This window comes from Cucumis sativus, chromosome 3 (assembly GCF_000004075.3).
Source record: "Cucumis sativus cultivar 9930 chromosome 3, Cucumber_9930_V3, whole genome shotgun sequence".
Classification (NCBI taxonomy): domain Eukaryota; kingdom Viridiplantae; phylum Streptophyta; class Magnoliopsida; order Cucurbitales; family Cucurbitaceae; genus Cucumis; species Cucumis sativus.
The window spans coordinates 39,653,217-39,910,488 of NC_026657.2; the positions used below are offsets into that span (position 1 = coordinate 39,653,217).

The following is a 257,272-nucleotide window of genomic DNA, read 5'->3' on the forward strand; positions in this document are numbered from 1 at the left end:
GCCTACTACTTATCCCCTCTTCTTTTGTCTCAATCAACTTCTACTTCACATTCAATTTCATAATTGGCTACATCTATAAAAACAAAACAAAACAACCCATTTTTTACTTTTTAAATTCAACAAATGCAATGCCTCGTGTGGGTAAAAATCACTGACCTCCATTACTCGTCACACAATCGTAGATGTTGTAATAAACTATTACAAGTATACCGTTGGTGACCTAGTTCGACGATAAATCACCTACGTCTGGGAGTAATTTGTTAATATTAAATAGTTTAAGCAGTTTAGTACTTATCTGTGATTCTCGACTACTACAATGACTCATGTAGAGTTCAACTCATTTATATCATCTAGACTCCTCTTGATGTGAGACTCCCTCTTAAGCATACTTTAGGCTCCTCCTAGGTAGAAGATTAATTCCTTCATCTTCAACGTGTTTGGCCTCCCCTAAGATCAGTGTGGTAATTAATATTAGCTAGTGATGTTCACTTGAGTTTCGATAGGGTGTGTGAGACTCCTTTCAATGTTTTTATATATATATTTTTATTCATGTTAGTGAGGTGCCTTTATTATCGATGAATCTTAGAATCACTCTAAGATAGAGAATTTCAAAATTCTTTGTAAGTGAGTTTTAGATTCTTCCCTAAAATTGAGAACCCCTTCTCTCTTACACTTTTTATATCATATATAGACCATTGGCTTGTTTTATGTCGAATAGGTCAAACTAATTTCATATTTTTCTAAAAAACAAAATTCATGAATCTATTAAATCCCTAAATTCCAAAAACTTCAAATTTACATTGTATAAAACAAATTATGTCTAAGATAGCAAAACTTAAAATATTTATAAAATATAACAAAATTTCACATTCATCCCTAATTGACTTTTATCAATATTTATCATTGTTAAAATTTAAAATTAGGTTATATTTTGATACTTTCATCCTTTTGTAATAATTTCTCTCTATATATAAAAGTATAAATATTTGTAATAAGTGTTACATAATTACTTAAATTTTCCCTATTTAACACAATTTTTGGGATGCACATTATTATTTGACATACTACTTTGGGAAGAGGGTAATAGGTTGGGTTAGGTAGGCATGAAAATTGATATATACACTACACATATATTATACATTCATTAAGAAGACATTATGATATCAAATATATATATATATATATATTAATTATTAATTTTGTCACATTATAATAAAACTTTAAACTTGATTGACAAACCATTTAAACTAAGGTGGTGGTTGAGAATTGAGATATATATATACATAATTGTAAAATTATTATTTATAATTAATTTGCCGAAAACCCCTTCTTGTTTTTGTTTCTTTTGCAGTTCTAACCCGAAACTTGTTTTTATATGCGTTTTGTGGTGACGGTGCATCCAATTCGGCAGCCAAATCCCCACGAGGGACGACACGTCGATGACGATACTACCCGTATTAAATAAATACATGATGCCACAACATCCCGTTTCTCTTTTCCCAACCCATCACTCCACGTGTTAATCCCAATCACCTATCACTCTCCCTCCCTTTAATTTCATTACACATCTCATTTTCATTTTCTAACATATATATATATATATATATACTTACTTTTGTCTTGTATTTTTTAGTTAATTTGAAAGTGAACGAAGGGGTGTGAGTCGTTGTATAGTGAAAGTATTTTCTTTATGATTGAAATAATTAATTTGGAAGAGATTTATGAACCATCATAGTAATTGAGATTATATTTAAATAAAATGGTGATTATTTTGAAACGTATACCAATTTTATATATATGGCTTCATCCGTACAAAATAGTCAACAACACTTGAAAATAATATGAAGTATGGAACGGAGTAGAGTAGCGTATAAAAGGCCAAAATATCTCACATGTATCGTAAATTACCTTTCTCGTATTTATTATTTAATTGATTGTAAAAAAAAGATCTAAACTAAAATTAAAGATGGTGAAGAGTTTTTCTTGTGAAGTATGATGGAGAAAGCATGAGGGGTGCAATGAATGTGATAGGGAAAAAGGCTTTTGATGAAATTGAAATATGTCATTCTCAATATCACAAGAAATTGAATAGTCTTCAAACTCTTAATAAGTCTATGTCAACTCCAACTACATTTCTCTAATTCCAACCTTCTCCTCCAATCAATTTTTTTTCTTCCTTTTAACCTATAGTTTATACTATATTAATTTGTTATAATTATTAAATATGTGACTCTAATATTATTATTGATGTATATATTCATTTGCTTATTTGTTTTCGAACATATTTTCTATTAATTATTTCTTTAATTTAAAAATGCATCACTCTAATTTTTAAATAATGTTCTAGTCTATATAAACAATATATACATTATGCAATTCCATAACAACTAATTAACTAATTAACTAATGAACTTCCTCCCATACATTTCAAGTCAATGCATCATCTCACACCTAATTGAGATCTTATGGTTTGATTTATTGTCTAAATGTTGTAGAGAGTTACATAATTATCGAAGTAATTTGATCTTTCAAGTCATAACGTACACAAATCTATAATTACCAAATCTAGAAAGACAACATAAATCCACACATATCATACATGCTAAAACGACAAACTTATTAATCGCTCAATTGACCAAATAGTTCGCCTTACGATTTTGCGATTGATGTATATGTTTCAAAATTGTCGCTCATTCACACAAAATCTAACCCTCTATCATTTCCTCCACAAAATATCTAACATAAATCAAATTGATCTATAGTCGAACTATCATACTCTATAATTAATAATCAATCTATTAGAAGAAGTCTAAAGAGGTTCTATCAACTATTTCTTAAACCCTCCTGTCAATAATAAATATCACACTTACATAGACAAAAAGAATATAAAACATTATAAAACATAGAGTAAAATAAAGTCAATACAATTTAGATTATTATTTGAGATTTCTTCTTCTTCTTCAATAATTTTCTTTTTGATATGTATTTAAGATCAACTCAAAGTTTACTTCTCTATTAACAAATGAAACAAAGGTGGCACAAGACATTGTAAGGATTGGAGGATATATAAATCTTAATTAACCTAATGTTACTTAGTCAATGTAGATCCCATTTTAATAATATTTCAATAAAATTCTATACATTATTTAATTAACCTTATTAATTACAGAATAATCAGACAATTACCTTTTTGTTTTTTTTCCTCTTTGTCTAAACTGCCCTTTTGTCATCCATGTAATTTACTTTTATTAAATTAATTATCTAAAGATTAGTGCAATTAATAATACCAAGCAGCCCTAAATTAATTAATTAATCAATGTGGTATATGAACACATGCCTAAATATAATAGTACTTTGTTATTAATTTCTTACAATTATATTATTTATAACCATATAGTTTTGAGAAAAAATAAGAGTTCTAATAATAATTCATTAAATTTGTTCCAAAGTTAATTAATTTAGAGTATGTGAGAGTTATTTATATATATATATATATATATATATATATATATATATATATATATATATATAGTTTTCAGTCTTTATTTAATTTTCGTTAATCATTTAATTATGAGTTGGTTTTCATCATACCCATAAATAATTAGGGTATTAATTGGAGAGGACTGTCTAGTTGATCAATAATTTAAGTGCTTTTTCATAAATTATAAAAATAATGAAAAGATATTAATTAGGCCAGCACAATTTGGTTTGTTGTGTGTTTATAGATATAAGACTTTAAATTATAAAGTTCATTAATTTATTTTCTAACATTTGGCGCATGATGAGTGTACGTAATTAAATAGAATTAATATGACAATTTGAGTTATATCAATTTAAACGTAACTATATATATATACACACGCGCACACGTTAGTTTTCGAAAAAGATTTTCTTGTTAATTGATATCGGAAATCTCCAATACCTATGGAGGTTGATGTGTATTAGAAAAATAAACAATAATAACAAAATATTATTATTAGGTCAATGAATATATTAGAGTAATATATTTTTCAAAAATAATAATTATTTTAATTGAAAAAGATTACGCAATATATATTCACTAATTTGATTCAATTATTATTAGGTCTCATGTCACAAGAGTAAGACATTTTTTTGTTTTCTATTTAAGGATCATATTATTATAAGATAAGAAAAAATAATAATAAAATGATTAGTGTGTACAAAAAGACCACTACGATTATTGTACTAATTGATTCTAATTTTTTTAGAGAAAATTTGTACTTTTTAGCCTTTTTATATATATAGCAAAAACAAACACAAAAAAAATATTTATAAAATACAATAATTTTTAGATTTATCATTGTCATTGGTAAAATCTGGTCTTAGTTTGCTAAAACAATTTGTGTTAGTTTTGTATTTTTTCTTTTCTTTTTTTGTTATTGTAGTGTTTTTTTTAACGAAAATTGTAAAAAGTAAAAAATTTGACAAAATATCTATGATGTATAACAAAATTTTTAAATTCTTTCAATAATAAATATTGATAAACACTGATATACTTCTATCGGTGATATTAATAGACAACGAAAAAAATCTATCACGCATGAATGTTTTAATCTATTTTATTATTTTTAAAAATATCTACTTTTTATTACTATTTATACTTTCTTTTCCTTATAATTTTTTAATTACAATTTTTCCATTTGTTAAAAATGCGAACACTCAATTTCACGGCCGAAGCCTAAAATCGAAAAATTATTTTTACTTTTCTAATTTTCATAACTTATTTGATTTTTTTTTGAAAAAAATTACATTAAACGACAAAAACATTTAGAAAAAAAAAAAAAACAGCTTATGACACCTATTTTTTGTATATTGCGAACATGATAAAATTAGTGATATCAGACATCTATGAAACAGTAATCATAGAGCTATCAGACGGTAATCATATGGTTATCGACTTTTTAAATTTGTTGTTTTTGTAGTTTAAAAAATATAATAACATGAACCCTATTAGTATAAAAGATTTTTTTTTTTTTTTTTACTATTTTTACGAGATACGTTTTTTATAACATTAATTATAAAAAAAAATTGATAACAAAACTTAAAATGTCTAGAATCTCTAGAATTCCTAAGAGTTAAAAGTAGTTTTTAATGGCTTAATTTTAAAAACACCTAAATTCTCCAAATGATTATAGAAGAAAGCTTAAGTAGAAAATTTCACAAATGAAGATGAAAATGTGCATATAGATATAATAAATATTGTATTAATCTTGGAGATTTGGAGAATTTGTTTGTCCAATCACAGATTTTGTCAAAATTTGTGGGAGACAGTTAAAATATTTAAACGAAATGGACATGCCACCTGTCATCAACCAAGTTGAATACGTGGAAACTATTTTTAAAAATATTAAATCTTAAAATTTTATATATATTTAAAAAGAAAAAAGAACCAAAGGCTTTAATTATTTTAAGCAGAGGGACTGATAAGTTTGCCTCAATAAAGTGAAACCAAATACAAAACAAAACCCAAGAGGGAAATCCAGTTGTAGATAAAAAAATAAAATAAAAGAAGAAGAAAATGTGAAATGATTGTAGTTTACTGTTTTTCTGTGTCCCATTTTTATCAATCTATTGAATTTAGAACTAATCTCTGTGTTCTTATTTCTTTCTATATATCCTTAATCACATTAAGTTAAATCCATCTCCATCACAAAAAAGTGCTAAATTTTAGAGCTTAGCTAAGTGTCGTCAGTCCAGTGTATATACATAATAAGACATTTGTGCTTTTACGCAAATGAAAAGTCAGTTTTGCAATTCTTGGCAAACTTCAACCCATCCAAAATTATAATATGTATATACATTGGTTGCATATATATAATATATAATTGCTTTAACTGTTTGCATTGATAGATAAATTTAAGCAAAAAGGACCACAAAGCAGTTAAGTGCATTAATGAAAAGAGATTTACACGAGATATTTCAACAAACACACTTCCAACCAAAGCCCAATTACTAACACATACAAAGAACAAATCTGTGGAACCACCCAGAAACAAAAACGAATCAAAGCTTAGCTGAATCAAATCCCTCCCACCCTTAACATGTTTTTTGATTTACATTTACAGTGTAGATAAACCAAAAATTAATAAAATGAAAGTTAATAATCCCACGACAAATTACTATGATGATCATCATCACCAATTATTCCCAATTCATCGTTGATATTGTTGGTATGGTAGCCGTAATAATAATCTTCCATGGTTCGTAACCAAGGTGGTGGGTAGACCCATCCCTCGGTGGAGTCCATGAGAACGAATTCGTGATCGTCGTAGTTGGAAGAAGCGAGAGTAGGGAGTTTAACTATCTCGCTGAGTTCGTGGCCGTCCTCGTCGTCTTCAGGGGAAGAGGGAGATAAAGAAGTGGAAACAGATGAAGAGGAAGTAGAAGAGTAATGGAAGTTGAAGTCCATGTGGGCGGCTTTAGAAGCAGCGGCTTGAATGTCACGAGGGGCGAAGGAGACAGGACGAGGAAGAGAGTGAGCGAGTTCAGGGAAGTTAAGAATGGCGGAGTTACCTTTAATGGACAAAGCGGCAACGTCGTGGGCTCTAGCGGCCATTTCAGGGGTAGGGAAAGTACCGAGCCAAATGCGGGATTTCTTGCGTGGCTCACGGATTTCCGAGACCCATTTGCCCCAAGCTCGCATTCTGACGCCGCGGTAGATTGAATCGGATGGTCGAACGCGCTTGTTGTTGTTGGTGGTGGTGGTGGAGGAAGGGGGGTTGGGTTGGGTGTGGTTATTGTTAGTAGAAGAAATTTGAGATTGGTGATTAGTTGGTGACATTATTATTGTTATTATGTAAGAGAAGAGAGGAAATGAAAGAAAGAGATTTTAGAGTTTGGGAAAAAAATGAGACATAGAGAGAGTGTTTATAATATAAAGTTTTGAAAATTTAAAGAGAGAGAGAGGCCCACGAGAGAAATGGGTGTTTCGGCTATTTCTTCCTTCCTCTATAGGGTCTCACTAGAGGGTGGCAGTGGTCCCTTTCCACCTTCCCATTTTAAAATACTTCCAAAATATTTTTCTAAAAAAATTTAGTTTATACCGTCTCACAATTTAAAATTTTATAAATATTTTAGTTCATTTTACTATATGTTAGTAAAGTACACCAATTGAATATATATAAAAAAAATTATTTTATTCTCGTCACGTCAGTTTACTCGATTGGAAGGGCAGCGACACACGTGTAGATATAGGAAAACTCTTTTTTTTTTTTCTTATATATTCTCCTCTTTCAAAAGTAAAGGATAAATTTAACGATGTTTCTTAGCAGTGTGAGAATGTTATCTTAAAATAAAATAATATTATATTTTTGCTTTCTAAGTGAAATTGTATACATCCAAATTTAGGATTGTAACGACTTATACAAATCTTTTCAACTCTAAATCAAGCTAAACAATGTAAACAATAGCCTTCTTCAACTAAGACATCACCATATAGAAAATGTGTAATTTTAGTTAATTTTTCTTATTATTCTACGTAACCAAATATGGTAAAGAATTTTAAACTAATGTTATTACTTAGTAAAAGAAAAAAATCTTAATTAATAAAAATGCTAGCTAGTAAGACCTAAATATAAGTTGTATGATTAACATATAGTCCCATAAATAATAATGCCAAAAGTATAGGGACTTTCTTTTTGTAGGCAGTAACAACAAATTAAATAGGTCCAACTTTGTCTCTATTGTACTTGTTACGTACATTATAACTACTTATACTCATTATTTTATAATCTCCCTCCATCACCTTAATTAATTTTTTCCTCAACAATATTTAAACAACATAATAAGAAAGTGAGCTTCAATTAATTAATTTTTCAAAACCTAATTTTTAACATATGTTCTATGACTCTTATACTTAAACGAAATTGACTTAATTTTAGTAAGAAACAAGAAAATAAATTGATATCGAACAAATAGATTTAAATAATTGAAACACACTCCAAGACAAATTCAGTGTAAATGTAAGATTTGAAAGAATTCGTAATGATATATATATATATATATTTGCATATACACATACCCACGTTTTGGTTGTCTATTGCTACACATCATCATACTAAATGGGCCCTCTTCGTTCTCCTCCATTCATCCAACACCCCATCTCTAAATTGGGCCTTCACTTCAGGCCCATGTTCTTCGTTATGCAAATCCTTTGCTAATACTTTAGAAGAAGGTTTCATCGTTTAACTTTAGATTATTTTAAATAGGTTATTGAAAATATTTACAAATTTCGGTTTCATTATTCTTTTCAAATCAATTTAAATTGATTTTATATTTTCCCAAACACTATTATATTATTTGAACAAAAAATGATTAATGATTCTATCTTATTATTTCTAGATAACATCAATTTATAGATATCTTATTTATTTTATGTTTTAAAATACTACGGTATTTTATTAATATTAACTACAAAACATGCATATGGGCTCAAACCCTAGACGTAACTCATCCATTTACTTAGATATATAATATTTTACCATTCATATTATAATAATATGTTACATATTTAGTTAGGCTCTAAGCTATTGTTCTAATAAGTTGGAAAATAATTCAGATTAACAAAAATAATACTTAAAATACTTATCTAATAAAAGAAAAGAAAGGAGTCGTAAAGTAAAGAAAAAAACTCAATTAGGACTATTAGGGTTTGTGAATTTTATCGAAACTAACTTAGGCCTCTTCCGTTTAGGGAAATTTGTAGGGAAGAAAGCATATTGTTTTTGTAATGAATTAGAGAAAAGCAATCGTGGTTGTTGATTAATTGCTATGAGAAAGCATATTCCATGATGTAACAAAAAGATTAATTTATATGGGAATTTAGATAGAGATGAGAGATGCAGCCAAAAATGGCATATTTGGTTCATCTCTACTATTTGGTGCCCTTTTTAATTAGGTGATGTAATTAATTATATTATACTTTGTTTCTATATTTAGTATTTTTATCTATTTTTTTTGTACTCTTATCACCTTCTAATTCCCTCCACCATATAATTCTCTTATTATTCATTATTTTTTATTTCACTTCTTCAATCACCATATGCTTTAAATTAATTCTACAAATATTCATTGGATACCATAGGTTAATAAATTATGTATTTTTAGGATGTCACATCATCATTTCCAATGTTTTCTTACTACATATAAAAGAGTAATAATTAATTCAAATTTTTAGTGTTCTTTTTATAAAAAAAGTTGTTTTTTAAATTAATGGAAAATTGAAAATGGGAAAAAAGTATTACTTAATAGATGTGATTTTTGTTTTTAATAAACAAAAATTTTAGAACATTTCTCAACTTACATGATTTTCCACCATTTTTTTTTTTATCAATTTATCAATTTTCTTATTTTAAACGTTTGGTTTCAATTAAGTTCTCCAATCACGCCTTTAACATAAATACTTAATAAGAGAAGAAGAAGAAATTATAACCCTTATATAAGCTTTGATTGTTTTCTTTTTAAACAAAAAAATTATAGCCCAAATTTGGTAACCATTTCATTTGTTTTCTATATATATATATATATATTGATTTAAATTGTATATACATTTTAGTAATGAAAAAAATAAAATCCAATTTGCTCTCTATCATATTATTATTTAGAAGAATAATATTGTTGAGACTCCCACTTGAATCTGTCTCCTCAAGATTCTCATCCCACTAACAACCAAAAATTAGCATATTTTTCTTAAGTACTATCAAAACCTAGTTGTGATTAATTAATCTACTAATTTCTTTTTCAAACACCAATATTCTTCTAATTACCCCTTTAAAAATATACTATTTAAGCTAAAAAAAAGAAATTAAGTAAACAAACATTACATATAAAAACAAATACTTATAATAATTAGAAGCATCATTAGTTTTGGAACTATATAGTTTTTACTTTAATTAAGGAAAGTTTAATAATGTAGATTAATTATATCTTAATATGATAACATTGGAGCAGACGACGTCGTTTAGTTTTGGTATAAATTTGTGAAAACCAAACCAATTTGCCGGCAGAAACATAAAAGAGACCCAGAAAGAAAAACAAAAAAAGGGTTAATTAAGGATAATGGTGATGATGAAGATGATTATTCTTCCAAACTGTTCTCTTAATCAGAAGCCTTCTATTCATCCACCTTCAAAATTACATCATCTCTCTTCTTCAAATTTGGTGGAATTAAATCGTTATGATTCAAAGAAAGTTAGAGTTCAGTGTCGTCCACGACTAAATTTGAAATTTATAAGTAACTTAGAAACTAATATTGTGTTTTTTTTCTTTCTTTTGTTGGTGTTGACAGTCAATAATAATCCCAACGGAGAAGAAGGTGAAGAAAACTGGGGAGATTATTCCATTGAAAGTTGATGTTTTTAAAAAACTGAAAACAACATGGATGAAAGTGTTGGATGGGTTTGTTGATTCAGTTTTTGAATTCTCTGATCAAACTCTTCACCCAAATCAGGTATTCTATTATCTAATTAGTTATTATATCCATAATATATTTTACACTTTCATTTCCTTTTTATGTTTTAATTTTCTTTTTAGGTTTGATTTCTTCTTAAAGTTTTAAAATTCTGGATTTTTTTATTAAGACAAAAACAAAAGAACAAAAATCCATTAATTTTGTCATAAAGGAAAATATTTTGTTTACTTTCTAATTTTTCTGTTAATTTCTTTATTTTTATGTTTGGAGTTTCATATTTCTTTTAATTTAATTTTTCCTAGAAATTGTATTAGATGAGAAAAAAAAATCCTTTTAAAAAAATGGTTCATAACACTTTTTATTTTTGCGTATTTCAAATTTGACAATATAACTATTAAAGTAATGGATAGTAATTTAAACGATAATCTACTTTTAAATTTATCAACGTGTGTTATATTATTATAATTTTTTTTTGTTATTTTTGTAAACTTTCCATTTTTTTATTATGTTTCCAAATTTTCACTTAAAACTAACCTAAGGTCTATTAATTAATTTGAAATAATTGTAAAATAAAATTGAAATTTAATTTTAATAGTGACTAAAACTATTAAAATTTAATTAATTAATTATCATTATTTTAATTAGTTTAAATTAGTTAGTGTACATTAATACTAAAATTTAAGTAAGAAAAATGAAGTTAAAATTGTAAATTACTATGGAGTTTGCAACAATAGCGAAAAGAAAAAAATAATGCTACCTTTTCAAAATTACAAAAGTACTATTTACCAAATTTGATATAAAAAAGTGTTATGAACAGTTGTTTTCTAATTTTTTTTTTGTTTTTGTAAATTTTAATTACTTTGAATAATCCAAATTAATATTAGAATTAATGATATGAACAGAGCAACTTTGCACCGGTGGAAGAGATGGGATCGGCGGTTACCGTCACCGACATCGAAGGAACCCTTCCCCAAGACTTTCCCCATGGAGTCTACATAAGAAATGGTCCATAAATTCTTCATTATTCCTCCATTATCCATCCATTTTTAATAATCAAGTAGAAAGAGTACTCCCATACATTTCGTTTGTTATATATATATTCACGTTGTTGTTATATTTACAACTGAGTGAGTGAGTGGGTGGTGGTGCATGCAGGAGGAAATCCATTGTTTGGAGGACTGAAATGGGTGAAATCGATATTTGGAAAATCCAGTTTTATTTGGGTGGAAGGAGAAGGAATGCTTCATGCTTTGTATTTCAAGAAGGCCAACAATAATGGGAAATCATGGGAAGTATTGTACAACAACAGATTTGTTGAAACTGATAGTTTCAATTTTGAAAAACATGAGAAAAAACGACCTTGCTTTCTTCCAACAGTGGAAGGCGATTCGGTTGCTCTTCTCTTTGCCTTTTTACTCAACTGGGTGAGTATATATACATATATATATATATATAGATATAATGAAGTAACAGATTAATATATATTTAAAAGGGACGACGTTATTTATGCATTTAATTTTGCAGGTTAGATTTGGGAAATTCAGCAAAGACATTAGCAATACAAATGTATTTGAGCACTCAGGTAAACTTTACTCAATTGCTGAAAATCATTTGCCACACCAAATAGATATCAACACTCTCCATACTTTGGGGAGTTGGGATCTCAATGCATCTGCTTGGAACAATCGCCCATTTACGAGTCATCCCAAGGTGGGTCTCGATTGATTGATTGATTGATTTAAGCAAATGTGTTCCAAACATGCATATGAAGAAATTATATACTTAGTTATGGTGTTTTGGAAGGATAGAAAGCACCGGAAACAGGAGAGCTGGTGATGATGGGCGTCACTTCAACCAAACCCTTCATGGAAGTTGGAATTATTTCTGGTACAGTTTGTTTGTTTCTTTTTATTTTTTTGATATAACTATGCTATACATATGTAAATTTTTTAAATTATAAAGTTAGCCCAAATTGAGTATTCTATTAATTAGATTAAGGATATTTTATTTATGTTTCTTGATTGATATCTTTTATTTCATTTCATCTACAGAAGATGGAAAACGAATGGTTCATAAAGTGGATGTCAAACTCGGTAGAAGTTGTCTTAGCCATGAAATCGGTGTCACAAAAAGGTAAAGATCAATCGATAATTTAAGAGGCCGTTAGAGCTTATTAGTAGGTGGTTTGGAAGCTTATAAGTTTAATTAGTAATAATTTTTACTTGTTGAATCTTCTTACTACCTCTAAAAGCTTAATTATTGCATGTTTAAAATTAGAGATTTTAACTTTAATTAACCCAATATTTTAGGCTTCTTTAGGATATTTTTTAAAAATTAAGTTCAAACTATACTTTTACTCAAACTTTTATAAAAAAAATGGGTTAATAATTGGATTAATGAATGGTTTGGAGTTGAAATGCAGGTACAACGTGATATTGGATTACGCACTAACCATGGACTTCGACAGACTTATTAGAGGCGGACAGTACGTGTTATTTTTACAAATCATTTTAAATAACAAAACTTCTAAAATATATAGTAAAATATCACAATTTATTTGTGATATATATTACAACAAACAATTAAGATAGATTATTATCCATATGAATATAAAACAGTCTATTGTATCATATTTTGTTATATTTAAAAATAACGTAGAGAAATAATTGTTAGCAGATTCTTAAAATACGACAAGAAAGGATACACGAGAATAGGAGTAATGCCTCGTTATGGAGACAGCGATTCCATTAAATGGTTTAATGTGAAACCCAATTGCTGCATGCATCTTTTCAACTGCTTCGAACTCAACCAGCATGAGGTAGGTTTAATTTTGGTGTATTGTGATCTATAACAATATATATATATATAGCAGAAGGGTTTTGTTGTTTAATCAGAATGGTTTGTGAGTTAATAATGTTGATTAATTTCACAGGTTGTGGTGTGGGGATGTAGAGCAAGTGATTCAGTACTACCTGGACCTGAGAAAGGATTAAACAAATTTGATTGGTTCTCTCAAAGATTTAACGATCAAAAGAAGACTGTTGTTAATGAGGATGAGGATGAGGATAACAATGGTGGTTCTTTGCTTCCTGTTGCTTATCAATGGAGGCTCAACCTCAGAACAGGAGAGGTCAAAGAGAAATGTCTCATTCATCAATCAATCTTCATGGATTTCCCCTTCATTAACTTACGTTTCACTGGTCTTCCTAACAAATTTGGTTATGCTCAACTTCTCCACTCCTCTGCTAGTTCTAATTCAGGTATTTTTAAACACAATCCCAGTTAGTCTTAGGGTTGTTTTCAAATACATCAAAACGAATATAGATTACGATATTTTTGTAAATATTTTTAGAAGATTTGTTTTTTCTAATCTTACATTGTCGTTGAATTTAATTAGGGATGTTCAAATTTGGAGGCTTGGCCAAGTTGCACTTTCAACTGCGAACGAGTAACGATGAATTTTCATTGGTAATTTTTTCGTTTTTATTTATCTAATTAATTAAACCATTTTCAATTTTATTTTGAGATGTAACTCTATCTTATCAAACATGTTCAATTCATTTTGATTTTTTCTTTGCGGGCAAATTATAAAAACTATTTTTGATATAACAACTTGTAATCGAACATTTAGGTTAAAGTTTAATGAATTGTTTTTTTAAAATATATATAAGAGTAAGAAAATGGGGATGCAGGATGAGGAGATAAAAGTGGAAAGGCATATGTTAGAGGAGAACTCATATTGCAGTGGAGCTTCATTTGTTCCTAGAGAAAATGGAGAGGAAGAAGATGATGGTTGGATAATTGCTCATGTTCACAATGAGATTACTAATACTTCTCAGGTTAATTAATTATATATTCCATTCCATTCATTATAATCTTTTAATTATCTCACTAATCATATATATTATATATTCTTTAATTAGTTTAATTTAATCAGCAGGTATACATAATAGATGCAAGAAAATTCAGTGAGGAGCCAATTGCAAAAATCACACTTCCACAAAGAGTTCCTTATGGATACCATGGTGCTTTCATCCCCCATCAATTTGAATAATTAATATTAATGCAAACAAATAATTTTTAATTTTTCTCCATTTTTAGTTATAATATATTTAGGTGTGAGAGTGAGCAGCAACTTTTGTAATATAATCGTGACTCTTTAATATATATTTATTCCTCTTCGTTAGTTTGATTGTACGAGAGTATATAATGATATAACAAAATTTTAAATTTGAACCGTCTATTTATAAAAGTTTTCAATATTGATAGAATATAAAATTTTATAAATATTATAATATTTTAGTTTTCTATTTTTGAAATTTATATTTGTTTTTTCTTTCTCAATTTCTTTACTATAATTTTCAACATTTGTATACAAATATTTTGTATTCTTAATCAAATTGTTGAAAGAAAACTAAGTCTCAAATTACTCGCTTACCTTTCAATTTTTTTAAAATTTTTTTTCTAAAACATCTGGATAGAAAAAGTTATAAAATAAATAAAGAAAATTTGTCAAAAATACCAAATTTGATCAAATAACAAAATTTTAGATTGTATGGAGTGATCTTCAAATTTTTTTACTATTTAAAGAATGTGTCGTTTAATTACTTTTTTTTACCTTTCAAATTTTTGTTTAATTTGTTTAAAACGTTTGGATAGAAAAAGGGACAACAAATTAAAACAAAACAAAATAAATAAATTTATGATTTAGAAGTAATTTTAATTTGTAGTTGAAAGATGTAAAATTAATAACATAAAGTTGAAATGTATATCACGAAACATGTTGTTCACATCACATAGAGATCTAAGAATCCGAATATGTAATTTCACAATTTCAGAAAAGTTGAGATAATAAAAATGAATGCTTGGCAGTGTTGGATGGCCATAGAGGTCCTGTCAGATGCTTGGCAGGAACCTTGGAAACCATGGAAAACAGAGTAATGAACAAGATGGAGAGGAGTGTTTTGGTTTATAGTGGGAGTTTAGACCAGACGTTTAAGGTTTGGCGAGTGATGGTGTTTTTGAACCATAATGATCAAGAAAAGGGATTAATGGAGTGTGAGGAGGAGGAGGAGGACTTGAAGATGAAGAAGCTCTATGAAACGAGCCCTGTCTTGTCTCCTTCTTGGGTTCAGAAAAAGCTTCAACATAATTATTACTGATTTTCTCATTGAAAACTGTAAATTTAACTACTGTAATCTTTGTAAGATTAAGAACACAACAAAAATTTAACTACTGTAATCTTTGTAAGATTAAGAACACAACAAAAGACGGTATATAAAGCAGTTTCATTTTATTTCAATGTTTGAAAAGTAAGTGAAGTCTAAATTTTAAGGTCAGAATCATTTCACGTAAGCACGAAAGTTCATCATATATTGTATCCCCTCAATCCACATTTGTTTTTCTCCTTTCCCACTGCATTCAAACTCTATTGTTCTATCTGTTGTTACAATTCCAAAGTATGCCCTCTGCTGCTCTCCATCCGTTTCCCTTTCCCTTTCCCGCCCTGGCCATGCTGCAATGTCGCAGTTTACACCCGAGATTATAACTGAAACAGGACATGGTTCACCAATATAGAGATTGTTTAGGCAACTGGAGAGATTATCTGTTATTTGAATGAAAGCTTTGTCTTACATTTTTTGTTTTTTGTAAATGTTCCTGCCATATACCTGCTTTTCAATTTTGCCACAACCTGTAGACATATTCAACTTCTGAATACTTAGTTTTAATCTCAAGAATATTGTTGAAAAGAAGATTAACAGAGTATTAAGAAAGAAACTTGATGCATTGTTAATTGTCGAATAGGAATATTATTCTCAGAACTTCATCACCCCATCCATTTGATACGCTTCTTGTCTTACCTGCCAATTTGAATTTATGTTGAAAGACACTTGCTTCCAGTGAAAAATCCCTGTCACCATCATGTTCCTAATCTCAGTGAAAGCATCAGAAATTTATAATTTGTGACACTATTCAATCTAAATGCATACCAACAGTACCAATTTGTTTTTTTTTATCTTTCGTTCTAACCAATACCTTTCCTTGTGCGTTTGAGAAGCTCTCCTCCTCTGGACACGTAGTTGATTGCTAACAAGATGTTTGATTCTTTCCCTTCTTCTTCAACCTTATCCTCACCCACCCCAAAGTTTGTGGCTCCCAACCCTTTCTCAAGCCTCGTCCTGAGGGTTGCAGCGCCTCTTAAAGCTGCAATAGTAAACAAATGTTGTGAGTATGATGCATTTTGCTACACCAGTTCTGAATATTAGCTGCTTATCAAATGTTCTTAGCAACCTGTAGCTGCTCCTGCTGTTAGGGTCATTATATCTCCATTAGTCTTAGCATTGATTGCAGAGTTAACTACATTCAAGATATTTTCATGGCTGGCTCCCATTTCCTCTGCCATCTCTATGCAATGAGATGCAACTAGAGCAGCTGCAGAAGCTATGGCTGCTGATGTCTTTAAAGGCCAGTTCTGATTACCCGATGATGTCTCTCGTGACACGAGTGATGCTATAAATGCTGCTACTGAAGCAGCAACACCTGCAACAGATACAGCTGCATGTAATTGAGCATTCTGTGTTCTGATTTCCTGCTTCTTTCTCTCCTTTTGATCCTTCATCCACCTTCCCAGTGTTTTATTTCCTCTTAATATGCTCTTATATAGCTGCATCGAAGGAACAGTAAATCATGAATGTGATATAGTTTATTTTTTGTTTCCCATGTACGTGTGTTTGCTTTGAAGGAAAAGAGTGACACATACCCCATTTCCAAGCAGTTGCTGGTTGGAAAAGAACTCTGGGTTCAATGCTTGGTGAAGTAACAACAGTTCCTGCTCAAAAATAAGATGCATGTGCAATTCACTGATTTTGAGAGATGCTCTGCACCAATATTATAAATGAAGTAGCACAAACTAATTCATTTGCAGAATTTATCTATCTACTGGTGTATGTGTGAATGTAGGCTGCAAACAGATTCAAAATAAAGTACCTTCATTTCGTCACTTCCTCTTGGTGAAGCTGGAGGACTGTCTCCATTGGGTAAGTGCCGAAGTAGCTGAAATATTAAGAACACAGCCAACATACAAAGTTACAATCAGGATTAACATAAAAGAAAGGAGGGGGATTTGACACTTGAAACAAAGTTTTGAATTTATAGTTACATGCCATAGAACAAGAGAACATTGCACATTAACAGTTTGGTTTCACAATCTTATGAGGATTATTCAAGTTTGGATTTTTGCAAGATATAGAAAGTACTTTAAATGTAAAGGATACTACTTAAGAAAAGAAGGGTGGAAAAGGTATCTCACTGGTTCCCTCAAGACCGTGGATTTTGAATCATTTGGTTCAGCACTAAGAAAGCCAACCACAGAACTTTGAAGATGACTTGGTGGATCATGGGCAGTGGAAAGTGCCTTGGAGAGCTCTTTAGCAGAAAGACTCCAAGATCTGCCAAGGTACTCCATGGACTCGATTGGAGTTTCAGGTAAAACACTTGAACCTGGTAACCAACTTGGAGGGCCATTTTCATCTATGTTTTCTAGCCGTTTTGATGAACATTTTGCTAAACATGAGCTCACTGAAACCATTTCAACACACACATAGACAATTAAATCACTACTCTAGTTTGGCTCTTTGTAACATTTAACCAAAATTATGATTTACAGTAATGTCAAGAGAAAGTGACTATGCATGGCCTTACTTTCACTGTCTGAATTAAGAGAGATGAGCATGACTTATTCCTTCCGTCTTTAAATGCTCATTTACTGAAAGAAACAGAGACCCAGCTCCTTAGGAAAGGGAGGAAGTTCATTTGGGGTATTTAACAGAGAATGATGAAATGGAGGTAATGCTATTGTCCCGAGTTTCAAGAATCTCTTACTTTATTGAGGAAAGTGAAAGCCAAACAGAGGACACGAATTCCATAGAAAATATATAAAAAGAAAAGGCCCCATTACTTAGTTTTTGCTATCTTTCATTTACCACTTAAACTCAACGGCCGCCTTCATGATTGCATGGTACTCATATCTGTCCTTCATGACTTTATCAGAAGGTAAAGTAAAAAAAAAAAATCTTGTAAATATGTATCTATATCCATTGATTTTACACTAAACTCTGAACAGAACTAAGCAAGTAGTAAAAAGAATGTTACCATATTTTGCTAAAAGTTATGATCTTTATTTTTATTCCCATCTCAATTGTTCCTTTTAAACTTTTCAAGAAGATTTCAACCATACCATACTTTATTCACTCAAAAAATAAAGTAAAAGGTCTATGAACTTATGTCGAACAGTTAGCCTGCATTATCAAAAAGACAAAATATATAGCCCCTAGAAAAAGAGTGGCATATCTCTTTTTTTCTTTCTTTTCTCAGGGGCCTGAACTTTTACTGCAGATAAACATCTGATGATTGATTGATATACAATTATAACATATACCAACACAATATACAACTTTAACAAAGCTTTTAAAGTGTGCAAGATTTAAAATTGTTAAAAAGGGTTTATATGGTTTGGAATGACGTACCTTTTGGCTTATCTAAGAGCCACGGGGAATTGATAATATTTGATAATGATGATCAATAATTATGATAATCATAATGACAATCCCAAGGATGGATGGCCTCCCTCTGTAAACCAAAATGAAAGTAAACAAAAAGAAAAGAAAAAACATGAGACCCCCACCAATGGAAAACGCCATCTATGGACTTTGTAACTTTCATAATTGCTGTTATATATTTAATCATAAAAGCAGTATATAGTGCACTATCCTTAGTGCCTCCTGAATCTCAGGCACTCAACAATAAGCATTCATTTTTATTATCTCAACTTTTTTTTTTATCCCTCAACCCATTTGATTGCAACCTCACTCCAATTTATAGTTTCCTTTTATTTATTTATTTGATGATATACAAAACTCTTTACCAAAATTTATAAGGACAGACCATGGCGTGATTATGATATTTCAAATAGTCATCCAAACATACCATCATTTGTCCACTTAAACAAAACTAAAATTTAAATTTTCATCCACTTCTTGAGATTGAATTATATATACCACATATATATGAAAGTTTTCCTTTCGTTAAATTTCATATAGCATGATAAAAATTGAAAAAACTTTAAGACTTTGTAACAGAGTTTACTATGGGATGCCAAAAGGTTCAAATTCAAGAGTAAAACAGTAACTAATAGAAACCTCCAAAGTAGCATCATTATATCTAAAAATAGTAATATCGATTATGAAAAAAAAAGTCAATCTACTCATAATTTAATATGTAAAGGCAGTAAGCACCCAATCTCTTTTTTAAGATGAAAATTGATCCTCATGCCTAACTTTATTGAGTTCAAAGAAATTATATACATTTTTATCTGGCCACAGATTAAAAACAAAAAGAAAAAAGGTAAAATTTAATTAGGTACAAGAAATTTTTTGAAAAAAAAAAACTAAAAATTGGCCCTTTATTTTCCCTATGCTAACAAAATAATTGGATGTACAACAAAAGAACAGAGGTTGAAATTGATGTAATGGCACCATGTTGTTAGCTCCATAATTTGAGAAAGGAAAAAGACGATGATGGCAACAGAAGGCAGAGAATCAGGTGAAGCACGAGGATCATTATTACTGAGAAGAGAGTTTTTCTGAAAAGTAATGGTGAACAACATTCATAGCTCCTCAAGCATGCCAAACCCCAACCTCCAATTTTCTTTAAACTTCATCTGTTGTTGCCTTATGTTCTTCAATCTTAGATTTTGCTGTCGGAGGAGAGATTTTGTATACAAAACAACATCAACACCAAACCCCATTACTCCAAACACAATTAAACTTAAACCCAATTCAATTTCAGCTTTCACGTCTTCATAGTACAGACTCATAACTGAGTAGGCATCAAACAAGTCACTCACAAATACTGAAAACAGAGCCAGGGAAGATGATAGAAACAGCACAATCAAGAGGAAGAAGATAATGAGGAGGAGAATTAGAGCTATGAAGGAACCATAGAGGCAAGCAAGAGCTAACAGATCCAAATTAGGAACCATCAGATTGGTTCGGTTCCGGGAATCCTTTGGAAGCCAGTTTGGTAATGGTTAAAAGTTGGAAGTTGAGGAAAGGAATGAGGATGGAGTGACCTGCACTCTATGCTATACTTTGGAGATTGAACTAAGGAAGAGGGAAGGGAACTGAGTTTTCAGTGGAGAATTTTCATAGGATTGTTGAGCAAGGCAAATCCTTCGCTATTCTTGTTTGCCACAAAAGAGAGTAAGAGAAGGAATCTAGTTTGGTCACTGTACTTCTGAGTGTTAAGATCCAACCATTTCCAAGAAAGAAATTTTCAATCAATCAGAATTGTTCGATTTGGTTTCATATACAAACATCTGCATTTTTTCATTATCATGAACAAAATTATATGAAAATTGAATTATAACAATATGAACCCATCAAATCAAATTGAATGATCTGCTAGTGTACAGTATCAAGCCAAAGACAATCCAGTTTGACGCCTGAAAAAAGCCATTCAAAATTGCTTTAACTTTTGCAATGATATAAAGGGAAAAAAACTCAAAGTCAGTCCTCTTCAAGCGCCTCAGCATCTATCTCTATCAATGAGAGGAAAATGCAGCTGGGTCCTTCTGTACAAAATATCAAATCATCAAATGTCCTTTATAAGAAATGGAGACCAATATTTGAATTGTACTACAACAAGACTTCCCTCCATAAGCTTTGCCATTTGGACAAAGTAAAAGCTTAGTAAAAGCTTGCATTAGCTACATAAAAGTGAATGTTCAGTCGTTATATTTGAAAGATGCTAGGAGGAAGCACACCGTTCATATCTCTCACCAACGATGCCAAGAAATCCGGACACGGGAGAAACAATTTGAAAATTAATCCTGGAACATGGTGGAAGCATCTGCGCTGATCAAGGTGCCGATACAATGAAGTTTTTTCTGTATGACATGATGGCATACGGTCAAAAGTTAACACATGTTGGATTTGAATTGCAGACCATAGAACAAAATTTTACATCTTTAGGAAGTACAAAAAAGGTCACTGTAGGATTTCAAACATTTTAAAAGATAAGTTGCTGTATGTTGGTGTAAATAAATAAAAATGGTCCCACTAGACTCAACTGAGATCCAATTGAAAATAGAGAACTTCAAGTACTCACCTTCCTTCTAGATCTTGAATTATTTCATGTAAGTGAAGCAGTGGCATCTAGATAATTCGTCACGAACCATTTGTGAGGATAAACTGCACTTGACGGTTTAAAATTGACGTTCCAGACCATGATTCTCGAGCAGTCTTCTAGGAATCCTTCCATTTGGCTTTCATCTTCCACGATTTGTTCGATGAAGTCGCTTGCCTAAAAGAACAGTTCCATTAGGTGGTAGTTTTTAAGGTGCTAAGGTACATATATGAAAAGTATGGAAGAGTTGATCTTGTTTTGTCATTTCTCATCCTCAAAGCAGTACCTATTTTCAGATTTTGTCTTGGTTCAGAATGTTTGATCCGTAAAGAGAGTTGGGGGATCAGTACAACCTCCAATTGGAGTGCTTTACAAGTTAACATAAATCTTGTTGTAATGTTCCCTCTCTCTTCATCTCTTTAGGTTGGAGGCCTTTATATGACCCCTCTTTTTAGGCTTAGGGATCCCTCATTCCTTATGCATTTAGGTTATCACTTCTTTCTTGGTTTGTTAAATATATATCAGTTTCTCATAACAAGAGTTATAATTGAAAGGGAAAAAAAGGAGTTTACAGTGGATATGTTGATCAAATATATATCAAATCAATGTTTCCATATAATGATGTTAAACAGTTAGAAAGAAATGCACCTCAGGTGTACAAGTCAACGAGTTAATAAGCTAGCAAAATATACCACAGATTTTCATTTTCTTATTTTTTGATAAGAAACAATAGAATATCTTTATAGAATCAAACGTCCAAATAAAACAATCTAAGCCTCTACCAATGGAAGGATTACAAAAAGATCTTCTACTCTCTAAGTTGATAGCGTTGTCGTGGAGTTACAAAGCAATCTACATTGGGCACTCCAAGTGGAGGCTGTAAATTTATCACAGTTGAAAGGGGAAAAAAGGTTGATATTATGTTCTAATGTTCTAATTGTTAATGAGCTCTGTGAATTTGCATGGCAAAGGCTCAACAGTATAAAGCCATAACTTATGAACAGTGGACCACGAACTATAAAGAACTTCAAGTCCTTCTACCATGGTCTATGAGAAGTATTTTCTCCCATTCTTTTGCTGGATGTCCCATGATAATTCTCATAATGGTTTTTCAAGTCAAAGTGTCACAATTCATTACCACCATCATTCACTAGCTAGAAATTGAAGTGGATTATAAATGAAGAGGAACAAAGACTAACTTGGAGGCCATCTTTGATGGAATCAAGCTGCCTCACAGGTTCTGAAGTGCGTCGCTGCCACCTCTCTGGATCCCATAGTATGGTGCTATTGAAAGCAAAGCCTGATAGTTCAGCATGAAACCTGCGGAGTCTCATACTTGATTCATATATGTGCCATCCAATTACAAGGTTTCCATTACAAACAGGGCCTTCTAGAATGGATCTACTCGTACCCCCTAATAATTTTGCAACCGGCCAAGTTCCAAACCGTCTACAAATGAAAATTTTAAATACATAAACCAACTGTAAGTGCATTCATGAGATGATTGATGCAGATATTGATGATGCAAAGACTACACAGCCTAACAAAAGAAAATGCCTGTTAAAGAGAAGATACAAACAGTTTGTAACAGGTACCAACAGAATATCTTCCTGTGTATGCAGAGAAAGAGAATAGTAATGTTGACTCCACACTTTTTTTAGGTAAAGTACAACTTTGTTTTCTTTTTATTTCGATGGCGATTCTCCGGAAAAAGAGTTCACAAATTCATGCTTTTAGACAGCAAAGTAACATGCTAGAAAAACATGAGATTTAGTTTAGTTTATCTTTTTTTGTCAGTAATTTGCACTCACTTCTGTAATCTTCTTTGATGTTTGGGGTTTGTCCTGGATTCCATTTATCAATGAAATGTTTTTTTACCAAAAGAACATTATCATAAGTACGGATGACACTATGAAGAGTATAGTCCTAAATCCTAATAGCACACATACAAGAATGAGGCAACTGATATGGTATATAGGAAATAAAAGACGAGAAACTTTTATTAACATGTCGGCCTTGCACCAGAAATCTCCCAACTTAATTGAATTAAAATTACAAGAGAAAAAACAGAAGTACTAAGATCCACAAGGCAAGTATTTTATAAGCACTAAGAAATAACAGATTATTAACAGTGTGAACTATACATAATAGCAAAAGTACCTGATCTCCCTCATTTTCTCGAATAGATCAACCAAATAGAAGTTATTTTCATCTGCAAAGTAAACGATTCCATCAAGACGGTGGGTTTCAATGTGAGACAGGGCTAGATTTCTTTGATGAACTCTTCCATCTCTCGTATCAGTTAAGTTTTTAGTGCAAGCAATATGTCTAAACATAATCCCAGTACTCCTCAATACATCAGCTGTTTCATCTGATTGGGAGTACATTTCCACAACGATCCATAGGAGAGGCGGTCGGACCAACTTTAGTGTGTGCGCCAAACGGCTAAGATAGTAGGCTTGTAGTGGGTGAGCAGATGTTGGGGTCACAATTATCAGTAGCTTTCGAGGCTCTAATTCTTGAGCAATTAGATGGTTATCCAAATTATCATAAGAAACGTTATTATACATTGGCACCTCTGGTAGGATTTGGCTACTCTTCATGTCTTCGCTTTCCAATGGAATAAAGATGGTGCTGCTAAAATTATTCTGAGGCTGAGATTTTTCATCAGTGGATAACCTATCAAACTGGAAAGCTTGATATTTTGACATGACATTCATGGATAAGTTGGTAGATGCAAATGGCACCAATCCAGCAAGAAACCCAACAAAAAAACACATGAAGAAATGGAACATCGACCTCCTCCAAATCTGAACCTTTGGTTTCGATTTGTCCAATGGTCTAGAAGACCTTGGAGAGTAGATCCCAAGAATAGCAGCTTGAGTTTCCAATGTATTAAATAGGGAATAGTGCAGTCCAGTAGATTGAGGGTGGTTTTGAGGAGATAGGGAAGACCTGGACAGGGGAGAACCTACTGAGCATGCTTCTCCATTCATTGAAGTTCCAGGCCGAGGAACTGGGGACAAGGTTCTTCTAATAGAAGCCATGAAAATGAAAACTCACTTAAAACCCCAGCTTCCCAATTCAACTAGTGGTACCAGAAACCCACCATTACAAGGCAGAGCTTCAAATCTAAACCAAGCTGAACTCTGAGGAAATAGTCAATCCAGAATTATGGCAACAAAAATTTCCCATTGTAGCACGTCCTATGAGTTCGAAATGTCATGAAGGAGAATTTGACCCATCCATCCAACTACCCCGAATTACTGGAGACTTCAAATACTGCTAGAACAACAAATCCAAATCCAAACCAGACACAACCTACAAACCAAGAACCTAGGAAGCCAATATCATGATTGAAACAGTATGAACAGGTTAAAAAATCCCCCTACCGTTATCAAACAAATCCAGAAAGGAAATAAACAAGACCCAAAACCCAAGTTTGAATACCTGAAACAAAGGCGTTTCAGACTGAAATGGCGATTAATTCCTACCCATTTGCAACTCCCGGAAAAAGGCAGTACTCTGTTGAGTGTTCACAAAGTTTGGATTCAAACATGGAAACTATGGTGAGATTAGAGCTGGATTTGAAATCTGAGAGTGTTTAGTGGGAAGTTAGTAAAGTGTAGTACACTACCCAGTTGGAGTTCGTACTAAACCATTCTCTCACCTCTCTGGATGGAGATTCAGACAATGAATAAAAGAAATATTTTTTCTTTTCAAAGCTGTTTGTTGGCGTCAGGGACAGTAAAATGTGAGGCATAGCATTAGGCACACATGACTATAAGTCAAACATGGGCAATAGATATGGAAATATGAACACTTTACTTCCCTCTTCATCATATTCCTTGGAAATCAATTCATAATCTCACTTTTGGAAATTCATTAGAATCACATTTTATATTCTTTTCCTTTTTTTTTTTTGTTATACCTATAGCAATGTTTAGTTTCATATAATAAGATAGTCGAAACTATAAAGTATAGGATTACATTATGATATCGATAATTTTGTCATATTTGAAATATGCAAAAAAATAAGTGTTAATAGCTGTTTTTTTCTAAATGATTTTGTTATTTTATGCAATTTTCTGAACCAATAAACAAAGGTTGTTTAAGTGATTACGATTGACAAAAACGAACACTTGAAAGTTGCTTATAATCTTAGAGTTGGTCTTCTTTATTTGATTCATTCTTTAGCAATGAAACAACTCCACAAGCAGAGGAGGGAGGGGTAGGGGAAAACATTCTAGTAAGTTTTTAATACCTTTAAAGATAGGTATAACTCACAATCACGTAAGCTTATAAATAAACTACGTTATTTCTTATTTAATAATTTATTACTATTTATAAGAGCTTATATCCCTTTTTTAAGGTTAAAATCTTAAACTTTGCATTTTGTTGATCTAATTTGGTTTCTGAACTTTTAAAAGTGTCTGTTTTGATTCATGACTTTTGAAAAGTCTTACTTTAGTTTTTGAAGGTTAGAATTGTGTTAACATATAACTTGACTTTCTATATTTGGATGATTAGACTTTACATTAATATTATTAATTAAATTGATAAATAACCAAGAAATTTGGTAATTTATTCTATAAATCTTGTGTGCCAACATAGAAATATAATTAACACATTCAAAATAAATAAATTTGAACTAATACCAATTTTGCTTTTTTTTTTGTTTCTCCAAAACTTAAATATCTCACGTCTACTCATGACTTTCCATCCACTTTTATTTATTTATTTTTCAAATTGAAATAATTTTGAAGCAAGTTATATGTTATATTGGTGTTTAACATATTGGAAGGACAATGGAAGGAAATAGTAGCATATTCCTCCTTCACATTTCACACACAAACAAACATAAAAAACCATTTCATACCAAATCACATCCATACCCTCTCTTTCTCTGTTTTCAACAATTTTGAACAAACGCCATGAGAACTCACCAACCAAAGCTTAAAACTCAACTCTTCTCTTGTGGATTCTTCCGCCATTGTACTCGCTCTGTCTTAAGTCCCACCGCCTCTCATTCCCCTGCTCTCCCTTCCCTTCCCTCCGCCTCCGACCAACCACCACCACCCCCCTCCCGCCGTCCACCCCTTCCCGATTCCGAATCCTCTTCCTCCTCTGCTTCTCAAAGCTTCACTCAATGGAGATTCCCACTTCCACATTCACCTATTTTTACCCAACAACCTTCAATTTCAGACCCACCTTCTACTTTCTCCATTCCCCCTCCCGATCCTCTCCCCCCACCCATCTCTGCATCAGCCCTGAAAGAAATCCTCCAAGTCGCAGAGCTCCAACTCTCTTCCGCTTCAGATTCCGACCGCCTCGCCGCTCTCCAACTCCTCGAACGCTCCTTGGTCCCAAACCCATCTCTAGACTCCGACTGTACTCCCGAATTGATGCGCGGATTAATCGAAAGTTTCAACATTAAAACCGGCTCCAAACCGGCTACCAAAATTCTCTTGGCGCTTTGTTTAGCAGAGGGTAATCGTCACGTTGCAGTGGAAGCAGGGGCGGTCGGCGCAGTGATAGAGTCACTGCCAGAGATGGAAGACGCAGCTGCCGAGCGAGCACTTGCGTCGCTGGAACTTATGTGTACGGTTGCTGAAGGAGCAGCGGAGGTTAGGTCTCACGCTCTTTCAGTGCCAGCTATGGTTACAATGATGGGTAGAATGGCAGCTAGAGGGAAGGAATCCGCCATAAGTGTGCTTGGGGTTATTTTCGACAGTGGTGTCTCGTCGGAAGCTAAGTCCGGAGTGACGGCTCCGCCAGAGGAGGTGGCGCGTGCCGTTGTCTTAGCACTGCAAGGTGATAGTAGTGTGAGGGGGAGAAGAAAAGGAGCAAGACTTCTTAAGACACTGCAAGAGCAGCAAGCTGACGAATTCTCCACCGCAGCCCTATAGATCCGGCGACGGTGGTCGGCCGGAGTTAATCGTTGAATGTGTGTTTAGTGTTAACCAATCCATAATTTTGAGATGACAAATACAGTTTGAATGGTTTTTGGTTAGACAAATAATTTCACTCTTTATGGAGTTCTTTAAATTTATAAATGTTAGTAATCAGCTCATCTCTCTTAATATTATTATCATTATACAAATCTCGAAGTTACACTGTTGATTATTATTTCTTAAATTGCTAATTGATATAACATAATGTGTTTAATTTGGAATTGATTAGGATTGTTTTAATTCATTTTGTTATATAGTTATCGAGAGAGATTGATATAATTATTTACAAAATAAAGAATGGAGACAGAGTCTGCATGGCACCACATGGCTGGCCCATTGTTTCATATGAAGAATTCAGTATTTAAATATACGACAAAATTCAAATGTTAGATTCCCTTCTCAAACAAAAAATTAAAAAAAAAAAATTGCTCATCTCTTAATCATTAAATACAAAATTCACAAGACTATATATATATACACTCACTGCCTTTGTATAAATAAAATAAACTCCATGGTTTTCTCGAGTTGGATAACAAAATTTTTGAATGATTGATGTGCACGCGTTGAAGAACGTATTAAAATGAGTAAGAAGTAATTCTTGAAAAAATAAGTTTATTTGTTGTCTTTTTCAAAACAACAAATGGAAGAGTTGTTTTTAAGGGAAAAAACAAGAACAGTTTTAAAAATTATTTGAAATTATGGTCCTAGAATTAATTAATTGAAAATGTAATAAAATCTTTAATTTACTATCTGTAATAATAATTTTTATGTAAAAACATGTAATATGTGAATTTGTATTTCCAAATTTTTTTACAATCAAAATAATACTAAAACAACTACAAAAGCTTAGCTCGACCGATATTCGAGAGTATTTTGAATCCTCTACAATCAATTGTTGTACTAAAATAATACTATCAAATAATAAATAGTTTTGAAAAAAATAACAATAAGAAATATATAGTACACAAATTAAAAGTTAACGGTGTCATATTATTCTAAAAAGGACTATAGACAGAGTGATATTTAATATCTTCGTACAGTACTATCTATTTACATGAAATCATCTATACAAAAGATTAAAAATTTTAAAATATATATTTTTAAAAATATTAATATAAATGACAAAACTACTTAAAATATATATAGATGAAGACACTTAGCTAATAGATTTTCAAAATGTTGATATATTTATAACGATTACTACATGTCCATACTGAATAAAAAAGAAAGTCAATTAAATAGTCTAAACTTGACGTGGATCTAGTAATTAACAATCGAACATTAGAATGCATTGAGCATGAGCAAGGACTTCGGATATACGTAGCTTGGGCGTTCTTGAATTCTCGAGTTGAATTTCGAATGCATTTTAATAAACCGTAATAGACTAATATCACATACACTTGTTACTTTCTCTAAAGACGTATTTTTTGGTGATATTCTTTTTATAAATGAAATTGTAGAAAAGGGTTTAGGGTATAAATTTTGGTAAAGGTGGCAAAGGCAGCAATGTGTGGGGCTGTGAAGTAGTGTATGTGATGCTTTGCTGTGTTATTGAGCTAAGACAGAGGCTGACCATTTCCCAGTTCTCTTTTCTACTGATCTTTTTTGTTTTCATTCATTTTTCTTTGATAAAATCTGATCATTTGCGATATATTACGATAAACTATAGTATAAACACATATATAAGTTATCTCGTCTCTTATAATTCTATCTTGATCATAACCCTATATAAAATTTAACCCTATCTTATTAATTAGGGCAGTCACACTTCATTGGAAAACCACATTTGGAATATGGGCACCACATACATTTTTCTTTCCCTAAAGTAAGAGAATCCTATTTTTGAAGAGCAATAATTATTTCTTTCTTTCTTTCTTTTATATACTTCTATAAATGAACTATATGTCAATACTATTTTTCTTAAATCTTTATATTTTTCAATGCACTTTTTCTTTCTTTTTAACTGTTAACATACATAAATACTTTCTAATATCAGCTTTCTGGTGTACTAATTGGTTTGAATCCAATTCCTATATGTCCTACAGGGTTACACTACATATTTTGGATGTGATTTTTGAAGAAGGACATAATAGAATCTAACAATAATAATGGTGAGCCAATATGGGGCTCATCTATATATGCATATGCTCAAATTAATATATATATATATATATTGAATATTACTGATGGGTTCAATCAGAATTTTCTCTTTTCCTATTTTCAAAGTCTAACTTCAAATTTTATAAACTCATAGAATAGGTATGCACAGTTAAAAGGATTGCTTAACAACACTAGTTCACAAGCTTCAATATATAGACTCTATTTTGTTAAATAAATCGAACTTCAACGAATTTATAAAAGGCTAGAAAAGTTCTTACGAAAGAAAAATTGAAGATCCAATTTATAGACTAATTTAAATAAGTAATTAATCGTTCGCGAATTAACGTAACTCATAAGATTAGAATGATCTCGAAAGTTAAAAAGTTTTAGAAACTCATTTAATTGTCAAAAAAAAAGTAAAAATAAGAACTAGGCGTACATAAAATTCAAATCAAACCCTAAAAAGTTTATCATACTAGAGAAAGAGTTTCCCATTTTGATTATGATCAAATAATTAGAAGTTTAGGTGTGAAGGCAGTAGTTATTTCTGATCATTACTGGATAATCAAAACATAATATTAGATTAGGAGTATTTTGAATATTAAATATGTACGTAATTTCTGTATATATTTGAGTAGCCATTCTGATATTAATAACATAACAATCCTGATATGTTATGATCAGAGCGTTTAAGGAGGGTTTTCCATGGCTCCCACGCCCTCTCTTCCTACCTCTGTCAATAATATCCGATCCACCATTGACAGAGGCAGACTTAGCTTCATGAAAAATATATATATATATATAACAATGACAGCCCATAATTTCCATTGTTGAGAGAATCTCTTTATCTGCCAAGTCTCTGAGGCATTTTCTTTTATTGAGTCAAAAAGTTAAACTGAAACTAAGAACCCACCCCAGACCCAGAAAGTACAAATTGAGAGGTCATGTTTTTGTCATAACCATTTTAGTATATACCATTGGGTATATATAAATGGAAAGAAAAAAAGAAAGAAACCCTCTGGACAACACAAGAAGAAGGCTTTAATTTTTATGTATATATGTGTGTATATGGTCAGCCTTCTCACCTAGCTGCCAACTGTTTATGTGATTTAAAACAGCAATCCATAATCAATTTTCTGTTTTTGTTGAGTGCATTATTTGAAGAGATGATCATCAAATAGTTTCAAATATATCAATTACATTCCAACAACTTCTTAAAAATTATAAATACAGTAAAATATCTACAAATCTATCCCCGATAAAAACCATTATTTTACAAATATTTTCTATCCACCATAGTGATAAATCATATAAATCATAGTATAAGCCCATAGATATTGCTATATATATATATATATATATATATATATATATATATATATTTATTTATTATTTTTAAAAATTTTGTGCATTATAATTATTGAGTAATTAATTAAGTGTTCTCTACTCATTAAAACATCGTGATTATTGGTATAAAATATGATGAAACCAAATGCATTAGTAATTTACCTCAAATCTTCTTATTACTATAACAACCAAATTGTAGTAATTTACCTCTAATCTTCGTATTACTGTAACAAAATTTTAGATTTTATGAATGATAGAAATTGATAGACTTTTATCAGTGTCTATCAATGTCCATTATCGATAGAATCGATAAATTTTACTAAATATTTTTGTCAAATTTGTTATTTTTTATAATTTTCCTACTTTTTTATTTAATTTCAGAAAATTCATTTCAAAATCTTTAATATATCTGGATTTGCCTTGAAATATAAATATAAAAGGTTTTTATACCGAGAGAAAAAAAAAGTTTACATTTCTAATATATCTTTTTTTGGAAAAAATATCAACTTATATTCTTACGAAGATTAATTATTACTCTCAAGAACAGCTTAAATACTCAAACTTTGCAAGTGTTTCAATTTAGATTAAATTTTATAGCAAAAACTTAAAATTGGTTATATCAATTAAACTTCGAAATATGAGTGAGTAAATTCATTTTGAGTCTTCACTATAACTATTTTTTAAATTGACTTGTGCATAAAATTCACGTCTTTTTATAAACTTCTTCCAACTAGTTCATAAAATTTAGGATTAGAAATGAAGCATGAACTATTCTAAATGAAAATCCTAGTTAAGATTCTAAATTGATATACACACTTACAATTACAATTCTTATGTGATAGTATTTCAATGGAATGAAATAAATGTATAAATTAATAGAAAGTTTAAAGTTCAAATTTGATACAAATGATGAGTTTTAGTATATTGGAATTCATACAACACACAATTTAGAAGTATAAATTTATATTTTACTAAGGGGGCAAGGAACTTGAAATAGTCATGAATGAGGGATTAATTGATCAAATGGCCAACTATGCACATAACTCAAACAATAATTTATAACATATAATGGTTTTAAAAATAACAATTAATTGTATAACAATGTTTTTTTTAAAAATCAAGTTTATCGAATAGTAAATCAATTTTTGTAATATAATCTACGGTGATAAACTTCAATAATTAATTATCTCTAACCAATTTTACTATAGGAAAATTGCATTAGATAACAAAAAAATTTAGAAAAAAACAGTTCATAGCATTTTTTTTTTCATATTACAGGTTATCATTTTTAAATTTGTTACTTTTGTAATTTAGAAAATGTAGTAACATAGATTCTAATATTACAATTTTTTTTTTTTGTTACTTTTGCTATCTCTACAATTCTTTTAAGATTTTGCTATATATGCTATTACTTTAAATTTAAATCTAGTCGTTATATTCATGACTATCTCTAATTAAATACAAGATAGATGTTTCGAGATCTAATGCTTTATAGATAGGCAAAATATGCATCAACTAGGTTGGATTGAGTAAACAGTCTACAAGAAAAACACTCAATCATTGGATTGAGAGCTCCTACAAAATTATTTCTAAAACCAGGTTGAGAAAAAAAGTTTTCGAGTCAGAAAAAATATCATTAAAAACTTGAAAAATCATAAAGTTGGAGAAAGAAATCAAACATGGCCTTATATAATATAGTTAGTAATACCTTGGATATGAAGTTGCATTTGAATTAACTTTTTAAGTATTTATAAACATTTTTATTTTACACTTATAAATACTTTAGAAAATCAATTCCGATCGGATTAAACTAACAACAAAAAAGAGAATAAATTACCCATCAATTATATTCTCTTTCTACAAAGAGAAGAAGCAGTATCTTTTTTCTTTTTTTTTTCTTATTTCAAGGGCACTCCCACAACATCACAGTACAGTGTATATAGTTCACACTAAAGCTACAAATATTAGTATCTTTCCCACAGGAACAAACTAACAATGAGCCTTCGGATTTATCTAAATATATATATATTATGAAGAGAAAAATCTAACTATTTCTCTGTTATTTTTCCTTCTCACACACTGCTACCTCATCAGTGCATAAAACTGATGTAACCTTACCCTCTTCCGAAAACGAAAGAGTACGTAACTCAGCGTATATACATAACCTTGTGATTTGTGAATATAACTATAACGAGACGTACGACACCATCAAAACCAAAATTTGCATATACAATCAAATGTACTTGATATGAATCTCAAGATTCACGTAGTCTTATGTACAGTCCTTGGCTTAAACCCAAAGATGGCGCATCTGCGGCCAGTGTTTGTTGGGCGCAACGGGAGTTGTTGTTCATATTCTAGACTTTTTTTTACCAATATTTTAACAACCGGCAACCATTTAAAAGTTAAAAATCCTGCTGAAAAATGAAGATAAGGCAATTAGATGACTTTCACAAGATGCATATATGACCAATAATGGGCATGGACAAAAGAATATATTGTGATCCATTTCAAAAAGACAAAGAGAGTTTAAGAGTATTACCGGCTTGTTTTTTTCATGACGATGATCTCACATCCTATAGTGTTGTAATGCGGGTTGTTTTACAACAGCATGCTTTGTATTCCTTTTGCGTTTGCGTCCATCCATGTTATTCAAATCCGATGTATTTTCAGAAATCCTTTTTGAAAATTGTAGATCTTCAGCTCCTATCATGTATTTATTTCCTGCCTCTGGTATGCTAAACTCAGCAGGATTTTTATTAATCATGCAGATTCCGAACTCAGAACTAACTTTCGAATGCTCCAACATTCTTTTAGTACCGTGTCGCTCTATTATACATTGTCCAGGATTTTCCAGTCTAGGATATCCACTCATGGACACCAAAGAACTAGATGGACCACCAGATTTCTTTTGCAAGCTATGAATGGGAAAAACTCCTTCATTGGAACCTTGACCACTTGTAAGTACACTCTTCTGTGATTTTTGAGCTCTGTTCAATGTTGAAGTGGAGCACTTGGTTTTCTCCTTTTGTTTACATTGCAATGCAACTTTACCTGTTAAATCAGAAACTATTTCATGACTTCCATTTCCCATAGGAGGAGAAATTGATGAACCACCCATTGAAGGGCGATGGTAACAATCGTGAGACTTCTTTAACGGATGGATTTCACCATAATAATCAGATGAATAATTGATGGTATCATATGCCTTGTGCAAACCAACATCCAGCCCAGAAATATCCTTAGCTTTGTGATCGTGGGGAAAAGCTTTCTTGGTAAATTTTGGATTTTCATGCATTTCACTGCGCTGCATTTTGGCATCCATAAGGCTGAGTAAATGCATTGCTGACATTGTTTCATTAGAATACAAATCCAATGACCCCCTCGGGTTTTGGGGAAGCTCAATGCCATTAGAATGGCAATAAAATGGGTACTTTGCACTAGTCCTGCTGAAATTTTCCAACCCATAATTACCATCATCCTTTTCAAGATTAGTAACTTTTGGATTGAAAAATTTAGGATTATGCCCTCGATTCATACTCCCTCTACTACTTGATTCAGGATAGTTTTTATTAGCAGTTACAGTAGTCGACTGAGATGCAACCTTTCTAGGAGTGGTAGGTATGTATGAATGATGATTTGGCGGGACTTCGTTCCACAGATGAGATACGCCTTCATTGTTTTGTGAAACAGGATGGTGTGCGTTATTTACCCTGAAAGATTGCGCCCTGTAATGAGAGGACTCCTGATCTTCCGCCACCCCAGGATATTGGCTATATTGAGAACATGCCTTCTCACTAGTACTTCTTGCCAATAACTTGACAGGATTTGATGATTTATTTTGAGAATGTCCAAATGTAGAATATTCTGGAGGGATAATAGTCTGACGCAGGTGGTCTATGCTAAAATGTCCCCCCACGGTGTGAGAAAAGTAATTACCTGAACTTTGTTTTCCGTATGCCACATTATCTCCTACCGTATGCAAGTTATTTCTCCCATTCCTAACCTGGGGTTTCCACTTGGGAATATTTTTCTCCTGCAATGAGTCACTACTGCCATATGCATAACTGAAATTCATAATTCGAGCTTTCTTTGAGCTTGTCTTTGATAGGGATTTACTATTTCTGGTATTATCAAGGCACCTTTCATACTGATTTTTAGCCATGAGCTCAACAATTTCCATTGGAATGTCATCTAAAGCTCTTTGCTCAGATATATTACCAACCGTCTGCTCACTCTGTTTCATCTGAGCTGCCAAGTGCTCCTGAACACTCTTTTCAACTTTGTTTACCCCGGAATTGTCCTATAAAACAATAGAGGCTAGATAAGTAACAAAACCTGAAATCTTAATCTGATAAATTCGTAGGGTGATAGATAGGAAATAAAAGAATATACAAGAAATTTTGTAAATAAAGGAAAAAAAGAATCTAAGGAACATAATAATAGTAGATTTGTCATACATAAATTTGACGAGATTCATGATTCCATATGCAATCCTGAATGACTTATTGTTATCACTCTCCAATACCAACTTCTTGTAAGAAAATGATAAATAACACACTAAGAAAATGAGAAAAATTCATCCAGCTGAAGTCCTTAACCCATTGTACAAAACAAATTAATGTTTGCATCAGTAAATGATTTCATTGAAATCCATGAAACATTTCAGTTACGAAGGTATTTCAATCAGATGACCATTCAGACCGCAAGTAATTTAGAGAGGAAAAAAAGAAAATTCCTCAGGCATTCATGAGTGCATCATAAAATTGTTCCTTCTATAGGCTACAAAAACAACACAGTATGGCAGAACTTGTACCATTGCCTGGAACTGAGACCAGCTATCATCATTAGCTTGAGAATTTGAACTTTGCTTCCCATTTTGTAAATGCATTCTGCCAGAGGTTATCTTACCATTGACTCCACCGTACCCTACTTGCCGAGAAAAGGTATCTGAACAAATAAAAGGAACATTTGAGTCTTTAAGTTTCTTCGTTTTAGTATCTTTGATCCTAACAACACTTGCTCTTCCTTGCCAAGACGACAATGAATGTGAGCCATCCTCGGTCTCGAAAATAGACTTTTTGTCATTTCTTGATGTGGCTAAATTGCTAGAGAGGGAAAGATGCAAACCTTCGCTACATTCATCCAGCACTGATGAACAAGAAACAACTACAGGATCACTGTTCCTGAGTTCCACTTCTTTTGAGGCTGAATCTCTTCTTGGCATGCTATTGCTCCAAGAAAAACCCCGCCGGTCATCAATTACAGGCATCTTGCTTTTCCTTTTAGACAGACTAGAAATTGGCTCAATTCTTGAACCAAATAAAAGAAATGGGTCCATTGCACTGCTAGAAAACTCGTTGTGTTTAAGGGAAACGTCAGATATGTTGTCACCACTTCCTGGTGGAATGTCAAGAGGAGAGCATGCTTCAATTTGGATCTTTTTGTTTTTCTTATCATGCAGAGATTTCAGATCATTCCCACACTTGTTCAAGACACTTTTCTTAGTTCGTACATCAGTTGCAATCAATGCATTTTCAGATTCACTAGCATGAAAAGAATTTGTTTCCACATCTCCCTTCAATGGCTGAATCTTGTTATATACGTTGTATGAAGAGGAAGTCTCTGCAGCAAGGGAATCTTCATTCAGAGGCATTTTACTTTTTGAAGTCTGACCTGAACACCTGACATTCTTTCTGGCAGCCACTGGACATTGGGAAACAGAAAGGTCTTTTAACCCTTCAGATTTTTCGGAAGTCCCATGGGATGGGGACTCTTCCGTATCAATGTGATTCGTTTTTACGTTTTCATTTTCATTCAGCAACTCAGTCAGTAGGCGCACCTTACGAGGCTTTCGACGGTGCAAACTGCCTGACTTATCTATGTGATGGTCTTGCATATCATTTTCTACTGAAATTTCAGTATGCTCAGATGCTGTTGCATAACTCCCATCAATGTCTGCCGGAAACCTCTGTCTCTCGCCATTACAAGCTTGATCGATCACCTTGAATCCTGATGGTGAACGAGTTACCTCAGTTTGTTCATTATGTGCAGTTTTTTGTTCCTCATCATCAAAGCCTTCAAGATTTTCATCAATCACTTTGAGGTTTCGAAGACCAAGCTCAACCTCAGCAACTTCATTTCCACAGAGTAGCTTGGAGTTCTTAACGGATTCTCTATGCACTGAATTAAGAATAATTTTTTCACAAATAAGAAATAAAATTATAGGAGCAAGCAAATATGTATTATGCAACTATGAGAAGCAAAATCGATGAACAGAGATGCTTTTATAAAGACATGCCTAAGGAATTTTCCTCTATATGGCAACATGTGTGGTTGCTTATCTAACTACTATAATTCAGCAAGGTTCCCCAACCAGGATTCTTCAATGGCAACATAGCAGCAGTAAATTACCTGGATCACTTCTGGTTTTTTCTAACATAAGATTTGACTCAACTTCTGGCACGACACTAGTCGCTATGGGAAATTCTGTATTCAAGATCCATCTAGAGTCAACCTCATCTCCTGGAAAGAAACAAATAAAGTAATCAAGAGCCTGTAAAAGTAGGACATTAAAATGGAAAAGTCAGAACAAAGAATGCCTTCAGCTTTCTTTTGTCTCTCGCTCGTGAAAGATGGAGGATGATTGAGGTTGCACAAATCCGTAGAGGCATTAGCGATTGCCTCTATAGCATCGGGCATATCTAGATTTGAAGATTTCTCAACACCTGACATGGAAAAGACGGCAAAAATGTAAAGGTGAGAAACTTGGGGGAGGAGGAATGCAACATAACAGTAGTCAACTATTAAATCCTTTATAGCACCACCTGCAGGAGTCTCCTTCCTGCAATTTTGACAGCGCCACCACCTGAACTGCGGAACATGAAAAGGTGGAAGCAAGGATATTGTCTCTGCAGACTCATAGTCACCATCAAAATCAAATGGCCAGCATTTTTTCCAATCTTTTTCACGCATTTGAGATGCATATCCACTGAACAAAAGGCAATTGATCAGAAAAAAGAGTTTTACATTGAGGTTCAGATCGTGATTTGAGGAAATTAATTCATGGGGCAATAATGTAACGAAAGACACTAGATTTGCAAAGGATAATTAATGAACCTTCACTTCATTGAGAAATATTTTCTAAACCTAAACTCTAAGCTCCTGTTTGAAATTCATGTTGGAAGAACATGTTAAACTAGGTGAGTTCAAATGCTAAGTATCATTTTCCACATTCGGTCTCTTTCTTGGATAGCAATATCAAAAGGCAACTATGTGATGAGTGGTCCTAGTTGCTATGAATTGTTACATTCGTAGTGAAGCTTCCAGCAAAAAATTCCAAATTGGACAAAACATCGAAAGACATTAAAGACATTTTCGTTTATGTATGGACAATAAGACTAGAATGAAAACTGAGCCGTGATAATTACCCATTTGTGTGTATAAGTGCACTACGAGAGACATTAAGCATGAATGTCGATCTCAATGACACGTGCATGAACCCATGCTCTTTATTTAACCCAGTTTAAATTTTCAAACAAAGTCATATAATCTAATTAAAAAAAGGAAGAAAAAAATATGATTAAACTTGATAGGGTACGGGTCATACCGAATGGAGAAATGGTCACAGTTTCCAGCATCAGGTTTATCAATACAACTGGAAAGATCTATGAATAAAGAATCAATCTCAATGAATGGGACTGTAGTCCTCAAAATTATACTAGAATCATTCTTCTGATGATGTTCTTCGTCCATTAGAAGACTTCTGGTATGCTACAGTTTATAGCTGTGCTATGACCAATTTCTGAACATATATATACATACCAAAGCAGCAGAAGAGCAAATTAGTCATCAATGAGTGAAAGCATCATAAAATAATAGTCATCAAAGTTTCGATACGTATGAAAACTTTGACAATACTCCCAAATAAGTCCATTTGAAAACACGTATCTAATGTTTTCACAGACAAGAAAAAGTTAGTAAAAAAACACACTTACACTCCTTACTTGAAGTTATGTAAAAATGGTCATCATGTGTACTTATTTCTCACATAAAATAACAATTTCTAATAAAAATGAAGTACGTATAATTCATGATAAACAACTCGTGAAGCAAACATTAATCTAAAACACACAACATTCCACATAAAATAATAAACACTTTGCAACTTACTAGTACAAATAATTCAAGGGAAATGAACCTCAAACCCTAATTATTTTAGATAACAAACCAAGGATGTCGACAAACCATAATTTCACCTATTACAAACGATAAATTATATCAATAACCAGCCCCGCCCACATATAATTCAAAGAAAACCAATAATCAGTACTGCAGTACGAACAGCATAATCTAGGGTTTACTGAGATCAATTACCTGAAAATAGCGGAAGCACAGTAGATGACACAACGAAAATGGATTTAACAAAACCACCTAAAATACTCACCATCTGAGAACTCTAAAACAGCAGTGGAAGAGACGAAGGATGCGAATTGGTTCACTGATAAATATTTAGGGTTTTTACTCAGCTCCGAAATTCTCGACAGACAAACAGTTGACTCAGTGACAATCAAATAACTAACAATACCATATAAAATGCCGGATACTTAGCCAATTCACTCTCCAATTATCAGTCATACAAAAAAATTCAAAGAAGAAAAGAAAAAAACAAGAGCCAAAAACTTCGGTGTAGAGAGAGAAAAAAAAGGAGCTAAAATACGAAGAAAACAGCTGAAAAGGAGCTGAAAAAAAGCCTGAAACGATTAAAAGGAAAGAAATCGAAGATTTCACACAGAAGAAGAAGTAGAAAAAAACGATGTAGTTGAAGAACGTACCTAAGTTCAGCCAAGTGCCAATCGGAAGAACGATGAATTAACAAGACAACGATTCCTCACGGCTAGTCGACGAAAGTGTACTGATAGAGAGAGCATTTAGAGAATAAGACACAGATCAAAACTGTAAGATGAGATTCGTAGCTGATCGAAGAGAATTTGAGTGCGAAGCTCCGATAAACCCTAGAGAGAGAGAGAGATAGATAGAGAGAAAGGGAAGTTTCGATACTTTGAGAGAGAGAAAGAGAAAGAGAGAGATCTATAGATAGTGGAGTGGATTTAATTATTTTATTTATTTTTTTGTTGGGGTAATTTAATAATATTTTTCCTGAGTCCTTAATGTGTGGGTGTATTAAAATCATCTATGCCCATGCCATCCACATTCCACATGTACATAACATCTTAGGTGATGTTAAATTAAATGGAGTGGGAGGAACTCCTCACTCGTGGAGGTAATTATAATTCGACACGTGGCAGGTTCATATGGCTTGTTATCTGAAGGGTATATCAGGCTTTGAGCGTGAATGAACCGAAAGAGGAAACCCTAGCGAAGTTAAAAAAACACACATTTTACCACGCGTACTTTACACGCGCTCTTATTTAACGTATACACATAGTCCATTTGTGCCTGTCGTGTCACCAAAGGCAAAAGATGCCTTCCCACTTATACCTATTTTAATTGGTTCGTGTATTACACGCTACTTGCCTTACAACCTCGACTAGGACCAAGACCATGACTACTACTACCTCTTTGGAAACCCTAAAAATTTCTAAACCCACTCTCTTCTTCTTTTGTGGGTTTAATTAGAAAACTAAACATGCTCTCTCTAATTAATTGCAATTAGTTTCTAAATGTTAAATATGGTCTATACTATTTATACACATTTTATTAATTCCCATTATTAGGACTTCCTTTTACAGTTTAATTACCATTAACATTCCTCACTATTCTTCTACTCTTTCTACGTTAATTAATTAATTTTACCCTTTTTTATTTCTTTATTTTATTTTCGAGATACACAAGTAATACGAGTCATACTAACTCAACAATGACAACTTGTGTTTTACCATTTTTAATCCATGAATATTCTTTTATAAATGTAAATAAGTTGAAGGTATAAAAGATTTAAACCATAAATCTCTTTACTATTCTTAACCTAAGAAGATATGGATGGATAATTATATGTATGTATATAAAATTTATTTTTTTATTTTTCTTGTAGGTTGAGTTGTTTTTTTTTATGATTAAATTTGTTCATCAAAATTTCAAAATTTATTAACTGAACCACTAAGTATACGGGTGAATTTTATATAAATCCAGCACAAAATCCATTGTCCTATATATCATTAGATTAATTAAAAACTCCGCACAATTTTTTATGTGGAACCGGAAAAATATAATTATTAGAAAAGCAAAGTTCATGAGTTAATCCAAAATTGAAAATTATTTAATTTTTTTTTAAAGAAAGTAAATTACACCTTAAATTATATATACATGTCCATTCAAATTGCACCTCTTTCGATACGGATTCTAACATAGGACGATTCAAACACATAAATGTGACGTAACACATCAACGCAATAACATTGTTAAAAGAAACGAAGAAACGAAAAAGAAAAAATAGAAAATGGGTAAATAATAATAATTGATCAAATGAAGAACGTGTGTGTGTGCTGTGTGTGTATATATATATATATGTATAGGGGGACAATATAAAAGTGAGGATGGAGAAAGGAAAAACCTAAAAAGGTGAAATGTCGTGTTGCCATGAATTACCTGAGTGTATTGATTCCAATATATATTTGCATGGGCCAGTGAATCAGTTTGAAGATCCTATTTTACAATTCCCTTCATAATTAATAATACCCTCTCCCCCTCCCCTCCCCTCCCCTCCCCCTCCCCTCCCCTCCCCGCCCACCTGCTTCCAACCCCTCCCTCCATGGCTCCATGTATGCCAAAGCCAGCTCAAACCCGACTCCAACGCCACCATATAATTCAAATTGACCCACCACTCTCTTTCATTCCTTTTTATTTTATTTTCCATAAATAAATTAAATTCCCTTTCTTTTATTTTTTCCTACATAATTTAAATTACCTCCATTCTATGTATATATTTTAAGAATATATATACCTACTAGCCTTTTTCTATATGTCTTTTCTCAACGTCACATCAAATTACTTAGGTCTAATCTCTTTTAATATATACTTAATTAGGATTTACCTTGGTCAATCACATTTTTTCATTTTGCTAATGGTTGTAAAAAAAAATCTTTTTTAATTTTAGGTCACGTTTAAAATATAAAATATTGTTTATTTGTGTTATGTAATTGTATTGATACATGGAGATAAGTTGAGAGTGCTCAATCCAACTATGTTTGAAAACTCGTTACAGTTATAGTTTGAAAAATCAATTTTAAAATCATATTTACTGATATCACTTGAACTTTCAAAAGTAGAAGTACTGGTAATAACAACAGAAAATTTTACATTGTTCGTAATTGTAAGTAAATTTACGATAAAAAATAATCTAATTACGTTTATGATTGAAGTTGTAGTTATGTATTGAATAAATTTTCAAACTCAAATAAATATATGTTAGGTGGAGTGGATTCAACCTAATCAATTATCTAATACTTAGACTTGCGTGTGTTTTAAAATTTAAACTATAGTTATTTACACCCATTATTACCCACTTAATTGAGTTCAACATCAAAATAAATAAATATATTTTGTGAAAGAAATTGATGGTGAAAATCTTTTTTTAATATAAATACTTTGATTTTATGAGTTATTTGAATGGAATTAATATTTGGTTTGGTAATAGTGTGAGCATATGTAGTCATATATATTTAAAAACTATAAATAAACCTAACTCGTAAGTAAATTATCAATTTTAGTGTTTATTTGTATCTGTCTAAAATTATAAATAAACTTAACGATAAATTGGTAGATGCTTCCGAACATCTCAACTAAACCAATATATTATTGTAATATTCTCACGTATCTTGAAACAATGAAATATATTTTATCCTTACAGTTGAAGGACGTTCGAGTTCACAGTTGAAGGACATTCGAGTTCAAATACCCTAAAATATTGAAAAAAGTGATCACATGGGAGATTAGTAGAGCAACTATTTAAGGATGATTTTATATTTTAAATTTATAAATGTTATACTCGTTTTTTTAAAATGTTTAAAATAAAGTAAAATAGACATTTTGATTTCTAACTTTTCAAAATGTATTATTTTTGTTATTTGGTTTTTTGGAATAGATTTAAAAAGTCCGGCCAATATAATAATTCTTAATTATAATCTAATATTAATTAGAAAATTAAAAATGTTAGAATTTTAAACGGTAGTTTATCTAAAATACTATAGTCCAAACTCGTTTTGTCTACCTGTTATGATCCTATAGCATTTGGGTGTCAAATAAATTAATTCTTAAGTAAGTGGTCATCATAAATCGAATCTATGATTTCTTAGTTAGTTTTTATTTAATCAAAAAATATTATCAGTTGAATTTGAATTATGAACATTCGTCAATTTGTATTCTGTCCATGGCCTTGTATCAATCTTCATAACATTTTTTTTTACCTAAATTTAAAAAAATAATTGTCCCTAGAGACACATTATTTGTTATGAAACAAGTTCAGCAATGTTTGAACAATTTTGAATTCGATTTTTGTTCATTTGTTTGGCTTCGACCTCGGTACGTCTGAAGTGGTCAATTTGAGTATATACATTTTAAGCAATGTCTTAGCTTTTGGATGATCGACTTTTTATAGTACGACAAGAATGAAGATCCAAACCCCGTAATTTATGATCATTAGAGTGTGTTCGTTTTGATTGACACCTAAATGTTTTAGTCAAATAAACGTGGTGTTGGGACAAAAGAAAAACACAATATTTTCTATTTTAGATAATACTTTTAATTAGTTTTTAATCGATTTTAAATAAATAATAATAATAATAATGCTTATCAAATCAATATCCTACTTTCTGAAAATATTTTTAGTTGTAGTAAACAAAACCAATGTAACAATTAGGCCACTTATACCCAATTTTGAAAATTCACTTAGTTATCATAAAACAAATTTTAAAATTTAAAATTTTAGACACATAAAAAAAACCATTAATAGAATATTTACAAATATATATATATATATATATATATATATTTATTGATAGTAAGGTTGGTAAATTATTAATAGAATCTTTATACAAAGTGTAATAATAATGTATAATTAAAACTACCTACGTCACCACTTACTTTTCAACGTTGCTACCGTTAGTTCATTATCGGTCTTCGTTAATAATATTTCTACACATTTTAATTTAGTGTAATGCTCCAAAAATCAACTCTAATTCAAATTCATAAAACAAAATTTACCAAATTATTTAATAAAATGCCAACAATAACTTTTTTTTTCATTTTCTTTAAAACATATGTTCGTGGTTGGTTGATCGAACTAAGTTATTGTTAGCGATAAATTTAGTTATATTAAATAAATAAAATGATAGTACAATTTATTAGTTTGAACTTTTTTGAATTGGAGAACAACTATGTCTAACAAATTATGTAATAATTAATACCGCGACAATTTATTCACATTCGAAATGACTATTTAATGTTGGTTTTTTCTATAGCGAATAAAAAAATAATTATTTTCAAATATACCAAAGTATATACAAAATATCGCTACTTATATCTATCTTAATTGTACTATTTTACTATTTTCCCCATTTAGGAGTTTGCAAATGCCAAGAAAGGGTGTCTTGCTTGGCTCAAAATTGTGTTTGACATAACACTTCCTTTTTAGCATTGTGCTTAATGCTGCTGCCCATTTTTATCATTTCTACTAAGTACTATCTTTATTTTATTTTTCATTATCATTTCCTAATTATATATTACCGTACAATATTGTTTCGTTCAAAAACAATAACTTTTTGTAAAAACGATTGTCTCAAGCACCACATACCAATGTTAATTGACCTATGGTGGTTACCTATGTAATAATATATAATCATATGTTACCTCTAGATTATAAGCTTAATATGTTGAATTTTGAGAATTTGTATAAAAAATTATTTAATATTTCACTTCATTTTTATTTTTATATATAATAAGCATATGACATATAAATTTTATAAACATTAAATTCATGAAATTTTAAAGATGGTAAATAGATTGATGACTTTTTTTCCTACACAAAATAAGATTGATATAATATCGTTAATAAAGATTTATTAGGCATTGTTTTAAAAATAATTCCAATCATAACATAAAATTTAAAATTTGTAGATCTAATAAACACTCTTTGCAATAATTTATAAAAGGAAATTATTTTATACTTTATAACATAAGAATTTTTGTTGAATGTTTGTCTTAATATCATGATTCAAACTTTGTTTCAAATTGATAACTTTTATTTTTAAAGTTAAAAGCGTTTTTGTTCATCTCCACCCAAATAGTTTAAACATACGGATAGTATCAACTATATTCAAAATATTTATACATATGACAACATTTTTTTAAAAATGTATAATATATAGCAAAATTTGTCAGAATTGTTAAACACTTCATTATTTAACACATAAACAAAATTTTATATAAATTTGTCATACAATAAGAGTCTATCCCTGATTATTTGAAAATTCGTTAATCAATATGTCATATGATTTATCATATTATCGTTAATTTTTAACCAATAGATTTTGTTATATTTACAATTTTTTTAAATGTTGTTATATATATTCGTTTTTTTTTTTTTGGCTATATTTAGAATGGTTCAATTTACTCTTTTTCATGTAATTTTCTTTAGGAAATTGTTAAGAGATAAAAAAAATAAAATTATTTACAAAATATATAGTAAAATATTTATATTGACAAAGACTTATATAAATTTTGCATTATAATTTTAATAATTTACTATATTTTAAAATGATTACTTGTTGGAAACATTTTTTTTCACATATTATCGGGAAAAAAGGAAAAAATTCCACGTATGACTCATATCTCGCTGGCGCGAACCGCCGATACTTGTCCGGCCCCATTCGCGCCAAAATGGAGCCCCAAATCACCGCTTGATCAACGAAACCTAAAACCCATTCGCATCAGACGGTATCCCGCCCCTGCTCTCCCATTCACTCAATTTCCACCATCACGTTGATTTTCAATTTCACCCCTTCGATCATTCTCATATCGATCAGATCGGTGGAGTTTGTGTCAATCCTCACGAATCACCGAACGGAAAATTTTCAATTTTCAAATACACCGACACAGAGCGCGTTAAACACGAACTGTTCTTCGCAATCTTCGTCCACTTTGCTCCGCCTTATGAGTTCAGGATTCCGGAGGTACGTAAGATCTCATCTACTCTTAAAATCTTCATAGGTTTCTCATTTTCCGTATAAATTACCATTGTTTTAATTTGTTTAGAATCAGCTCTCAGAGCTCGACTTGATCGCCTATCTTCACCAGAAATCCTTTAGGGCTCGAGTTCTTTAGGACACTAATTCCTCAATATTTATCTTTCTGGAATTAATTCGTTAGATTAATCAACGATTTTCAAAATTTTCCCCAAATTTGGTGATTGCATAACACGACGAAGTAGGGTACGAAGCTCTATTTCTAACAGAGCGGTCGGCAGTCACCATCTCGCTTTTTTTCCCTTTTTTCCAGCTGCACACTCCAGGATGGTTTGTGAAACGAAATATCACATTCATATAGCGTAATCAGCTGCGGTTTCGTTTGGCCACACAATGAGTGAGGGTTCAGATTGTTTTTAATTTGGTTGTCGGTTGTAGTGTAGCTTAATTGGAAGACCATTCATTATGTTGCGGCCCTTTTGATCATCAATTCCCCACCATTGACATAAGATTCTTGATGCTGCCGTTGCATGGGGGATGCCTTTTCCTCTAGTGATTTTCTTTTCTTTATGATATAAAGTCATGCTAATTAGTAAAGTTTACTGTCTGTATAAAAAAAGCTTAGATGGAGAGTTCTTTTTTAAGGAAATGTGTGGAGCTGTCAAGGATGAGGAATTTTGGACCTCTGGGCCCACACAAAATTGATCGTACTAATCTACGAACTTCATTTCTTCCCTAAACAAGGAGTGAAGTTCATAGCTCGACTCGTTTAATTTCTACCCTCACCCAACTCCTTAGGTCTAAGATTAAATGAACTGATCTGCGCATCGGTTTTCCTATACATGATGCCGACCACTCTTTGAAAAACATAAAATTATATAGTCACAGTGGGGTCTAAAGCCATAGAAGAATAAAGCTACAGAAGAGATGTAGTAGTTAATTACTAGCGAAGAGCTAAGGTAATTAAAGGACTACATTGCTAGGAAGTCCAACATTAATCCGTTAGGACTACATTGCTAGGAAGTCCAACATTAATCCGTTATGAAAAGATTATACGAATATACAAGCGAGAGATCATGCCTCGTTTCAATGACCTAAATTTGAAACGACCTAAATTTTTTAAGTGGAACTAAAAACAAAGCCACGAGGTGTATAATGACATATCATTGGTAACTTAGTGTGGAAAATATCGAAAAGAAAAAGAAGGGAAGGTGATGTAAACAAATTTCCTTTTGAGTATAAATTAACATTATGTTAGTATACATAGACCATTAATTCGATATAATTTGTTTCATTTAACAGCTGATTCGGGTCCTAGCTAGCTAGTTCCTATAAATAGCACATATAACATATGGCTGGGGAGGAGCAAATTAAATCATATCGGATGAAAGGGGGTTCAGTATGTGATTTACTCAAATGACCCAGTAAGTTTATGGTTCTATTCCTTCCCAGTGGATTATGAAATTATGTAAAGAAAAGAAATTATAAATAGGTACTATATGGTCAAAGTTATGTAAAATCCAAAATCTGACATTTTTCCTACAGTGGAATATGATAGCTGATAAGTAGTCTGTTTGTTTTCATAACATTGGAAAAATGAAAAGAATAAAAAAAATAAAAAAAAAGGCAAGGGCCAGATATTTAAGCCTAACCTTTTTCTTTAAGGAATATTGGAAATACTTTAAACCATCCATTAATCTTTTATTTTCTATATTTAGATCGATGTCTGAAATTTGACCTCTTTTAATTTAGAGAAATTGCAGTTTTTGTCAATTTTAAAATAAATTTTTGATGGTTTATTATTTATTCCAAACTTGCCCTCATAGTGCTTGTTTGCTTTCTTTACTATGTCCAAATAGGTGATCGTGGCTTTCGAATAAAAGAAAGAAGAGATCGACGGTATGCTTTCAGATTATCTTGACTTAGCCACTAAGTAGAATTGAGATATTTACGAATCAAAGTACTTTTAATTTAATTGTGATAATTGCTTTATGAAATTCAAAATCACATAACCAAAGTTCCATCATATAATCGAACAATGGAGATTAATCGATCATATAATCAAACAATGAAGATTAGACTTTTTATTTTTATAAAAATAAAAATGTCGTATGTAATGTGTAAGGTTAACCATCCTAAAATCTAGTATATGATCGCTACCATCCATCACAACAAATTGGTTTGGTTGTGTTTCTATTAAGTCATGTTAGAAAAACGGACAAAATATTTATCATGCATTTTTAAATATAAAAAAACTAAAAACTTCATTTCTTTTATAAACATTTGTTTAGTTTTTCTTAAAACTAAAAACTTCATTTCTTTTATAAACATTTGTTTAGTTTTTCTTACATATTCAATAAAAATAACCAAATAGCAATATATAAAAACATTTTTTTTCTTTTGTAAACATTTGTTTGGTTTTTCTTACATGATTCAATAAAAATAAAAATAACCAAATAGTAATTAGTATTGTATTAATAAGAACAATCATATAGTAAATGATATTGGTGACAACTTGTATAAAATAATAATTGATTAAATTGATGTTTACTATTACGGTCAAAGATCAAATAACAATTAGTATTTACCATAGCAATGGATAATATTTCGGGCAAAATAGCCATTAGAAATTAATCAAACAAGAATCAATAATCATCCTCAGAATCAAAATCTAGTTATAAATCTATTTGTATGGAATTAAAGATTCTTCTTAATTTCCTTTTAATTTGTTTGCTTTGGTTGAAGATTCTACTTAATTAATTTACTGACGCTGAGGTGATTTGTGGTGGGATTCGGAGAGATTGAAGAGAACTGTAGGATTCATCAATAGGTATTTGATTTGGATTTTTTAAAATGATATTTAGCTGAGATTGAGTATATCTTATAATTGCCATCTTTAGAAGAAAATTAAACATTAAGCAATATTGAGGTGAATGACATTATATTATCTTTCATCCTTAAACGTCAACCAAGAAGACCTCTAAAGAAAAAAGATTCCTTAAATTGTTGAATTGGCAATAAAAAAAATGTAAATTTGCTCATGTTTGAACAATCATATTGGGAGTATAAAAGATATCCTTTGTTATTTGTTTTCATGTGAGTACAACATTATATTGTTCTAGTAGTGTTTTATTTACTGGTTAAGTGTTCAATTACTTATTAATCATATTGAAAACATAAGCAATCAAGCAATGTAAATGAGAGAAAAAAAAAGTAATCATATAACAATAATATCATATCATGATAATCAAATTATCATAGTTATTAGAAGACTAACTAATTGACCAAAAAAATTGTAATTGATGACAATTAAATAGCTATGGACGGGGTATTTTATACTTTTCAGTTTAATTCATGTTTTAAATTGGGTTGGAGAACTAGTTTTGTTTTTTTCTTTTTGAAAAAAAAGAAACAAAAAAAGGAAATTAAATCTTTGAGTTGGCAACTAATTCTCTCAAAATACTTTTGTGAATCTTGCTATTGTCTCTAAATTAAATAATAACGAGACGATAAATTAGTGAATTGATATCATTCATCAAATGCAATTTTGTATTTTTAAGGCATTTTGTTCATCCAACTTAAAGTTTAAAATGAATGGGTCATGAACTTGGTAATTGGTAATTATAATTGATAGTCATTTTAGAAATAATATTTAAGGATATAACAACATTTTTTAAAAAAACTGTAAGTATTCCAAAACTATTGCGGATACATTCGTATAGTTGGTTTGATAAATCAATATTTACAATATGATCATATCGGGATAGACTTCTTTATATTTTGGAAAGTACAAATGCCCTTTAATTTTTCTCCTATTCATTTGTAAAGCCAATCTAAATTCATTTGTAAAGCCAGTCTCTCTCTTTATATTTTTTCTTTTGGAGGGATCTCTCCCTCTCTTAAACAAATGTTCATATTTGAGATTTAAATATTTTGCCCTTTTAGAGAAGTGAGTTGAGAGTACTTATATTATCATCTTAATGAAACTCTTCAATTGAAAAATTCAAACCAAACAATTTGTTTTATGTATCTTTCAATTTTATCCCATTCTTAAATTTTCAATTTTACTCTATTTTTTTTATGAGAAGTAATCGAGTGCAAATTCTGATTATGAGTATCTCTATTTATCTCATCAAAGTGTCCAATCACAATTTGTTATATATTAAATTGCTCTTCATTCTATTTTTTTTCCAGTGAAATACATAAAGATGAGTGATATCGGTGTCTGATTATATTACTCATACTCATACTCATTCTTTATTTTCTGTCGAACATTTTAATGTGTAGGGTTAAAAAAGGGGGTTTCATAGGTGAAAAGGGATCATAATGATTTATGGTAAAAATTGAAACTTTGGTTTGTTTCGTTTTCTGAAAAGGTAAAACAGAAACCTTTAGAACCAACAGCACAATTTAACCCCAACACATATGTTATAAATACATAGCTAGAAGGACACTCAATATATATATATATATATATATATATATATATATCACGTATGATTTTATTGATCTCTGTATGAATAACATAGTGAGTTACAGAAAACTTGAATTTGCTTACAGACATCACATGTCCAATTGACTTTACCCCCAACAAAAACTTTTTAAGGTCCATTGTTATTTTTGGACAGGTCATGATCTTCTAGAGAATACCAATGAAGGTTTGTCCTCCTTTGTCATTTTCTCTGTAATAATAATAATAATAATAATATCATGTCCCAGAAGTTTATGATATCAGAAAAGATCAGAAGCTGTGTGCCCTTTGAGTAAAATTACTTATGTACCGTAGAATATTTCTGAAGTAATGCTTTTGATATGTGTGGCCTATGTGGGGTATGCACTACCAGCCTCGGACTACCCCATTTGTTCCTTATCTTGAAGACACTGTTGATTATATCACCAAAGACCCTAATTCATCAAGCGCCCACTTGAAATTGTTTAGCCTTGGACACTGTCTAAAGGTGCTACACTACATCATTGGAAAGGAAAAAAAAAGGTTCTCTGTAGAAGCCAATGACTTGAACAACATACCCCTAACTTTTGACTGTCTAATTAGAGGAACCAAGTGAGTGGTACCCCTACTTACTCCAGTTGAGTTTGCTAGCTATGACAGTGACTAAAAGTCACACAGTGAATAGATAAAAAAGAAAATTATAAGTATATAAACGAGGAGAGAACTGTATCTTTTTATTGGGCATGAGTTCTCATGAATAAAAGTAAAACTAAAAGTAAAGTCATATGGACTTAAATGATTATGTCCTAACAAGGTTAGGGGTCTTAATTATGCCATAAGTCCTAGCCAAAAACGTATTATTACTTCACACCTCTTTAAAGTTTAGAAGTTAGTTTAATCAGAGAACTGTGAAACTGCATTTTTCCTCCCTTCTTTTTCTTTTTCTGTGATGTAAATTTTGTTTACTTGTTACATAATTATTTGGTTCAGGAATTTAATTTGCAAGGGAATTCTTTCCTTCCCAAAAATGTTGAGGACAGGGAAGCTGCCAGACATGACATGATGTAGCTTGTACAATACAACCCTAGAACGTAATATGGCAATTGTACCAAAATTAAAGATATTGTCAGCATGCAGTTCCGTGAATCACAAGATTCGAGGTGTAACGTACGGTACTGCCTCCTAATATACGAATTTTCTTTTCTTTAATAAGTGATTTGGTTCGTAACTTTTTCACGTTTTACTATAGATATTTGACAGTCTGCCTTTTACTCGTGGACAATATCCAGATATCATGGTGGCTTGCATGTTACATTCTCAAAAGGTAGCTAAGCTAATGCAACCAAATTTACATGAAGGGGTTGGGTACTCCTGCCTCCTTGCCTTATATAAACCCAAAGAAAATCCTTTTTCTTTTCTTAAAGAAAGGTGTTAGCTAGTTACTTTATGCTCTAAAGTGAGACGCACTTCCATTACTTAATCAGCCCTTCCACTTAGCTACTTTATGGGGTATATTTGCTAAAAGAAAGAATAATTAACTAAGTTCACTTTATGCCCTCTTCAATCTGATCATCTACGCATCTTTTTTGAACTGATCTTACTATATATATTCAGAAAATATAATATACATCAGTCTACAGCTCAATTTGTAACCCTTCTTCATCACTTTCACCTACATCTTGTGCAAGTTTTACAGAAGTAATTGGCCACTAAAAGGGTGAGGATTTAGCTTTCTCAAGAACTACCTGTCCAAATCGTCTGTTTATATCTCTCCCATGCATATGCAACCCAAAGGTCTATGTTGAGCAACAAGACCATGCCTAAATATTTTAGGCCTAAAGTAAGTACTTATTATGTATTAAATTTATTTTCATATATAACAAATTTTATTTTTTCTCTAATTAAATATTGATTTTTACTTATCGAGTTTCTTAGAGAAGTCTATCTAATATTAAATTTACTCTATTTATTAATTTAAACTTTTGTGACAACATTAAACTTTACTATAATTATTTCTCCACTTTATACTCTGAAACCAAAATTCTAGAAAATAAAACAATTATAATACTCTAATAAAATAATTAATTTATTTAACCTACTTGATAATCTTTTTATGTTATTTTTAAATATACGTAAGTGAATAAAAATATTTATAAAATATAGTAAAATATTATTGGTGATATTTTACTAATTTTGTAATTTTTTTAAAAAATAAACAATAATTGAAAACGATTATAATAAATTTAGTGACACGCTCCCTTCTTTATTCTCGCTTGGGCATGAGATTTTTTGAAGAGTGCATTTTTTTGAAGTCCTAATATTGTTAAATCTTAACTGAATCTCTACATCTTCTTGGAGTAGAATATTGAACCAAATCTTTTCGATCTTTATCCATAATATATCTATAATTAATTATATCTAACGTCTCAACCATTATATCTAATAAATAATAAATATTTATTCAATAAAATTATATAACCTTTATCTTTAATAAATATTTATATATATTTATTTAATAAAATTTCAGAAAAATATTAGTTTAGAAGTTTCTAAAATATCTTACTCATTTTTATTATTTTAATCTTGTCTAATTATATGTATCTTACTCATTTTTATTATTTTATTCTTGTCTAATTATATCTATTTTTTATTTTTATTATTTTAATCTTGTCTAATTATATCTATATTTGATAAACCTTTATTTAAGGATAACTTTGAATAAACATATAAAATATTTACGTCACAAATTGAAAAAACTCTTAAAATTTATCATTTAAAAAAAAAATTACACGTCTCTCATTCTTTATCATCACTTTCTCTTCTGCCATCTTTTTTTATTATCTCCTTCTCCTATATTTTTTCTTTTCATCCTATTTTTCCCTTCTTATTTTTTTAAAAATATTTTCACTCCGCTCTTCCTTTTTATATTCTTCATTTTTTAATTTTCTTTTCCTTTCGTCGTCTTTTTCTTTTTCTTTCCATAGTCATTTTCTTTCTTCGTTAATTTTTTATATTGGTTGATCATGCTACTATAACTAATCACTTACCAACAAAATTTTGAAAAAACTAAATCTAAACAGTAAGAATAAACAAATCCAAATCTATATAGTAAAAATAATCAAATTCTACAATTATTATCTCCGAATATTTTTATATTTTCGAGTGTGGTAGACTTGTGAGCTCCTAAGGTTTTCAAAATTATTCTCACTAATATTTTTGTTAGAAGACCCTTTCATTTAATTGTTTTTAAAAATATCTAAACATTTCCTTAATAAACTTTATAAAATTGACAATCACATAACATCCATTAGTGCGAGTTGTAGAAGGCGGCATGATTGAAAGATTCTGAGAATGGGAACCATTCGCCGATCAGAAAAGATAAAAAAGGATTACGAGAAAGACAGCCGGCAGCTTTGCTTCACCCATCGGAAAAATGATGTGGGCCTTCTTGGGTTGCTTCCACTTCAACTCCCAACAATAATTTTTAATAACAATAATGGCAATTCTCATATCTCACGTGCTACTTCTCCCTAACTCCCTCGCATGCCTTTCCCACGCACCAACATCTTTCCCATGGAACCGCCAAAGTTTCTGTGCCTTTAAATCCTTGTACCGTGTTGCAGCCAGGGGTAGGTACCCAAAGGAAGTCAATCAAATGGAAGAAGCGATCGTTGACGCCGACAAGTTTCGGGTCGAATTCCTTCGAGTTCTCCGTAGTAGACGATCTGGGGAAGGTGCAAAAATTGAATTTGAATGTTGTTTCTTTATTCTCGATCTCTTTTAGTTACCTTGTAAATTATGATGTCTGTTCTGTTCTGGGTCGCTGGAAAGTTTGTGAATTTGTGTCTGAAATTCTTAGTTGATTTGAATGGTCTTCGTCTCTTTGCTGACATGTTTCTTGCTTTTGACATCTTTTGAAAAATGTTTAGCCTTTTTGTGATTCTGGGGCCATTTTACTTTTTGTGTATTTCTTCGTTCTTTTAGTCAGTGGGTGTATTGTCTTTTTTCATTTTACATACTTACACCCTGAAAAAAAATTCATGTAAGAAAGTTAAGCTCGGACCATCATTTCTTACTTAAGGTACTGCTTGTTTTGATTAATTAAGTGTACTAGTTCCTGAGGTTGTTGTTAAGAGTTATGAATCCATGATTATGTCTAATTTAATTTCTCAGTACCGCTGAATGTGAAGCACACAGAGCCTGTTCTCAACCCTCTGATTCAGGAGGCCAACCCGCCAACCTTTAGTAAGGTTGAATTAATATTATTTCTTCGTTCTTTTATCTTTGCTTAAGTTGTAGTTTATCATGTTGATTTGTTTTACCCGTTTCAAGGTGATGGCTTCTTGTCCAAAGGAAACTTCTTGCAATTTGAAGGACTTGCTTCACGAGGAAAATCTTCATCTTACTACGGAGGCAAGCTATGCTCTCATACTTTTCACAGTAACTTATGCGCAGGACATGTTTTAATGGTGTATTAGGGGAAGCTGAATCAGACCTAGAACTTTTCTACCATGCAAAACAAACATTCAGTAAAAGATCTGCTGGCATAGTTTGTAAAAAGAACAATTTCTTGCTTTTTAGTCCATGTGTTATTTTTTTGGACAAAACAAATAATGTAGTTATTCACTAATGTTTGATAGGAAGGAGAGCAAGGGCAGTTGCCCATATTGATCATGAGCATGAAGGAGAGCAGACAGCAAAAAAGACCGGGAATTGTTTTTCTGCACAGTACAAACAAGTGCAAAGAGTGGTTGAGACCATTGCTCGAGGTTTTCCTTTGCTCTGGCCTTTTTTCATTGTCAACAAGTTGAGAACTAGATCTTACGATATATTCTTTCTTCTTTCAGGCTTATGCATCGAGGGGATATGTAGCTATTGCCATTGATTCTCGTTACCATGGTGAAAGGGCCAAGACCAAAACCACATACCGTGATGTATGCTTTTCTCTAGTCTTACAGCAAAATTCTCTTTTCTTTTGCACAGTTATTAAATCCTAACCTGATGTCATAATCTGGTGCAGGCTCTTATTTCTGCATGGAAAAAAGGTGATACCATGCCATTCATATTTGACACGGTACCTCCTCATTTCATTTAGTAGCTGAATTGTTTGGATTATGAATGAAGAATTAGCTGAAAGTGTAACAAATGAATAACTTCAGTTATGCTAATAGATCAGTGAGTTTGGTTTATAAAGAGCTAATAGACTAAATCACTTGCAGGTTTGGGACTTGATAAAGTTGGCAGATTATCTGACAAGGAGGGAAGACATTGATCCATGTAGAATAGGAATTACTGGTGAATCACTTGGAGGTCTGTCGAAAGTAAAATAATATGGAACAAATTGGAACATGCCTTTTCTTTGTTATATAAGGCTTACCACTTCACAATTTCATTGCAGGAATGCATGCATGGTTTGCTGCTGCTGCTGACACTCGCTATTCTGTGGTTGTCCCCATAATCGGCGTGCAGGTAGTTAACCCAAATGATGACACTCTGGATCTTGTGTTAGTATATTCCCGTTTGGAAAGGAGAAACGGGGTCCAGCTGATATATTGTGATATGATTGCAGTCTTTTGGATGGGCTGTAGATAATGATAAGTGGCAGGCACGAGTTGAGAGTATAAAGCCTGTTTTTGAGGGTAAGGTGCATATGGCAATTGGTTAGGTGACTGGTAGTTGTTACTCACGAAGCATAAGCTAGAAAGAAGAACACATTCAATAATTTAAAGAAAAAAATGGAGTAATTAATAACTTTGAATGATAATTAGCAAGAGATCGTTATATAGCTGTAACCTCTTGTGTGAGCGTTTTCTAAGTTACGATAATTTGAAAAAGTTAAACAACTTTATAAACACACATGACCGTTCTTTGTATTTTGTCTGCAGAAGCACGAATTGAATTAGGCATGAATGAGATCAACAAAGAAGTGGTGAAGAAGGTTTGTTTTTCAAGTTCTTGGTTTATTAACTTTTGATTTAGTATTCGGCTTTTCGAATGGAGTTTATGAATTGTTATCAATCCCAAACCTATATTATGCTTATTACAAGAGTTCTTTCTTTTATTATTATTATTATTTTTTTGGACGCTAGAACTTATACATACTTAATCTGTCATGACCAGCCCTTTTATTAGATAAAGCACATTTGAAGTTGAATTACCATGACGGTTTCTACTGTTTGATTCAGGTCTGGAATAGGATTGCTCCTGGATTGGATTCCCAATTTGACTCGATATATTCAGTTCCAGCTATTGCACCACGTCCTTTGTTGTTATTAAATGGTAAGGTTCACATACTACCTATACTTTCATGATTTTAATCACAAACCAACCTCAAATTTAGAGGAATTGGAAGATTCGAATATGCAGTTCAAACAAAAAACTAATGCTTTATTTTTAAGCATCCAGTAGTCCTGACATCATATCAGTAACCAGTAGGCTATCTCCTTGAAGTTGCTGATATTCACCTGTAAAATAGGTGGATCTTTAATTGTCTACATATATACATATATAATTAGTGTTTCATTCCATGTCTTTAAATTTAAAACTGAATTGCATCATTGTAGTCTGTTCAAATATAGTTAATCAGCAGTTTGGACTTGAAAAACAATAGGTGCAGACGATCCTCGATGTCCAGTTGCCGGTTTGGATGCTCCGGTGTCAAGAATCCAGACAGCTTATCAAAAGTTTGGTTGTCCAGAAAATTTCAAGGTACACATGACTTTCCAGTTTCTACCTTCTTTTATTTGTCAATTAACTTTTGAATCCTTTAAGTGAATGATTATTAAGCGTTTTAAATTGTCACTTCCAAGTAGCTTATAAGAAAGAACAAGAATATGGGACTTCCTAACAGGGTGGAGTTTTATTTTATCTGCTGTATAATGTTTGATGTTGTGCAGTTCATCACACAAACTGGGATTGGTCACGAAATGACAACAGAGATGGTAAAAGAAGCAAGTGATTGGTTTGACAAGTTCTTATGCGAGAGTATAAAAGAGTAATGACTTTTCTCGTCCCTTAATTCCTTTGGATATCTATTATGCATTTATGAATACAATGTTCTTCATGTACGAGTAACAAAAGATCTGTCATTTTACTTGTTACTTAACAAGTTCCTTACAATTCATGCTCTAGTTGGGTCAAAACTAGAGTGAGATTGTTCGAATTGCAACATTAAAGTAAATGTAATTTAGTTAATGTAATTTCAAAATTGTAACAATTCAGCCTCCATTTGGTAATATTTTTCGTCTTCTTATAGATATTACTTTTACCTTCTCTAATTTTTATTTTATTACCATCTATGTTCTATCCATAGTTGAAGAAATCATTTTTCAACAAGATTAAAAGATCACATTTTTGTTTGTGAAAGATACACAACTTTGAAAATAAAAACGAAAAGCTTAATAAGTGATTTACAATTTTTATAACCAGTTACTTCCTATATGTAAATCTTCACTAAATTTTAGTGTGAATGAAGAAATTAAATTTTATTAAATCATGGTTTATAAGGTAGAGTAACAAAATTCAAAGATAGTTTATTGTTATTAGTGTTTTAAAACAGTTGTTCAACCATCATAATACAGTTTTGTTCTAAAAAGGATCATCACAATATAGCAGTAAGTCATCCAACGTTCCTGCTATACCCTACTATAGAAGTAAATAGATTAAAATTTCATGAGAGAGAAAAGAGCATAACATTTATTCCAAAATAAATCAACGTGGCATACTGAAAATCCAGTGGCCAAATTCCTGCATGGCCTGAAAATAACGCAAAGAAAGCCATAGGTTCATCAATATATACAGGGACCCTCACCCGTCACCAAACAGTGAGGAAAAGAATTGCATCAAGAGAAAAAGTATAAAGAATAACAAAAAGGACTTGGTGGAAGTGTAATCAAAATTCAGTCGCCACCAGCAGCAGCAGAAGTAGATTTCATGGACTTGAACTTTGCCAAGTCAACAAGATCACCAAACAGATTGTCCTCCGGCTTAGAAGGCTTATTGGGAGGCATACTAGACAGGGCAGAGATTTGGTAGGATGAATTTCTTATGCCATTATCATCACTAATGTACGTTCTCTGCTCCAAATACTGTGTCCCCTTTGGTTGGATGTGGCCATAGCCATAGAATTGGTTGCCAAACATTTGCAAAGGATACAAAGTTGCCATCTGTCCAGTTTGCTGTGAAAGCATGGCTCCATAAGCCCCTCTGTGGAATGTTTGAGGAGCCAAATCCAGCTGATTGTTGAGACTAAACTGACCATTAAGTGCTGAAATCTGGCTGCCTACAATTGGCTGGATATACACACCTACAACTTGGTCATTTGCAATTGGTTGAAGTCCTTGAGGATATAGACCATTCTGTACATGTGTGAAAACGGCTTGAGTTACCGTCGTTGGATGGTGATACTCATCGCTTGCTACCAAACCAGTGTCACCCACAGGGTGAGATTCCCAAGGTGGTGGAGGAAATGACTCGTTGTTTTGAGAACCTGATCAGCCACCCAAACAGTGAGATTAGTGAGTGAGTATATGTAGGCCAAAGCTAAAACAAACACTCTGTTTTAGATCACATCAACCTTTGTAAAGTTTGTAGTTTGTTTGGTTTTATCTCCCCGTTTGGGAAGTGGCGTGGATTTATATGGTGCATCGTATTTTTTATGTATAGCCTAAATTGACAGAGTGCAATACATGTGAACTAACATATATAAAAGAGTTGAGTGGAATTTTGTTTGGAAGATTAAAGTCAATTTCACAAAGTATGATATATATATATATATATATATATATGTCTAGAAAATGAATATACGAACCATTATATGAATCGAGGGGTTGCCTCTGTCCTGACTGGGAAACCTGGCTAGTCATGGAGGGACCAGGACCAGAAGCATTTGTGTACAGTGACTGCTCGCGGTGAGACGATATGGGGAATTGGACAGTTCCATTAAGGTGCATATCACCCTGCGGGGACTGAAAAACTTGGTGCTGGTGGAAGTTTGAGACAGAACCATGGCTCTGATCTCCAGGATTGTTGGATGGAGTATCAGTTGCTCGGTTGCTATCATAATGCACGTCAAAAGGGACGAGGGCATTCTGTTCAGATAAAGGAGTATTTGGCTGCTGCTCGGTCAAAGGAACAAGAGCCAGTGAAATGTTCGCATCAGGATGAATGTAGTCGTCACCACTCAGCAGGTCCAATTTGGAATCAAACTTAGCTGGAGAAGCTGTACCATGGATGGATGACTGATTTACTGTTTGTGTGCTTGAGCCAGTAGTATTGGAGGCCAACCTGCAATAAATTAGTAGGCACTAACAAGTCAAATATAAAACGGTACAGAAGTATTATGCTCGGTAGTTTTAATGGGTAAACATAAAATGAATTTGATTATAAAGTTACAGTGTCCAAAGAGACAAATGCGAAGAAATCAAAGAATATAATTACTTCTTCTCAGGTTGTTGGTTGTTGTCTCCAGTGTTACCAAGAGGAAAATGATCATCACGGTGTGCTCCAACCAATTCGGACTTTGGTTCCCCTAGCAGAACAGAAGTTCCTGAAGCAATGGCTTCATACTTGGAAAGTACACGTTGTAATTCATCATTAAGTGACAATCCTTGGCAGAGCAATGATTCATCCCTAAAGAAAGAGTTGAAATTAGAATATACCGCGATCCATATATTGAAAGGGAACTGTATTTCATGAAACTGAAATGGTAGCAAGTAATATGATGAGGAGCTCTGTATACGGGTATCCCCTCTAACGAACACAAAAGTAACACAAACATAATTTTCAAAGGAAAAGTTCCAATAGATACTGAAGTCATTTTTTCACCCACTGTTCAAGTGATATTAACTTCCAGCATCTTTCAGGATCTAAGCCAAAAGCGTAGAATACAAGGCACAGGCAGTCTTATAACAAGTACACATCATCCAATACAGTACCTAAATACACCAACCTCCAGGTTCCACTGCATGCCAACAACAGAATGACAATACGATAGAAAAATATTGAGGAAAAAACAATGCTATAATACCAAAAAAAAAAAAAAAAAAGTCATACGAAGTTGAATTCACAAGATGAACAGCTCTCTGCTTGTAATTATGGCATTGTTCTACCAAGTCAACAACGACATCCTGCCGAATATCCTGCACAAAATGAAGAGACACATCAAATTGGTGATAAAAAATTATCATAAAAGTAAATTTGATAATAAGAAAAAAGTATAGGATGTCTCCAAAGGGGCATAATAATTAAGGAGTTATAATGCACAAAAGGTTGAATAAAAATATGGGATCATTTACTAATTACTATCAAGGGTCGCATTAGAAAGTTGATTATTCACAAATTACATTATGATATATATTTTTTATAACCGAGAGTTGGAGCTTAGCTCAGATGTACCCGAGAAAATGCATTACGATATTACTACTCAAAACCACCATTATTAGCGCAGGGTTTTGTTACAACATTAATCCAATGTTTTCTCAAATCAATAACTTACCTCTTTGTTTCCCGGATCTAATGCATTTAGCATTTCTTTAAGGACATCCACTACTCCCCGTGCAAGTTGGATCTCACTCAAGCTGAATACGAAATTTCAAGTAACAAAAGGTCCCGAAACAGTATTTTAGGCAGTAGAGCGAAAATGTCAAAAGGACGAAGTAACTATCACGTCAAACAAAAGTTTAATGGTGGAACTACAAGTTACTCCAGAACAAGATTGAAGACAAATGTCTAACTATCACGCCAAACAAAAGTACAATGAACCACCCACTCAAATGTCTAACAAATGAAGGCTAGCAGATTATCAAGCCTCCGACTCACACCTAGAAAACAGTTCCACTTGAGCAAGAAAACTGTAAGTGTATAAGGGAACTATCAACCTTTCATTCCACTGTCGTTTCTCAATAGATCTTAGAAAGCATTGAATTCATGTAATAAAAGTGAGAAGGGGAAAAAAGGGGAAGTTGTAAGATGTAATGAAGCGAATAGTTTAAAACTGAGAATTCAAGGGGAACTTGTGTAACTAACTATCAGAAAGTAGCTAAACAGAGGAGAGGGAACTGGGAAGGGAATGAGAACACTCGATAGTTTCTAGTTAAGTCTGTTCTTCAGACATACCATCAATCTAAAAGACTAAAACAGTGTACCTTAAGGCTGAAAAATTAACATCCCTTGAGGATCCTGGAGCATCTTGCTGATAATCAGGATTGTGGAGATTCTGATTATCCAATCCCACCTGTTGTTTTTGAAGAGGTGTGAATCCAGGCGCTGGTATTTCAGATTTATGGGGAAAAACTGCCCCAGCACGCTGAAAAGGAACAGATTTTCAGAAAGTCAGTTTTTGCTGAGATCGTTTGGTCCTACGCCTACCAAAGATAAGATAATTGCACGTATTAGTTCCAGACAACTTTGTCTAGAACTCAAGATGGTCTCCGTATCAATCAGATTTTATGGTTTAACAATGAAATTTTCATGTCGAAGGACTCGCACATAACAATACACTACATAATATCATGGATAACATTGATAAACCATACCAATAGTTCTTGATAAGCAGCATAGTATTGTGGATAACGTCCTGTTGATCCTCCTAAAGCCTCTTGCCAGGTATCTATCAGGAGCAATATCTTTTCTTGGACACGAAGGTCAGGCTACACCATGCATCACACAAACCATGAAAACCAAGCTAAACACTCTTTTTTACCCCTAAAGAACAAAAAGTAAGGGTAAAATAGGCCTCTCTTACCCTCTTCTTTACAATTTTGACCATATCATGGGGAATTTCCTTCTCCGCCATATGTGCATGACTGATGTTTCCACAATTCTTGAAGATGGTCTCCAAGAGCTGCATATAAGCAGATACAAAAGGTGAAATGTATTCAAGAGTTGATTTCCCCCATGACAATTTGTGAGCAAGGTAAATAGTGGCAAAATCATGTCAATAAGTTAATTAAAAATGTGGGTGGTTGAAATGATAGGGATGTTCAAAACTTACTGTTAGAGCAAGAAGCTGAACTTTGGGGTGCTTACTTCCAAGGCGCTTCTTTATTCCCTTAACAACATCTTTTGTTTGCCTGGTAAATCATCAACAAACTAAATAGTTTACACTAAACGATAATGAAAAGAATACTACTTCCACTAAAATTCTTAGTCCTTCAACAGGTTGAATTTTTCTAAAGTACCAAACTTTAATTTGCATTGTTCAAAGAGACGATTGATTGTGTCTGATTGTAAGGGAAAAAAGAAAGGACTTTAATGAAAATATTTGCAGCAATTTTAACGACTAAATTGGGTGATCGTTATGCATAAGGTGCTTTTGCTTCAACTCTTCTATATTTTTACTATTAGTATGTTCACTGAACTGAAGAAAGGGTTTTCATAGTATCCACCGATGGGGAGCGCTTCTTCCCATCATTAGAGGCTTCCATTTGGCAGCAAATTCAAGAAAACTTGGCAAACTGATATATGGAAGCTTCTATTGATGGAAGAAGCTTCCTCCCTTACCTACTTAGTTTTATAATTCTATTCAAAACAGAGTATATGGACTGGGTCAGCTACTTGCATAAGAAGCAATCTTAATCATCAGTAACATATTTATCATGAATTCTGAATGTCCGATAAGGACAATGTAACCTTCACCTATCTTCACGATAGTATGTTATTGACTACTTTACTTTTGGTTCACACTAAAGTATCTCATACCAGTAGAGATAATTGTCCTTACTCATACTTTGTTTGTACAACCCTAAACCCTAGGTACCACCTCACTTTTCCTCTGATTTTGATACCTTCGAGAGCACCAAAAATGGGGGATTAAAGCTTCTAACTTAAGAAAGTACCACCTCAAGTCTTTCCTCATTCATGCACTCCCTATCACCTATCAGAGTTTGCTTTTATCAAGAACTAGTTGCAAACCTAAATCACTTTTTGTGAAATAGACCACAAGCCGCATCCTTAGTCTCCTCCCCTTAAACAAAGATTTTAATCCTCTAGCAGTGAGCATTATAGAGTCATTACTTGATCGCTACTTCAAGCACTTTTTGTCTTATATGAGTATTCATCCACCAATGCGCTACTTTTCTTTGAAATCGATAAGGATCACACCCAAGTTACATTTAGACTATTACTCTAATGGAACTTTACCTATCTCCAAAATGGTATGATATCATCCACTTTAGGGTCATATTATAAACAACACACTAAAATAAACAAAGACAAAATCAAAATTAAGAGAACCAAAATAAAATTAAATATTTTTTGGTTGGTTGGGGTGTGTGCTGTTATTTGGGATATTTGGGGGAAGAGGAATGAATAATGATCAGGTGTTTAGGGGGAGGGAGAGGGAGAGGGAAGAGGAATGAATAATGATCAGGTGTTTAGGGGGAGGGAGAGGGATTACTGTGAGGTTTGGTCCTTGTTAGATTTCATGTTTTGCTTTAAGCTTCCATTTCGAATACCTTTTGTAACTATTCTATTGACAACATCTTACTTAGTTGTAACCCCTTCTTTTAGTTGGGTGGTTTGTTTTGCTGGAATTTTTTATATGCACTTGTATACTTTACTTCTTTCTCATTAAAAGTTGTTATTTTCATCGAAAAATAAATAAATAAATTTCTACACAAGGTACTGCCACAGCAAACGAACTCCAACAACTGCTTGAAACCACTCAATGAAATCCTTAAAAAATTCATAACAAACCATCCACATACGAGAAGGAATTACCAAACAACAACCAAGAAAAACACAGAAATCAAAGGAGAAGTGGGAGTGTAATAGAGTAAATAAACCAACGCGTACCCATAATCTCTGTTGATCATATCACATATCTCCATGTTCGCAGCCCAGTCAGGACCAATCAGCATATCGCTCGTGGCACGTTCAACTATCGGATTCACCATCTCCACGACCACGACTACCGCAAAAACAATAAACTCAACTGTATAGAAAAGAAAAATTCCTAGTCCAGAAGGCGCTAAATCGTATAGCCGTTCTTCTGCAAGTTATCCAAACTATTAAAATCGTGAAATGATAGTATCGTCTCAAAATCTTTCTTTCGAAGTCCCCAACTCACTCTCACTCTTCCTCCAATTATTCCCTGAACGTTCTTCAGTCGTATGAAGAAGCTTAGCAAAGAAATTCTTATTTGAGATTGTAAGCTTTGGAGTTGGAAGGTGACGCGAGATTTTTCTTCTTCCTCTGCTGATTCAGAGAACGCCGACTAATCAACTGCTATTTGGCATTTTCTTCTCCAACGGCCCGACCACTTCGCCGCACTTTGATCGCCCGCCACTCCTTTCTATATTTTATACTCTTTTTTCTAATTATTGGATTATGAATTTTTTTTTTTTTTTACAACTTTATTATATAAAAAAACATTTATAAAATAAATTAAAATATATAAAATGGTATTAATACTTACTAATAAAATCTAAAATTTTGCTATATTTTATTTATAACACTACTATTAAATTTCAATTATTTCCATAAATCTACTATAACATAAAAAAATAAACATATTGGTGTCATCCATATAAATACAATTTAAAATTAGTTATTTGGATAGTTACAAATATATAAATTAGATTTAAAATAATTGATAAACCATGTTTTAAATATTAATCTATCATTCATATACATAAGAGTCTATCCACGATAGAAATATAAAATGTTGTTGTATACTTAATTATTATTTCTAAAGTCGCTAACCATTATAGTTATCCTAAAATAATAAAATATTGATTTATTGATTTACATTTATTTTTTAACTATCATCAAATAAAGCAAAATATTTATAAAATATTATATTTCAGCTATAGAAGATACTGATAGACTACTATATGTTATCTGCATTGTTATATTTATCATAATCTATTACGAATAAATTTTGATATTTTTAAATATGCGATTTGAGGGTCAAATATGGTTATTCATTCAAAATTTTAATTTCCTATTTATTACTTATACCATACACTCTTCCTACGTAATGTGTCACAGTTGGTTAGACTTTGATCTATAGCTTCTTAAGACTTAAATATTAAATTTGGTTTGGTATTTCGAAAGTCAAAGAAATTAAGTTTTGGTGGTTTAAATTATTGCAATATTTATGTGAGTATGTGTATCTTTTTCAAACTATAGGAAAAGAATAATTCCAAGCTATGTTTTAATAGTATTGACATCTATAACTTTAAAATTACGTGGCACGAATAATTTTCAAATAGAACATTTAATACGAGAAAAAAAAATATAAATTAAGATTTCAACGAAATTGCTTTATAGTTTATAGTTCTAGGTTAGGTTATTACAATTAATTATGATAGTTTATATTTGAGTGTAAATTATTTTAATTTGAACTATAATAATATGTGCTCTCGAGCAATAAACAATAATAGTTTGAAAATAGTATCTACATTAGTCGATTAGTCGACTGAAAAGTACAAAATAATATTTACTGAAAGAAGGGGTTATAAAAAGTTACTTTATTGATCAGACTTCTAATAACAATTATAATGTACTTTGTTGAGACAATATCAATAATGAAAAACATCTAAAGAGATGTGTGTTCATAGTGATTTATTAAGCCCTTTTTCTAATACACAAAAGAAAGGGAGAACAAGAAAAAAGAAGCCTTTAAAAAGGAGAACTGCCGTCCTATCTCTCATACCCTGCACTGCTTGAGCTAGCAGCATTCATGGAAGCTGCATCAGTAAATTCTGAGAGAGATGGCAGGTCGGGTTAATATGGAACTGGTACTCGGACTGTTGGGGGACCGGAGTTCATGTCCTCGATGAGAAGATCGAAAAGTGCCTGAACCAATGGACCTTCTTTTCCTGAAGAGCAAACACAAAAAGTTCTTAAATTGTAAGATAACACATACTTCCATGGTTTCATTGTTATATAATAAGAACATCCATCCCCACTATACGAAGAATTACAATGATGGTTTTCTTAGATCATCGAGTGGTTGTAGTAGTATGAAAGCTTCATAAAATTTGTAGAACAGTGATTCACAAGGTTAGTTTATGAGATAAAATTCATCAAGGCAATGTAATCAAGTTGACGCAAACATCTTGATTCAGATTCAGAAAGACAAAATTGTCTGGATATTTATTCTCTGAAGCATCTTATTTATGAATTAAAGATTATAGGGATACTTACCATCACCAATGATTTGCTCATCCCACTGCAGTACGGGAGAAACAAGAACTCCACTCCCAATAAGCATCATTTCATCCGCCTTCTTCCCTTCCTCAATGGTTATATTTTCACAGCTTATACTCCGAAGCTTACCCTCTTTCACCAGCCTCTCAGCAAGATTTATAATTCTCTTAGCTGTGCACCCGCTTAGAATTTTGTCGAAGTGAGGCATTATGAGTTCCTTATCGCTTGTAATAAAAGCCACGTTCATATTAGGCCCTTCAGCAATGAATCCATCACTGTCCAACCAAATGGATGCATAAGCACCTTTTTCTTCTGCTTCCATCTTTGAAAGAACATTTGGTAGGTAATTTACGCTCTTCATAATTGCAAATTGGGGTGGTTTCATAGGGACTGATGAAGTTATAACTTTGATGCCTTTTGGACGAGATGTCGGCTTCCCTTGAATTACAACTGCATAAAGGGCTGACAGATGACAGCCAGAAGAAGAAAGTTGAAAATCTCCAGGTCCTGCCGAGAGCCAGTATCGAAGTGATCCATTTCTACACTTAGAAGCACTCACAGTTCTTATGAGTATCCTTCTAATCATCTCCCGATCATATGGAATTGGGAGGTTAATTTTTGCCATCGATGCTGATTTCAAAATGCGGTCAAGGTGCTGGTCCAACTCATACAGATATCTGGCTAAATCAAAGGAATGTTTGCAGTAACTCTACCACCGACAAAATCATGAAATGAAAAATGACTTTCCTACTCTAACAACCCACGAAGGAAAAAGTCACAACATTTAAATCTCATAATTTTTTTTCAAAAAAGGAACAAATACAAAAACTGAGCAACCTCAGCGAACTTTAAAGATAGATCTGTTTACTTCTACACATATTCTAGCTTCTTGTTTGTTATTTTGATATAAGAAACAACTTTACTCGTCCTATATGTTACATTCTTTCACTTACAAAATTAAGGAAAATTCAAAAGTGTTGTGTTCGAGTGATTAGTCCTGGAGTCAGTTCATGAGTTCTATTGAGAGTTTGTAACCGAGATTATGACCATTAAACTTCCTTCTTCCAAACTTTGAGGAAATGGTCACTCTAAGAGCTGATTTACACTAAATCCATTTAAATTGTCTTTTCTTTAGTAGATCAAAGACGATTGGCCTGTTTGAATCTTTAGTAGGTCAATCAGGCTCAGAAAATCTTTCAAACAAACATTAAAGACATATAGTTTACCGTGAGAACTATGCATGTCTTGGATTAAATTGACATCATAATCTTCGTGAAATGTATAAAATTCTCACATACCCATCCACTATGATAGCAGTATCAAAAACACCATGTCCCCGGTGGACCATGTGATCATCAATTGGAATTACCATAGCAGCTGGGTCTGTCGTAATTCCTCCAAAAACGCTGGAATACATGGCAAGGTATTGTTGCTGGTTTTCTTGATTTTCTCTTCTTGCCCTTAGCCTTTCAATAACCTTCAGTATAACAACATAGATCGAAATAACAATCAGTAAATCTGTACAACCACCATCTTCCACACGTAGAACATTAAACCTTGTGTATTTCTACCAAAAAATATATCCATAACATACAAGAAATTTCAAAGAATGATAGAGACATCAAAAGTGAACCTCTGAACTAGTAAGCACCGGGGCATCAGAAGTATGACCAACAGTATCTACAACAACACAAGGCAGTTAGCTCAATCACCGACATTTCAAAGAGGTGGATAAAGAAAATTGAAAGAAAGCAAGGAAAGTAAAAAACACAACAGGATTATGAACACCCAGATTATGAAAACTGAAAATCAAGTCAACTATCATACACGCGCCATACAAACTTGCTTCAACCACTATCTCTAAGGCTTTTATCAACTGCCACAATAGAATCGAACAGTCCCACCGCGAATTAAGAGAACTAACCTGCAACCGAAGCCATAATTCTGAATCCTCGGAAATACAACCGTCGGGTATTGCGCAAATTGTGTACATAGTGAGAGTGAAATCGAGTAGAACGTATTGAGCTGTGAGAACGGTAAGGGAACACTGCCGGGCTGTTTTCTGCCTGAGAAATGAGCCGGAGAATAGACTGGAGAGAAGCCATTAAATATCCTAGAGAGGCTGTTCGTGGACAAATCTGATTGAGATGCTAGTGCAGCATTTGACCCTTTGTAGTAGTATAAAACTGTACAGTGGTGTTTGACGAATCTGATTGCTTTTAGCAAAGTAAAGACGATGGTAGTCCGCCGTCCGCCATGGCTCTTATCACCATCGCTCACCAAGCAAAAGGCCAGACGGCCATTACTGTTTTAAAATTTTCTGTTGTTTTATTGTGATAGTGATTTTATTTTACGTCATTTTTAAATATAGAAAAATAATTAAAATATTTATAAAAGGGAGTTTTTAAGAATAATAAAAAATACAAACCTATAAAAAAATCACTACTTGATTTTGTATAGTTTGTCCATATTAAATTTGTATAACTTTTCTTTATTCAATTCTTATGTTATCATTATATTTTTTTTTACAATTTTTCTAATAAAAAGTATTAGATTATAAAAAATAACAATAAATAAAAATATTGTTTTTAAGAAGCTATTTGTTAAACCCTAGAATCTTGAAAAGTTTGTATATATCTTAAAGATCGAGAGAGATGATACAAAACAAATATATTTAAAATATATATAATATTGATTTTATATAGTTTGACTAAGTAAAGAAAGAGGACAATTGATGAAAGTACAAGAAACACACAATATATAAGAATCTACATACCAACCTAAAGTCTATTCAAGAAACTTTGAATAATAATAACATATAAAAACTATAATAAAGATATGTTTATTATTTAAATTTCAAAACTACATGATAAAGATAATAACAAAGTAAAAAGATAAATTTAAGAATAATAATTAAGTATATAATAATATTTAAAAAATGTAGATAAAATATTATGGAAAAGACTTTTTGTTAATAGATTATCGTGATTTATGGTTTAGCAGATTAACATTTGCAATATGATATGTTAAGGATTGATTTATATTATTGATAGAGTTAACACATTTTTAAAATTGTGTTTTACACTTAATTATTTTAAATGTATTTTTTATATTTGTAATTATTTATAAATTTAGACGTGACCCATTACCAAGAAATTTAGGCATGGGCCCAGGCCCATTTTTAAGAATTTCGGCCCAGGTTCAAAAGCCCAAACCATTGATCAATGAGATTCACAACACAGCAATCCCTTCCATTGCTTCTCCACCCAAATTCCCAACTCCACACTAAAACCCTAGTTTCCGTCGATCTCACTAACACCAGAATTCACTCATCATGGCAACGTACGATTACGACGACTCACGGGCCAACTACGATGACCCCCGCCACGCGCCGGTGTCGGCTCCGGCTGGCCAAGACATTGGCTACGACCCCAATTTCGTTCCAGATTCCGTCAAGTCCTTTGTCGTTCATCTATACCGCCACATCCGTGAGAAGAATGTATATGAAACTCATCAAATGTATGAAACTTCCTTCCAGTCATTATCTGACCGCCTATTCAAGGATACACCCTGGCCCTCAGTTGATGCCGTGGCTCACTTTGTGGATAATGACCATGTGTTCTGCCTGCTTTACCGTGAGATGTGGTTTCGCCATCTCTATGCTAGGCTATCACCAACTTTGAAGCAGAGGATTGACTCGTGGGATAACTATTGTAGCTTATTTCAGGTGGTTTTGCACGGAGTCGTGAATATGCAATTGCCTAACCAGTGGTTATGGGATATGGTGGATGAGTTTGTTTATCAGTTCCAGAGTTTCTGCCAGTACCGGGCTAAGATGAAGAATAAGACCGAGCAGGAAATTGCTCTTCTGAGGCAATTCGATCAGGTTACTACGATTAATTTTACTTCTTTTTCTCCACTGTTTAAATGAAAATATGGATACATGAGATCTAGTTGTTGTCTGATAAAATGGAGGCTGCGTGTTACTAATTGGAGAAGGAAGTGAGCTTTTACCAACCAACAGTACTTCTTGGCCTTAGCATTCTTCTCTAATGTGTTTTTAGTTTTATCAAATTTTTAGTATTTTAGGAGTGAATTTGAAGATTATAAGCTATACCTTCTCTAAGGATGATGGAAAATAGTAGGAATATCCTTGAATCCAACGGTTTATAAACTTCGAATGACAATATTTTAACATCACTGGTTGTTTGATTCCAGGCTTGGAACGTGTATGGTGTCCTCAACTACTTGCAAGCTTTTGTGGAGAAATCCTCAATCATTCATATTCTTGAGGAGGAGAAAGAAGGTCTTGAACAATTTACAGCCACTGATGGGTATGACTATAGTGGTGGAAGTAGTAATGTTTTGAAGGTATTGGGATATTTCAGCATGGTTGGATTACTTCGGGTTCATTGCCTGTTAGGTGATTATCACACGGGTTTGAAGTGCTTGCTCCCAATTGACATAAGCCAGCAAGGGGTTTTTACGAGTGTGATTGGAAGCCATATTACTACCATATACCATTACGGGTTTGCCAACCTAATGTTGCGGCGGTATGAATTTTTTTTATTCAGTTTGTATTTCTTTCATGCGTTTCATCTTATTGATGCATTGGGCATTTAGTTGAAGGTATTAATGTGTCAGTGCCTTAACTAGTTACCATTTATTATTTTTGATAGATTATGAGAAAGTTCTTAAATTTTAGGTGGGTCTGTCATGTGTTGAGGCCTTATATGTGGTGCCACTCATCCTTTTTGTTCCTTTGGTCTGTTTCAATTGGTCTTGTTCCTAACAATTTTCGGAAACTTTTTTAAATGTTGCTAGTTTACTTTAAAGGATTAAAGGAAATGTCATATCTTTACTAGATCTCATAGTGTACTGTATTTAGTGCATTGGACTATTCCCTTCATTTCTCACTTAATGAATTCTAAATGAAGTTCATTTCCCCCTTTTTTCAGGTATGTGGACGCCATTCATGAATTTAACCGAATTCTCTTGTATATTTATAAAACCAAGCAATACCACCAGAAATCTCCTCAGTATGAGCAGATTCTGAAAAAGAACGAGCAGATGTATGCCTTGTTGGCTATATGTGTTTCACTCTGTCCGCAAGGGAAGCTTGTTGATGAAACTGTGAACTCTCAGTTGCGGGAGAAGTATGGTGAAAAGATGATCAGAATGCAAAGGTATGATGAGGAGGCTTTTGCCATCTATGATGAGCTTTTCTCATATGCTTGTCCGAAGTTCATCACTCCATCTGCTCCTAGCTTTGAGGAGCCACTAGTAAACTACAACCAAGTAAGCTTTATATTTGTATTTCCAAAGAAGTTGTATTTTGAAACTTTTCGCAAGCAGCAGTTATTTGTGAAGTAAATTCTAGATATATCTGCCATTAATATTCCTGTTGAAGTTCTATTTGATGGAGTAATGAGGTTGACAAGAAAAGGAGTTGGGTGTGTTGGCTCTCTCTTTCAGAGGTTTTATTTGCATCGCTTATCTTTTCCAGGATGCCTATAGACTTCAATTGAAACTGTTTCTTTATGAAGTAAAGCAACAACAGTTACTATCTGGCGTCCGGACCTTCTTGAAAGTGTATTCCACCATCTCCCTTGGTCAGCTTGCGATTTATATGGAAGTGGATGAATCTACTCTAAGGTTGGAATTAGAAGACACGTTCTCATTTTTATTAGCTGTGTTTGTTAAGATTAATTAGGCGATGCTTTTCTTTGGGTTATATTTACAGGACTATTTTGTTAACATACAAGCATAAAACCCATGCCGTTGATAGTGCTGGAAAAATTATGTCCAATGCAGACGTGGATTTCTTCATTGATGATGTACGCCTACTTTTCTTTAAGTGCTTCTTCTTTATTTTGCAAATGCATTTTGAATTCGGTTCACATGGCATGTCTATCAGTATTTCATTCTTGTTATTAACATTGTTGGATTTCAGATGGTTTCAAATTGAAATAAATGTTTATATGGCAGCTCTGCTGAGTATGACTGTTTGGATTGGATTCGTTTGGTTCTTCTACAATTATTTTCATTCTCTGATCTGTCATATTTATATGTTGATTTTGCTGCCATACTAATTTGACTTGGGTCCGACTTATTCCTTGTTTGTGATAATATATAATAGATAGAAGTTCCTGATGGGTAAATATTTTCTTTAGCTTTTTGAAAAATTGCCATCTTAAAGAACACTGCCTTCTACCTTAATTCATTGCAGGACGTTATTCATGTTGTTGAATCTAAGCCCGTAAATCGCTATGGAGATTTCTTCTTGCGGCAAATTGTTAAAGTATGTAAAGTTCCCTGTTAATCTTGCATCTCTGCACTTATTATCTGGATTAAATAATAATCATGCTTATGTTTTTATTTCTGACAGCTCGAAGGGATGATTAATGATTTGGACAGAGTGAAACTGGATTGAGTTGTCCCCAATAGTTTTTTAGTTGATCTGCCTTTTTTGACGAGGTTTTTACTAAAGGAACGTTTACTCCATTTAAGGCCCAACCTTATCAATTTTTCATCTTCACTTTGTACTATTATTAGTGTAGATAGACACTTCTGGGAAGCAACTTCAATTGTCTGCACTCACTCAAATCTCACTCAGATATTAGAGTGTTGAAGGCTTGTGCCTGAGTTTTTTAAGTTTATAATCTTGGAATTTAAGTGTTATTACTTGATTTACTTAATGCATGTATCCATCTTAAAATTTTCCTTTACATCATAAACCTTGGGATATTCCTCAAAGGCTTCGTTTGTTCAAGTTTTTTGATATGTAAAAGTGCATCCTAACCATTTCAAGTTCCTTACTGACAAGGAGTTAGCAAGCAATGTCTATGGAGTTGATAAGGTATAAGATTGATAATTTTCTAGTGGTGGAATTCACAAACATTTTAGACCATAGACTAGGAGTTAGCGAGCAATGTCTATGGAGTTGATAAGGTATAATATTATTTTAGTCGTGAAATTCACCTTTTTAGACTAAAGGATGGGTAAAGTTCATAACTTTCACATTCCTATTTCTACATCCAAATCCTTTGGTCCAAAGACATTGTATTTATTCAATGAATATTATCATCTTCATTAAGGAAAAGGTATCATTAGCTAGTATCATCATTTACCCCTGCTTTTCAATCATTCATCTGCTTTTATATTCTCTATTTTGTAAGTGTAATATTTGAGTCCATTTCCAGATACATTTATTTGTTATGTGCTCACTTAAACTTCACCTAAGAAGAGTATACAAAGCAATAAAAATAAGAAATATTTGTCACATAGACAAAATATAAAGGAACAAAAGAAGAAAGATATGCGGTTAGATTGTGAAGTATAGTCTTTGAATTTTGATCCTCTTGGTCTCCAAGAGTGTTCGATCAAATCTCCTTTCAATTTAAAGTTTATTAAGTTGATCAAATCTCCGACTTTCAATTTAAAGTTTATTAAGTTGATCAAATCTCCGACTTTCAATTTAAAGTCTATTAAGTTTAAGAACTAGTGAAATTTTCTTTGATCTTTTTGACATTTTTCAAAATTTTTATATCTATTAAATATTAATCTAAAATTAGAATTTTATCGACCACAATTTAATTTCTTACATCTAATTGATGTTTAATGATTTATTACACCTTCTATTTTCAAATGTGTGATATATGATAGATTGAATCTTTTAGCTAATTTAAGCTAACTCAACTTTTATAAACATGTATTATCAAACTCAAGGTTTGGTTCGATCCTCCATCCTTCCACAAAAACAGTGGAATGTGAAGTCACGTTTCATTCACTAACACTTTGGAATGGTAAAATTTAGAAGCACATGTACTTAAACCAACGGTAAAGAAAGAGTAAGCTGCATCTTAAAAGAATTCAAATATACCTAAATTCAAGGAACAAGTATAAATATAACAATTAAATTAAAAATGTTAGCTTCTACGGTAATACTTTGACAAATTTGTAAATATAGCAACTTACTCACTCCTGGTCAATCATAGACAAATATCAATTTCTATATTTACAATTTTCTAAAAGTATTGCTATGCTCTTTAAAATTGTTATTAATTATAATTATTCAAATTTAAATAAAACTCCACCAAAGTTTTTTATTTTATTTTTTCAAGAAATTGCCTGCTAAGGGTAAAACTGTAAAATTACAAGCGCGTGGAACTAACGGTTACCATGTAGTATAAAAGCAGCACTGGAGGGTGAAGAGGCAGTTGGTTGAACTTCGGTTCCCTTGGCGCCCAAACCTCTTCTGGCAAACACTATGATATGCGAAACTCGGCGAGCTTGAGAGCGAAGTGGAAGTAAAAGTTATTAGGTTATCTCTTCGTTTGATTCAAGGATGGAGAAGCTCGGATTTTCTAGCATGAAGAGGTTGAACCAGTTGAAGTCACCACTCTCTGGTTCGGCACAAGGAACTTCGAAAACATTCTCCTTCTCTTCGCGTTCCGTTCCGGACTCTGCCTCATCGGGAAATTTTGTCAATTTGAAGATTGCTGCAGGTTCCATTGGGAAAGTGCTGTGTTAATTAATTATTCTTTTGTAAGGAATGGAGTTTTATTTTTTATTGTGTTCGTCATATTATATGCAGAAAAATTGATGAAGGAGCAAGCTTCTTTAAAGACTGATCTGGAAATGGCGGTATGAAGGTTCATTCTCTATGTGTTGCGCGCGCGCGCATCTTCATGCAAGCTTTATATGGAATTGGTCGAATAGCAACAATCTCCTTTTTAGTCTCAATTCATGAATAGTCTGTGTGCTATTTTATGTAGTTCACAGTTTGTTAGGTCTGGATTACTTTTTCTTGGCAATGTTGCGTTTTTTTTTTCTTTTTTCTATGATCATTCTGCGGAGTACTGGATTTTTAAGTTTGAAAAGTTCACAGAATGGGAAATTGAGGAAATCATTGGAGCACGCACGTGCTTTAGAGGATAAACTGCAGAATGCCTTGAATGAAAATGCCAAACTACAGGTGAAGCATAAAGAAGACGAGAAGTTGTGGAAGGGACTGGAATCGAAATTCTCGTCGGCTAAGTCACTGTGTGATCAGCTCAATGAAACATTACAGCGTTTAGCAAGTCAGGTTCAGGATGGTAGTTACTAATCCGAGACTCAAAATTTAAGCCTTCCGTTTTTCTTTGTCAGTAATGATTGATCACAAGTACGGCTTTCTCAAAATTTAATCATTGTATTAATGAAATCTTACAGCTGAGAAAGACAAGGAGGTTTTAGAAGCCAAATTATCTGCAAGTTCTACTGCAATTGATGGGTTAAACCAAAAAATGCAGGAGTTGTCAATAAAAGTAGAATCTGTAGAAGAAACAATAAGAGATCGTAAGATCTTAAACTTTTGAACCTGACTTCTTGCGATACTTTGTTCGTTAATATCACAACGTACCATAGATTTCTTTGTTCTATCTTGGTAATTAAACTTTGGAGTGCAGCTTGTTATCTAATGCTTTTGAACTATGAACATAGGTGAGAAGGAGCTGGCGGAGCTCAAAATTGAGAAAGAGGACAATTGTAAACTGTACAGAGAACAACAGCAGAGAACTGCAGATCTGATTGAGGAAAAAGGTAACTATATAACGACTAAGGCTAAAAGTTTCAGAAAGTTCATAAAACAATTCATGCTTGGTAATTGGGGGTGATAATTTACCTGACTTAATATGGAAGATTTCATTTTTGGAGATGAGGCAAAGAAGTATTGACCGACAATACACAACTCTCATTTTTCTATTTTCTTTACCAATATAGATACGTATTAACATGCAATGCCATAACTTTTGCCAATTCTTAGTTGCATTGCATTAGGATGAATTGATGAAGGTTTGTTTGGTTATGTTATGCAACCAAAATAGAACTAAGCCTGCGGGAAACTACTCCCTACCATATAATCTGCATTCCTAACCTTCATAGTTGATTCCTTAAGCCGGGAATAGGATTGAGACAAAAAGTTTATTGACATTGAACAGACCCTTACCAGTTAATTGTAAATGGAAGACAATTTTGTGCTTGAAGAATTTTGCACAGAGATTCCAAAAACCTATAATACTCTTCATATTCGACTAGTTATGGGTGTCTCAGAATAAATAAAAGTTTAATTAAAGCAATGTTTAATTTGGTCTTTTTTTCATTACGCAATATAGATAGTAAGGTTCAATGTAACTTTGTAGACTTCTCTTCTAAGATTGGAGTGCTCAACTAAAATATTTGGAGTAATTTGGGGGTCTGCTCTGAGTACTCCAGTCATTTAGGTTATTCATGAGCATTAAGCATAGTTTGTTGTTCATTTGGGGCTGGAAACTACATTGTCGGACTTTTTACAACATTGTTTACAATCAGAATATTACATAATATATCCTTTCTGGTTAGGGAAAAATAAGGTGGCAGAAATATCATACTTTTGTCTTCCTAATGCATTTGCACCCTCACGATCCTCCTTCATCCTTCATCGACCCAATGAAATATAAATTTGGCTACTAGTGCTTTTTCACTTTCTTATATCCACTTTTTACCTGAAAATTTTCCAGAGAACTCTTAAATGCGTTCTAGATATCTAATCACATGCATATCCATACTCCATACTTGCAATATATTCATGGTTCTTGGCTTTATTAAAGTTAGATGAGAATCAACTTTCCAGTTTTCTGTTTCCCCGTCACAGGATTTGACTCATGCTTTTCACAATCTTGATATAAATCCATTAAAGCTTGTTGAAATATTTCAAAATAGCTCATGATGTTCGAAACTGGAGAAAAGTAAAACTATAATCTTGTGGTGTTTTGTTACTTTATTCTCAACTCAAGAAAATAAAATTATAATCAGCAGAATTTTCTCGTAACAGTGGACTACTACGTTACTTTCTTGCAGACTGTATGATCAAGAGATTTGAAGAAACAGTCACGGAGAACAGGTTGATCATAGAGGGATTGAGCTCTAAATTGGAAGAGGCACAATTAGAGTTGAACTTGAAAGAAGACAAAATTACTAGTTTGATAGCGTCCCGGGATGACTTGCAGAAGGAAAAGAGGGATCTGGAAATGCATAATGATGAGGTTCATAAGAAATTAAAGGTGTCACTCTTGGAGACCAGAGAACTTGAAGATCTTGTCAATTTATTGTCTGAGCAGCTGGTTGAATTGGATCGTCATAGCTCAAATTTTTTAGAGAAATTTAATCAGCTAAGCCTTCTAAGTGACTCTTGCTTTAAGCTGGCCAAATTGGAGAGCGATGTTGCTTCCGACCTGGCCCAAAAGCGATACAACAAGCTCCATGAAAAATTGATTTGCATAACGTCAGAAAACAATGCACTCAATTTGATAAATGTGGAATCACAGCAGAAGGTAGATGGACTTCAACAAGTCCAAGAATCGCTCAAGGCACGGCATTCAGAAGAATCACGTTTAGCAGGAGAGAAAATTCAAAAGTTGGAGTCTGAAATAAAAACTCTTGTTTCAGAAAAGATCGAGACAGAATCATTAATTTCCAAGTTAGAGGGGAAAATTGGTACTTTGTCAGAAAGCTCAAGATTATCTGACAGTAAAATGGTCAACACCTCTCTCAAAAGGTCTAAACAATTTGATGATAAGCATTGTTATTCAACTAATTTTATGATATACTTTCTTGCAGCAAAGTTTGTTGCAGAAGATTTCCGCACTAGAAATCGAGAATCAGTATAACATAGAAAAATTGGAGAAAGAGTTAGACGGCAAAGCAGAAGAGATAAGTACTTTGATGAAGGAGAGTGAGAATCATAAAAAACATGCAGATATGATCGAGTTAGAGGGCGAGCAACTTCGTAATATTCTGAAAGAAAAGGAAGACTTTATTCTTTTGTCCAAGGAGCGCGAGAAGAAGCTAGAAGACAAAATTAAAGAGGTTATGTGAATTATATTGTGTAGTTGTCGATTTAATGACAAATTCTTGTGACTAGCTTTTGAATGAACTTAACTTTAAGACCAAGTACTTATTTATTACAGAATCAAGCGCTACTGGTTGCTACTGAAATGAAGCTTTCTGATGCTGAAAGGCAGCATGATACTATGCTGGAGAGTAAACAGATGGAGTTATCAAGGCATTTGAAAGAAATATCCCATAGAAATGATCAGGTACTGTTCGATATTATTTTCTCGTTCATGCTCTTCATGCGGTAAGATTATCTTTATTTAGCCTGACAGCAGAGAAACTATTAGGCTATCAATGACATCCGGAATAAATACGAAGTGGAGAAATTGGAGATTGTCAGCAAGGAAAAAGAAAAGGTCCACTTTAGTACTCATATTGGAGCATATTGAAATACCAAACTTTTCGCTTACTCATTCAAGCATACAGGCAGATCAAGTTGTACAAGAGGTGGAGCGAAATTGTGAACAAAGACTAGAAGAAATGAAAGAAGAATCTAGGCAATCCCTGATTCGCATTCAGGAAGAACATGCTGCTCTGGTAACATTTGAAAAGAAGTTTACTTGTCTTTCCCTGATCAAGATATTCATAGTTGACATGGCCCACCCAATAATATTTGCCAAAGATGCCCCACCCAATAATATTTGCCATCTTTTCTTTGTTCCTATTTTTTTTTCTTCTTGTGCTCGAATTGCTACCAAAACTTATATTCTGGATTATGGATGTGTGCATCAGATTCCTTTTTTTCCCAAGTTAAAATATTAACATGTTATATTTATTATATCATAAATGATGAGAGACTATGTGATACACTTGTCACTTGGTGGATTGGCCAGCTTATGAGTGAAATTAACTTGTAGTTTAGGAGTAATTGCATTTACTGTCTTTCACTATCAATAATTGTAATTCATTAGACAATTTCAGAAGCTTCTTTGGTCAAGCGGTGCATTAATCTTTCTGGCTATCGTATGTTTATAGGTTTATTTGAGGGTAGATACTGAGGCTCAGTGAGTACGGTGTTTGATATCTTACATCTTGATTTCACAGTTGAGTCAAATTCAGCAAGAGCATGCCAGAAGTGAACAGATTTATAAAGCCAAACACAGCGAAGAGTTAAAGTATGCTCAACTTCAAGCTGAGAACAACTTGAAAGAGGTTACATAGATTTAACTTTTGGTTTCTGTCAACCCTTACACCGTAAATTAATAGTTCAGTAATTTACAATGTTCCAGAAATTGACATCACTGAGAAGTGAACATGAGGCTCAGATGAAAGCTTTGAGATGTCAAAACGAAGATGAATGTAGGAAACTTCAAGAGGAATTGGATCTCCAAAGAACCAAAGTACGGACAAACTCAGGCATAACTATTTAATATTGTGCTCATGACTTAATATGCTCATAAATGTTACAGGAAGACAGGCAGAGAACGTTGTTGCAATTGCAATGGAAAGTAATGGGTGACAAACTACAAGAGGACCAAGAAGTGAGTTCAAAGAAGGTAATCTCCTGTCCATGTGTAAGTGTGTCCATGCATGTAAGCTTACCAATCAACGCCATGCCATTTCTCTCACTGAGGCTTTCTTGTAGCTTGAACTGGTAGCTAGATGTATTCCGTCATCTATGCCTCATTGATCTGATTCAGACTTTTTATATTATTTGCAAAACATGAAACTAATTCTTGATAGATAGTTTTTCTCCATTCTCACAATTTAATTTTGTAATAAAAAGCCGCCTATTTCTCCGTATAGAACTTCATTGGATCAAAATGAGGTTAAAATATATTTCCAATCCTTGCACTATTTGTAATATTTTGATGCTTTAATTCTTCTTTAAAATAATGTAATTCCTGTAATTTTAGAAACGCATCATTAAGTCTTGGGGTTACAAATATCCTCAATTGAGTCAATTTCCCATCAAAACCATTGTCAAATTGAACACTCTCAAGTATGTTTTTTTCTTTTAAATTTTAATTTTAATTTAATTTGTGTATTATTTTATTTTCCAAAATTAAAGATGTGAATTCAAACATGAAATTTTTAGACTACTACCGCACTTTGTAGTATTGAGATCCAAGTTCGTAATTCTTCATTGTCGGATATCAATAGTGGTTGATCCTTCATAATTTATTAACTTGTCATATTGCAGGACTACTCCATGTCATCAATCAAGATGAGAGATTCTGGTGGTTCCAGAAAAAACAAGCATGCTCTGATTAGAACAGCAAATGCAGAGGTGCTACTGACGGCTGATAGATAGATGACCGAAAAGAAGTCTGTTGATCAGCCACGTTTTAAATTCATTTGTATCTTATGTCTTCTCATAGGTGTCACCTTACCTGCAGCCAACTCAAACACCAGTATCACAGCTGTTGAAGACCGTAGAGGACATGAACACAGGAAGTGTTGCAAATATACCTAAGCACCATAGGAAGGTACGTTGTAGGTTAAAATGATGTGCACTTCACATTATGTTAGCAATCGAGATTAGTGGATGTTACCATTAGCATCTCGATAGGTCAAGGGAATAATGTGATGTTCCAATTTATTCCACATGGTTTTACACTCGCCTTCCCTCTGCATACTGAAAATTAATTAATGGCTGGCAGGTCACTCGGCGTGAATATGAAGTTGAAACCACAAATGGAAGGACGATCACTAAAAGAAGGAAAACCAAAAGTACAGTTCTGTTTGAGGTATGGATTTGAACGTTAAAATGAACCGATAGAACCTTGCGTATGTTGAGAAACTGGATCATCTCATAATTATTATGCAATAGTAAAATTTGGTCTTCATGTATATCAGGACCCGAGAAAACATAACAAAACTCCAAGAAGAAATACCCCCAGAGGTTCTGTTGTCAAGGTTAGCAAAGGCTTATATTCATATCCTATTAGGAGTCTTTCCCCTCCTTGATTTGTGTACTGCAGTTGGCAAGTAGTTGGTTGGTGATTCATGCCGACTTCAAAATAATTTCTCAGTATTAATGTGATGAGAACTATATTGTTAAAAAAGGGGTTTTCATAATACAAAAAAGTTGGTTTCACGTAAGAGATGTACCAATCTTTATGCATCTCGTGCTCATCATTCACACACTGAATTAAAGAATTTGTCAGGTGACAAATATATGATTGAAAATTTTGATGGGCTGCACGAAGATAGATTCTTCTTATATGTGCCTAAGCAACTTTTTCTTTATGAAATTCAAAATATCTAAGTATCACAATTTTCTATAGGATTTATTTTGTTTACACTGTAACATCATCTAAATGTCACGTTATTGCATTGTTATACATAACTTGTATTATCCCACTCTCTGCGTAGAAAATCAAGGGTGGAGGTGAATCACGTCCTTCAAACATTGGTGATTTGTTTTCGGAAGGGTCCTTGAATCCCTATGCAGATGATCCTTATGCATTTGATTGAAGGTATATTCAACCATACGTTGTTAGTTTTCACGTCCTTCAAACAAGATGTATGATTATAGTGGCTGATTGAGTGTATGTGTAGGAAGTATTATTGAAACGCTATCGGTCATCTAAGATTATTGTTGGTCGTAAACAAGTTAAAGTAAAATAAATAATTGACAAACAAGATCTGGATCGATCAATTATACCCAGTAAAATGTATCTTATTATTGGAGTATAAAGTTTCAAATGAATACTGCCTCTCCCTTTAGGCACCGCATCCATTGAAATTGAACAGAGAGCACAGATGGCCGCGGGGATTGAACAGAGAGCTGGCAAGTTGAGCCTTCATTGTTTTTCTCACAATTGACTGGGTCTAGAACTCGACTTGATAAGCCAAAGATATGAGATGACCTTACATGTCTATTTTCGAAGGCAAGTATCATCTTCTCAATGTTGCCCTTGCTTATTTCATTGAACTGTTCTCTGTGTACTTATATACAACGACCATATGTTTTCTTGTCCAATTTGAAATATGTACTTCGCCATGGATGTTTACAGGACCGAGAATGCGTCGTAATCTGTGTTGGTAAACTGGGTGTGAACTTTAGAAACATTCCTTGTTAAATAGTTCACTGATCCCTTAAGTCTTACTTTGATTACATACACTTCAATTGCATGATTTTCCATAATCCATACAAACAAATGACATAGTTGAACATGCTGCTCAGATTTATATAGTAATCACTAATACTTCTTTCTACTTAACTTTGCCTAATGAACTTGAGAGTTGAATTAGATGCGTGGATCGAAATAAGGATCTTGATAGGTAAAATAAGGTGATAATGTTTGTTAATAATGGAATGTATTTGATGATCAAGAAGGGCATAATAAATCATCAATCTTTTCCATTTCATCTATATTCTCCAACTTCTAACATAATAATATATAAAAAGAAGTGTCAATGTTTCCATGGAGCAAATGTAAAAAACAATATAAATTTAAAATCCCTTTTTGAATATATAATGAATTAGTTTATTTTTAATACTATAAAGGGAAGAAATAAAAAGGTTAAAAGTAGCCTTACTTCAGTGACATAATTGTTTCTTTTAAGAAGGAAAAGAGAGCACAATAATTATGTTAATATAATCATACATAATTCAATTTTTATATTTGAAACTATTGGAGAAAATTAGTTTGTTATTATGTTGTATACTTAATTTGTAAACTCATTTGGCTATTTATAAAACTATCTATTTTAATGAAAAATTATGTAAGTTTTATTTACACTCAAGTAGCAATTTGAAGAATTAATATGATATCATGAGTATTATCTTTTTAATTTTTGCTCAAAGTGCTTCTCTTAATTTCTTCCCGCATTTTCATGGCCAAAATAGGGTTTGAAATGACTTCTTCGTCTTTCTCCTTCCGTTACTGAATCAATCAATGGTTCATCGCTATGCTTATCCCTATTTTCTTCACTATTTGCATAGCACACCATTTTGGTTTTTGAATATCCTCATTAATGACTCCAATTATACTACATGGAGTAATACTAATACAAAGATCTTCAAATGCACAGTCAAGAACAAGTTAGTGTTCGTAAGTGAGTTCTATCGAATCTATCCATTCTAAACAACACTTGTTATTTTTAATTCATTAGTTTTTTTTTCTTTGTATATATGTTTTTTTAAAATTTATTAATAATATATATTTTTTCTAATAATTTAAAATTTAAGCCAATGTGTACCAAATATCTCTATTATTAGATTTATTTTTATTTAAACGATTTATTAATTTTGGAATATTGGTGTGTCAAAGAAAAATAATACACACACACAATTGGTTTCTATTTTTCTTATTTTGGACTTTGGAATATTATTATCAGAAACTTTTATTATTATAACAATTCGTTTGAAGGATTACACTTCCAAAATGTATTGAAGTTTCTCTTTCCCCCTTGAAAATGACGATTTCAATTGAACGGCGAAGTAGTTCTCTGAAGCCTTCAAAATCTAAGAACTCTATATATCTCGCCGAAGAAATTCTTCATACATTCAAAAACCTAAGCTAAAATAACTACATAACAACAATGGAAGACGATGATGAATCCAGTGATGTAATTCATGAACTGACTACTATCCACTATTATTCCATCAGAACTCAAACAAATCAAAAGGCAGCAAAAAGGAATAAACTCGAAAGAGAGAGAACCAGCAGAAGCTGAAGAACAAATTCCATCAAACCGCAGAGTTTGATCCTCTTATTCCTCACACGCTCCCTAGCCAACTGGATCTTCAAATCTCCCACAGTTTTCCCCAGCATCTTTTTCTCCTGAAAGGTAATCCATCTACGTACGTTTTAATTTATCAAAATCGCGAATCAAATAAATAAATAAGCCAGAGCGATATATATTAGACAAGTTAGGATAGATTAATTATATATATAGTGATCGTAAATTGTGATTTTGAGTACCTTGGCTTGTTCATGAACAGTGGCTCTGAGTTGGCGATTTTGGGAGGACTTGAGTGAAGAAAGTAGAAAAGCTGCTTTTGCACATCGAATGGCGGTTTTGGATCCTCGCATTGCTTCGTTTTTGGTTTCCGCTTCAACGTCCTCCATGATTTCTGCTACGTACACTACAACTGATCGAAAGAAATTATGAAGGTAATCTGTCGTAACACTATAAGAAGCTTATTGCATTGCAGTTTTAGTATTGAGTTCTTTCAAAATTTGAGTTCGGCAGTTGATATATACACACATATGAGGGGCAGATTTATTAAGCTCACCTTATTTCATTTTTGTATTTTAATATTAATTTTGAACCGATAAATTACAATATAAGTTAAACAATGCTTTATTTTTACTCAACTATGGTTTGTGGCTGTGTCCCGCAAAATCACAAGGTTTTTATGTAAAATTTTTAGTTTCTGGATCTGTCATGGCACATATTCATACTCCAGTTTTTCTCGCGTTTTTATGTCAATGATATTAAGAAAAGATGACTTTTGGTCCGAAATTCGAAAAATATACGACGTCTGATCATGAATTTAAAAAATATACTTTTTTTTCTTTTAGTAATTTTACATTTTTAGTTTACGAGTTTTTAAGACTAATTTTTTAAAATCACTTTCTCCTTAAAATTTATTTCTTATTTTAAAACACAGTACTTTTTATACCTTTTAAATCTATTTTAAAAAACTCGGAGTACTAAGAGGATACTTTTTTGAAAATTAAAGAGATCAAATGAGTTTATTACTATAAATTTGGAGATTAAAAAGGTACATTTTTAATATTGAGTGACTGAGCATACATTTTCATCCAAACTCATAGACTAAAAAGTTAAGGCTAAAATTTCATATTGGCCATATACTTTGTAATTTGTTCAATTTTAAGGAGTGTTGAGACGTAAGTTATTATAGTTTGTGTGTTATAATATTTAGTTTTTGGGGACAAACTATTTTAGTCTAATTTATCGAAGTTCGCATTTGGGGGAAACTATTTTTGTTTAAAATAGAAAATAACAAAGTTGCAAAGAAGAAAAGAGAAAAGATGAGATAAAAATATTGAGTATAGTATAGCAAGTATTAAATGAGGTTGCACATATAAGATTGGGTCTCTCAACAAATGTGGAGTGAGCGCTAACCAACTTGTAGTTGGTGCCATGTCTCAAACAACGTTTTTAAAATGTAACTTTAATTTTATATATTTAATATATCTTAAATTTAAGGTTCGTTTGAATTAATTTAAGAAAACAATAATTTATTTTTTATGGGATAGTTGCAAATTTAACAATTAGATTCAAAATAATTAATAATATATCAACATTTTAAAAAATTTGCAAGTATAGCAAAATTTTTCGAATTCTATCAATGATAGAAGTCTATCAGTGATAAACTATGTTGTAAATATTGGTCTATCACTGATAGACCATACGAGTTTATCAACGATACAAGTCTATCAGCGATAGTTTTGTTATATTTTTATTTTTTCTAAAATGTTGCTATATGTTTAATTATTGTTCTTAAAATGACCATCAATTATAATTACTTATTTTTTAAATTAAATTCTTGAAAATTAATCCAAACACATTATTAATCTACATTTTTATATTATTTTGGTATTTTTTATTGTATTTAGCATTCTCATTATAAATTTTGAAAACATATATATTCACATATTATATTGGTTTTCATAAAAAGTTATTATTATGATTTAATCAATTTTGATAGAATTTAATTTAAAACTATTTATAGTAACATTTAAAAGTATATGTGAATTAAAATTGAACAAATATTACTAATAGATTAAAATGATATTTTAACCATAAAAGTTAAAGTTCCAAAAGTTGTACGTAATGATTTAGATTTTTTTCTAAATCAAACTTAAGAATTATGTGTTCGACCTTAAAAAAAAATTAGTTAACATATTTTATATTTGTCTACACATCTAATATTGATTCGATTAGTATGTATGTTTCAAAATACATGATGTTTTAGATATTGTTAAAATCAAATAATGAATAGAGTTAGTACTCTTCCAAGTTGTGTGGTTTAATAACTATGAGGAACCTAACAATATAAATGTAATGGGTCACAGGTCAAATGACTAATAGCATTTTCCAATGTAGTTGTCATTATGATACATGAATAGATACACAACTATATTTTAATTAACTCTCTTGAAAAATAAATTGAAACACACCATAAATATATATCCATTTCCTCTTACACATTATTACTTTTCTTCCAGAATTTGAACCCTGATTGGTCCAAACGTAGCTTCAAATTAATACACATATCTCTAACATCATTAGACTTTAAGAAAAGAAATATATCTATTTTCGTATGAAGTGAAAACCTTGCTTTAAATTTTGATGGGTCACATTAATCATCAACAAAATTAATTAATACGTAATAGGTTAGAGGTTGAAGTATCTATGTAACTAAATTTACCATAGTTCGTATTTCAACTACTCTCTTAACCCTAATGTGGTGAGGGTGCATCTAGCAGTGCACCTCTCGATCTCTCCTGCGTTTTGAATATTGTTAAAAAAAAAAAAAACTCTCTTGGCCTAATGGGTATGATGTCTCACACAACTGCAATAACCATGATCAATGATGATCCAATGTAATGTAATGATTCTTTTTTCATATATATAATTACACATTCCCGAAAACAAAAGGGGTTTTACCTCTAAACATATATCCCTGATAATTCAGTATATATGTAATTAAAATACTAAATGAATAAATAAAAAGAAAAGAAAAGAAATGAACTAAACTTTATTTTGAATAGGATTTGGGAAGAAACTCTTTAAGGACTCAGTTTGATGATGATGATTATTATTATTCTCAGTAGGGAGAGAATTAGGTAAAAAGAAGGTTGTTGTTGTTGCTGTTGTTGTAGTAGTAGTAGTAGTTGGAGGGTTATTTTGGAGGTACTGATGATGATCTGTTATTGGGTGTATGAATTTGCAATTTGGGCATGTAGGTGAGGATTTCAAAAGCATAACTAATAAATGACATTGCATGCAAACTCTTGCAACCATTTCTTGTTGCTCTCTTTCAAATCTTAGCCATGGACAACTGATCCCATAATTATTTGCTTGTAATTTCAGCAAACCACCACCAGTATCATCATTATTATTGCTCATGATCTTCTTCTTTGATTGACAATTTAGATTGAGCTCAAGGTCCAGGCTCAAGGCTTGATGATCACTTGCATGGAAGCTTCTATTAGGAGTAGTAGTAGGACCCTCTAATTTATTTCTTCTTGGATCCATTGAGGTTCTCTTTTGAGTCTTTGTGTTGAAGAAATGTATCTCTCCTGACTTTGAAACAAAAAAGATGACAAAGAGAGAAGAAAACAATAAGAGAACAGTAATATATAATACTGGAACTAGGATTTCATGACACTTAAAATTAAACTGTCATGTACCTGAATATCTAGACATCGTTGCCACTCCAAAGGCAATGGAGTCTCGAGGTGGAGCTCGATATTATCAGTTGGAGAATTGAAGTTGTCTCCTTGTGGGTCTTCCCATTTTCTCTTCATTTTGGATTTGCAGAGAGAAAACGAAAGGAGAGAGAGGATATATCTATTGTAGTTCTGATTTCAAAAGGGTTGTGTGAGATCACTTTGTGTATGTGTGTGTTAGAAAGGGGTGAAAAAGGCTTAGATATAACATGGACGATGGGGTTAGCTATAACTGCAAGGGAAGAATCTAGTTGGGGACAGGCTTTGAAGGTTGAAATAAAGGATTTCTGTACGATATTTGTAGTAGAGAGAAAAATTATTCAAATAGACTATCACAATATACACGGATACCAGTTTTAAAATGACAGTTATATTGTGTATTAGATAATTTTCCTTATGTAGCTCAACTCCAAAGCCTAGTGCTAAACCCTAATTGAATCCTTGATGTGAAGCCCTAACCAACTCCTACCCGTATCGGTTAGAATATTAAACACACACCACAATCTTTGTTTTTGTTTGTTTAACTATCCATCTTCATTAATTACCAATAAACCACCTTGATCACGATAGTATACTTAAACACATATCGATTTAATCACAAAGCGAACTAAAGTTATTGTCTCTTAAACATTGTAGGATCGCCTTCAACGCGGGATTAACACCACAAGTCTCTCTGTAAAATAAGATTAAGATGAAATAGTGGAAGGTGGGGAAAAGGGAAAATGTGGATTAAGTGAATAATAATGTTGTGTGTGTGTGTATACATATATTTATGAAGGCGGTGACAATGGGGGAAGAGGGAAGGTGGGTATGTTGAATGGGTGAAATTAATGTTGGGAAGTGGAAAAGCAGTTGAAGGGGGGAAGGTCTCTTTGATGGCTATATGGGGATCTTTAATATACTCAATAACTCCAACTTCCTCAACTGGCTCACTCAATAACCTATAAACACCCTTTAAAGCTCTCAACACACACACACACATATGTGTATATATGTATGTATGTTATATCTACCACACTCCCCATTTAAAACAACTTATGAACATCACCTCACAAAACTAATTAATGGTTGGATATATCATGAGGTAATAAAATATATATTATTTCTTCACGTACATGTAGAAAAAAAGTTAGCTTTTTAGCATGAAAATTAAATGTCTTGAAACTGTTACCTGACACCAAGGATGTAATCTCGATTTTTAGGTCTGTTTGATGGAGATTATTATTTGATTTTTGTTTTGGGATAGGGTTTATATATATACTAGATAATAATGCTTGTGGGTGTTGAGTTGATTATTATTGTTGGTGGTGGGTTATAGTAATATGTACATTGGTCGATGCAAATTAAACTGTTTTATAAGTTTGAGATATATTATAATAGTTTGTATTTGAGATACAAATTTATTTCAGTCTTTGTAGGAAACAGTAAACTCTCGAGAACAAAAGAGAAACGATAAGATTTGAGAATGATAAATAATATAAATGTTAAAGCGTATACCATTTTTAAAATGGAGTCTCAAACATGGAGTGAACTATAATAATTCTCTCTATCAAACTTCAAGTTACGTTGTGGTCCAAACACTTCCTAAAATTAATTAAAAAGAGTGATATAACTATTCTAACCATTTTCTTGATTTTTTTTTATGTATTATATACTATATGTTGTTCCTATTTAAGACAATAAAACAATTTCCCCTCCTTGCTCGTAGATGCAACAAACTCAATGACGTACCATATTTCATTCATTGTATATCATAAAAGAAACATTTGTTTAAAACGATAGTAGAAAAAAAAAGATAATAAATAAAATCATAACGAAGAGCACAAATCAATCCTTACCTATAGAGAATGATTTAATTTTCAAGCCATGTCGTCGAAAAACTCATCTTTGTCGTTCTTGGAAAGCTAAGTTGTGAAGTTACAATTACATACTATTGATTAGAGTATAAGAAGTGTTTGTATAGATAACAAATAGAATCAACAAATACTTAGAAACTCATTTGTATATCTATCTTTTCTTGTCGACGTAGATTTCAAATGATAGATGAATCTATCTCGGCCTAAAAGAAGGGATAAGCGACGAACTTTCAATGAATAAAATCAATACATTATCTTTAATCTAATCTAAATATGTTTCACATGTGAAAGTAATATTTTTATATACTAGTACTCTAGTACTAGGATTATTATTTTCTCTTGAATAAAGAGGTATTTAATTGTGTTTAGAAGAGGAGGAAGAGATTTAATTGTTTAGCAAAAAGGGATATGTGAAGTCATTAAATGCTATGAAGGAAAGAGGGATTGATTTCAAGTAAAAGGCTACCTGCCTTCATTTAATTCCTCATGAATTCACTTAAATGTTAAAGCCAAAGGGAGGAAGATGGCCATCCCAAAACGGTTGCTTTATTACTACACTTGACCTTTTTTCGGTACAACAATGGCAGGATGTGAAAATTGAACCTCTCGACTCTTAAAATCATGTCAATTATCACTCATCTAAGCTTATTTTAGTTTTACTCAAAACATCCTTTTAAATATGTGTTGACCTTTATGCCAGAACTCAACAATGAAAAATTAGACTCAAAGTCTTTCTTGTGATTGTTAATTAACTATGATCAAGTGGGTTAGAGTTCGATTTCAAATAATCAATCAAGTTGGGTTAATGTAGGAGAGAAAATTATTTAGGATATTTGTCCTCATGATTCAAGATTATTTAATGTCTTATTAACTGATGATTGCCACTTAAAGTGTATAGCGTGGTGAATAAGATACTAATGATCATCTTAAACATATATATGATTTTATCTTCTTCAACTTGCAATTTGTTAAATTGAAAAAGATTAGTTCATAATCACATTTAGTTATGTAATTTGGACTTTTAATTTTAATTTTAATTTTAACAAGACATTATTGCTTTAATTTGTCATTATAATGCCAACTTCTATTCAACATATTGTAATGGTTTTCTATTTTATGTATAGTTTTAAAAAGGTTTATAAAAAGGTAAAGGAACAATTCCTAATTTTGAATGAATAAAGTGTATTTTAGAAACCAAGGCTAATTTAGAGTATTTTTTCATAATTAATTTGGTACGTTCAAATGTTTAAATTTGGTGCCTAATTCAAACTTTAAATGACTAAGTATGCTCGCTTAGTGACTTAGGATTTAGAGATTACCGTCCTCATGGAGTCTGAGGACAAAATGCCATGATATAACTTAAATGGAATCCATATGTTTATATACAATTTTCGAAATACGCTATATAAATTCTTTAACTATAGAGGCACCATGACTCTACAATTATGTATTACTCTCTCTAATACTAAACATTTAGTTACATTTTTTTAGTACAATAAGCGTAAGATAGAGAATTGAACATGTATACATTCCATTAGCAAGAATTAAAACCATATTGCTTTGTTTTTTTTTTTTTCTTCTTTTTTAAGAAATATTGCTTAGAAGTTAAGGCAATAAAAAGATGGGAGGTCCAATCCTTCACTTATATAGTGTTCAATTCAAATGTATGTACGTGTATATATATATATATATATGTATTTTCAAATCTCATTCAAATTATAAAATAATTAAGACTTTAAATAGTGAATCGAATAAATGATAAAGACATGCATTTTTAACCCCCTACAAATTATTAAATTATAAATTATGTTGTATTAATTGAAAAAGTAATTAAATAATACTATCAATTTTAATTAATGGAAACAAGTATATAGAATATAGATGATAATATGTTTATAATTTAAAATTGCAATTTGCTTTTAACCCAAACCCTAAATCTTAAACCTTAAAAGTTTTAAGTTTTCAACCTAAACCCTAAATCTTAAATTTTAAAAGTTTTAAGTTTATAGATAATTTAATTTGGGTTGAAATGATTTGTGATTACTTGAGTAATTTGATTTTCTAAAGGTCGTTAATTAGTATTTTTTTGTTTGAGAGATAATATCTTTTATATGGTTGATGACACTAAATTGTGAGTTAAAATTACTTTGGAGATGTGTCATTTCTTGAGTCATGTCTAATCACCGTCACAGTTGTTTAACTCACTCTCATGATTACGTGAAAACGATTTTAAAAGAGTGTCTTCTCTTCTTATTCTCACATCTACTCATATATCTATAATTGATGTAAATTACGTTAAAATAACTACAATTCCACGATACATATAGTTCTTATAAAATCGTCGAATTCTCTCCTTCCCCTTATATATGGTAGAAAAATATAAATTCCGTTATAAAAGAATAATGATTATATAAGTGTGACGTATTATGATATGCTCTCTATCTCTCTCCAACACAACAAAATAAATTAAATAAGAGTCAAGGGTTGTATTTTCCAAGAAACGGTAACAAACAAACTTCCATTGAGTAATATAATTAATGTGACAATAAAAAGGCAACAAATGAATAATATGGTATGTGTGTGTTTTTGTGATGCATGCAGCACAACAGTACAAATCATACACATGCATACCATATCAAATAATCACACTCTCTCCATGCAAAACCCTTCCATTAACATTTTTCTATCTCTGTTTAAATTTAAAGGTTAAAATACAAGTTTTACTCTCCAAATTTTGAAGTTTGTTATTATTTTAATCCTTAAATTTAAAAGAAACCCTAATGTTATATAGGAAAGTTGTGGAAAGAAGGGAGAGTTAGGTAAAAGTTATTTTAGTTTGAGAAAGAAATAGTAAACATTATATCGTAGCAAAAGAAAAAAAGAAAGGTAAATAGTAAAAACTATAGCAAATAGTAAATACTAGGGGTGAGTGATAGATTGGAAAAAAATGAATCAGTCGTCCAAATTGAAGTAGGTCAGTCGCGGTTGATCTAAAAAATGTTACAAATCAAGAATTTTCAAAAAATATTTCATAGAGTTATATTGATCGTCTGATAGACATTTATTCATCGATGATTGATGTTGGTGTGAACATTTATCAAACTGGTCGATTAACCAACTCCGACTGAACGATGAATCAACCCTAGTAAATATTATAGCAAATGAGAGTTCTGAAATAATTTTAACCATATCTAATTAGAATATATTTCTACTGTATGTAGCTAGAGATAGTTATTATTGACCCTGAAATAATTCTTAGGTTGAAGATTCTATCTAGGAGAAATATAAAATTCTTAATATTTAATTAATCTATTCAACGACATAAAATTTACTATTAGTGTATGTTTGCAATTTCATGATTTAAATACTAAAAAATTTTGTTATTATTATTACGCTGGTGTTTAGCTTAACTGACACATGTTTGTACTTGTGGACAAGAGATTTGACAAATTTTAAACACGACAAAAATCAATTTTAAAGCTATACTATTAGAAAAAACATATATAACAAGGAAAGAAAATTAGAAATAAAAGTAGTGTCTATAAGTTTAATTTTCAAAAATAAAATAGTTGCCAAACAACCCTAATAAATCAAAATAATTATAATGACATCTCGATATTTTTATTCTAAATGGATCGTAGACTTCAATAATATATCGAAGAAAAAAAAAAGAGCTACCAATTGACAAAATGGAAGATTAAAAGAAAAGAGTATAACGAAAGAAAGTGTGACAACCAAACTCTTATACTACCATACATTTTGGGTACTATAATTTTATTTGATTTTTTTATAAATAATAATATTTTATTATATTTGTAAAATATAAATTATTTACGTTAAAATTTGTTACAGAGCGTAAATAGTTTGTTAATTATTCTATTTTTAAAAATCATCTAATTTTTTTTCTTATTGAAATTAATTTTTCAAAAATAATATTTTGAGGAATTTTCGGAGCGTAAATTAAATTAAAAAGGGAAAAACGAATGTCCAGAAACAGAATTTTGAACTCTATCCCCTGAATTCGTAAGCATTACATATAAACTTCCCTTAATTCGTAAGCATTACAATGGCTGCCATGCATATTTCCCCCTTCCTTCCACTTCCCTCCAGATTCTGTTCCTTCACCCGCTGCTTCTTCAACTTCCATTCAACTCTATCCATTTCTCCCCGTCTTTCCCTTTTAACTCTTCGATCTTCTTCTGCTCCCCCCATGGAAACTAGCACTAATGTTCAACCATCGGTTTGTATTCTCTCTTCTCTTTCTCCCTTCTCTTCTGCTGCATATTCATTGAATTTTAATATGGATTCTTCTCTATGTTGTTCAAATTATTTTTTCTGCTGAATACGAGCTAAATGGAATTGGCCGATGGTATTGTATGTTTCGTTGTGAAAAATGTTGGCGGATTTGAATTTGATCCAGTTATACTTATACTTATACTCACTGTTTGAGTGATTCTTATTACGTCTGTGCCAAGCTTCTTTCGAGGAAGGTATAGCCATCGGTGTAATGTTACAGTACCTGTAACCTCTTCAAGGTTTTAGACATTTCATTTGTTTTTTCTGGTAGTGAAATAGAGTTCAAAGTTGTTGTTTCTATATTCTTCATTCCCGATTAAATTAGTCACATATGTGTGAAATTAGAGTGACAAAAATATATTGTGGAAAAAATGAATAGTTTACCAAACCTGTCGATTTGGACTTTTCGAATTGCATTGTTTTTTTCTTTCTCTCTAGATTTAATAATCTTATGTTTTTTTTTTTTTTTGCATAGGACTCTGTTATGATTGATAACGATAACGAAGACAATAAGATTAAGAATATCTTAGCTTGTTCCATATGTCATGGCCCATTGACAGCAGCAGCTGGTTCGGGCCTTCCAGTGTATGTTTGAAACTGTATTGTTGTACCTACTTTTGTTTTGTTTATTTCTTCTATTTCTTCTTAGTAATTGATGTTTCTTTATTTATATGTTTTGATACAGGGAGTCCACCAATGGATATCAATTGGAATGTGGCACATGTAAAAAGTCTTTCACTGGCAGTGAATCTCATTTGGACTTGACGATAACCGGTGGAACTGACAGTGGTGAATCCATGCCTGCTGCCACTGAGATTTTTAGGTATTTCAACTTTATCGCTTGCTATTTATTGTGAACAGGTCGCTAATTAGCATGTTTCTTAGACTTTCATATGTGAAGAGCTTCTTGATCTCAAGAGAATTTAATTCTATTACAAATGCCCTGTGATGAATCTTTATGCTTTTCTGTTGAAAAACAAACTAGAAACTGGGTATGCCATATACACAAAGAAACCATTGGTACAATTCAATTGGCTACAAATTCAGTATGGACATATTAAGTTACTTATCTGGGCTATTTTCATAAATATTTTGATTTTTTGCTATGTTGGAATTAGGACTTCACTGGTACCTAGATAGCCTTAGTTGTATTAAGGAAACAGAAGCTGTGTTTGGTTGGAAATTTTGATATCTTTCCCTCGCTGGCTCTCTCCCCTTTGTTTCTCATCTCATATTGTTCAGCTTTTCTCTGGATCAGGACTAGATTGGTGTCTTTTCTTTATGAGAGGGGCTGGCGTCAAAGTTTTTCAGTATTGCTTGGTTTTCCTGGCCCAGAAAAGGAGGTGATGTTAGCTCTTTTATTGCTCTTCATGATCAAAATGTCTACATGGTGCTTCTCATGTACTATCAGCAAGTATAGTTCAATTTTAGGAATTCGATTGGTCCATTAGTAATTCAATACTAATTCAAAGTTAGAGAGGGGTTATTGTTTTGATCTAGAATGTTATATTACAGATGTTGGGGGAGGGAATTCAAGCTTAATGACCTATAAAGGGGAAGCCCTAGTGGCAACCCCCTGATCCATGTTGAGGATGGCAAAGCTTATTGATTTTAATTACTATTTGCATGTCAACGAGACTTGTGATATCAATTCTAGATCTAGTTATTGTTCTCAATGATTTGACATGATGATTTCATTGCAGTTCGAGTTGATAAAGAATTTCATAACACCAGTCTTAGGTGGAAGCATAATTGATGCAAGTTGTGGAAGTGGAATGTTTTCAAGAATCTTTGCCAAGAGTGGGTTATTTTCCTCTGTCGTTGCTTTGGATTACTCAGAGAACATGTTGAGGCAGTGCTATGAATTCATCAAACAAGAGGAAAACTTCCCCAACGAGTAAACAATATTCTCTTTTAGTTTTAGCTTTACTTGAGTAGCTGTGGAATTGCCATAGTCCAAAGATCTTCGTGTGGTATAATTTAAATTGTTGTTTAAGTTTTTAATTTACACGTATCTTTTCCTTCTTAGGCGCTTGGTTCTGATCAGAGCTGATATTGCTCGACTTCCATTTGCTTCAAGTTCTGTTGATGCAGTGCATGCTGGTGCTGCTTTACACTGCTGGCCTTCACCATCAGCTGCAGTGAGTACTTTTCACCTATATCTGGGTTTATAGCATCTAATTTGACTTTCCATAGTTTGCACTAATTCAAATCACACGGCAGAAACTGTAGGTTGTTGTTAATGGCTACTGGCTTTTCACTAGAGTGATATAACTGCCCAACTTCAAAGGAAACCTATTTTAATACTCTTAACTTTGCTTCTCTGTTTGATTGTGAAACGTGTATATCTGCTGGCACCTGCTGATATATGTTGTGACATATACCTATAACTATACAATAGAATCAACTGTGTGCATAATGAACTTTGCAGGTGGCTGAAATAAGTAGAATTTTGAGACCTGGAGGTGTATTTGTTGCCAGTACTTTCATAATGGATGGACCGTATTCTTTTGTGCCATTTTTGAGGATTCAAATAGAGGTATGCTCGCAATTTGCTTTCAATTTTCCTCTCTACAATTACTGAGATTCTCCTTCGAAGCTTTGATAGTTTGATTACTCAAGTTCTATTATATCTTTATTTCTTCACCCTGTCGTCTGTCTTCTGTTGCTTTGAAATTCTTTGATACTATCTTTGAGTCCCAACTGCCAAGAAAAAACAATCACATTTACTTAAGTTGGTTAAACCATACAAGTATGCTATCTTTAGGGACGGAAGATATGTCAATATCACTAAACCTTTCTCACTTTGGCCTAATTTAACCCTTAAGTTTTATCATTTGCATCACACTGCACAGGGTATTCAGCAGATATCAGGGAGCCGCATCTTCCTATCTGAACGTGAATTAGAAGAACTTTGCACAGCCTGTGGTCTAGTTGACTTTAAATGTTTAAGAAATAGGCAATTTGTAATGTTGTCCGCTACAAAATGCAGCTAAACATTTGGGTTTTCTCTAATGGTTTCCAATCCTTACCCTTCATTATTATACCTTTATAACAACATTTCAAATGTTAGGTGTTTTATATGTTTGTTGGTGTTGGTTGTCTACACATCTGTTTGCAATGTAATTCAATAAAATTCGAGGCAAATTATTCGATAATAGAATTCTTTTTTTTTTTTTTTGTGTGTGTTAGAAAGCTTAAACCTCCGACCTTGTGGTTAAAAGTCACCTAACCAACTGAGATAAGCTTTCGGTTTAAAAATTAACTAAAATAGATTTTAAAAAATACGCTAGAAGGAGGGCTTGAACCTCCAACCTTGTGTAACCAATTGAGATAAGCTTTCGGTTTAAAAATTAACAAAATAGATTTAAAAAAATACGCTAGAAGGAGGGCTTGAACCTCCGACCTTGTGGTTAACAGCCACACGCTCTAACCAACTGAGCTATTCCAGCTCGTTGGTAAGAAATTATTCTAAATATTTTATTTATTTGCGCAACTTTAGGTTAATGCTTCTAACTACTAACACGTTATTTGAATTCTGTGACAACGAGCTAATATTATACACTTTTTAAGATCCTGTTAATCATATGTGGAAATTCAAATTCTCTTTTGCAACTAAGTACGAGAAAAAAAGCAACAATGGAATTCTAGAAAACTATAGGAAGAAAATAAGAATGAGACAATTCCTCTTTTAAATATTTACAATGCTATGAAATTGTCTATTTTGAATGTAGTTGTAGTTGTCTTTACTTATACACACATAACTCTTTGTAGAACCATGCTCGCATCTCAAGCTCACTCACTCCACTACTCACTTCCATTGAGTCCAAGCACCTCAAACAAACTATACCAGCTATAACACAAAGAGAATAATTAGCTCAATCAAATTATCTCAAGAGCCTCAAACATAGATGATAAAGCCTTACACAGAGCTCTCCAAGATCTCAGAACTCTCTCACCCATAGGGGTTATAAAAAAAGACAGTTTCATTTCGACAAGCTCGGGAGAAGAATTCCCGGTTCCTCCCCATCAGAGTCCCGAACCACGGCTGACCCAGCCCATCCATAATTACATACCCTACCCCTTCTAAAGAATAGAGAATGAATGTATTTAATGTGATCTTTGCAAAACTGATACACCATAAAGTAGGAATAATCAGAAACACTTGCAAGAAAAGGCTTGGAAGACAGGGTTACTATTTACTTATCTTAGCATATTGTATAAATAAGAATTTGTAGTACACAACAAATGTTATAGACTCCTTGTAACTATGAAACAGAATAAGAATGGTTCCTATTACAACAAAATACGAGTTTGATTCAACTGTACACATGTAGTTGAACATGTACATGTAAAAATAGCAGAGGTTCATACGGCAATCTACAAACTCTGCAAGAAGACGACCGACCATATGTTCTTAAAGCGTGTCCTATCAATCTATCACAAGATGAACTGAAATATATCTGCTAATTGTAATTCTTTAAAGAATATTTCATCTGTAGTTTTGAATTTTAGAGAACTCCAGAGGTCAAAGTTATAATACTTTCCAACCATCAAGGTTTGAAGTCCAATTTGTGGAATGGAGTCACTTTTCTGATCTCCCAGCGAGTCGATGAGCTAGACAACAGAGTACATCCCCTCGGAAGGCTATTGTTTGACAAAATTTGAAAATGTTAACTGACGATAAAGGGCCGTCTTTTCGTCATCGTCAAAATCTAGATCATCCTCATAATCCATATCGATAACTGTTCTATCTGTAGTATATAGATCGTCTGAGCCTGCTAAATGGACTTGAGAGTATCCAGCACCTGAAGGTGACCTTTCAGATTCTATTTGCTGCATCTCTGATTCAATTAAAACTTCCATTCGTGCTCGTTCTCTATCTCTTGGATAGGTGCAGTAGAGAAACGAGTAAATAAAACAACAGAGAGCCAATGGAATTCCTATTGCTGTGTACAATGCCCGAGCTAATGATGCTGCATTCTCCCTATCTGTAGCAATTTCTTCGGATTCACTAGATCCTTTTTGAACAGGCTTATATCCATAGACATGCTGAGCCAGAATTCCAACAACAGGAGGGGCAAATGATGACAAAATAGACTCGAAGGACCGATCTAATGCATAGACACTAGTCCGAGATTTCTCAGGAACTATCTCTGCAAAAATAGGACTGCAAAACAATAACCATGATTCAAAGTCAATATTGTATCTTTGTTCCTTTCGTACATGAATTATGAAGAAATGTACGCGCCCACAAATTCTATTGTTATCCATTCAATGTTCAAGGCTGTATGTATTAACATTCTATTCTTGACATGCATTTTTTCTGGATATTGTTTATAAGTAATCAATATCCAATCGTCACTAAAGATGGCTAATCCTCTAGGTCATGCTCTCACTTTATGAGCCTAAACTACAAGTAGGATTTTCTTTTAGTTTTGGAGAAAACCTATTGTTCGAAAGATGTATAGCTTATGATTCAATTTTCTAATCAATTTTCAGGGAATCTGGGTATCACCTTTTCAATTTCTATGTAATTGGCCCACCTGAACACTATTTTTTCTCATAGATTGAGATAGATGACAGCAAATATGACACTTACTTATTTGTAGCTGGAGCATTCCAAGAAATAAAAAACCCCACAATGATCAAGACTAGTCCATGGATAACTGCTGTAGAGGGCCCATCAGGCAAGAAGAGCAGAAGAACTGCAGCTAGAGGGATGCCTGACCCTGAGCTGATCTGGGCCAGAATAATCCTTCCGGAGTTTGGGAAACGTGTGGAGAGGATATCTCCCATTTTACCTCCAAACAAACCTCCAAGAGAGTTTCCAATCACAAACATGCCCATCAGAAAAGCAGTCTTCTGATGGGAGAAGCCCTTGAGCTCCAACCACATTGTTGCAAATGACAAGGCTGACCAGGGAAATGAACCTGTGACACCCTGCGCTACGATGATCTGGAAGGATGGAATCTTCATAACTGATTTGGCTTCCCTTGCCAAGACCTTCACTTCAGACCAAAAAGAACTTTGGGGTGGAACATCATTACCTATTTTTATGCCATCGTCTAAAAAATGTGGATCCTGTGCAAATAACCGGACTAGAATGCCAACAATAACACTGATTAATCCAACTAGATGAAATGCAATTCTCCAACCAGGGATTCCCATAAATGTTATTGGAGCTATCACAATTGAACACAACCCACCAATAATGGAGCCTAGGTTGCCTGTTGTTTGAAGCCATCCAAAAGCCAAACCACGGTTACTGTCATCTGTTGAATCTGCTACAAGGGACTGGATGGCAGGTGCAACTAATGCGAGACCAATCCCATTCAAGCCTCTTGAAATAGCAACCTGTTGGATACAATCTGAATGACTTATAATCAGCTAATATTTAATCCCAGTATAGGTAAATCTGCCACATATTAATACATTGACAACTAAAAAAATTCTAACAAATTAACTTTGCCCAAGTTCTGGTGACTTAACCAATATCTAAGCACCAACGGAAATTTGTCTATAAATCGGTGCAGGTTTTCCCTCTTCCAGCATATTACCCAAATTTTGTATGCTTGTCAAAAATATATTAATCCTACAAATGAAATGCCCACGTGCTGAAATTTTCGAATCAATTTCTTCATTTCCCAAAGGCAACTGGCTTCATACACAGACTTCCAACAGAACATGTAAGTTTAAACATAACTGGCAAAAAGAGTGAAACAAGCCTACTAAACCACAGAAGTGTCAATATCGGTTTCTCCATCCCAAATTTATTACCAATTTCCTTATATACCAGTTATTATCAATTCTAATTCTTCATGATCTCAGATCATTCTTTGCTATATGCTTTCAAGTAATTGCCTATTTGCAAATGTATTTTTGTACATGATGAGCGCATGAGCAATTTACTGAGAAAAAGATACATTTCCAACCAGAATTCAGCAAAGATTACGCCTCACTACAACTGTCAAAGGCTACACAACTATGTTCATAGTTTCAAACTTCCAACAATAAATAAACAAACAAATAACCACAAGTGTTCCAAATCTTCATTTGAAATCTACTTCTTAATGTTTCGCAAATTTTCTGCTATAAGTAGATAAGGCAAAATTGGAATGGTAAATCACTAATCACTTAATATGGCTTATTATTTTTAATAATCATTCTAGGACGGTTTAATGGTTTGTGTCCCAACTTCTCCATTATTTATGATTACATCAGTATTAGTATACAAACAATGAAGAGCAATACGTTCTATTTTAATTGATTCGTGCAACAGCCCTAAACTTCTATTCGTTATTATAAGTACACAATAATATCCGAAAGCGAAGACACAATCAGACAAAGAACAGGAAGCAAAATTGGCGAGACCAAAGCAATAGGAGAAAATACAGCATTGTCTAGGGCTACACAACAGTGAAATGAAAGAGAGTGAAAAAAAGAATCAGGAGCAAGAGTAGAACCGGATGAACCTGAAGGAAAGTAGAGGAAAAGGCGACGAGAAACGTAGCGGAGGCCCAAAGGAAAGCGCCGAGAGCAATCACATGAGCTCGGTTATGGCGGACGGCCAAATAAGCAGCCAAGGGATAGCAAGCGGCCTGAACGATAGATCTGAAGAGAGTCAAAGAACCGAGACCAGTAGGATCGGTGTGCAAGGCGGCACCGACCTCTTTGTAGACACCAGGTAAGAGAGATTCGTCGGCTCTCTCCATGACTCCAGCAAGGTTGACGAGAATAAGTGTCACCGTCTCCGGCTTCATCTCGGTCCGTGGCCGTGGCCGTGGCCGCCTTGAGTTTTGTAATGCTCGCAAAGGCTCTCGCGAATTTAGGCTCCAGTTGGTCGTTGGAGCATCCGCTTTTAATCTGCCAATTAGAGAAATTCCCTCGTCTTTTATTGTTTCCTAAGATTGCTTTTTTATACTCATAAATTCCTCTTCTTTTATTATTCCTTTTCTTTATTCTCACTTCTATACTTCTTATCTAAAATTTTATTACAATCTATTTTTAAAAAATTATAATAAAATAAATACTTCTTTATTTCTTTTTTTAAAAAATGGTTACTCTTTTTATTAAAAATATTATATACCTATTTTATAAAAGTATTTGATCACATCATCAAACAAATATTCCAAATTCAAAATTCAAAAGAGATTTATAATTAGGAACGAGTTTGTTCTCTAGACTTTTAAAGCATCTTAGTTTGAAAACTTTTGAAAGTAAAAGCATTTCAAACAACTTTATATATATTATTATTTTAAATATTGACGTGTCATTTTAAATCAAGGGAATGTATTTTAAAAATCATAACTTTTTCTAGCTTTTTCTTCTAATTTTGAATATTCTATAATTATTTTTAAATTATTGAACCAAAATTGATCTAACAAATTTTTAAACCTATTTTAAAAAATTTTAAAACTAAAAAGATATTTTAAAAATTAAGAGACCAAATAAATCTAAGATTGAAAAGATAAGTTTTTTAAAAAAAAACGTAGATATTTTTTAACACTTAGGAAATTAAATATGTAATTAGTTTTCTTTTCCTTTACAATATGTGGGGTGGAAATATACAATTTATGTTTAATAATTATTATAAAAACGTGTTGGTATTTAAATTTCCATTCTCATTGTATAATTTGTTGTAGTTTAAAGCCTTTAGAGAAACAATATTTGATAGTAACTTGTAGTCTAATTTTCATGGTTAAAGTCCCTTTTGAAAAATTAGGCATCAAAAAGCATTATTAGTGACAACAAATACATTCCTTAACATTTAAGGTCGCATCAAGAATAATCAGAAATGGGTCATCTTCCCTTCTTTTTTTTTTTTTTTTTTTCTCTTTTTATAGGAATTTCTATTTTATATTTATATCACAATTTTGATCTCTATAAAGTTAATTTTTATTGAAATTAGTTAATTAATAATAATAATAATTTTCATGTAAATAAATAAAAACATATGAATATATTTCCAATTTTTATCGTGTTACTATTACTATTTTGGAAACAAGCTTCATTCAAGTTAGATGTTATCGTTAAGAAAAATCCTCACAAAAAGAAAAAAGACTAGAAAATGGATAATAAAATGACAAGATAACACAATAACTAAAAGAAACTTCCCCAAAACACTTGGCAAGTGCATGCAAGCATCAACCACATTCTTTGTTTATTAGAGACCAATGTACCAAGAGAAATTGACACACCTCCCTTTTTCAATTGAACATAGAATAATTATGATCGTCAAGGAGTCACAAACCCCCCATCTTAATCCCATCTAACTTCCTGATGTTGCAGCAAGCAATCTCAGCATTGAGTTTCTCGAAATCGTTATAGTGAGAATTTTTATTTTTAACTTACAAAAGCCAAGCAAAGATTTAACTATTCTTTAAGATTAAAATTGAATTTAGGTTTTCCTAAATGACATTTTATGATATAGTTCATTCCTATCATTGGATATAACTAGAGACGTCTATTTAACCACGACAGTCCACGACCCAAACGAGGTGAGGAATTCCCTACTACACGAGAAATCGGAGAGGGAGCGGAGATTAATTTTTCCCCAATGACAATTTGGGATCGGAGACCGAGAATCCTCACCCTATTCTCTGCATAGAAATTTGTAGAGATAGGGAGGGAATAGGATAGGAGCAAAATAGGGAGTGGGACAAGTGGACTTGTCTAGATATAACAGAACAAAAGTAGAATATCCGTTGCCTCAGCACCACGCCAACAAAAGTAGACCGGCCGACGGTGTCCATTCTATACAAAGACCACCTAATCAAATACTTTGGGCCACATTTCAGGCCCATTCTTACCATCGGTTTTAGTTTTGGGCTCGACTCTAGCAGCCCAATGTGAAAGGATATAATCCGTAAATCCAAAATTATAAATCTCAACCCTCTCTTCTTATGTGTATTTTTCTACCCTTCCCCACATGATTCCATACTTTTCTTTTGTTTAGAAGGCTCTTTTCCATTTTTGTTGCTATTTGTATAGGAAGATAAAGTCTAAATCTCTAGGGATATTTTCATCTTAGAGTAACTTAGAGATAATTTTATTAGAGAAAAAAAAAAGGGTTTAGTTATATTTATAAAATCTAACTAGTTGTTTTGGTATTGGTTATAACGATAGGTGATTGTTATATACTCTTTAGATTATAATAGTAAATGTTTAGAGTGTAAATTGTTTTAGTATAACTTACACATGAGGAACAAGTTATAAGCACGGTAGACAATGAAAGTTTTCAAATAGTTTTGTTGTATTTAACTATGGGATAATGGAAGACCAAAGCAGTAGGTGGAGTCTCCAATAGCCCACTTCATATATCCAAAACAAATTGGGGTCAAATGTCCTCTAATAGATTTAGCTATTTTTCAACATGTCTTAGTCTAAAAGTATTTTCTCTCTTGTTGACCTCAAATAATATATGTCATGTATGGAGTAACTCCTACGTCCTCTATATTGAGTAAACCATTAACTTGTTTTACTCTCGTTTCGACTTACAACATTGGAGTATTTCAACATCTCATAAGTTTTCTTTCTTTACATTTTGTATGTCCCGCGTTGCTTCCACGTAAGTCTATTGATTCTCCTTTTTCCCTAACTATACCAAGGGACAAATCAACCAAAATGAAACAAAGAGAGAACCAACAACTTTTTCTCCCTTTTTAAAGATATACAAAGGTATGAAGATTAGTAGATGCATCGAGTAATCTCAACTAAATTGACACATCAAGCATCCTCATCACATTCCTAACACCATAAATGCATGTATTATCATAAAAAAAAATGTACAAATAACCACAAAATTGATAATACAATTATGAGATAGGTTACCTATAAAAAGTCATCCAATTAAGCTTTGGAGGAGAGAAACTCTCGTATGAAACTGAACTTTGACTGAACTATATATATTAATCTATTTATTTAAGGTAGTTGGGATGAAATTGTACAACAAAATAATAAAAGAAAAAAGAAAAGGGAATTAACTTTTTTGAGATTGTACATGTTGAATATATAGATTTGGATGTTATATAATTTAAATTGGTTATAATGTGGGGATGTTATAGTGTAGTAGCTAGGTTAAGAAAGGTTTGGGGGGGAGAGTTATAGTGGGGAACATGAAGAGATAATCAAAACCACTTGAGGGTAGGGGTTGAAACCCACAAAGGAGACCAACATAATGTCTCATCAATTACTTTATTCTAAAGAAAATTTCTTTTTTAGCATCTAATAATTTGTTTGCAACTCAAGTAAAGCCCTTTGTCTCTATGTCTCCACTTTTAAAATCTCCAATCTAAATCCTAAACATACCAAATCTAATTCAATTCACCTTTCAATTTAAACTATATAATATATGATATATTGGTTAAGAGAAGTATGATCCCAACAAATTAATGCAAAAAAATTATTAAGTAATAATTAAAATTTTCTTTTAACATCTAATAATTTGTTTCAAGACATTGTGAGAATCATAACCATTCGTATATATGGGTATGTTTGAAAGTTCTACGATTTTTAATTACAAGGGAGTTGACAATTTGGATGGAAGGAAATTTGGACGGCGATAGCAAAAGATTTTAATAATATATCATTAATTGCACATTAAATGTATAGACTCCATTTCAAATCTAGGAAATATTATCCTCAACATGGTTTAATTAATGGAGAAAGAAATGTCCAAGTTGAGTTAGAGGTGGGTCGAATCTGTACTCTATTCTACTCAAACTAAAAGTAATTTATCGATAATTAAATTAATTGACTAAATTAGTTGAGTTAGAAGTCTAACTATTATATATGTGGAACAAAGTGAATGAGATGAAGAACTTGAATCTTCTACTTTCGACATTTTGATGGAAGAAGATACATATTTTATACATAGTAGTTGACTAGGTGTAAGGTTGGAAATATCTAATATTAGTATAAACTTTAGAGTTTATAATTAGTATGTTTAGAATAATTGGTTTTTGCAGAAGTACATTTGAAAGGAAAACATGAAGTGTGTTTATTGCTTATTCCACTAAAACTTTCGTAATTAACCATTTGAAATTTTTATAATTGTGCACATATTTTTACTTAGTTAGAACAAACCATAAAAGGCTAATAGATGAAAATGTGCTTGAGTTTCTACTAACAAAAAAAATCAAATAGGCATCAATAAAAAAAATTTGAAAATAGAAAAAAAATTAATAAACTATATACCTTTGATAGAAAAAAAAAACTACTAAAAAGAAAATTTATTACAAAATAAAATATAAAAGAAAAACAATTATAATCAATGATTTTAGATTATAAAAAATATATATTTTTTAAAATACAAATCTAAATAAATAAGTAAAAAGAAAAATTTAAAACACTTTAGAGATAGATTACCAAATAACAACAATAAATAAAGTTATTTTTAAATTAACTAAATAATTGTAAATATGAATATAGTAATAATGGAGTAGTAGTTGTAATAAGAAACCCTAGTAAGGGATTAGATTAAAGAGGTTAATAATAGTCTTAGATATGGGGGAGGGTGAGGTGATGGGATGAGATGAGATGGCCGGTAAGTTAAAAAGGGGAAGGAAAAGTGGAGGGTAAAAGGCATGAAATGAAGTGTGTGTGTGTACATAATAATTATAATTATAATTATATATATATATATATATGGTTGAGTAGTCACATTGGAATAATATTAGATGATGTCGGAATGAAGTGTATATATATAATTTAAATTTATAATATATGAAATGATAGCCACATTGAATCTTAGGCGTACGGAACACATGTAATCTTCCATTCCAAACCAACTTTTCCTTTTTATTTTAATCTCACTTTTAGGGTAGAAAGATACGACCATCTTCCCCCATCTTCTCTTCACATCATACCATTAACTGGACCTTCAATTCAAATATACAAACTATGCATACACACACGCACACATATAATTGACCTACATCAAATAAATATAATGTGACATACGTAGAATATAGAAGGATTCTTAATCGAAAATAGTACATGGTGATTATTTTCTTTATAACTTCGTTATAACTTTGTGAGATAAAATTAACTTGATTTAAGGTTATGATATGTATAGAACGTATGACTTCTTTTAATTTACGTTAATTGATGATCAATATAAAGGTTGTTTCTTTTCCACTTCATTTTTGTCAAGAAAACTTTTGATTTTTCTTTTTATCCTACAATTTTTATTTACATTAGTTATGTAACTATGTGTAAGTATATATATATTTTTTAAATTACAAATTTACAATGACTAGATGTGAGCAATATCGGTCATTTGGAGTCAATTTTCCAACCCTAGTGAATCGATTACGATTGGCTTAGTAATAGTTCAAACGAAACATGAGTACAAATTAAACCAATTGTTGGTCGGTTTTGATTGATTTACACTCTAGATAATTTTAATTAAAAAAAGTTATCAATTGATCGATAAATTCCTCCTTGTCTCACTCAACTAAGTTTTACTGTCTTTCATACTCACAACAAAGGGAAATACATAAACCTAAACCAAAATTAAGTATGAACAACCATACTTAACAGAAACGAAAACACACCTCCACCACCATATTCATTTCTGTTTCGTGTTTCATAATAAACATATCGTTATCAAAGAAATTAATTAAGTCAACAAAATAGAAAAGGCTTAAAATAGAAGAAAGATGTGCAAAAGTGTTTGTATCATAATTAATTAATTAATAAATAAATAAATAAATAAGAGAGAAATTAAAAGGAAAGATATTTACACATATTTGACTAAATAACATAACAACAACAGGTAGAGAGAACATGATCATCACATATATATATATATATTAGGGGTAGCAATAGAGAATAGCCTATCAAACATAGCATCATCTTAGTATATATATATAGATTTTCTTTCCCCTTCAAAATCACCGGTAGTAGAGAGAGAGGGCCCAATTTGTGACCGGAAAATCTCGAACCGCCATAGACTGCGGCAATTGCCAAAACACAGATGCTGCCTGCTGCTGCTACGGCGTTGGAAAAAATCTTCCACCTTCCCCTTACGCCATTATATTGTAAACTGAATCCACTAAAGTTCAAACACACACCCACCGTGTTATAAACCCTAAATTTTCATCATTTTATGCCCTAAAGATAGCCATTAATTAACCAATTATATATGAACATTCTATTATATGAAATAATAATCTTTAACATCATCTTTTAAACCTCTTGTATTATATGGAAATTTGAAGATTTAAATTGATATATTTATGAAAGTTGGTATGAATTGATATTTTGAACATAAAAAATAGTAATAATATTCCTTGGTATATAAACTGCCAAAAGGGTTTTATGATGATGGGTCTATGGGGGAAGAGGGGTTGTTGCTTGAGGGTTCTTATTTTCCATCATCAACTCACCACCACCACTACCACCACCACTACAATCTCCACAATCATCATTAAAATCATCAGTATCATCATCATTGCCATTTTGATTACCTAAAAGAAATTTTTACCCATTTCCCTTTTTCTTTTTTTTTCTTTCTTTCTTTTATCTACTACTGTACTTTTACCCTCTTGGTAGTTGAAACAAATATTCCCCAAATTATTCAATGAAAGAACAAAGTGAACAACGACCCCATAAAATTTAAAACTTACAATTTGCTGCATTATTATTATTATTGTTATTGTTGGAACTTGCTGTCACTGTCGCTGCTGTTGGTGCTGGTGCTGCTGTTGCTGTTGCTGTTGGTGCAGTGGTACTACCGCCGCGGTTGCTTCTCCAGGTTTCATCATTTTGAACCAGCCTATTACTGCCATGAACAACATTGTGGTCCATCTCTAAATTCTCTCTAACTTGCTTGGAAATATTAGAATTAAAATCATGCCCTGAAGATACCGATTGAAATGAAAAAACCCCACCAACACCAACATTGTCGTCCTTTGATCGAGAAGGGTAAGAACCCACTCCCAATCCAGAATCTTCTAAACGCGTAGCTGTGGAGTTATTACTTGTTGTTCGAACCAACCCAAACAGATCAAATCGCCGGGAATAGGATGACCCACCGGAAGTAAAAGGCGGGGAAGGGATTCCAGTGAACTCTTGTACCATTGCTCTGAAATTCGTAGTGTCTGTTGTGAGAACGGTGGTGGGGGCTCGACGTGAAGCTCTAGTTCGTTTCTTAGTATTGACTTTAGGATGTAAAGCGCCGGAAGACGTTGATGGGGTTGAACGAATCGTTGGGATTTGGTTTTGGGTAGATCCGTCGGGGGGAGTTTTGAAATGGGTGGGTTCTCCAGATCTTAAGACGTCGAGATTAACAAAGGAATTGGAAGAAGAATCAGGGTTGAAATTGTAATTAGAGGAAGCTGGAAAATCATAGAAAGAAGGGAGGAGGTGATGATTATTTTGGTAATTATGAAAACTAGGAAGTGATTGTTGATGATGAGGAATTGAAGAAGAAGAAGAAGAAGCAAGAAGAGATGAAGAAGAACAAGAAGAAGAAGAAGAAGAAGAAGGAAGATTGAAGAAAAGTGGGGATGGAGGAAAAACTAGTTGAGGTTGTTGATGATGATGAGAATCATATTCTTCATCACCACCACTAGAAGATTGCAAACTTCCGCTACCGGAATCCATTGACAAAGGAAAAGGGAAGGGAACTAAAAATTCAAAAACAAAATAAATAAGAAGATGGATCGATCAAGATCAGCTTTTATTGAGAAGGAATAAAAATCTTGGAAGGAAGGGAAGATCTTTTACTTGTCATTCACAGATGGAATGGAAGCCAAAAAGGAAGGGAGGGGGGGAGAGAGGGTTTATCTAAAAAGAAGAGAATATAGATTGGGGGTAGATACTAATAATAATGACATTTGGGAGGGTAAAGTAGCAAATAAAAGAGGGAAGAGATCCAAGGAGGGTAATTAAGAAAGGTTTAGGGTTTTTTTTTTAAGAAAAAAAAAACTTTTGATGAAGGAAAAGGAAAGGGAAAAAAGGGTATTTATGAAAATGAAAAGAGATAAAATAGGGTTTAGGGCAGAGTAAAGAAGTGAAGATGAAGAGAGGGAGGGGGTGGACCCAAAGCATTTGAAAAGGGGATGCTGGCAACGGGTCAAACTCAAACTTAATAGCAAAAAGAGAGCAACATTTTATTTTACATATATATATGTATATATTTAGTTTAGTTTTTTTGTTTTATTTCTTTGGGGTTTTTTTTCTTCTTCTTCTTAGTGTATAGAGAGTGAATGAATGAATGTGAAAGCAAGAAAATGAAACACAAAAATAATGATGTCATAAATTTGAGAGATTTCAGGGAATAATAACTGTTATTAGATGATACAGACAATTCAATGTTTAATTTTACATTTTTTTTTTAAGAACAATAGGACGATGTTATAATATTATTGGGCTAAAAAAGAGAAAGAAAATGGGAAGAGTAAAATAAAGAATGAAATGATTCGAATTATTAGGCGCATTCATCTGCGTGGTTAATGCGAAAATGAAATTCCGGTTTGTTTCATGCGTTTACCAACAAAAACATTTCCATTATTAAAACTTAATTCATCCCCTCTTTCTCCTCCCTTTTTAATTATCTCTAAATACCTTTATTTATGCTTTCCCTTTTCTTTTCTTTTCTTTTTCTACTTCATTTAATATAAAATAATTATAGCTCAAATATATATACGATTCAAACTTACTTGCTTTTCTGTGTTTAGTACAATCACGAACTCTAAGAGTTCGTAATTTTTTTTAAACTATGATCACAAGATGATACGGATTAGGATTGTATTGAGACATTTCGATTAGGTTTGTCACCTCTTTAACATCTTTATCATGCCACCAAACAAAAATCATTAATAGACCAAATAAGAGAACGATATGATTAGTTAGAGAGAAGCTCGAATGAAATTAGTTTAAAATAATAGCTCAAATGACGTTAACTGTATTATATTAATTTTGAGGTTAGAAATTTGATCTCCTACCCCATCAATAGTCCAACTGAGTTGAAAAAAAAAAACTTCCCAATTACCAAAGTTACTGTATAATTTGTCCAATTAACAAAATTATTGTATAATTGACCCAAAGAACTTTAGGTTAAATTAATAAAAGAAATTGAAGTTTATGGATTTATTTTGTTTTCACACTTAATCTTGTTTAGATTATTAAAGGATTTTAAAAAAGATTAGATATGGTAATTGAAGTTTGGAGATTTATTTCATACTTTGAAAGATTAAACCCACACAAAGTTAAAAGTTGAATGACGACTTATCTAATAATTATGAGACTCAATAATTAGAATTAATATTTATGAACCACCCAAAAGTAAAACTTTGTGAACAAATTAATAATATGATTATAACTCAAAACAAAAACAAAATTAAGAGTGAATTAATCAACCTAATTAGTACTATCTCTTTATTTTGGTATGTTTGACTTACATGAGCTTAGTAGAGTAGAATTCAACTATGAGTTTCATGTAAATCTAAATTGATATTATTATATAATATAAACCCATAGAAAATTAATTAATTATAATAAACATATATGATTAATATACCAAACAAATTCACTTAATAAACTCAATTTTTTAAATTCTGAATTTCACTATTCTTGCTCGTGACCCTTTGTTGCATTCAAAGTAAAAGCGATTTGATTTTTTTTTTTTTTTGAAAATGCAATTATTTTTTCTTTGAATTTAATGTCAAAAATCAATTGCATAATATAACAACAAAAAATTATATCATTATTATAACATGTTTATTTAATTATCAAAATTTTAACAGGTCAGCATATTAGGAGCCGTAATTAATTTCCCCCATGAATTAAGGAATCTAATTATATATTATTTGTAAGTATTAATTAATAAGAGAATCCAAAATAATTCAATAAACGTAGTTTTTTAGATATATTTTATTACTAACTAAGAGATGTTAATTAAGTTAAATTGTTTAGGAAATTAGAAAAAGAAAATTAAGAAAAGAAAAAAAAAAGAAAAATGGAATAATGAATCCAGATCAGCCTTTGACTTAGTCAAAGCTCAGAAATAGTAAGATCAAGGATGTTATGATTGAGAGTTACAACAGAGAATCTTTCTTCCCAAATGGGACTTCACAATTATAAATTTGATACCAATCATACCAATTCTGTATGTGTATGTATATATATATATTTGTTGTGTATGTATATATATATATTTGTTTAAGCTAAGGGTGTAAACGAGTTTGATTGAATTGAGTTGGGAAACATTTTCAATCCAACACATATTTTCGGTTGACAACCCGAATTAATTTTCCAACTCAACTAGTAAAATATAGGTTGGGTTGATCAGTTGGATTGTATTGTTTTCAACCCAACGATTATTTACTCTCTTACGCGATCATTTAGTTTTTTACTTTCGAACAATCGTTTACTTCTTACACGATCGTTAACTTTCCATATGATCTTTAACAAAATAATCATAACTTTGTTTTTATTAAATAAATAATAATTTAGGTTGAGTTGGATTGGATTAAACCAAAATTTTCAATGGGTTGGGTTGTTCGGTTATCGTGAACATATACACTTAGTCTAAATAATGAAAACTTGAAAAGGTTAGAGTTCAAAACATAAGAAATCAAAAGATAAATAGAATTAAGACCATAGCAGCTTGTTGAGATTTTAGGGTTTAATTAAATCAATTTTGTGGTTAAATTACAAAATTACTTCATGGTAGTTTTGATTATGTTTCTTAGTTATTTCTTATCCCTCAAAATAATTATTCTTCAAGACTTTTATTCAAATTTATGATTAAAAAAAGTGTATATATCCTTTGTATGTTACTTAAACGAACTAATTTCATAGGATGACTTACTTGAACCTACAACATTTATCCGTCAAGAAAACTTTCTCAAGGTCATACCTTTTACCAAATACGAGTAGTCATAAACATTGGATTCGACAAACTTTTAAATAATTTAACCTAATTTGGTTGAGATATTATTTTGGCCAAGATAATTTGATCGAGTTAAGTTTTTATATTTTCAAAAGTCAAAATCTTTATTTTTTTTGTATGCATAATTAAATTTGTTCGCTTATATTAATGAAGTGGGAACGATGAGAGTGGTAAGGTCGGGGGTGTCCACTAGCGGAGATAAGTATCCTTTTTTCTTAAAAAAAAAATTGAATTTAAAGTTTTATGTATAGTTAGTTTATAGCTAATTTTTCTTCGTGAAAAACCCTTGTTACTCTTTAGTTTTCTTATTTAAAAAGAAAAAAAGCAAACATTTTTTTATTAGATATTATATTAAATTTTTCTTCACCATAAACTTAACCTTTTGTGTTGAATTGGTAATTTAAAGAGTTTTTATGTTCAAATTCGTATGTTTCCAATATTACTACAAATGAAGGTGAAATGTTAGATAAGATATTACATTAAATTGACGAATTTAAAAGAACTTTGGAATAAAAATGAATTATCAAAGAAGAAATGAAGGTAGGATTTATATTATTTAGGAAAAGAGAATGAAGGACATTATTGTTGTAGAACACTTTGGTTTATTATTATTCCATTAATGAATATTGGAACTAAAAGGAAAAGGAAGTTAAAGAGGGGTACCCTACAAAAGCATATATATATGTATCAAAAAAAAGAAAAACCCTAAAACTGTGAAGGGTTTGAAGCCCTAGATATGCCCTAATTTAAGGGCATACAAAAGATAGAGAGAGTTTTGAAAAAGGGGAAATTATAAAATGAAGAGAGGATTGGGGTTGGGGATGGGGATATTTGGTTGTTAAAGAAGAGACATGTGCATTTGAAGTTGCTTGGGAGACAAAGGGCTCCATTTTGTCCAATCCCTTTAGTGCGCTATTTGTCCACTCCTTTTTAACTAAACTCCAAAACCCTTTTCATATATATTATTATTATTGTTATATTCTTTTTCTCTTTTGTTGATCTATACAACTTTTCTTAATTTCAACTCCTTCTCATCTCTTCATCCATCTCCATTTTTCTATGATCTTCAAAACCTTTATTGCACTTTGGCTTCCCCCTTTTCCATATCCACGCGTGGGGCTTATCTAATTTCCGTGTATCTTAAATCTTTAGAAACATTTTTATATAAAAAAGATATATACCATTGTTGAACCAACAGATAGTAAGTGTACTAGTAAACTTCTGCTAATTGGATACCTTCGTAGCACTCTTATTATTCTTGCTTCTTTGAATATATAAAAAATCCAAAAAGTATAGAATGATGCCAAAAGGAAAGAGGGCTAGAAGAAAGTTCAAAAAGTACAAGATGACACTCGAGTTGATAACAGTATAACAAAATGGTACTATTAAGATTACTATTAACATTTATAATTTGATATACACTCTTATTTTTCTTAGAAAAAGATACATTGATGAGTAGGTATACCAAAATATCTCAACTGAAGTGAGAATGATGATGGAGGTGTGATTTGTTTATAATCTCCAAATAGAGAAATTGACCTCACATAAGTATAGGAGCTATATGTTAGGTAACTTTTTTTTAGTTTCAAATAGCAAATGTTATTAGATAGAGTGGTGATGTATATGATAGAGTGTGAAGATCCAATCCCAATAAGTTTGTATTTTCCTCAAAAGGTCTCTAGCAATTGAGGAATGGATGAAAAGATGATCCATAATTTCGTTGGTCTTCTAACAAAGAGAGCGATGCCAAATAATCTTCTTTGGCTATGTCCTTCGTATTATTGCTTTCATGGAGAATAGTGTAGATGGAAAAATTGTAGACACGAAAGATAATTGAAATAATTACTTTCAATCTTGTAATAAAAGATAATCGAGATAATCACTTTCAATCTTGTAATAAAATTAGAATGATTAGCAATCTATAATTCATTCATGCCAATGTGTTAGGAGATGGTTCTAAACTAAAAATTGTGAATCCAATATACACAAATTAAGAATTAGCACAAACTATTCAACCACTAGTTTTGACCCTAAATTAAATTTAATTTACTCCAAACTTTTATGAAGTGATCTTCAACGTTACTTAAAATAAACTCAAAAGTGAATTTTCAAGAGCTTTTCACACTACCAAAATGATATATCCTTTGAATAATGAAATTAGTTTTAAGTGTAAATTATATATGTATCTATACTTGAAATATATATTTTTTAATTATTTTTACTTTTTAAAATTGAGTTAATTAACACTACTGATCCCCTCTAAATATTTTCTCATGTTATCTTCCTTTGCCAATGTTTAGAAAACCAAACCAAAATTTTTTGAAAGTTAGCTAAAAAGTCAACAATGGTACTTCTAAGAATTATAAAATCATTGTATACTTTTAAGAAATAAAAAACAAAAATATAAAAAAAATAGTTACAAATTTAGCAACAAAATAATCAACTATATAGCAACATTTTTAAAAAATAGTAAATATAACAAAATTTGTCAAATTTTATTAATGGTAGAAACATATCACCTATAAACCATATTGTAAATATTAGTCTATCAAATCATACGAATCTATAACGATACAAGTACTTTTGCTATATTTACAAAAAAAAAAAAAAAAATTTATTATATCCTTAATTATTATTCCTAAAATCTATCAAATACAATTATCCAAACAAATTCTACCATCTTTACAAAAAATTAAAAGTTTTTAAAATTAAAAAGATAAATATATAAGAACTAATTGAAATTTGGCTAAAAATAAAACCATTGGAAAGAAGCAAAACCGTTGTACAGAATAAACAGAGAAAATAGGCATAATTTATAAAACAAAAAACCAAATTAGTTATTAGATGTGACCAATCTTATTATTGCTAATTTGTTCCCAAAAAAGAAAAAAAGAACCCGGGTTGCAAGCAATGCCATTAAGGCACGTGGAGCAGCCATTCTCACTAATTTCTCACTTGGAAGTGAAGCAGATGATAATTTTCTATTCAACCGTACAAACAGGGATTGGATTCAAAAAAATAATGAGACCAAGAACTGGCCCAAAAAGAGAAACCTACATGTACTTAGGAAACTCTACCAAGTTTGTTTTTTTCGTTTATTGTTTTTCTTTTTTTTTTCCTTGAAGAATATACATTACTTTAACTCTACAAAATTTCGACAAAATTTCAAACCGATTAGTTTAGTCTCCTAACTTTGTGCCATGACAAAGCCAAAGTAAATGAGCATTTTTTTAAAAGCGCTTTTTATAATATGCTGTTTCCTAAATATGAAAGAAGTCTTTTCCGAAATACCTGCGCTAAATCCACGACTTCAGATTCCCTCATCTTTCTTTTCTTGCTATCCAATTGCCCATTTCTATTGTTTTTTCTGCACAACTTGTTCGTTACATCAATTGTGAGGGTAGCCATATCTCTGCTGTTTGTCACCACTCGCAAGATCGTCATTGAGTATAATGAATGAGATGCAAGTCTATTAAAAAGTATAAGCACTTCCCGTAACAGCAACGCCCTGTGTAAGATTGTGAAACAAGGGAAAGGAAAAGTTGTATGATATTTTTGAGGAAGCTATGGAATGTCACTGATATTACGATTAACATAGAGAGGCTCATCGATTACCTTTCCTCGAGATTTTCCATGGGCTCTGGGACTGTTTTTTCTTGTTCAAGTTCTGAAGCCACAACTTGAAGAATCAAAGTCAGGAAATTTGAATATGTATACAGCTTGTTGCTTGTGAGGATCTCAAAGCCAGCTTTCCCGGACGATGCCAGAAAGGCAAGCAAAAGAACAGTGTTTTTACGAAGTTTCAACTCCTGCAAGAACAAGGAAAATTACTAAACAACAAACACGTAGTTTATAGAACACAATGTTATAATCACAATTACCTCTATGCTCACAATTGAAAACTGATTTCCAATTATAAAATTTAGGCTAAATTAAAATTTTGATCCCTATAATCTTGAAAAAAGTTAGAATTTAGTCCTTAAAGGTTTTAAGAGTTAGAATCTAGTCCTTGTGGAAAACCTCGTAAATAATGTTTCTCCTAAGAATTTTATCAACCTAGGGGGCTAAAAGTTCTAACTTCCAAACCATAAGGACTAGATTTGTAATTTAACCTAATTTTTAAAACAAATTCAAATTGTTTAGAGCAGAGGACATATAGTCATAAACAATGCGCATCTCCAAACATCAACCCTCTTGGCTACAAAGCAGGAATACTAAAAATTTAGTGAAAGTAGGTTAGAGAACAATTTTGCATAGACTGGCTTTTGCAAGTGTGGGTCTCCTGTCTCTAAACTGAAGACATTTCTTCCACTCACAAAAGTCGAACAAGATCTTTTCCACTACAGCCTATTGAAAATTCCAATGGGTGCCTCCTTCACATTCCCACAAGAATTTTCTCATCAACCTCAATTTTATGGCAAGAGTAACCGAACTCTAAAACAAAGAGAGATAAATTACCACTATGACAAGTTCCTTATTTTCACAGCAAGTGTTAGAGCAATTGGCAATGATAGCAGTAGCTCTTTTAAGCTACGTGTTTAGGTTTCAAATCCCAAGTTTATTACTATCTATCACAGGGTCGAGTTATCAATCAATTTTTCACCAAATAAAAAAGTGAGCGCAATCAGTTGTGGTTGAGTGGGGTGTTAAAAAGACAAGAGAGGAGTTGATGGAGGATCTCTAACGGTGCTTACCTCAATACCATTTCCAGAACATGTAAGACAATCTGCCAAACCATGAAGGATGGTTTGGAATTTCTGGAAACCTCCTGCACTTCTCACATTTTCATTTCCAACCTCATTAGCTTCTGCTTCTTTACAACCAGAACAGAACGCGACAAAAAATGTGGGACCTAAATTAAAGCAAACATTATTAGAAAGTAAAGGACATAAATGGAAACTTGAGTTCAGGTAACTACTGCAATAAGATCTATGACTAAAAGTTCAAACAAATATGGCTAGCATGAAGCATCTACAGTTTCTCGCATAAGGTGAAGATAATTAACTAATAAAAAACAAACCCCAGGTCCAGGTCCAAAGTTCAATGTCATAAAATTCAATCTAGAAAGATGTCAAAAGAAAACTTAAGGAACCAATAACCTAGATCCACTAAATGGAAATGTCATCAAAAGTTTGAAGTTTGAATGCAATATACTTCTGAAATTTGAGTTCCAAGAGAGAAAAAAGAATAGCCTTTCCTACTAATTTAAAGCTCAGATATTTATTAAGAAAAATTGTCATAAGCTTGCGAAGTTCCAAAAAAATCTTCTAAGGATGAGCTGAAATTATTAAGCCTTACAGTTTAGTATCAAGAATAGCAGACGCACGGCATGCTTTTGTATAGCTGAACCGGATTCCTTCCGGATAAACTCAACTACACTATCAAATAGAAGTGCCTGACCAAATCTGTAATAATTATGTTAGTTGTTTCTGGTTTTAAATATTGAAATATAGACTACAAAAACACAAACTTACTTTTCCTTCTCCAGATAAGTATTATTTCTCATCAGAATCAAATTCATGACTGAAATGGCCTCAATTCTCACACATTTTGCACTATGTGTCTTAGCAACCTGATGCATTGCCTCAAAGAAAGATACCCAATTTACTTGAGGAACTAAATTTATATTCTTCTTCAAGTTTCTGTTCTTACACAACAATTCAGCGCCAGGGAGTCTAGTACTAGCTACAGCACCACTGCCATGAGATGACTCATCCATGTTCGCCAAAGAAAATTCGTCACCTTCAGCACTCTGTGATCCATGAGAATCCACAACATTGTTCCTAGAGCCAAGCCCCCCAATCATGACTGTTTCCCTGAGCAGATTGCACTGGAAAGATCAAATCAGAGTTCATAAGAATAAGAACCAAACGAAGACATGGAAGTTCTTGACCAAGGAACAATACAGCATCACTCAAGAAGGATTTGATCCAAAATGATAAGGAAACCAGAAGATCAACAATTGTAAGTAATAAAACCATATATAGACATCCAATTACACGTTAATAGATGCCACAAACAGAATATATATGAGTCATAATAGACTTCACTTCTTTATACCACCAACTAAATGCTAAAGAACTAACATGAAGTTAAAAAGTGCAAGGATTATATATTAATTTTAAGTTCAGAAACTTCCATCTCAGCTAAAAAATGACATGCATAGAAATAAATTACTTGACTAACATCTATGGAGTTTGGACCCTTTCGCTTATTATATAGCTCATATTATTTAATCAACAAATCTCCAATTGAAGAGTTTTTTCGTGATTCACCTGGACGTGTTTGGAGTTTTCCTCTATTTCATCAATCAATTAAATTGTTGCTCATTCGGAAAAAAAAAAAAAAAAAAACTTAAAAACTATGGGATATGGACTACTTCATAAATTTATGTTCACTTCTTTTCTAAATAATCAATCAGCAAGGAACCTTGTTAGTCGTAGAATAAAGTCACAATATTAAGTTCTAATTGGCCATAAATTTGAATAGAGCTGGAAAATTTCTTCTCCCACGTTAATCACATGCTTCTAGGGAGGTTAAATTTACATTTGTTTCAAAGTAGAGTGTAATATACCTTCTTTCCGATTTCCTCTCCAACCATAACAGGCGTTTCAGAAACATATGCAATATATGCAGAGATCTATGAACCACTGCAACCTGCATCCAAAAATAAAGGAACTCATATTTTAAACAGGGAAGGAAAAATGCAGCAAGAAAATTGTGTTTTTTTCCAATGGACAACTGAGCTTCCACCTCAAGAAATATCGATGCCAGATAAACTTCAATTTTTTCTTTTAATGAATAGATGCCTTACAAACTCAGAAGATGTGAAATGCAGAACATCATTCAAATTCAATTGTATTGACTAAATGTGAAAATAAACACCCAACTCCAGAAACGTGATTAACAATGCATGAACATGGAAACCACAAGATCTTCTGATTCCAACCTTGTATAGGCTACAATCTTACTGACCATCATCATCAATTATCTTCCCTGGACTAATAAGAAATAATCCCAAATGTGCTATGGATACAGAAGTTACTAATGCAGACTGAACTTGCTCAATTATAAATTAAGTTTCTTGCATTATTTCAGCTGAAAATAATAAAAAGAAGATGTGCTTTTGAAGGAAAACGTGCCTTTGTTACATATATTTTGTCCAAATCTTTTCTTTAGTTCTATAATATTGCCTCACTTCTTAATCTTAGTCCTAATGCAGATTCAAAAGTACACAAATCTTTAAACTTAGTTTAATTCTTTTGTGTAACCAGAAAACCTTCAAGTCTTACTCACATTGTCAAGATTACAGAGATCAAGCAACGGACTAAACAATGCCTCCATCTTGACTATTCCATTACTTACCTACAACCAGAAAAAAACAGGTGGAAAATAATTATAGAAACTTATTAAAATAACAGGAACATGACTACTTAAAGACAAATTAACAAATATAACATCAGGTTAAGAAAGGAATTGCTTAAAGAGAATTATAGCAAAAAAACTAGTCCATTAGAAAAATGAGAAAAAAAGCCGCATGGGCACTTCCACGTCTCCAGGGTTTTTAAATAGTAGTTCCAATTTCCTCTAAGCCTGTGCCCTACACAACTGAAGCACCCTAAAACGCATTCTTTGACATGAACTCAGCCTCTGTATGTCAAAGCTAGCAAATTGGCTGAACATGTCACAACTTTTTGGAGACACTTTCACAATTGTCCACGTACTAATTATCATAGTCCTAAAAATTCAGATATTATTAAATTTGGTTTTCAAAAGTGAAGTTGAAATTTATGCAATGTGTAATGGTAATTATGAATTTAATAGTCCAAAAACATCAAAGTTATCCCTTCATGTACAAAATATTTATCTGTCATTTTAGGATCATAGAAACTCTTTGTATTGTACTACAAAATAAAATTGTTCTGCCAGACCTCCCAGTCCTCATGGCACCACATTGAAAGCTTGGAAACAATAATACCTACTAAGGGCATATTACCCTCAGTAACATGATAACTATCCTATTCTGGATAACAATAAAAAAATTTGTATAGAACTTAGAACTCGAATATATTAAACTATAAAAGATAATGGAATTATAAGATAAAGTGTTTGTGGTACTTGAACCCTCCCATTCTTGAGAATACTCTCAAGCCCTATTGTATTTCACCAAATATTGTCTACCTTCCTCCTTCCCTACTCATTGTATTTATAACTAAACTTTCATAACAAACTCCTTAACTAATTGCTAATATGACCTTAATAGTTCAATTACATCCCAATAACTTTCCTATAACAGCTTGGTGGCAAAAAGATCATACCATATTTAATAAAGAAAAAGTTCGGATCTTCTTTATGTCAGCCACTATAACATTCTATGGAGTTACAAAATAGTGAAACGTTCTGTAAGATACCTTAGTCAAGGTGGTGTAGAGGTTAGATACTTTTTTAGCTTCTGGACACTGAAGAAGCTGCAAAGGTGGTTTTAAAGCCACATCAGAAGAGTTATCACCAGCCAAGGCCGTGGAAAACTTAGGGGATAACTCCATGCCAATGCTGTGAAAAAGCACATGAAGATCTGTTTCACATGACAAAAGTAATTCTGAAACCAAACTTTGTCCTATCTTATAGTCACTTTCAGGGATCCAGAAGACTTGCAACTTCTTTGAGAGTTTGTCAAAAACAGGTAAATCGTCATTGCCTCTCTCTCCAACAGAACTGTGGGCTTTTTCTCCCTGTTCATTGTCTTTACTCCTAGAAGTAACTTGTAGATGAAAAAACAGCGAAATATGGAAAATTTTAGTTAGTATGCACCATAAAATATAAGAGACAATGATATTTAGCTCATCCTTATAACTACCAGCGTGAGGGCCACCAAGGTCACCAGAAATATCTTCACTCTTCATGCCAGTACGTACACCATCTTTCCCTGCCACTCTCCTGATTTTATTGATAATGTAATATAAGAAATAGCTTATAAACTTCAGAAGATAAATGCACTTAAGAAACAATAATTCATTCCAGGTTTCAATGAACAGCAAGAAACGGTGGACTAAGGCCGAGGGTTAGCCAAGCAAGACTAACACAAGCATTTTATAATATAATTAGAGGGAAAAGAAACATGTATATTAATGTATCGTAGCCACCTCATATATAGTTGAATCATCTATACAGTACCCAAGATAAGATGAAGGTGTGATGCTTCATTTATACAAGTAGATTTATGAAACCAAGTTTCATGATATTTTACAAAGGAGGGAGGAGCTTATTGACAATCATTCTACACTTAATGGTAGTGTTGGTAACTTTGATATTTGAACCATTTGGTTGTCTGTCACAATATTGACTACAGGCCAACTGCATCCCAAAACTGTAACATTTTCCAAAATTGAAAAATTTACTCACAAATCTGTACTTTCTGAAAGACGATGGCCAATATATTGCTCATCCTTGTTGGAAGAGACAACTCTAAGCCGCTCCTCCTTTTTGTTTCTGTTCTTCCTGAGTTCAACACACTCTTGTTCCTGAAAGCATTCACAAGTTCTTTTAATTAGATAAAACATAAAATTTTAAATACATATCATTGTTACAAACAGAATAATTGGTACTTAAAATACTTAATAAACAGAGTTTCATCAAGACTATATGATATTAGTTTCCAAATCAAGAAAGAAAACAATCTATTCAGAAGAAAATCATGCAGATGGCAACCAGTCTACGAATGATCAAAGCAAATGTTCCCTCGATCTGTTTGAAATGATGAGATAAAATCATAAAATCATAAAATGCCCCTGGGCTTTTAAGAGAATTAATTTGCTACCTTTTAGAATCCGGGGTCTAGGTGCCAAGGTAACATACGGCTGGCTAAGAACATCAAGAATTGTTTTCTTGCTCATCAAAGAAGGATGAAAAGCATGGAAAGATTTATGATAATACTTCAGGATATCTTATATTAAGGAATAGGGAAGCCTTTTCTAGGCTGAAAGCTCAACAAGAATTGGTTAAGAGTTAGTTATTTTGCAAAATAACTTTGTTATGAGTTAGTTATTTTAGAACAAAAGAATAAGAAACATAAACTAAAATCAAGAAACCTAGGAAACATTTAAAGAAGCATCAAGACTCTAAAGAAAGATGTTCTACATCAGTTGCATATGACAATCGAAAACAAGAACAAAATAACAAAAAGTAAATAAAAATTGAACATACCAAGTCCTTAAGCTGCTTTGAGACGCGCCCTAGCTCCCTCTGTCACCAATCACCACAAACAATCAAAACTTGCGATAAATTTTGAGAACTCCCCCCCATTATGCAAACAATTATACAAGTACCTCAATCAAACATTAAAAGTAAGGCTTATTAATCCTAACATTAAAATGGAAATCAATGATCACCACAAGAACAAAAGATAAAACCAAAATTCATTTCAAATGTGCTTTTGCAGAAACAAGGCCGTGAAATGTTAAAATGTCCAAAGTTCGCATCAATCAAAAGAACTTAAAAGAGAATACTAATCACACAGAGAAATGTCCTTAATATGAGAAAATTTCAAATAATTCCCCTCAATAACTATCGTTTTTGATTGAGGAAATAATGCAAAACCGAAAAGGATAAACTGATCAAAATACAATTCTCTATTGAAGTGACAAAAGAAAATTGGCACGCATGAGGACTAACTAAGAAAACTCCAAACACAGGGAGATATGTTAAATTAATCCACGTACATCTCCTTTACTCTTACAACATTCTCTGCATCTCCTTCCTTCTAGTAGAAGAAGACGCCGCAGCTTTGCAGACATTCCGAGCAGCAACACAACAAACAAAGAGAAGGCAACTCAGACGGTTCGAAACCTAGCTCTAATTTCTAAGAACTCTCTTACAAAACCATGCCACAACAAACTAACACAAGAAATGCGATGGTAATAGCCACAAAACACATTCACTAACCTTCAAATCACAAATTTCAAGTTCTTTTGCAGCATCGAAGCGATGCAAGCACGGAGCAAGCGCGGAGGAAGAAGGACCACATTCGCTCAAGCCATTAGGAAAGCGAATGTCGTGAGAACGTAAACCAGTGGCTATCTGAGAGAGTTCTCGAGGAGGCGAATAACTAATAGGACGGACATGCAACGGTTCCACCAAATGCTGCGGTTCTGGTTCCGGTTCCGGTTCCGGTTCTGGTTCAGGCGGTGGCAGAGGTAAGGAGGTGGAAGAAGAAGTCGGAATCGGAACGGGATTGTTGGCGGTGGAGGAAATAGCAAGCTCTTCGACTTGGATGAGTTGGTCTAAGAAATCAGCGTCCCACTCCCAATCTTCGAACCCTTCGTCTTCGGTCCGCATTGTCAGAGTATGGCGGTGCCTTCCAAAGCACTGAGTAAGGAAAGTGAAGCTCTTTTTAATATAATGCCGCCTCCCGCCTTGTGCGAACCGTCAAGCCTCATGGACGATTTTTTTTCTTTTTCAAATTTTTAATAGAGGTTCTAAAAAAAACAATAAAAAAAATCATTAAATTCGAATTCTTAACTATTTCGTCGATTTTGCTATTTTTTATATTAAATAGTTTTTCAATATTTTGTCTATCTTGCCATAATTAAAATACTTACAATTATAACAAAAAAAATTTAAAATCCACCATAGACTTCTTAAATATTTTTATATAAAAAATAAATATGTTAACACTTGTTGAATTTTATTTGTTGTTGAAATTTTTAATGCTAAATTTATTTGTTGGATTTTTCAAGCAACCAATTTAGTAAATGATGGTTTTGGTGGGATCAATTTAACTATTTATAAATTTAGTCAATTTGACTCTTACAAATATTAGTTAAAATTTCTCAAAACTTTTTCAAATTGACACCAACCAAGTTCGTCTATCATTTTCACTGCTACTTGGTAGTAATTAATAGTAAGTCAATCTTTCCTTCAAAAGAAGTAAAACCGACCTTTTTTTATTCATTAAATTAACAAAAACATCTTTGGATGTAGAAACAGAGCCATTATACTTTTTTTTGCCTTGTTTTAGTTCTCTCAAATAATATAAAAGGGTATGAATCCTAAAAGTTCTAACACAATTATACAAAAGCTTTGAATTCATACAAAGCTATGAATTTATACAAAGTTAAAGTATGAGCTATTAGTAGTGTCTGGTGTCCTGATTACATGATTAGTACATTTTTTCATATAATTATACAAAATCTTCCATGTCTTCTACGTCTTTTTCTCCGTCCATGACAGCTCGAAATCCTGTAAAGATAGAAGAACAAAGAAAATTTTAAGACAGCAACATTACAATATGGAGACTTGAAATTGAAAAATATAAAAATGAGTAAAAATAAAGAATCAAATGAATACCTTCTTCAAACCTTAAATCTTCTTCCAGGTCTTGATTATGAATTTCAAGATTAATTGGGTTGGTATTTAGCCAATTATGAGTGCATATAAGAGCCTCCATCATTTTTGGAGCCACTGAACAACGGTTTGAATTAACCACGCATCCTCCAATATTAAAAGTTGACTCAGATGATACAGTAGATACTGGAATCGCCAAAATATCTCTACTAATACGACTAAGAACTTCGAACCGATGTTCATTCTGCTTCCACCAATGAAGTATGTCAAAATAACTATCAGCTGGAGCAAGGGATTCCAACAAATACACATCAATCTCTGACTCCTTATCAAGAGTTGTAGTCTCAACATCTTTGAACGAATTTGTTATTCCATAATCCAAATCCACATCTGTTTCTACTTCGTCTTTCACATCCACATCCATAATGGTGTCTAAAGCCATACAATCATAACTATGAATTTCATTAGCAAAGTCACACGCACTAGCACTGGCACTAACACTAGTACTACAACTAGCACTAGAACTATTACAGTTACTACTAGATGGTCCAATGTTGTATTCATGAAAGAGGCGTCTCAAAGCGTTCTCCACTATTCTTGTTTTAGTCATGGCAATGTCTGGCCCAAAAAGGTTATTCCAACAATATTTTAAACACTTCAACTTATAACGAGGATCTAACACCACAGCAATGCATAACAATATATTATTCTTCTTCTCATCATCCTCCCAATACTTGTCAAATTTAGCCTTCATATTTTTAGCCATAGTAGAAAGCATTTTATTTCCACTATCACCATTCAATTGTAAGCAATTCTGAATTCTACAGATCTCATGGAAAACCACATTCGAAGTAGTATACAAAGACCCCGAAACTTTCAGTGTGACATTATAAAACACTTTCAAAAACCTAATCAACAGTCTAGCAATTGCCCAATCCTCATTAGTAGGCGGCATATCATTCCTATAAGCATCTTCGTCATTCTCTAATCTGTCAAAAGCTTTTGCAAACTTTAAAGCTACCTCAAGCATCACATATGTAGAGTCCCATCTATTGGGAAAATCAAGACACACGACACTATTACTGGAAATCTTTTCATTTTCAGCACACTTCTTAAATTTCATTAAACGTGCAGGGGAGGACCTCACATATCTAACAGCATTTCGAATTCTACCGATGCTCTCGTTATGATCCTTAAAAACATCACATACAATAAGATTCAATATTTGTGAATAACTCTTAACATGCATGTATTCACCATTACATATCAACCCCTTATTGAATCTTTTAATAAGAAAGGCAATAGAAGCATCATTTGAACTAGCATTATCAGCTGTCAAAGTCACAATTCTTTTAATACCCCAATCCTTCAAATTCTTTTCAATAGCCTTACCAATGGTATGCCCATTATGACTTTCAATTTGACTGAAACTAAGTATCTTTTTATGTAACTTCCAATCACAATCAACAAAGTGTGCAGTTAATACCATATAATTTATGTTTTGTTCTGAAGTCCAACAATCAGTAGTGAGACAAACTTTACATTTCATTTTCACAAAAATATCTTTCAATTTTTGTTTTTCATTAACATAAATCTTCAGAATATCCCTAGCTATGGTAAATCGAGATGGAACGACAAACTTGGGCTCTTGTGAACCTGTTAATTTACTAACAAATCTCTTAAAACCTTTACTCTCTACGAACTTAAAAGGCAATGCCTCCATGATTATCATTTCAGCCAAAGTTTCACGACAACTCTCAGAGTTAATTGATTCGCATAAAACTTGTGAAGAACCATCTCCATCAGTTTCTTCTTTAGGTTCACAAACAAGTTGTAAAGGATCAGTCTTAGCAGTTTCTTCCTTAGGTTTAAAAGGTGAAGTCTTTTGGAAAGAGTCTCTTTTCCTTTCAAAAGGGTATTTCTTACAACTTTCTAAGTGATTTTTCATTGTTCCAGTACCATTACGCTTCGAGTGACAAGCATAAGTAGCTCCACAATATTTACATCGAGCGTAAGGTTCGTTAGGATCACCTTTTAACCTCTCGAAATGTTGCCAAACTATGGATACCGGCATATTCCTTCGCCTTTTTGTTGGAGTCTCATCAACTTCCTCTTCATCAACATTGATGGTAGCTTTAATTCTTGTAGTCTCCTTTGTCTCCTCCGTTGTAGCCTCTTCCCTTTCCATATTTAACCTGAGAGATAAATTCATCTTGAGTTAGTTCACGTTTAGGGACATAACAAATATACATAAACATTAGACAATTTAAGGAAGAACAACTCAAACGCCAACCTCTATTTTGAAATTTTGAATTCTTAGCGTGAAGCCAACGGCGTGACAGAGATTGAGAAAATGATGAGGAGAGGGGGCTTCAGATGTGATAGACGAGAGAGAGAGAGAGAGGCATGAAGAACGACGGCGAACGGCGTGCGCGTGACAAAGGCGGGGGGCCTCGGATGAGAGAGACTGAGAGACCAAAGACTGCGAGGGGAGAGGACGGGACGACTCCGACGGATTTTCTTTTTCTTTTTCCCTTTTTTTAAGAAAAAAGGTTTTTCTTTTCAAGTTTCGATTGGGAATTTATTTTTTAAAAAAGAGGTTTATATTATAATATATAAAAAATTATTTTGAACGACAGAAAAATCATCAAAATCGATTATATATTAAAAGAGTTCATGAGAAATTTTAAAAAATATCTATGCAAAAATAGTATAAAATTTAAGTATTAAACAACAAATTTGAGGGGTGAAGTTTAAAACGAGGTTAAAAATATAGCTAAGTTAATTTATGACGTTTTTCTTCTTTTCAAATTCAACTTATTTGAAATAAAAGTTTTTTTTAAGTGAAAATAGTTGTGAAAATTGAAAAAGAAAAGTTCGTAAATTAGAATAAATAGGGAACACAAAGTTTTATTTTAAGTCGAAAATGATATTTACCCATAAAAGTATGCAATTGGGTCTAATAAAGACATACAAGAATCGAGACCAATTGATTGATTTTTATAGAAAAAAAACTATCAACTATCTTCCTTACTTGAAAAGTAAAAAACATACAAGAATCGACGGAGTAGAACACTACACGTGACATATAAAATAAACTAGTTGATTTTATATATTTAAAAAGATTGTTGAAATTTATATAAAAAATATACAAGAATTGATAAGTTGAGGGAGAGACGTGTCATAGACTCATAACTTATACTACGTGTATATACCACTATTATAATCTATGTCCATTGAGTTGGTAATTATTACTTTGGTCTTTTTGTTCAACAAGGATAAGCGTGAAAATGAGAGAATTCAAACTTCTAATCTATTAGTTGTGAATTATATCTTAACTAGTTGAGATATGTTTACGTTGATAGATATGACACATAATAATTAAATAATTATCAATCAATTAATTTCTAGTACAAATTGGGTGTGGAAGATTTAAATTCGAAACTTCTTGCCCTTAATGTACATATAAGTGTCAATTAAACTTAACTATTATCCTTGATGTAAATATAATCATATCTCGACCATGTAATCTTATAACATATGTTAAGAATAACCTATAAACCTAATCAATTATAAAAGGATATATCCATATATGAATTAAAAACAAATTAGAAAAATATATAATACACTTTTTATATATATATATATATATATATATAATTCAAGATAATTCCATTACAAAGTTATCGTACATCAATCTAAAAAGCAAAATCCAACCTTATAGTACAACAAATCAAAGTACACCAAAGCTAATATAAACAAAAAGAAAATCACTTGAACATTCCCAAGAAATCAATGTAACACCCACCCCTAGAAAAATTAAATTAAAAGAAAAAATTAGCATAAGAAAAGTTTTTTCAAAAAAATGAAATTAGAGAATAGGGCCTTGAAATTGATCAAATGGGTGAAATGGGTGAGGATCATTGAGAAGGTATTTATCTGGACCTCTAAAGCTTCCATGGTTAATTCTCTCCTTTCTTCCCCATATGAACTCATCATGATAATGAAACTTCGTTGCAACATCTTTTCCTTTGCTCATATCTCCAATGGCAGCAGCTACAGTAACTGAAATGAAGGCCAAAATGAAGATGAGAATGAAAGAGAATTTAGCCATTGAGAGTAATAGTTTTTTGGATATATGTTTTTGTGGGATTGGTGCATACATACATATATATATATATATATATGAAAGGGTTTTCAAAGGGATTGCTTTGTTTTCAAGTCATGTTGGTAATTATTTTTGCCTTGGTCACACTCATGGTTTTAGATGATGGCATATATCCCTTTATTGCAAGGTTGGTTTTTAACTTTTACAGCTTTTAGTTGGTTAGTTTTTCTCAAAGTGAGCATATAAATTCAGTAGTAGTAATTGATATGAGTTTTTTTAAGGTCAAAGGTTTAAATTTTTGTAGTTTACTTCATAGTTTATAAGATTAGCTTAGGAAAACGTTATGGAATTGAATTTTGTTATCATATAGAGATTTTTTCACCATGACATTAAGGAAAAGAAAACAAAGTTAAGAGAGGGCAAAAAATCTTCATAAATGTGATAGCATGTTTTCAAACAAAAAATGAAGTTTATGGTACCTTTAAAAACATTTTTCTTCTGAGTTTTTCTAATACAATTTCATTGAGAAATTCGAACCATATACATTTTGGTCACTTTGATGAGTTTATCTTAGTACATTTTTGTTTGATTGGTCCTAATAATCATAATTGGTGTGTTTGGTATGGTTGTTATGATTTGATGGAAGAAGAAATAAAAAGGGGGTTGAAATGATGCAAGTAATTATGCAAAGTTTTGAATGCAAAAACGTCACAATTGAACCAACATAGATGAGATGGATAAATTGAAATAACTTTTTTAGATGTTGAAATTATTTTTGTATTTAAAAAATATATTTTAAGATTTTTATTTAACTCAAATATGATCGATTAGCATTCCCAATTATCAACGTTGACTACTGTTGTTAAGTCGAACATTGAATTTTCCATCTCCATCCGTATTTCTTAACTCAAATAGAGTGGAAAAAGATATAATCCACTCGTTAACATTCCAACATATTTCTATTGTAAAAGTAATTTTGAAATAATTATGAAAAGTTAAAGTTAAACATAACAATTTTTTAAAAAAATATACACTTTTAAACAAAAGACAACGTTCAGAAGTGTGTTTACTTTCTGTAATTTAAAAGCGGATGAAAAATCTATATTTCACAAGATTTAATCGTAACGAGATTTCTAAGCCCGACTTTAATATATATATATATATATTACCATTGATAAATTAAAACTAGACCTCGTTTGAAAGCAAGGGTAAAATATGGAATGCATTTATGCATTTTTGAATGGAGGCTATTGAATTGAACTACCCATCAAGCAATGCCCCACAGCATAAGGAATCAAAGAAACATTTTAAAGTGACCCAGTTGGGTGAGCTGGCAAAATATAAGAGGTTGAAATAAAAGAGAAATATCCCAAAAAGCTCACTCTCTTCCAACACATTATCCTATCCACAATCCCCACATCTCCCATAATCTGACACTTAACTCTTTCTGGCTGAAATCCTCTTTTGAAATCTCATGGATGAGATTCACAAACCCTTTCTTCTAACTAGTCTTTCCTCCCTAACATCCAAAACCTTAAACAAAAACACTCAAACAAACTCTACTCTACTCTTTTTTTGCCATCTGCAACTCAAAATTCCACATCTAAACCATCAAATTCCCAGCTAACCTTGTTTACAATCAGTTTCCACGTCTCGATCTCGACAGGGTACCTTGTTTGGTAAGGAATCCATTATGATTCTTGAGTCTTTTCAGAGAAACTAGTGTTCCACAATGGTAAGCATAGCATTTTGTTTTGCTGTGCTCTTATTTTCTTTTTTGTAGATTTATAAGATGGTAAGGACAAGAGGATGATGGGGACATCAGTCCTTAACTATAATCATCATTTATTGCCCTCAAAAGATCTACCACAGAGTTCATCAGAGTTGAATTTGAAGCAGAAGGAGCAAGAGTATTTGTGTCTTGTGAAGAAATGCAAGAGCTTAGAAGAATTCAAACAAGTTCATGTTCAAATTCTGAAGTTTGGTCTTTTCTTGGATTCTTTTTGCTCAAGCAGTGTTTTGGCTACTTGTGCTCTCTCAGATTGGAACAGCATGGATTATGCCTGCTCCATTTTCCAGCAATTGGATGAACCTACCACATTTGATTTCAACACAATGATTAGAGGGTATGTTAATAACATGAACTTTGAGAATGCTATTTACCTGTATAATGATATGCTTCAAAGAGAAGTTGAACCCGACAACTTCACGTACCCAGTAGTTCTCAAGGCTTGTGCACGGTTAGCAGTGATCCAGGAAGGAATGCAGATTCATGGCCACGTATTCAAGCTAGGTCTGGAAGATGATGTATATGTACAAAATAGCTTAATCAACATGTATGGGAAGTGTCGAGATATCGAAATGTCTTGTGCTATTTTTCGACGTATGGAGCAAAAGAGTGTGGCTTCTTGGAGTGCTATAATTGCAGCTCATGCTAGTCTTGCAATGTGGTGGGAATGTTTGGCGTTGTTTGAGGATATGAGTAGAGAAGGATGTTGGAGAGCTGAGGAAAGCATATTAGTCAATGTGCTATCTGCTTGTACCCATTTGGGTGCTTTTCATTTAGGAAGATGTGCTCATGGTTCTCTATTGAAGAATATTACTGAACTAAATGTTGCCGTTATGACTTCCTTAATGGATATGTATGTGAAATGTGGGTCTCTACAAAAAGGATTATGTCTCTTCCAAAACATGACCAGAAAGAATCAACTATCCTATAGTGTTATAATCTCAGGACTTGGCTTACATGGATATGGTAGACAAGCTCTACAAATCTTCTCAGAAATGGTTGAAGAAGGCTTAGAGCCCGATGATGTTACCTATGTTAGTGTTCTTAGTGCTTGTAGTCACTCTGGCCTTGTCGACGAGGGTCTTGATCTTTTCGATAAGATGAAGTTTGAGTATCGGATTGAACCAACAATGCAGCATTATGGTTGCATGGTAGACCTAAAGGGACGAGCAGGTTTGCTTGAAGAAGCATTTCAGCTTGTCCAAAGTATGCCTATAAAAGCAAACGATGTTCTTTGGCGGAGCCTTCTAAGTGCTTGTAAGGTTCACGACAACTTAAAACTTGGCGAGATAGCTGCGGAGAATCTATTCCGATTGTCTTCACACAATCCTAGCGATTACCTAGTTTTGTCTAATATGTATGCAAGAGCTCAACAATGGGAGAATGCAGCTAAGATCAGGACAAAAATGATCAACCGCGGTTTGATCCAAACACCAGGGTATAGCTTGGTGGAGGTCAAAAGCAAGGTATACAAATTCGTTTCACAGGATAAATCATACTGCAAATCGGGCAACATCTATAAGATGATTCATCAGATGGAATGGCAACTGAGATTTGAAGGCTATATGCCAGATACATCACAAGTTATGCTTGATGTAGATGAAGAAGAAAAGGGGGAGAGATTGAAAGGTCATAGCCAGAAGTTGGCTATAGCTTTTGCTCTCATTCATACATCACAAGGATCTGCAATAAGGATAATTAGAAACCTGAGAATGTGTAATGACTGTCATTCATATACTAAATTGGTTTCAATGATCTATGAAAGAGAAATTACTGTAAGAGACCGGAATCGGTTCCACCATTTTAAAGATGGAAATTGCTCTTGTAGGGATTATTGGTGAATCACTGAACTGTTCGACTATGATTTATGGGAGAAAAACTTTCCCATATATTTTCATTTTGAATCTCATAGAATGTCTTAGCACCTAGGGAAAGGTGGAATGTTGACAATTCTATATGAAGAAATGGTAGGAAGCAAAAAAATAGGCAGGTAGATGACATAAACAAGATGATCCCTAATTTTGCTTCAGAATGGCACCAAAACAAGTGCCACCCTGTATAATTAAAGAATATAAATCAGAACACAAGTAGAAGGTTGGCAATATCATCTCTCCAGAATAATCAAAGCTCCAAAGTAACCTTTTGGAGCATAATGATATGGAAGACAAGGGAAAATTAGTGCTAGCTAGTTCTCTTTATTTATAAAGAAAGAGTAATACATAATGTAAATAGAAGAAGATTACATTGACTTTCATCCAACCGGGGAATGAGTGGATCAACTGTTAATTATCTAAAAAGTTGGAATTAATTTTTCAAAGAAATTAACACTTTCAATTGAAGCAATAAATTATTCAAATAGAACAAAATGAAAACCTTCCCTTTTCTAAATATGAACTGATGAAACAGCTGCTGTAATTGCATTGGTTCGTGGATCACAACTTTCCAAAGCAACACCACGGGGATCTTCTCTAACAAGGAGAGCCAAAATATCCAGTGAACTCCATGATTTAGTCACATTGCTGGTTGAGTCTCCCAAGGTCACGGCAAAAACAGCATCAAATCCACCTGCTCCTGGAACACCAGCTAACAGGACTCCTTCCATATTCATGGTAGCATCTAAAAGCTTGGTTTGTGAATCTGGCTCAATCTACAAATCCCAGAAAATGGAGTTCAGTTATTTAAACGTGTATTTGTCACCGTCGCCATGTCCTAACAATTATCTACACACGTACTTGTGCAGACAAAATGTAGATAATATAATAAGGGAACAAGTAATTAAAGAAGCAAAAGCTAACCGGAACACCAGCGGCTTCACCCATTGAGCGCATATGATGCCTGATCTGAAGCATAGCATTTCTCGCTCCTAATAATGCTTTGATGATGGCTTGCTGGCTAGGTTCTGTGGCTTGATGAATCCACTGCCAGAGTTTTTTTTTAAAACTGCTTCAACATTAATGCAGATAGATATATGTATGGAAAAAGACATAATTTGCTAACATACTCTAAGTTGAAAGTAATTGCATGCTGACTAAAAGCTAAAGACCAGGTCTGATACAAACTTTGGATCTACAGTATATTTTGTGTATATGTGGTATTTTAGACTTCTGGTCCACCTCTAACTTTCACAATTAGTGAACAATTCTGTTAGGTACCCTAGATTATAGGGCAGGGGTATAAGGGTAATTAGATTTGTTGGTAGTTAGATGGTTATAAATAGGAAGTTGGGGAGGGATTATAGATTATAGGGCATGAAGATTTTGGTGAAGATGATAGGCTACAACATTCCTTGAAAGAAAGGAAAGGCAGAGGGTTAGGGTTCCTTTTAAGTGTTGTTGAATTTACTTTTACTTGTTTGTTCTTTTATATTGTAATTTCTGTTTGAGATATCAATAAAATTGAAACACTATATCAGTGTTCTAACAAATTCTAGCAGTATTTCATTCCATCTTTCACAAAAGGCTATTATTCAATGATAGATTTAGATTATAAAGGTGGGAGAAATACCTTCTCCGAGGTGAGCTTGCAACAACTGTTTATGATATATTTATAAGCATCCCAGTGTTCAGCTGCAAGTTTGTGCAAAGTATTGAGTTGAGTTTCAAGTTCTGAGTTCCCTTCTGACAACTTCCTCCATGTGTCTAGAGACTTTTGAGGGTCAGATTTTTGCCATTTTTTGACAGCACCTACCATTGAAGGCGTGGATGACCCTCCCACTCCTGGCTCCCCAAGTACCTGTTCAAAGCACCATGGTCATGGACAAAAAGAAAAAGTATATGCAAGTAAAAATTGTACAAGAATATGCATGTGTGAAATGCAACTTAGTAAATTGTTGAGCTTAATGGCTCACAGAAGTTTGTCTATTATAGTGGATCAACAGAGGAAGAGATTGGAAAAGATTAAAATCTTTTCACGAAATATGTCTGTGATAGTGGGTCGACCAAGGCAGACCAGAAAGACAAGCTGTATCGAACATCACAAATCGCAATTGATGGTCTTAAAAAAAATACACGAGTTCCTGTGATGACAAGATCAGGTGACAACAAGGAGAATTTCAGATTTTTGTGGAGCATGTAAAGCTGAACTGGCAATATGTATGGCAGAGTTGAAGTACGATTAACAAATTATAATTTACAAGTGCTGGTAACCCTCCAGAAAGTGTAGGATAAGAAAGTACGAGTCTCATAACATTAGATTAAGTGGGAAATTTTCCAATTCAGCCTTCACTAATAGAGACTCATTTCTTTAGTACACAAAATAACTTTCATATGTATAACTGTTTGAAGTGGTAATATAAAAATGCCTTCCAAAATAATTCAACAGGCAGATTCCGGAAGCTTACAAGAGTCATTAATGGAGGCAAAGAGAACTTAGTCCTCTCATGGTCCCACTTCTGATTTAAGATATCGACAATGACCTCTTCTATGGGTATTCCATTCTTGGCAGCCTGCATGGTTGCATATAGACAATAAGGCAACAGAAAGAAATGGGAATTTTAATTTGAAAATGAAAATAAGAATTGTCAACAGCAGTGCAGTACGAAGCCCACTTAACACAATTTAATATTATCAGACTCGGTGATTAAAGGTCAAATACGTAACTGAGGTTGTTAGTCACCTCTTGAACAAAGCTATTCTAAGTCTCATAGATGTTATAAAATTGGAACAGGTTGCAATTTAGTCCAATGAATGGTAAGCATATAAAATGATTTGGGCTACAGTTACAGACAGTCAGAAACAGTGTAAATGCCAAAAGTCCCAGTTGCTATTTACCACCCAGAGCATATGATTATCTCCTAGGAGTTCTCTAGAAGGGTTATAAATTCAACGACCAACAATTGTAAAGTCACTGACTCACTATATGTTGGACTTCCATCAGCTTCCTACGCGAACAAAACCGAAGTAAAACAAACCTCTTGTAGAAAAATAAACTAGAAAAGGAAACCAACTTAAACGAGCAAAAGATATTAACTAATAAATGTAAATTCAAATTAGAAATGTATCTAATCTAAACAAAGATAAAATGTTTAAAATAATATAAATCTATATGTAGGAAACTCTTAAATTACTGTTTGACCCAAAAAAATTAAGCTAGTAGGTGAAGGTAAATTGAATAATTAATATTATACCATTCAACAGTCTCCCACTTGTGGGCCGAAAATATGTGAAATGCTCAATAAGTGGAAATCAATATTTACTGAGGAAGAAATAACAATGTAGGGGTTTGAACAAGGGACCTCCTTAGACCACACTGCTCTGATACTATCTTGAATCACCGATTGACCCAAAAGCTTAAACAACCTTCTAATATTACACGGAAGTATGCACCAAAAGTGAGGAATTCATTTTGTTTAAGTCAGAATCCAGCCTAACCATACAACACATAAAGAGGGACAGCCCGTGGAGAAGAGACCTGAGCAGAAGAAAGCACTTCTGGTGAAAACCGAACATAGCGTTGACTGCCATAAACTGCAGAACTGACATCAAAGCCACTGCCAACTTTTCCTTGTGCAATGCAGTGGGCACTTTGAGCTATTATATGCACCAAATCAAGACCCGCACTGCCTCTCTGTTCTTGGTCACCTGTCAATAATGAAAGATTTACAACCCCTAGGTAGTTAAGTAAAGCAGCAACTACAGCAGCTGTCATTGCAGCAGATGAACCCAATCCAGTTTTTGCAACTTCAGGCTTGCAATTTTTCCCTAACGATTCCTCATCGTTGAATGTAATTGATGAAAAAGGAGGCAAGGAAGCCAATGATTCTGATGTTAGAGGGAGTCCACGGGCCTCAATCTATGAAACGGACATTGCATAAGCTGTAAAAACAATGTTCTAGAGTACAGCCATATAACAAAGCAAGAAATTCAATTAAAAAGAATTTAATGCCCAATTATTGCCTACCCACCCCTGAGGGTAATGAGACTGAGCTATAGCATGAAACATTCTACGTATGAGCAATGGGATAGTACCTGACTCCGATAAGAGTAGAACTCATTGCAACCTAAAATAGTGATATCAAGACCTGCACGTTCAATCCAAATGAATCATAGAGTTAGTACGATATATAAGCAATTTGGTCTGCAAGATGAAGACGGGGAATGAGCAAAAAACTAACCATACCTTGCAAGAGCAGTTTGTGTAATGCATTCTTATTGTCCTTGTCAACAAATTTTGCACTTGCAGCTGCTACACAATATTCCACTGCTCTTTCTACAAAAGGGTTTCTTGATTGACTGAAAACATGAGTATGCAGCACTTATAAGTGAACATGAATTATGAAATGAAAAGCATTTTACCTCTATCTTCCTAATAAACCTGATCTTAATAAATCGAAATTCATTAACTACAGATACAGCAAATAGAAAAGCCCATCCCTAATATGATAAAACCACAGTAATTTAAAACACTGAAAATTTAAGTATTGTGGTGGTCAGGGTCAGGAGTGTAAGATGAAACAAACAACTGAATTTAGCTTGTTTTATTTAGATAACAGCACAGCCAATTGCTTATAAGCAGAATTTCCAATGCTCTACTAGAATAACTAATTTACTTGCCTTGGAGAGACACTCTCAAGAGATTGGTTTTTCAATGACAATTTGTAGATGCTCTCTCTCAGGAGCTGGGGAGATGTCAACTTAATATCTGTCCATGACTGAAAAATATGAACCAGTTAGCAAAAAAGTATTTGACATATGTTGTTGGAAACTTTTTCTCAAGATTTTGTTTGAATATTAGCATTATACAGATACTGAATCCAGGAGTAATATTAATAATAATAAAATGATTGAATCCCATTTCCAATTCTAACCAATAGAGTTCAGCTCATAACTAGTCATAGGGAGCAAGCTGTTCAAGCAAAGTGATATTACCCAGTTGAAGACAGCATCAATTCAGAAGTATATGACTACTAGTATTTTGGCTTTGATTCCCTGATTAGTAGGAAATTACTTTAATCCTAATTCTCCTTGTGTTATTTCCACTCAGCAGAAAACTTAATCATGAACAAACAACAAAATAAAGAACATATGATCAACAACATGCAACTACCAAACCAAAATACGGCTAACATAGCTGAAATTTGAAGTATTAAGAAACAATAAGTTTAATAGGGATAGTTATCAAAGAACCACGCACCCATGCCCAGCTATCTGGCTTAATTTCCTCGTAAATGGGTTTTACAATTGCATAAAAACGAGCATTAGTACTAAGTACGAGTCCTGCATTCGGTTTCTCCAAGACAAGGTAACCTCCGGTCATTAAAACTTTCCCTGGAGCTGAAGCAACCCTGCCAGATATAAAATTGCACAAAAAATAAGAACACAAAATGCAAGTCAAACATGCTGCCTAAGGTAGAGATCAGATCAAAGTGAAAGTAGTTCGGTATCCTCGACTACAATCCTAGAGCTGAGGTAGGACTAAAAAATTGAACAGTCGTACAGTTAATTTCTTTCCCCGAGATCAAAATCAAACTAACAACAATGCATCACAAACCAACACATTCCAGAATCGATCAATCAATCGTAAACGAGGCAATCAATATAAACAACGAACAGACTTACACGGCCATTTCTGCTGTGTCTTGGTAAACTTCGACTTCAAATCAGCTTCTGAATCAACTCAAGCTAAAGTATAATTCCAAATGCACAAGAAATCAATGTTTGATATCCAAATGGAAGTATTTATATCAGAAAACAAAATGCACAAAAAGAATTTCTAAAAGAGAAAAGATTGTAAAAACAGCTTACAGGTCGTGATGGTACAACCGGAGGCTCAGAAGCAATAGTTGAATCAAATTGTTGAGCTCTATGAACTTCGACTGGAAAACACTGAAGAGCAAAGGTGAATTCTGGATTTCTGGTTGAAATTCAAAAGATTTTCAATACTTTGCAGCTCGTAACCGGAAATTCAACGTTCAATGTTGAGCTCTCCGGTGAAAGAGAATGATCCAAGAGCAGTTTGACCCTCTTCCTTCCTCTTTCTAAAGATTATTGATTTAAATTCACCAACTGTTCTACTGTCAAACGTTCATGATTCACGATGCCAAAAAAAAAGGTTTTTTTTTTCCCTCGAAGGCTAATAAATTGCCAATTTTTGGTATATATCAAAACAATACGTATTATATAGTTTTGTTCTTCCAATTCTATTTTAATTGTTTTGTCTCTCACCGAAGAATCGAACCTCTATTCAAAAAAATTCATTTCAATCTATTAGTCAAAAATATTTATATTGATGATAATAATATGTCAATGTTTATTAGCGTCTCATATTTTACTATGTATTATATATTTTTTTAGTTTATTTTACTTTGAAAAACATTTTATTAATTTATTGTTGATTTTTTTAAATAGTCTTTATTAGCCTTTGTTTAAGTACTATTTTTTATAAAGATTATTGTTATTGTCTAATCAATTCTCATAAAGAGATATTTATGAAGGTACATGTAAGATTTGATGGAGCTAATATAACTTTAAAGTTAGATTGCTATTTGTATCACTTTTAGATATAATAATTAATTGTATAATGATGTTTTGAAAGAATTGTAAATAAAGAAAACTTATTGGTGTATATGTGTGTCTGTATATTTATACTAAAGCTTCGATGTGGAGGAATATTTTTCTTATTTTACAACCCCTTCATAACCATTATTAATTTGGTGGATAATTTTGTCATTTGTTAATTGCTAATTAAATCACTCCAATCAAACCATTGTAATTCTTTTTTAGTTTTTGTCTTTCTTTTGTGGTTTATCTTTTATTTGAGTTTTATTAATAAAAATAAGTTATAATTATTAATTATCATTAAATATAATCAAATGTGAATAACTATCAAATGTATTTATCTATTAACTTCTACAAAAAATTATGTATATCTTTTAACTATAATCCCGTCAGTTTCAAAACTTTTAAAATTTGAGTACTTGTCGATATCAATTTTGTTACTATAAAAGAATTTTTCTTTACTATTTTTCTAAAAATTGTACTCTTGATTTAAAAAATGATAGATGAAGACTTTTTTTTCCCTTTCATCTACGCTATTTAAAAAATGATAGATAAGGTCATTTTTTTTTCCTTCATCTATACTCTTTCCTTAAAATTTTTTTAATAATTACAAAGCTCTTTTTCCATACTCGCAAATGTTTGTAAAATGAATTTTGCTAGATGATAGGTGAATTTTCTGTCACGTATTCGAAGAACATATATAAATATTGTCATGTCTATTGTGGGATTCTAACAAACTACTTTGCAAATTGATGGTTTGTTCAAATCTCCCTCTCATCAATAGCTCAAACGGCATAACAATATACACCCACTCCTAAAATGTCGCAAGTTAATCAATATAAGGTCTCTCGAAATCATCAATAATCCAATAATAACTCTCAAATAGTCACAAGTTGATACAAGTGTAAAAATTAAACTTGATGTATAAAAAATTTTCAAAGAAATTTCCTAAGAGTTCGAATTATTGATCTACTAACGAAAATAAGTTAGAGTTTGACCGATAAAATTAGACATTATCCAAACATGTGTACCCAAAACATATTAGTAAGTATAAACTAATACACATACAAACATTTACATTTGAAGTATTATAGTCTATATACACTAATATAGTACTAAAAAATTTCCCTTGTGCACCAAGTATCAACAATTCAAAAGTACTAAACATCTATACACACAGTGGTGGATCTATAAAATTTATTAACAGGGAGCTTCCAGTCGTAACTTAGAGAAAAAATAAAAATCTAAAAAAAACTACACAAATAAGGCTTGAACGAAGGCTTACAAGCATCTTTACCACTAAACTGCCTACAAATTTTAAATATTAAATAGTTTTGTTTATACATATTATATAAAGACAATAAAGTGAGAGGGGGGCTCGCCCCCTGGACTTATACTAAATTTGTCGGTGCACACACACATAGAAAACGGTGCTTCTTCAATAATCAACATAATAGAAACATAAAAGAAAACGCAGACCTATGTTACAATGAGTCCAAATGTTTATATGCTACATATGAAATTTTCATGATATTGCTGATTTTACATTTCAAAAAAAGAATATGAGAAATGTTATTCAATAATCAATGCAATAAAATAATCATAATAATAAAATACAACCCTATGTAACAAAGAATCCAAGTGCAGCAAACCCTTTGATGAGATATCTATATGGTTGTATCCTACTGATTCAGAGAAAACTTTCAAGAAAAATTTCAGAAAATTTTATTTCAAAACTCGTATAATACACATATTCATAAAAGAGACCAAAAAGCTTCGATGAGATTGGATTTCAGATCATTCTTGATCTTAACTGCATTTGTCAATCCCAACTCAATCAACTATAAGATGGAGCCAAGCATTCATCAACCATATCTAATAGATTTGGATTTTCTAGTGCTGCTGCGACTCTTTCTTTGTCGTTAAGTTGTTTATTTACTGCAAATGGAAAAAAAAATGAGTTGAGGAGCCTAACTAGTTTTCTAAATGGCAACTGATCACGAATACTTATTGAGATCTAAAACTGGATGTTAATGATAGAATCCAAACATATTGAAATATAAAGCATAACCAAACTACAATGTAAACGCAGGAATTCAAGGTACTTGAACTCTCTCTCTCTCGAGAGAGAGAGTTCTCTCAATAAAATCACGCACTAAAGTATTGCTTCTGTTTCCCCTTCTACAATCTCTCTATTTATAACAAGCTACCTTAACAACTTCTTTAACTAATAACTATTATGCCCTTACTAGTCCAGTTATTTCTTAATAGCATTCTTATCAGTTAAACAGAAATTCATATATATATATAAACGAGCTTTCATTGAGCAATATCAAAGAATATACAAAGACTTGCAAGGGGAAAACCCCCACAAAATGCGACACCCAAAACGTACAGAAAGAGACTTCAATCCAACAAAACTAAACTAAGATCATAATCTAAGAATAAAAAATAAAAAACAAGCAAAGACAAAACAAAACTAGGTATTGCAGCCCTCCACGGAGGAATTAAACCTCATCACCTAACTTAAGCCTATTAAAGTGTAAATTTATTACGGCTTGGTGAGGACTGCTAATGAGTCAGAGCATGGAAGAAATTGAAATTGAAACACGAGAGCATATACAATAAACAGGAAAAGGATATTGAGGTACCTGCAGCTTCAGTAGCATGAGATCCAGGAGCTACCCTAATGTCCACCTAAAACAATGGAGAATGGATCTTAAGTCAAGAACAAAACTGAAATGTGGAATCAAACTATCTCAAAAATAAAAATGGGGAGAAAAAATGAAACCTAATAAGAGCAGAAACATCACTACGCTCCCTTTCCAATCCTCTAAATAGTCGATTATTCCTCCCCCCTCCCAAAGAAACAAAGATCCACATGATAGTGCACAGTGTGTTGGGAAAACCATAAGAAACCACCCCTCCCAAGAAATGCTAGATCGATGAGGACCTCCACAACAATAAGAATCTCAATCCTCCAAAGGATCGAGAAAACAAACTCACTTCAGAGAGAGGGATCCATCAAAGAACAAAAATACAATTTACAGGAGAAACCATTCAGAGGGTCGGGATCCAGACATGAAAATCCCTTCTTCCAAACCTAAAACTGATCTCTCCCCCAAGAATGACAAGAGAGAGACAGCGTCCACTGTTTCCCTATCAGTAGTCCTCACTTCTTAGCTCCTCACTCCTTAACCCAAATAACATACAATTTAATTCAACTTCAAAATCTAGACTTCCTATATGTAGTACTAGCATCCATTTGTTTAGAAACTCTGATCCTTTCTACGACAATCTTGGGTCCCCTAAGAGAAGTGCAATCCTTATCGTCAATTTCTCTGATTCACAAGTGTTATTTTAACCAGATATACCATAATTGATTTTTATTCTACTTTTGATTCTACCTTTACATACTGAAAATGAAAAATCACTATTAATTAACCCACCCACCAATGCATAAGTAATGATGGATGCTTGGCCAATAGTACGTGATAAAGATTCAAGATCAGTACCTTGTACCGAGAAGGGAGGCTCCTCATAAGTTTCACTCTTAAGCACAAACCAATAATTGTTGCCATACTACAATGTTCAACAGTTGGGGTAAAGGTAACTCTACAAGCAACAGAATCATCAACAGATAGAGATCAGACCACCAGAATAAACAAAAGTTACAATTATGATTTTATGAATGAAATTAGACAGCAGGATACTGTATTAAATGTTGGGTTACCTCACATAACTAAGCCCATCATCTACTTCAACTGCATCTTCTGTTATTACTTTAAGCTCCTCTAAAGAGTAAGGGTGCTCAGGATCTTTTATATCTCTAATATGATTTAAGAATTGTTAAGGAAGGACTTATACAGTGGGAACACCAACATCAATTTGTTTCACACACCCTTTGAATTCCATATAACGGACAAATAAAAATGCCTCTTCAAATACATTTTCATTAAGATTGCTAACATAAAAAAGAATAGGACTAAACTTATACCAAGCGTGAAACAACAATGAAAACAAACATGCACAAATTTTTCAGAACGCATGTATCTGAAAAGTCACAATTACTTATCTTTGGCGTATAAAGCAAATGTAGAAAAGCACAAGATTCCTTACGTACCACAGAAAGTATATTAAGTAGTCGATGCTACAAATAATCACAAGAGTTTTGTTGTGTTTTGGGCTGACAACATTTAGTTTTGTTCAGAAATGGCGAATACTGGACCAAAACACAAAAGTGAAATGAAGAAACAAACAGAGAATTACAAAAATAATGAAAGGATATCAAAAATTTCCAACTGATCAATGGATTCCACTGCATATTCATCACTATCACATGGAGTGTTTCGAGCCCGCCGCTCTTTCTTTTGGTACACAACTGGATTTGCATTTATCAACCCAGAGACCATTTTTTTTCCTGACTAGTATATCAACCATACATCAAAAACAAATTGCAGATAGGAATGCTATTAGGAAATAATTAGAGAGAAGAATAATTCTTCCGCAGATTGGGTAGGTGTCGTACCTTTTCGAAAGGAGAAAAACGCAGGCTATTCGAGTTGCGAGGTTGGCGGAGGTCGTTGGTTGGTCTTCGGCCGTGGCTGGTTCACACTGCAGGAGATAACGTGGTCTGGGTTTTATCTGCTCGTCGTTCGTCGCTCTGAGCTTGTTGACGCCGGAAGGAGGAGACGGCGGAGTCGCTGGTGTTTTCGCCGGAGAGAGAAGAAAAACGATGGAGAAATAGGCCGGCAGGTGCTGAACGAGAAAGGTAAGGAAGAAAAGAGATCGTGCTAGGGTTTCCTCGTCTTTTCCCCTTTTTTTCTTCTTTTTTGTTTACTTGCTCTAATTTAAAAACTACAATCCTCTATTTCTGTATTGTTTCAAAAATAATAGCCATTAGTTTGATATGATAATTGAAATTTGGTTAAATTTATGAATATTTTTGGCATTTTTATCCTTTAAAATAATTAAAAAATTGTTTAAAAAAATATAACCGAATATTTACTCTGGTTCGAATCGAGGCAGACTTATACATATTTTGTTTTGTTTCTTTTTTTATTATTCTTTACTCAGATTTCTAAAATTGATCCAACTTGAAACTAAATACCTATTTTCAAATTTTTAGAAAACATAAGATTTTAAATATGATGTTTGTTCCTAAGCTTTTAGTTCTCGTTCATTTTCGTTTATATTCTTAAGTTGTTTATTTTGATTCTGCTATTTTAACTTAAAAGTGAAAATATTTTGTTCATTTTCGTTTATATTCTTAAGTTGTTCATTTTGATTCTGCTATTTTAACTTAAAAGTGAAAGTATTTTATTATATCTTTTCATTAGCAGGCAGAGCTTGAATTACTACTTTAAGAGAAAGAGAAGAGAAGGTGACTCGAAAGCACTTTCATGAAATATTTCATATGTATCTTATCTTCTACCTTTCTTTTCTAGGTGAGGCGAGGAGAGGAGATAACAAAGGGATGTTGCAACTTGCACGAAAACACCCTTCTTCGTTTTCATTCCCGATCTCGGAACGAAGACAAAAGCCATTTATTAATTTGAAACAAACAAAATTACTCAATTTTATCCTCTTTTTCCTTTCAATCCCAATCTAAACCATAGAAATTATGTCTGAAACAAGCTGATGGTATGCAAACAATTAATCAGAACCCAAAAAAGTTGCTATGGAGTACCTTTTCGAACAACGAAATAATCAAAATAAAACAAGCATTACAAAACTTGTTATAAATGTTTTTTTTTACCATAGATACATTCAAATACTCAGACAGGGGCGTTCCAATTCGCAATTTGATTTCAATCCAAATCCAGAAACATGGAAATATCACTTCTGTACAAGTAAAACTTAAGCATTTTGCATTTTCAACGGCAAAAGAGAGTAATAATTCAGATTCTTGGAGAGTTTGTGGATGTTTGATTGTGTAGTTTTGGTTAATGAGCGACCGAATGTGCTGCTTTGGAATCTGTGTCCTTCCTTATTAAGCCATCTGCAGGACTTCCCAGCCACGATCGAGATGGCAGACTCCAACTTCGAGTTTCCTTATGATAACCAGTTAAATAATAACATATCACAAGTACTTGACCATACCACGACCCTCGACACTGAGTTTTGTTGCTTGAAGCTGCTTCTTCTTTGGAGCCTTCAACTGCTGCAACTTTTTGTTCATCTGACATGGATGATCAAATTTAGATAACATGTCAAAAACAGTTTAATATGTAAAAGTGTCTTATAAATTTTTTGGGTGCTTCCAAAATAAGTTACCTTAGTACAGGACCATTTGATTATTAATACTCAAAGCTCCCTTTGATAACCATTTTGTTTTATTTTATTCTTTTTTTCTAAATTAAGTCTATTCGAGTAGTATGTTAGTATGCATCATGCTTTAATAAATACTTGAAATTTTAACCAAATTCCAGAAACAATCTTTAAAAAACTGCTATTTTTTAGATTTCAAAATTTGAAACACGGAAAAAAGTAGATAACAAAGGAATGAAGTTGGAGGTAGGGGTAGTAGTGTCTACACACTTGGTCTTTTAAAAACAAAAACAAAAAAAAATGTTCACCCAAACGATTACTTACTAAAAGAGACCTTTATGTTCACATCCCAAAAAAATGCTTTTGGGAAGGAACGACCCCAGCTGGGGTTCGGCAAACTTATAGTCCAAATCTTAAGGTTAGCTGTTCAGTATTTTCATCAAGCCTTCAAAAGATAAAAAATGAAAACTAACCTTCATACGACGTTGATCTTGCACAGCTTGCTTAGCACGAGCTCTGATTTCATCTGGATCTATCTTAGACTGGGGTCGGATGACAAAATCCAATGGTGTTGCTTCCGGCCGTGAAGCATGTTGCCTTGAGGATGACTGACCAGACTTGCGTCCTCTGGGTTTGATGTCACATCACAAATAAAGATCTCACATATAGAACAAGCAGAGAAATAAAAAAGGCATTGAACGAGAATAAATTTGAATTAGGATTTAGAGGATAAGTAATGCTGCAACTAAATTACAAATAACATCGAATCTTACTGTGAAAATTCATCCAAGTCAAGATCCCCATCTCGAGATTCCATTCCAGCAGCTTTGTTTCCCGACCTTCAAAAATGTTTACAGCAGAAAGTTCCATTAATATTTAAGAAGCAACAGAAGAAAGGGTAGTTGACAAAAGAAGAAAAGAACATTAAGTATAAAAACAGTACTTTTTCGCCAATGGTCTTCTGAAGGGCACCCTCTCATCTTCCACATTTCTCATGTCCTCAAATCTAGTACTTTTGTTAAATATGGGTCGACTCTGCAGTGACACGAAATGCCAATATCGTGTGCATATGTTAGAAAATTTGCAGTAAAGAATCCAATTGCTACATTATTTCTTCCCTTGAGAGCACAACGTGAAGCCAGTAAACATTGTGGACACTTTCAAATTCAGATGCATGATATAGCACAATGAAATCGTAAGCCACATCAGATTGTTCTCAAATTGAGAAACACTAAAAAGGCAGAAAAAAGCACCAAATGTCCTAAAATCATCTTTTGTCCCTAGAGAGCACGATCCCAAACCAGAGAAAAGCAAAAACTCTTTGGAATAAAAACAATGCATGACATAAAATGACCCCGAGTATAACAATCTGTATTTCGCTTCCAGCTTCTCTCTAATTTCATGAGAAATGAGGATACTACGCTACTTTCTAGGATGAATTACAAATTAAAAAAAAAAAAAAAAAACTGCAAAAGAAAGGGAAGGGGGCAACATTACCCATTGATCTACTAAATCTTTTGCAAGTTTCCGGTTGGATGTTGTTTCCTCATCAGATTTTGATAGAAACATAATGACCTACAGAATGTACATCATAATCATACTTTGTTTCTAACCGGTAAAAATGTGGAAAAACCAGGAGTTGGAAAATCACTAAAGGTGACCTGGCACTAACCTTTCCAAGGCCACTCTTCTTCAGCTGCTCTCTTCTATCATATTGTTCAAGATCAATTGGAAACTAAGAAAAAGAAATCAGCATTTGGTGTTAAATCTCTTCAAAAACAATTATACGATAAGTTATTAAAATAATAGAAATTTCATTTACATCAGTCAAAATCTTCAAGATTGCTTCCCGGATATTTATATTTGGCAAACTCCCATCTGGTAGAGGTTCAAGCCAATTTTTTAGAAGGGTTAACACTCCATGATCCAAGAATTCTTGTTGAAGCTGCTTCCTGTGAAGGACGACCAAAACTTAAAAAATAACCATATATAAAAATAGATAAACAATTGAGATAGCTTGTCGTAATACAATGGATTGTATAACTTTGTAAGAACTTCACTCATCAATGAAATTGTATAAAAAATATATAAATAAAAATACTACATACTTCGAAAGAACATCAGTGAGAAGTGGCAACTTTTTCAGTTTATTGACAGCAGGTTTCCCCTGCCTGTTAAGGTCTGCATCCTCTTCAGCAGTGACCTCAAGCTCAGCCATCACATTCTCCACTAGCAATGCTATTTCTGCAGGACTTTTCTCATTCTTCTTCTTCTTCTTACCCACCTTGAAGAGCTCATTAATTTCATCGTCTTCCTCACCTTCCTCAGCCTATTGGAACCCAAAAAGAAAAGTGGTGTTGTTGAAAGAACATCAAGGCCAGTAAAATTTTGTTGAACATGGACCCCTAAATTAATTACTAGATATATTCGATACAGAGTGGTGCTGATTGCTTAAAAAAATAAAGTAAAATGCAAATATTAAATTGAAGACAGAGCTCCAGTTTTATCTTTTAACAAGTTTATAAAGTTCTTCCAACTATGCATTACTAACATTATGTTGTCAAAAAAATAAATAATACAAACCTCCGGAGCATAGCGGGGAGAACGTGGCTCATCATCACTTCCATATCGGTCTGCAGGATCCACACCACTATCATCTATAAAATTATCATCGTCAACTGTTCTGATACCTTCTTGATCGTCCTATTACACCAACAGAAAACAAAGTTTAAAAACATTTAACCCAAAACCATTCGCTTTTTCTATACAGATAATTAAGTTCAAATGGCATTCAAAATCTTGAGATCATAAACACTTTATCAAGTGGAAAGAGACCATCAAGATCATGGACACTTTAAGTTTCTTCATAGAATCTAAAATTTGAGTATGAAAGGCTGATTCAAGGAAAAAAAATCGTAAAAGTGACATCATTCTACAAGCTCAAGACAAAAATCCCTGTCTTCATATCTAGCAAATAGCCATTAAGCTTTTCTTCATCAAAAATAAAAAGCTCTTGCAGGCTAGAGTTTCAAAAGGGTTCTATGTAACCTAGATTTCACTTATATGGTTACAAGCTTCCGAAATCATGTATTGAAGCAGACCTAACAAGACACCTGAAGACTAAAACCATATGCTAAATGCCCACATTCAAGTATAAGGAAATATATGCAAATGCAATGTACATTTGACACTTCAAGAAGATACTGTGTCCCACAAACACATCATACACAATAGCATTTGACACTCCAAGAAGAATGCAGAGTTCTTACATCAGAACCGCCACCAGCAATAGTCTCCCACATTTCCTTGACATCCCCATCCTGATCTTTCATCCCCTTCCCTGAAAAAGCTTTCTTTGGTAACCTGCTCTTGCCTCCACTACCACTTCCAAGTTTTTTGTCTCCTTTGAATCTCTTCTCCTTTTTCCCACTACTAATCCCCTTCTTCCTTTTCCTCTCCTCCGAACCCTCCCTCACAAACTGGTCCGGCGTGAAGTCCCTCGCATCATCATAATCGTCATCTAAATTAGAGGCCACAGAACCCTTACCAGCCAAACTCTTTTTGACCAACCTCTTCCTAGGTCTGGCTTGGGGCTCCTCCGCATCGTAAACAGGAGTCTGAGATCGCTGTCGCCCAGCCCAATCACCAATATCCTCATCTAATAGTTCATCGGGATTGTACGGTTCAGGGGATTGCTCACCGTCTGACTGTATATGATCAAAGTCCATCAATGGTTCGCCATCCTCGTCACGGTACCTGATACAAACATAAACCTCAGAAAAGAAGAACAATCCCCAATTCACAGTTGAAAACCCTAATTCGATCAAATTAGAGTACTCACGGATCATCTTCGTAACCCATTGATGATGACAAAAATTGCACCCAGGAATTAACCGAGCAGCAAAACCAATCGTCGGGAGAGAAAACTGGAGTCGATCTCGATCACAGCTAAACCGTCCCAAATGCAACTTCGCTGCCGATCGGAGACAAAAATATTAAGTGATGCGTTTTCTCGATTGAGGAACCAAACAAAAAACATTCATAATTCATCATTCTATTCTACAAATGGATGAACAAAATTGATTTTCGAGGGGAGGAAATCGGCGGACGCGTGCATATAGTATCGATAATAACAAAATCAAAAAATCAAACAAAAACGTACCCAGAAAAGAAAAGGAAAAACTTCAATATCCTAAAACTGGCGAGCTTCGGGATTGCAAACGAGACTAAAATCGACGACCAGAGAGAAAATTTTCTGTGGGAACGAATGAATTATGCTCCCGAAGTGCGTACGGAGGCAAACGAAGAAGAGAGAAAAATGAAAAATTATGAACCAATCCAAACTAGGTTGCCAACAAATAGATTGTCTATGGATCGGGTTGACCCGAACTCTTACTTATACAATCCGACTCATAAGAAATTAATCTGAATCGGTTAAATTAGGTTTTTTTAACCGTTCTAATATTGAGTTAAAAGTACATTTTAAAAACTATATTATAACAACTCTTAAAAGTACATTTTAAAAACTATCTTGTAACAACTCTTTTACATTTGCTACTTTTTAAAAAAATATATTATAACAACTCTTTTAGATTTGCTATTTTTAAAAAAATATATATTATAACAACTCTTTTAGATTTGCTATTTTTGCAATTTAGAAAATAAAATCATAAGTTATATTACCATAAAATATTTTGTTATTTTGTAAACGACACTTTTTTGTTTTATATTTTAAAAGTAATTTAATTTTAAAAAGTTTGTAAATTTGTTTTTTTAGTCAATTTCAACTGACATCGAGATTCTTCTCAAATTTTAAAAAGAATCAACCTCATTTCTTGGTTCATCAAACTTGGTACCGATAATTTGGATTTTGATTTTAAATTTCAAAATAAAGGATATTCTCAAATAACCAAAATACCCTTGAGAAACCAAATGTTTGATATTTGTGAACTCTAAACCCTAGCTCATTTCACCCAAAACGAAATGTGTGTGCTTCCAAAATTGAAGGGATTTTACCGATTTTTGCATGGCCAAATTTCAAGAAGTCGTCCTCAAACTTAAATCTGTGAAGTTAATTTACTTTAAACAATTGCATAGTTTATGGTTGGATTTTAAATTTTGATATAGTATTTTTTTTGTGAAATATGAGGCGAATGAGAAAATATGTAGTTTTTCCGTTGTAGTTGGATGTAGAACTATATTTTAAGTTAATGCAGGTAATTTCATTTGATGAATATTGACAATTTCATCAATCTATGCTTGTATAGATGAAAAATCTCGGTCGTGAGCAGTTAAATTGCCCCGAGATTTGTTGAATGAGTCTCAATACTTGTTTTGTTTCATATACATTTTTTGGGGTAATATCGAGAATGATTTGTTTTGAGATTGCGCCTAGATAAATCACAAAATGCATATAAAACTCTTGTCTTGTGGCATCCTGGTACAATGTTGCTTGAGTTCCACTATATTACCCCACTAAATGACTATACTATTTGTTATGCATGTTTTCTGTTTGGTGGATGCCTCATATCACCAAAATCCGCAGTACAAACTTCTTCCTTGCAAACTTGACATGTTGTTCACACCTAGCAGAGATGGGAACCAAATTAAATATAATTACGAGATACTGTGTTGACAAAAATATCGATATCTTGATCTTACCAAAATGTGTATAAAAATATCGATTTCGATGGATGTTTATGGATTTTTGTTTAAAGTCGTCAATAACTCTATCTAAATGAGTAAATTAACATTTATTATTTGAAAACCAATTAACATATTTATTACTTATATTATATTTACATTAGGTGTATTTTGATGATGGTGTTTCATAGATTTTTTTACGATATAATAGAAATACTGGTTCATCTCTCGTGTCGATGTCAATATCAAATCGAGCCAAATAAGTCTTCATCTTTCCTTCTATATGTTGTCGTCTTTTTATATTATTTCAATCGATCGAATTGATTAAAAGTAGTTTTATGAAAAATAAAGGAAAATGCCACCAAATTAGTGAAAGTTTATTATAACAAAATAACATAATTATTTGTATTATGTTTTCTTAATGTTTGAAAGTTTGGGTATGTGAAAAGCTAATACCATTTTTTGTCCATAGTAAACATTTTATTTACACAAACTTTCAAAACATACCCACATATTATATTTTCTTATACAAAATTATTGTTTTTACAATTATTTTCATAAAAATAAACAATCATGTATACAGAGAAAAATGTAGAAATCTAAATGGTTGAAAATCATTTTTAGATTACAAACGTTCCTAAAAGCAACAATTTAGTTATTTAACATTGATTTTTAACGATTAAGTTATAATGATCGTAGAAACTAATGTTAGAATCTAATAACATTTATTTTTATAAATAAATCATTAAATTAATTAGTACTTAATACTTTTACAAACACACATCGTCTATATCATAAAATAATAAAAGAAAAACTAATCAGATGCAACAAAATTTAGAAGAAAAAAAAACAGTCCATAACATTTTTTATTGCATATTGCGAATATGACAGACATGACAAGTAATTAATGATATCAGACGACCATCAAATGATAATTCGCTTTTAAATTGGAGAGTTTGCAAAAGTAAAAAAAAATTATAATAATAAAGTCCATGTCACATACATTTTATAGATTGTAAAAATAGCAAATTTAAAAGCAGATTACCGTATAATAGAATCAATTACTAGTAATATTTGTCAATTTTGCAACATGCAACAAAAAAAAAAGTATTATGAAATGTTTTTCTATTTTTTTTATCATGTAATGCAATTTTATCTTTTAAATTTGCTATTTAGAAAATATAATGACACAATTTTATAGGACATTTTTAAAAATAGCAAAATAAATTAAAATATTCACAACCTATAGTAAAATTTTGAATTATATTCGTGATAGTCTTCCATCAATCTAGCATATCAATTCCTATACTAATAGAATTTGTAGATTGTAAATATATATTTGGTAGAATCTAATATTTTTAAAAATTATTCTAACTTTTTTATTATCCTAAATCTTATCATAAATTTTGTCACTACTTTTAAGCTGGACAAATAATAAAATCAATGATTTATAAATTTGAAAGTAAAATAACTAAACTATTAGACTAAATTGGAAGCAATTTAGTAATGGATAAAAGCTTAGGGACAAAAATTTAAATTAAAGTAAACTCAAATTATATGACCAAAAGCATATTTTAACTGAAAGAAAAAGGAAACGAAAAGAAAATAGAGTTCGAACATGTTCTGCAGTAAACAGTGAAAAACGTCACCGACGACGTTCGTCGAGGTTCGAACCCCGGACGCTGCTCCGTGGTCTCTCCTTCCCCTTTCCTCGTCGCCGATTCCTTTCTCTCAAGGTCTTCAATCTTCAAGCTCGAGCAAAATTTCTGTATTGACGGAATTAGTATGTAAATTCTCTTTACTTTCCTTACTTATACTCTCGATTACGTATTTTCAGATTCATATTTCCACCATTCTTGTTCATTTCATGCTCTTCTTGCAATCGAGCGGTTTACAAATCCATCGATTGTTGCGTTGAACTGGGTTTCAATTTTTCTTAGCTACTTCGGTTCTATTTGGTGTTAAAGTTGCTGGCAGTAGTAGAAACAAATTGTTGTGTTTTGTAATTGAACTTTCATGCCTACTTGCAATGAATTTGGGGTGTTTCTTTTACTTTTTTGCTTGTAGTCGTGTTTATTTGTGTCATGTATGCACAAATTCTGGGAATTGAACATTTTGGTTTTGTAATTGTTATTATTTGTTTTGATTTACTGGAATCACTGAAAGGAAATTTCTCACCCAGTTTCATTAATGCAACAATGAAAGTTAACTTATCCCTTGAAATGCAACTGATCCATTTACCTCTTCAGTGAGTTTATGTGGGGTTTTATCTCCTATCTACCAATTTACTTTTGAGTATTTGTCTAACTCTATCCAGCCGAAACTACTTGATGAAAAAAAATTGTAGTTTTGCCTCATTCCTTTAGCCATTTTATTGCGGCCATTTGGCTCATCTGTATCTTTCTCTAGTAAGGTTTCCAGAGGTGTTCCACCCACCTTCGGTTTTTTAAGATCAAATGTTAATTTTACTGGGGAAGCTGTCCCGTTTGCTATGACGGTTTGTGGGAAATTTCTCGAGATCTTTTTTAATGTATGATTCATTTTGAGTAGAAATTATGAGGATATGATGGAGGAGGTTATTATCTATCCTCCTTTGTAATAAAGGTTGGCTTCTCTGGCAAGTGGGATTCCTACTTGTTTTTATTTGGAAATTTTGGTCAGAAAGTAAGGTGGAAACTTCAAGGGCACACGCAATTTTAGGAGGAGGCCTGGTGTGTGGCTCACTCCAAAGTCTCCTTTTGGGGATGTTATCTACAAAGGCTTTTCATATCTTTTGGGGGTATTTTTTTGTGTGTCCTCTCTTTTGTACATTGTCTAGTTTCTATATTTCTATCAATAGAGGAAAAAGGAAATCATCATGTTGGAACCCACTACTTTGCTTCAAAGAGAAATTTTCCTGATTTCATTGGCTAATCTAGCATAGCCAATCAGACAACTTTTACTCTTTAAAAGAAGGTTGTTGCCAAAGTGAATAAATTTCGCCTTTGAAAGATGGCTCGAGCTAGGTATGATTGATTCAAGCCAACTTGAGTACCTTCTTTTAAGTTTCTCTGGCAGTGAAGTTGGTGCTTCTCCTTCCCTCTGTTGGCTTAAATATAATATTCCGATGTAAAAAATTATCATACTTTCATGCATCAAAGGAAAGTAAGACTTCTATAGCTTGGTTATTGTGAAGTGAGGGATAAAAACAACTGATATGATGTATGTTCTTCTTAATGTAGGATGTTTTAAACTTTTGTTGGAAGGTGGCATCTGTCTGATATAGAATCATGGGTGGCAGTGAGATGAATAAATCCGCAAAGGAAGAATCCAAAACAGCACCTGCCACTACGCAGGTCTGCTTGTATGTTTTTATTAATGTCATACGAAATATCCATCTAATTTAAATTACTTTTATATATGAAAAATTCTAAACAACAAAGTTAGCCAAGGAGCGTCAATGGAAAACTTAGCAATTTGATTATATCTCTACCAATCCTGCCAATGGAAAACTTAGCAGTTTGATTATATCTCTACCAATCCTGCAAAACGTATACATTTATACAACATTTCTAATTTTATTTAATGTATAAATATTTCAAGACAAACAAGATTTACCTTGATTTACAATCACCGGGATTCTAATACCAAATACCAAGACGTCTAGAGTTTTAGATATCCCCGATTTGTTAACATTCTGTTTCATCAAAATGGATTTCAAGTCTAACAGATAAGACTTTTAACTTATTGAGGCCAGTGATATAATTTTCTAATTTCAATTTCTTTAGAGATTTAGCCTTAAAATTTTATTGTTTTGCATGGCCGGTTCTTAAAATTTGTATAGTTTTGCGTTTTCTTCAGGAACAGTCTCCAAATACAAGCACTGGCACTGTTAATCCTGAATGGTCAGGATTTCAGGTTCTTTTTGTTAAAGCCTCAAGTTAATATGGTTAACTATTGGATATGCATTGTGGTTTGCCTCTTGTCCGATCTCATGTTTTTCCCCTTTTCTTTTAGGCATATTCTCCAATACCTCCACCTGGATATTTGGCAACGAGCCCCCAAGCACACCCGTATATGTGGGGGGTACAGGTATTTCCTTTCGTAGTGAAACTGCTACTTTGTATTAGATAAACATTGCTCCAAGCTTCATAATTTTCTATTGGTATTTTCAACTGTTCCAGCATGTTTTCTTTGGTCTTTGAGATATTCTATCGTATGGCAGTCCTTTTTAGCATATTAAAAAGGTTTCTTAGTCAGGCTTGACCGAAGGATTCTTAATCATGGTAAAACATATTAACATAATTCACCATTCACTTTCACTTCTTCTAGTTATTTAAAACTATTTTTTTGGGGAAAGAAGTTTATGTTTGTATTAACAAGTTAATAGTACTTTTTTTCTGCCATTGAATGCATGAGCTAACATAAGAGGTTGCCCATTTTGGAAAATAATCAATTATGAGCAGGTTTTGGTTGATGGAAAACTTTATTGAATTTTGACATAGTTCTCATCTTGGAATGGTACTTTGTATCTTTTCAAATATTCTCACCAATTAACGGTTTTCAGTGTCTGAACTTACTACAACAAAAAAGAAAAGAAAAGAAAAGAAAATGAATTTAATTGAGATTGGGAATCCAACAGGTTTACGCTCCTACTCCTAGGGTATTAGGGGAGACTAAAATGTTTGTGGATGGTTTTCAAGTAATGGATCCATGGCCGATCCAAAAGTCTGAAGAGATTTAGTAGATGACTACCACTGCCTGATGCAGGGTCCTTTCTTTGGTAGATGGTATTCTTGGTCTAATTTTAGATAGGGCTTGATTCACATTTCTTAATGTTAGAATTAGTGGGCTTGGTGTATGTTGAAAGCCCAAGAGTTTTTTTGTAGTTTGTAACTTTAATTATTCTTTCCTTTTTTAGCTTTGGACCTTGCTGTCTTTTTATTCCCCTCTTGTATTATGTTGATTCATAAGAAAACAATAAGAAAATTCTCTCCCACGATTTTTCTCCTTATACTCAGAGATGCCCATTTAACTCGCGGGGTCGGGGACCCACCCCGAACGAGGCAGGGAATCCTCGAATACACAAGGAATGGGGGAGGGAGTGGGGATTATTTTCCCCCGTTGATATTTTGGGGCCGAGGACAGGGAATACATTCCCCAATCCCCCGTCCTACCCCAAAAGAAAAAAAAAGTATATATATATACATATACATGCATATCTATACACATACATATGCATGCATAGATACACATACATGTACATGCATATATATATACATATGTACACATACATATACAGGGAACCCGATCCCCATGGGGAAATTCATGGGGATGGGGAATGGGATAGGGGGGGGGGGACAGGGAGTGGCATCCCCATCCCCGCCCCACCCTGTGTACATCACTTATGTGAATGAAGAAGAGACTAACTGAGTGGTTTCTTTAGAGTCTACCAATGCTACTCTTGTTACCTTACCCATACTTGACCTCGATCCCCATAACACGGTCTTACCTACAAACCAAGTTCCCTGGATAACCTACTATAGGAATTAGGAGGAATCTTAGTAAGGAAGTTGGGTCTCCTACTACTCAGTCGACTCTGGTCCAAGATTTTGAATCATCACGAGATCAAGGTATGGGTAATTCTATTGATTCATATGTTGAAAGCAAAATGAGTGAGAATGACAGGTTCGATATGGCTGTTCTAGAAGACATGGGTGAAAAGGGCAATGTTGAAGAAATTGAGGTCATGTTAGAAATGGTAGGTGGTGAGGCTAAACGGGATCATTCAGGTAACCTTGATGAGTATGATCCTTCTCATGATATACCTATTGCACTGAGGAAAGGCACTAGGTCTTGCACAAAGCACCCCATCTGTAACTATGTCTCGTATGAGAACCTATCACCCTAGTTCAGAGCTTTTACAACCAGTTTTGACTCGACCATGATACCTAAGAACATTCACATTTCATTATAGCGCTCTGAGTAGAAAATTGCATTCATGGAGGAGATGAGAGCCCTTGAAAAGAAAAAAACTTGGTTACGTTGTGATCTCCCCAAGAGGCATAGAACTGTAGGATGTAAATGGGTGTTTACTATCAAGTACAAAGCATATGGAACTTTAGATAGACACAAGGCCAGGTTAGTTGCAAAATGGTTAAATCAGACTTACGATGTTACCACTCTGAAACCTTCTCTCCCGTTGCAAAGTTAAATATCGTCAGGGTCCTTTTGTTGGTCGTTGTAAACAAAGATTGAGCCCTATATCAACTAGACGTTAAGAACGCTTTCTTGAATGGAGAGCTAGAAGAGGAAGTATATATGAGCCCCCTCTAGGTTTTGAAGCTCACTTTGATCAACGTGTTTACAAGCTTCAGAAATCCTTGTATGGGTTGAAACACTCACTGAGAGCATGGTTTGACAAGTTTACCACCTTCATTAAGTCACAAGGATATAGTTAGGGGCACTCTGATCACACTCTATTTACAAAGATCTCCAAGGTCGAGAGGATTGCTGTGTGGATTGTCTACATTGATGACACTGCTGAAATCACCCAACTGAAAAAGAAGCTAGGGGATGAATTTGAAATCAAAGACTTGGGGAATCTAAAGTACTTCCTTGGGATGGAGGTAGCCAGATCAAAAGAAGGTATCTCTGTTTCTCAAAGAAAGTACACCTTTGATTTGCTGATTGAAACATGTATGTTGGGATGTCGACCTGCTGATACGCCTATCGAGTTCAATGCTCAACTGGGAAATTTAGTTGATAAAGTTCTAGTTTATAAAGAAAAATATATGTACCTGGTGAGGATATTGATCTACTTATCTCATACTAGACCTGACATCTTCTATGTTGTTAGTACAGTTAGTCAATTCATGCAGACTCCGTACGAGGAAGGCAGTTAACAAAATTATGCGGTACTTGAAAACTACTCCTGGTAAAGGGTTGATGTTCAGGAAAACAGATAGACAATGTATTGAGGCCTACACTGATTGAGACTGGGCATAGTCTATTGTTGACAGGAAATCCACCTCTGGGTACTGTACATTCGTATGGAACAATCTTGTAACTTGGGGGAGTAAAAAGCAAGGTGTTGTGGCCAGCAGTGCCGAAGCTGTATACAGGGCTATGCGTTCGAGAATATGTGAGGAGATTTGGCTACAAAAGGTTTTGTCTGATCTTAGCCAGGACTTTGAGATGCCTATGAAACTATTATGCGATAATAGGGCTGCTATTATTATCGCTAATAACAGTGTTCAACCTGATAGAACTAAACATGTGGTGATTGTTAGAAATTTCATTAAAGAAAGATTGGACAATGGCAACATATGGATTCCTTACATTCCCTCAAGTCAACAAGTTGCTGACATTGTCATCAAGGGGCTTCTCAAACTGAGTTTTGATTCTTGTGTCAACAAGTTGGGTTTTATTGACATTTAGGTCCCAAAGTGAGGGGAGTGTTAGAATTAGTGGACTTGGTGTATTTTGAAAGCCCAAGTGTTCTTTTGTATTTTGTAACCTTTCCTTTTTTAGCTTAGACCTTGCTGTCCTTTTATTCCCCTCTTTTGTATTATGTTGATCCATTAGAAAATAATCAGATAATTCTCTCCCATGGTTTTTCTCCCTATACTGGGGTTTCCACGTAAATCTCTGTGTCCGTTCTTTGTCGTTATTTTATTACTTAACAACTTTATTATGTCTAAAAGGGTAGTCCTCTCACTTTCAGAAGTTTTGGGTCGCAAGGATTGTTAGAATTTAGATGAACTTTTGATTACTTTCCTACTCTTTTTGAGATTAAGATTTCAGATGGGTAGACCTTCTGAACTTGATTGTTGGTGGAATCATGTTTAAATGCAACATTAAGTTCATGAGCGATGTGCTTATTAGCTTAAAACCAGAGTTGCTGGCATCCTAAAGACATTTTATTAAGAGGTCCTTCTGTTGGTTTTGACACATGTTTCTAGAACATATAAGTAATTTGATGTTATATGCATTGGTGTAATAATTTTTTACTGTTATGCTTTCAGACGTTCTTTTACCTTCGTATAGTCGACCTAGTCTGTCAACATAAGTGTTTATTTTTATCTAATCTAGTACTGCCATTTTCGAATGGACATGAGCTTTAAATATTTTATGGAGAAGAAATCATCTATAAAATAAGGAATCGCCTTCCTTTTGATCTTCACTCTTAAACTATGAAATAGCTGAAGCATCTTGATGGTTTTGATTCTTCTTTCTGATCATAATCTAAATGTTTGATGCAGCCTATTATGCCCCCTTACGGAACTCCTCCACATCCATATGTTGCAATGTATCCTCATGGTGGCATATATGCTCATCCACCTATGCCTCCTGTACAATTTAATTTTTCTGCAGATTTTGGTTTTTTGTCTCTTATTTGATATTTTGAACTCACGATCACATGCTTGTCACAGGGATCGTATCCTTACAGTCCTTTTGCTATTGCTTCTCCAAATGGCATTGCTGAGGCTTCTGTAAGTTTCCAGTTCCATTGGCTTGTTTTTTTGTCTTTAATTGCGTTTTTTTTCTAAATTTGAGTAGGACCATAAAACTTTACATAGGGGAATACACCAAGCAACATGGAAGGGGAAGGTAAACCATCTGAGCTGAAAGAAAAATTGCCAATTAAAAGATCGAAAGGAAGTCTGGGAAGTTTAAGCATGATAACTGGGAAGAACAATGAGCTTGGTAAACCATCAGGAACGTCTGCTAATGGAGTTTATTCTAAAAGGTCCGATATGTCATGTAGATTTATTTGGTGATTGGTTGTGTTTTCAATTCATAATGGTCAAACTACCACATTTAGTTGCTTTTTGATTTTTTGTGATTGAGGTTTTGTATGGACCCAAGCGCAACCTATATGGGGTAGGGCAGTAAGAATATAATTTGTTATAAGTCCTCTAAATGGTTCTACCTACCGACCATGTTTTCTGCATTGATTTTTCTGTCAGTTCCTACTAACTACAATAAACTGTAAACTTCGCTCCTCTTACTGCACACCTTAGGTCCAGTCTAGTATTCTGTCATATTGAGATTTAACAATGTTAGTTCGTGTTGAGTTTCGAGAATGTTTTGTTGTGTGCAGTTGTGCTTGATTTTACATCCCATCTTTCACATTTACCATTAGCTTATGTGACGATGAACCTCACTGTGCAGTGCTGAAAGTGAAAGTGAAGGCACGAGTGAACGAAGTGATGCTGACTCTGAAAACGTAAGTATCTGCCACTTTACAACCATGCGACTGTTGATTATAGGTTCCTCCATATTTCATGAGGGTAGGGCATGGATGGGGGAAGCCTGAGTCCAATGCCTAGTTTTTAGTTCGGACATTTTGTTCCCTGTTTCATAGTGTGTAGTTATGTATAATTGAACTTTAAAAGTTTACTTATGGAGGAAAAACACATAATGTGTTAACAAAACATTTGTAGGTTGAAAAGGTTGGATAACATCCGTTTGGTTCTATTTGTTTATATTGTTGTTTTACATTTACGATTGAAGAAAATGCTACACTATAAATCTCTTTTTGTTCGAGGGTGTCCACTATATCACTTGGGCTCTGTTCTGATACATGCTATTTCATCTATCTTAGCTTCACAGCCTTCCCTGATTTTTGTAGGATTCACAACTAAAATCTGGTTCTGGGAAAGATTCTTTAGAAGGTTTGGGAAAATTTTCTATTATGCAGTCAGTGTCTCAGTGTTTTATATGGATGAGGAACTTTTGTTTCTGGTACAGGTGGAGGGACTCCTAATGGTTTAATGCATGGTTCTCAGAATGAAGGACATAGTCTTGCACATCCATTGGTGAACCAAACGATGTCCATAATACCTATCCAAGCTTCTGGAGCTGTTACAGGTCCTGCTACAAATTTGAATATAGGAATGGATTATTGGGGTACCCCAACAACTTCTGCCATTTCTTCATTGTGTGGGAAGGTTCCTTCAGCACCAGTTGCAGGAGCTGTTGCTGCTGGGTCACGAGACGGCATTCCGTCACAGCCTTGGTTACAGGTTAGTGTTTTGACGAACATTGCACATTGTTAAACCACCCATTAACCAAAAAATTAAGCTAATAGATTGTGATAAATTTAAATATATCATTACTTTTAACCCTTTTCTTCCCTTTGTGGGCTTGGAAATTTAGGAGGTCCACCAAGTAGAATTCTATATTAGTTGAAGAGTAAATGACATTATAGAAATTTAAACATAGGATCTCCTACTATAATATCATGTTAAATTATCAATCAACTCAAAATCAAGTTGATGGGTTGATCGGTGATTTAACAGACATGAGTGGGCTTGAATGTTCGAAGTTATCATATAGACACACTGTATTCATCAATTTACTAATTGGGTAAATTTATAAAATATTGGACCATTTGAATTGGGAAGGGAGGAAAAAAGCATAAAATGAACGTACTTGTGTCATCCACTGTATCGATGGCAATGACTTCATCCGCTTCTTCTCATACCCTGGTGTAAGATTTTAACTAATGGGAAATGGATAATTATAATGTACGATTTTGTTATTTTCAGTGTGCAAATGTAAAAATAATTCACATTGTACGGTTTGATTAAACCAATCTTGACCGATTATCAATTTGAAGGAAAACATATCCTTCTTTTGCGGCTTTTAGTGCTTTTCAGATGAAGAGGGATCCATTCTTATTACTTGCTTTTGTTTTCTGGGTGAATTCAGGATGAAAGAGAGCTAAAACGACAAAGAAGGAAGCAATCAAATAGAGAATCTGCTCGTAGATCTCGGTTGCGTAAACAGGTAATTAGGCTTCATTAAGGTTTATAATCAAATTGGACGATCTTGGACTCGTGTAGTCATATTTTTCAATTAATTGGTTTTTCCTGTATGCTTCATTTTTTTACTTAGGCTGAATGCGATGAACTATCTCAACGTGCCGAAGCTTTGAAGGAAGAAAATGCTAGTCTAAGATCTGAAGTGGATAGGATTAGGACTGAGTACGAGCAACTTCTTTCAGAAAATGCCTCACTCAAGGTGATGCCAACGACCTGAAATCTATATATTTTAACCATTTATCACAATCAAGCCATGTACAGAAAAACCATAATTTTCTCAAAACTAGATCATTGTAACCGACCTTGTCATTTCACTTGTATGTTCTAGAAAAGTTCTAATGGTTCAACAAGCTGTTCAGTCTTTTCTAAAGGTCCTAATGATTTATTTGAAATGAGTTCTTAAGTGCTTAAAAACACTTTTGCACTTGAGAATACTTTTTAAGCACTGAGAAAATTATTCCAAACAGGTTCTAAGACCCATAGGTTTGATTATCAAACTCAAAGATTGAACTCTGAACGTTGATGCCAAGTGTGATATTCAATGCAGAGTAGAAGTGGATATGAATCGAACCGTAGGAGCTTTTTTCCTTTTACCGTGCGTATAACTCATTTGATTTTTTATTTTCAGAGGAGGCTTGGCGAAAGTGATGGAAATGAAGATCCAAGATCTACCAAAGACGCACAAAATTTGAAAAAAGGTCATCATACATCCCGGACCCAACTTGCTAAGGGGTAATTAGGAGCTACCACCCTTGCTTAATTCAGCAGCTGTCACACAACCTAACCAATTAGTAGCCAAACAGTTTGCATAACTTATCATTTACATTTTCTAAGAACTGACCAGCGTCGTCTCAGGACTGTTGATTCTTATGGAGGCTTCGTCTTTAACTCAAAGCTCTGTGTAGTATCTTTGTATCCAAATTAATTTGATGAGTGTTACACAACATTTCACTTGAGTTTGTTCATTGTAAAATATATTTTGTGCCAAGTTAGAGGTCGTAATCCAGGCATTTCGGTATGCTTTTTATCAGATCGATTTGAGTGACAGCATGTTCATAGTTGCATTATGTATTTCCATCACTAAGAACTTACATTCATTCTTCAAGAACAGAAACCAAAGCTTTCTCTGACCATGCATTTCATTTTCAAGTAGAAGAAGATAATCCATTAGCAAATTGCATTACTTCTGTGTACAAACAACGAGATCTGAAATTTTGGGCAAAGTTTTATATTTTCTAAGCAATATCTCTACTTTATATGCCCCAATTAGGTTAATGACTTTGATTATGATCTTACAAAAATGATTTTAGAATAGTTAAAATTGACTTTGTCCAAGTTCAAGATAGTTTTTAAACATCCTTGCATTTGTTCTATCAAAACTTGTCGTGTTGATGTTTTCTTCATTTCTTCTCTCATAACCAATATTACTATAAATAAAAGTCTCATTTATTTGAGGACCAAGAGTTCTCTTGTTGGTATCATCCCTTACAATGCTTGCTAAAATTATCTCCTATATAAATAATTATATTTTTTGTAGTCTTTCTATTTTGAATTTGTTTTCAAATAAAAGGCATTATTAAAATACTTTTTAAAATTTTATAAAAAGAAAGTTATGCAAAATAAAAAATTGTTTCAAATATTTAAACAATTTTAAATTGTTTAAATGAAAGACATAGAGTTCTATCAATATAATCTATTAATGTTTATTATTAATAGAATATGAAATTTTGCTATGTTTTGTAAATATTTGGTTCATTGCACTATTTTTTAGGGGTGAGCATCGACACCTGAAAAACCAATCTGAATGATCGAAATCAATCGATTTGACATCGATGTACGTCTTTATTAAAAATACAGCCAATAGTTGGTTTAACTAAATTGTTTTGAAAAAAACGATCGAAACGGACCAAAAGCGTTTTGTTGAAACTCACCAAAACTGATCTGCTGAAAATTGTTGTCATTTTTTCTTATTATTAATCAACTAGGTCGCTTTTCAGCTCTAGATTTTGTACAAAACCGACTTTGTTCAACTGATGATCACCCGTACAGTAATTAGTTGAAGGAGTATAAACAAAATTGCAAATTAGAGTGTAAAAAGAATGATATATTTTGACAAAAAGAAAAATAGTATTTTAATATAATAATAAAAAGTTATTCAAAAAAGAAAGAAAGAAAGAAAGAAATAGAAAAACGTAATCCTCTATATCTCGAAGGACTCATCGTTGGTCTTTCATTTGTTAAGCCGCTTCTTCTCGCTAAACAAAAATGCAAATTTCGGGTGTAATCAGCGACGTTCCCGTTGTAATTCCGTCTGCCGGCGGCCTCCGTTCCTCGGAACTGAGACACTGTCATGCATCTATCGACTCTAAGAGTTCCATTTCCGCTGGATTCTTTAGAGTGAGTTTTCCATTTCCTCTTTACTCTTCTGTAATTTGACTTCAAAAGTTAGTCAAATTGTAAATTTCCATGGGAAAGTTCATGTAGCTTTGCTTTGATTCTACCATATTTGTGTGTGTTTTTTCTTACTGCATTATCTTTGAGCAATTCCACACTTGATCTTGCCCAAAAGGTCGAGAAAAAAGGTATATATTATCTTTGAGCAATTCGAATGTTATAATATTCCGTGTTGTATGTTTGACTTGTTAGCTGATGAATAGACCTTGTAAAGACGTAGGATTTTCCAGGATTGAGATTGATGATGATGGTGTTCTTAGGTCAAAAGGAATTGTGTTGGTCGTTCATTTGTTGGTGGAAGATTTGAGCAATTATTTCTCTTTGATCGAGAAAGGATTTGTGAAAAATCTTCAGTTGCTTGTATTTATGATTTTTGTTATGTTTCTTTTGTGACAAATTGAGAGCTCAACAAATGAAACCTGGGGCAAGTTGCATTAGTGTATATAAAATTTGTATGTTGTTTTAGTCATTGAGTTTCTTCTCTTCTCCAAAGAAGAAGAAAAAAAAAAGAAGAAGTGCTTGTCATTGAGTTTCAATCATTAATTGGTGGCTCTGCATGTATATATACTTTTGGTCTTCTTTATCGTGATGATGCAGTTTTTGTGCTTGTAAAATTCCTGGGCATTCTCATCACCATTCTTAAACTCATCTAATATGTAATTTTGAATGAGTTCATAACAGTCTCAAAGTCATTTCATAGAATAATTTTTTATTAAAGAAATGTTTTGGGTATTATATCTACTTGACATGAGGATTTAATGATTGAGAGTACCAAATTGTGCCTTTATTTTCTTTCTGAGGGAGCAATAGTTGCTTGAATGGCCTGAAAAAAACTACTAGTTTGTACTATGTTTTTCTTAGAATTAGAAGGAATGCTATATGGCTTTCATGCTTTATCTACCAAGACCTCTTTTTTGGTTTATGCTCCATCCTTTTTGCTGATGGCGCAGTTGGGGTGCTTTTGGAGTAATTTTTTGAAAAGGAATTGATTAAGTAATATTATCTTTTATGAAATTATGATATAAAGAGAATGCTATTACTATCAATTGGGATTAAATAAATCCTTTATTTTTGGCTAATTTATTTAAAGTACAGAATTATTAAATTGGGGAACCAAGAAATGGAGAATTTATCAGTCTTGTAAATTCAATGGTTTGAGAAAATTTTAAAGAGAATCTCAAATAAAGTTGGAAAGTATATCTATATCATAATTGTCCTTTACACACATGCTTAGGGTATGGAGGAAGTTTTATGTAAATACATTCTTGTTCACTTCCATTTATGGTTAGGCCCATAGACGGGTAGTGAGAAACTGGTCATTTTGTATTTTTTTATGTAAATCCTTTTCCTGACCTTCCTCGTTTTTACCAGGGATGTTCATCATTTTACATGCCAAAGGCTGGATCTAGTTTGGATAAATTTCGATTGAGGGGCTTCAGTATTAGAGCTTCAGATGATTCTCGGAATGTTTATCCAGTTGCACCTGTTCAATTTGAATCCCCAGTTGGCCAGCTATTGGCCCAGATATTGCAATCTCACCCTCATTTGCTTCCTGCAACTGTGGACCAGCAACTTGATAACCTTCAAACTGAGAGAGATTCTCAGACAGAAGAGGCTCCTTCCTCATCTCAAGATCCTCTCTACAAGTAAGTGCGTATCCTCTCTTTCTTTTCTCTCATCAGTAAATCGCATTTATAGGTGATAATGTAAAGATAATTTTAAATAACTACATGTATGATCTCCCACCTTGCACATGTTATGGCTTGCTGGTTTGTGGGATCTTTGAAGACAGAGAAATGGTAGAACATTTAGAGATTTGGAGAGGGATTCTTCATATATATAGTCCCTCTTAGTCTTAGGTCTTAGTCTTAGGTCTTAGTCTTAGGTTTTATGTTTCTCATTTCCGTTTTAAAAAAAAGAGTTAAAATAAAAATGGCTTCTTTGATAAACAATTTTTTTTCCCTAGTCAATTCAAACGGACTCTAAGGTTTGTGCATCAATCAAATGAAATTACAAATTAATCACTTGATTTCTGCTGTTGGCTTTACTTGAGTCACTAATGTAGTTAAACCCATGAAATCTTAGGAGGATAGCTGAAGTGAAAGACAAGGAAAGGCGAAAGACGTTGGAAGAGATATTATATTGCTTGATCGTTGGAAAGTTTGTGGAGAATGACATTTCAATGATCCCCAAGATAACAGAAACCTCAGATCCCACCGGCCGAGTTGATTTTTGGCCAAACCAAGAGCAGAAACTTGAATCCGTCCATTCTCCTGAGGCATTTGAAATGATCCAAAGTCACTTGTCTCTTGTCCTTGGCGATCGAGTTGTCGGTCCCTTCAGTTCCATTGTTGAAATGAGCAAAATAAAACTCGGGAAGCTATATGCGGCTTCTATTATGTATGGATATTTTCTCAAAAGAGTTGACCAACGTTTCCAACTTGAAAGGACTATGAAAACTCTTCCTGAAGCGTTTACAAAAGACTTTGATGAACCGATACCGGCAAATCAACTCTGGGATCCTGATTCCTTGATAAGGATTGCACCTGATGATGAAGGGTTCGGCGACAGCCGGGGACTTATCGATGCTGATGACGGAAAATCATATAGATTGAGATCCTATGTGATGTATTTGGATTCTGAGACACTTCAAAGATATGCAACATTGAGATCCAAAGAAGCTATTTCTTTGATCGAAAAGCAGACTCAATCATTGTTTGGTAAACCAGACATTAGGATAGCAGCTGATGGTTCAATCGACACATTGAACGATGAAGTGATCTCTCTTACATTCTCTGGGTTGACAATGCTAGTACTGGAAGCTGTTGCCTTTGGATCATTCCTCTGGGATGCCGAAAGCTACGTCGAATCAAAATACAACTTCATCCAAACCTGAAATCAAGTTCTATATTTATTACATGGATGTTTATGAAAGTGTTTAGACTGATGCATTTTTTGAAAGATAGGCTGCTGAATATGAAGGTAAAAGCTTATACTCGAGTCAGGGTGAGGAAGTTGTCGGGTTTATTCAGCAATGGAGGGAGGAAAAAAGGACTTTATAGGTATATTTTCCTTTTGTCAAGAATGTATAGTGTACTAATGACTTGGACAAAAGACTAAACTTCTGTAAATCAAATTAGGAACTGAATTAATAAAATTCTCTCCCTTTGTCAAATCTGAGATGCCTCTTCAAAAATGTTGCCATTGATAGCATTCACAAGTGTTTTAGAGTGTGTTTAGATCAACTTTAAAGTGTTTAAATAAGTCCTTATAGGTGTTTAGTTTCACCAGATTTCCTCTCTCGGGATGTCTAATTGTTTGAGAAATCTGAGGTTGAAAATTTTGGATGAACTTCTGCATTTTATTATTATTTCTTTTAGTCTCACCCATACTAAAGTCTTGAGTTAACACTAAATATGTATACAATACCAAAATAAGCTTAACTCAATGGTATTTGTGTGCACTTTATCTTTCAAAGTTAGTTTAAGTTCATAATAATAACAACAAAATTCAATTTCAAATGGTTCTAGATAATTTCAACCTCAACCCCCAACTTTTTTTCATTTTTCAATGTAGTCCAATTCTATCAAACTATCCCAAAGAGTGTTTGTTTCAATTCTACAAAGCTAAATGAAGTTTGATAATATTAAAATTTATTATATTTTTTAAAATGTTTTGGTTTATTATGTTATATGCTCTAAAAAAAATTAATTAAATGCAAATGTTATGATGACGAATCATCTTTTGAACAAATTATCTTAAAATATATGTGATGAGAATTCTTTCACTAAATTAGTAAAATGAAGACTACGTGAAAAAGAAGAAGAAGAAAAAAAAAGCTAAGTAGGTCCATTCATATCATATTCCTTATTAATAAAAATATTTCTCTTTTCCTTTTTCCTTTCTTTCACATCTCACTGTAACGCAATTTCATATTATTTAATGAACTATAGTTAAAATTAAATGATCGATTTATTATTTACCTTAAAACCCAAAAAGTTGTATGATTGATCAATTTTTTTTATCCTTTTCTTTTTAATGCATTAATGAGTATTTTTCAATGAAGTCTAGATTTAAAAAAAATAATAATTCCATGCTTAAAGCTTTGATAATCAAATTTATAACTAAAATTTAAAATCTGTACTTTGTCAATTCTAAACTTTAATATATATATATATACATATATATGTATGTTATGTATGTATCATAAATTAAGAGCTATTAGACACTATGCTAAAAGTTTGACAATTTATTATATGTTACCTAAAGTTAAGGATGCATTAACTAACAATTAAAATCTCAAAAATTAATGTTGAGTTTGTTTGTTACAACAAATAGAGTGGGCGGATTTAAATAGCCAATTTAAAAAAAAAAGATTACATTTATGTTTCTCGTATTTTCTTTTTCTTTTTTCTCTAACAAAATTTAAAGAAAAGTCATAGTTAATAATAAAACTGCTAAAATATTTTTATAATATAGTAAAATTTTAGATTTTGTTAATGATCGATACTAATAGATAGACATTAGTACTGTAAATATCGGTAGAAGTCTATCAGTATCCATCGTTGATAGAATATAACATTTCTCTGTGTTTTATAAATTTTTTCTTGTTCATTTTAAAGATACTCATTTTCTTTCAAGATTAGACTTACGTTTTAGTCTAAGGTATATATTTAAACTAATTGAGTTATCTTTAAAGTGATATGATGGGAGACATATTAAACGTAATTTTAATAGTTTAAAATTCATTACGAAAAATATCAATTTATGTGGATAAACTTTTATAGATTGTATTAATTTAAATCGTGAATTAGTGTAAATGTATTAGTTTACATCATTCTTTGTGTTTCGTTTGGAAAAAGTCACGGGAGAAACTTATAATTTTTTAGATTCTTAGTCATAATTTTCTTTAAGAATCGTTTATGCATTTACTCTAATCATCATTTTTTATAAAACTAACATTTGAATATGTTTATAAATATTTGAAAATTAAGTAGTTTTCAAAAGTAACTGTAATGAATTATCTAAACTGATTAACTTATAAAAATTTAGATGTTTAATTAACTCAAACGATATGATTCACACAATATCAATATCATGTGAAGCAAAAATAGATATAAATTGATAAAATTACAAGCTTAAGATATCAAAGAACATAAAAAATTTGTAACTGAACCTCAAATTCGAGAGTATAATTATAATAAATATAAATATCACTGACAATAATCAAATAATCAAGTATATAACAATATTTTTTAAAAAATTATAAATATAGCGTATACACTTATATCGCTTAAATTAATATTGTTCATAAACTTTTTCAGTTTTTGCTATATTTACAATTTTTTAAAATGTTGTTATATTTGTTAATATTTTAAATCCAATTACTATATTTGTAATTGTTTCTAAATTTGAGATTCCATTTTATTTTGGACGCAAAAGGACTTTCGAAAATAAACAGAGTGGAATGAAGACAGCTTGGAACCTAATCGCCAAAGCCGTTAGTCTCGGACACGGTTTCTTTTGTAATCGACTTTACAACTTCCCCACCGATTTCAGACCGTTGGAAATGAAAAGCTCCGTTTTCACCATATTGCCCTTCCATCCTTCCCTTTATTACGAAACTCCACCACTCTTCAATAGCCTTTTCTTTTCTTTTCTTTTCTTTTCTTTTCTTTTCTTTCTAAAAAACACCAAACCAAATGAAAGGTGTTAAGTTTTTATCAACATTTTCATATGTTAAATTGATAAGCAGCATCCATATTTCATATATTTTCCTATCAACATCTCGATGAAGTTCAAATATCGATATTTTAAACATTAAGGTTGGATCAACATCTCGATATTTTAAACATTAAGGTTCCATCCAATATACACATTTAGAGTTTAGAATTTGGGGTCTAAATTTAACTAAGAATTCAACTATTATCTTATACAAATCATTGTAAGACATGAAAAAGAAATAAACATATTTTTCTAGAGAAACAAAATGTTGGAGGAATTGATTTAGTAATTGGATAGGGTTATTTTTGTAATTTTCACAGACTTAAAAGTAAGGGACCCAATTGGCCAATTGTAATAATATATGTATTTGCTATTGGTGCAACCAACCCATATACTTTTTACTAATTGGTTAGACCTAAGAAAACCTACTACTCCACAATTTATTGAATTTCATTAAACAATTGCTCAATCCATTTTTCTCACAACTATACCAATAAATACATGACAAATTGAAGACCATTCTAATACAACTTCTTTAAAACAATGAAGAATTATTGTTTTATGAATACACAAATATATACCATAAAATCAAAACTAAAAGCTATATGGATATAACCCTTTCCTAGAGGTCTTTAATTATATATCATTGATTATAAGCCTATTAAGAAGTTACATGTTCATCTCTAATATGATATATATATTTAAAAAAATGAAATAGTGAGTTATGACATGTTAAATATATCATAGCTTTATAAAAGATAAGTCATCAATTAATAACATCATCCACAAAGAGTCAATCGTACAAAATCTCTGTAATAAGCGAGATATGGAAGGACTTGAGGATATTCGTGCGTTTTATAGGCTCATTTTAAGTCATTTTATACGTTAAATACAAATTTTGGTCAAATAGGCCATTGAAATTAAAGTTCAAAAGTTTCAATTATGTCGATAAATTTTCATTTTCTTGTGTTAATTAACATGTTATCCAACAACTTAATCTAATAGTCAAAGTTCTTAACCTTCTAATATTGTGTGCTTTAAATACAATAAACTAAATCGTTACAAATCATAGTTTCCAAGAATCAAATTATTACGTTTATAAAAGTGAATTTCAACGATAAAAAAAATAAACAATTAATTTAATTTAACAAATACAAGATGAAAACAACAGTATCAATGTTTGTTATTATTATATTTCTCTTGGACTGTTTATCACTTTAATTATTGTTATTATCACTATTTACCAAAGTTCAACTTGTATATGTTGCAATCATATCTCACAAATCACACACATATATGGAAAGAAGTGTTTTGTATTGTAATAGTTGTATGACTTATTCAGAAAGCCAACAAGAATTATGACATAATTTCTAGAAGTCAAAACTAAAGGTAAATGCCTAAATTAAGCAGTAAAAAAGCATATATATATATATATATACACTAATTCAAAACTTTTAATATGTATATTGGATGGAACAAAACACCTGGCTCCAATAAGCATTCACACCTTCCACATATCTCACCCAACACTTTGCCAGAAAACACTTCATTACCTTTTCTAAAATCAATTTCTTGGCATTTTCCCTTTTTTGAATATCAATATACAAATCTGATTTTGTCATTATTTCATCCAAAAACATATTTAATCTCTTAACTTGCCCTTTCTTCTTTTGTAAGATAATAATAATAATGATGATGATGAAATAAAACCACCTAATATTATGAAATTTCTTAGTCATATTTGATGTCCCCATCAATTTTCAATTTAATATATATAGAGAATTGCTTTCACATAAATGTCTGATTTTCTTAAAAATAATAAAAATGGATTATTGTACATTATTAGATAATAATATTAAGAGTATGTGTAATATTAAAAACTTATTTAATGAATAAAATACGATTTGCCAAATATAAAAGTTGATGGTTTAATATTATCACTAAAACTTACTCCCTACGGTAAATTTGTAATTTTATAATAATATTAGAAAAATAAATTGATTTTATGAACGTATAATATATATTAGATTTTACTTTTGGTATTATAGATAACAATCATTGTATAGAACTTATTGATTAATGTGTAATAATGTTTTAAAAAAATAAAAACAAAGAATGATGTTAGTATACTAAAGTGGGATTGTGTGTATAAATTAATTATCAATAGAAATATTCTTAGTTGTCATTTGTCAAAGCCCTTTTCTTTACTTTGAAATTAAGAAATTTAATCTTTCATCCTAAGCCAATTGCATGGATGACCACAAAAATAAAACTAAAACAAACAACATTCCATAAATTACTTTTAATTTATAGAGTGAAAAAAATATATATCATTTTAGACCTAAACCTTCATATTCACCTCTTAAATTATAATTAGTTAATATAAGAACATTATTTTAAAAAATGAAAATGAAAATTTAATTTTTTTAAAAAAGTCGAGGTTAGAAGGGAAATAATAAAAATCAATCCAATAAACCAAATATTTAGAGACCCTTACAAAAATAGCAAAAAAAAAGAAAAGAAAATGGTTATAAGGTGCATGTCATTACATTTTTTAAATTGCAAAAGTAACAAATTTAATCTAAAAGCATATTAGGGGTTATTGGGTTAAGTTGAGAAACATTCTTAACTCAATCCATATTTTCAGGTTATATGAGTTGACAACGTGAATAACCCGAATTTAGTTTCCAACCCAATTCAACTCGTAAAATATGGGTTGGGTTGTTGGATTTTTTTTTCCTTTTCTGTTTACAGTTTAGGGAAACGGACCATGCGATTACGAGGGAGAAAGGAGACCAAAGAGGGAGAAGATCAACAGTCAAAAACAGAGGTGGACGACGTGATTATGAGGGAGAACTAAGAAGATCGAAGACTGAGGTGAGACGGTTGGGTTGAACCGAATTTTTCAACCCTCCAATTCGAAAAAAATCATTTTTTAACCCAACTCAACTCTTATAATATGGGTTATTTGAGTTCAACTCATATTAACGTGTGATGAACTGGTTTTTTTTTCTAAATATTTTTATCATACGATGCAGTTTCTCAAATATTATTACCCGAAAAAATTCAAAATTAAATGTTACATATTAAGAATAAGGCTAAAGAAATATAATTTTTAAATGAGGAAATAGGAAGAAGGTATTTTAATTTTCTTTCCCGAAATTATAATTTTATGGTTTGAATTAAGGATTAGGATAAAGAGAAACTGCTAACCTCAGCAAATCCATCTCACGAAAGTAGTGGCTCTCCCGAAATATCGCCAATAACGAAGGGCAATCCCGTCATTTCATCTTTCAAAAAAGGCAAAAAACTAACCTATCGGAAAACTCCTTTAGCCAATTTCAACCCTTCTTCTTCTCTTGTCTTCTCTCTCTCTCATTAACAACATAATTTAAGCATTTAATTTCAATCCTCTCCTTTCCATCTTCCTCTAATTCTTCTCAAGATTTTGTATATATAGATATATATATACAGAATCAGAGACGAAATATATATATACACGAATATTATACGAATATGGATGTTTGGCTCTGTAGCAATGGAGGAAGTTTTTCGAATCTGTTTCTTCTTCTGACGTTGATGATCTTCTGTTTTTGTAATATTGTTGCAAATGCTTCTTTCAATGTCTCTACAATCCGTTTCGATGAAGGATATTCCCCTCTGTTTGGCGACGGTAACCTTGTTCGTTCTCCCGATGGAAAATCCGTTCGTCTTCTTCTTGATCGCTTCACCGGTATTTCTTTTCGAAATCGCTCTGTTTATGAGAGAATACGTTTTTTAATCTCCGTCGTTTTAATTTTCATTTGAATGATTTGTTTAGGCTCTGGATTCATTTCCTCGAAGATGTATAATCATGGATTCTTCAGCGCTAGAATCAAATTGCCGTCCGATTACACCGCCGGCATCGTTGTTGCTTTCTATGTAAGTATTGGAAACGATTAGTTGAATCTTTTTTTCCGCCCTAAATTTTTTGGTTAAGCGCCGTAAAATGTTGAAAATCAAATTTCAATAGGAAAATTATCAGTCAAACAGGAGTCGTCGTAACTCGTAACTGTTGAATTAATTAATTAATTTATTTATTTATCTTATCAAACAGAGAAAAATGAAACTGTGTTATTGATTCAATTTCAGATTCAAAAGAAACGAAACAATAACACTGTTAAAGAAGTTGAATGAGTATATATATGCATATATCTATAACTCTTTCTAGCAAATTTCATCCTAATTCGTCATCCTCCATGATTGCGGTGGTTGAATTTTGGTTTCATGTTCCGCCATAACAGACTTCAAACGGTGACGTATTTGAGAAGAGTCACGACGAATTGGACTTTGAGTTTTTAGGGAACATTGAAGGGAAGCCATGGAGGTTTCAGACCAATCTCTACGGGAATGGAAGCACGAACCGAGGGCGGGAGGAGCGATACCGACTTTGGTTCGACCCAACCAAGGAGTTCCACCGATACAGCATTCTTTGGACCGCCAATATTATTATGTAAGTATTCTCTTCCAAGACTTTCTGAATACTTAATTACCTTTTTTTTTTCTCTCTCTTTCTTCTTAGTATTTATAATTAGTACTTCTAAAATTAGGTTACTAGACTTAGGTGATATCATTCTATGACATTGTATCAAGTAAATAGACATAGAAGTGGTAGATGACATATAAAATTTGATTATGCAAATTGTTTTAGCAGTATGTTTAATGTTGAGGAAGAAAAATTAGTTGCGTAAATTATTTTAGTTCGGTAAAAAGATCACAATTTTTATGATTATTTTAATAGAGAAGATTTTTTTCTAAAACCATTTCTAAAGTCAAACTTGACATAAAAACCAGTTTTGGACTATTAAGGGAATTTTGGTACATCCATTTTATCTAGAAGCAACTTGTAAGTTAAACAAATCTCATAATTGATGGTGGATTGAAATTAAGGTTGGAGTGGCACGGGGGTATTTCTCATCCCCATCCCTATGTCATTTCCCATTTGGGAGTTGGGGTGAAAGAATCCTCGTTTGGGGATTGGGTTCGGGAGGAATAAAATAAGATTCTTAATTATTTTTTTTATTTGAAATAATTTTAATTTTAAATTAGTAATAACAAATATTTTAACAATTTTTGTCATCCCTAATTAAAATTCTTTACAAATTATATGTTTTTCTTTTTAATATTCATAATTGGTTTTTATATTTTTATGAGTTGGACCCTTGATTTCTTGGGAAATAATTTGTTTGAAACTTAAATTTGATTCTATAATTTTAAAAACTGAAGTTTTGTAGTTTGATTGTATGTAAAGTTGGTATAGTTTGACTAATAATATTATGAAGTAATGGGAGAGAAAATGGGAATTGGAAAAGTTGGATTACGTGTGGGATTTGATGGAAGGCGATGGATGGGTTGGTTTGGTGTGGTTCCACCATGGATTGAGTGGCCATTAATGAGTATAGATACGACTCTATATATATTTTTTCTTGTCATTTCTAATTTTTCCTTTTGTTTAGGAATTTCATTTTTCCGTTTTCCTCTTAGGAATTGATTATAGGAATGGCAAATAACTGACTCTAATGATTTGTTTTGTTTGGTTCTATACATTTTCCTTTTTCTTTTTTCTTTTGGTGAAATCTTGCCTAAATTGTAAATAAAAATCCTAAAATTAAGCTGACTTTCTATTATTTTTTTTTTAAAAAAAAAAGATTAATTGTTAAATTGTAAATTTGTCTTCTTATGGTATAAGATTATTTTAATAGATTAAATTCTAACTTGTTCCTAATTATAAAAACCAATTTTCTAAAGCATAGAGTAAAAGTTCAGCAAAAGACATTTTAGGTAACTATTTAATGAAGTCCATTTAACTAATTGTTTCTTAAATAACTAAAATATGTATATTATTCTTATGCTTTTTGTGCCCTACTGTCCTTTTTCTTTTTATATAGGCGAAGGAATAGTCTTCAAGAATAAAAAATAGTCAAATTTTCTTTTAGAATCAGGTGTATTCTAAGTGTCCAATTGTAAACTACTCGTGGTAAAAAAAAAAAATTAATAATTTAAAATGATGCACAAAGATGATTCTATTTTAAACAAACTGTTTTGTTTTAGAAGAAAATTAATGTGCTTTCTATTCCAAATGATTGAAATGAAAAGGAAAAAGGGAAAAATAAACACAAAGTCAGAGTTAGGCTTTTTTCCGAACTTCCAAAAACTACTTTTTGTTGTTTTTAGTGAAAGGGCCTAAAGAAAACTTGTGAACAAAGCTACGATCTTGGATCACATGGCAAAGTAAACACTAACCCCATTCACAAATCACATACACATAACATCCATGTGATTCCATTGGCTTTGCTTTCTCTTCAAGACTTGGATAAGAATTTTTGTTTAGGCTCCACCTTTCTTTTATTTGATATTTTAATTGACTCTTAATTTCTATCACATTAATTATCATCCTTAATATTCTCCCTTCTTCTTTCCCTTTCTTGAAGCATGGGTCCTTTCCTTTCATTGGATATTTTGAATTAATTCTCCCCATCCATTTCACAACTAATAATTTATTGTTTCTCTAAAATTCGATTGAAATTTCAAAAATATTTGTATGTCTTGCTTTTGCCAACGAAATACTAGTAGTTCTTATTTCGAAAGGAATAAACTTTTCTAACTTAAAAACTTAATCTATCAGGTTTTTTCTCACATTTAAATATTCTAAAAATTAAAACTATCCGATTTTTGTGATTTTGTAGATTTTACATAGATGAAGTTCCCATTAGAGAAGTGGTGAGAAATGAAGCAATGGGTGGAGATTTCCCTTCAAAGCCAATGTCTTTATATGCCACAATTTGGGACGCTAGCAATTGGGCAACTTCCGGTGGCAAATACAAAGTCAACTACAAATATGCACCTTTTGTTTCTGAATTCAAGGACCTTGTTTTGGAAGGCTGCCCTTCCGATCCCATCCAGGAGGTTCTTGAACCCTTCGACTGCTCCGCCACCATCACCCGCCTCAATGCCCAAGACTTTACCACCATAACCCCCGAGCGTCGTGCTGCCATGCGCAACTTTCGCCAACATTATATGTACTATTCATACTGTTACGATACACTTCGATACTCTGTCCCACCTCCAGAATGTGTCATTATTCCATCCGAGAAACAGCGTTTCAAGGACTCTGGACGGTTGAAGTTCGGTGGCAGCCACCGCCGTCGCTCGAGGCGGCGCAACAGAAACCCTAGTGTTTCATTGAGTAACCAATCTAGTATGTAATAAATGTGTGTGTTTTCACAGATTATAGAGATCAAGGAAAAAGGTATTCTTTATTTTGTTTGTTTGTGAACTTTGTGAAATTTATGTTGTGTTCAATAATGCAATAATATATAAATCTATTCGTTTAAGTATTTTAATAATATTTTCCGCTTTTTATTGGTTTTAACCTTAAAAGTATTTGTTTTAAGCATATTCATTTATATGCATCCCACTCTCGTTACACGTTACAGAAAGAGCTTTCCATGTAAAAAAATTATTATTAGAACTCTTCCATTGGTTGCATAAACATCGTACTACTTAACATTTTACTTTTATTTAGAACAATCATGGTTATGCATTTTACTCTCATACATGCAAATAAAAATCGTTAGATAAAGAAATAAGAAGAATTTGTCACGTGGTAAATTATGACCGGACACTCTCGTTTGATCTATAATTAGAATATTTTTCTTTTATTTAAACATCAAAATATAGCTTGTTTCAACTTCAACCAGCCAGTTTCTATTTGATTAGGTCAATAATTGTATACTTAAAGATAGATTTTATAGTAAGTATTCAAAAGAGAAAGTCATATATGTTTGTTTGCTTGTGCTATCAACAAAGCCATATGGACCTATTGGATAAGGGGATGTAAAATGATTAGGACAGTTGTACCATTTGTTCCTATGAATATTGATGACCCAAGCCACGTGGACAAGTTTGCTTTTGACATTTCCTTCATAAGTTCAACTATTTTTTGGTATGTTTGACTTCAATTCTGATAAATGTTTATTATTCTTTTTAAACAAAATTATTAATAGAATGTTTGGTATTAGTATTGTTTTAATTTGAGTGTTATTTTGGTTTTGTTCATCCCATCTAATAAATAGGGTATTATGTATGTTTATCATCCACTCACTTTTAACAATCTTATTGTTGGAGTTTTACTAGTTAAAGTGTTGAGTCGAAGTTTTTAAACCTTTAAATGCTCTAGACTTTTTATGGAACGACAAAAATCATTTGATTATTGTACAATTCAATTAATTTGCTATTATACTTTTATACTTTTTTAGGATGCTCTTCTCATCTATGGGAATGTTTTGAAAAGTTTCACCAGACCAGAGATGAGCAAAAGTTGTCCATTATTTAGTTATCATAGCTTAATAATCATCTTCCTTGAAAAAATCTTTGGTTTGGAAAAATTCTTATTATAATATCTATTTGAGAGGGTCTTAGTTTTCTATTTTGTTTAAAATATTTTTTTAGAAAAAACACCCAAGCATTTGATTAACAAATTAGCTTAAATAAAGATATGGCCCATCAAGTAGTATGTGATTGTGGTTCAAATAAATTGTTTTCTCTTTTTCTTAATCTCAATAACTTTTGTGATTTGACTTTGTGTTTGTGATATTTATAATTCAATGAGTTGGTTAGAATAGTATTTTGAAAATGAGTATTAAAAATGAATTTGATTACATATTATATACTTTCATGTTCAAGGAGACGGCTTGAACAATCTATTGCTTATTAATTTAATTAGCAAACAATGAATATGTGTCTTATTGATAAATATATTTATGGTTTTTTTTTTCAGTTTATTTGTCAATCAAAATGAAAATTTTAGTCGATGAATATATCATGATTTGATCACCTAAAATTAGTATTCATTTCTCTTATTCATTATTAGACCTGTGGGTTATTAAATTAATATTTATTCAACGATGAGAAATGAATGTTAAATTTTTCTTCTTATAATTAACAAAGCTTCATTGTTATTATTGTGCGTGCAAAATCACTCCATTGTGTTTGTTCTCCTTTGAACTGAGTTTAAGTGCTGCATGAAGATGAATCAAATAGTGTTCACTAATTTTTTTTCAATTCTTAGTTAGATATAAGTGAGGTTCGTTAACTGAAATCTTCAACACCTACATAACTTTGACACAAGGGTTCAAATTGCTCCAAAAAATTGCTCCACCATCAACCTTACTATGTTAGAAAATGCATACTTCCATGCCCTAATCATCAAATATTACATAAAGAATAAGTGTTAGTTTCCAACTAACTCCCTAGTTGAAATTTAACAGAAATTAATAGTAGAAAATGAAAAAATTCTCATAAATTTTGATAATGTCATGTCATAGTTTAGATTCTAACCTGAAAAGGAACAAAAGGAACAATTTTCTACCACACAATCCAGGAATGAGAATTTGAGTAAGATTATTGTTCTATATCAGAAGGTATCAAGTGAAAGAGAAGACTTGGTACAAATTAAGCGAAGTATATAAACACGAAAATGGTAAGGAAACATATACACTTTAGAAATAGTGCGAATAATCACTGTGAATGTTCTTTTTCTAAAAGATATGAAAAATCTGTACATTACGAAGAGAGGTCAAGTATTTGAGGCAGTTTCGATGTCTATTGAAATGCACATGCTTGGGGTAGGAGATAGGCCTGTAAATTGGAAAAAATCCTTTGAGATGTCAATGAGTGAAAGAATCGGTTTCCTTTTACAGTTCATGCACGAATTGAATGATCAATGGCGTCCTGTGAGTTGCGAAACTGTCAAATTATGTCCTGACCTGCATTTGGTAAAAGATGGATTGACATATTGTACAAAAATCCATATAGAGGTTAGTCCCTCTAAATTCTCAACATGCTTCAGGAGATTTCTCACCGCCAACCTTTACGATAGTAACCGGTGGCTACTCTAGTGAGCTAGACACAAACTGGCTTTCAAATGATAGTTTTCATAGTTACATATATAGTATTAGTTTCCACATGGACATCATCATACCATAAACATTGATGATGTTGACGATTTTTCTATTGGTTTCCAGGATTTCCAGCAAATAATAGTACATTCAATTGTTTTTTTGAGATAAGAATTTGAGGTACCTGATAATGAAATGAATTGAACGTGAAAATGATTCCAAATGACTAGATCCAAGGTTGTGATAACGAGACATCCGCAACTGATGCTTCTAGTTCTTGTTTGCCGTCAATAGCAGCTTTGAGAACATTGTATTGCTTGGCCACAGAATCATACAGTGCCTTCGAGTATGCCTCCCTAACCTGCCAAAGAAAGCAGCCTGTTTGGTGAGAAACAAACCAGATATAACCTTAATATCGTTCTTTCGACCTCTTAAAAAAACACAATAAACGGAACTTGAAAACATTTCTTTATAGCTCATCATATTCTCGATCGGCAGACATTTGTACAACGTATTATTTGATATAAACTTGCGGACAAATTATTTATAGTCCAATTGAAAGTAGTTAGTATTAACCTAAGGTATAAACAATAATTTGAATCCTTGCAGCAACGAGTATAGTATTTACTAACTTGACAATCAGATTTAAGCATGGTTCACTCTTAAAAAGTTGTCGTACTTCCCTTTCGAATTTTGAACAATGGGGCTAGTTTCTTGTGATCATAACCTTTCTTAAATATTTGGAGTCAAAATCACTTAGAACCTCAAATAGTGTGACGACCCATGTTAAGCCACCCCCAATTTTCATCCAACACTAAAGAATTTTAACTCTAGAGAATAACGCTCATTAAATGTAATATTGCAACTTCAAATACACACACACACACACACACATATATATATATTGCAACTTTTTAAAGAATAATGGTATTTCTTAAACAAAATGAAAAACCCAGACGTATCTTTTATAATTCGCTGAAAACAGTTAACACCTCGATGCAAGCTTGAAGCTTGGAAATAAAATTATTAGTTTCCAATCTCTTGTTTAGATTTAAGAGTATTAGTCACTTTGTAGGGATCGTAATAGTATATCTAGCACAATTTTACTACCTCACACTCTTCAAAATTTTAATGATCAGACAGACCTCATCAGGATTGTCACGGGAAGCAGCAATTTCATCGAAGCTGATTTCAGGGCCCACCGACAAACCCGTCCCATTAAAGGAAATGACTCTTTTTTCTCCAATTTCGATTTCTACCTGAAAGAGGGCAAAAGGGTTTATATATGAAAAAATAACCATATTAAAAAATAATAAAAGGGATAAATATACCTGTGAAGGAGGCGGCATGATGTCATAACATAATAAAGCAAGGGGATACAAATGACCAGGAGCACCGGAGTGTTGAAGGAGCCTTCTCATGTTGTCCACTGAAGAAGCATCAAAGGGTGCCTGATCCTCTCATATCAGTACGAACTACTTTGATCGTATAAAAATTTGAATGTAACAATTTCAAAGACATAAAACGAACTAAAAGAGATTTGAACATAAAAGTAAGAAATGATGACTTAAGTGTTAAAAATGGAGTAGAGAAAAGGCTTTTGTTGATTCTTTTCAGTTTTTAAGAAAATCTGTTTTAAAGAAGTAGATGTCAGGGCATACAAAAGATTTCTCTAATTTGCAACAAAGAAATTTAAACAGTGAACTCGTATGGGCATTCAATTAATCGAATTTTCAGGCCTGATGTACTTCGGTTCCAATTTTATAAGTTGTTTAGAACTTTTATTGGTGAAATATTTCTTTTGTACCAAATCATCATAATCAATCATTACAAACTGTACAGTTCACCAGAGCAGCTTCAGCCATGGGCACGCCCACACCCGATTCAGCTACTGTTCAGTATTCCCCTTCCTATTTTTATTTTTAGGGTATATGCATGAAACTAGAAAACCACTACATTAGACTAATCACTGACATAAAAATCAAAACTCTAGAATGAAAATGTCAAAGTCCTCTACTCAGCGAGAAACCAGATATGCATACACCTGCATATTTGTCTTCATTCAAGGTAAGGAAAACTTACTGGGTACCATTCTCCAGTGGATGGATCCGGTCGATCCCTGCCACCGCTGGGTGCAATCCATATTAGTTGTGACCCACCCCTGCATAAAATTTATCGCTGATGAAAACATAAAAATGGACAATAGGAGAGACCATTTTGAGGCTTAGAAGAAATTTAAGATATTTGGAATCCACAACTGTGTGACAGGTAAAACACAGCATAGAAAACCAGCATTTTTTCCCATCAGCTGCTACCAATGGTATAGGTACCTTAAAAGTAAAGCCATCTCTTTTAGACTACGTGTGTTTGCTTTCCTTTTCGTTTCTGCAAGTTCAGGAATATCGAGCATGTGCTTTTTTGAATAAACACAAATTAGATTCCTGCATAATCATTTGTACATTGAGTCAGTTTTGTTAATTAAGTAGAAATAAAATCCAATAAATTGTAAGGAAAATTATAATGGAACCTTCCAATGCTGAAGGGCTTGCAAAGAGGGTCTGCAATAACTCTATCCCCTGCCACATAGATCTGCAAGACAGAAAAAAACACTTGTTGGTGCTAGCACTTACAAATTCCCTCAAAATTTTAGCTGAACACTACAACGTATACTGAAAAGAAATAGGCCTACCATGTTTTCGGCAATATATGGATTTGTCTTTTCAAGCAACAATGAAATAATAGCTGGATCTGCTTCAGTTTGATGATTTGATATCAAGACAACATTGTGACCCTGAAATGAATGTCATGAACAATCAAAGCCCTACAATATAACAACAAAGTGGAAGAAATAAAGTTTTAAGAGTCACAAAAGAGAAACGAGAAAACAAGACAGACAAAATAACAGACAACAGATCTTAATGTAGTCCTTCCAAGTTCCTATTAAAATATTGAAAGACCAACCATGAGGAAGAAGTGCTTAGAAGGGTACTAAGAAAAAGCATGCCAACCTATTTTAAAGTGGTTAGAATTTTGTTATTCGGATATGGCAATGAAAGAATAAAAATTTGAACATGTGAGTGAATCTACTGAGGGAGATTTATGAACATCATTAAACAAACTTAAGCAATGATCAGCAAAATTAACTCAAAATCATCACATAATAGAGAAATGCTGAAACTTGTAGATATCTACCTGATGGAGCTTCTCTTCAATATCCTTGAAAAGAGAAAGGTTACCAACGAATGAATTTCTGCAGAAATTTTCTATAAAACTTCAGGACTGAGTTAAACATATGAGAAAGAAGCTAGCACCGTTAAGTTAACAAGTAACATAAATTCATCATAGATTGATGAAAACTAGCACCTATGATGCCGTCTATAGAAAGTTTTCCCCCCTAAACAATGAACTTGAGAAATACAACAAAAATCATCTGCCATGCAAACTTCTTAATAGTCAATAGTAATTTAATCACAAGTTTATTTCATAAAGAACCATTTCCTAACGTAATGAAACCAAAAAAAAGGGCCGTGTGATTTCTTGTAAATACTGTAATTTGTAAGCAGGACCAGAAAACCACAACAAACGTGACAGAGATTGTAAGACCAAATTTCCAACTTACTCAAAATCAATCAGTGGACGGACATAGTTCTGACCAAACGTGTAGTAATCAAAAGGCTCTCGAATTGCTTTGTGGTGTGGTGAGAACATAAAAGGATCCTGAAATATTACTGCTATGTCTCAGACAATAGGTCATTCAGTTGTCTTTCTTAAAAGTTTTCACACAATTGTAACTGAAATAAAATTATATACTACCTCCACATCCAGCAATATGCGATCTAATGCAACGGTCATGTTAGACAATACAATTTCATCTGCCTTTGGATTACCACTCTCAAAAACCTGAAACCAAGGGATAAGCATTTAAAACTGTTAGAAATAGTGGGGTTGGGCCTCGATGAAAGCCTATTAATAGTTAAGATTTACTTTTCCCTATTTTCTTTCTTTTAATTAGGTTCGTGCTGCCTATATATTTTCCCCTTTTTGTATCTTTATGATTATCAAAGAATAATAAGAAACATATATATCAAGGTTTTTCTCCCTGTACTAGGGTTTCCACATAGATCTTGTATTTTTTCTTCGTCTCTATTTTTCAATAAATTTTGATCAAAAGATAGTAAACTTATAACTTAGAAGGGAAGACAATATTCTGTTAAAGAACTACTGTATTGGGATAGCTAAAGCCCTTGGTCAGTGAATCCAAGGACAGAGACAAGGTCGCTTGAGTATCTACATGATGACTCTATAAGTAAATAGTAATTATAGTTTTCCAATTAAGGTGCATGATGTTGGCATAAGTTGAGAACGTAGGCAGAACAGGGTCATCCCTTCACTTTATGATCCGACATCTAAATTTCATTTTCTAAGCTACTGTCACTGCATAAAACAATTACAGAACAATTCTACAGATTGTAGACCAAGAAAAATTGTCTTACAGCATTCCTATAATTCTGATACAATTCTTCCATTCCTGCAGCAACATTTGAAGGCAGCTTTCCAGCTTCTGTTTCCCTCCTGATGCAGGAGAGTAACTCTGCAAATAAGATAAATCAACATTCTACATGTTGCGTTTACAGGATTGCTTTCTTCTTTAAAAAAAGTATTTCACTAAAAAATACAGTAAGAAGCACAAGAAGTACTAAAAAGCAAAATCGATATCAGGTATAAACAACAACAAAGAATTCATTGCTGCTGCAGCAGCAGCAGCAGCAGCAACAAAAAAAAATCAAATGAAAGGGTTGGGTTAAAAGCATCCTCATAAACTACACCGTTAAGGGCACTCTTCACATACATCCCCAAATTTAAAGCACTGCTCCCTTCTATCCAAAATCATCCCTGATCATGAAAAATTCATAATCCTCAAACAAAAAAAAATTTTAAAAAAATACTACTACTAAGTGGTTGTACTACACAATGAATAGAACAAAACCCCTTTTCCTAATAGCCAGCTCAGAGTGCAGAAAATAATAAAATCCAGTGAATGGATCTAGTGGGAAGCTCAATCACAATCATAAAACAGTAACACAGCAGCATTCAACAAGAAGTTTCTAATTACATGTCAATTCGAAAACCAATCATAAGGGCTACCAATAAAAAACAACAAATTACAAGAATAGAGAGAGAGTAATAGATTGAAAAGAAAAACCTTCTTCGGAGCGAAGATCAAGAAATGCGCGGGAGTGAGGTGGGTCATTCCTGGTTACGTCAGTAGTGGAGGGGGTGTGGGCGGACTCCTTGTCTTGAATAAGCTCCGCCATTGCTCTGGAAGCGGAGAAGCGAAGGGAGGAGTGAGGGGAAGAAAGCTTGGGAGGAGTGAAATGAAGAGAAAGGGGAAGAAAAAGCTTGAGAGAAGAGGAGGAGGAGGAGGATGAAGGAGGGAGAGAAACCCTAGAGAAGGAGAGAGAAATGGAAGGAGAGAGGGAAAATGGAGGAAGTGAAGAAGGAACAGAGGAAGAAGAGGAGGAAGAAGAAGAAACAGCAGAAAGGATAAACATAGTAAGTAAGAAAAAGCGAAACGAGAGATATTAAGTGGAGGAGAGGAAGTCGGAGCAATTGATCCACAGGCGTTTTAAAGAGGATTGGGTGGAAATTTAAATTAAATTTCTCTTTTTCCTTTTTTCTTTTTTCTTTTTCTTTTTTGTTCTTATTATATGTATATAATATATATATATAGTCTTTTTTTATAATTTTATTTGTGTACTTCAAGAATATTCCTTTTTATATTCATTTTCATCTTTATACTTTCCATTTTTATTTTTATAATCTTTAAGCTTTTTAAGAATAATTATTTCACTTAGATGTTAAATATAAATGGAAAATAAATCACTTTTTAAAATATATAATGGCTCTAATTAATATTTCGAAATCATTAGAAACAAGGAGAATTATAAAAAATGTGTAAAGATTGAGGTTGTGTTTAGACCTATTCTAAACTTTAGTTTGATATATTTATGATCTCCTCCAAATTTTATTTAAACATTGTTGACGCTAGATTTTGATATAGGGATAACGCATCTTACCTTCACGTAACAAGAAAATAAATTTGTAAATCGAAGAAGAAATAACCTGAATAAAACAATAGTGAGAACATGTTGAAGGAAAAAAAATATTTCATATATAAGTTCTTATGTTATTACAAGTGAATCGATTTGATTGAACTCTAATTGGTGTATCGATTTTTACCATTATATAATCACATGAGTCTGTACAGATGTATGGTTAATAAAATAGACAAAAGCATGAGAAGATTTTTAAGAATACTTGAATAAACGATAACAAATAAATGCATACAACTATGTATTATTAGTTTCTTCTTAAAAAATATATATATGGATAAAGGTATAGAATATTATTAAATTATATTTATAGGAATGTGTTTGGCACGTGTGTTTAAAACGACGTCAGATGAGGGTGAATTGGGATAGAGGAAGAGAATGGCGGTGGGCCAGTGATGAGCTCGTGGGGATCCATTTTTACTTTTTAGTTTTCGATTTCCAAGAGGATGGAGTGACCAAAAAAAGGTATATTTTTCTAAAATAATTTTAAAATTAATATGTGCAATTTTTATGTATTAATAAAATCAATCAAAACATCTTCTTGAAAAATATAACAAAAAAATTTACTCTAGGTATGTTATAAATTTTTAATATTATTTTTTAACATAATTCAAACTTAAGAATAGTTTTTTTCCATGTTTTTCCTAAACTTATTTTTTTATATTTAATTACGAGTTAGAGTTTCGATTTGTGTTTTAAATAGTTCGACAAAAATTTTAAATAATTAGATGAAAGTTATTATAATATTTTACTCATGCTAAACTGTATATTAATATAATCTACTAAAATAAATTATACTATAGGAATTATAAAATTTAGAACATTTAAAGAAATATTTACATTTTATAAAAAAGAGTCGAAGTGTAATAGTAATAAAATTGATGAAGAGCAAATAGTCTGTAAAAAATTTATATATCTTTTAAATTCCTAAATACTATTCATATTTTTTTTTCTTTGAATATTGAATCTAAATAAAAAATAATAATATTTGATATCGTTATTTTTATCGAAATTGTAAATCATATAAATTTGTTTGTTTGAAAAACAGTGTAAAATTAATATCTAACAATTTATAGTAACACATTATTTAAAACCTAAAATGTTATATAAATTATTTGAAAATAGAACGTTGTTCGTTGGAATAATACATCGTTTTTAGTTGTACTCATCCGTAAACGTTAAAACGTAAGTGTGACTATCTTTATTTGCTTTAACGTTCTTGCAATATTTATTAATGTAAATATAAGTACTTAATAATATCAAACATCAAAATTTCAATTATCTAAAAACTTCAACAACTATGCTTGTTTTCAAATACCAAACGACTCTTAAGAAAGTTTATAACATTAAACAAAAGTTATCAAAACTATATTATAAACATGAATAATGTAAAGAGACCATGACTTTTGAATAAAACTCAAACTTCTTTAAAGTGTTTGGAAGATGCTACCTACTAACCTTTAAATGAAAATTATTGCAAGTGTACAAAACAAGAAAGTAGAGAAATCAAAATTTTACTATAAAAAAGAAAAGGTCAAATTTTATCACATCTAGTTGTCCATTTTTATAAGATTAGGAAAATTGACATTTTCTTTGTTATTACCCTAACTATGGGATAAGGATGTGAATATTGTATAAGTCAATTTGAGGATATAAGAAAAGCATATATTATATATATTGTTAAGAGATAATAATAATGGAAAAATACATACATTATTTCCTTGGTCATAAAAATGTCCAAATTTTCATTCTATAAATTAAATATATGACTAACCTTTTCATATATTATATATTTTGAACTTTTGGTTTTGCTATCCATTGGGGTTTAATTTGCCTCTTTTTAAAAACCATTCAATATCATATTTTATATATTTGTAGTAATTTATTTATTGCTAATTGAAAACAACATGCATTTCGTAAAATATGAGTTGGAAAATATGATATTTCAATCATAGTCCAAATATATAGTTTATTGTTTTTTTTTCAACAGACAGATTTTATTACCACTGATTTTTAATAAATTTTTAATGCATTCATATCGATAAAAATTAGATTTAAAATATAGATATTAAAATTAATACGATTATAATAGTTTTTTTTTTGTACGTATGTAGCTTAAATACTTATAAATTTAATTATTTTGATATAACAAATAGTGCACAATAATTTTGATTTAACGAAGAAAAAAACCGTTAAAATAAGCATAAGTCAATTACATAATAGTGCAAGTTTTATACACTCCTTGATGGTTATATTCATATTAACTATGAATTTTGATTTTTTGTTCAATCTACTAGAAAAACAAAGAAAATAATAGAGCCTTATTCTTTTATTTTGTTTTTTTCTAAGTTTGACGAGTTGAAAAATCAAAACTCTTCAATATTTATAGGAGAAAAGAAAAACTTCAAACTCAGCTTGGTCAAAATTTTTGAAGTCAAAGTGAACCATATTATATATACGCCCACTATATTACCTTTTGTTTCGATTCAATGAAATAAAAAAAATGTTTAAAATTTTGTGCTAGGATGAAAAATGAAAACCGAAAAGAAATAAAAAGTTTTAAAATCTGTCCATATAGACTTTAATTATTTTTTATTAGAGTACTATAACCTTAAATAAATAATTTGCTCCGAAATCGAGTTTTACTTATAAAACCAAACCATACATAATTAATTGTATAATGTCGTTATAAATTAAAATTGTTCAAAATCACGAACTTAGTTGATTAGTGTGAAAATGTTAGAATGTTACTTATCCTTAGTATGTAATGACATTATGCTATTTTGTTGTCTTTATTTAGTTTGTTATGAGGTATGGTAAATGTTGTATCTTTTAATTTGATTTTTTACGTATAATAATTTTGTTTTTTCAAAACTTTTTTGTCCGGTCAATATTAAAAAATCACCTTAGTAAGTATAGCGTAAATATTAATGAATAAGTGAGTTTTAATTGTATTACTTATCGGGATTGAAAGTTCAAACATTCATGTTATACTCTTATTTGAGAAACAATATCATAACACTAATCATTCATAACTAAAAATCACGAGACAATGTCATAAAAAGGTAAAAGTAAAACTTGTAAGTAAATTTAGATACGTTCAGATGATTATTTTGACTTTTAATTTAGATACCAAAGTTTATGCTCAATTATGCAAAAGAAATTCATGAGCTCACCTGATGAATGATGGTTGGAGAGGGGATGAAACCTGCAAAAGCTTGTTGTGTGGAGGCCAAATCTTGCAAACATGAATATATGGGGAAATGGATGGAAGAAACCCACACATTTAAAATAAGCCCTAAGTATGAACATGTGAAATATAATAACCATTTAATCAAGCTCGGGTTGTTTTTTTAATGCCAAAACTTGTCAAACTTTTTTTCTCCATTCAAATAAAAATTTCGATTACTTTATAAATAAATATCCTTAAACTTTGTGCTTAGTTTGAAAAGTACCGATTGAATTAATTTAAATTTTGTAACTATTGTTGTTAGGGTAACGTAGTATACAAAAATTTTGATAATTTATTCATTTGACGGTAGACTAAGATCACTTGTTTTCTTTGAAGATTCTCTTAAAGAATATGAATGAAAATTATTGCTAATATTTCAAGTGAAAAAACATCTTTAACTTTTCTTTTTTTTTTTTCAAATTGCATTAATTACCTTAACTCTTTTAAAAGAATAAAGAACAAAAAAAACTATTGATTTGGTTGGTATAATTCTAGTCTAACTAGTTTTTACTTGTTATTTATATAGGTTTCAAGACTTTTATCATTCAATTTTGAGTATAATTTTCATTTAGTCCCTTCGTTTTTTATTTCACTTTTTGAATTTTACTAATACTCGTTTCCATATCTAACATTAGCTTTCAATTTGTTAAGAGTTTGGAATGATTATAATATAAACGTTATTAGCAATTTAAAATTAATGTAATTATAATTATTTTGTAATTTTATATTAACGAATAGATATTTAGAGCAATGTCTCAATGTGAGTGTTTAATATAAGGAATATAAATATTAAAAGTGAAAATGTTGGAATTCTAAACCATATATATTCACAAAAATATATAAAAAATAGGAGTATAAAAAAAAAAGAGTATAAATGATTTTAATTTTTTTTTAAAAAAATCTAATGGTAAAGTTATTTGTTAATTATTTGTTCCGAAGAAAATGTTAAAAACAAAATATGAAAACAACCTAAAAGTATTTTCTATAATTGATTGTATAACTCCATCATCATCGTGGTACTATGTCATTCTCGAACTAAAAGAAACTCATTTAGTGTAACGCTTCAGATTTAGGATTCGACAACATAATGTTATTCTCACTCGTATGTATTTTATAACTTTTTTTAAGAGGTCATCTAATATAAAATTGTTATAAGCTAAATACACTTAACTTTATAGTTTCTATGATTGAGTCACATAAATTAAAAAAGCACGTTACTGACATATAAGAGTAAATTTCAATTTTTTTTTTCAAGTCTTTCAACCATAAATTCGTGTCATAGAATTTCTCTCATTTAGATGCAATTTTGGTTCATTCACGTCTCCTAAATTTGAAATTATTAGGTGCCAAATATGGATTCTGAATTATGATTCAAATCATTTACGTAAAATATTACATTTCAAATCAATTTCAAAATTTGAATTTAAGGTAATTGTTAGATGTTTAAATAATAGGTTTGAACACTTCCATTCATGCATTACTTTAGCTCTTTTATTATGAAACCCTTCGTTTTGATTTATTTACTTATTAGAAAAATCGATCATTTGGATCTCTAAAAATGGAAAATGGCAATTATGAAACTATTGCCCAATTAAAAAGAAAATGAAAGTACATGAACTTTGTAAGTGTAAGGACCAATTTTACTTATTAGCTCGATTTAAGTGACTTATCTTTCTAACACTAATTAACGACGTTTTTTCATTTATCTTTATTGTTTTCAATTTATATATGACATTTTGACACACATTCAAATTGTGACTAGGTTTGGTATATTTATTGTAAACAATTTATATATGGCCTTTTGACACACATTCAAATTGTGACTAGGTTTGGTATATTTATTGTAAACTTGTACGAATCTACATTTTTTCAATTAGCCTAACTCAGTTGTCAAATCATAGTTTTTGGCCAATTTCCTTTATTTATTTATTATTAACAAAAATAATTTTGAATTATTTCATATGTGTGATTGGGCAAGACTAAAAAAAAACAAAAGTACAACTCAAGATGAATTCGAGTATTACTTGATTTATTTAAATGTGTTATGGCTTTGTACTTATACCATGTGACTATATTCAAAACAACATAGATAAAAAGTTTTATTCATAATTAAAGCACTTAAAGTGAATTTTTTTTATTCTACGAGACCTTATGACAATTACTTTTCCATATTCTAACAATGTTTATATTTTCAATGGACGTATCAAGAAAGTTACGACCTAAAATTTAGGGACTAACTTGTTATTACGTTAAAGTGTAGAGACCAAAATGATATTTTTAATTTTTAATGCATAATTTAAAAAGTTGTGATGGATTCGTTTGTTTATTTGTTTTTAAATGTCGTCGTCCTCGTGACACTTAAGAGTGGAAAAATCTGAGACGAGTGTTTCGTTAGGAGCTTCTTCTACCACCAGCAAGTCCTTCCAGAAAAGAAAAAAAATATCCATAGCCATACCTCCACAACCAAGCTCTTCGCCTATCAATTTCTTCCATCCCCCATCTTCCATTTCTCCTTCCCTCATCCTCCAAATCCAATCCCCCACTACACACATGGCCTCAATTTTCTTCTCACCTTCTCTTTCCTCTGCTTCCCCTCTCTCAACGCCTTCCTTTCAACCTCGCTCCCACCTCCACTTACAACCCCGGTTTGTTTCTTTCTTCTTTTTCATTTCTTTTTCCTTCAATTTTTTTCCATGATTTTCCACCCTTTTGCTTCCTTTTTTATTTATTGCATTGTAATGGTGTTTAATTTATACGCATCGACTTAAGTAACGATTCTGTTGCTAATTAGGGTTTTTTTTTGTTGTATTTCAGTTCGTGTCGATTTGGTGTTAGATGTAGTTATGTGGACGCGGGAGTGAGGGATGATTATGCGCCAAATACTATAGATGTTGTTGCGGATGTTAAGAGTGAGAAGGTATATATGCTCTGTGATTGATGCATGCATTTGGTTTTTACTGTTTTGGTGATTAGTGTTGTTCGATTATTTATCATTTATCTGTTTTTGTGGCTTATCTTAGTAGGTTGTGGTTTTAGGAGGTAGCGGGTTTGTTGGTTCTGCTATATGTAAGGCGGCAATATCCAAGGGGATCGAAGTGGTTAGTGTGAGCAGGTATGGTAAATGATTTGGTGTTATTTTATTTGATTGGGTTATATGTGTTGTTTCACGTGAACATCATGTTGTGCAGGTCAGGGCGTCCAAGTAATACAAGTTCATGGGTTGATCAAGTTACTTGGGTTCCAGGCAAGTTTCTTTGGCGTGTTAACGCGCATTGGGATTCTTTTATTGCTGTTTCCCGATCTGAAGAATTTAGGCAGTGGATATAATGTAGATATAGAATTGTCTTGGATGAAAAGATGGAATAACTGGTGCATCAAAGACAAAGGCTTTTTTATGTCTGGAGATTGTCGAAAAAGGAAAAGTTCAAGTGGAAATCTCATGTTAACGATGATAACATTCTGATCTCAAACTTATGCATCTTTTGGATATCAAAGAAAGAAATAGGGGACTTTCCTGACTTAACAAAGCATAAGATCAAATGAGATTCAAAAGAATTCCCTTAAGCTCTTCTCTGGGGAAAAGAATAAAAACTATGCATAAAGTCTATCAATTAGAAATGTGAGACAAGCTCAACCTCATGTTGTAATAAACTGTCAAAGGTTAAAGGAATTGCTTTGTTGGAAATCAACCAAATTTCGTTTTGCCTGAACTTGCTAATTGGAGTTAAAAGATATTTTTAGCTCAGAAATAATTGGCACACTGCCATGAACATTGTAGATGGAAACTCAACCTCGTGAGCATTGTAGATGGAAACTGTTCTTTGGGAATGGCCATAGCTGAATGTAATTTGCTCTCCATATTCATTTGATGTACTGTGTACACTTTTATTGATCTTTCTATGCTGTTGGGCGTGAGTCAGTGGGCTATTCACGAGGATGGTTTGATACATTTTAGAAAGAAATAAGGGAATTTCCCATTTACACGTCCTGCCTCTCTCTCCACCTGATTTTTCTTTTATGTTGTTTGTTGTCGTTGGTGTGTTTATCACATGTGGTATTCCGGGTGGATTTAGGAAGACATGTAATTTCTGGTATTCACAGTATGGAAATAGGAACTTTGTAGAATCTTGTTCCTGATTGTTATGATATACTCTATTCACTTCCTTAAAAAAAAAAACCTTCCCCCTACGTACACAAGGGTATTAAGGATGCGTTTTGCATTATTCAGGAGATGTTTTCTACCTCAACTGGGACGACGTACTTGTTGGGGCTACGGCAGTGGTCTCAACAATTGGAGGTTTTGGCAGTGAGGAGCAGATGAAAAGAATTAATGGTGATGCCAATATTGCGGCTGTCAATGCAGCATATGATTTTGGTAAGCTATTTTTGGATTGCATATTTTGATGGGTAACTATCTGTCAATAAGCTTTGTAAACTTAGCTCCAATTCGCACTAGTCTGTAAACCCTGCAGTTGAAGCTATTTGGACAGTTCAATTTTTGTGATTCTTTGATGGAGGGTTCATCGTTTGCTGCACTGTTCTGAACATTCTTTTCTTTGGTAGGGATTCCCAAATTCGTCTTAATATCAGTCCATGATTACAATCTGCCTTCATTTCTACTCTCATCTTCATACTTCACTGGAAAGAGGCAAGCAGAGTCTGAGGTCCTCTCCAAATTTCCAAGATCTGGTAATTTCCTACATGTCTTGCAATTTTTATAAGGACCGAAATTTGGGGCCATTATTTTTGTTCATTAACCAAACGGGTGGTAGAGTAGAAAAATTATTTCACTTAAAAAAAATCTTTATCATCAGTCAAACTTCACAGGCATATTCTATTCACTCTGATCCTTATTTTTCATTGATTTGCAGGCGTTGTACTTAGACCCGCTTTCATTTATGGAAAAAGAAGGGTGGATGGTTTTGAGATTCCCTTGGATTTGGTTGGAGAACCAGTGGAAAAGTTTCTGTCTGTCTTTGGAAACTTCATCAAACCTTTAAGTTCCGTTCCTGCTTCCGACATTTTTCTTGCTCCCCCCGTCAGTGTGGACGATTTAGCACTTGCTACCATCAATGCAATCACGGACGACGATGTTTTTGGTGTTTTCACAATTGAACAGATCAAGGAAGCTGCAGCAAAAGTGAGAGCGTGACATAATCATCTCTCAGTCTCTGCTGAACAAACACAGCATCTCTCATGGTTTGGGCAATATCATAATGAAAATTAGCTTCTTTAGTCATAGTTATCCGATGACCGACCTATTTTATATTACACTCAAAACGTTCTTCTCTATTGCTATAGTTTCATATATTGAAATATATCTTACCAAAATTATATGCTTTAGTATTATATATTATCTCTTACAGGGCTCGTGAACATACAGAAATGTGGACTGGAATTTTTCCAAAGGATGGTTGGATGAATCGAACATCTTATCTTAATACTGTTTAGGTAAAAACATTGATTCTCTGTTTTTTACATCCTCCATGGGTTTCATCACCTATCTCGTCGTTTCTGGATGAAGTAAAGAAATATGTAGTGTAGACTATGTTTAAATTATTCCGCCTTACTTGGTGCTAATCGTGAAACATATAAAACTGTTGTTAACTAAATAATTATGTGAAATATATATTGAGTTGAAAATGATTATATTAGAAGTTATACTTGTAAAAAATGAGGTGTTTTTGAAATTTCTGATTGTTTTGTTTCGATACTACGGTTTTCACCTTTTTTTTTCCTTTCAATGAAACACTTGAATTCTTAAATTTTTGTGGAAAAAAGTTGGATGCAAATGGCATAGTTGGTCGGTACAATTCAGATTCAAATGAGCACTGCAGAGAGGCAACAATATGGCGATTGGCGCAAGCATTTGTTGAAATTTGAAGAAAGCACAATCTTTATTCGTTTTAGTCTTCTCTCCACCCAATTTTGTCCACAATCGTGGGCTACCAAATTGTTCGGAAAATGGAGTTAGACCAGAGTTTCTTTAAAAGTGTGTGGTGTGTGTTATTATAATTATTAGTATGGAAATTATTTTATTTGACAAGCAATATCACATTTTATTTGTAATAAGCTATGAATAACTACTATAGTACATAGATTACGATTATTATCAATAAATGTATGCACATATGAATGTTAAATTATTGCAAAGAGGTTGCTGTAATAGTTAAATGTGTTATAATCGGGGGGTCTGCGGACTTTTGAATACTTCAGTTAATGTTTCCAAACAAATAGCTGAGTACGGAAAAAGCTATTGTCTATTCTAAAATTTTCAATTTTGTAGACTAACTTATGAAAATATTTAGGTGCCATTAAGATATATATAAATCTAGATGTATCTAAGTATTGTAGATATATATAAATCTAGATAAGAGAGGATATACATAACTCTGGATAAGAGAGGATCGTCATTATTGAATTAAGATAATGTGAAGTTTTAATTTTATGTTAAAAGGTTTGGTATATATAACAATAATAATATTATTATAATAAAAAATTATAAAAAATATAACATTATGTAATAATTTGTCAATTTTTTCTACTTTTGAATAAAACTCCTTAAAAAGACATGAATATTAATTTTGAAAAAAAAAATAAAAAATTGGAAGCAAATAAAAAAGATTGAACCAAATGAAGAATCTATCCATTGAGTTTGTATTTTATTTGAACGATCAGGGAGATACTTTTAACTATAGTAAAATTAACTAAAATATCATAGACAATGACATGTGAAAAATCGATCTATCTGGACTCAAGGGTGAACTTAGGAGCTAAATAAACAATGATTACATTTCATTGAAGGCCATGTCTCTCTAAATAAATAAATAGGAAGAAAAAACACAACCATGCCTGTGGGGTCTCATCTATATTGACAAAACGACACCGTATATATAACGTTATCCTCGTGAACTTCGGGCCCAAGTAAACTCAACTTTCAAGTCGCAATCAAAAGCGGACTCAACCGAGTCCACTTTCCACAAACACACCGAGTCAGAATCGGCTCTCAAACGCCGTCGTTTCATCTCCATCTCCATCTCCATTCCCCCCTTTCTCAACGCTCCATTTTTGCGTTCCTCTATCCTCTGAAACCGCCTCTCAAGACCTAGATTCCCTTTTGGTGTTTCGTCGTCTTTATCCTCAATCTCCATGTTTCATTCTCAGGTTTCGTGTAATTCACTCTCTCGATTCCTTTATTCTCTTTATTTGATTATCTCCTCTACTTCTCTCGATTTATTTTGTGTTTTTCTGTTTTGAATTTGGGCTCTCTTTGTTGATTTTATATGTTTCACTTGATCTATTGATGTTGTTATTTTTTAAGATCGTTTGTGCTTTGGTTATTTATTTTAGTTTGTTTTGTGTGGAATATTATGTTTATTTAATTTCTTTTGGTTTCTTTTATGTTGAAGGATTTTGATGGTATGTTAGCTGGTTGAGAATAATTGGACTGATTTAGTAGCTGCAGAAAAATGGGGAAATGGAGTGGATTGTACATAATGACCGCTGACTGCAGACAACGGTATTTTCTTCTTGGATCTTGTTTTATCACCTTCTGATCAGACTATTTCAATTTATAAATGTTTTGAAAAGTTATGTATAAGCTGTCTTCGTTTTGTTTGATGAATGATAAGAACCAAGGTTCGTTGACTATGGTTTTTCTATGTCCAAAGCCCCTAAAAAGCTTAGAACTAGAGCCCAATAGGAGGCCATGAAAAATTGACTGTAGTCCTGGATTTTTTCCTTTATTATTTTGTTATAAATAAGTTTTTCCCTATAATAGTAATTGTTATTTCATTTTTGAAGCCATTTCTGATTAAGATTTTAGCTAATTTGGGGCTCCTTGTTGAAAGTTTTTTCACTTTGCTTTGTATTTTCTTCTTCTTGTTTTGCTCAGGTTCTAGAGGGTTTTGTCCAGCTCGTTGAAATATTATGTTCCTTGTCTCGGGTTATGTTGTATCTGTTCTTTTAGTCCTTTTTGCTATTGGCATATGTCCCTTGTACTTTGAGCTCTAGGGCTCGTATCCGTTTTAAAAAAGTTGTTGAAAGTAGAACTAATTGATGAGAGTTATTGTTCTTCGTCTTCTTGTTCTATTTTTGTTTTCACCTCAATGGTTCCTGGGCACATGCTCTTAATTTAATATTATTGTTATTTCAGAACTTTAATTCTTCCATTGGAGTTTGTCTTTTATGTGATGATTTGTAGTGTTCTTAAAGTTCAAGGCACAGTAGCCTTCTGGGGCTTAAGCCTGAGGTGCAAAAAAAAATTCTGTGGTTTTTTTTGTGAGGTGTACTAAATGTATTAGTACTGCATTACGAAGAGAAAACGTAGGTGTAGTGGAAACGTGAAAGAAAGACCCCTAAATACAAGATGTTTTGCATTTAGGCTTAGTAATTTTGATTTTTTAGTTAATAAAGAAGGAATCCCTCTAATTATTACTATTTTTACAAAATGACGGAAAAGCCCAAGGGGCAGGGGTCCAAGCCTTGTGGCTTCACAAAAGGGATGCTTTAATTTTGTGAGCCTCACCTTTTCAAGTCAAGGCACCAAATCTGGGCCTCAAGCTTAGGCGCATGCCAAGAGGGCTTTTTAAAACATTTATACTTAGTTGGCTAATTCCTTATTATTTTGGATATATTCTTTATTTATGCCTTTTTTGGCAAATGAAACCGATTAATGGGGGTTGACATGGCGCATCTATGCCTTGAGTTGGTTCCCTTTTCTTGATAAAAATGTGGTCTATAGGATTAATTGGCGAGTGCATGATGGAAGCAGTTGGAATAACTTTCATTAGTGGTGTTTTTGAGGCTTGTTGTGTGGGTAATCCCTCACGAAATTATACTGAAACACTAACACTGGCAAAAGAGGAGAACTAGAGTTTGATTAAAAAACACAAAATAACATAAACTACAGCCAAATAAGAGGACGGCTCCCCCCACAAGTTGAACTACTGTACATGCACAAAATTCCAGATAACTAAAACGTTTCATATTGACAAACACACAAAGAGGCCAGTGGCATCCTATGCTATCATGCTATAGTAGAAGGGAAGAGAAAAGGAAGAAGGGTTCTGATCATTAAGAAACTTGAAGCTGCCGTAGAAGTACCATACTGATGTAGTGGGTTGGGGCCAATTCCATGACCAAAAAAGGGAAATCCATCCTAGAAGTTAAGAGGACTCTGTTGTATTTTGATCGATTGAAGAAATATTTTGTAAATTCTTTTTGTTTGAGTCTATTTCCTACTTTTGCAATTTATACACAATAAAATTTGATTCTTATAGAAAAACTAATTATCTAACAACGTCACATAGTCATATTCACAACAGATATATTAACTTGAAGAAAGCCCATTACTGTGTAGTCAGAGAAGAAACAAGCCGTTTAATAACCTTGGTGCCACATTTATACATATTGCACAGAGGTTGCACAGGACACAAATATATGGCCTTTTACTTTGTGTGAGAATGATATCATTGATCTCTTACTTTCTGGTGGCCCAAGAGCGCTACGAGTTTCTTAATGGTTCCCATTATACTTGATTCAAATTGAAATGGTCAATATTAATAGTGGAAAGTACTTCGTTTATTTTGTTTTTGGTTTTGATTATAGAACCAACCAGACTTTGAAAAGAAGGGAATGCTGAAAAAGAATTAAAAGGTTGAAGAGAGATAGCCTTAAGGGAACCAATTGGGTTATTGAAGATTTTCCCAATGGTGCTAATAATAAAAGAAATATATTTACAATAGAACTGTTTTAAGAGCACTTAAGTGTTGTACAAGGAACAGGCACCTCTTCAAAGATGGTGAAAAGACATACTCTTCACTTTCATCCAAGCATCTAAAGAACTTTTTTGTTGATGGATAAGACCTCTTGGTTTTGTTTGAAATAGTTGCCTAGAAATAATTGAGTCAAGCCTTGGATGATGGAAATGGGAGCACAGTACTGAACATTAAAAGCATTAGAAAGACCCAGACCTTAGAAATTGAGGGCAATAGCAATATATGAAGAGGTGATCTTGAGATTATGTGCTTCCAGGAGAGATAGGGCAACAGTTGGGGGAAGTATTACAATGGCGGGTTCCTTCTTTGCTAATGTTTCTTAGAGTATTAATCCCAAGGGGAGATTTCATTCATCCCAGAAGGGAAATGATCTTTGTGCTTCTTGTTTTCCATACTTTTTTCAACTTGATCTTGACTTGTATATCTTCGTTATTGCTTATGAATTATGATGAATTATTTCGATACTGATTTGGAAGTGGTAAAGAGTTTTTTTCTTCTATTGTCCAAACTATTTATTTAAAGCAGAGGATCTTATTTTTGTTTTGGAACCATATTTAGTTTGGACAGATGGCACTCCAGTGTCCAATTTTGTAAGATCTGTGGATGGCTGGATCTTGAATCTATTGTTCATTTTCTGGACTTGTTGAATGACTAGCAAAACAGAATTGAACAGATACAGAAATGGGTTTTGTATTTGTGAAGAGAATGGAAGAATTTGTGGAATTTGATTCTTGTAAATATCAGTGAACTGGACTGATCAAATCAGATGGAAGATATGAATGAGCAAGAAACAGGAGAATAGTGTTCTTCGTTGATATTTCATCTACGCACTGATTTGGTAGCTGGATCATATATTTCATTAACCAGGCATTTGTGAAGCCAAGGAGCTGACAAATTGGTTCTTTGTGGTTCTTATAGAACAGAATCTCACCATTTGTTCGTCTGCAGAAGGCTTTGAAGACCATTACAAAATTATTATGTAGGGGAAGCATGAATCCATATACAAGCTAAAAACTGATGCTGGTGTTCTGGCTTATTATTATGAAGCCATGAAGACAGTGATACCTTTCACTTGAACATTATCCAAACTGCTCCATTTGCTGGAATTCACTTTATATTAACATTTGGAATTCTGGTTCAGGGAAGAAAGTTTGATACAATGAAGATTGTTTTTGTGTTTTTTGCGGGGTTGGACCCCATTTCTTTGAGGGGGTTTCTCTTGTGGGCTGTGTTTCTGTGTGCCCCTATATTCTTTCAATAAAAGTTATTTTTACTAAAAAAAAAAAACCGCATTTGTGTTTTCTATTCTACAAGCTTTTGGTGCTGAACTATTTTTCTACTCTTATTGCTACTTTGCATGCTCCTCTTTCAATTTTTCTCTTTTTCTCTAGCCTGCTCAAAGAAATATTAAAAATGAGATCTTTCTTGCCTCTTACTGAACACAGAAAAGTTGTTTGTTGAGGAGTTTCTATTCCTGCAATAATGTCACTTTACCATGGATTTATAAAATACAGAAAATTACCTTGAAAAATACTTGGAATTATTTTAATGATATCTTGAGTAAACTATAAACTAGTGTCATGTTAACATATTTTCATCATTTCCGTAGTCTGATTTTATATTTTCTTTTGCTAGTCATTTGTTGTTCTCTGCAAATAATTATTATCTGGAAGTTTTAAAATGTGCCAAGTAATTTTTTATGAGATATTGATGCTCACCATTGGAGCATTATTGTAATTTTTCAGACTAAGAACAAGAATCTGCTAGTTAATAAATTGAAAGTTGAACAACTATTTGTTTTGCAGGGTTAATGAATTTTCTCAATTGCATGGCTTATCTAACCCCTGGATAGTGAAGAAGAGATTTGTAAATATTCTAACAGTTGATCTTTAGGATATAGTTTGTAGATAAGGATTGTTCTTGTAGATGAATATGGAAACAGAGTTAACTAAGGTTCTGCATAATGGCCAAAAGATTGTTGTGGGTTTGAAGAGGAAAAGGGCAAATCAAGGCACGTCACATGCTGGAGCTGGCTACAAAGCATTTTTGTCCAAGTTATCCTCATCTAGGAATAGACATGCCAAGTCCAGGAGACTTGATGACTGTGAAGTCAGTTGTGGGCCAAACTCAAGGAGATCTCTTCTTAGAACCTATAAAAATTTTATCAGAAGTGGACTTCCCCAGAGGTTTTTATATTACGAAGATGGGGATTGGGTAGATTACCCACAAATAATTGTCAAGTTAATTAGGGAACAGTTTCAGATTAAAAATGCAGCAATTGAAGTTGAATTTAATGGTCGTCATTTGCTGCTAGATGCTTTGTATATGATTCAAGTGGAACTGAAAACAGCTATCCAGCAGCACATTGCTTGGATTGATGACAATGATCAATGTTTCTTTCCAGAATTTTATTCTGGTGACAGAATGATGCATCAGTACCATCCATATGAACTGGAAGATGCTTCTGCTGCTGCATTATCAGATCATACAGGAATGAGAGAGATCAATTTGCATCTTGAAATTGGATTAACTGAAGCAAATATTTCTCAATCGGAAGAGTATGTTGAAGAGTCAAATAGAGATACTAAGAAATCTAATATCAAAGCAAAAACTTGTGATATTGTTGGGGATTGGGAAGGCAGTGAAACTAGAAGTCAGAAACCAGTTGCTGGAACACAGGAGGCTGTTGGAGAAATAAAAGAGATTGATTGTTATTCGACGCCTCAAAATGAAGTAATTCATTCAATTGTGAATTCAGATGATGTAAAAAATATGTTCTTAATGAGCATGGAATCTATTAAGAACATTGAGATACTTGAGGTCAAACGCTGGTCTAGTCCTTTAATGCAGGATCGACTGGATCTGTTTCATAAACAAATAGAGACAACCATGAAAAATCGTGGGAATGCCAATGTTCAGTATGGTTGGCTAGCTCTGGATAAGGATATTTTATCTGGTAGAATGCCATATGGTGGGGTAGGCCATTCTGGACTGAAGCCTACATCCTTATATGGTGTTCGCCTTTCACCTTCAAGCTGCGCGAATCTTAGGTATGCATTTCATCTTTCATCTGTTAAATAATGTATGGAATTTAATGGTGGTTTATTCGAGGTCAGATAATAGGGTAATGGCCACCTTATTAGGATATATCTTTTCATCTTTCTTATGAAATTTATGGATCTTTCAACCTTGCAAAGAATACTGTTGGTCATGATTATCTGGTGTTTAAACTCATTCCTCTGTTAAAAAAAATTACCTCCCCTCCCCTCTCCTTCCATTTTTTATTTCTTCATGTAATCTTTAAAAAAAATCATGTTATGGTCACCATAATACTGAAAGATGGGTGGTTTATGAACAAACGCAGTGTGTTATTTTTTAGCTTTAGGTGTATGGATATAACTCCTTTGTTATACTTTATTACTCCTGGAGATTGACATTTGCACTGGTTTAGTGCAAGCTATTGCGATGATGATGAAAAAGGGGTTAGATACATAGCGTTCTGTCATGTCATATTGGGAAATGTGGAAGTTGTCGCTCCTGGATGTGGACCATATCATCCCAGCTCTGTGAACTTTGACAGTGGAGTAGATGACCTTCATAATCCAAGTCAATATTTAGTTTCAAATGTTAATATGAAAAGCCACATTTTTCCAGAGTATGTTGTAAGTTTCAAGATACCATCAAGTCCTCTTGAACTTGGTAAGTGCTTTCTTGGTTTCTATTGTTCAGTTTTGTTTATGGGATTGCGGTGTTTTCCCTAATCTTTCATGCCACATGTATCTTAAGGAAAAATTGATACTGAACAGGATGCATGAATGCAATGTTTCTTTTTATTATTACTATTTGTACATTAATTTATTTTCTCTCACTTCTCTCTCTACCCACCTTTTTCTTATTTGGGATGGGAGACTTGTGGAGATCTAAGTTACTAATATACATGTTTTTTTTTCCAAATTGATTCTGAAGGGCGACAAGACCAGTTGCAGATAAATTGCTCTTCAATTGAATCAGTAAGCCATTTCTTATGGGCTCTAATATTACGTTATATATGGTGGGGTTTTCTGAGGTTTTAATTTTGCTGTTAATTAGTCAGTGAGTTGAGCTTAATTTTGGGCCAGCATAGATTTCATAAGGTTGTCTCCAATCTCGTCCCAACAAAGCTTTTATTCCTTTTCGTAGATGAGTTAATTTGTTTTCGTTTCCTCCCTGACCACCTTTAAGATTGTTTGTATTCACAATTTTTGTTTGATGACGGGGCAGAATAAGTTTTCTTTCCAACTCAATGAACATGTCATGTACGTATTACTTCAAAATTTGGATGACCTGCCTAGTATTTGTTGACTGTAATGGTTCTAACTCTTAGGTGGGCTCCACTAGCCAAATTTCTTTTTTCTTTTAGTTGTCATATTAGAATGTAATTATTTCAATTGGCACATTACATAGCATCCTAGGCAAGCCAGATTACTGTATTCTTTATAGGAAGATCAAGGAAACAATCTTGTTTCATTGATGCCCTTAGATTTAAAAGTGTGAGTTTTTCAGACCTTCGGATTCTGGATGGAACAATTTGTAAATTTGGAGCCCTTTTGCGGCCACTGGTTTAGAAGTGTTAGAATTAGGTCTTGGCCCATAGGGTGTTTATGGAAAGATTTACCCTAAATATTTTTTCCTTTTTTATGTCTGTATTCTATTTAGTCTCCCTCATTGTACCTTTTGTAAATTATCAGAATATAATAAGAACGAAAATATCGTGGTTTTTCTCTTGATACTTGGATTTCCATATAAGTCGGTGATTTGTATTTTTATTGCTTTCAATATGGTTTCAGAGCAGGTTGTCTAGGGAGGTTATGTGTTTAAGTCCATGCATTGTCGTTTCCTCCCCAATTAAAATTGATTTCCACTTGTTGGGTTTTTCAAACATTTCAAGCCAACAAGTGAGAGGGAGTGTTAGTAATATATAATTAAATTTTCCTTCAACCACTAGCTTAAGCTTTTGGGTGAATTGGTGTTTTAAATAAGAAGAAATGTAAAAGTTCTTTTAGTTGGGCAATAAAAGCTATAGGGAGTGTGGATGGGGATGGTTGGATGAATCAAAGAGGAATTGGGAAGAAAACTTTATTTGCACAGCACTATTGCTCTTGTTGGTTCTCCCCATTTCTTTGCAAGTTTTTACTATATCAATACAATTTTTTTCCACAAAGGAAAGAGTTTCGCAATCGAAGAAATCCTCTTGAAACTACACATGATGCACGTGAATAGTAAAAATAAGTTTGGGACTTTCAAATTGTTAAAGCAAGACCTAGATTGCTTGTTTTCCTTTCATCTTAATCTTGAGGGAAGTCATTTACTTTTAGGAGGAGGATTGCGTGTCTTCGCCAGCTCCCAAAAAGAGATGCTTGGAAAAGCTTGACCATGGATCTAGCTCTTTGAAGACTCCGAAGTCACCCTGGATGGCTTTTCCAAGATTGTTGAATGCCATTTCAAAAGCTGTTCCTCTCAATGACATGAAATTAGTTTATGGTCATTATGGCTTATTTAGAGTAAGTGAAAGTGTCTATAAGTGCTTTCCTGTAATTTGATTTGCTTATGAATAATCTTGATATTACTTTTTTTTGTTCTGTATTAGGAAAAGAAGACCAGTAGGGATGAATTCGTAAGAAGGTTGAGGTCCATTGTTGGGGATCAGTTACTGAGGTCTACTCTAATGAGTCTCCAGTGCAAGGTATGTTACACGTGATTGTAGCTCAGTTCTTGTATAGTGTAGAGCATTTTGTTGCCATGCAAAAGACTGGCTTTTGAATCTGAATCGTGTGCAGATGGTCAGCATTATAGTTTACAATTTTCTTTTCCATGTAAATTATATTTGTTTGATTAGAAGGATAGGAAATGTACTACATACGGGTGTCACAACACAAAGGCTAGAAAAAGCTACAATTTAAAAGAGTTCCTTAACTGTCCTTCCTCCCCCACCAAAAGCACACACATACTCGAAGAGCACCAGTAAATGGACCGATTTTAGGGCTTGTACATCAAAGCAGCATGGTGTTAATTCATATCTTAATCAAAATTTTCATCAATTTTGGGTAATAAATCCATCCCCTCTATAAGTCTACCAGAAGGAAGGATAGTGATTCCTGCTTTCGTAACTGATGTTATACATCTATTAAAAGGAAGGATACTGTTTCCTGCCTTCGTAATTGAATGTGTCCAAAATGGATGTATTGAAAGTGAAACACACTGAGAACTAGCGTTTTTCTCTTGTCTAAGAAACATTTGAAAGGTTGATGGTTGAGCTAACCTTTTAATCTCACACCCAACTATAGGAAGTCCCTGAACCACTTCAAGAAAGCGTTACTTCATGTCATGGTGGTACTTGATGAAGTTTCTATGATGTATCTTTGTTTTGTTCAGTGCTCTATAGTCATAACCACAGTGTGCAGATTGTTTTTTTTAGGAATCTGTTCTTAAGAATGCTTTCTTCTACTCTTCATTATTGTGGAGGTTACCACAGACGCACCTATTTCTAATTCTAACATTGCTGGAAATTTATGAAATTTCTCTCAACTTGAATGGGCACAAGGCACACGTGTTTACCCTTATAATGAACAATCTTCTCTTATAGGTCTTTGAAATGTATAAAATCTCACACAAAAGAAATGTTTTGCCTGCAGTCTGCTAGAGAGTTTTCTTTTTGTTTATTGTATTTATGGTAGTTGAGAGGAACAATAAATTTCCATGAAAGAAAAAACCTTCCCATTGTGTGTGTGAGCGCTGCCACTTGCCAAGGCTTTCTTTTCTTGTAATACTTTTAAAGATTTTAAATTTTCTGTAAGTTGGGGGTCGTATGCTCTCTCTCAGTTGTAATTTTATGTACAGTACAATCTTTTATCTGGAAAAAGAAAAAAGATTGCAAGTACGGTCTTTTTGAAAACAGAATCAATATTGTAACTTTTATCATACAGGTCACTAAATGATGATTGTTGAACAGGCATGTTTTCTTTTTAGACCCGAATTAAGATGTACTATACTAAGTCATTGACATTTTAAATTCTCACAATATAGAAACTATCTTCACGAACTATATACCCACACCCCTACTCTGTCACACTTGTGTTTGAATTTTATCATGTTGTAGTTTCTTTAAAATGGAAATTAAGTAATCTCTTCTTGTTTCAGCCACCTCCGAAGTCTCCATGTACTTCCAAAGTTCCGAAGGAGGAAGAATGTTGAGGCTGTTGGTAAGAGTCTGCATTTAGGTGCTTCCCGTCATGGGGGTTACTAATGTACATGGTGTCTTACTGTTATTTTGCCTTTGAATTTGTCGACCTGATGTGTGACATCTCGATATAGGCTTATATAAGACAGTTACTATTTCTTATGTACCTCAGTTAATTGCTTATTTATGTATTCTCAGTCAATTGCTTCTATTCTTATATTACCTTTTGCCTCACAATTTTCTGCTTTCTTCCGTATCTGTCCACAATGTGCTATGAACTTATGTTTCAGAATTTTCTTCCATTCATCAAAAGTCCATATAAATGGATATTGTCACGATCAACTTTCACCAAGGATCTGAGAAATTGAGATCAAAGCCGTTTAAGAACTTATTCGCACAACCATAGTTACTCGATTAGATTTTACTGATAATCTTGCTTGTTGTTGGTGTCTTTGACCAAACTGTTTAGCTGATCTGTTCACTAGTTCAAATACCTGTTTGTGCTTGGGAATTCACCATTCTTCTACATTTTTTTCATCCTTTTAATCTATTTGACGTTTTATGAGCGAATTGGAAACTGTTTAAACTTTTTGGTGGTAAACTTGTTAGTGGTTTATTTTTTCTTTTTTCTCTAGTACGAATACAATTACTATTCACATGTTATGTATATATTTGGCTCTGCTAGGTCAACGTCCTTGAATTATCAGACCCCTTTTAGCACTCTGGTCAGTGGGTTTGATAAAGAAGAAGCATTTGAACTTTAAAGGTCAATAAGAAAAAGCCGATATGTCATAACTTTTCAATTTACTTTCCTTTTAACATTTCACCTCTTTTACCCGTTGGTTTAATTCAATTTCTTACTCAAAACTTGAATTCTTGTTGCATATTTCTATTTTGTAGAGACAGAATGAACGTAAATTCTTGGACCATTTCAGTCATGGTAAGAGGCTTTTAAACACTCAAACTCATCTTGCATATTTCTAATTTTCACTGCAGATTGAACATAAATTTTTGGATCCATTTTGCATGGTAAGAAGTTTATAGGTATGAAATTATCGATTTACCTTTCCATATATATATATACACACCCTCTCATGGAACTTAACATAGTTTCATTTATGATCTTTCGCTATCAATGTCAAACAGGAGAAACCAGTTAGCTAATAGTTAGAGCCTTGACAATGGAAGTGGAATTGAATGAAAATATCTTTAGAAAGTGTTTGTTGGAGAGGCAAGTTTGTTATTACATTTATAGCACAAATTGGTATAAAGTTGAGAATTTGTATAGGAATTGAAGGGGAACATACTCTGAACCAACCAAATTTTATCTAGAAGGTAACAACATGTAGATCAAGGCACTTGGGTATTTAAAGATTTAGTATTTTTAAATTACTTGGAAGTTTCCAAGAAATGTAATGAGGTTTCCCAAAGGCTTAGTTTGTTCTGAATTATTTGAGAATTATTAAGGGATCCCTGCTCCACAAAGCCCTAAAGGAAAGAAGACAAAAGGCAAGATCACATAACATGAAAGCTATATACTAGTCTCTCTCTTCCTTCTTTTATTTTCACTCTTCTTTTAGAATTTCCATTCCCCTTTTCTCTGTGTTTGGCCACCTAAAAGAGATAAAAGTAGTTCCCTTTTTCCATTAAAAGTGTGTTTTGCAATTACTTCTTAGACCAGTATCTTTTAAATGAAGCATTTGTTTCTTCAGATAAAAACACCACTTAATTAAGTGGTTTCTTCAACTAACTTCCAAAGTATTTTCAAATCATTCAATAGCATTATATAGCATAAAACCATACAATTAAGAGAAAAACTGAATGAGGGCTGTGAAGGTACTGTTCATTAGATACCCCATTATTCTTGCTATAATTAGTGTTTTACACAGTAAATATTCTGCTGAAACTCTGCCTTTAGCACAATTATTGTTTCTGTATACATATATAAATCCCTCCATTGGAAGCTAGTTAGGTTTGTTTCTTTATTGGTTTCTTTTGAGATTTTGCTAGCTTCACTTTCTCCATCACTGTAGAATAAAAGAAAGAGAGAAAGCAAAGGTTGGAAATAATTTGGGTTTGTGAATAGAGTAGATCATGTTTCGTATGTCATTGTTTTGTTTGTGTTAAGAAACAGGTAACACGTGGAAGGAGAAGTCACATCAGACCATATGCCAATACCCATTTTAAAAAGTAAGTAATTATGAATGAATGATTCAATTCCGGCTTTAGGATAAAGGTAAATTTAAAACTCTGAGTCTCTGTCACCTCTACAGAGGAAGGTTTCTGAATTCTGACATCTTTTTTTCTTTTTTTCTTCTTTCTTTCTCTTTTTTTTTTTGTTTAAAAAAAATTATTATTATTATTTTGGCCTCTTATGTTTTTTGAATTCCTATTTCTTACCCACCAACAACTTCTTTTCTTGTCCCTCTTTCATTTATCCTTCCTCAAAACTTTGCCAACTGCACCTCTCTTTTTTAGCATCTCTTTCTTCCTTTTTTCCCATCTTTTCTCTTCCTCACTTTTCTGCCTCTGTTTCATACCTTTTTGGTTTATTTTATTTTATTTCTTCCCTTTTTTAAATGTTTACATGTATGAATGCGTTTTTATTCAAAGTCTTTTATTAGTGTTCTTAAATCACCTAATTTGAAGAGATTGACTTTACCGGTTTGCGTTTCAAACTCTGATAAAGACGCAAAAAAAAGAAAAAAAGAACTTTGATTTGACTTAATTTGTGTTTGAACTTTGATTAATTGTGTCATTATGACTTGATAGAAATAAATTTGTTTTCGGATTTGTTATGATTTCATTTTTCGAAATTGAACTTAATATATTTAATTTGAGACCTTGGTATTTTCTAGTTTTCAAATTACTGGATTGGATTTTTAAAATATGGAACTAATGTTTTGTAAGTTCAAAAAGTGATGGTAGTAGTGTGGAGGCAGTTAAAAATAAAAAAGATGTACCCCTGTTTTGTATATAACACTTCAAATTCTCTTTTCCTTCAAATATATATATCTTCTCTCCTTAACCCACAGTAATATTATATTATGAAAAAGAAAAAATAGGCAAAGAATATAGGACTAGGGGTATAATTTAAAGCAAGAAGTTATGTTTTGTCCAAAGGAACACATAATTGTAAAAAGAAAATTGCAATATAGTTCAAAAGATCTGAAATTTTTATTTATATATTTTTTAGAATATAGTAGGTAAAAAATATAAAAGAAATGAAGTTTAGAAAAAAGAAGAAAGAAAAAAAAAAAGAGAAAAAGAGGAGCCCGGCTTGAATGCCGGGCAGACAAGGACAGGACTTTAGGGTAAAAAGAGTGGATGAGAAGTGGTAATGTCACTGTCAAACCAAACGTTTTCGTTTTCCCTGCCCGAACTGCCCGTGCGGTCATCAAACGATGGTAATCATAAAGTAATAGATACCAAAATCATTTTTCTTCTTTTTTTTTTCTTTTCTTTCTCCTTCGATTTTTGCGCCACTTTTTTATTTTTATTTTTTAATCTTTTTTTGAATTTTCAACTTTCTGACATTCGGGGCCCACTTCCCTTTTGACTGTTTTTCTTCTTTGACACGTCATCTTCCCACACTTTATTTTTATTTACTTTCATTCGGACAATTCTATACCCATTCCCCCATTTTTTTCTTTTTTGGAAAATGTTAAATTGTATATTTCTTTTAGTCTTTTTCTCTCTCTTTAATTATTAATATTTATATAAAATGGCTTAGGATAAATTACCTATTTCTTGATATTCATGAACTAAAAAATAAGTGTTTTTTCTTTTCCTAGTATTAGTTGATAATGGGGTTATCTTAAATAATATAGAAAAAAAAACTAATTTGTGTCTAGTAAAATTTAAAAGACAATTGTATTTAATCTTTAAAGTTGTAAATAAGTAAAACAATTCAGATATCGTAAGTGTTCTTTTTTTTCTTTCCCTTCTTTGAAATATTAATGCAATAACTTCTATGAACATATTTATGTAAATTGGTTTATAAATCTTTGTCTATTGTTTCTTTTGCTTATTTAGAAAGTTATGATTCTTTTTTTACTTCTTTGTTGAATTTATTTAGAAGAGTAGTTTTGTTTTAAGTGATCGTATATTTAGTTGATTTTAAATGAAATGGTATGGAAATTGCTGCAGGTAATTTTAATTGGTGGTCTCAATTAATTTACATAGGAAAGTTTCGAGATTTGCTCTAAAATATGAATTCAAAATCTTTTATTGACACCAATCTCCATGTTTAGAGGTACTAAGTTGATTTTTTTCCCTTCAATTTATTAATGTTATCTTATGTTATATTCTTTTTTAAAATTTTACTTTATTTTTTTATGTTCAGATTTGCTCTATTTTTATTACTCAACTTTTGAGATGTTAGGTTTGTTGTTTAAATTTTTTAATTTTATGTTCTATTTTGATTCAAAACTTTTAAATTTTCTATTTTTATTTATAATCTTGAGAAAATATTATTTACATCCTCATTTGTCAGGTTTGACATGATGCTTATGTTAACCTACAAATAATACAAGTGTTAAAATTAAAATTAAAAAATATAATTCACATGTAAGAGATTAGGTTATTTGTATCCAAAAAATTTAGGTTAATATATTTAATTGCGTTCTACTATATATATAATACCTCTAAGATTTTAAAAATAGTTTCTCAAAAGATGAATAAAACAATAAAAGTTTCACTTGTGTATTTAAAATCAAAATTTGTGCTTATATCTCTCTCCATTATTAGCATCATCCTTATCATTATTTTGTTTGTTTATAACTACAAAATTAAGAAAAAAAAGGGGAGATTAGTCAATTAATCTAGCTAGATGTATATTTTATTCTTTATGATTTCTACTTGAGTTTTAACAATTTACAAGTACTTAATTTCTAGATCAATCACTTAACTTTTTATGAAAAATAGTTTTGTACCATTTGCTCGGTTGAAACATCATTTGTGACCCATTGTTTTGAACATTGGTCAAGTTTTAGTAAATAAATCACTATAAATTTTAAAAAGAAAAAATAATTATAAATATCAAAACTACACCATTTTAATCAATAATAGATATTAAGAAAACGATGGCTTTCTACTGTTTAAAATATGAGTTTTCTCTTCATGTATTGTAAATATTTTTATTTATTATGTCTATATTTGAAAACACGTCATTTTAAAATACATTAAAATGCTTAGTCAAAATTGATAAATATTAAACTAAATTTAAGATTTGTTAAGAATGCCTAAACTAAAAAAAAAAATTACATCTAATCTGAATCAATGTCAAACAAAAACTCAAAAGTCGAGGTCAACCAAGCTATATATTACCTTATAACTTTTAACCCAAAAGGAAAAAGGTAAGTGCATGTAAAACAGTAAAAAATGAAAAAGAAGAGAAGAGAAAAACAAAGAAGGATAATATGGATAAAATCAACTCAAGGTGATGTATGGCTGTAAATACGATGGGAAAGAAAGAAAAAAAGAAGAAGAAGAGGAATTCATAATATATATATATATATTTATTGGGAAAAAAAATGTCAACTTTGAAGAAACAAAATGCAAAAGGACAAGAGAGTTTCCCAGATCTGATGGGAAGAGGGAAGGGGGCCCTATAAGTATAGGGAAAAGGGTCCCAAACTAAATCATAAGTGTAATGATGGACAAATTATTTCCCTTCACATTCTTTATTATTAACCCTACTCTCTCTCTCCTCTGCACCTATTAAATACTACCACTCTCTCTTCTATTCTTTTCTTTTTTTAATTAACAAAAATTAAAAGAAAAATGTAAAAAATAGTTTTTTCATAAAATTGAAATATTTATGTTTGTAAATATTTTGACCTATTTTGCTATATATACAAAATGTCTTGCATATATACATCATTTTATAGATGAACAAGTTAACTATGATTATCATTTAAATTATAAATATGTGAGCTTTTTCTTCTTTTTCTTCACATATTTCACTTCTCGTGTCCAAGTCGACTTCATGAAGATGTAGAAATATCGACAAAGTTAAATGTTTACATAAACTTAATTAATATTTTGATTGCAAATACTATTTTAAAGATTTACTAAAAGTGGAGCAACCAAAATTGTTCGAGATTTGAAAGTGCATCTACTAAAACAATAAATAAATATATATATGTATGTATGTATAATTGTGGTTGGGTAGCTCAAGGCTTTGGTTTTGTCAGTGATTTGGCCATAAAAATGGTTAAGAGGAAAATGTGCAATAAATTTGGAGTACCTAACTCTCTTATGGGGTTGGTTTCTTCACTTTATATGTTTAGAAAAAAAAAATACATTGTTTTTCTGTCAATGTCTTCATAGCTATGCATAGGCCAAATTTAGTATTAGAATAAATAATATAGGCTCATTTGCTAGACACATAAATGTTCTGTACAAATGTATATTTTACTTTTTTGAATACCTACATAGTTTTATTTTAATTTGAACTTCGAAAGTATAAGCTTTATGCAAACTATATTGGTTCAAATAGCCGTTGCTTAGTTGTTAAAAAACCGTTTTAAAAATTAAATTATTTGTTGAATACATTGTCCATATAGTAAGCTTAATTTACGCATTATAAATTGTTGTTATGTCAATCTAACAGTAAGCTATTTTAAAAACTGAATGTTTGACTGTCAATCAAAATAGTTTTTGAAGTATATTTAATTTAAATGATTTTCATCAATATTTTTTTTAAAACATTTTTTTTTCTTAAGTGAACCTTAACTACAGTCTATTTTAACTTAATTTGGTAAAATATCATTTTGGTCGTTATACTTTCAAATGTCTAGAAACTATTTAAAATAGTCTAACTTTGATAAAAGAAATTTAAAATAATGACATTAAAAAGTAGATAAACTTCATCTCACTTTCAACTATTATATATGAGAAATATTTGTTTTGTAATTGAACTAATTAGGATTGTTGAAGAGATATAAGAATATTTTTGTAGAATGTCCCCAAATCTTTCTCATTACTCCTATCCATACAAAAGCTATTATTGATCAATTAATTCCATATGCATTTATTAGTTTAGGATATTAGGAAAACATTCAATATTATAGTAATCAAGATAAATACTCTTTTTTCCTACTCATGATTCAAATATGTCAAATATAATAACTTAATTAAACTTGTTTTAGTTTTAGCCCATCTCTCTAATTATATATAAAGTGTTTTATTACAAATGACAAAGGAAAGTTACAAGATAGTGATAACATCTATTAGTGTATCAGTGATATAAGATAACAGTAGTTTATCATTAGTGTACAGTAAATTTTTTTTATTTTTTAGAATACAAAGATGACAATTCAAACTGCTAGACTCTAAATGAAAACGTCGGTTGATGTATATTAAAGTTGGTGAATGTACTCTACGAATAATTGAGAGATGAAGTGGGGGGCCGTCTTGTTTGTTGTAATTCAATCATCAAGTAATTCAAACCACTCTAACAAAACAATACCCTTTCCTTTTGTTGTAAATGAACATTTTCATTCTTCATTGAGGAATTAAAGCAAGACATTCGAGATGGTGAGTTATGAGGGAATGCATATGAAGAAATGAATATTGAAAATAAATGTGGGTTTATACATAAAAATAGACAAATAAATCATTAACTATACCTTAGAGAATAAAGAAAGGAACATTTACATATATATTATTTAGACTGCCCCATCACAAATTTTGTTATCAATGCTTTAGTAGGTAACTTGGAAATTGGAATATTATGGAAAAACTACATTCTTAGTTGGTAAATTTTGAAGAATAAATGAGTCTTTTTTTCTTTATTTTTTTTGGATAATATATGTTTGGAGACTCTAAATCTTTTCCAAATAAATGCATTTGAGTTTCATTTCCAAATAAATGCATTTGATTTTCATTTCCAAATAAATGCATTTGAGTTTTTAAAATATATCTTTTAAATTATTAAAGAATATGTTTGAAATATGGTTCCTGAAGATTTTTTTTTTTTAAAAATAATTAGGTGACATTTTGAATTAGATAAATAAGTTTAGAAACTAACTTTAAGGAAAAGAGATAATTTATGAATTTTTTTGGTCTAATTTAAAACAATACAAAAATTAGGGTTGAGGCATTTTAAACATTTTTAAAAAAAGAAAACTCAAGACAAAAAGGTATTTTTAAAAATTTGGAAATCAAATTCATATATTCATAGAATATCGAGTATTAAAAACATATATATTTTGAAAACTTAATTACCAAGTACACGTATTCTTTCAAACTCGAGAACTATGAAGATAATGTTCTCTATAATTAGAATCTTGAATAGGTAAAAAATAGTAGTAAAAGACTAATTTTGTTTTTAAAAATCAAACTCTAAGTAAGTTCTTTCAAACGTTGTAATATTAAACTTTTATTGACATTCTTATAAAAAAATCTTAAATTTATTCTTAAATATAAAACTCTATTAAAACTCGAAACAGAACTACTATGTTTAGTTTCTATTTTCATTCTTACATAAACGTTACATTGTATCAAATCACATTTTTTTTACACATTAAAATTTCTCCTAATTTTTCTTTTATCAAAGTGTTAATAATGATATTGCATGTTCTAAAAGAAGATGGCATTTTTGAAATAAAGGAAAATTTTAGGGTACTCTTTAAAATTGATGAAAATGATAAGAAATTAGGGTGTTGAATGTGATGGGTACTTTGGGGTGTGGGTTTGAAGAGGACAAAGGGGTAGTTTTCAAAGTGATTGATGTGATGATTTTTATAGTCAAAGGAGGGAGAAATTAATAACATCATTATTATATATATATATATATGTATGTATGTATTATATCATATTATATAATTATATAATAAGCTAAAAAGGGCTAATGAAGTGATAGGCTAAGGGTGTGGAAAAGTATCCTATGCACCCATAGCTATTAGGAATGTATATATATGTAATAGGGAAACGCAGCCATATTTGAGGGCTTTATGTTCTTTCACTATTCAATTTATTGTTTGTTGACCAATTTTGGTGGGGTAATTAAAAACCCTTCTTTTTCCATTAACTTTGTTTAAGTTTTGAAGTTTGTATTTGATGGGTAAAATTGTAAGATGGGTGGATAAATGTATAAAACAAGATGTGAAAATAAAGTTTCAAACTTAGGTAAATTATTTAGCATTAACTTATGTGAAGTCGGTATGTCAATACCTCATGTAAGTTGAGTTTTTTTTTTTTTTTTTAGTACTATACGGTATCATACATCCTTTATTTACATTATAAATTTAGTTTTATAAAAACTAATGGATCATGTATTAAGGTTGATGGTCCATGATCTATTTCCAAAGAATGTCCGTATTCGTGTAATGTAAAATATTAGAAAATCTTTTTATGTAACTCAAGGTATAGTTTAGACCTAGTGGGAGTTTGATGTAGCTTTTGAAATAATATAATTGTTGCAAAACAAAGTGTATTAGTATTCGATAAATTTTCAGTTTAATATTTGGTTAAATAACACTAATTTGTTGTGATTAACACTAAAGAACTAAACACCTACAATTGAAATTTGTATAATGATAATTTATATTTAAAATAATAATTATTAACAATATAAGAGAAATAAGTATAATTTTTTTGAAGTCTATTGTTGAAAAAAAAAATTGTGTCATTATTGGACTAAACAATTTGGAAATTTAATTTAGGATATTAGAATTGAGTTTGCGTGGAAAAATATACTAATCATACAAAAACATTTTTTGATTTAATTTAACTATACTCAATTTGAGCTTAATTTGTTGTATTTCTATTTGTTTTTTCAGTACAACAAATTTGAAATATAATTTTTAATATTCTAATTTTCTTATTTAATTTTAAAAAAATATTTTAAACGATAAAACTATTGAACACATCAATCAATATAATAAAATGTCGTGGTTTATTTTGATACAGATAATAGTCTATTTTGATTTATCACAAAATAGTTAATAACAGTTTATTTGATGAATCTCACTTTTGACTTTAGTTTTATTTTTTTCTTTTGAGATCTTTCAATAAAATATTAAATTAATTATCACTCAATCATATTTAAATTTAGATAATTGGAAGTAAAATATAGTCTAAACTTTAAAAATACACGAACCACAATTTATATATTTGTTGTTTTTAGTTGAGTTTATGGATGTTTTTTTAAAAATTCTAAATACTTTACCTAATTCTTCACAATTAAGTAAAGTAAAATAGTGTGTTAAAAAGAAATTCGATGAAAGGTATTTATTTTTGTGGACTAATTGTCTATGTGAAAAAGAGAAATAATAAATAATATGAGAGAGAGAGAGTGAGAGTTTATTTGTTTATTTATTTTTCAAACAAGAAAGACAATGACATATCATAATTAATCAAAAATTAAATTCTATTGGCTCATACTTCAATGCTCATTTCACAAAATTATATTTGAGATCTTCAAAGGGTTTATACAAACATTTGATCAATAAATATTTGTTGTAAAGAATAATAATATAGGAAACCTTTTGTCCATGTGGAGAAAAAAAAAGTGATAAAAATCGATTATGAGTTGGTTTTTATTTAACTCATATATTTATTATTATTATTATTATTATGTACACATGAAAGGAATAATAATATTATATGAATTTTATTGAGAAGAAGTTGATTGATTTGGCTTTGTATGGACTTCATTTAATTTCTCATTTATTATTCCAACCAAACTTCCTAAGGACAATTTGATAATATACTTTCTTTATTTCCCTTAATAAAATATATTTTTAATAAATATGGCTTTGTTTTGTTTCAGAATCATTTTCCTTTATATGTTTTTAATATCTCAACTAAATTATTCTAAAAACAATCAACTTCATTTTAATTAAAATAACTTTTATTTACACTCTTTTATATATATATATATAAATGAATTTGATTTGGTGGTATTATTGACACAAATATAATCTATTGCAATTTATAGTAGATAGTGGGTGAGATTTTGTTATATTTATAAATATCTTTAGATTTTTTTATCAATTAAAACAATGAAAAATTACTGTAAATTGCAATGCTATTGATTTTTTTTTTTTTACAAAATATAATAAAAATTTTAGATTTTATCGATATAGCAAAATATGGTATGTGAAAGAATATGAAACCTCGTTCAAAGCATCTTGCCAACGCCAAATCGATCACAAAATTTTACATGGACAAACTCAATTTTTCAATATAACGAGAGATTTGAATATTGATATCACTAAGATACTCTAATTTTTTACGTTTTTACGAACATTATCATGAATTATGTATTACAAAACCAATTTTCAAGTAGTAGTCATGTTTCTCTGTCTTTAGTTTACCGACTATGAGATATAAAATCTATAAGGAAATATTTTTATAAAAGATCCATCAATTCTATTTTTTTTTTTTTTTTGAATGATGTAGCATGCATGAGAATGAAAGTAAAAAGATAATTTAAATTTATATATCTACAATTTTTTTTACTAAAAAATATTTTAAAATTGTAAGAAAAGGAATGTGGAATCCTTTATGCAAAAACTTAGTAAAGTTTAATGCACAAAAGAGAAAAAAAAAGTGAATGATGAATCCTTTTATATCCCTTTTTTTTTTATCCTTTTTCTTTTTAGCAAATATCATGCAATTCTTTTCCTTCAACAAATCTTCCAATATAAAATAGCTCTAAATCAATTACACATTTCTATCTTTTTTTCCTTTTTTGTTTCGATTTCCCATTTAAAATAAAAGAAACCCAAAATATATTTTTTACTTTTAATTGAACATATTAATTTTCTTCTCTAATATGAATTTCAATTTTTTCATTGGTTTTTTATGGAAGAACCAAAATGTTTTAGATTTTAGAAAATTTATGATAGGTTTACTAACTCCATTCATTTATGAAAATGATTAACAGTTATTAAATGAAACTAATTAATTACATTTTTTATTTAAATTGAAAAATTTGTAAAAATAAAAAAATTGACAAAATATTTACGTAATAATTGAAGGTATTTTTATAGAGGATAAATAGTTTATCTGTTTTTAAAAGAAAAAATCTCAAAAATGAAAATAAATAAAATTAGACTGTTGTTTTGGCAGAAAATTAAAAGTGGAAGATGTTCGAATTTTCAAGTATTTAAGACCATATTTCAAAATCACTTATTTATGACTTTGATATATCAACAACAATTTTTGTATTTTAATAAATTAGTGACAGATTTTCAGCATTATCAATTATTTATGACTACGATTAAGTAGAAATAGTTATGTATAATTTTTATATTTAAGAAAAAAAAAATCTAAGACTTTTCATATTTTAAAAAATATAGGACATGTTTTAATGTGACTAATCTATGAATATGATTTACAATTCATAGTATCTAACTTAATGATAGTAAAAATTTTAAAAATTCGACCATAAAATGAAACCTAAAATCTATACTCTATTCAACCTATTAACATCCTAAACATGTCGGGCGAAGATCAATTTGAACCTCTAACGTTGTTGTCGAGAGTACGATAAACTTAGTTTGGTGAGCTAATATGAATTGATTTATAATGTAAGATTAAGCTAGTTAGTGTATGATGGGACGAGGAATAATTATTAAAGGGGATAATGTGGATGGAATTAGAAGGGTGAATGAGAGATGGGCCAAAGGAAGTTAGAAAATTAAAATGGACCATAGGGAGAGAGTAGGGGGAGGGTAGTTTGAGAATGACATACCCTAAATTTGTAGAGTTTTTGTTTTCACTCAAGTGGTAGTGTTGGCCAAATATGTTGCCATAAGACAACATATGGCTACAAAACAAAAACTATTTCTCTTCTTCCACATTCATTTTTCTCTCTTTTTCTTTTTAAATATTCACTTTATTTTCTTTTTTCTCATTAATATAGTTTTCGGCGGTTAGGACTTACTTCATAACGTTCTCGTTTTTTGTGTCCTTTACTCTTGGAAAGAAGGTATTTAATTGTTATTTTTTTGTTTTCTTTTTCTCTAGAATAAAAAATATGTTTTGGTCGGACGTAAATTCTGAGTTTTAGTTTCTATTTGGTTTTAGGTTTGAGATTGAATAATGTGCTTCTCGTTTATAAGTTTTGAGTTTGATTTAGTTTAGTGTTCGACCTTATATTTATGTTTTTGATTTAGTTTTGTTTCAAAATCCTTCTCGTTTAGTAGACCAATTTATATTTTATCGTATCACAAAACCGTTGTGAATGAAGTGTAAATAGTTTCAATTCTTCTCGAGTGTATTTAAAAATAATTTTTTTTTAAAAAATGTAATGCCATCGAGAGAAACAAATAAGAAATTAAGAACAAGAAGATTTATTATTGTTATTTTCTCCACTTTTTATTATTTTAAATTAATCTACTTTTTTTAATTTGTTTGCTTTCATCTCATTTATCTTCATTAGTCCTAATTTTTTTTATAAGAAATATTTTTTTAAAAAAATAAAAAATTGGAGACTTTATATCTTCAATTTTGTACAATTTGAAAAGACAAAATTGTAAATTCAAATTGCATTATTGAAGGTTCACTCCAAAACAAGGTTAGTTGGTAGAACTTTTTTCCAACACTTCAATTAAAATAATTTTTTAAAACTTACTCTCAAATCAATGTTTTTCAAATTATTATTTTTTTTAAAAAAATCACAATTGAAGACTCATTTTCTATATTTAGTATTTCCCATGTTATGAACATCTAATTATTAAAAACCTAGGATGTAATAATAATTAAAAAATTAGGAAAATATATGATTTAAAAGTGCATATTGAACCTAAAGTAAACATATAAATTTTGGATTTTTAACTTAACCTACAAATTAGTTCATATTGTTTCTTAATTATTTTAAACCCTTTTTTAATGGATATTTCACTATACTTAAAAGCATCTCCTATTACAATTATATATGAGTTTGAGTGTAGTGATCACTTTGTTAAGTGTGTTACAATACATAAAGAGAGAAACATATAATATATTTTTTTAAAAAATTATAAGTAAATCAAACCATCTTAATTACTCAAACTCATTAGAACATCAATAATCATGCTGCCTTTTTTAAAAAAATTAATTATTATTTAAAAAAAAAAGAGATCCATGCATGAGTGGGAAGCACCATTCCCTAAGTGCTAAAGCTAATAAAGAACCCCAAAAAATAAAACAAAAGTAATTGATTCCCCCCTTCAAGAATACATCATTCTAATTCGGATTTAAGTTGAAACCTTTTTTTTTTATAATATATATATATGTGTGTGATTTATTTTTACATTAATTGGTGTAAAATCTGCAAAATGGGTATTAAAAGCAAGTGCAAAATCTCCTTTTGCAACCCCTACTTTTGTCATTTTACCACATCCTTTTCTTTCTCACTTAATTATATTCTAATCACTTTATTTTCCTAGTCTTTTTGTTTATATTCTCTCTTTTCCTCTCTTCCCCTTTTCCTTTTCCTTTATGTAATGTATCTATCACACATCTTCCTCATAAATTTACCAAACACTAGTTACATATAACGTGTTTTTGAACTTGTTATGAATCGTTCACTACATATAAATCTTTTATTTTACAGTTAAATAATTGAACTGATTATTTTAAACAGTGAAAAAGTCAATCTAAATAGATGCCGTAATAGATTTTTACAACAAAACAATCATAATTATGTATGGCAGAATTGATTCAAATTCATCACAATTTGTAGTGATAATTTTTCACTTTTTTTTTTCTTCGCAGTTAATTTCTCTTTCTTTCTCACACTTTCACTCATTTGAGTGCAAAACAAACAAAAATCAATTGGATTTGCTTAAATTAAATAAAATAAGAGATGATTTTTGGGGCCTCAAACGTTGATAATATAGGAATTAGGACCTTTAATTTGCTTTTAATTTTTTTTCTTGCTTTCTATCTTTCTTTTCTCCTAGTCATTCTTTTCTTTAAAATTACCAATTTCTTTTTCTTTATTCTTCTTTTTTTTTTCCCCTATGAGGAACCAACTTTTCACTTCAACTTTCAATCTTCTGTTCATATCTCTCAAAATGATTAGAAAATTCTTAAGCAAACTATATAATTTGTGTTCATCAAATTGGCCTTCCTAACGTGAATTCTAAATTAGGCTTCAGAGGATTATTATTTGTCACACCACAAATAATATCTGTTGATGAGCTTATTTCTGATAGTCTCTCATTGTTTGAACTCTTTGGATCCACGTCGTTCTGTCAAAAATAATAATAAAGAAAAGATTACTATTATCATCATGACATAATATATAAAATCATGTATTAGTTTTTACTTTTTCATCACTGCTAACTTAGTTCTTTAAAAGCTTAAATTAATATTTTTTAGCACACACAAGAACACGATGGACAATCGTTTGCCTTTTAGTTTCCTAAAATTAGCTTTTATAACAACCATTAGTTTCATCCACAAGTTTATATATCTAACTATCTAATTCAGAAAACAAAAAGGGGTGGCCATGTTTAGATTAAAAAGTGTTTTAAAACACTTAAAAAAAAGTCAATTCAAATGTTATTTTATTCTTTTAATTTTTAAAATTTGGTTAGGAGTTTGAATATTTCTTAGCAAAAGGAAAAAAAACCATAATTTGAAAACGAAAGAAATGTATATAAATTTCCAAAAACAGAAAACTAAAAAACGTTATCGAATGGAATCACTTACAAAGGCGATTTTGATAACTCTAGGACTCCATTTCTTTGAAGATATTTTAATATCCTAAGTTGGTAGCTACCACAGTATAAAATCATATAGAAAACGATATCTTATTCAATTCAATACTAAGCAGGTAATATATTCAAAATTTACATTTCTTATATATATATATATATATATATATATATTTTCTCATGACATTAACTTTTGGCTAAAATACTTCTATACCGTAATATTTTCTAAGAAAAAACTCATTGCATGTTCTACTCTAGATTATTCAATCACAATGTTCTAGATTCAAATCCTCTTTGCCTAATTAACAATATATCATATCGAGAAAAAGAGATCGAGATGATGAAACAACGTACCTCGAGTGATGAAGAAAGGTCCCTAGAAGAATCATTTGGCAAACCATGCAACCAAGCTTCCCTATTATTAAACATAACCAAAAACAACAAAGGGAAAGCATATTATTTTTCAATTCAACAAAAAAGAAAACCTAAATTAGACCATGCAAAGCAAAAAAAAGAGGGAAAAAGAAAGGGAAAAAAAAAGAAAAAAAAGCTACAAATCTTTTTTTTTTTCTTCTTTTTTTCACTTTGCATTTGTTGCTTTTGATTGATATAAAGCTAAACCAACCCCATGTGACAACCCATTACTAAAACCACAAACTACGAGGAATTTTCAAACTCCATATTTAAATTAACTTTTTTCAATAATAATATTTTGTTTTTAGGTATCAAAATTTTCCACTAATGGGTCCATCAAAAGGGGTTAGCTTTGACACTAAGTTTCTAATTGAAGGTCCCAATTGAATAAGGATTTTCCATATTTGAGCCCCACAAAATCCATAGGACAGAGATTTTTTTCTCTCTTGAAATTAGAGAGTTCGTGTGTGTGTATGGCTTTTCTTTTTACATCCTTTTCATCTCCATTTTAAGAGACTATGTATATAATTGCCTCATCATGAAGTTTTTTTAGTGTTTCAAGACACACACACACAACAAAAATACACATACACAACAAATTCTCCTTTTTATATCAGTTTGAAAATTGTGTCTTTCTGCTTAGTTTTAGATTTATTGATAATTTAACAAAAGATTTATGTAACCGTTAAAACTTCAAAGGGTTGAAATTAAATTACCTTGAAGAATTGCTCCATAGGGCATGATAATCCTTGTCTTGGTGAGGGTTTTGCCTTGAGGTTTGTTGAATTGAGTTCTCATTTTGTCTTCCAATGGTTGGTTTTTGAATGTCAAATATTATATCTTCAATATTGCTTGTATCCCCAGATGAAGCATTTTCATATAAATCTGATTGGCCTATAAAAACAATCAATTAAAAAAAGAAACCCAACTTTAGAAAATACTGTTTTTTTTCTAAAAAAAAAGGAAAATAAGAAGAAAAAAAGAAAAAAGAAAAACCCACCTGAAGAAGCTGCTGCTCTGTCTGTAGTCTTCACTGTACGGTACATCTGCAAAATGGGAATTTAACCATATAATAAAATATATATAAAAAAATTAGGTTTAACTTTAATTTTAATTATTTAAACAAATTGGTCAAAAGCTTCAAAATTTCCCACAAAATGGAATATAATCTTAATATAGAAAAGGTGAAAAAGAAAAAAAAAAAAAAAAAGAACTGTGGAAGATGCTTGTGATTAACCCTATTCATGGAGGTGTGGTTGTAATTTAAGAAAATAAAAAACAAAAAAGAACTGATTTTGAAGAAGATATGATTAAGTAATGATGGGTTTTATCATTTTTTTTGCCCTAAATAATCCAATTTATTCCAAATATATTACTTTTTGTTTTTTTCTTCATCTTTTTTTATGTTTATTTGGGACATATAAATAGAGACCCCATTTCAAGTACTATACATGAAAGCTTCATATCAACTAATTTTTTTTTTTTAGTAAATTAATCTTATTAAAAGAATTACTAAAAGAAATGGAAATATGAGACATTATTGATTTATCTTTTTGTTTACACCACACAAATCAATTATCCCAAATGTTTGAAAAACTTAAATAATTAGTAAAAAAGAAAAAGAAAAAAGAAAAAAGAAAAAAGAAGAAAGAATTAATTTATTCATTTTACATTAAATTTTAACAGCTACCACTTATCTCATTTACTCATCAAAGCCTTGTCAACTGGAAAACAGTCTCTCTGAGCCACCTTGTCTTGTGTGCATGTGTTACAGTTGAATTTATTTATTTTATATTTATTTATTTATTTTTACTCATAGTTGGTATGGCTCATTCTCCCAAGCAAAAAGCTGTTTGTTAGCTAGCAGAAGCAGAACCATCAGATCTAGAAGAAAAAGAAAAGCTAAGAATTTGAGGATTTAAAATGAGAAGAAGAAGAAGGAAAAAAAATTACATTGGAATTTGAAAAAAAAAAAACATGTCAATAAAAAAACCCAAAACCTTGATTTTCACTCGACATAGTTGCTGCCACAAATTAATTAAGGATGTAACAACAATGCAAAACCCCCTTTCTTTATTTATGCATAATTAGCACACTTCAAACCTCAATAAATCACTTGGGATTCTTATTTTCTTACTAAAATTAAACCCTAATCATGGTTTTTTGTGCAAAAATTAGAAATGGGGTTTTGATTTTGTAATTAAACAAGATTACGAGTTATGTTGTACCTGTAAATGAGATTTCACATGAGCTAAGGTTAGATCTTTGACATCCATGAGCTCGAGAACCGACTTCGGCGTCGCTCCTGATTGTATAGAGTATGGATAAAGGATTAAATTTACCGTAACTCAGATTTTGGATAAACCCGAGAAAAGTAAAAAAAAAAAAATGAAGAAAAAGAGAGAAAATTTAGGTGAAATACTTTCATGGCCACCAAGAAGTTCAACGGCATGAACAAAGCGAGCATGAAGAGTAGAAGTCCATCTCATCCGTGGTGCTCTCATGCTGCGTTTGGCAGGAAACCTAGACAAGAATCTCGATCGCATCATAATCTGGCCATGGCTAGCAGCGGAGGGAGTTACAACGCCGCCGTTTCCGGTACCGACGGAGGGGTTATTCGTCTGATGGTACACCGGAATTCCTCTAATGGGTCGCAAAAATCCCAAGTCTTGACCATTTATTTGCCCTGGAAACGAGGGCGGTGTCGGGTCAAGTGACGACGACGGAGGCGGCGTATTGTGGTGGAAAATGGCCGAAGGTCGGTTGTGGGTTTTGTTTAGGGTTTCAAAAAGATGAGCGGGGGAGTCGAGAACGGGATAACGATGATGATGATGAAGAAGATGATGATGATGATGATTAGGAGTTGGAGAGGGAGAAACATTAGGGTATTGATGATGGTTAATTTGAGTTAAATTTGAAAGAGAGAGATCAAAACAAGAGTGGGGATGAAGATGATGAAGATGATGTTTAGGAGTGGATTTATTATTCCAAAACTCCAAATCAACATCTTCTTGTGAAGAAGAAGAGCTACTTGTTCTTGATCTCCAAGATGAAGAGGGTTTATTAGTATTTGGAGGGCTAATTTGTAGTGACAAATCTGGTTGTGCTGGAAACAACTCCATATCTTTTTCAAAAAAAAAATGAAAAAGAAAAAACCCCTCCACACACCCAAAATTCGTCTTCTTGTGTCCTTATTCCCTTTGGTTTTGTTGAGTATTTTTCTCAAGATGTAGAGATTTGCTGAAGAAATGAAAAAATGGGTTTTGAAGAGAAATGAGAGTAGATTTGTGGGTTGTTGTTGTTCTTCACTCTTGTATTTGGGATTTTGAAGAAAAAGGGAGAGAGAAAGGGGAAGAGAGATAGAGATAGAGAGAGAGAGAAGAAAAATGAGAGAATAGGTATGAAGTGATGAATGGTTATGTTTTCTTTTGTGTGAAGTATATGTGAGAAAATGACACTTGAGGAGCAATGGATGAGAGAGAGATAGAAGAGAAGGGTTATTGTTTGTTTATTGGACGTGGGGGTGTAGGGTACTAGGTGAGAAAGTGACCACAAAAAAAAAAGAAAAAAAAAAAAGGTAAATAAGATGGAAGTTTGATTGCTTTTTTGGTTTTTTACCTTTCCTCTCTCTCTCTCTCTTTTCTTCTTTTCATTTCTTTCTTTCCTTTTTCTTTTTATTTGTTTTAGGTTATATATAATAATATATGATTTTGTTAGACGTTGTAGATATAACAATTAGATGCCGTGTATCGATAGATATAGTCTAATTTATTTTGCTAGATTTGCAATTCTTTAAATATGTTGTTATTTTCATTTAATTTATTTTTTTAAAAAAGGATATATGGGTCGTCCAGACATCTTCACTAGGTGGACACCCCATTGACATCATCATCATTCTCGTTTCATTTAATTTATGAATTTCAAAAATGTTATCTATGTGGTTAGAACTATTTTCAAATATGGCAAAATGAACAAAAATATTTATAAATGTAGCAAAATATCACAATATATATGTGATAGATCATGATAGATTACTATTGTGATAACATAGATAGATATAGATATCAGTTCGTCGTGGTCTATTATAGATATATTGCAGTTTGATTTATTCTTGTAAATATTTTCAATAGTTTTCATTTTAAGATGTGTTCAGTTAATGATTTGAATGAAAAAAAAAGAAATATGAAAAATATGGTCGATGTTTTCAAAATTTTGTTGTTTTGAAAAAGATACGATGAGTCAGTAAGTGCACCTAAACATCTTCACTAGGTGGACACCCCTGCTTCATTTGATACTTTCAAATTTTTGTTTGGTAGTAAATTGAAAATTGTATCATCTCACAAACGTTGTAGAGCTTAGCGACATAAATAATGTATTACTAAAATCATTTATCAATTTTTTTTTAATATATATATATATTTCTTTTTTTAGTGTTATTTTTTCTTAAAGTTTTGGATTATAAAGTTGGAAAATATAAAAATATTATTTAATATTCATATAAAAGAAATAAAAATATTCAAAGATAATATTAGAATCAAAGTATTAAATAAAATTAAAAATTGTTAGAGGCCTTACTAAAATTTAGTAGGGAAATTGTTAGGGATAAAAAAAATTATTTACAAAATATAACTTTAAAAAAACCAAATTTATCAAGGAGTGTGATAAATTTTATTATATTTTATAAATTGTTTCATTTCTATATTTTAAAATATCGATTTATAAACTATTTACAAAATATAAAATAAGATTTTAAATTATAAATATATGGATATTATTATATTTATAATTACAATATCAATATAGACAATTTATAAAGTTTTATAATCAAGCTATAAGAATGAAATTCTCACGTTCAAACGTGTTTGAATCTTAAATTTTAACTGTTTTCAAGCTATAGAGATTATATATTGTGTAATTTATCGTAAAGTAAAAACAAACAAGGGCTTTCGAATCATCCCTAATTTATAGATAGTTATTTAAATCTTGATAAATAAAATGATAAACCTTCTCAATGAAAATTTACGTAAAATACTTTCAATAACTTTGGGAGCGTAAGGTTAAACTATCAACTTTTGGAATGAGAACCGGTGCTTTTAACCATACTTAATAATTAAATGTAGATGGGCTAAAAAAACCAACATCAAATATTCTAATGTGGTTGTAAAATATAATTTGCTTAATTTTATTAATTCAACAATTTGCTAAGGGAGATAGATTGAACCATGAAACTATGGGAAGTACTCATAAATTTTGTATTTAGTGTAAAAAATATGTTTAAACTTCAAAAGAAGATCAGTTAAAAAATCATTATTATTAGCTTTAGATGTAAACCATTAGTTTTAGATATATATAAACCTTTTTAGGTTAACGATTTGAACTTTAATTATCTAAAGAAATATACCTAATATTACATAAAATTTTCTACTTCATGTAAAGTATATAAACTATAACAAAGAAAAATACGAGAAGAGAATAATGGAACCACTAATTAGGATCGTTCATCATCCCAGTAAGATTGTATCTTAGTGATTGAACGTATGTTAATATATATCAAATCACTTTTTCTAATTTAGCCAAATTGTTACAATCTTACAAATTATTGATCTCTCTCATCGATTCCATTAATTACGAGAGCGCACTTTTTCTTTCACTCTCAAATCAACTAGTGATCGACATATTAATTATATCATTCTTAAAAAAAAGCCTAGAATATATAATTAGCATATTCAACTTTAAAGTGTCGATAACCGAAACGATTTGAACCCAAATCTAAAAGTGGCTCGTTTATAATGCTTTGAACAACCTATCACTTCCTTGAGGATATTTTCAACCGGGGACAACTACTCTTTTAATATTGAAACAAATTCGAACGAAATTGAGTAAAACTAAAATAACACATCCATTTAGTTCAAAGCTTGGTATTTCTATTTTCTGTACATTTTCACCATTGTAGAGAAAGAGAGAGAGAGAGAAGCATAAGGGTTGTTGGTGTACTGGTGAAAGTTAAGGTCATTGGTGTTGCTGTTTTAGTTTTAGGGAGCCTTCTCTTTAAAGTCTTTTGTCATTTTTGAGTACTTGGCTCTTTATTTTGGCTCTCTTTTTAATTTTCAATTTATTATTTCTTGCTTTTTATTTATTTCTTATATTTGGTTGCTATATACCATTTTGTGTTTTCAATAATAACCATTTCTTCATTCAACAAAAATTTTCCTTGAATAGTAGAAATTAAATTTTGATGCTTTTTTTTCAACTCTGTCTTTCACACGCAATGTTTAATTTAATAATTACATTACCTTTATAATTTCCTTCATGGAAGTGTAACCAATAAGAGTCATCCATGATTTTCAACCATTATAAAACTTTTCCATTTGCAATTCCACGAAGAAAAAGAGTTTACTTTCATGTGTGACAATAATAATAAATTATAATTAATGGAAGTTAAAATGTGACTTATAATTAATGAAAAGAGCTATTTGTATCATGTCTATGGTTTGCCACACACAATCTAATACTTAAATTAGAGTAGGAAAGAGCGTAGAGACTTTAGAATTTGAGAGTGAGAATAACTTACTTTTACCAAAGTTATAATAATAATGTATTTATAAGAATTGTTTGACCTAGCACTCCATAAATTAATCGTAGCATACATTGGACATGTTACAGTATGTGTCGTTAAGGTTGCTAGTTTCATTTGGGGGTTTGGACCTCTCTCCTCTTCCTAGCTTCACTTATAAGGTCTTGGTGTTTGATTTTGACTTCAGTATCAACCATTTTTTCAGTACAACTGTACCTAAATTTTACTATGTATCGACTATATTATCCCATTTGGTCTAAAAGTAACCTCTAATAAACTAAAATTTGTCTTTTAAGTCCATTTATTTTATTCTTCAAGCTTTGGTCACATGTCTACGTTCAAAATGTGTATTTTGTTTTAATATGCCCACTTAATTTCCTCTACCATACTAACGTACATTTTGAAAGAGACAAAGAAATTGAGAACGAAAGAATTTATTTATCATGACATACACATGACATGACATTAGAGTCCATAAAATCTACACGAGTATTCAATTCAAAATTGAGTTCTAAGCGAAGAGTGATAGACTAAAAAAGATAATACCACAAGATAGTACATGTTGATATATGATTCCACGTAATAAAAAACTTAGAAATACCTCACAACTTACTTCAACACTGGTTGCCAATAAATTTCAACATAAAATTAAACTTCAGGTTTGTCTAATAAAAACTTAGTAAAAATTATTATGGAATTGAAAAAAATAACTTGAATTAGTTTAAAGATGTGATGAAAGATTCGAATTTTTGGAGTCTCATTATGATCTTAAATTGGATGCGACATGACAACAACCAAAACCCACAAACATGTGCTTATGATTAAACTCTATGTTTTGTCTTTTTATTTTCCACTACTAAATAACGAAAAATAAAAACTTCAATTCTCACAAGAAAACATATGCAGAAGGAAAATATTCCTAATTTCATCATTCATGATTTTCACAAAACTTCTTCTTTGATTCTACTCTATAAATAGAAAAAAAAAAAAAAAAAGCAATTGTTTGATTTTTTTATTATCAATAATTGCTATAGCAATAAAATAAAAGTTTATTAAAAGGGTTAGAGCTATATATATATATATATATATATATATTGATATTTAGAGAAATTAAATTTATATTATTTTTGGGTTTTTGAATGGTAAGAAGAAAATAAAGTTAATAAGTTTTCAAAATATAATAACAAAGAAATGTCATTTCATCCAATAAATTTTAATTATCAAGAAAAAAAAAAACTTTTCAATCATATTTTCATCCCAACACCCATGACGTTGAAACTAAATTTGAAAAAAAACATTTTTCTTGATATTTTCATGATTTTTAATGTGCATGAATCTTTTTTAAAGAAATTGTAAAATTATATAAAAATCAAATAATGAATTTTTGTCAAGTTTTCTATACTGTTTTTTTATCATGTATGAATAGGTTGTTTTTTCTTTAAATATTTGACACTTTTTCACGGTGTATTTAAATTTTCTCTCAAAATTTTAAATAAGAAAAATATCCTTATGTTTGTCGTTTGTTTAAAAAATACTCATCATATTCTTTTTCAAAATTGTGATATTTATTAGAACCTTCCAAAACCATCGAATAATTTAAAATCCTTGTTAGAACGTTGAATGAAAATGAGATTTAAACTAATTTCTAGTGTGGTGCCGATCTATAACGATATGTTTGAATTTTAATAATTGTTGTTCCTAGGTTTTCATTATCATTCAACATTCTAACGGACTTTTGCTCCACACGAATAGTTTTAAAAAATTCATGAAAGAAACGAGGGGTAGTATATATTACTATTCCTAAAAACGATAAGAGGTATTTTTAAACAAATTAAACGGTAATTTTGTCTTTTTCAAACATAAAGACGGTCTAATAACAAAGATTTAAACCATAGTATTTTTAGGAAAATAAAACAAAAATCAACCAATACACAAAAAGAAAAATTCAAGAAATACAACACTTTAGCAAACAAATCTTGAGTAGGGTTGTATTAGTTTATCATTGTCCTAAAGATACACATGCACAAAAACTCCTTTGAATCAAACTTTTTTTTTTACTAGATAATAAAATAATGTGAAATAATAATACAAAGTGATTTATGAAAGAGATAGGCTTTAAAATCATAAAAGATAAGGGGGATTTTGATTGAACATGAAAAAGAGAGAGCTTTGGGGTAAGAACAAAAAGCTTAAGAAAGACATACAATAATAATAAATGGAAGTATATTGCTTAAGGGGAGTGATGAGAAATGAAAATGAAAAACCTTTTTTTTTCTCACCTTTTTATGAAAAGAAAAGAGAGAATCAATTTGGCAAGAATGAATGAATGAATGAATGAATATGTTGGAGGTATAGAAAGGATTGAATGAAAGGTAAGATTTTGGAGCTTTTTAAAAAACCTTTGTGAAATGAGCATTGGGTATAAAGGCTTTACCTTTGTGGTGTAAACTTTTCTTTTTGAGGTTTGTCTTTGAACATCACTCATTTGTGGTTAACTTTCTACATAATCCAAACACTCCCCATTCCTTCTCTTCCTTTTTCATTTAATTATTTATCTTTATATCTCTTTTTTTTTCTCTTCTTTATATTAGGATATAAGAAGGTATTATTTTCTATGGGACCATGGAATACCATAGTAAGATTGAGGGGAAATAAAGAGAACTATATTAATTGTGTTCTTGTGAAATGTTACAAATGACAAGAGATTAAATAGAAAAAAATTACTACAAGCCCTAACATAATTTAGAATACGTTTGACATAATAATACATTAAATTTCATCATACTTATATCCTAATATTCTTCTTTTTTAGTTTTTTATTTTTGTGGGCACTCACCTATTTATGAACCACATATAACAACACCAACAAACCATACATGTACATATTTATCTATATATTAATGAGCTATAGATAGCTACTAGGACCATCCATACTTAAGGAACCAATTTAGGCAACACTCACCTGAAAATTTATGAGAATTTGAGCTCAAGCAATCTCCAAAGGTAAAAGAATAGAGAAAAAATAATTGGTCCAATTTTGGTTTTCTAAGTTTCTTAAAAGCAAAATTTGTACTATTTGTGTGTTTGTTGAGTGAAAGTACAATTTTAAAGATATGTCAATAAAAATAAATGGTAAGGTAACATAAAAAATCTACACTAACATTGATTTTCCTTTGTGACCATAGGTCAGAAATGGTCCATATCAGATCAATGGATTGGCATTTGAATCGGTGGATCAAACAGTGGTGATATTGCATGTTAGTTGAGTGTAAGATGTGATCACTAAGATCAACAATTTTATAGACCATGTCACTAAAAAGTGGCAAAAGGTAGCATAAAAAAATTGCACCAATGATGTTGATTCCTTTTTTGGAATAGGTGTAGGCTGTTCATACAAGATCACTAAGATCGGTTTTTAGATTGAGATAACGTACATAATCTAGATCGGGTTGTGATGATACAGAGTGTGATAGGGTTTGAAAGTTAGAAATTTGGTGATGAGAAGTGAGAAAAATATGATAGTCATGAAAAATTTCACTTTGTAAAATTTAAGAGGAAAAAGAAATATCTTTTTTTTTATGTCTCGACATAGGTAGCATCGAAAGAGATCAAATTTCTTATAGTGATTGTTGATGTTTGCAGCCACACATCACCGAGTACCGTGTTGGTTGCGATATTGAATATTTGCATCATCAAAGTGACCCGTGTCAACACAAAAGTCCATATTCCTGGTTAGTATTTAATATTATTTTTCAATGGAAAAGAAACTGATCGTACTTATAAATTATAAACTTTCGAAAATCATATATAAAAAATTTATAAGTTTCTCACTATTCTACCGACCAAAATTTCAATTTCAATTTTATTTTTGAAACAAAATTGCATATATATGGTCATGAGAGGAAAAAACAAAAGTCATCTCGATTTTCTTAAATGTCAACTCACTTATTTTAAGGGTGAAATCAACATCAAAGTTACATCTCACAAATGATTTACTACATATTGTTCAAATTGATGCAAACCCCTTTCTAATAAAGGTAATTTTGACCAATAAAGAGTCCATTCCCATAATGGTGTGTCTATCCCTAATAATGCAAAAAATGCAAAAAAAAAAAACCCCAATTTTTAAAGCAATTTCCTTCATCCGATGACATTGTTTGTGTCATTGGTTCGATCATATGCAAGCTAAAAGTTGTGAATATCACCCTCTTTTAATTGCGTTAAAAAGAGAGTATTTGATAGTGTGAAAGTACTTTCTTCATTTGACTACAAATTTATTTGAATTTTGTGACCTCTGATACTTTAAAGTTCGATCACCATCTCAAAGTTAGTAGTAACCGATAATTTATCTTATTAAGAACATGAGGTCTTTTGATTTTTATTCCTTATGAAATCTTCCATAAAGAGGACAAAATCCATGTGACACCATTGAGAAACAAAATGGAGAACTAATTCAAACAATCTATCATTCTTTTGAACATAATATATGTAATTTATTATAGGTAAAAAAAAACACTTTGATCTTCCCACATCAATGACTATAATCAGTTGGAATTAAATTTGAATAGATAAATAATCCACTCTATGTTGTGTATCATTTTTTCCTCTTATTTTTTTCCGACTATTTTCTTAGGTTCAATTTCACCTATACGATTTAGATAAGTATTAAGTATCAAGACTATTAACAAAGTGTACACTAACATTCTTTATAAAAAAATTGCAAATATAATATATAATATACGTTAACTTTTAGCTTTTCTTTAGCCCTCTTCTTTACTTCATGTACTTCACATCTTATATTATTGAATCGAAAATGATTAGGGTATGCTAAGAGGGTGTCCACCTAATGAAGATGTCCTAATACATCTAGTAACCCATCTGTATTTTTTATATAAAAAATAATATACGTTATCATCATAGACTTCTACTAGTAATATGGTCTATCATTCATATATTTCGTGAACTATAATGAAGTGATGTATGAATGTATGTTGCTTTGTAACGGATGTTTTGCCCCGTTAAACTTAATTTTGTGTGTCATGACGTGAGAACATGAATGTGAAGTTCCTTTTATAAAATTCACATGCAACCTATGTGTATATATATATATTAGTCAATTGTTGACTCTATTTGACCCAACTTTAATATTCTCAATACATTTCATTGATTTTTGTTTTAAAATATAGAAAAATTAAAATAAATCAATTAATGAAAAACAATGATAGATTAATGAAATTTGGAAGAAATAAATGGAGGTACAAATATCATCTAAAATTCGAAAAAAAGAATTAAAAGGATTAAAAGAAAAATTGGTATCTCGAGATGAAGAAGATGCCATTTTAATGGCAAGAAACGACACAAGTGGGATTTGTTTTAGCAAAATTGTTAAGAGATTTAATTACAAACATTGAATAATTGGGTTTTATGTTTCCTAGGGTTTGATACAACATTAGAAGCAATATGCAATTTAATATTATTACATATTATTATATATGTATATATATTGTCTTCTCTCAAATAATTTACCCAAATTAGATCTTTGTAGTGGAGACCAATGTAGAACATGAATACAAACACTGACATTTTTATATGATCTGATCTATTTTTTTAATATATGTTTTAATTTAATGCATGCATATAATTGTATAATCATACACATCCTAATCAATCTCTATATATATCATACTTTTTATATTTTAAATCATATATACTAAATTGTCAAATTTCATTCGATTTTGACCAAAGTTTTCAAATGAATAAAATAATCTTGTGTGTTTTTTTTTTCTTTACACGAATTAAAGTATATATATATATGTTCATTTTTACCTCTAGCTATGTATTCTACAATATCATGAGGTTTGTACCATTTAATAAATGTATAGTTTTAAAAACATATGAACTTGAAAACATATATATTCCTTTATCTCTTGTTTAAGCTAAATTTGGGCAAACACCCATAAAATTTTATTTTTCCTTTTCAATTTTTTTACAATGCATTTATAGTATAATACGGGTTTACGAAGATTTGAACCGTAAATTTTGTAGTTGTTAGTGCTCATTTTAATTAAATGTTAAACATTTTTAGTTGATTTATATCAACTAGTCCTTGTTTGGACTGTGGACTGTTTTAGCTTGGATTATTAACAATCTATATTTGAGTTGCATACTATTTTAGTTGGAGCAAAAAGTAGTAAACATTAAAGAAAAAGAGAGGATGAGGAGTTGAAATATTAATGATGTAGTTAATTGTAGGTTATAATAGTTGAAAATAACGAGTATATCAATTGGACTCTTTAACATGAAGTGGACCAAATATAATAATGAACACATAACTCACTAGAAATTGGAGAGTCAATAGATTCTAACAACAATAAAAACCTATATTGAATACGAACCATCGTACCGATCACTCCAAACAAAACACGGTGAATAAATCAAAGTTAAATTCAAAACTAGAGGATGAGAAAAGTATTTTTCCTACCTATTTCACTTAACTATGAACTATTGTGTATATCTTATTTATTTGCAATTATCATTTTTTTAATTATGATGCATCATTCATTGCATTAAACTAAACTTATTGTCAAGGGCGATGTAAAATTAGGTTTGGATGTCTAATGTTATATCACAAACATTATATAATATAAAGTCTTGCAACTTTCTATGTTATCTTAAAATTATTTCATTCAAACATCTCTAAGAACACATCCCTAAACTATATTTTAATTTAAAATGTATATAATGCCAACCCACATCTAGTCTCTTAGGTACATGAAAATGTGGGAATTAGGGTTTTGAATTGATGCAGATTTTGAGGAGATTAAGGGGCTTCTAATTTTGTTTTAAACAAAGCATTCTTCACAGTGTGGAAGCATCTAATTAAATTTTGTCAGTAAGTTTCTTTAAAATTATTATTTAACTAATTTTTTTAATTAATTATAAAAGGGTTTGATTATTTTTTAGTATTCCAAGACTATGGGTTTAGTTAAAACAAAGTCAGGGAGAATCTCACATTAATGCAATTATTATTTAATTTTGTGGTCTGATTCCTTATTATTATTATTATCATTATTTTAGTATATGGTCTGACCATGCATATTGTTATTATATCATAATGATGATTGTTTTTATTATAAAGTTGCCGTAATCAAGAAGGGAACTTACCCGAATCATATGGGCTGGAGCCCATCTCCAATAAAAACAAACTTTTCTCTAAGAAACATACAATTTTACCATTCATAAATATTTTATCAAATGTATATTTTTAAAAGAAAATTATATTCTTTCTTTGAGTAATTAAACAATGAACTTAACCTAAATATTAGACATCACTAAATTTATTTAGAAGAATGTAAATAAAGCATGAAGGTCTAGAAACATCCTCTATTTCATTGGACAATTATAGAATATTATTTATAAAATAAAGATAAATCTCACAAGGGAGGAGAAAAAAATGATGTAAGAATCCATCATTATTAAATGAACTTTCTCTCTTTTTTTAAATACATTAAGAAAACAAAACAAGCAATATGATCAAATGAATTTTTGTTTTTCTTTTTGAGATGATAAAATCGCATAAAGCTAAAAGGATCAAAATATGATTAGAAAAGAGATTTTAATTTTGGTTTTCCCAACATTCTCTCGTGAATTAAAAATCAACACAGATTATTTCTTAACATTAAGCATTTGTTTGACTCATATCACTAAAAAAAACAAAGTACTATTCATAATCACTAACAAAGTAAAATTCAATGTGAATCACTTTCAATTATAATATTTACAATATAAAAAAGTCAAATTATAAAATTTAATTCTTAGAATTTTAAATTTGTATTGATTTCTAAAGGTATATTTTCAACTTTTCAAATTTATGTCTAATTTAAATTATATTTATGAACACAAAAATTTAGAGATTTGTTTAGATGCTTTTAGAGCTTTAAGGAACAATAAATATGAATATAAACTAGAAAATGGTAATTTAACCTTATAAAAATTAATACATAAATAATGAAAATTTTATATCTAGGACTAAAATTAGATGTTATATACAATGATATGTTATTATTTATGTCAGCAAAAACAGTGTTTGACCTTAATATATGTATATACCATAAATTAATTCTCACGTGAAGGGTAAATTATAATCCTACTAATTAAGCAAGATTAATTAAAATGTAACTTAGAATATTATTTTGTTACGTGCACTTATAAATTAGTTTAAGTACTTCAATTCTAATGTTTGTACTTTAAACAAATCTTAAATTCAATCTCTATAATATAGTTTGGAGTTGGTAAATGAGCATGAGTGAATAGAAATCACATTAGATGTGATAAAGATCTTGAATATATAAAAGAAATGGTTATGAAAGGACTTAATTTTTTTTTTTAAGTTCCTTATAAGTGGTTCAATCCTTCGAAGCTCTAAAGTTATGCGTTCTTTTGCTTGAAGCAATTATATGCTAAGTGACTTTCTGAAAACTAATTTTTTAGGATGTATGTGAAAACTAATTTCAAGACGAGTAAGAATAACATTGTCGAATTAGAGAAGATGTAGAGAGGAATGTTGGAGATATTAAATGTTGAATTCAAATAATTTGAAAGTTACTATCAATTTCCTAAAGCTTAGCTTGAAGAAATTTTACATTGGATAATATTTTAAAGATTTTTCTTAAAATGCATGTGAGTGAGAACGGAATAAACAAATAGTATTTTTACCTAAAATTTATTATTAAAAGAGAGAATATATTATTTTAGCTAATCTCATATTAATTACTATTTAGACTTTAGGAAGACAATTCACCAATTGTCATCACGTGATTGACTTAACTATATTGGAATTTCAAAAAATTCGACTTTAATTAAAGAAAAGAAGAAAAAAACAATTTAAAATTTTCATTTCTTTTTAAAACTTAAAAAAATAAATAAATAAAAAGACAATAATTCAGATGGATAAGTTAGTATTTATAATAAATGCACAAATGGGTCTACATGTTTCCATTTACTATGCAATCTTTGACATTAATTTATGTGAAGAATATGATATTTGAATTTTCTTATTCTCTTTCAATATTAGTGGTTGGATGTTGGAATTATGAAACCTATCTTGTTATATATACTCTCTAATTTGTTTATATTCATGTGTGAATTAAATGCTTTCACAAACCAACACGCTTATATCTAATTCTCTATATTCATAAAATCATTATATGAAAAATATGTTTACGTCTACGTTATTTGATAACGAGAGAGATTCTACAAAACACACGCCTTTAAAAGTCTAAACTTTTTAATGTAAATAATTATGTGAATTGAATTGAAAAATAAATGAATTAAAGTCTATTTAATTAATTTCAATGCTTACATGTTTAATTAATTAATTAATTAGAGCTAATTTAATTTTAATTAATTCTATTAGTTTTGATAGTCGATTAATTATATATAGTTGGTGGTTTTTGTCATTTTTTTTTATTTATCTACTTTTTTTTTCTTTTTTGAAAACAATAAGTTATATTTCTTTTTTAATATTTTATTTCTTCCTTTGGTCTCAATTTAGGTTAAAAACCAAATCAAACTAACTGTCAAATACTCTTGGAATTGAAAAGGTATTTATTGTCTTTTTCATTCGAAGGGTATGCTCGGGGAAAGGGTAATATATTCGAGTAGAGAGAGTAAATTAAAATGAAACTTTTTCACACATTGTCATGTTTATCGAGTAATTCAATAGACGTCAAGTTTGCTTTTTTTTTTTTTTTAATGATAATTTTTATGAAATCATTATATATGAATCAACCAAAGGGATTATATTCTAGAACATGGTTAAGAGTAATCTTAATTGGTTCATTTATGGATTGAAATAGACATCCAAATTTTGGAAGGTTAAGATTTGATATTGCAATCAAATTTCTTTACCTTTTCTATAGTGTTGTATGTGGATGATATCTTATTTATGTTGAATGTGTAGGGCATCTTCACTTACGTAAAGAAATGACGATTGGTTGCTCAATAACAAATAATAAATATTTGGGTGAAGCAATTGGTTTTTTTTTTTAGAATCCAAATTATTAGGATAGTTAGAATAAAACGTTAGTCCAGTCTCAAGCATCATATATATACATATATCAACAAAATCCTCGTCAGATATTCGATGCAAAATTTCAAAGACTTACTACATTTCAAGCATAGATCTGTATTGTATAAAAAACAATGTCAATTGATGATAGAAATTAAATATAAATTTGATGGATTACAAATCAATTTTACAAAATTAGTTTTACCTAAATTACTTTTTTTTTAAAATCACAAATCCAACTATCATTCGAAACACACCAAAGTTGACAAATAATATCGAGTGGGTCGTTTGATATTACACACGTGTCCTTTCTTCCTTTTTCTTTCTTTCTTTCTTTCTTTCTTTCTTTCTTTCTTTCTTTTTTTCTTTTTTTGGTTATTGAATTATTTCAAAAGGTTTGTCTTAGATTTATTTTATGTTAAATCAAAATTAAGTTGTTCTTCAAAGTTCATATTTGGTTGGTAGTTTTCGATAAATTATAATTAATTAAGAGTTAAAATTGAAAATTGTAAGGTCATTTGTTTTAAGAAAAACAATATCTTAATTTAACAATTTTTATCTACAAACTATAATTAGAAGAAAAATTGTTTTTAAAATATTTTTTAAGTACAACATGAGATCAAAGGATTTAAACCCGAGCCCTCTTGTCCTCCAAAACAAACAAATGATGTTGACAATAAAATTTATTAAGATGATTATTGGTTTAGTTTAAATTAATTATTTTTGTTAATTTATTAAGTGACCCTATTAACTTCTCATAATACGTAGAATTAAATTACAAAAGCATGTACCTTTGAATTTTTCCCGCTCTTCTTCTTTTCAAAGTTGTAATATTATTCTTAATCTTTCATCAATAGTTTCTAAAATTAATTTGGACAGACTTGAAATAGTGGTGCAATGACTTAGAAACAAAAGTTCAAATCACTAAACTCCTTTAAATCTCTACCACATCGTTTCAACTTCGAGTTTTAGTTTGATGATATTGTAACTTTTAAAAAATATATATAATTAAGGTATTTCTTTAAACAAATGACAAAGTTGATGAATATTTTTCATAATTAAACCAAATAAGATATGAGATGAATTAATTGACAGTATAATTATTATTTACATATAGATATGGACACGTATAATATTGTTCATGAGAATGTATATTTGTTGATTTCCTAAAAGTAAAATTAAATTTGAATGTCCTCCCAGAAATCAAATCAAAGTTAAAAAAAAAAAAGAATATTAAAAATCTAAATGCTTGAAAAACCTTTTCTTCCTATTTTTATGTCACATCAAAAGATTGTTATCACATTAGGGAAAAAAATACCAAAAAAATCTAGAAATTTTTTTGATTGAATTCTACATTTTAAATTGTCGGACAATTGGATGGAGATTGTTCTACTTTGGATCAAATCACAAACCTAAAATAATCCTAAACCACACAATATTAAAGTTAATTTAGTCTTTTTTTCACTTAAAATTAAAAATTAATTGAAATTTAATCCATAATGGGAATGATAGTACATGACATTTTATGACAATAATCTATAATATGTATATATATAAAAATCAAACTTTAAGAGACAAACTATGATTGATTTGGTTGTATGATTCTTATTTGGAAGAGAATTAAGAAATGGAATTGGTACTAAAAATAAAATAACTTTTTTTTATCCCTTTTGGATTATATCTCTTTGTTCTTTTCTTGGACCTCAAATAAATAAATAATTTGCTTAATCTTCTTTATTTAAGAAAAAGAAACTTCTTTTTTACAAAAATATTATTTACAAAATGGGTTTAGGGTTGAAAATGACAATAAACTTTTATGGCAGTAAAGTTTATATTTTTAATGGTATCATTGATGATGGGAACATAATAATAATTATGAACTCAAAAGAGAAACAATATTCAATATTGATTTATTATTGTACTTTTTTTTCTTTCTAAAAGGTAAAAATTGAGAGTAAGAAAAATGGTGGGTAGAAAAGAAAAAAGAAGGAAAAAGATCAAATTTGGACAATTTTTTTAAAGAAAGTTGCTACACTATGGTTAGCAATTTTAACTATTAATTATAGAAGAGAAAACAAATGTAAAAGTTCTTCCATATATATATATATAGTTGCATTAATTAAGCCATGTTATCTCTTTTAGGGTATCTACAATACAAAATTCTTTTTGCAGAAGAAGAAGAGCAATTTCATTGAATCAAATGATAATTACAGATTTGATAATTCAAATATTATTATGGATACTTTCATTCTACCTTAAATATTTTACGATAAAATGAAAATGTAGATTCGATATTAATGTCAATATCTAAATTACTAGATAGGTGTAAATAATGAATACCATATTTAGGAGTTAGTGATATGATATTAGTGTGACTTGGAATGAAAATCTATGGCTTAAGTTATGTATTAATTAAGATGGATATTGTGGAATATAAATCTGAAAGATTTTATGAATATTTTATGGGATTGGCATAAATAAATTTGAAAAGAAGAAAAGAAAAGAAAAGAAAAAAGAAAGTGCCAATAGCATAGACTAAAAGTAAATAACAAAAAGATGAAACATAATGAATCTTTTGAAAAGCTAACAAAGAGAAGGTTAATAATTTGGGAAGTGTCTTATAAAGCAATTGAAAGAAAAAGAAAAAAGCAAGATTTTTTACAAGAAACCATTTACTCTTTTTTTTTTTTTTTTTCTTTTTTGCTTTGTTCCATTTCCAATATCTCAATTTCTGGTCTTAAAACTTTTTCTTCCATTCAACACATAATATTCTCTTCAAATAATAAAGGTAGAAATGATTATAAAGGAGGGCAGGACCCACAAATTTAAAGCCTTTTTTTTTTTTTAAATTTGTTTATTTATGAATTATGAATTATGAATTTTTAATGAAGGAAGAAGAATGTAATATATGTTTGACATAAGAGAGGCAAAGATGTCCCACAAAATAGGAATATGACGTTTTGTGGAGCAATTTGGTGGTCTTTGCCATTTGATTTTGACATAATTAGTGAATAATTCTATGTTCATGTCCTTTGTTGTAATTGAGAAGCAAAGAAAATGTACATATAAATTATCCTTTATTAATAGAAAGAAAAATGTTTTAGATTTATTCCTTTTCAAGTGTACATTCATTTTATTTAGGAATTCAACCTTTGGTAAACCTTTCATTTTTTGTTTTTGTTTTTAAAAATTAAATCAATTTCTTACTTTGCTTGTCATTTTCAAGTGCAAGAGTTGAGATTTTAACCAAAATTTTGAAGACAAAAACAAGCTTTTAAAACAACATTCCTTTTTTTGCTTTCAAATTTTGATTTTACTTTTGAAAATACGAGTAAAAAGTAGATAGGAGGGTGAGAAATTTATAGATAAAAGTGATGTATATAGACATAATTTTCTAAAACCAAATGGTTATAAAAGGTGGCTAATAACTATAGAACATATTGTTAGGGTAGTCATTTTGATAATTTTGCTTTAATATGGTGAATAAATTAGGTTCTTTATGGAGAGAGAAATAAAACCCCATGGTGAAATTGGTTTAAAGAAGGTTGTATTATGAATAGAGGTGGGCTCATAATTGGTACTGATTTGCCTCTTTGTAGCCATATTAAATAGCTAAGGCCCAACTCATTGCCTGAGTTGACAAGAAAATAAGGAATAAACAAGAATTATTAGTTATGTAGTTTAGACATAATTATTATCTCAAAAGTCCATACTTTTATCTCTTATCTTTGCCATTGAGATATAGAAGATTGGTTAAAATGTTCATTTTTCATCTTGGAATTTTGTATTGTAATTGCACTTTTAAGTGCTTTATTACAATATATATTAGTTAACAAAGGATATCTACTTTCAGTTTTGCAACAAATTCATTTTTGAAAATTTTGATTGTTTTCAAAATACTTTTTTTTTTTCTTTTTCAAAATTTGGGGCCATAGAAAGTTAATAACAAAAGAAATAAATCTAAAAACCAAATAATCATAAAAAATTTGTAAAATTAAAGATTTGAAATATTAAAAAAAGGAAGAGTAAGACTAAACAAAACACACTAGAACTCAGCAATACCAACTTGATTTGCCATATCCATAGCCAAGGATTTGATGGAAACACAAGAAGGCATTTCTCTTCATTTTAAAGTATGAGAATCATAGAACCAATTTTATTCAATGTAAAAGAGGGTATGTACCTGTTTATCATCATAAAATTTGGCCATAATATTTACAACATTACTATCAACTTACTAACTACATTTATCAATTATCCACAATCTCCTAATATCATCACCCTTGCAGGAAGGTTCTCCAGCCGAAGGCCGAAAAATACCTCAGTTTGAGGACCTTAAGAAATAATCTAACTATATATGACACCTGAAGGAGTAATTATTATTATACACATTCAACTCTCCAAGAGCGAACTATATTTCATTCTTTTCTTTTCGTTAGAACCCCATCAGAAAGAACTATGCTAGTAAAATAATGCGTAAAAAAGTCCGGTCCGGGGCGGATCAATTACTAACCTGATAGCTGGACACTACCTTTGAGACCCCAGGTATGATGATGGACCTCTGATTTTAAGGCGCTTTGGCCCACACTCAGCAGAAGGGAGAGGTTGGTTTGGTGAGGCCTTTCCCTGTTCATGCCAGAACACTTCTTTCCTGTGGCGCTCAATTTGTTGTCTGCTCTTTGCTTCCTCAATGCTGAATCTCTTTAACTTTATAGAGATGGGAATGGTTGTTTTCGTAGATCTATCTACAAAGATATCATCTTTACTAGTAGGAAACACTTTGGAACTTGACTTGTCAGCTTTACAACAAACTGATGACATTAATTGGCCATACCCAGTATGTTGATGGAGTTTTTTCAGCCTTTTGAGACCCTGATAGAAAGAAAGAAATATCTGATATCACCCAGAATAATGAGGACCTCAAATATTCAGCAGGCTCAAGAAAATTTTTCGGTAAATTGTTGTTAATAATGTACAAGCTATGTATATAAATTTGATCAAAAGTTGAGTGAATATTGCTTCATTAGCGGAAACATGAAAGAGAGTGAAACAACGACTAGAGGATTTCAGTTGAATCTATATCTGAAATGCATGGGAAATTCAAGATAAGACACTTTCGTTGTATACAGGAATAAGGCAATCATTTTAACAGATTATAGGTAGCGTTTAGTCCATTTTACTGTTCTGGGATCGTGTATTCATGTCAAAATTCATCGTAGGCTCCTTGATGAAGTACAACCATTCCTAGAAGTTTAAATAGAAGTAAAATTGATATTTTTTACACCAAAATACAGGATGCTGCATCGAAAAAACCCAACTGCGACTGTTTAATAAAGTTAATAACTAAAAGAATCTTTACCAATGAAGGCCTGTTTGGATTGACAAAAGAAAAACACTTTTTAAGATAGATTTTGAAAATGTTTCAAAATTAAGTACTGGAAAAGCCAAATACATCTAAGTATCTTTAGATAGAATAACATACTCATTAAACAAGTTACTAGTTTGAGAGAATGAATGCAAAATGGACATTGTGAAAATACATGTACCAAAATAAACGAAAGCCAAGAGAGACAAGGATCAAAGTAGAACTTGAACCAAAATATCTTTCTACTTAAATTTATAAAAATATTTACATTAATTTTAATTAAGTAGATTGTTAGGAAGGTTTGGTAGAGACAGTGAGTAGGGAAGGAAGAAGATGGGGAATATTTGGTGAGTGAATTAGAATGAACTCAAGATTGGGAGGGTCCAAGTACTTCGAACAGTTATCTATCTGGTTTTTCTATTAGAATCTCTTGGTCACATTTTACTTTAGTTGAAATCCCTTCCCCTTTAAGGGATGTTTAGGTGGGCTTGTTTTTTTTCTTTGTTTTTGTACTATGTCATTTTCTTAATGAAAGTTGTTGATCCTTTCCAAATTTTGAATTTTCGTTATCATTTATAGTTTAGTATATGTGGGTTCTATAGTCATGGCAATTCAAGATTTCAAGGAAAAATTAAGAAAAAAAAATCTTAGAGCTTACTTGAATATAACTCTATCCATACATCCATAGTACCTGTTGAGAAGGCTTCTTTATTCTATTATCATTCAGGATGTTCTTTTTCACCCTCAATGATCGACGCTTAACCCAAAAGATCTCTGTGTCCGAATCATCATCATTTTGATCCCCAGGAGGTTGAATATCTGATCCTGAGCAGTTCTTCTCCGACTGCAGGGAAGGAAATTATTCACATGTATAACACACAGTGAGATTTCAGTTAAATCAGAAAGCCAACCTTTTGCCAATCCACAATGTTTTGGAGACAATCTCATTAATATTGAGGTAGAAAAGACAAGAAGATTACAAGGAAAAACAAATCTCACATTGTTTGGCTTTGGACAACATGAAGCCTTGGACATTTCAGTTCTAAATATATCAGCGGCACCACTTGTCAAAGCTTGCTTAGTTGAAAAACTATCTTTCTCTTGTGAATAACTGTTGGAATTCTTTCCTTTTTTCTAGGCTTTTTCCTTGTTAGAATCCTAGAATAATTATGGAAAGATTATGGGAATGTATTCCTTATTTTCCTAAATCTTTTCCTTTTTTATTCCATTGTGTACTCTATTTATTCTCCCTTGTACCTATTGCTTTATTCATTAGAAAATAATAACAACACAAACAATCGTGGTTTTTCTCCCGGTACTCGGGTTTCCACGTAAATTGGTGTGAACTCGTTGTCTCTCTTTTCAATAATAACTATGATCAACTTCATCGAGCCCGGGGTTCAACTGAAATGTCAGTGGACAGTAAGCACTGTAACCCTTTTCTTCCGCTTTCTGAAACAAATTTGAGAGTGGATAAGAATACAAGTCCCGATTACTTTTGGTTTGCTCAAGCATTTCCTCCAAAACTCCTCCTTCCTTTTCAAACTTCCTGGCTGCAGTTTCCATTTCTGAAGTGTCCTCCCGCAAAACCAGTGTATAATTTCTCCCACATGAAAAGTTAATAGAATCAAAATCTGGGCGGGCAATCAAGGTAACATTGGAATTAAAACAGAACAATGAATATTAATATCATTTAATCAACTCAATTTGTTTGTTTTTCGTTTTTTTTTCTCCCTTTTTTTTTTTAATTTTCTAGTGGCAGGCTGTAGTCAGCAGTTTCATAATGATGACTAATAGATAGATACAAACATTTCCAAGTGATACTTCTCAATAAATTAATGAAATAATCCTTTCAAAAAGAGACGTTGCAAGATATTGCAGACAATAAATGAAAGAAAGATTTACTTTGCCTTGCTAATCTATTCTGTCAGTTTTGGGCCGCATTCCCTCTATACTCCAAGAATCAAGATAGTCCACGACCCAATATAAACATACATCATTCAGAAGACTTGGAAAATAATAAGTCAAACATATATACATGTACTATGTTTTATTTATTTTTAGGTAGGAACTCAAACATATTTATCAATAGAAACATGAGGACGAGGAAGTATACCATGGTGAAGGCACGCAGGATGCTCATAACAGCTGCAGTTGACATACCCAATGTAGCAGTCGCGTTTGCATAAACTGCAGAGGATCGTGCCAAGGGACCTTGTGGAAATACGCCTACACACTCTAGATTTAACGAGTAACCATCGAGCACAATGGTGGAAGCGAATCAAACTCACAAAAGATATCTTGAGGAAATGGTGAGAGACCGAGTCCATGGATGAATGATCGGAATCTTCAAGTTCTAAACTCGTGTAGAGGAGCATTGCTTCTTTACACAGAAGTTCTTCGTAAGGAAGTAAGGGAACTCTATTGAGAAGGGCATAACGCTGGCTAGCCAGTGCACCCAAAGGAAACCAACTGCTAACGGCAAAGTTCACAGCTTCACCACAATTGAAGCCTACAGATTTGATGAGAAAAAGAAAGATTTACTTCACGAACTAAGAAACTATGATCCACAGACACTTGTTTTTATGTCTGTATCCTAGATTCTAAAAAATGATGTGTTGTTGTGTCCGTCTCATGTCATGTCTATGTCTTGTAAGTTGTATCCACACCCGAGCATCTAAGCTAAGAAACAAAGCAGATAGTTGAATAAGGTACAAGAAAAATACAGGATAATGAGTAGAATGTCTCACCGTGACTAAAACCAGCATGGTACGCTCTTGGAAAGGTAATTATGAACTCTCCAGGTTTTTGAACAGCCGTGTATACAGGGAGACCGTGCTCCAGCAGAATATTTGGAGGAAACATTGTTGTTTTTTCCGAAAGGATACCAAAAGCTCCATCCTCACCACCTGCTGACATGATATCATCTCTGTACACATTCTCTAAAGCAAAACTCTCAAATCTTAAAGCTGCATCACCAGGAATACAATACCAAGTTTTTGATGCTCCACAGTGGTGATAATTAATACTGCGATATATGAAAATGCAAGTAAACCATAAAGAAATAATGCAAATAGTTTATCATCCCAGCATAATATTCATTGTTGAAATCATGATTATTTGGTAACGGACCTATACAGGAAATGATCCTCCACATGCCAGGCAAATATACTAAACAGCATTCCAATGTATAGCATGGGCTCAGTAACTCCCTGAAAGATTCAAAGCAAGTCAAGTAAGAAACTAAAGCATTGGAACAACTTTGACAGTATCATATTCAAGAATCAGTAATCTTGTTACCGGAATCACCATCTCTAAAAGACGCAAGACAGACTTGGGTAACCATGAAAGTTTCTGAAAAAAAGATTAGCATATATAAGAATTCATCTCACAGCTGAGTTTCATATTTATATTTCAAAATTGTGACAAACGACATGCAATTGATCAAATAGGTGGTGACTATAGTATGAACCCATGATTTTGAATCTACTTAGTTTCAGTCAACTTATTAACCATAAAAGACAATCTAGATGAGATGCAATCACCTTTTGATTTTCATCAATTGCATATCGTGTTAACTGTTAGCCACATTCTGACAACCATCTTTCACACAAACTTATGTAAAAAAAAATTTAGGAACAAAATAAAACAAAAAGAAGAAAAATGAATAAACCTTCAAATTCCATTTACTTTTCCCAAGCTCATCATTCGGAGAAGATGAAAATGCTGTACCATCGACGTCACAAGCATATTCTACAGTATTTGTTTTCCCACCAGTAATTTCATGCCAAAATTCCTTCTCAAGGTATTTGGCAGGAAGGCACCCAGAACTACAATATCTACGCTCAAAAACCTTGTTTGCCATTTTCTCAAAATCACGGAAGGTATAGTTTCTGAAAAGTCGTATCAAAATTTAAAATATATGAGGGATAATACGGCAAGAAAAAATTACAATGTAAGGAACACACCTGCCACTCTTATAGAAGGTCATTCTATCATCTGTGTCCCACTCAGCAAGACGAAGTGGTTGAACTCTGGTTGTGAATTTGAACCCTACTTTTTCCTTCATTAAAACAATCCCAGCAGGGACAGAAGCGCTAAAGGGAGAAACTATCTTGCACATGCCTGAGAGTTCCAATGTAAAAGAGAAGCAACAATTAACGGAAACAAAAAACAAAAAGAGAAACTATCCTGTTTGGGATACTGAAAATGAAATTATACAATCACCTACTTGTTAAAAGAAGATTAGTATATCTACAAGCTCTTGATTATTAAAGTAGTACTCAAATGAAATGACAGGAGTTTCGGGATTTAGAAAGCACGGAATGGATATTATCATACTCACTAGCATGGTTCAAGAACTCTAGGTAAAATGCAAAAGAAAAATGATCAAATATTTACCAAATTGGAGAGGTGACTGTATCATGAATCATCAAGTCAAAACAACCACACCAATCAGTAATCATAAGCTATTATTGTATATTCACCGCACTTACTGTAATTTACCTACCAAAAACAGAAGGTGCTCTTATTTGACATAGAAAAGAAAACTGAGATAATATGGAAAAATCCATTGAATATCGAGTGTATTCAATTCCAACTGTCCAAATGATTTTTAACTGTTTTGTATAATATTATAAATCAACAGAAAATAAACAGCAAAGAACCTTTTTTCCTTCATGGTTCCATGACACTTTCAATTTAAGTTTCAATAGCTTTTTTTATAAGAAACGTGTGTTCATATAACAAAATATAACAACCCAAGGGCAAGGGACAAGAGGGCCCTCCCAAGAAGAATACGTTGGAAATTGTTAAATGGCCAACTTTTACTTGACAAGATAAGTTATCGTTGAGGATCAAACTAATAAAGGACTCTCAATAATCTAAAGAAAAAAATTGTCAATTTATATTGAAAATCAGTTGTCTAAAATCTAAAGGACACAATTTGAGAGGACTATGCTCTGATTTTGCGAATAAGAGAAAAAGTCGGCAAAATATAAAAGTTATGAAAAGCTTTAGTTGGATTCATATAGAAGATATGGGAAAACTTGCAGAAGATATAGAAGGGCTAAGAAAGAAGCCCCACAAAGAATACGCGTGTATATAACTCAACTAAACGAGAAAACTCAAGACAATGAGACTCATCCCACACAATCACATATGATCACAAGTTTTTCAACAATCGATGCCCAAAGTTTATTTCTGATGGCCAACGGCCATCTATATTGTGCATTAACAAACTCAATAAAATTTAATAAAATCTATGTTCGTCATCTGGCATATGATACATTAAGTTTATACACAATGCACGATGTGAAAATTTGTACTAAGTGTAATAGAAACACAACAATGCACGTAGAACGATCCCTCATAAAACCTGTAATTGGATTTAAAGTGAATCAGTCTAACATCACAACTTCGAGATTAGTCTGTAATCTTGGAGAAGCGTTTGTTAAAAAATAAATTGATAATAATGAATGGTTCAACCCATCGGAAAAATATTAAATGAATGATAGGGACTAAAAAGGATCCAACAAAAAGAAAAGATAATGTTTTTAAACCTCAAAGATCATTAAAACCAAACTCTATTCCACCATCAATACCACATATCCAAATTTCGAAGGAGTAAGCATGTGAACCTTGAGGTATTTAGAGTCGACCCAAGTCCAAAAACATAAGCTTCTTGTATGTAGCAATTATAAAGTTGGGAAAGGGAATATCGTAATGATCTATCATTAACTTCAAGTGCCTGCATTCCCAATCAAATATTACCGATATCCAGTTTTTACGACCTACAAGAGATCCCTACACCTGAAAATACTAAACAACAGCAATGCCTAAACTAAGGCCGGTTTCGCCGTTCGGTTTGGTTTTAAAAAAAATAAGATTACAAATGCTATATCCACTAATTGATTTCTTTGTTTTATTGTCTACATTTTCAAAATTCAAGCCAAGTTTTTAGAAACACTGTTTTTAAAATTTGTCAAAGGATGCAAATGTTTACACAGAATAGATTTTTTATTTTTTTGAGATGAAAACAACTTTCATTAAGAAAAAATGAAAGAATACAAGGGCATACAAAAAACACCACCCCATTAAAAAAAGGGGACCAACCATGTAAAACATTGCCTATGGAATAGTTACAAAAGTTCTTTGAAATTGAACCAAATCTCACTATGCCTCCTCTCTCTACCCCAAAACACCATATCATTTCTCTCGTCCCAAATGTCCCAAATAACCACAAGCACCTCGCAAGCCATAAAAAACCCCTTCATGGTAAAGAAATTATTCTACGTAGAATAGATGAAAACTATGTGAGAAACAAAACATAAAAAACCCCTTTACGTAAAAGAGATGAAAACTATGGTAAAGAAATGGTGAGAAACAAGCCCAAATTTTATCAATGGTTCTCAGACAGAACCAAAACTATCCACATTCACTGTCATTTCAAACTCACAAACTCTCATGATCCATTAAAAATAAAATAATAAGACATTGCACGGAATGACATTAGAATAGAAAAAAGAAAATTGGGTATCTGACCATATCTTGAGGCTTCCGGAGCAATGTTCTGCAAATAAACCAGAGGATCCTCAAATTCCTCTTTTGAGGGTTGATACACGGGACATTCTGGAATCTTATTGATCCATTCTAAATCACTGCAGTGAAACTTATCCACTTCTCCCTTTGAAAAGTCATTATTCCCATTAGAAGGACCATTTGACCGAGAAAATGAATCTACATCATCATGAAATTTCATGCCACGTGATACCGAAGCTCTCAAAGCATCTCCACCGCTTCTCGCCAACATATTTTTTACAGTAACAGTTTCAGATTTCATTCGTTCATTGAATCCTTTTTCATTTAAGAGACTCTAACGCTACGCCATTTTAGGACTCCCAGAACATTCAGATTCGTCTTCCCCACCTGTGAATACTATAATCAGGGTGAGATAGCAAATATGATTCTACAAGTAGTCATGGATTAAATTTCAGTTTCGAAATTATACAAGATATTCGAACTACAGAAGCTATTGGGGAACCATGAGCTTGAAGAATTCCAGTTATGAAAGATTACTGCCTTTATCATTATTTTTACTCTTGACCAATTAACAGAAGAACATAATGAAATTGGGAAGAAGAAACAACTTAATCGAATTGATTCACGAGCTTCATTTAAAACTATATCAGCAAAGCCAACATGCTTCAGTAATGAACAGCGCGAGATAGAATTATAATTACTAAAACGACAGTTCGATAAGGAATTGCTAAAATTCGATAGTTCAACCTCTATATAATACCAAAATAATTTATTTTAAAATACAATTAAGGTCTTCAAAGTTCAAGCCGAGGTCCAGCGTCCTAATTTAAGAGGACAAAAACAACTACAAACAAAATTGAAGGTTAAATGAATAGATAGATAAAGACAAATAGTTCATAAAATTTCCAGCAAGAAAAAAGTTTATCCATTCAACCATTTCATCCTTAGATTCCAAAAAAGTCAGACTTTTTTCCAGTACAAAAGCTGCATAGAAGAAGCAAAAATTATAGAAGGCAAGAACGCGAACAAAAATTGTTTGTCACTTTTCTAAAACTGTGGTAAAACGAAACAACGTACGACATCTCTGCGAACGTAATGATACAGAATGATCAGCTTGAAAAGATGCGAATAACAATATCGTGAAGCTACAAGAAAACTCCAACGCAGAAAAAACAAAGAATCGAAATAGTACCATCTCATGCCGAAATCATTCCGTACACGTCTCCGTCTATGATCACTTCGCCGAACAACAAACAACCGGAGAAGAAAAGAAAGAACAGAACCACGAACAAAATCCAAAATCCAGAAAAATAAACTTAGGTCGTAGTTATGACCACGAACAGTAAGGATCAAGCCTTCCACGAGCAGGAGAGTGACCACATTCTCAAAGAACAGAGCAAACAACACAACCGAGTCACTGGACCAACTACTTGAAAATCGAACGCCATTCTCCGACCAATCCAAGCTAAAGGAGAAGGGGAAATGAGGAAGATGAGCATTGTTGAGAAGAGAGTAGAGGTTGTCCGGAGGTTGAAGCGGTTTTCCGGCGGGAAAAAGGAGTAAAAAGCGAACTTCCCTAACCGGACGGAAATGCACAGAAGTTAGGATGATGATTCCTTATTTTATAAAAACAAATATAGGTAAATTACAAATTTAACCCACTTAATTTGATTTTAGTCATTACCGAAGTGTATCAAATTCGACTTCAATCATTGTGAAATAAACCTTATTAATACAATTCACGAGTCACCTCCAAACTTTGTAATATTTGTAACTTTTTGTATTGAATTATATCGATTGGTGTCTTTGATTGTTATTAATATATTTTCAATTGTATAGTAAGACTTTAGGCTAGCGAGTTTGTATGTGGAGTTTAAAGTAAAAAAGTATATTGCTTTGAGCGTTGGTTTGCTTAACTTGAGTTATATTAAGTATAAATTTAAGTTGATTGTTCTATTATCGTTGTAGCTGTTAAAATTTGGTGGTAGACTAGTTAAATATTAATAAAGTTATTTGTCTAGCTTGAATTAGGTTAGCTTTGAATTTTCTAGTAAATAATATATTGTCCACAATAACTACATTTATTTTTTTTAAAAAAAAAACATTCGTGTTATTTAGTTACATTTTCTCAAAACCATTTTTTTTTTATGATTAATGTGAGCCTTTCAACGTTTTTCCATAGCAATTTTTTAAAAAAAATAATAATATGAAGTTATGGAGGGTAGATGGGACAATGTGAGAGGTTGATGCAACGACATGAGTTTAGGAAGAAGACATTGATAATGAACCAATATCACATGTGAATGAAATGGATCATGGGGTAATGAACCGGTATCACATGTGAATGAAAGAGATCATGAGGACATGAAACGATGATATGAAAGTAATGTTAAAAAGGATTAAAAGTTACTACTTATACTAATAAGGTGCACTTTCCTTCTCAGTGATTTGATTATAGGAACTTCAAAGTTAAGTGTGCTTAATTTGGAGAACTTTCACTCTTATAAGTCGTTTTTATGATAATAAAGATGATATTGTCAATAAGGTGAACTTATGTTTCTAATTTTTCTAATTGGGTTGTTGGGATTGAAAACAAAGTATGTAGAGAAAACTATATACAAATATATACCAAGTCAAGTTTTGAAAATTTAATTTGTGTTTAACAAGAGCCGTTTATACGAATTAATCCACTTTGATCAATGATATGTGACAAAGTGGAACATAATACCTTAATTGGAACATGAATAATTCTCTTTCTAATTAATTAGTTGGAAATCCTCTCGTATCCATATGGTTTTGTCAACCACCAATGGCGATTTCATTCAAGTCAAACATTGAGTTCACGAATGAAAATAAAATTCAAATAAATGAAGCTTTTTTTGAGTACGTTAACTATATGACATGACACAATTATATATTGACATTTTGAGAGGAGATTACATATCAAAACATTTAAAACTATGAAGTTCTCGAAATTCAAAATTAGTTTATTTTTGCAGCTCTAAAAATGGATATTGAATTATTCCTTTGCTTATTTTGTATATGTGTAGTTTTATTTTTCGGAAAAAAGTTGAAGGGTTTGACAAACCCTTGTAATAGTTTTTGAAAAAAATATGAATAGGTGAAATAAGTTGGTTTGAGAAAACACTTGAAAATCAACATTTAGAAAAATCATTTTGAGTATTTAAGGGCTAATCAATCTCTCCTCGATTTGTATAATGCACAATAATATTAAAAAATTTATTTATATTTTCAACCCATGTTTGTTCGGTGTGCTCCTTTGAGTTAATGACACACTAAAAGCGATAGAAGCTACCAAACAAGTGATTAACATTTTGTTGAGAAATGTCACCCTCTGTTCTGTACGCGTCCTAACTTGCCATGTGGTACGTAAACGACTTAGAGCAATCTTGGCAGTCTCTAAAGTGAAATGTCATAACACTCACTTAGGTTCTTAAGCTTTGCTTAATCGCTTAGTAACTTTACATTTAAACTTGAATTCATACTTTGGGCCATATAATGCACTTAACCATTTATTTTTTATTAACTTTCAACTATACGTTCTAGAGTTCTTTACAAAAAAAAAACATGGTAAATAACTCAAAGTTTAAACTAAACGCTTGGCAATCTCTTATCGTCTAGGTAGCTTCTCACCCCTTCCTTACTTTGGCCTTAACACTTGAATACCTGGGAAGTGAAAACTTTAAAACATAAGTCAAAATACTTAGTGAATGAAGCTTTTAAGAAAACCTTTTTTGGAGTACATTTCATAACATATCGCAATAACACACATTACTCTCTATCAATCATTTCGCCAAGAACATGAACGCCCTATGTCAAGACTCATCATCTCGAGTTTAGACTACTATGATGTCCTTTTCATCAACAACATCTGGAACTATCTTGATTCACTTCTTGTTGCTCAGGCCGCTAAGCACAATACATGACGTCTTTTATGCATTCGTCAACTTCACTCTATCATGCAATTTTTTATACACAGTTGTGTCTTTACTCCTTATGTGTACATAACAGTTAGCTCAATGATAGGATGAAGACCGATGGTTTAAACAAAATTTTCATTTTACATTTATATAAACATACTTTGAACATAATATAAACTTCCTTTCGAAATCTCTATAAAACATCATTTCAAATTAGTAAGAACTTTATAAAGAAAACGTTTTAACATAAACGAACTCTTTCAAGAAGAAATCACTCACAATAACTTGTTTTTCCTTTCCGCATAATGCCTAATTCACCTTTTCTTCTCGCCTAGAATTAACTTAACACTTGCCTTTTTCTTTTTAGATTTTCAAAGTAACATGTACTTCATAATAATCTGACTTTTTCCTCTATTTATACTAGTTCCAAATCAGGTTAGTCATCTTTTACCTCTTAATAACTCGTCAGCTCCTGCTCTTAGTGGTCCTCGTTGAAGTTTGATGTTTAATTTAATCATGCTTAGTTTAAACTTCTACACGTGGCCCACTAAATACTCTTAGGAAACTTTCAACTAGAAATTTCCCTACTCTTCCTTGTGTAGTTTCAATTTATGATAAAACTTAGTCCCCGTTCTTAGATTTTCTTGTCTTCTCTTTTATCTCGCAATGAACTCCAAACGACTAACTATTCTTAAACGTTGAAGTTTTATTGCGTTGTCTTGCTTCTTCGCCTAATGTCAGCTTCTCATCGCAACCTTCCATTCAAAATATCTTCTCTTAATCAATACAATTAAAGTTTAGCCCTTGTAACTTAGAAACGAGTTTCACAAGAAAGACTTTATAATTCATTAAAAGTAATCTGAAAACAAAATGTAAAGAGTAGACCTTTATAAACGTGGATCTTGAGAGAGGTTGAATGACAGTTCTACCTTTGAGTTAAGCAACTATCAATTTTGTTGAGGTAGACTTTATTTCAGCTTTTTTATCCATATACATCATATATGATCAACATAAAGTTGGGGATTCTTGGACCTAATGTTTATTCTTATATACGAAAGTTCTTATTTATATTTGTATTGATTTTGTGTTACAATATGATTAGTTGATGATGAACATTTTTATATGTAATAACAAGGTTCAAATAAATAACAAACTATATCGAGACATGTATTTTATTGACAATATAAAATTGTCATAAATATGAAATTCTATGACAAAGAAAAACTTGTTGAAATTGAATATTTGTTGACATATAACAACGTTTGTCACGGTTAAAATGTTCTTGACAATAAAGTGTCATGATTCAAATATTATTGACAATAAAAGTTCCTACCTAACTATGTTATTTGTGTAATTCTACAATAATAAATCAATTTGAGTGAATTGACGACAATAGTAACATGTCAAACTAATTCTTAACATTTTTCTTTTAAAAAAACCAACATTTTAGAATTGAAAAAGTTCTTATACTTTAATTCTATTATTTGTCCAAGATGTGTGACAAACTTGACATGAGGCATATTGATGAGACTCTACCATATCTTTTACATATCATTTCTAATTATGATCAAATATCTTCTTTTTCTTCCCTTTTGAGTGATACATTTAAGCAATATTTTCCCTTT

The 257,272-nt window shown here is 31.7% G+C and overlaps 30 protein-coding genes, 1 long non-coding RNA gene and 1 other non-coding gene across 60 annotated transcripts; 13 read left to right on the plus strand and 19 right to left on the minus strand.

Annotated features, from left to right (window-relative positions):
• Nucleotides 1-5,876: 5,876 nt before the first annotated feature.
• On the minus strand, nucleotides 5,877-6,891 carry LOC101217333 (ethylene-responsive transcription factor ERF043). Its single transcript, XM_004136171.3, has one exon. It carries the CDS (start codon nucleotides 6,800-6,802, stop codon nucleotides 6,119-6,121), a length of 684 nt encoding a protein of 227 aa, XP_004136219.1. The 5' UTR covers nucleotides 6,803-6,891; the 3' UTR covers nucleotides 5,877-6,118.
• A 3,186-nt stretch (nucleotides 6,892-10,077) lies between these two features.
• LOC101221678 (carotenoid 9,10(9',10')-cleavage dioxygenase 1) lies at nucleotides 10,078-14,648 on the plus strand. Its single transcript, XM_031881741.1, has 13 exons — nucleotides 10,078-10,209; nucleotides 10,307-10,468; nucleotides 11,332-11,434; nucleotides 11,585-11,853; nucleotides 11,954-12,139; nucleotides 12,238-12,316; nucleotides 12,481-12,562; nucleotides 12,852-12,914; nucleotides 13,106-13,247; nucleotides 13,362-13,689; nucleotides 13,827-13,897; nucleotides 14,122-14,268; nucleotides 14,370-14,648. The coding sequence occupies exons 1-13, from the start codon at nucleotides 10,078-10,080 to the stop codon at nucleotides 14,481-14,483; spliced, it is 1,878 nt and encodes a 625-aa protein (XP_031737601.1). The 3' UTR covers nucleotides 14,484-14,648.
• A 1,004-nt stretch (nucleotides 14,649-15,652) lies between these two features.
• On the minus strand, nucleotides 15,653-19,409 carry LOC101221437 (VAN3-binding protein). Of its 4 annotated transcripts, XM_031882551.1 has the most exons (10): nucleotides 18,955-19,409; nucleotides 18,131-18,194; nucleotides 17,739-18,007; nucleotides 17,417-17,482; nucleotides 17,190-17,258; nucleotides 16,721-17,093; nucleotides 16,466-16,633; nucleotides 16,291-16,340; nucleotides 16,064-16,121; nucleotides 15,699-15,977 (listed from the first exon to the last, which is right to left on the minus strand). In XM_031882551.1, the coding sequence occupies exons 2-10, from the start codon at nucleotides 18,159-18,161 to the stop codon at nucleotides 15,772-15,774; spliced, it is 1,290 nt and encodes a 429-aa protein (XP_031738411.1). In that variant the 5' UTR covers nucleotides 18,162-18,194; nucleotides 18,955-19,409; the 3' UTR covers nucleotides 15,699-15,771. The 4 variants fall into 4 exon arrangements, 3 of the variants coding, with proteins under 3 accessions (XP_031738413.1, XP_031738411.1, XP_031738412.1); XM_031882553.1 differs by lacking the exon at nucleotides 18,955-19,409 and having other exon boundaries at nucleotides 15,653-15,977; nucleotides 16,064-16,137; XM_031882552.1 differs by lacking the exon at nucleotides 18,955-19,409 and having other exon boundaries at nucleotides 18,131-18,384.
• Nucleotides 19,410-20,843: 1,434 nt separating this feature from the next.
• LOC101217095 (probable beta-1,4-xylosyltransferase IRX9H) lies at nucleotides 20,844-25,361 on the minus strand. Of its 4 annotated transcripts, none has more exons than XR_969154.2 (5): nucleotides 23,774-25,361; nucleotides 22,813-23,062; nucleotides 21,596-21,790; nucleotides 21,252-21,374; nucleotides 20,844-21,059 (listed from the first exon to the last, which is right to left on the minus strand). XR_969154.2 is itself a non-coding variant. In XM_011654318.2 (5 exons), exons 2-4 carry the CDS (start codon nucleotides 24,658-24,660, stop codon nucleotides 21,620-21,622), a joined length of 1,308 nt encoding a protein of 435 aa, XP_011652620.1. In that variant the 5' UTR covers nucleotides 24,661-24,934; nucleotides 25,064-25,361; the 3' UTR covers nucleotides 20,849-21,374; nucleotides 21,596-21,619. The 4 variants fall into 4 exon arrangements, 3 of the variants coding, with proteins under 3 accessions (XP_011652620.1, XP_011652619.1, XP_004136218.1); XM_011654318.2 differs by having other exon boundaries at nucleotides 20,849-21,374; nucleotides 23,774-24,934; nucleotides 25,064-25,361; XM_011654317.2 differs by having other exon boundaries at nucleotides 20,849-21,374; nucleotides 23,774-24,949; nucleotides 25,064-25,361.
• A 1,046-nt stretch (nucleotides 25,362-26,407) lies between these two features.
• On the plus strand, nucleotides 26,408-27,707 carry LOC101216858 (U-box domain-containing protein 26). Its single transcript, XM_004136169.3, has one exon. The coding sequence runs from the start codon at nucleotides 26,548-26,550 to the stop codon at nucleotides 27,520-27,522; it is 975 nt and encodes a 324-aa protein (XP_004136217.1). The 5' UTR covers nucleotides 26,408-26,547; the 3' UTR covers nucleotides 27,523-27,707.
• A 5,140-nt stretch (nucleotides 27,708-32,847) lies between these two features.
• Nucleotides 32,848-40,098, minus strand: LOC101221202 (protein EMBRYONIC FLOWER 1). 3 transcript variants are annotated; one of them, XM_011654319.2, is made up of 9 exons: nucleotides 39,849-40,098; nucleotides 38,624-38,818; nucleotides 37,842-38,005; nucleotides 37,617-37,742; nucleotides 37,429-37,539; nucleotides 36,145-37,197; nucleotides 35,831-35,964; nucleotides 33,557-35,317; nucleotides 32,848-33,428 (listed from the first exon to the last, which is right to left on the minus strand). In XM_011654319.2, exons 2-8 carry the CDS (start codon nucleotides 38,767-38,769, stop codon nucleotides 33,584-33,586), a joined length of 3,468 nt encoding a protein of 1,155 aa, XP_011652621.1. In that variant the 5' UTR covers nucleotides 38,770-38,818; nucleotides 39,849-40,098; the 3' UTR covers nucleotides 32,848-33,428; nucleotides 33,557-33,583. The 3 variants fall into 3 exon arrangements, with proteins under 3 accessions (XP_011652621.1, XP_004136405.1, XP_031739003.1); XM_004136357.3 differs by having other exon boundaries at nucleotides 35,831-37,197; XM_031883143.1 differs by having other exon boundaries at nucleotides 32,848-33,431; nucleotides 35,831-37,197.
• A 5,827-nt stretch (nucleotides 40,099-45,925) lies between these two features.
• On the plus strand, nucleotides 45,926-49,305 carry LOC116402655. The gene is made up of 4 exons (XR_004215118.1): nucleotides 45,926-46,202; nucleotides 47,517-47,638; nucleotides 48,074-48,113; nucleotides 48,960-49,305. It is a non-coding gene; the product is annotated as an uncharacterized LOC116402655 (long non-coding RNA).
• A 4,682-nt stretch (nucleotides 49,306-53,987) lies between these two features.
• LOC101220970 (putative esterase YitV) lies at nucleotides 53,988-57,918 on the plus strand. Of its 2 annotated transcripts, none has more exons than XM_011654320.2 (13): nucleotides 53,988-54,398; nucleotides 54,838-54,914; nucleotides 54,997-55,077; nucleotides 55,305-55,433; nucleotides 55,512-55,598; nucleotides 55,685-55,738; nucleotides 55,884-55,974; nucleotides 56,063-56,133; nucleotides 56,234-56,303; nucleotides 56,550-56,602; nucleotides 56,850-56,943; nucleotides 57,275-57,372; nucleotides 57,561-57,918. In XM_011654320.2, the coding sequence occupies exons 1-13, from the start codon at nucleotides 54,161-54,163 to the stop codon at nucleotides 57,660-57,662; spliced, it is 1,245 nt and encodes a 414-aa protein (XP_011652622.1). In that variant the 5' UTR covers nucleotides 53,988-54,160; the 3' UTR covers nucleotides 57,663-57,918. The 2 variants fall into 2 exon arrangements, with proteins under 2 accessions (XP_011652622.1, XP_031738057.1); XM_031882197.1 differs by lacking the exon at nucleotides 53,988-54,398 and adding an exon at nucleotides 54,555-54,745.
• Nucleotides 57,919-58,331: 413 nt separating this feature from the next.
• LOC101216627 (TOM1-like protein 9) lies at nucleotides 58,332-64,946 on the minus strand. Its single transcript, XM_004136168.3, has 10 exons — nucleotides 64,459-64,946; nucleotides 62,657-62,735; nucleotides 62,408-62,506; nucleotides 62,199-62,312; nucleotides 61,809-61,969; nucleotides 61,160-61,241; nucleotides 60,718-60,803; nucleotides 60,103-60,294; nucleotides 59,474-59,949; nucleotides 58,332-59,152 (listed from the first exon to the last, which is right to left on the minus strand). Exons 1-10 carry the CDS (start codon nucleotides 64,557-64,559, stop codon nucleotides 58,563-58,565), a joined length of 1,980 nt encoding a protein of 659 aa, XP_004136216.1. The 5' UTR covers nucleotides 64,560-64,946; the 3' UTR covers nucleotides 58,332-58,562.
• A 1,173-nt stretch (nucleotides 64,947-66,119) lies between these two features.
• On the minus strand, nucleotides 66,120-69,151 carry LOC101216383 (D-amino-acid transaminase, chloroplastic). Of its 2 annotated transcripts, XM_004136167.3 has the most exons (5): nucleotides 68,744-69,151; nucleotides 68,453-68,499; nucleotides 68,118-68,296; nucleotides 66,817-67,496; nucleotides 66,120-66,488 (listed from the first exon to the last, which is right to left on the minus strand). In XM_004136167.3, exons 1-5 carry the CDS (start codon nucleotides 68,922-68,924, stop codon nucleotides 66,394-66,396), a joined length of 1,182 nt encoding a protein of 393 aa, XP_004136215.1. In that variant the 5' UTR covers nucleotides 68,925-69,151; the 3' UTR covers nucleotides 66,120-66,393. The 2 variants fall into 2 exon arrangements, with proteins under 2 accessions (XP_004136215.1, XP_031739076.1); XM_031883216.1 differs by lacking the exon at nucleotides 68,744-69,151 and having other exon boundaries at nucleotides 66,263-66,488; nucleotides 68,414-68,475.
• A 913-nt stretch (nucleotides 69,152-70,064) lies between these two features.
• Nucleotides 70,065-73,623, plus strand: LOC101216140 (eukaryotic translation initiation factor 3 subunit L). The gene is made up of 7 exons (XM_004136166.3): nucleotides 70,065-70,705; nucleotides 71,038-71,372; nucleotides 71,778-72,117; nucleotides 72,326-72,474; nucleotides 72,563-72,656; nucleotides 73,049-73,120; nucleotides 73,208-73,623. Exons 1-7 carry the CDS (start codon nucleotides 70,154-70,156, stop codon nucleotides 73,250-73,252), a joined length of 1,587 nt encoding a protein of 528 aa, XP_004136214.1. The 5' UTR covers nucleotides 70,065-70,153; the 3' UTR covers nucleotides 73,253-73,623.
• A 1,430-nt stretch (nucleotides 73,624-75,053) lies between these two features.
• Nucleotides 75,054-82,797, plus strand: LOC101215895 (synaptonemal complex protein 1). Of its 3 annotated transcripts, none has more exons than XM_031882031.1 (17): nucleotides 75,054-75,917; nucleotides 76,033-76,158; nucleotides 76,303-76,401; nucleotides 77,698-78,374; nucleotides 78,457-78,705; nucleotides 78,807-78,935; nucleotides 79,020-79,088; nucleotides 79,159-79,269; nucleotides 79,777-79,884; nucleotides 79,962-80,072; nucleotides 80,142-80,228; nucleotides 80,876-80,962; nucleotides 81,054-81,161; nucleotides 81,336-81,422; nucleotides 81,532-81,591; nucleotides 82,051-82,154; nucleotides 82,406-82,797. In XM_031882031.1, the coding sequence occupies exons 1-16, from the start codon at nucleotides 75,635-75,637 to the stop codon at nucleotides 82,150-82,152; spliced, it is 2,493 nt and encodes an 830-aa protein (XP_031737891.1). In that variant the 5' UTR covers nucleotides 75,054-75,634; the 3' UTR covers nucleotides 82,153-82,154; nucleotides 82,406-82,797. The 3 variants fall into 3 exon arrangements, 2 of the variants coding, with proteins under 2 accessions (XP_031737891.1, XP_031737892.1); XM_031882032.1 differs by having other exon boundaries at nucleotides 81,072-81,161; XR_004215001.1 differs by lacking the exons at nucleotides 81,532-81,591; nucleotides 82,051-82,154; nucleotides 82,406-82,797 and having other exon boundaries at nucleotides 80,876-81,000; nucleotides 81,072-81,161; nucleotides 81,336-81,380.
• Nucleotides 82,798-84,009: 1,212 nt separating this feature from the next.
• On the minus strand, nucleotides 84,010-84,786 carry LOC105435036. The gene is made up of 2 exons (XM_011654322.2): nucleotides 84,609-84,786; nucleotides 84,010-84,467 (listed from the first exon to the last, which is right to left on the minus strand). The coding sequence occupies exons 1-2, from the start codon at nucleotides 84,753-84,755 to the stop codon at nucleotides 84,306-84,308; spliced, it is 309 nt and encodes a 102-aa protein (XP_011652624.1). The 5' UTR covers nucleotides 84,756-84,786; the 3' UTR covers nucleotides 84,010-84,305.
• Nucleotides 84,787-87,238: 2,452 nt separating this feature from the next.
• Nucleotides 87,239-88,404, minus strand: LOC101215652. The gene is made up of 2 exons (XM_004136164.3): nucleotides 88,074-88,404; nucleotides 87,239-87,966 (listed from the first exon to the last, which is right to left on the minus strand). Exons 1-2 carry the CDS (start codon nucleotides 88,188-88,190, stop codon nucleotides 87,412-87,414), a joined length of 672 nt encoding a protein of 223 aa, XP_004136212.1. The 5' UTR covers nucleotides 88,191-88,404; the 3' UTR covers nucleotides 87,239-87,411.
• A 5,550-nt stretch (nucleotides 88,405-93,954) lies between these two features.
• Nucleotides 93,955-97,441, plus strand: LOC101220735 (uncharacterized methyltransferase At1g78140, chloroplastic). The gene is made up of 8 exons (XM_011654323.2): nucleotides 93,955-94,208; nucleotides 94,740-94,849; nucleotides 94,950-95,087; nucleotides 95,523-95,607; nucleotides 95,968-96,161; nucleotides 96,294-96,405; nucleotides 96,696-96,803; nucleotides 97,120-97,441. The coding sequence occupies exons 1-8, from the start codon at nucleotides 94,035-94,037 to the stop codon at nucleotides 97,258-97,260; spliced, it is 1,062 nt and encodes a 353-aa protein (XP_011652625.1). The 5' UTR covers nucleotides 93,955-94,034; the 3' UTR covers nucleotides 97,261-97,441.
• Nucleotides 97,442-97,642: 201 nt separating this feature from the next.
• Nucleotides 97,643-97,716, minus strand: TRNAN-GUU. Its single transcript has one exon. It is a non-coding gene; the product is annotated as a tRNA-Asn (tRNA).
• A 724-nt stretch (nucleotides 97,717-98,440) lies between these two features.
• LOC101220496 lies at nucleotides 98,441-102,155 on the minus strand. Its single transcript, XM_004136354.3, has 3 exons — nucleotides 101,740-102,155; nucleotides 99,867-100,621; nucleotides 98,441-99,434 (listed from the first exon to the last, which is right to left on the minus strand). The coding sequence occupies exons 1-3, from the start codon at nucleotides 102,025-102,027 to the stop codon at nucleotides 98,912-98,914; spliced, it is 1,566 nt and encodes a 521-aa protein (XP_004136402.1). The 5' UTR covers nucleotides 102,028-102,155; the 3' UTR covers nucleotides 98,441-98,911.
• A 5,776-nt stretch (nucleotides 102,156-107,931) lies between these two features.
• On the minus strand, nucleotides 107,932-110,298 carry LOC105435037 (uncharacterized protein DDB_G0271670). Its single transcript, XM_011654324.2, has 2 exons — nucleotides 108,898-110,298; nucleotides 107,932-108,323 (listed from the first exon to the last, which is right to left on the minus strand). The coding sequence occupies exons 1-2, from the start codon at nucleotides 109,874-109,876 to the stop codon at nucleotides 108,295-108,297; spliced, it is 1,008 nt and encodes a 335-aa protein (XP_011652626.1). The 5' UTR covers nucleotides 109,877-110,298; the 3' UTR covers nucleotides 107,932-108,294.
• Nucleotides 110,299-116,005: 5,707 nt separating this feature from the next.
• On the minus strand, nucleotides 116,006-124,558 carry LOC101220265 (protein SENSITIVE TO UV 2). The gene is made up of 12 exons (XM_004136353.3): nucleotides 124,110-124,558; nucleotides 123,372-123,410; nucleotides 122,571-122,689; nucleotides 122,026-122,105; nucleotides 121,580-121,929; nucleotides 120,465-120,533; nucleotides 119,743-119,825; nucleotides 118,643-118,984; nucleotides 118,467-118,573; nucleotides 117,863-118,020; nucleotides 116,784-116,977; nucleotides 116,006-116,676 (listed from the first exon to the last, which is right to left on the minus strand). The coding sequence occupies exons 1-12, from the start codon at nucleotides 124,500-124,502 to the stop codon at nucleotides 116,412-116,414; spliced, it is 2,199 nt and encodes a 732-aa protein (XP_004136401.1). The 5' UTR covers nucleotides 124,503-124,558; the 3' UTR covers nucleotides 116,006-116,411.
• Nucleotides 124,559-125,078: 520 nt separating this feature from the next.
• LOC105435038 (zinc finger BED domain-containing protein RICESLEEPER 2-like) lies at nucleotides 125,079-128,077 on the minus strand. The gene is made up of 3 exons (XM_031883630.1): nucleotides 127,804-128,077; nucleotides 125,514-127,705; nucleotides 125,079-125,405 (listed from the first exon to the last, which is right to left on the minus strand). The coding sequence occupies exons 2-3, from the start codon at nucleotides 127,696-127,698 to the stop codon at nucleotides 125,347-125,349; spliced, it is 2,244 nt and encodes a 747-aa protein (XP_031739490.1). The 5' UTR covers nucleotides 127,699-127,705; nucleotides 127,804-128,077; the 3' UTR covers nucleotides 125,079-125,346.
• A 2,939-nt stretch (nucleotides 128,078-131,016) lies between these two features.
• Nucleotides 131,017-133,311, plus strand: LOC101215176 (pentatricopeptide repeat-containing protein At1g31920). The gene has a single exon (XM_011654326.2). The coding sequence runs from the start codon at nucleotides 131,428-131,430 to the stop codon at nucleotides 133,246-133,248; it is 1,821 nt and encodes a 606-aa protein (XP_011652628.1). The 5' UTR covers nucleotides 131,017-131,427; the 3' UTR covers nucleotides 133,249-133,311.
• A 263-nt stretch (nucleotides 133,312-133,574) lies between these two features.
• On the minus strand, nucleotides 133,575-139,489 carry LOC101214936 (phosphomevalonate kinase, peroxisomal). Its single transcript, XM_004136162.3, has 11 exons — nucleotides 139,150-139,489; nucleotides 138,964-139,026; nucleotides 138,539-138,689; nucleotides 137,959-138,056; nucleotides 137,525-137,637; nucleotides 137,374-137,426; nucleotides 136,817-137,197; nucleotides 135,747-135,851; nucleotides 134,912-135,139; nucleotides 134,203-134,325; nucleotides 133,575-134,054 (listed from the first exon to the last, which is right to left on the minus strand). The coding sequence occupies exons 2-11, from the start codon at nucleotides 138,969-138,971 to the stop codon at nucleotides 133,791-133,793; spliced, it is 1,524 nt and encodes a 507-aa protein (XP_004136210.1). The 5' UTR covers nucleotides 138,972-139,026; nucleotides 139,150-139,489; the 3' UTR covers nucleotides 133,575-133,790.
• Nucleotides 139,490-141,364: 1,875 nt separating this feature from the next.
• On the minus strand, nucleotides 141,365-144,777 carry LOC101214696 (protein AE7). 2 transcript variants are annotated; one of them, XM_011654329.2, is made up of 6 exons: nucleotides 144,431-144,777; nucleotides 144,191-144,322; nucleotides 143,636-143,741; nucleotides 143,418-143,517; nucleotides 142,554-142,599; nucleotides 141,365-141,840 (listed from the first exon to the last, which is right to left on the minus strand). In XM_011654329.2, exons 2-6 carry the CDS (start codon nucleotides 144,312-144,314, stop codon nucleotides 141,740-141,742), a joined length of 477 nt encoding a protein of 158 aa, XP_011652631.1. In that variant the 5' UTR covers nucleotides 144,315-144,322; nucleotides 144,431-144,777; the 3' UTR covers nucleotides 141,365-141,739. The 2 variants fall into 2 exon arrangements, with proteins under 2 accessions (XP_011652631.1, XP_011652630.1); XM_011654328.2 differs by having other exon boundaries at nucleotides 144,191-144,326.
• An 815-nt stretch (nucleotides 144,778-145,592) lies between these two features.
• LOC101214456 (protein IWS1 homolog 1) lies at nucleotides 145,593-150,520 on the minus strand. The gene is made up of 12 exons (XM_004136160.3): nucleotides 150,335-150,520; nucleotides 150,014-150,145; nucleotides 149,442-149,928; nucleotides 148,756-148,875; nucleotides 148,281-148,501; nucleotides 147,995-148,124; nucleotides 147,845-147,907; nucleotides 147,670-147,747; nucleotides 147,116-147,207; nucleotides 146,946-147,011; nucleotides 146,646-146,799; nucleotides 145,593-146,083 (listed from the first exon to the last, which is right to left on the minus strand). The coding sequence occupies exons 2-12, from the start codon at nucleotides 150,031-150,033 to the stop codon at nucleotides 145,985-145,987; spliced, it is 1,530 nt and encodes a 509-aa protein (XP_004136208.1). The 5' UTR covers nucleotides 150,034-150,145; nucleotides 150,335-150,520; the 3' UTR covers nucleotides 145,593-145,984.
• Nucleotides 150,521-153,384: 2,864 nt separating this feature from the next.
• Nucleotides 153,385-163,676, plus strand: LOC101214217 (bZIP transcription factor 16). 6 transcript variants are annotated; one of them, XM_011654330.2, is made up of 13 exons: nucleotides 153,385-153,598; nucleotides 155,037-155,158; nucleotides 155,656-155,734; nucleotides 155,812-155,886; nucleotides 160,059-160,148; nucleotides 160,230-160,289; nucleotides 160,377-160,546; nucleotides 160,972-161,026; nucleotides 161,432-161,474; nucleotides 161,551-161,825; nucleotides 162,514-162,591; nucleotides 162,700-162,825; nucleotides 163,255-163,676. In XM_011654330.2, exons 2-13 carry the CDS (start codon nucleotides 155,085-155,087, stop codon nucleotides 163,360-163,362), a joined length of 1,233 nt encoding a protein of 410 aa, XP_011652632.1. In that variant the 5' UTR covers nucleotides 153,385-153,598; nucleotides 155,037-155,084; the 3' UTR covers nucleotides 163,363-163,676. The 6 variants fall into 6 exon arrangements, with proteins under 6 accessions (XP_011652632.1, XP_031739206.1, XP_004136207.1 ...); XM_031883346.1 differs by having other exon boundaries at nucleotides 155,037-155,150; nucleotides 155,639-155,734; XM_004136159.3 differs by having other exon boundaries at nucleotides 153,394-153,598; nucleotides 155,037-155,150; nucleotides 155,656-155,712.
• A 1,126-nt stretch (nucleotides 163,677-164,802) lies between these two features.
• On the plus strand, nucleotides 164,803-168,255 carry LOC101213975 (UV-B-induced protein At3g17800, chloroplastic). Of its 2 annotated transcripts, XM_004136158.3 has the most exons (3): nucleotides 164,803-165,023; nucleotides 166,452-166,726; nucleotides 167,166-168,255. In XM_004136158.3, the coding sequence occupies exons 1-3, from the start codon at nucleotides 164,892-164,894 to the stop codon at nucleotides 167,974-167,976; spliced, it is 1,218 nt and encodes a 405-aa protein (XP_004136206.1). In that variant the 5' UTR covers nucleotides 164,803-164,891; the 3' UTR covers nucleotides 167,977-168,255. The 2 variants fall into 2 exon arrangements, with proteins under 2 accessions (XP_004136206.1, XP_011652634.1); XM_011654332.1 differs by lacking the exon at nucleotides 164,803-165,023 and having other exon boundaries at nucleotides 166,515-166,730.
• Nucleotides 168,256-174,142: 5,887 nt separating this feature from the next.
• On the plus strand, nucleotides 174,143-178,189 carry LOC101213730 (probable xyloglucan endotransglucosylase/hydrolase protein 30). Its single transcript, XM_004136157.3, has 4 exons — nucleotides 174,143-174,537; nucleotides 174,625-174,725; nucleotides 175,088-175,296; nucleotides 177,530-178,189. The coding sequence occupies exons 1-4, from the start codon at nucleotides 174,321-174,323 to the stop codon at nucleotides 178,047-178,049; spliced, it is 1,047 nt and encodes a 348-aa protein (XP_004136205.1). The 5' UTR covers nucleotides 174,143-174,320; the 3' UTR covers nucleotides 178,050-178,189.
• A 2,039-nt stretch (nucleotides 178,190-180,228) lies between these two features.
• On the minus strand, nucleotides 180,229-186,294 carry LOC101213494 (glycerol-3-phosphate acyltransferase, chloroplastic; the record flags this gene model as incomplete). Its single annotated transcript, NM_001305702.1, is given in 13 exon segments — nucleotides 180,229-180,610; nucleotides 180,927-181,103; nucleotides 181,888-182,001; nucleotides 182,074-182,193; nucleotides 182,825-182,903; nucleotides 183,073-183,183; nucleotides 183,270-183,331; nucleotides 183,432-183,533; nucleotides 183,935-183,992; nucleotides 184,362-184,459; nucleotides 184,556-184,642; nucleotides 185,236-185,333; nucleotides 185,946-186,294. Coding segments are annotated over 12 exon segments (1,413 nt in total).
• Nucleotides 186,295-192,435: 6,141 nt separating this feature from the next.
• On the plus strand, nucleotides 192,436-195,565 carry LOC101213256 (uncharacterized protein At1g32220, chloroplastic). Its single transcript, XM_004136155.3, has 7 exons — nucleotides 192,436-192,732; nucleotides 192,902-193,004; nucleotides 193,111-193,199; nucleotides 193,276-193,331; nucleotides 194,316-194,462; nucleotides 194,651-194,776; nucleotides 194,959-195,565. The coding sequence occupies exons 1-7, from the start codon at nucleotides 192,638-192,640 to the stop codon at nucleotides 195,237-195,239; spliced, it is 897 nt and encodes a 298-aa protein (XP_004136203.1). The 5' UTR covers nucleotides 192,436-192,637; the 3' UTR covers nucleotides 195,240-195,565.
• Nucleotides 195,566-197,060: 1,495 nt separating this feature from the next.
• On the plus strand, nucleotides 197,061-207,316 carry LOC101213014 (inactive poly [ADP-ribose] polymerase RCD1). 2 transcript variants are annotated; one of them, XM_004136154.3, is made up of 8 exons: nucleotides 197,061-197,251; nucleotides 197,497-197,606; nucleotides 201,672-202,916; nucleotides 203,318-203,565; nucleotides 203,833-203,876; nucleotides 205,221-205,406; nucleotides 205,493-205,588; nucleotides 207,043-207,316. In XM_004136154.3, exons 3-8 carry the CDS (start codon nucleotides 201,793-201,795, stop codon nucleotides 207,094-207,096), a joined length of 1,752 nt encoding a protein of 583 aa, XP_004136202.1. In that variant the 5' UTR covers nucleotides 197,061-197,251; nucleotides 197,497-197,606; nucleotides 201,672-201,792; the 3' UTR covers nucleotides 207,097-207,316. The 2 variants fall into 2 exon arrangements, with proteins under 2 accessions (XP_004136202.1, XP_011652635.1); XM_011654333.2 differs by having other exon boundaries at nucleotides 197,071-197,258.
• A 14,463-nt stretch (nucleotides 207,317-221,779) lies between these two features.
• Nucleotides 221,780-226,619, minus strand: LOC101219785 (probable transcription factor KAN2). The gene is made up of 6 exons (XM_011654334.2): nucleotides 225,581-226,619; nucleotides 225,387-225,463; nucleotides 224,159-224,204; nucleotides 223,875-224,052; nucleotides 223,099-223,159; nucleotides 221,780-222,276 (listed from the first exon to the last, which is right to left on the minus strand). Exons 1-6 carry the CDS (start codon nucleotides 226,278-226,280, stop codon nucleotides 222,142-222,144), a joined length of 1,197 nt encoding a protein of 398 aa, XP_011652636.1. The 5' UTR covers nucleotides 226,281-226,619; the 3' UTR covers nucleotides 221,780-222,141.
• Nucleotides 226,620-243,923: 17,304 nt separating this feature from the next.
• Nucleotides 243,924-253,314, minus strand: LOC101219544 (lysine-specific demethylase JMJ706). Of its 9 annotated transcripts, none has more exons than XM_031883022.1 (12): nucleotides 252,899-253,309; nucleotides 251,710-252,102; nucleotides 249,135-249,291; nucleotides 248,840-249,059; nucleotides 248,467-248,520; nucleotides 248,299-248,378; nucleotides 247,917-248,194; nucleotides 247,283-247,678; nucleotides 246,534-246,800; nucleotides 246,166-246,272; nucleotides 245,858-246,010; nucleotides 243,924-244,673 (listed from the first exon to the last, which is right to left on the minus strand). In XM_031883022.1, exons 2-12 carry the CDS (start codon nucleotides 252,005-252,007, stop codon nucleotides 244,329-244,331), a joined length of 2,355 nt encoding a protein of 784 aa, XP_031738882.1. In that variant the 5' UTR covers nucleotides 252,008-252,102; nucleotides 252,899-253,309; the 3' UTR covers nucleotides 243,924-244,328. The 9 variants fall into 9 exon arrangements, with proteins under 9 accessions (XP_031738882.1, XP_011652638.1, XP_011652637.1 ...); XM_011654336.2 differs by having other exon boundaries at nucleotides 246,166-246,277; nucleotides 246,539-246,800; nucleotides 251,710-252,093; nucleotides 252,899-253,308; XM_011654335.2 differs by having other exon boundaries at nucleotides 246,166-246,277; nucleotides 246,539-246,800; nucleotides 252,899-253,308.
• Nucleotides 253,315-257,272: the final 3,958 nt, after the last annotated feature.

What these genes read in the sequence shown, in the direction of transcription:
- LOC101220496 (XM_004136354.3), bottom strand. Translation starts at nt 102,027, where the DNA reads ATGAAGCCGGAGACGGTGACACTTATTCTCGTCAACCTTGCTGGAGTC. An exon ending in TTTCCTCTACTTTCCTTCAG is followed by an intron (nt 100,622 to 101,739) that starts GTTCATCCGGTT and finishes TGTATCCAACAG; the next exon opens with GTTGCTATTTCAAGAGGCTT. An exon ending in AATGCTCCAGCTACAAATAA is followed by an intron (nt 99,435 to 99,866) that starts GTAAGTGTCATA and finishes ATTGTTTTGCAG; the next exon opens with TCCTATTTTTGCAGAGATAG.
- LOC101213256 (XM_004136155.3), top strand. Translation starts at nt 192,638, where the DNA reads ATGGCCTCAATTTTCTTCTCACCTTCTCTTTCCTCTGCTTCCCCTCTC. An exon ending in CACCTCCACTTACAACCCCG is followed by an intron (nt 192,733 to 192,901) that starts GTTTGTTTCTTT and finishes GTTGTATTTCAG; the next exon opens with TTCGTGTCGATTTGGTGTTA. An exon ending in CAATGCAGCATATGATTTTG is followed by an intron (nt 194,463 to 194,650) that starts GTAAGCTATTTT and finishes TTTCTTTGGTAG; the next exon opens with GGATTCCCAAATTCGTCTTA.
- LOC101220265 (XM_004136353.3), bottom strand. Translation starts at nt 124,502, where the DNA reads ATGCGGACCGAAGACGAAGGGTTCGAAGATTGGGAGTGGGACGCTGAT. An exon ending in TTGAAATTTGTGATTTGAAG is followed by an intron (nt 123,411 to 124,109) that starts GTTAGTGAATGT and finishes GATTGGTGACAG; the next exon opens with AGGGAGCTAGGGCGCGTCTC. An exon ending in GAGAGGAAATCGGAAAGAAG is followed by an intron (nt 118,985 to 119,742) that starts GTATATTACACT and finishes CAATCTGCTCAG; the next exon opens with GGAAACAGTCATGATTGGGG.
- LOC105435038 (XM_031883630.1), bottom strand. Translation starts at nt 127,698, where the DNA reads ATGGAAAGGGAAGAGGCTACAACGGAGGAGACAAAGGAGACTACAAGA. An exon ending in AGATTTAAGGTTTGAAGAAG is followed by an intron (nt 125,406 to 125,513) that starts GTATTCATTTGA and finishes CTATCTTTACAG; the next exon opens with GATTTCGAGCTGTCATGGAC.
- LOC101219544 (XM_031883022.1), bottom strand. Translation starts at nt 252,007, where the DNA reads ATGAAATCTGAAACTGTTACTGTAAAAAATATGTTGGCGAGAAGCGGT. An exon ending in TCCGGAAGCCTCAAGATATG is followed by an intron (nt 249,292 to 251,709) that starts GTCAGATACCCA and finishes TGGAACTCTCAG; the next exon opens with GCATGTGCAAGATAGTTTCT. An exon ending in GTTGTCCAAAGCCAAACAAT is followed by an intron (nt 246,011 to 246,165) that starts GTGAGATTTGTT and finishes CCTTCCCTGCAG; the next exon opens with TCGGAGAAGAACTGCTCAGG.
- LOC101217333 (XM_004136171.3), bottom strand. Translation starts at nt 6,802, where the DNA reads ATGTCACCAACTAATCACCAATCTCAAATTTCTTCTACTAACAATAAC.
- LOC101216627 (XM_004136168.3), bottom strand. Translation starts at nt 64,559, where the DNA reads ATGGTGAATCCGATAGTTGAACGTGCCACGAGCGATATGCTGATTGGT. An exon ending in CTGCTTATCAAGAACTATTG is followed by an intron (nt 61,970 to 62,198) that starts GTATGGTTTATC and finishes GTTCCTTTTCAG; the next exon opens with CGTGCTGGGGCAGTTTTTCC. An exon ending in AACCAACAACCTGAGAAGAA is followed by an intron (nt 59,950 to 60,102) that starts GTAATTATATTC and finishes AATTTATTGCAG; the next exon opens with GTTGGCCTCCAATACTACTG.
- LOC101215176 (XM_011654326.2), top strand. Translation starts at nt 131,428, where the DNA reads ATGATGGGGACATCAGTCCTTAACTATAATCATCATTTATTGCCCTCA.
- LOC101216858 (XM_004136169.3), top strand. Translation starts at nt 26,548, where the DNA reads ATGAGAACTCACCAACCAAAGCTTAAAACTCAACTCTTCTCTTGTGGA.
- LOC101216383 (XM_004136167.3), bottom strand. Translation starts at nt 68,924, where the DNA reads ATGGCTTCTCTCCAGTCTATTCTCCGGCTCATTTCTCAGGCAGAAAAC. An exon ending in AATTATGGCTTCGGTTGCAG is followed by an intron (nt 68,500 to 68,743) that starts GTTAGTTCTCTT and finishes GTGTTGTTGTAG; the next exon opens with ATACTGTTGGTCATACTTCT. An exon ending in ACTGCTATCATAGTGGATGG is followed by an intron (nt 67,497 to 68,117) that starts GTATGTGAGAAT and finishes TGATTTAGCCAG; the next exon opens with ATATCTGTATGAGTTGGACC.
- LOC101221678 (XM_031881741.1), top strand. Translation starts at nt 10,078, where the DNA reads ATGGTGATGATGAAGATGATTATTCTTCCAAACTGTTCTCTTAATCAG. An exon ending in CATTTACGAGTCATCCCAAG is followed by an intron (nt 12,140 to 12,237) that starts GTGGGTCTCGAT and finishes TTGGAAGGATAG; the next exon opens with AAAGCACCGGAAACAGGAGA. An exon ending in GGAAGTTGGAATTATTTCTG is followed by an intron (nt 12,317 to 12,480) that starts GTACAGTTTGTT and finishes TTTCATCTACAG; the next exon opens with AAGATGGAAAACGAATGGTT.
- LOC105435037 (XM_011654324.2), bottom strand. Translation starts at nt 109,876, where the DNA reads ATGGATTCCGGTAGCGGAAGTTTGCAATCTTCTAGTGGTGGTGATGAA. An exon ending in TAATAATAATGCAGCAAATT is followed by an intron (nt 108,324 to 108,897) that starts GTAAGTTTTAAA and finishes TTTGAACTTTAG; the next exon opens with TGGATTCAGTTTACAATATA.
- LOC101213730 (XM_004136157.3), top strand. Translation starts at nt 174,321, where the DNA reads ATGGATGTTTGGCTCTGTAGCAATGGAGGAAGTTTTTCGAATCTGTTT. An exon ending in GCATCGTTGTTGCTTTCTAT is followed by an intron (nt 174,726 to 175,087) that starts GTAAGTATTGGA and finishes CCGCCATAACAG; the next exon opens with ACTTCAAACGGTGACGTATT. An exon ending in TGGACCGCCAATATTATTAT is followed by an intron (nt 175,297 to 177,529) that starts GTAAGTATTCTC and finishes GTGATTTTGTAG; the next exon opens with ATTTTACATAGATGAAGTTC.
- LOC101217095 (XM_011654318.2), bottom strand. Translation starts at nt 24,660, where the DNA reads ATGGCTTCTATTAGAAGAACCTTGTCCCCAGTTCCTCGGCCTGGAACT. An exon ending in GAGAAAATGAGGGAGATCAG is followed by an intron (nt 23,063 to 23,773) that starts GTACTTTTGCTA and finishes TTTCATTTGTAG; the next exon opens with ACGGTTTGGAACTTGGCCGG. An exon ending in CCATCAAAGATGGCCTCCAA is followed by an intron (nt 21,791 to 22,812) that starts GTTAGTCTTTGT and finishes CTGTTCTTTTAG; the next exon opens with GCAAGCGACTTCATCGAACA.
- LOC101213975 (XM_004136158.3), top strand. Translation starts at nt 164,892, where the DNA reads ATGCAAATTTCGGGTGTAATCAGCGACGTTCCCGTTGTAATTCCGTCT. An exon ending in TTTCCGCTGGATTCTTTAGA is followed by an intron (nt 165,024 to 166,451) that starts GTGAGTTTTCCA and finishes CGTTTTTACCAG; the next exon opens with GGATGTTCATCATTTTACAT. An exon ending in TCTCAAGATCCTCTCTACAA is followed by an intron (nt 166,727 to 167,165) that starts GTAAGTGCGTAT and finishes ATGAAATCTTAG; the next exon opens with GAGGATAGCTGAAGTGAAAG.
- LOC101221202 (XM_004136357.3), bottom strand. Translation starts at nt 38,769, where the DNA reads ATGGACGAAGAACATCATCAGAAGAATGATTCTAGTATAATTTTGAGG. An exon ending in GAGACAAAAGAAAGCTGAAG is followed by an intron (nt 37,540 to 37,616) that starts GCATTCTTTGTT and finishes GTTTCTTTCCAG; the next exon opens with GAGATGAGGTTGACTCTAGA. An exon ending in GGTCTCAGTTCCAGGCAATG is followed by an intron (nt 35,318 to 35,830) that starts GTACAAGTTCTG and finishes ATTGTTTTATAG; the next exon opens with GACAATTCCGGGGTAAACAA.
- LOC101213014 (XM_004136154.3), top strand. Translation starts at nt 201,793, where the DNA reads ATGAATATGGAAACAGAGTTAACTAAGGTTCTGCATAATGGCCAAAAG. An exon ending in ATTGCTCTTCAATTGAATCA is followed by an intron (nt 203,877 to 205,220) that starts GTAAGCCATTTC and finishes ATTTACTTTTAG; the next exon opens with GAGGAGGATTGCGTGTCTTC. An exon ending in TAATGAGTCTCCAGTGCAAG is followed by an intron (nt 205,589 to 207,042) that starts GTATGTTACACG and finishes TTCTTGTTTCAG; the next exon opens with CCACCTCCGAAGTCTCCATG.
- LOC101220970 (XM_011654320.2), top strand. Translation starts at nt 54,161, where the DNA reads ATGGCAATTCTCATATCTCACGTGCTACTTCTCCCTAACTCCCTCGCA. An exon ending in TAGTAGACGATCTGGGGAAG is followed by an intron (nt 54,399 to 54,837) that starts GTGCAAAAATTG and finishes TTAATTTCTCAG; the next exon opens with TACCGCTGAATGTGAAGCAC. An exon ending in TATAAAGCCTGTTTTTGAGG is followed by an intron (nt 56,304 to 56,549) that starts GTAAGGTGCATA and finishes TTTTGTCTGCAG; the next exon opens with AAGCACGAATTGAATTAGGC.
- LOC101214696 (XM_011654329.2), bottom strand. Translation starts at nt 144,314, where the DNA reads ATGGTCTCTGGGTTGATAAATGCAAATCCAGTTGTGTACCAAAAGAAA. An exon ending in TGATCAGTTGGAAATTTTTG is followed by an intron (nt 143,742 to 144,190) that starts ATATCCTTTCAT and finishes AACAATTCTTAA; the next exon opens with ATCATATTAGAGATATAAAA. An exon ending in GATGGGCTTAGTTATGTGAG is followed by an intron (nt 143,518 to 143,635) that starts GTAACCCAACAT and finishes TGTTGCTTGTAG; the next exon opens with AGTTACCTTTACCCCAACTG.
- LOC101214217 (XM_031883346.1), top strand. Translation starts at nt 155,085, where the DNA reads ATGGGTGGCAGTGAGATGAATAAATCCGCAAAGGAAGAATCCAAAACA. An exon ending in AATGGAGTTTATTCTAAAAG is followed by an intron (nt 160,547 to 160,971) that starts GTCCGATATGTC and finishes CTCACTGTGCAG; the next exon opens with TGCTGAAAGTGAAAGTGAAG. An exon ending in CGTCACAGCCTTGGTTACAG is followed by an intron (nt 161,826 to 162,513) that starts GTTAGTGTTTTG and finishes GGGTGAATTCAG; the next exon opens with GATGAAAGAGAGCTAAAACG.
- LOC101221437 (XM_031882551.1), bottom strand. Translation starts at nt 18,161, where the DNA reads ATGCTCATCTCTCTTAATTCAGACAGTGAAA. An exon ending in TCTTAATTCAGACAGTGAAA is followed by an intron (nt 18,008 to 18,130) that starts GTAAGGCCATGC and finishes AAATGGTTTCAG; the next exon opens with TGAGCTCATGTTTAGCAAAA. An exon ending in CCACGGTCTTGAGGGAACCA is followed by an intron (nt 17,483 to 17,738) that starts GTGAGATACCTT and finishes TTAATATTTCAG; the next exon opens with CTACTTCGGCACTTACCCAA.
- LOC101215652 (XM_004136164.3), bottom strand. Translation starts at nt 88,190, where the DNA reads ATGAAGAGAAAATGGGAAGACCCACAAGGAGACAACTTCAATTCTCCA. An exon ending in AACGATGTCTAGATATTCAG is followed by an intron (nt 87,967 to 88,073) that starts GTACATGACAGT and finishes TTTGTTTCAAAG; the next exon opens with TCAGGAGAGATACATTTCTT.
- LOC101219785 (XM_011654334.2), bottom strand. Translation starts at nt 226,280, where the DNA reads ATGGAGTTGTTTCCAGCACAACCAGATTTGTCACTACAAATTAGCCCT. An exon ending in CTATGGAGCAATTCTTCAAG is followed by an intron (nt 223,160 to 223,874) that starts GTAATTTAATTT and finishes GTTTAATAATAG; the next exon opens with GGAAGCTTGGTTGCATGGTT. An exon ending in ACCTTTCTTCATCACTCGAG is followed by an intron (nt 222,277 to 223,098) that starts GTACGTTGTTTC and finishes TATTTTTGACAG; the next exon opens with AACGACGTGGATCCAAAGAG.
- LOC105435036 (XM_011654322.2), bottom strand. Translation starts at nt 84,755, where the DNA reads ATGGAGGACGTTGAAGCGGAAACCAAAAACGAAGCAATGCGAGGATCC. An exon ending in CTGTTCATGAACAAGCCAAG is followed by an intron (nt 84,468 to 84,608) that starts GTACTCAAAATC and finishes ATTACCTTTCAG; the next exon opens with GAGAAAAAGATGCTGGGGAA.
- LOC101220735 (XM_011654323.2), top strand. Translation starts at nt 94,035, where the DNA reads ATGGCTGCCATGCATATTTCCCCCTTCCTTCCACTTCCCTCCAGATTC. An exon ending in TTCCTGGCCCAGAAAAGGAG is followed by an intron (nt 95,608 to 95,967) that starts GTGATGTTAGCT and finishes ATTTCATTGCAG; the next exon opens with TTCGAGTTGATAAAGAATTT. An exon ending in GAGGAAAACTTCCCCAACGA is followed by an intron (nt 96,162 to 96,293) that starts GTAAACAATATT and finishes TTTCCTTCTTAG; the next exon opens with GCGCTTGGTTCTGATCAGAG.
- LOC101214456 (XM_004136160.3), bottom strand. Translation starts at nt 150,033, where the DNA reads ATGGGTTACGAAGATGATCC. An exon ending in CTCACTGATGTTCTTTCGAA is followed by an intron (nt 148,125 to 148,280) that starts GTATGTAGTATT and finishes CGTCCTTCACAG; the next exon opens with GAAGCAGCTTCAACAAGAAT. An exon ending in AGAAGAGTGGCCTTGGAAAG is followed by an intron (nt 147,748 to 147,844) that starts GTTAGTGCCAGG and finishes TACATTCTGTAG; the next exon opens with GTCATTATGTTTCTATCAAA.
- LOC101214936 (XM_004136162.3), bottom strand. An exon ending in CTTGAGAGTGTCTCTCCAAG is followed by an intron (nt 137,638 to 137,958) that starts GCAAGTAAATTA and finishes TCATGTTTTCAG; the next exon opens with TCAATCAAGAAACCCTTTTG. An exon ending in TGCCTCCATTAATGACTCTT is followed by an intron (nt 135,140 to 135,746) that starts GTAAGCTTCCGG and finishes TGCTTTGAACAG; the next exon opens with GTACTTGGGGAGCCAGGAGT.
- LOC101216140 (XM_004136166.3), top strand. Translation starts at nt 70,154, where the DNA reads ATGGCAACGTACGATTACGACGACTCACGGGCCAACTACGATGACCCC. An exon ending in CACTAGTAAACTACAACCAA is followed by an intron (nt 72,118 to 72,325) that starts GTAAGCTTTATA and finishes TATCTTTTCCAG; the next exon opens with GATGCCTATAGACTTCAATT. An exon ending in GTGGATGAATCTACTCTAAG is followed by an intron (nt 72,475 to 72,562) that starts GTTGGAATTAGA and finishes TTATATTTACAG; the next exon opens with GACTATTTTGTTAACATACA.
- LOC101215895 (XM_031882031.1), top strand. Translation starts at nt 75,635, where the DNA reads ATGTTGCGTTTTTTTTTTCTTTTTTCTATGATCATTCTGCGGAGTACT. An exon ending in AGAAGAAACAATAAGAGATC is followed by an intron (nt 76,159 to 76,302) that starts GTAAGATCTTAA and finishes CTATGAACATAG; the next exon opens with GTGAGAAGGAGCTGGCGGAG. An exon ending in CTGAGAACAACTTGAAAGAG is followed by an intron (nt 79,885 to 79,961) that starts GTTACATAGATT and finishes ACAATGTTCCAG; the next exon opens with AAATTGACATCACTGAGAAG.